This window comes from Miniopterus schreibersii, assembly GCF_964146895.1.
Source record: "Miniopterus schreibersii genome assembly, chromosome: 6".
NCBI lineage: Eukaryota > Metazoa > Chordata > Mammalia > Chiroptera > Miniopteridae > Miniopterus > Miniopterus schreibersii.
In genome coordinates, this window is record NC_138107.1 from 72,861,640 (window position 1) to 73,105,432 (window position 243,793).

The following is a 243,793-nucleotide window of genomic DNA, read 5'->3' on the forward strand; positions in this document are numbered from 1 at the left end:
GAATGTTACATGACAAGTGTCTTCTTCCTAAGTGCCAATCAGCGTTCTAGATTTTGTATATTATTTCATTTAATATCTCCTCAACTCTAATTCTGGTGTCTTTAGAGACTAACTTAAACCATGTTGATAAGTTAATTGGAGGAATCCTCAGAAGAAAAAATTTTGGTGCATTGGTTGTTCATTGAGTATCTGCTCTGAGACCTTGACCCCATGGTACAGAGTCCCTGCCTCATCCTACTGGTGGGATTTGATGCAATTCAGCTACCTGAATCCAGGCACTGGTGGGATCCTATGTAGGCCAGAGCATTACCGCTGGGGTCTTCTCTGGGTGAGGCTTTATACGTAGCAGCTCAAGCATGGAAAATAGAGAACAGTGTTTGTAGTTTGGGGTAAACCTAAAAATAACATGACACAAAAACACAGAAATCAATTAAATCAATATGTAATTTTTAATATGCTAATGTATATATATCCCAGTATTTGAAAATTTAAATCCTTTCATGGATACTTTATACATTTGCTTGCGTATAGTATGGAAGTATGAAAATAATAGCCTCAGCCAATATACCAGTAAAGCAAGTTTATGTCATACATTTAACCTTCCTCCCTCCCTCCCTCCCTTCCTCCCTCCCTCCCTCCTTTCCCTCCTTTCCTTCCTTCTTTCCCTCCTTTCCTTACTTCTTTCCTTACTTCTTTCTTTCTTGCATTTTTAAGGAGAAGATGAAAAAAATTAAGATGAGATTTTGATGGAGTTTCCTTTTGTGAAATTTGGAGTAATGTTTGTTTTAGTTTTTCCTTTCTAGTAGTTGATGAATTTGCATAATTTTTTATAAATATATCTTTATTGATTTCAGAAAGAGGGAGAGAGAGAGAGAGAGAGAGAGAAACATCAATGATGAAAGAGTCCTCATTGATCGGCTGCCTTCTGCAGGCCCCCGACTGGGGATCCCGGGCATGTGCCCTGACCCAGAATCAAACCGCAGTCTCCTGGATCAATGCTCAACCGCTGAGCCACGCCAGCTGGGCTGTGTAAATTTTTTATTGAAATCCCTGCTCAAATTGTATTCTTATTAATACCTTTTGTGCTTTACATTGTCATAATTAACATATATAAGAAATACATGAAATATCCTTTCTACATGATGAAAATCACCCTTACCTGGCACACAAAAATAGGATTCTGCTGGAAAAAAAAGAGTTTATACAGGAGATAAATATACTGAAGTGTGGGTGCTGGAGTCCACGGTTAGTCTGATGCGATGGGTATTTCCATGGGTTCAGGTGTAGACACAAGGAGATTAACATATTCCTGAATGGGTCAAAATTTTATATCTAAAGATACCATTTGGTTAATGTTTTACATACTGTTTGACCTAGTACATTTTAGTCTAAGAAATATCAAATTATGTTTATTTTTGCACTGTTTTTAATATAAAAAATCAGAAACTACCTGAACCCAATAACAGGTGAATTGTTGAATACATTGTTTTAAATCCATACAATAAAATTCCATATAGTTATTTTAAAGAATGAGGTAGATCTACATGCACAAATCTGGAAAAGTAGGGGGGAAAAGTTACAATACATTTGTATAACTGCATACACACATTCACACACACTGAGAAAATTTCTGGAAATTCAAATAAGAAACTTAACTTTGTATGGTGAACTTTGAGCATGGGATAGGAGAAGACTTCCTTTACATGTACATACTTTAGAATTGTTCAACTTTTCTCCCCATGAAATTATTACATATACAATGGAGAAAATTACAGATATTTATTTATTATTGTGTGATATGTAAAGTTGAGGGAAAATATTAGAAAGTAAAAGAAGAAAGAGTTCTATATTGGTTTCAGATTGCTTCATTAGCATCTGCCTCCAATCCTGTGGAAACTCTCCCATGTGCCTCTGACACAGCTAGGCAGCACAGCTGGACCTGGACGGAAGAGTCCTGGCAATGAGGAGATATCAGCCCATCCATCACTCCCGCTTGAGTAACTCTGGGCCAGTAATCACTCCGGGCACCAGTTTCCTCATGTACAAAATCAGAGGCTCGGTCAAGCTTTCCTATGTGTCTAAGAAAACTTTGGGCCTGTTGCATGCCCAATTAGTTGAGATCATTCTGCATAAACTAAATGTACATATCTTATTGGTTTAAGCATTTGAACTAAATTTGCTGCTTAAGAATTGGTCAATTTGGTTAAATTTCTTATATCATTAAATATGCAAAATTTTAAATTACGCAAAAATAGTATTCAGGGAAACCACACCTCATAGATGGACTTTCAGGGTTAAAATGTACTGCCCTAGCTGGTTTTGCTCAGTGGTTAGAGCATCAACCCTTGGACTGAAAGGTCTCTGGTTCGATTAGCTCGATCCCCAGCCACGGCTGGGGCTTGTGCAGGAGGCAACCAATGGATGCGTCTCTCTCACGTCCATGTTTCTCTTCCCCTCTCTCCCTTCCATCTCTCCAAAAACAATGGGGAAAATACCCTCGGGTGAAGATTAAAAGAAAAATGTTAAATATACTCTGCTATCAGTTATTCACAAAACAGCAGAACACACTATTTGTATTAAGATGTGTAGTTGTGTGGTAATACAAGCAACTAATGCTTCAGTTTGAATATGATTTATGCATTTCTTGGTTTTTCAGGAGGGAAAAGAAAAAGACTTTCATTTCCCCTTCTCATTATGCCACTTGCCAGCTGTGTCCAGTCAGATGAAAGAACTCAGTCATTCACAAAAGTGTAGATGCATTTTCATAAAAGGAGATGCTGCCGTAATACAGAGGTCTAAAGAATGCCTTGATTTAGAAAAGGTCATTACATTTATGAAAAAAGTGTTTTCCATGTGATTGAAATGTATTTTTTCCATGTCTTTGAGACTAGTATTCTTGTTTTTTCAATTAAATGAAAACTTTTCAATTTGGTTTTTAGTTTGATTTGGAAAATATAAGTATTAGTCATTTTAGTTATCAGGTGATTTTTATTTTCTATTTTTCTAGACCTTTATTATTGTGTTTGGAGTAAAGAATAACCTTTAAGTTAAAATAAAACAAAAGGATAAATATAAACCAGATAGGAATTTTGTGTTATAGCAGTTTTCAATGACCAGAACCAACATTCTAAACTTTTCTTTATAAATCTCTTTTAATTATTAAAAAATTATTAGTCATTTACAAACAGTGCAATGACTTATAAATAAAATAACTGAGAAATATTGTCCTCTTTTTAATTAATCAGGTGCCCATGTGTGTGCATTAGAGAGAAATTGAGGGCAAGGTCCTTCTTAGACTTGAAGACAAATGTATATAAAAGCTTTTTATGTGGTATATAAAAAATAAAAGCCAAATGTATATAAAAACCAAATGTATATAAAAGTTTTTTATGTGGTATTCATGTCAAAAATTAAAAACCAAAACAGAGAGTTTGAGAACATAGCCTATTTAAAATGTCTCCTTTAATGAAAATCTTTTAAAAATAAATCAAATGCATTATTGAATTAAATGACAATAATACTACATAATTTTTAATTCAGTTTATATATTTTATATGAAGGAAGAGAAGGGAAAACAGGAAGAAAAAATGAGGCTCAAACACTTTTCAAGGAGCACTGAACTTGTAGCCTAAAGCCCTGAATCCAAGTTCCAGATGCTAGTCTTACTAAGAGTAATACTTTCACCAATTGATTTTGCATTTTTGACTTTCAAGTCTCTGAGATGTATATTTAAAGTGAAGTAGCTTTCCTTTGTAAAATGTCTAGGGTTTACTTACTGCACAGACTGATTGGCTTTCGGGTGTAATTTATTACTTAGTGCCTAGCACAAATGTCTGGTCACTTCATTCTCAGAACAGTCCTGTTAGGAAAGGTTAAGTTATACCCATTTTAATGGCAAGGAAATTGAGATATATAGAAGTTACAGCTAATAAAATTATTATTCAACCTCACCTTTCTTATGACATTTTTATTGTTTTTATGTTTACAATACATTATATTTAGAATTCATCTTTAATTACTCTAAACATGAGTTAGAAAAATACATTTTTAACTATTTATAGAAAATATAAAAATACCTGTTTCAAAATGTTAAAGCAACCTACTTGATATGTGTACTACACAGGAGGTTCTGATATATAGAGGAACAACATTATTTCATTTTAAATGCATTTACCGTGGATGAATCTGACACCTTAAACTTCAATTTGGCTCTGAGAGGCAGTATAGTGTAAAGAGGAACAGTGTAGAATCCTTCATTATGGTCCACTTATCAGCTCTATGATCCTGAGTAAGTTGCTTAATCTTTCTGGGCCTCACTCTACTTATTTATAAGAAGAAGGTGCTTATAATGTCTGCCTCATAAGATTTTGGGGAAGATCAAATGAGTTTTATTGTGAAGTGCTTAGAACTGTGTATAAAAGATAGTAAGTATCACATGTTTATCAACTATTTCCTTTCAAGTTATAAAAATTATTTCATAGAGTCAAAACTATTTTGTGTGTAGTGCTATTGGGTGCTTTAAACATTTAAGAGAAATACAGTTTTTAATTTATTTTTGACATTCTGTATTAAACTATATCATACATACAGAAAAATACCCAGCATACAAATGTACAGAATGGTTAACTTATAATAAGGGAGCCTCTGTGTAGCCATTAGCCAAGCCAAAAAATAGAACATTATTACATTATTGCCATCTCTGAAATACCATCATATCTCCTCCATTCTTTATTTTTAATTTATCTTTATTGTTGAAAGTATTGCAGGTGTCCCCTTTTTCCCCCATTGACCCCCTCCACCCCGCACCAGTCCCCAGCTCCAGGCCTTCACCACACTATTGTCTGTGTTCATGGGTTATGCATATATGCATATAAGTTCTTTGGTTAATTTCTTCCAGCTCCCCCCCCCCCACCTGCCCCCTTCTCTCTGAGATTTGTCAGTCTGTTCCATACTTCCATGTCTCTGGATCTGTTTTGTTGGTCAGTTTATTTTGTTTATTAGATTCCACATATAAGTGAGATCATGTGATACTTGTCTTTCTCTGACTGGTTTATTTCACTTAGCAAGATACTCTCCAGGTCCCTCCATGTTGTCTCAAAGGATAAGAGATCCTTCTTTTTTACAGCTGCATAGTATTCCATGGTGTGAATGTCCCACAGCTTTTTTATCCACTCATCTACTGATGGGCACTTGGGCTGTTTCCAGATCTTAGCTATTGTAAATTGTGCTGCTATGAACATAGGGGTGCATATATTCTTTCTGATTGTTATTTTGAGATTCTTAGGATATATTCCTAGAAGTGGGATCACTGGGTCAAATGGCAGTTCCATATTTAATTTTTTGAGGAACCTCCATACTGTTTTCCATAGTGGTTGCACCAGTCTGCATTCCCCCCAGCAGTGTACTAGGGTGCCCTTTTTTCCACACCCTCGCCAGCACTTGTTGTTTGTTCATTTGTTGATGGTAGCCATTCTGACAGGTATGAAGTGATACCTCATTGTCATTTTAATTTGCATCTCTCTGATGATTAATGATGTTGAGCATTTTTTCGTATGTCTCTTGGCCATTTGTATGTCCTCTTTGGAGAACTATCTGTTTAGGTCATTTGCCCATTTTTTAATTGGATTGTCTTCCTTTTGTTAAGTTGTATGAGTTCTTTATATATTTTGGAAATTAACCCCTTTATCAGATGCATTATTGGCAAATATGTTCTCCTATACAGTGGGATCCCTTTTCATTTTGATGCTGGTTTCTTTTGCTGTGCAGACGCTTTTTAGTTTGACGTAGTCCCATTTGTTTATTTTTTCCTTTGTTTCTCTTGCCCTAGGTGATGTATTGGTGAAAATTCTGCTATGTGAAATGTTAGATATTTTGCTGCCTATATTTTCTTCTAGAATTTTTGTGGTTTCATGTCTTACATTTAAGTCTTTTATCCATTTTGAGTTTATTCTTGTGTATGGTGTAAGTTGGTGGTCTAGTTTCATTTTTTTGCATGTACTTGTCTAATTTTCCCAGCACCATTTATTGAAGAGACTGTCTTTACTCCATTATATGCTCTTGTCTTCTTTGTCAAACACTAATTGAGTGTAATGGCGTGGGTCAATTTCTGGGTTCTCTGTTCTGTTCCCTTGATCTATATGCCTGTTCTGCCAGTTTCAAGCTGTTTTTGATCCCAATGGCTTCATAGTATAGTTTGATATCCAGCATTGTTATCCCTTCTACTTTGTTCTTCTTTCTCAAGACTGCTGTGGCTATTCAGCGTCTTTGTGGTTCAATACAAATTTTTGGAGTATTTGTTATAGATCTGTGAAGTATGCCATTGGTATTTTAATAGGGATTGCATTGAATCTATAGATTTCTTTGAGTAGTATGGACATTCTAATGATGTTAATTCTTCCAATCCATGAACACAGTATATTCTTCCATTTGTTTATATCTTCCTACCTTTTTTTTCAGTGTCTTGTATTTTTCCAAGTACAGGTCTTTTACCTCCTTGATTAAGTTTATTCCAAGGTATATTATTATTTATTTTTTGCAATGGTAAATGGTATTTTTTTTTTAGTTTCTCTTTCTGAGAGCTCGTTATTGGTGTATAAAAATGCCATAGATTTCTGGATGTTAATTTTGTATCCTGCTACTTTGCTGAATTCATTTATTAAATCTAGTAGTTTTTTGGTGAAGTCTTTAGGGTTTTCTATGTACAATATCATGTCATTTGTGAATAATAAGTTTTATGTCCTTTCCAATTTGGATGCCTTTTATTTTTTCTTCTTGTCTGATCACTGTGGCTACTAGTTCTAGTACTATGTTGAATAAGAGTAGTGAAAGTGGACATCCCTGTCTTGTTCCTGATGTTAAGGAAAACGCTTTTAGTTTTTGCCCATTGAGTATGATGTTAGCTGTAAGTTTGTCATATATGGCCTTTATTATGTTGATGTATCATCCCTCTAGTCCCATTTTGCTGAGAGTTTTAATCAAAAATGGGTGCTGGCTTTTTCCCCCTGCATCTATTGATATAATCATATGATTTTTATCTTTCATTTTGTTTATGTAATGAAACATTTATTGATTTGCAAATACTGTACCAGCCTTGCATCCCTGGGATAAATTCCACGTGGTCATGGTGAATAATCTTTTTAATATATTGCTAATATTTTGTTAAGGGTTTTGGCATCTATGTTCATCAAGGATATTGGCCTATAATTTTCTTTCTTTGTACTGTCCTTATCTGGTCTTGGAATAAGGATAATGCTGGCCTCATAAAATGAGCTTAGGAGTCTTCTCTCCTCTTGAATTTTTTAGAATAGCTTGAGGAGGGTAGTTGTTAGTTCTTCTTTGAATGTTTGGTAAAATTCGCCTGTGAAGTTTATTCAAGTTTTCTGATCATTTCTGATTGAGTTTTGAAAGATTGTATGTTTTTAGGAATTTGTCCATTTCACCCAGGCTATCCAATTTGTTAGCATATAGTTGTTCATAGTATTTTCTTGCAATCCTTTGTATTTCTGTGATGTCATTTGTTTCTTTGCCTCTTTCATTTCTGATTTTATTTATTTGGGTCCTCTCTCTTTGTTTCTTGATGAGTCTAGCTAAAGGTTTATCAATCTTATCTTTTCAAAGAACCAGCTCTTGATTTCATTGATCTTTTGTATTTTTTTTTTAAGTCTCTATGTCATTTATTTCCACTCTGTTCTTTATTATTTCCTTTCTTCTACTCATTTGGGGCTTTGTTTGTTGTTCTTTTTCTAGTTCCTTTAAGTGTAAAGTTATATTGTTTATTTCAGATTTTTCTTGTGTCTTGAGGTATGCTTGTAATGCTATAAATTCCCCTCTTAGGACTGCTTTTACCATGTCCATATATTTTGGGTTGTTGTATTCATATTTTCATTTGTTTCAAGGTATCTTTTGATTTCTTCTTTGATCTCATTGTTAGCCCATTCATTGTTTAGTAACATGTTCTTTAGCCCCCATGTGTTTGTATGTTTTTCAGTTTTTTTCTTGTGACACCTGGTTACTTCTGATGGAACACTGGACATTGTACATAAAAAATATGGAAGGAATTTGAGGCCTAGTGTGATATTACCTTTCTGTAGAACAGATTGACATTTGTTCCTGCCAAGTTACCAGTGGTAATAATAATCATGAATGTCTTAGTCTCATTTTATCAACATAAAACATGAATATATATGATGTGCTTTAAACAGTGGCGAGTACATAATAAGTACTGTATAACTATCTATTTTTAAAAAATATATCTTTATTGATTTCAGAGAGAGGAAAGGAGAGTGAGAGAGAGATAGAAACATCAATGATGAGTCATTGATCAAGCCCACAACCCAGGCATTTGCCCTTACCGGGAATCAAACCCCAGTTGCCTGGATTCTAGGTCGACATTCAACCACTGAGCCACGCCCCACTGGGCTATTTTTTTTCTTTTGTTGTTTTCTTTAAGGGATGTGGAAAGAGAAAAGGGGAAGAAAGTATTAAGAATAACATATATGGCATTTAAAAACTTCAGTATGCACCAAAAGTAAAATTCTCAATTTTTTTAGTTGTATTTACTTTTATATTGAAATAAACTTAAAAATGGGAAGTTGTACTCATCAAAATCATGTACTAAGTAGATAAAAATAAGTATGTGTTTCCCTTCCATATTTCACTATAGCCATTATAACTATTATGTAAAATTTTTAAAGTAATTACAGCCTATGACCCGGGAGATCCCAGTTCGATTCCCAGTCAGGGCACATGCCCGGGTTGTGGGCTCGATCCCCAGTCGGGGGCATACAGGAGGCAGCAAATCAATAACTCTTTCTCATCATTGATGTTTCTATCTCTTCTCTCCCTCTCCCTTCTATTCTCTGAAGGCAATTTTAAAAAAAACATATTTTTTAAAAAATAGTGATTACAATGTCATCAGTAATTACTTATTTTATAATTATTATTTGCCAGTAGTACTTTGACAAACAATATCATTTTGGAGATTGCTAATATCCTAAAGAGATCTTGGGTCAAAGGACTACTTGTAATAAACAAATTTGCATTTTGCACTTCACATTTCCAAACAAGGATACCTACCAAAATGTATCATTTAATTCTTGATTTATAGCTTTGTTGTCTTATATAATAGCTAATATATATTAGTTACAATGAGCTATTAGCAACTTTCTTCATTATCCTCATTGCTTCATAATTTATAGTTTCATACAAACAAATCTAATGTCTCTGAATGAAAATGGTAGCCTCTGTGTGCAGTTAACACTCAAAATTTTTTATTTTCAGTATAGTAGCTGTGTTCTGTGGAATAAGCAAATTAATTATTTAAATAGCTGCAAACAAAATACACTTATTCATAAGCTGAGCTATGCTATAGTCAAATTCTGGTCTAGTTAAGTAAAACCAGGTTTTTGGTGTTCTGTGTTTATCTATTGCCTCTGGCAATTGTTGGCTTTCCTTGGGTTTTTGTGTTTTTCTGATATTTTATCCAGATTTTTAAATCCTGGGGTAACTTTGGAGCAGAAGTGAACTTGAAGTTACAGTTAAGAAATGCAAAATATGCTGTCTTTAACCTATAGTCTAATCATAAATTACTGATGAGCAATTTACAAATAGCTTGAAAATACACTTTTAGAGGATAAATATTAAATACTTAAGAAAAATGTGTTTGATATATACTGCTCTATTGATTTTTTAAAACAAATGTATATTTTTAGTTTTCATATAATATGTGGTCTTTTTCTTTTCAAACTAGAAATTTAAAAATTAGAGTTTAAAAAGAATCAGTCTTCAGTAATGTTTAAATGTATTACTAAGTGTATGCTAAAACATATTAAATTAAAACATATTATTAAGTGTTAAGTTTTATGAATTGTTGCTATTTTCAATTGATAATATCATACCTTACAGATATTAAAAAATAAGGTTGGCTTAATATTTAAGCCAAAACACTAAGTTTTATGTGTTACTTCATGCATTTTTAAACTGAGAAGACATTTTTAGCTTTAGCACATTATAGAGTAATAACAAATAGTTATTACAAACTATTAAGTAACTAAACAGCAGTTATGCACAGATTTAATTGCCACTCCCTCATATTCTTACTAAAAGGTACATGAGTTTTATTTGTTCTGCTTTTAACACAACAAATATTTAGTGTTTACTCCTTAAAGAAATGTACAAATGAATCCATAAATGAATTATTGAGCTAATTTCATGGGTTGAATTTAAATTATAAAAATTTACAAATCTGGTAGTTTTGACCCACCTTTAATTTATTCATGACATCTAAAGTAAGCAGGATGACTTAAATTATTTTCTAACTGTGAAATGGGCCTAAAATTATGTCAGCTATCTCCAGAGAAATTATGTCAGCTATCTCTATAGCCTGAGTTAGGGTTTCAGTCTAGGAGTTTTTCAGTGTGGCCAAGATGAGTTTCAGGTTCCACATTTCTCTGAGTCCTTGACCTTGTCCTGGGCCATTGTTCCATTGCTTGATGCCAGCATGGCAATACCAATCATTTACCCCTGGTCAAGCTAGCAGTGAAATATTTTTGTTTTCACTCCTTTTGGTGCCAATATTTTATCAAGAGAATGGTATGACAAGTCAATATGTGGAAACAATTTTAAAAGAATATTGTTGGTAGGCGCTCTTGTGGCACCAGAATTGTAATATGATGTGGCTTCTCTGACTTTCTCCATAGTGCCTGAGCAACATTACACCTGTGTTCAGTATGTAATCCAAGTGAATTCTTATACATGCTTAACTGAAATTGAATTTTAGGCCCAATAGTTTACATTTTCTCTTGTTTAGTTTAGCCTCAATACCTTAAATGTGCTGGCTAAATTTTTTTTTTACTATAAAAGCCTCAGAAAAATAATCAGATGATTCTGCTTTTCCTGCCTTACAAGATTGTATACATATGTGTGTGTCCTCATACATAGATATAGGTGTAGATATGGATATAGATATACATATAGATATGGATATAGATATACATACAGATATGGATATAGATATACATACAGATATAGATAAGTTGGTAGATATAAATATTAGGTCAAGCCATGTCACTGAAATGAGTATTTTTAGTCCAAAACAGTCAGATATCAGTAACTTCATATGGTTCAAGCATGTATATACATATATATGTACATGTGTGTATACAAATACACATATGGGAATACATAGGCAGATAATAAATCCCAAAGCTGCAGTGTCTTGGAAGGTAATGTGTTATTTATAAAATGTGCTGAGATCATCTCCGAAGCCTGTCGAATCCAGAGAGATAAATGCTACATACATCTGTCTTCACTGTGTGTGTGTGTGTGTGTGTGCGCGCGCGCGCACGCACACACGCACTTAGGACTCAGTTCAGTAGTATATTGCGTACATGTCAGTTGAATAAAATAAATTTGAGAACAGTTGGTGAATTCTGGATTCTTGACTTCTACCACTGCAGGTGTCACTGGTGCGGGGCAGATTGGGGAAGGATGAGTGGGGGAAGGGAAATGCAAGAAGAAGGTAGGGTCCTGTTTAGAACACATTAAGTCTGGGAGGCAGTGTTCAGAACTGAACCTAGATTTATCAGCACGTGCTATTTAAAGCCTTGGCAGCAGATGAGATCACCTAGGAAGACAACATAAATAGGAAGAGGGTGGAAGACCAAACCTTCCACCAGCTTCCAGAGGCCGGGAGAGGAGGAAGAGCCAGGAAATGATTCAAAGCATATGCATCTGGTTTGTACATGGTGCTGGCTATGTTGCTGGTGTCTTGCCAGAGCTCATGCTTCAGAGGACTCCCTAGACATGAAAGCCTTTTTAGACATTCCTGGTGGTGAGGCGCTGAGGCTTCCGACTCATATCCTGACAACAGGAATTTTCCATTCATACTTGAAGAGTAGCACAAAGAAAGTGTGGTATAAATATGCTGCTCCGTGTGTACTCTTAGATGTTTTTAGCACAATCATAATTATATATGGCCCTTAATGAGAGCTCAGTTGCTTTAAATTGTGCCATTATTATGTATTTCCCTTCACTCGAAAACATGGCCATCTTCAATTTACAGATACAATTGAGAAGACTTTTGATACAGAAGTCTAGAACTGGATGAGAATTGTTCCATAGACACTATATTATTTGTGATAGTTTGATTTCCAGTCAGCCCGAAAGCCTACATAACCCAGGATGTGAAATCCAAGAGCCAAGAATACATACACCCTAAGCAACATAAGGAATAGGATTTATGGAAATATTTGTTTCAACATCTTAAGATACCAGGAACATATTTTATTCTCTTACTTGAGCCTAGCAAAGCAAGGATGGAGAATTGCCTACTGGATAGGGTGGCCGGGGGGAGAGAAAGGCACTCCTGTGATCACGGTCACTTACATATAAAATAGCCAGTGATTGCAGAAAACATGGGTATGTGAATTGAGAAAAAGAATCCTGGAGAAAGACAGGAAACTAGAAATCTAGTCTTGGCTTTAACATTCACCGATGCTATGTGATCCCAACAAGGTCACTAACTGTTCTGTGGCTCAACTCCCATTTATTCTATATTGGCTATAATAACCCCTCTCAGTGTCATTTTAAGAAAAAGTTAATTATATACATACATATGTACACATATATGTTGATATATATGTGTGTGTGTGTATAAAATATGTGTTTATGTGTGGCAGTATGGATGGTGGAAAGATCTGAGTAACTGTTAACTACTGTTCATCATCAATTGTCTCATAGCCTCATGCCATCTCTTTGGTTTTTATTTTAATTAATGATCCTTAGGAAAATATGAATGGCTGGAATTTAATAATGTGGGGCAATAATAACAGAAATGAAACTTGAAAGAAAACAACTAATTCAAACAATTCAGAATAAGTTCTATTCATAATAACATTGTGATTATGTCACCTCATTAGCTCTTCATATTTTTCCTAACAGATGCTTCAGTGAGTTGTCAAAAAAATGATCTAATTCCAGCTTTTTTAAGGGCTTGAGTGCTTGTAGAGTACAATTGCCTTAAGTATGTAAATATAACCAGCAGCATTCTTATAACTTACCATCAGAAAGCAGTCTAGAATTTCATTACAAATCGTTATTTACTATTTTAGTGCTGCTCGGTAGGCTAAGCCAGGAAAAATTGCTGTTTAAGATCTTAAAATTTTATCAATGACTTCCCAACAATGGCATCGCTTAAATTTTTCTCATGTAGTATTGTCCACATCACACTAACACTGCTGTTGTCTCTTTAAGGATACTTCCGATTTCACTTAAGAAACTGCCAAACAAAAGTCATACAGAAAAAAATATTTATAGCATGCAGTTGGTATAGCTTCTCTGATGAATGCAATTTGTCAAATGCAAGCATTCATAGAATATTAAAAATGGTTAGAAATTAGAGGTTCCCTTTTTGTTCTGTCTGATTAAAGCTCTTAGCTTCCAGATAACACAAGGAAGGAAATCCAACTTCGTGGATCCTTCCTACCTAACAAAGCAAATTCATTCTAGGTTTGAAGTGAGTCTGTTATATAAAGACTACCAAGAACTGTGTAAACACATTAATTAAAGTCTACTACAATAGGTTCACCTGGAATTTCACTCTTCTGCCAGTTTCATCAAATTTTTAATTAGTTAATGCATAATAAATTGCAGTATACACATGAACTTTGGAATACATAACCTGACTTAACACTATACATATATATCCTATTATTGCACAAATGTGTTATATTTCTCATTTCTTCATATCCAAATCTTTCACTTAAATTCTGATTTTGAAAATCTTATCACCAGCAGACTACAATTATCTTGGACTTGGTGAGGATTTTCTCAGTTTATATTTTATTCTATAAGTAGAAAGGGTTATGTAACAGAGCAATTTTTGTGTTTTAGTATTTTGTCTAATGCATTAGTGTTTTGATCATCTCATGTCAATTAATTTTCTATAATTACTCTTGTATTAATGACTTAATTTTACAAGCAAGAAAAGAAATTCACTCTGGTAACAGTCATGTACACAATTACTTTCTAAAATGAAGGTATCTGATTATGGGAGATAGAGACAGAGCTGAGAGCAAAACGGATCTAGTGATCTATCAACAAGTGGCAACCATTGTTTAACTTCCTTCACTCTTCTCTACCACAGAGTTCTAAATTTCCCGTTAGAAACAGACCTGAATTCCTAGACCATCCACAAACACAAAATGACATGATAGACAAAATATCTAAGAACTGGAGTAAAGATGTCTGCCATACACCTTCAAGTTCCCTTTGTCTCCGGTTTTTTAGACTCGACATTTAAGTCCAAGAATATTCTCAGTTTTTTCATTGAAATAATAGTTTCCTGTGAGTATTTTTACTATGGAGGATTTCCCCCCCCAATTTTTTTAAAGGATTCTTTGATAATCTTTTAGTGTAATTCTTGTATTTTCACTAATTCTAAAACAATAATAGAATTAACTGAATATATGAACTAGGCATATGAAATTTATTTTGGTGGACATTATTTTTGTCTTTGTTATGATTGCAAAAGTAACATAAATATATCTTGCATTATTAGAAAACATAAAAATGTAGAAATTGATACTCATTGTTAATACTCTGGTTTATATTCAAGGCATAGATATTTTTCTTTTATTAAAAAATTTACATTTTTAATTGCAAGTGTTTGAAATATACAGAAAATTAGAGAAAATGATATGACAGAATCTATGTACACTTAGCCTAGATAACTGTAAAATCATTCATTCAACACATATTTGAAACCTGCTAAGCTAGACATTATTCTACGCACCTGCACATTCAGCAGTGAGCAAAATAGATAATGGAGTGGGAGACACAATAAATTTAATGCATGTATAAAAGATGATAGTGTGAATTGCTATACAGTAAAGGAGACCAGGGGAGGTGGTTAAAGAATATTGGGGGGCTGGATATGACATTTTGAACAGGGTGCTTGGGAGGCCTCAGTGAGCAGATGACATTTTAGAAAAGACTTGAAGGAGTTGAGAGGATCAACCATGCAGATACCTGGGGAAATAATGTCCAAGGCAGAGGGCACAGCAAGTGCAAATGCCCAGAGGTGGGAGTGTGCCTGATGGGTGGAGCCTCTCTTTTACCTTTTTTTACTGCCTCATTTGTTTCTCTTCTTAATCCAATGGTTTTCTTTTTCCTACTTACTTTTGAATTACTTTAATGCTGAGTTTTAATTTTTTTCCTTTCTAATGTATGTATTTTAAACTATAAATTTCTCTCCAGGTACCATTTTAGCTGAATATTATAATCTTTGATACATGGTATATTCATTGTGGTTCATTTCCAAATATTTTGTAAATTCCATGATTTTTTTCTATTCAATAATTACTTAGGAATGGTTATTTTCAATTTCTAAGTGTGGGAGGTGAAAAGGAGATTTTTTTTCTTTTATTATTGATTTCTAAATTTGATGCATTGTGTCCAAGGGGATGAGGGGATGTTGCTTATGCTTTCTACTGGATGGATTTGAGTTTTTACATTTATTTTCTCTCCATTGGCTTGGAGATTAAATATTTCATTTTTTATGTTTTCAGTGATTATTCTTAAAATACTGGAGTTAAAATATAAATAAGCGTATGTGTACTTAATATCTCTATCACACCCCAGAATAATATACTTATTTAAATAAGATTAATCAGATTATGTCCACCCCGAACTATGTTGTTACTGTCTATATTTGAGCTCTACCTTATTTTTAAACCCTGAGCTGTTATCTTTTTAAATTTTTTATGGTAAATGCTTATTTAAGTTTACCTGTAGCTTTTGACATCATTCAGCATTGTTTCCCATATCTTATTCTTTTTAGGTTCACATTCTTTCTTTGAGGGTCTGTAAGTGGTGAATACTTTCAATGTTTAGACTAAAAAACATCCCCTTTAACTCTCACTCTTAAATGATGATCTAACAGGATACAGAATACTCTGTTTTGTCCTTTGTCCTTTTATCTCAATAATTTAAGGATAATAGTCACTTGCACTTTTAGTCTCTGTTGTTGCTAATAAAAAATGTTTCTGTGAGTCTAACTGTTGCTACTTTGTGGTGTGCTGTCTTTTCTGGACTTCTGCAAAGCACACTTCAAGACAAAATTAGAAATACAGAAGAGTTCTGTGGGAAGTGACCTGTGACTACAGGGCAGAGGGGCAGGAGTAGACAGGGAGAGCCTTCAGACCACAGCGCAGGTCGTCTGACTGTGAACGGAGAGGGAGAGAAAGGGTTTGGCGGAGGAAGCTTAGCCTGCAGCCCCGCCCCGGGAGCCTCAGCCGGGCTCATGGGTCTCCTGAGTAGAACTGCCTATTAGCAGAGTTTGGCCTGAAGGGCTGGGCTCCTGTACCCACATCATGCCCACATTGGCCAGGAGCAGTCCGGGGAGAGAGTGGCCTCTGCGTTAACACTGTAGTAGATCTCAAAGGTGCAGCACCTGGAGACTATTAGCAACTATACTTCTTTTTTTAATTAGTTATTGGGGTGACATTGGTTAATAAAATTATATAGGTTTCAAGCATACAATTCTATGATACATCATCAATATATTGCATTGTGTGCCCACCACCCAAAATCAAGTCTTTTGTCACCATATATTTGACCCCCTTTACCCTTTGCTACCTCCCCCCTACAGCCCTTCCCCCAGTAACCACAATAGTGTTGTCTATGTCTGTATTTGTTTATCTTCTTTGTTCGTTTGTTCCTTTCAGTTTTATATCCCATATATGAATGAAATCATATGGTTCTTGACTTTTTCTCTCTGACTTAGTGCATTTAACATAATATGCTCGAGATCCATCCATGCTGTCACAAATGGCATATTTCATCTTTTCTTATGGCTGAGTAGTATTCCATTGTATATATGTTCCATATTTTTTTTATTCAATCCTCTCTTGAAAGACACTTTGGTTGTTTCCAAAGGAACCCTCATTCACTGCTGGTGGGAATATAAACTGGCACAGCCACTGTGGAGAACAGTATGGAGGTTCTAAGTGTGGGAGGTGAAAAGGAGATTGTTCCCTTTTATTAAATTTGATGCGTTGTGTTCACAAAATTAAGAATAGAGTTACCATATGACTCAGCAACTGCTCTTCTGGGTATCTACCTGATGAATTTGAAAATATCTATTCGCAAAGATACATGTACCCCTATGTTCATTGCAGCATTATTCACGGCAACTGCGCTTCTTGCAACAGGTTGTCTCTTGAGAGGACAGTAAGGGCTGCCACCCTCTGTCTTTTACGTTCTGCAGCTCACTGACACATCTAGCTTCACTTCTCCTCATACTGCTTTACGGTCTTGTAGTTCTTCTATCTTACGTTTCAGACATTTCATCAAATCTGGTAAAATTTCAGCCACACTTTCTTTGAAAATTGCACCTACGACCCTTCCTCACTTTCTTGAACATCTATTACACATATGTGCTCGGCATTCTCAGTTCATCCCTTTTTCTTAAGCACTTCCATATTTACCATATGCTTGTTTTACTGTGCTTCACTGAGAAAATTTTCCTTAGATGCCTCTTTCAGCTTCGTAATTTTTTGAGCTGCATCTAAAAGACCCATCGTCAAGTTTTCATCTTTGATTATCTTATTTAATTTCTACAAGATATATTTTTAAAAGTTGCCCATTCCTGTGTCAGTGTCCTGTTTCTTCCCTTTAATTTTGCTCTTTCATCTTTCTCCAGTAATGTTCAGCCTCCTTGTTTTGTGGATTCCTTCAAAGTGTTCCATTAACTTGTGTTCTAATTCTCTTGTCCACTGACTCTTTCTTGATGACTTTGCTTTTATTGTTGCATTTCTTAATTGTTTAGCTTATATTAAGCAGAAATATACTTCTTTCATGTCTTATCTGTTTTGCATTTTTTCCCCAAATAGTGTCCTAGGAATTTTTCCATTCTAGAACGAGTTCACACATTTATTTTTTATCATTTATATTCCTATATCATTCAAATGCCAGGCTCAGGTCTTGGTTTTCAATTTCTCATGTGAGGTTGCTTTTGTTTTTGTTTTGCCCTATATAACAGAAAGAGAAACTGACTTGTTATTTCCCTGAAATAAACAAAGACCTTTATTTCTCCTTTCCCTGAGGACTGCCCAGGGTCATGTTAATGTAAGGCTGTTGGTTCATTTTCTTCACTTTGGCTTCTGAATGGACATTATAACCCCAATCCTATACCCTAGGCCTTTAAAGTCATTAACATCTTTCTTAATTCTGGTTTCTCCAAAAGCAGATCCTGAGGCAAACATCTCAAGGGCATATAGATTCTTTGGGGGCTAACACAGAACCCCAGTAAGACAGAGGGGAAGTGAGTAGAAGGGAGGTGAAGGAAACCAATAGAATGTTTGTCAGCCAGCTATGTCAGTGGACAATTAAGGTGGGAAACTCTGGGAAATGGTGCAAAATACATGACTCATAATTAACCCACCACAAAGCGTGAGGGAGCAGGTATATTTACACACCATATCTTCGGACCCATGGTTGAAGATTACTAGTGCTGGGGGAAGAAGAGATATTATTCTGACATTTCCAACATTCCTGCGTGCAATCAGAGCAGTCTTCTAGAGTTCTGGGGAAAGAAAGCCCTAAGTTACAGAGATGCAGAGCCTGGCCATTGAAGAGCAGCAGCAGCACCCTAAAAGGCCCAAGGGATGTCAGCATCTGCTACATCCTGTTGGTTGTCACTGCTCTCATGATCAAAACACCAGGATCTTAATTCCCTCTTCATTCTGGTTCTTAGGGACTTTCTTTTCTTTGTTTTATGTTTAGCAAGATATTTGCAACTTTTTTACATATTTTGTCAAACATTTATTTTTAATGTGTGTATATAGTTGGAAAGAGGTCTACCTAGATCAGTCCTCTTATTGCTGGAACTAGTATTCCAAGATATTTTAATGTACACTTTAATTTTATAAAATAGTACTAAATATGCCAATATAACTTGCTCTTATAATTAAAATAACTTTGAAATTTCTGCCATAACCAGACTTGTAAGTAGGTCTATTTCATTATTTTAAATGTATTTCTCCAAATTCTTATAAATATGTGTTTACAGGATGTCATTATTACAAAGAATGTAACAAATATTATTTCACCTATATTCTTAAATATTTAATGCTAGTTTATCTCTGGAATAAGTTTCTAGTACTAGAACTTATGTGTCAAAATTTTTAGCACAGTTAAATTTTACAATATATTACCTAATCCATCTTAATTTTTAAAACATTTTTATTCTCACCCATAGCAAATGAGGGTATCTTTTTCTGTTATCTTTACCAAAATGTATAATAGCAATCATTTGATTATTTGATGGTCTGATGAATGAAAAGTAATAGGTTGCTCAATTTATTTTATTATAATTATAGTAGAGGAAAATGATTTTATATGCTCTGGTCTTTGGTATTACTGGTATGACTTTTGCTATTTTTATTGGCTTGCTTATTTTTTAAATTTGATTCATAAGAGCTTTTTTATGTTATGAACAGTAGCCCTTTGTCATATATCTTGAATATATTTTTGAAGTTTATATTTCATATTTTGAATTTGTTTATTGTGTTTTATTACCCATGTAAAATTTTATGTAACCAATTTCATCCATTTTTGACTTTGTGGTTTCTCATTTTCATATCATGCTTTTAAAAAGCCTTCTATAATTATTAATTATAAAAAAATTTAAGCAGTTATTGAATGCTTACTGTGAACTGGGTACCGGAGCATGAGGGCAAGGGACAAAGATGAATAGGAAGCCTTTTATTGCTTCAACACATATCATGTTAAATATAAAATATTTTGTTCTGTAGCAGGAATGAAGTAAATAGACCTTTCCCCTCTACAAACAAACAAGGGAACAGATAACAATTCTCTAAACTTGTGTATCTTTTTTTAAAGAAAAACTTAAACCAGTCAAAATATCAACACATATAGTAAATAATAATATTTAGAACTGATCAGCAAGAAAACCAGGCCTAGAACTCAAGGTCTGTTTATATACTGATACTGTGAGACTGTCAGACAGTACCGCTTCTTTATTAGCTGAGGTAAATTCTGCAGGATCTACAAAATGAAGGGTTTTATTAATGCACTTTTTTTAATGTTTAACCAAAACGCATCTCAGTAGCATTTTTAGACACCTACTATAATGACCAGATTTTCCTAAATGTTGATGCAAGAGAATACTGTTTAAGACACAATCCCTTCCCTTAAGGAAATATAGCTGGAGAGGCAAAATATGCATAAATGCAACAAAGAATAATCTGAAGGCAGATCATGTGGGACAGAGCCTGTGTATGCACACACACTGACAGCTTAGGAAAAGAGCACTCAGTGGCTCTGGAGCAATCAGCAAGTATTCACACTAACTAACTCAATGTAGAGAGTCTTTAGGTTGTAACCTTGCAGATCATATTGACATTTGCTGACATTAAGGACTTTTGGAAAGTGGGAAAGATATAAATACAAATTAAATTTTATATGTTCAAAATATATAAAAACATAAATATCTACCAAAAATTTAAAGAAATAAGAACAATCCAAAAGTCTTGATTATTTATGTTAGTGTGATTGAAAGCCATGAAGGCAGATGCTTTAGAAAAATCACTGTTTTCATTTACATAGTAAAATGTCACCCCACAATTCACATACCAACATTGCTGACACTCACCACTCCTGTACATGGCAGGCTTGACCTTGTTTAGCTAGAGTTGCCTGTCACCAAAATCAGATTCAGAGGAAAGATCAAAAGGAGAATACAGTGGATTACAGATAATCTACCAAACAGAAAATCTACTCAGGGAAGTCTCTGCTCTGGGCCACAGATTTTGGAAGCAGAAATGTTGGTGTATAATTTAAGGTCTCATGAGTTTGTTCATCTAGCAAACACTTATTGAATACACACTATGAGGTATGGAGTTTAGTCACTTTTTAACCAGTTAAGGGAGGAAAATCTCAGACAAGGGTATGATAAATTGGGATAATGAGTTGAATGTAGGACCAAGAAAAACACTGCAGACATACATAGTCTGGTTGCTAGGAAGAGGCTTTGGATTGGAAGTGGGAAAAACGAAAGCAAAACAGGATTGGAAGCAGTGCTCGAGAGCACCATCATGGGTGCAAAGATGTAAATTTGTCTTTATTCTTCTGTCCTGGACCTTTAAAAAAGGAGTATGGAGCTGATCTTCCATTGGGCCTTGAAGGTGAGGAAGGCAGAGGGAGCTGAAGCCAAGACTCCTACAGAAAAGAAATCCTACAGCAAAAGGGATTTCAAAGACTTTAGCTGGATAATTTCCATTTGGGGCTGGTGAAGAGAGGGAGAGTTGCTTTCAGGGAATGAGGCAAGCAGGAAGAAGGCAACTGTCTGGATGCTTTCTCTGCAATCTGGATAATCCAAGAGCTCAGAAAATGAATAAACAAAACTGTATGTTTGCTAATAGAAACAATGCGAGAGATGCTGAAGAGGAATTTTTTCCCAGGCAAGAGTCATCACAGGGTAAATCTCAGCCCAGGTTTGGTGTTTGCACATTTCCCTCACTGTATTTCAGAGGCCCCCCACAGAAAGTATACATCCTTTGCTTTCACTGCATTTACGTTTTGGAACATGCGAGTGGCCCGTGCTGTTTTGTCAGGCTACATGGGAGGCATATCTTTGAGAGGGTCTGTGTTGGAATTACAGTGTTGTGTAAAAGAAACAGTAAATTCAGTACTGGGGTCCGCATGCTAATATTCAAATCATCCATGTTTTCATAATAAGGACCTACCACAATGACCTGTAAGTCTCGAGCAGCCATGGGCCTAAACACAGCAAGGGGCCATAAATTAATAAAGCCAAAGTTTACTATAAATAAGACAACTTGTGCAAACAGTGAAATCAAATCTATTTGCAAGTCACTAACATCTTTGGAATTTTTTCCTCTCTTTCTCCATGTTGAAAGGGATTTTACTTCAGAGGAACTCAAAATATTCTAGAATACAGTTGTAATAATTGCATTGTGGATTTTTCTGTTACACATTGTTCAAAAATGTTTGAAAAATTTTTGAGAGCAAATTTAAGGAAGACTTGTCTACCTTAACCTCTCCCATCTTCCCACATGCTTTAATTTTAGATCAGGTTTAGAATAAGTGTGCTCTTTATTATGCAGAGGTAAAATTCTTTTGCTGTATTTTTAATTATATGCTTTGGTACCATTCCACAAGTCAGATTTAAATTTGCAAGAAGTGATTAGATTTGGGATGAGAAGTAAAGCCCGAAGGCACAGCTGCCTGATTTGTCTAGGGAAACCACTCAAAAGCCTGTTAAATGTAAGATTTGTAGCTACTACTTCTATTGGAGACACAGCACTCCGAGTTCTTGTTTATTAGCACGCAGCCTGACCACCTGGGAACAAAATCTTTTGTTAAATTATCTTCTGCTTCCTTGAGTTCCTCAGTGCTAAAATGTCTATGTACTTCATGTAAAAAAAAAAGCCTTCAGCTGAGAAAAGATTGTAACTTTCTGTGTTTCTCCTGTGTCCTAGCCCCCCTTTTTTTGGTTTGTTAGTTTCCCTTCAATATCAAATCATGTTCCACACTGACTTTCTGCTTGAACATTCTCAGTTTCTCCCTTTTCATTCATCAGTCCCTCTGCCATTTTCCCTTAAGTATTTCCTCAATTTAAACCTTATTTAATAATAAATATACTTCACAGACTGAATAGATGGGTTACAGGACTTTTTTCCTTAAGATTTCCTTATGCGGCAAGTTTTAATTCTCAAACAAAAAAATGGTGATGATGATGATTAAAATGTTCTATTCTTGCAAGGTGCCTGTGCAAATTTTTAAAGCAGTTTTTGCAATGTGTGTGCCATGCAACTTCAGGGGACAAGTTCTTTACCACTCTTGATCTGTAGTTTTTATTTTGTGACTTAGATCTGTTCTATAGTGGGAATGAAGATTATCCTCTAGGTCTATTTGAAACTTCCAATGACTGATGGAGACCCCAATATGTCACAAGATGCCCAGTAGTTTGGTGTTTACAGTCATTATAGTTTTCCATTATACTGAACTGAAATCTATGTCTATATTTCACTGTTAGTACAAGAAAGAACAAACACACTATCCCTTTCACAGGCAGACATTCAAACATTAAAAGACAAATCTCCCACAATTCAGACTAAGCATCTTTAATGACTCCAGGCATTCCTCAAACATCAAGGAGTCCATGCCTCTTGTGTTCATAGTTTCCTTTAACTGATACACTCTAATTTGTCAAGTGTCCTCTCTAAACTTTGTCATTGATTTTGGGGAATGTATTGGTCAGACATAATTTATGACCACCATTAAAATATTAATGTGTATCTTAAAAATGGCACATAATGTTGGGATTTGGTGGACAAGTCAAGAGTTTCTTAGAAAACTGTTATTTACTCTCTGATTGGTTAACATAGTAAGTTTATTGGGTTCTAGGCATTCCCTATGGTGTTTGGAGCTGTACATCTTTTGTATAACCAAACAGGCCAAAGTAGCAGATCAGAGCACTGCTATTAATTTGTTTCACTCTGGTGAGTGTCAGTGATTTCTGCTCAGTGGGTCTTGTTCTACTAGAGTTAAAACCAGAGGAAGAAAATTGCACAGCTTGCAAGGTGCAGCCTGACTCCACTGGTAACCCAGCATGACAATCAGTAAACCTGGCCTTTTTAAGTACCCATCATAAACTATCCAAGGACTCAGCACCGTCTTAGCTGATATTGTTATATATGTACAAAAAATGAGTAAAGGGACAGAACATGAAGGATCGAAAGAGGCAGCAAGTACAACCTCACCCTTTCTTGTTGGTGTGAGATAAGTTGCACCAAGTCCAGGACAGCAAATACACACTTTTTAAGGTCCATGGAGCAAACTGTAGAAATTGCTAATGTGGAAATCACGCTGGTCAGCTTAGTACTATGACATTTTGGATACTCTGGCTCTACTCATACTTCTCTATTCACATGCAATGCATTATCCAAGAAAACTACTTAAAGTTGAAATGTTTACTCATATATTTTTAAGAATCAGTACTACAAAGGAAAGGTATATTTTTATTCCTGGTGACTGTAAGCTCCATGCCAACAAAGCTCCTGTTTCACCTGCTCCCAGGATTCAAAGGGTTTTTGCTGCAAACAGGCTTGGGCTGCAGGTCTGCACAAAATGCCTTGCACCTTGGCTTTACCAGGACACGTTTCACAGGTAATGCTGCATTTATAGGTGCAGTATCTTTTCTCCCAGTCCAGGCCATAGAACAAAGACAACGCTAATCTTTCTAACAAGACCTTAACTCTAATATTGTGCTATGTTCGGACAACTAGATTTCAAAGTATTATGATTTCCAGATGAGAACCCAGAGAATAATTTTTAAAATGATGGATGAAGAGAATCTGAAAGAGCGAACTCGTTAAAATGGAAGTCTTAAGTGGAGATGAGTGCACATACAGTCATAGATTATTAACACCAAAGGAAGAATGTGTATGCTAGACATGGAAATGGCCAGTTGGTTTTATCTTTCCCTGCTATGGGTTAAGAATTCTATCTATGTGTCTCATCAGTAATGCTGGAAAAAACAAGGCAACCTTCAGAGAATTATGAACATTATGAATGCATTATAATGAAGTCAGAACAAAACTGAGGCAAGAGATTCAAAGGACTTCTATTAGGAATTCTTAACCAGAGAAGTCCATGCCAGTATTATCAGGAGAGAACATTCAAATGTTCATTGCGGGGATTCCACTGCCACTCACTTTTATTCATTTAGGACTTAAGGAAACTCATGCATGTGAATTTTGAAAAACTCCCCCAAGTGGTATTGATGATCATCTTGGTTAAGGAAAGAAAGCATTTTCCACCTTGTAATTATGTATCTGCCACCTTACCCACTAGATTGCCAACTCCTTTGAAAGGAGCCTGCCATATTTACCTTGCCTTTTGCTATGCTTAGCACAGCTAGACTGTAAGCTTCAGAAGGAGAGAGTGTGTACTAGTTTTGTTCATTATTGAAATTCCTCCCGCCCTCCCCACCTTCCCTTTTCAGCCTTAGCTAGAGGAGGACTTGGTCTATGGTTGGTGCCCAAGAAATTGAATTTAAAAAAATTAACACTAGATATTTAATTATATACATATGAATGTCAATTGATTTTTCCCTTTTCTGTTGTTATTGTTTATTATTTACCTAGTGGGTTCTCAAATGTTTGCTGAATGGACACAATGAAGGTTAAACAAGTTATTTTAAGGGGATTTTGAGTAGCATTTGTAGAAATCAGTCTCATTACTTTATATTCATGTTCTCTTTGGGGGCTTCTGTAAAATATATCTTTAGTTTATATAAGACTTGATGAGAGCAGCTCAATTGTACCAGTTTTCAGAAACATGAAAATTAAATAACTAATCTGAAATAACAAAAGGAGCAGATACAGTTGATACCATGATTTCAAGTACCATTCCAAATGGCATTGTTAATGGATCTTGCCTCACAGGACTATCATAACACTTTATTTTTATAACTGATATATCACAAAACTATTTGACCCATATGACTTCTAAGGTCCTGTCATCCTAATTCTATTATAAAGAGATCCTTCTTATATGTTCAAGTAAGGCACATGAAAGGAAATAAAAGCATTTCTAGTCGTTAAATAATCATTGCAGTCAATACTGGCATAGTATCAGGTAAGAGAGTATATTATAACATCCCACTTCTTCCATGTTATTTGAATTCCACTCACTGATAAGTGGAAAAAAAACAGGAATGATCAAATTGATTGGTATCAAACGTGACTTGTTGTTATAGGCCATCATCCAAGCTCACGTATAGAAGACGTGATTGGAATGTTCAGCTGGCCACCTTTGTGTGAGTTACAGTGAGCTGTATATTTCTCAAAATCTCTATTACAGATGCCTGTGCTTTAGGTACAGTAGATCTATAAGTGGAACATGTACTTTGTGTCTAACTTCACTATTGAACTTTATTCCATCCAATCTTTCATATTCCCCCTCTACCTATGGTCGTGCTTCTCTTCAAATTCATGTAAATTGATTCTGCAGTTCACTTATGAACTTACCTTGTTCTGTCTTCTTTTAAACTTTTTACCAAATTGTAAACCCCTGTAGGGATGGGCTTCGTTCTTAGTCATCCTGTGTCTCCTGCTATGACAAGCATATAGCAGGTACACAAGTATAGACTCTTTGAATTGATAATCTGTTATCCAGAAATTCATAATGACAGTGTCTTCTTAATCCCAAGAATAATTACACCACTGTCACGGAAGTAAAATGAGAACGTTTAACTTCAAATTTTGAAGTCTTTTAAAAATAGATGATATAAGTTGATTTAAAGTAGATCTTTTAAGCTGTCACCAAAGACATTTATTCTAGTTAAAAACCTGATCTATTTATATATTCATGCATAATTTATATCCTACCTACTTCCAAAAATTAATTGAAGGCACCGTTCAGATGATGCCAATATGGGGACTACTGAAATATCAGTAACAAAGTCAATCACAAAAAGTCTTATTCCCAAACTCACCTTGGTATTTTTAAATATATATATATAAATCAAAATTATTATCTACACCAATTTTGGGAGGTTTGTCACATATTTTAAGCTAGTTACTAGTTTATCGTATGATTCTATTTCATTATAGCATTTTATATTATTTTTCTTTTAATCTACACCATTAATTTACACTATTTTATATGTTATGAACTATAGCATGAGTTAAATATATATGCATATATATATATACATATATATATGCATATATATATATACACACACACACACACACATATATATATATATATATATATACACACACACACAGGTGAAAAATACCTTAACTCCTGGTTTTGAATGAGTTTAAATATAAAGAATTCCAAGGAGTGGGAAACCAGTTGAACACTCTAAGTTCTCAGCAAAGTCACAACGATGAGAATTATAACCTGTTCCCATTTTCCTTAAAAGGTGATTTGAGAGGAGGACTCCAAGGGAGCAAAAGAGCTCTATTCTATGAGAGAAACATAAGGCAAATGGAGGCACAAGGAGAGAGGAGGCCCCAAGGACCAAACCCTTCCATATTCCCTTCATCCAAAGTGCACTTACCCAAATTGCATGATTCCAATGAGCTCTGCACAGTTATCCTGTCCAAAGAGGTTGTGTGGCACACATTGAACTTTCTACCCAGCTATGTTGACATGTACAGTATATCTTGAACTTGTCATTTGAATTGAAAATGAAACATTTGGACAAGCCAGTATAATATGGATCCCACTGAATATGGGAACATGTTTACCCAGGTGGGTTTGATCGTAATTTCTATTCTGTGAAATAAAATTTCACTCTAGCTGGCAAAACATAAAAATTGATTTTAGAGGTTTGTTTTTGGGGGTTTTTTAAGGAAATTTTCTCAGAAAAAGAACTATAGTTCAACTTTAAATACTGGACAATTTGATTTAATGTCTTTCTATTTGAGATAGGATTACAATAAAAAATGTATTAATGAATTTGCATTAAAAATATGTGTAAGCAGTCAAATCAGATAAGACAGACAAATTCTCTTGGTTCAATAAAGTCAATTATGTGATGAAATAAAAAAGGAATTAGATAAATCTTATTTGGAGATTTAGGTTCTTAATGACATGAAGGTTGCCCTTCAGCTTTTAGAAGGCACACATGCAATAAAAAACTTTATATCATCCAGAAAGAAACCAATAAGTTATTAGAAATTCCTTAATAATGATGAGTAGTAAAAGCTAAGGATTTCATGTCCAAAGTTGATGCTGTTTCATCAAGCCCTGAAAAATAGACTCACGTTTACTTCTCACGCACAAGATGAAGTCAGTGCCAAATGGGAGATGCCGTGATAATCTGGAACAAGGAGAGAAAGGCCTGCTTGTGGATGAGAGAGAGACCTGGTACCCTATGACCTTCCTCTGATAGCTGCCAACATTGCTGGGCTCATGGGTAATTCAGTTACACTAGTATGGCCATTCTTGACCTAGAAAGAAGTCCTTTGTCCAGTATACCTTAAGTTCAGTGCTGGCCTGCCTGTAAGAGTTTTAACAGAGATCAGAATTAAATGCAGTTGTAGGCTCCTCCACGGCAGTTATGTGCAAGAACAGATTGGGAATATTGGCTAAAAAGTACACTCATTGTAGCTGGGAGTGAAAAATAATGCATTCTGAAAACACTTAAAGCCTTGGGACCAGGCAGAGCTTTCTACTTGTAACTAAAGTCTTCTGTTGCATACTGACAGGCTTGCTAAGTCATTAGCTTTAGTGTTCCTGGAGGGGCTAAGGTAAAAAGGTAGAAAGCAAAAAGAATACAAGTGGGATTTTGGCAGAGAAGACACAGTCTTATACTTTATACTTCTCCTTCAACTACTCCCTCCAACTAGCTGCTGCTCCTTCACCTTCCTGAGTTCACCCCAGGGCTCCTGAGCCTGCCCTGAGTGCTCCTTCTGCTCGAATCAGTTGTACTTACCTTCTTATTTCCTATGAAACAGACATCTTGAGAAAGTCTCACCCTTTCCACGCTTCTTTCTCTGCATCTGATATATTTCTGTGTGACTAGCTTCAAAATTTAGTGCCACTTACAAGTTTAACAATTGAACAAATAGAGTTCAATTCCTAGAGAGGTTGGGCATCGGTTGTGCCAAGCGAGAGCAATCTGGGAAAGTGGGGAGAGGACAGCTGAGGAATTCATGACTGGTGAAGAACAGGAGTAGTGAGTACATTAGAGCTGGAGGCAGAACTAACACATACGAGTCTTGGTTCACATGAACCTGTTCATATGTAAACAGATGGGCCCAGTCCCCTGGGTCACTGCCAGAAAAACCTCCTTTGGACCCCAAGATGGCTACAGGCCACTGCTCCCTGAGCACTGGCCCAACCAATGTCATTCTGAGTATTTTTTTAGCCCTTGTAACTTCAGCACCCAAATCCACAGCCCTAACCTCTTATTGTGTACCTCTTCCTATCTCACCAAGTCAATCTGCTTTAAGATCTTCAGTGATAATCATTGCTACCATTTATTGGGTACCCACTATATGCCTGGTAATGTATTTGAATCTTTAGTAGTGCTTTCCCTTTGGTGTGTGTGTGTGTGTGTGTGCGCGCGCGCATGTGTGTGGGGGAGAGAGAGAGATACATAGAGACAGAGACAAGGAAAACAATTGTGAGTTTTAATGTTTACAATTTGATTTTATGTCTTCTACTTTCATTATTGTTCTCTTTCAAAACCCCTTGTCTGCTGAAGACAACAGAGTGAATCATGGCCCCATTTTCCTATCAGTGTTGAATAGATCCTTGAAGGTGAACCATGCAGAAGAGAAAGGCAGTGGGGAACAGATGGCAACTGAAAAATGTGAGCATTTACTAAGTATGTGTATCTCACCTACTTGCTAAAGAACTCAAGATTCTAACAAAATTAAACAATATAAAGCTAGGTAATTAAGAATAAATATTGACCTCAGACACCATAAAAGGAAGAGAGAAGCGACACTTCAAATGAACTGTTCACTTCAATTTGGGCACTTATGGCAGTGCCTCCTGGCAACTGAAACAAACTCAGGAACCATTCAGTTCCATGGCTGATGAGTATTCCTTTGCCTCCCAACAATGGAAAACCTGGCTTACGGCGGCTCACACACAGAGTGTATTCCTCTCACGGAGGTCTGAAGTGGCTGCCAGCCTCGGCTCAATGGCTGGATTGTGTCGGCACCAGCATCTCTGCAAGACTCTTGGTCTTTCCTTCAGGCTTCTCACCTAGGATGGTTCCAGGAGTTGTGCTTCTGTTCAGACATCACATCCAGGTTTAAGGCAGGAGGAAGGGGGGGAGACTGAACAAACCATATCTTTGCTTATATCAAGAAAAGCAAAGCCTTTATGGACTCTTTCTTACCATTTTATTGATCAGAACTGTGTCAAACGGTCACTTCTAGCAGGAAGGGAGTTTTAAAAGCATATGTTCTAATGTGGCAAATGCATTGCTACCCAGAGCAAGACTGGCATCCTGTTTACAAGGAGGAAAACAGCAATGTTATTGGAAGGTCAGCTCACAGTGGTTGCAGTCTGCAGTTTTCATTGTTTGCCAATAAATATCATAGAAATTTCACAAGTATCAAAAATAATTTGATGAACTAGCAAACATATATTTGGTCTCTTAACTGACTTATTTGGAAGAAAGGAGCCACAATCCATAAAAATAGATCAATTTGACCATTTTGATGAGAGAGATAACTAACTTTTTAACAAAATTGAAATTTAGCCATATATCTTGACTAAAATTTTCTACAAAACATCATTTGTCATGGCCAGAAATTTGTGTACAAAATGTATTTCATTAATTTCCTATTATTGGACATTTAGGCTATTTCCATGATAAAGAGCCAGAGAATTAATATTGTTATAAATATAGTTAGGAGTATATTATTATTATTTCCTAGGGAAAAAGTCATAAAAGTAAAATTCTGGTGACAGATGTTATAAACAGTTTCAAGGTTTTTGATACATACTGCCAAATTACCCTTTAAGAATTCTACAACTTACAGCTCACCAGTAGTAAAGTAAATAAGAATGACATTTTTAATGCATCCTTGCCAACATATAAAACCTACTTTGTAATTGAATAAGTTAAAAACTGATATTTAATCATTTTGCTTTTATTAGGTTTGCTTTGATATACTTGTATGAGTGAACATATTCTAAAATGGCTTATTAGAATGTCTTTTTGACCATATTTCCTGTTTATAACCCTTGCCCACTTTCCATTGGGATATTGATGTTTTTGGTATTGATTTATAAAAGTTCTTTCTACATTCTTGTTTATAAAATAAGAATATTCTTATGAGCAAGAATATAACCACCTATGACCATTTTTGGACTTTTAGTGTTGTTTATAGTAGTCTTCGATTCCTCCCTCTTCCACTTTAAAGAAAGGCCTTTTGCAAATTTTTAAAGAAATAGTCATGAGATGGGTAGTATATTTTCGAAACCACTTGCAAGTAGGACAAAGTTCATCTGTCGTTTTCACATACATCTGTGAATGGCAACTCTCTGAGTCTCCGATGCTTTGTTAATGTCCTTTTCATCTCAAAACTAGTTATTTCCTTACATGACTTCTGGAATTTAATGTTGCATGCAATTCTTTGTTAACACACTTAAACCTCCAGCTCTGTTTCCCTATTGACTTTGAGAATTTAATGTTGCCCACAAGCTGTCTAAAGTTAGTCTAAGATGGTTTCTTTGTAGCTAACTTTTCCCTCGTGTCTCCTGGAATTTATAAAAATATTTTATTTATCTTTTAATACGAGAAAAACCTCTGCCAGGTAGTTTGTTAGCATAAATACTTCTCTTATTTTTTTAAATTTAACTTCTTAGGGCAGAGTGAGCATGTTCAATATGAATGGATCTTTTTAGGACAAAAACATTTCTTTAGCAATGTCCTCATCATTTCTCCCTTTTATTTCTTCTTTAGGAACAACAAACTGTACGTTGGATTTTTATGATATTGTCCTCCATATCTATATATTTGCCATCTTTGTTCTCAATTCTTTGTGGGGTTTTTTAGCTACATTCTTAAAGAGTTTCTTATGTTTTTCCTGTCTCTGATTCAATTTTCTACAGTATTAATTCTGATCTTTATTCATTCCAGTGAGAATGCAGATATGTTTATTGCACTTACAGTTTTTCTTTCAGCTCTACCGTATTTCACCCAGTTATCTTTAATTCAGCTTGTTGTCTTTGGTTTTCATCCTGACTTTTTTTTTTCCCTTTTCTGTCTCCTCATACCTTGCTGCTCCTATTCCATGGAAGGCGTCTCTTCCATGAGATGTTTTAGGAGCCAAATTCTTAAATATTTCCTTTGAGCTATAACAATAATTTTTTTTTAACGTATCTTTAGGATAATTACCTTATTCTGCAATATTTTCAGAGTCCTTACATATATAATAGCCTTCCATACTCAGTATTTACAATTGATAGGATATTTGACTGACCTTGGACCTTCTCACAGTTATTTCATTGTTGATGATAGTGGCAGATTTTTTTCTTGACTTCATTTCCAGTGTCTGGGTAGCATTCAACTGGAAGTATTTATATTAGATTGATGCAATTTCTTCTTTGTTCTCAATGTCTAGTTCTCTGACACCCTGAATCTGAATGCTGTTGGCCCTTCCAAAGACTTTACCAAGTCTTTTTCTCAAGGATTTTTGGATGCTGCCGTCCATACAGCACCAATGGCTAGAGTGGGGGAAAATAAGACATCAGACCTTCATTTACAGGACTGCTAGGAAAGTGGCCACTGCAGACATTTATCAAAGAAACTAAGTGGCAATCATTGCCAGGGTCTTCAAACCAGACGGCCACAGAGGAGGTGACCTACTTCCAATGAAGGATTCTTCTCTCTAGGAAGTAGCAGGATGAGGCAAAGCAGAAATGGGGAAAAATCTACATTCATACAGAGCTACTCCAGTGAATTTAAATTTACAAGGCTAACTAAATAATAAGGAATAACCCACACTCAGGGGCAAACTAAATCTGTGTGTTCTCCTGTGTATAAAATGGATGATCACCGAAATTGTGGTTTATATATGATCTTTCATGTGGTGGGGAAAATAGTAATTATACATTTTAATCGTGGTTCTTTAAAGTTTGAATTCAAAAATGTTTTCAGTAGCTGAAAGTTCACAGCCTGGTTCAGAGCAGATGTTCAATAAAGTTTTCAATGAACGGGTCATTGAGCAGAGACCGGCCCTTTGGTAAGATAAACCTGAAAAGGCTGAGAAGCTGAGGTGGAGGTGGGATTACTCTCTTCCTGTTCCCAAGAGGTAGCTTCTCTGAGTTATGGGACTAGGGCACATGGAACCGAGAAGGCCACAGGTGGACAGTTTAAGCTCCAAGCTGCTACCCAGCAGCACTTTATGAGCCTTCATTTTCTCCACAGTCCTTTCAATACAACAGACCGTGCTCAGGTTTTTGTATTTCACCAGTTGGTTAACTCCTGCAGTACACAAAACCCCAAGTTTTCTAGGACAGCCACTTCAGTGTTTGGGATTTCGATAATAAGGGGTATTTGTGGAGAAACATTGATTATTACACATCCAATTGTCCTGAAATGAGCACGGAACTAGAAAGCAGGCTGTCTGGGTTTTAATCCTGTCTTGGACCCTGTCTGACCTTGGGAACGCCTCTGAATCTGAGTTTTAGTTTCCATATCTGAAAAGTGGAGGAATTGAACAAGACCATCTCTAAAGACACTTTGGCTGTAACACCCTGCAGTTTCCCTTTCAGATAGGACGCTGTTCCCTTTATTAGACTCTTAAGGTGGTTTATTCTGAGAATGTGGCTCTCAGAGCCCTATAGGTGTTTGTTTAGATGTAAACAGGAAAATTGCTTATAATGCGCCTCTCCCTACTGTAGTCTGAGATTAAAAGGGTGCTTTTTTTCCAGTATGTTCAGTTTGCAAAAGACATGCTGGAGGAAGTCAGCCAGCTTCTGCCCACACAACTTCCAAGTGACGTCAATGGAAGCAGAGCACACAGATCTCTAGGCAAGTTTTGGCTCATTATGTGAGGGTTTTTTTTTTTTTCTTTTTTTAAAGAACAACTGCAAAAATGATTTCTCTCAACTCAAGTTACACAATTTGTTCTTCTTTGTGCCCTGAGTCAGCAGTAGACCTAATGTGGAAAATAAAGCAAGATCTCCTTTTTACACATCAAGTAAAGCAGGACACAGTTCTATGAACCAGGGAATGTTTAAGATTCTAGAGCACTCCCTAAGCAATATTTCTCTTACCATGGCCTCCTCCTAACTTCAACATAGAAAGCTGATAAATAGTTATCAGATGGAAAAGAGGAAAAAATACCTAATTATTCTCACTTTGGCCTTAGATTTGATTTCCAGTCCTGCTATTGATGATGTATATCTTGGGCTTATGGCTTAACTCTCAGAAATATATTTTTTTGTTAATCTTCACATGAGGATATTTTTCCATTGATTTTTAGAGAGTGTGGAAAGGAGGGACGGAAGGAGGGAGAGAGAGAGAGAGAAAGAGAGAGAGGAACATCAGTGTGAGAGAGACATATCGATTGGTTGCCTCCTGCACGTGCCCTGACCAGGGCTGGGGATTGAACCTGCAACCCAGATACATGCCCCTGATCGGTATCAAACCTGCAAACCTTCAGTGCGTGGGCCGATGCTCTAATCACTGAGCACACCGACCAGGGCCCCTCAGAAATATTTTGAAGGAATTCTCTGGCAAGAAAATATGATGTGTGTTTTACTTTCAACTCAGTTTTATGTGATAAAGTCTAATAGATCTGGTAATTGTATTCTACTTAATATAAATATGATTATAAGGAGAAGAATAGGTAATAATTCTGTAGCTCTTAATATTTCAGTGTTCACAGAAATCCTGTAAGGTTGGTGGTTATTTGCCTGGTTTTACTGATTAGGAAACAAGATCAGAGACATTGAGTAATTTGCCCCAGGTCACACAGCTGAGCAAGTGGCGTTTGGATTCCAAACCAGGCAGTCTGGCTTCAAAATCTAAGTACTATGTTATCCAGATAATAATCTGTTTATTTTTCCATTCAAAAGCATCTAATGGTACCTAACTATTTTAGATTCTGAGCATAGTTTGTTACTAAGTAATGTGGAATAATGAAGTAGAAACAAAGTGAAAAGATAGGGGAGGGAATTCATGTTTTTTGCACCCACACATAGGACCAGACACTGTACTCGACAACTCACATCTATTTAATCTTTGCAAAAACAGTTTGAGCAAAGCTGTATCCGTGATATTTCACTGATAATGAAGTTGAGTTTTGGGGAGGTTGCCATTTGCCAGAAATCACGTGGGTGGTAAAGGCTTGAATTCCAACCCACGTCTGTGTGTTTCCACTACCTGCACTTCTCTTTCTGGAACATGCTGCCTCCATGTGTGAATGAAAAACTTAGGTTAGTATCTTAGCTAGAATAGGGGACACACAGGGGTGCCCCTAATATCTGGGAATACCTCAGAGTATTTTTAGAGGTAATGATGACCAAAGGGAATTTCTAGATTTAAGAACTTCTATTACTATACGCCACTCCAGTCTGTATGACCCAAACAATGTTGGTGTTCAAATCTAGGCCCATAGAGGTCCATGGACAAAAAAAACCAAAAACCCAAACACCATAATTTATTAATGTATGTTTGACCTAAAACAGCATCAAAACATAAAATTGCATTTTAAAGCAATTTTAACTGAATTCTGTTTTTTATGTATAAACTCTAGTATTTTTATAGTAATTAATAGAGAAATTTTAAATGAAAATGCAGTTTTGTATGAGTATGTGCAGTAATGAAAATTGACATCTTGTGATGATTAACTTAGAAGGGCCATTCTACAAATACTAAAAAGGTGAAATATATGAGAAATAGTTAAGAAAGTACTTTGAGTTCTTGAAAATGAAAGTATAACATAAATTGAAAGTTATTTTATTATGCCCTCCTTTATTTGAATAGAACACTTCTCCTCAAAAATAGTACCAATTAAATGAGGCAGTTTGGGTTTAAATTGTCCTCCTTTTAGAGTTTGTTCACATCACACCAAATGTCTTATTTATATTTAAATACCACAGGGAATGGGCAAGAAATTGTATGTTTAAACTGGACTTTTTCAAGACTTTTAAGGCCAGAATATTTGCTTTGCCAAAGACCAAATTATTGCAAAGTGGAGCAAGCACCTGATCTTGTGGTGAGTCAGGATAAGTAAATATCTCCACCTGGAAATGGAAACTAATGCTCTCAAGACCCCAGAGCCCCATCGATTACCCTGGTGACAGCTGCTCGCCTGTTGGTGGCTCAGCTTCATTATTCATGTTGAGAGTGTGGCTCTCAGGGTGAATCTCACTCCCTGTACACAGCCCACATCACTTATGTACTTGCTCTTGCAAATTTCAGGACCTTCCAGGCCACCACAAGTTCTTGAAAACCCAGAAACACTTAGAGACAACAGGTCATCTTGGTTCACACTTTCACCATATTAAATGGACATTCCGATAAGAGAACATTTCTAACTACCTTCATCCAAAAAGGTCTCCGTAAACTTTCTTCTCAACTATGTTATGATATTCTAATAATACTACATCAAATACTATGATGTAAAGAAACTTTGACATGTGCAGGAACATAGTATTACTTTTAATCACAGCTTTAATGCATTTTTTAACTTCTCTTTCTTGGGAAGAGATCTGTGAATACACCAAAGATCAGAGACTGGCTGTTCCTATCCATCCTATGTCACATAAGATATGACTCATTACTGTTAACCTCAGAGTTAATTTATCTTCTGTGAATACAGAAGATAAATTTGCTCCTCACAGTCTGGTTACAGAACTTTGAGCTGCATGAAGTCATGTTTGGGGCAGGTTCATGAGCGTATGGCCTGTGCAGTGGCCCAGAGCCCTGTGCTCCAAAGTGCCACATGCAGTTTAATGCTCCCTTGTCATTATCTTGAAATCCTTAACCCTTGAAGCTCCAAAATAGACAAGGGACTTTGGCATTTTCATTTTACACTAGGATCTGCAAATTATCTGGCCAGTCCTCGTTACACTGTAATGTTCATGTATGTAACAAATATAAAAAGTTGATTTAAAGTGTAAGAACTAAAATGAAAACTGTTAGTGTTACCAGAGTGCCAGTAACATATTCAAGGTTTTTCTCCAAGTCAGATGTTCCATTTAGGAAATATACCTAGATTTTTTTTGCTGCAAAATAATACTAATTTTTAAACTGATTTAATTCTCTAACATATTATGTGATATGTGCACCCATGTATGTCTATGTATATACATAGTCTTTGAGAAATGAATCCTTTTTTTTAGCAGTTGATAAGTAAACAGAGCAGGAGAGAAAAGCAAAATCTTTTTAAGCAGTTATGACTAACCACTAAAAACATTCAAGACTGTCATCTTTCACTATACTCATTACATTGCCTCCTCTTTCAGAGAAGCCATAATCCTCTCTTATTTATTTTTGAATTACTATTGTTTATAAAAATATTGCAGATGTGCAGAATGTCACCCGAGCTGAGACTGAATATGTCCAGGCAGACAGCCTGGAAGCCCAGGGCCTGGTGTCTTTCCAGCAGTCAGTGAGCACAACCAGTCTACCATGTTGCTCTTTTTCTTTCTCTGTGTGGGCGCAAGGGCGTGGGGAGTGGGCCAACATGATGCTAAATGCACGACGCAGAAGCCAGCATGAATCCCGGGCCTTCTTGTGCACAGAAAGGACTGATTGTGTGGCAGGCAGCTGGAATGCACGCCGGTCACTTTCTGGAGCGGTGCTAGCAGGCATCATTTTGCTGGATTGTTCTAGGAGTGGCCGCGGAACAAGGGCAGAGGGCAAGGCTCCTTCGCTGTACTTCTGTCGCCCTGTAATTTTCCTCCTCTTCTCTGTTTAGATTTTAAAGAGCAACCCCATACATTCAGAATTCTTCAACCCTGTTTTCTCAATTGGATGCCGATGTTCCCAAAGTGCAACCCCCCGTCTCAGGCTGCTTGGAATAGACTGTTTAGAAGGTGTGCTCAGAATGACACGAGATAGGGAACCCGGCAGAAAGGCCGGTGCTGGAGACTCACAGGACATTTTAGTGAAGGTCTGTGGATGAGGCCTGGAGTGGGACAGTAAAAGGACTGCAGCAAAGAGCATTTTAAGGAACTTCTTGTAGAGAATAAGAGAAAAAAAAACGAATTTTTTTCAATATATTTTAAAGTTTATCAAAGAAATTTTTAAACTTCTTTACAAAATAGTAACCGAAGTCATTTTTACCTATTACTTATACATCTGTACAGTTTTACAAACTTAGAAAAAACCCCACCCGACACCAAATCTCACAGCTCCTGCTCCCTCGTCTCATCTACTGAGAATACATATTATCTATAAAACCTTATAAGAGGTTTTGCTGTTTTTGTTGGATTTTATTCTTCAACTTAAACAAAAAGAGAGGTCAAGTTGCAGATTATGTATAATTTTCTCTGCAAGTACATACTGGAAAAAATGGCATGAACATACAGTGTCCTCGCACACAAACAGTTTCAAATAACATGAATACTTACATTTCTTATTTTGACTTAGATTTAAATGAAGCCTTTTTTTCCAGTCCTCTAGGTTTTTCCAGGATGTCATTTTGGAGACGTGGTTAATGATATTGCACTTGAGCCCATATGCATTTTTGCAGGGTTGGTGGAGTAACCCAGCTGAACCCATCAGTTGGTTCCTACTTGCTCACCCCACTTGTTCTTCCCAGCTCACGCAAAGCTGTGGAATGACTTGGTAAAATAAGAGGAAACTCACTGATGTAGTCTCCTCGCATGTGGTGAGCTGCAAACTCTGTCTCCCCACACCAGGAGATCTCAGCTGAAAGCTCAGCTCAATTCTAATTTAGCTCCTGCCTTCCTGCTGCTTCCGTAGGATTCTTGGAGATCTTCCTGAACGTGCGTGATTTGGGAGTAAGTCAATGATTTAAGAGGAATTTGTACAGAGATTTTAGGGTTCTTCCTATGTAGATTTTCTTCTTTTGGAGTTCCTTTCTATTTTCAGCTCTTCTTGCAGCCCTGAACTCAGATTCCTGGTTCCTTAAACCAACAAAAAGTGTGCCTTTCCACTGATCCCTAGCACCCCAAAGAAATATGGAGCTCACCTTTCTTTCAAGAGTCATTCGCCTTCCATTTTCTGTTTGGGTTGGTTGCTGTGCAGTGTCTTCAGTCAGTTGTTTGTTTAGGTTTTACCCAGCTTGTTATCAGAAGGAGGGTCTGTCCAGTACAAGCTACTCTGCCACGCTCAGGCCTGAAGTCATGGATTACTATAATTAATAAGAGAGTATGAGCATATATGCTCACTTAAAATTGAACATGTAAAGTCAACTGCATTTTTATGCACCTGGAAAAAGCAGTTAGACAATGTAATTTTAATTTAATTTATATTTACAATTTCATAGAAGGATACAAAGCACCTAATACTCCCACAAAAGATGTGCAAGACTTTTATACAGAAAATTATAAAAATTATTGAATAAAAAGTTTTGAAAGATTCTCTCTGCTACCTTCATAAAGACATATGTACCACGTTATCAGATAGACTCAATATGAAAAACTATTAATTCCTCACCCCCCATGAGAGGAAAATAGGAAAAGATTGGAAAGGCATGTCACAGCAAAGGAAATGACCCACAAACATTTGAAAAATGCTCACTCTCACTGGAAATTCAGGACATGCAAAATTAAGCTTCTAGGAGACATTGTTTTAATACTTACCAAATTGGCAAAATTTTAAAAATCAAATCTTGACAAGAAAGACTGTCAAGAGCTTGTAGGAGTGTAAATTGGTCCAACTTCCTTAGAAAATATTAAGTCATCCTCTATTTCACATGCTGGCAATTTTACTCCTAGATATGTACCTGGAGAAACTTTTACACATCTGTGTATAAAAATATTCATAACCCTATTATAACAGGGTAAAAACAAGCAAGCAAAAACCTGGACGCAACCCAATGCCTATCAACGGCAGAAAGGATAACTGCAGCATTAGACATAAGTACCACCCCACAGTAAAGTGAATAAAACGCAGGTCCATCTGTCAGCATTCTGAAGGCTTGAAAATATAAGTTTGAAGGAAGGAAAAACAAGTACCCATTTGTTTCCGTTTTCATAAGTTCAAAACCAGGGCACATGAAATAATGTATTGTTTGGGGGGTACTTCCGTAGGTGAACCCGGTGAGGGGGGAAGGAAAGGAATTACGCCATACATTTCAGAACGGGCATTTCCTGCGGATGGACGGGAGGGCGTGAGTGTGGAGAGAAACAAAAGGATCTCAAAGGTGTGGCGCCGCGATGTTCTCTTTCCCATGCTGATGGTGGGCACATGAGCGCTCTATTTTCACTTCTTAAACTGTGCCCTCTTATACTGCACTCTTCCCTGTGTACAATATTTCACAATAATATAAATTATTTTTACAGATTTGTTTTTTACTTTACCTATATACAGGGTGTCCCCCAAAATGTATACACACGTTAACAGTTGCTAGCTCAATTTTAAAATTGAAATGTATTTGAATAAACACTGCCTTTATAATTATTCAAAGTGTGTATATTCATTTTTGGGATGCCCTATAGATGTTTAAAAACTGCTCTCTGGAGTTGCTATGGAAGATAAAGTGTCTGGGCAACAGGGGCCCAGTGGTAGGGCCGGGCACAGAGCCCGGGTCTGGGGGGGATGAGACTACAAGGTGCAGCATTTACAGGCCAACACCTGCAGCGTTGGAATCCTCGGTGAACATGTAGCTGTGATCTTGGGGGTGGTTCTAGGCTGATAGCCCAAAACTAGCCCTCCATCACCCAAACCCCTGCCTGGCGCGTTGCTCTTGAGGTACCTGTGGGAACAGGTGGGGATGTTCAAGGTGGCCATTAAAAATATGAGTTTGGGATTTAGGAATGATGCCTGAACTTGATGCATAGATATTACCAACATATAGCGAAACTGTGACTACAGATGAGTTCATCAGGGAGGATATGAGGCCTAAACCCCCAAGGGGGACCTACTACAGCCTCCATCAGGGATTCAGCCCTTCATTTGCCGTATCCTGTGCTGAAATGATGTTGGGCAGTCTTGGCATCCATGGGCCCTCTCCTCTATAAACCAAGATTACAGTCACTACTTTACAAACAGGTACTATGTTGGATGCACCTGAATACTAAGTGGATGTTTAAACTTCATTTAATTACATGACTTCCACACAACCAAGGATATTATTTCATGACATGAACACATTTCTCTAAGAGTGACCCCATACTGTTAAAACATATCAGAGCTTTACTTTGTATAATTAACCTACATCCTGGTGTCAGAAGCATGGCCCAGAAAGAGTTAAAACTAGGTTATCAACCAATAGGTTATTATAGAATTATATTATAATAATCATACAGTTGATGACACAAAGCTCTACTTTGTAGATATAAATCTTCCACGGGAGGAAACTATTTGAAATATTAGAATAAAAGGGAAAAGCAAAAACATTTGACTATGAAAAAGGATTCAGTAATTACAGTGAACATCTCATTAAACATACTCTTTATTTGCAAGAAGGCTGGAAAACTCTAATTAAGTCATAAGCTGTCCCTATGAGTAATTAACTGTGGCAGGAAAATTCTAGGTGGCCTGTTAAATCTCCATACCCACAGCTATTCACAGAAAAATAAAAGCAAACCCAGCCTATGCCCTGATCTAGTCTGGGTGGCGAATTTTCTAGTGGCTGATTGGATGGCCTTGTCCACCATAGGTCATGCGTATGCATATCAAGAGTTGGTATTTTAAAGAGTAAAATATTTCATAAATAATTTTATATCAATTATATGTTGAAATGATAATTTGCTGACTACTACAAATATTTGGCTACTAGAAATTTTAAAATTTCATATGTGGGCTCACATTTGTAATTTATATATTTATATTGAGTGGCACTGGTACAAGTGGCCCTTGGATTTGTAGGCCAAAAGCACACCTGGGAATATTTTGAAAAGAAGTTGGGATCCTAAAGTTAGAGAATTTCCTCACTAGAAGAGACTTTCAAAAGTGAATGATAGAGAAATGTTTATACGTTCCCGGCATAACCCCCTTCCCACCATGCACACTCCCACTAACAAGTATCCGTGCATCTAAGCTGTGACTGGTACACGTGGAGAGCTGTTATACAAGAGTTTGACATCACTGGGAGGATCTTTAGTATTTCTAAATGTTCTGTTAGTGTGTAACTGGGGAGTTAGAGAAGGAATATTAATGGAAAAAAAACAAAAAACCCTGAAATAACAGGAAGGAGAGATCATTGGCAGAGAATAGAAGGGAAAGCAGAAGGGCATCCTGGAAAAGAAAGAGCATGAACGAAAGCTGCAAGGAAATAATAGCCATGGGTGTCTAGGAGAGAAGTGACAGATGTGCTATTGGTAACAATAATTAACATCTTTAAATAGCTTTTAGTTTACAAAGATCTCTTCTCAGGCATTGCTTTATTTTATCATCATAGAAATCTATTCTTATCATTCCCATTTTGAAGATAAGGGATTGAGGCCCAAATTTAATAAACTTGCTCAAGATCACAGTTAGTCACTGGTGGGGACAGAACTTGGACCAATGGCCCAGTTTGCCCAGGCCTGGGGTTTCCCATCATACGCAACCTTGAGTGCTAGAAGCAGGAATGTCCTAGGCAAACCAGGGCTGCTGGTCACCCTACACTTGAATCCATATCTTCTGCCTCTAAATCCCTTTGTCTTGGCATTGGTAATAATGACAAGCATTTGTTGAATACTTTCTATGTGCCAGGCACTGTATAATAAGAACCTTACATAATTATCTTTAAAACTGCAAAACAACCCTGTGAGTTAAATTGATTTTTCTCTCCATGTAGTCCAGATTTTAAGAAAAATTAAAATTCACACAGCCAGTCAGTGTCCGGATTCAAACTCAGGCCATCTCAGTCCAGGGCCCACTCTGCCACCCACCACCAAGCTGCCCAGCCTGAGCTGCCTCAGCACGCTCGATCAGGACCACTGCCCTGTTGGGTCTTTTGCCCCACTCATTTACTTTTCAGTCATGTTAGTATGAAAATGTAGCTTAACTGGAATCCATAGGTTTTATCTCCAATACCCAAATTCTACCACAGCCACTCTGCTTCAGAGCACATTCCTCCTGGCTCGTACCCTGGCAGTCTCCATTTGAAATAACCTCTCTTACTGAAATCCTATTCCACCTTCTAGTAGGTGTCTTAATTCAAGAAGAGTTCGTAGGAGTTAAAAACGAAACAAAAAAGTTCCCTTTCTCATTAGACATGTACCAGTAAGGGTTGCCAGACAACTCGTCCTTAAAATTATAAGCAATTACATTTGCTTTAATAAAATCCTCCTTTGTGTTATCTCTGATATAGTTTGCTTTTTTAAAAACATATTTCTTGAGAGAATATATATTATTTACATATGAAGAACTTAATGCCACCACTTAAGGCACGAAACCAGCTATGCAAGTTTACTTCATGATCCTATATGCTCATTGTGCGAGTAACAAGCTTGTCAGCTTCCTATGACTGTAAATTCCTGGATGACAATGACTGTGTCACTTTCTTTTCTCTGTAACTCACCCATCATTGGCCCGGTGATTGACATAAAGGTTTCTCAGAAATATAGAATTGAGTGGAATCTGCTATTAGCCAGGCATCTTACTGGCCCAGAGCTGAGGTCAGAGTGTTTATTCGATTCTTATTGCCTGTGGGTTGTACATCACTTCTCATACCTCAGCTTTCCACAGTTACCCACCCTAAACAGTGTTGGTATACGGGTGCCACTTCAAAAGGAAAAACTGATGTTGGCTATTTTAATTATTTATCTTTTTATTGAGGTATAATTTATATAACCTAAAATTTGCCCTTCGAATTCATTGGGATTTGAAAAATGTGTACAGCTGTGTATAGAACACAATCAGAATATAACATTTCCGTCACTCCGAAAAACTCCCTGGGCTCCTTTGTCGTCAGTGCCATTCCCCACTGGGAGCCCCGGCCCCAGCGATATGCTTTCTGTCCCCAGCTACCATGTAGCAGGTACCTTTTTTCGAATAGCTTCTTTCGCTTTGTGTGATGCTTTTAAGCTTCATCTCTCTAGCTGTGTGCATCAGCATTTGCTCCTTTTTGTTGCTGATTGTTATTCCAATGTATGGATGTACCAAAATTTAGCTGTCTATTCCCAAGTTCACGGACACTTGCAATTATGTCTGCTAGGAAGAATGCCGCTAAAAACAGCATATAGGTTTTGGTGTGGAAGTGTGTTTTCATTTCTCTTGGATAAAAACCTAGGAGTGGTGAAAGGGTGGGTGGCTGTTTACCTTTGTAATAAACTGCCAGACTGTCTTCCAAAGTTGTTGTAACACTTTGCATTCCTGTTAGCAATGTCTGAGAGTTCTTGGTGCTCCACATACTTGCCAAAACTTGTTATCATCAGTCCTTTTAATTTTAGCCATTCTTGTAGATATGTCTAATTGGTGTATCTCACTGTGGTTTTAATGTCCATTTTCCTGGAAATGCCACTAATAGATCTCTTATTCTGGTATAATTTGTATATGGGACAGTGATCTCACTTGTTAGAGTTGGATGAGTGTGACAAATGCATGTGCCTTCTGGAGCCCACAGCAGATTAAGGTATAGCCCGTTGCCAGTCCCCTAGAAATTCCCGTGCCCCATCCAGTCAGTCTTCTACCACCACAAACAACCAGTGTTATGATTTTTTCCCACCATAGATTACTTTTGCCTCTTGCAGAACTTCGTATGTATGGAATTGCAGAGAATGTACTTTTTTGCGGCTGGCTTCTCTCATCCAGCCTGATGTGTCTTGAAGGTCATGCAAGTTGAGCATGAATCTGTTGGGCAACCCTTTTATTGCTGAGTAGCGTTCCACTGTATGGATAAACCACAGTTTGTTTATTCGTTCCCCTGTCCATAGACTTTTTAGCCATTTCCAGTTGTTTCTACCATGAGTAAAGTTCCTGTAAATATTTTTGTTCATGTATATTTGTGAAAGCATGTTTTTATTTCTCTTGAGTGGATAGCCAGGAATGGAATTGCTGGGTCACGGAGTAGGTGTATGATAACCTTTATAAGAAGTTGCCAAGCTGTTTTCCAAAGTGGCTTTCTCATTTTGCATTTCCACTCACAAAACATGAGTTCCAATTGTTTCACATCCCTGCTAAATTTTTCCAGTTTTGTTTTTTAAGTTTAGCCATTCTAGTAGGTGTGTGGTGGTATCTCATTGTGCTGATATCTCATGTGGTGATACGGCATTTCCCTGATGACTAATCATGTGATTATTGCCCATTTATATATCTTCCTTTGTGAAGCTCTAGACTTATGCCCTTTTTTATTGGGTTATTTGTTTATTAGTGAACTGTAGCCAATTGAATTGTAGGTTTTTTAATACATTTCTCATGTAATTCTTTTGTCAGATATATGTTTATCTGTGTGTATGGCTTGGGAGAAGTATAATAAAAATATATAATACTGCATTATATATTATGTACATAATATCCTCATAATGCATTTATAATATATATTTAATCTAATTTTGATACATTTAATTGTTAAATAAATGCTTTAATTTGATGAAGCCTAATTTATCAAAAATGCTTTTATTTTTAATTCTTTCTGTATTTTATGTAAGAAATCTTTGCCTACCCTAAGGCTGCAAAAGTATTCTAAATTCTCTTCCAGAAACTTTAGTTTTCGCTTTTACATTTAGGTCTGAGATACACAAAATTATTTTGTGCGTGTGCATGGAATAGTAATACTGTGCTATCGTGATTATTACAGCTATAAAGCAAATCTTAAAATCAAATAATCCTCCAACATCATTCTTTTTGAAAATTGTTTTGACTGTGCTTGCTTGGTCTTTGCATTTTCCTATACACCTTAGAATTAACTTGTAAATTTTTACAAAAGTCTGCAAGGATTTTTTACCCTTTTTCTTTCTGTGCTTCACTTCTGTATTATTTTTATTTTCCAATTTTCAATGGCACTTAGTTTTTTTTTCTGTGTCAAATGTGTTGTTAAACTCCACGCAACAAATTTTTAATTTTGGGTACTGTGTTTTTCATTCCTAAAAGTTTCATTCTGTTGTCGTTGACAGTTTCTGGTTTTCCATTGAGATTTGTCATCTGTTTACTCATTACATTGATCTTTTTCTTTTGAATCCTTAAATGTGTTGTTAATAGCCATTTTATTCATTTCCTTTTTTTACGTGGTAAACTGTTATGCTGCAGAGGCTTAACCTTGAGCTCTTGACGGCTTCTGCTCAACAGGCTACTGGAAATAGATTGTCTTCTCTTTGCTGGAGACTATTTTGGCCCCTGCATACAAAAAACTTACTGTTTATTTAAGTGCCTAAAACTACTGTACCAAGATGGGAAGTTTATTGTGCAAACCACCTCTTCAAAGCCAAAGCCTGAATTCAAGGCTGAGTAAGATTTAAGTGATCAGGATAGTAGCTTGTCTGCTAATTACAACATTTTTGCCATTTCAGGTCCCCCTCTATTCACTTTTTCTCTGGTTGCAGGTTAAATTTTTCTATTCCTTTACACATCTAGTAATAATTTTTGGTATGCTGGATATTGTGAATCCTAAAAAGTTAAGAGTTAAGATTTTGTTGTCTTCTTTTAGCAATTGTTAAATTTTGTTCTGGCAGTTAAGTTAATTTGCTTATGAACCAGTTGACTCAAGGCTTGTTTCTAAGATTTGTTAGAACAGCTTTTGTGTAGTCGCACTCTAGGACTAGAGTGGCCTTTCTCCTCATGTGGTGGTGATTTTCAGACCTCTTTTGCACGCCCAGCTTGTCGGTGAGGCTCTCCACTCTTCCTGGTCAGAACTCTGCCCCCCAGCTCTGGGCACTCTGGCGTCTTCATTCCACTTCAGCCCCGTAGTTGCTCCACTCTGCTCTACCTCAAAGAGTCTTTGCCTGAGCATGAACAAGTTAGTATTTGGCCAGAGTCCTAAAGGGACCCTTATGCAGATTTCTCTAGTTTCTTCTCTATGCAGTTTCCAGTTCTCTTCTCTCTAGGAGCTTGCTCCAAAATTCTAGCCACTCCATCTGCCTCAAACTTAAGCATCTGCCTCCTTAGCTCAGCAAGACCACTGTGCACTGCTTTGGCTCCACCTCCCTTTGCCTAGGCAGAGATCTGGGATAATCAGGGAGCTCTTATCATGTGATTTCTCTCTCTTAGAGTCCACGATTCTATGCTAACTGTTTTTCCAATATCTGAAAGCAGTTGCATCAAATATTTTCCCATTTTTCAATTGTTTATGGCTGGATGAGCTCATCATTACCTGTCACTACTGTGGGTGGGAATGGAAGCTACTCATATCATTTTTTATGAATATTATAAAAAACTATATTAAGCCTTAAGCCTCAGACAGTTTCTTCATCTTTCACATTTGTTGTCATCTCTGAAACCAGAATTCTAGTTTTGTTTCTTTACTGCTACTAATATATGTGCTGCTCTGAAACAGAGTAAAAGTATCTGCAAAAGAACAACATAAGTCCTACTAAAGTATTATGTTTCTCTAAATGCATTTCTATGTTCAAATGTATTTTATAGGGGAATTTGAATAATATTTGAAATTTCAATTTTATTCAAAGCAAGTTTACTTTTTTATCATAAACAGTTCCTGTGTATGATTTATAGAGGTGCCATAAAGGTATTTGTTTAAGGTAGAGTACAGTATCTATGGCATTTAAGGCATTCCATTTCTGCTTGGGCAGAGAGTGAGTACAGATTCCTATCATGATTGAAATATAGTGTCTAACATTTTATAATGAATGAAATGTTCTGAATCAGATTATTTCTATAAATCTACTGGTATGTTTTACCATGGGGATTGTTTTGTGTTGTGTTTATTTCTTCCATGATCTTATGGGAACTTTTTAAAGCTAACCGCCTTGTGTTCTGATTTAAAACACTCCCCAAATTATTATTCCTAATAGGGTGAAGTATGAAAGCATCAAGATATCATATCATTTTTTCAGGTCAACTGCATATGGGAGTCATTCTCCAGGGTAAATGTGTGTCAACTTGTGGAAAGAATCACAAATAAAAATAAAACAACTTCTCAAAATAAAAGAACTCCTCTGGCTATAATCTGAGAGGATAACAATCCCAGCCAATCTTTCCACTTGTGCTACTGAACGCCTCCTTTTTTTGAAAGTCTCTTACTTCAGTTTCAATTGAAAATTAAGGACAACAGATAATGAATGCTTTGTTCATTTTGACCTGACAAGGAGCCTTTTGGGAGGCTCACCTAAGGATCCAGCCTTCCAGATGTTATGTCTGTAACTCTCTGGCTTATTGTGACTTTCTGAATCTTACTAAGAAAAAAAAAAAAATCTAAGATACAGCCACATAATAAAATACTATTAAAACATATCTAATTGATACACTTAAGTTATTATGTCCTTGCTGTGAATTGCTCTATCACTCCCTTCAACAGTTTATGGGTGTTTTTCTTCTTCTCAACTTGACAGTAGCCCAGGCAGCCTTTAGGAGAAACACACTGTATTTTGTTTTTCCTAGTATTTCAGTATGCACTTTACAGTGAGAAGTAACTCCAGAAACAGAATACCCAATTTAAATTCACACTCTGCTACTTAATAGCTAAATGACCTTGAACAAACTATTTAACCTTTCTATGACTCACGTTATATGTTAAATGGTTATTAGGATAGTACTTGCTTCACAAGAGAGTTGTGAAAATTAGAGGAGTTAGTACAGGTCAGAACAGTGTCTGGTGCACTGCAAGCCCTCGGTAAACCTTCTCTGTTATCATCATCATTACTGTTACAAAGCTCTTTAAAATTAGCCAGCTCATTTAGTCTTCACATCAAATCTTTAAAGTAAATATTGTCATCACCATTTTATAATAAGGAAACCAAACTTAGATATAGGTCTGCTAACTCTGAAAGGCTGTATTGCTGTATCATTTTTCCTAGTAGCACTAAAACATTCAGCTTTTTTACTTGATGATCAGCCTTTGCTAACTTTAGCTTGGTCACCTGCTTAAATGAAATATTAATTTCATAAGGATATTTTTAGTGTCATCCCAAAATTTCATTGACAAAAGAGAGTTCAAGACTGTGATGTATTTTTACCAATAGAAAATGTGGCTGTGTCGTTTAGTGCCCTCTAATATTGTTTACAATTAGAACACGAGCTGTTTACTGTAATAGATGAAAAACAGGTGAAAGGTACGGCACCGTGGCTGGCACATGGAATGTCAATTCCCCTCCGTGCTCCTTTCTCTTTCTAAAGAAATGTATTCTAAATTTTTTATCTCTTAATCTTTTAGGAATTTATTTCTTTGATACCAGTTTTTAACTCCCAGGTACACAACATTCCCTCTACCAATGTAGGCAATTTTCTTTTCAACCATTTGCACTTGACCTCCTGAAGGACTAGTCAGTCTGTCTAGGACTATTTTTGTTTGTTAGCCATAGAATAGATTCCTCAAACCTTTTTTTTTTTTATTCCCATAGCAAGGCTTCACTACTCTAACCATGATTCAGAAGGAGATTCACCTAAATATCAGTAGTTATAATTAACTTATCAACCCATAGAAAAATATCACAGCACATGAAGTTCTCTTGGAATCCTTTTAAGTATTGAGTTAGCCTGAGTCTGTGATTTAGGTTACTTTCCACTTCCTAGTAAAACACAACCTAGTAAAGGAAAGGTCTTTGAAGCGAGAGCTGGTTGACCATTTCCTGGAAAGGGTATCCAGTCCAGTTAAAAATGTCTTGGAAATGTCTCCAGCTCCGTCAGCGAGAGCTGGGGGATGATGTCACTGTGGGATTTCTACCGAACTTTATGTTCTGATAAACAATGTGGTGCTGGTAGTTGCCACTGGTGAATTCTTTTTCTCTTGGGAGGAGCCAGCAAAGCTCCTTATTCACTTTCAAGCTTTGTTTAAAGAGCAACAGAAGGAAAACAGAAAAAGCTTGGGAATGATCAATGCCCAGGAGGACCACCTATGAAAATCAGCGAGTGCTGAGGACCATATTTGGGTTTAGATACCCTCCTCTTTGAGTACAACATAAATAAATAAATGGAGTTTCTTGGAAAATAAGCTAATTCCAACTAACCATCACTTGTCTCCTATTTCAGTCCCCAACCTAACCCTCTGTGGCAGAATCCAGATGGCAAAGGTTATCTTGGAATTAATGCTTTTCTTAGATGAATGGATGTGTTTGGGAGGCTGGTCGGGTGACATAGTGGTGGCAAAAGCTCCTCCAGTGGCAACAATAACAATGAAAGAACCCAGCAGGCGGTTTTGCAAGCTCTACCCCTGAATGAAAGCCAAGAGAACATATTGCTTGTCACCAAACTAGGAATAAAAATAATACTAGAGTTTTTACAGAAATGAGCACCAAAATTCCCTGATTATTCAGCTGTTTTCATTATGATATGTTCTCTTACATTAAAATTTTCATAGCAGAATGTATCCCATCATCTGGATACTCTGAAGGTTTTTATTTTTTCAAGGGAATCAACTTAAGTAATTCTTCTTTGTAGAGAAGGATTTTCATTTTCTTCAAGAATCAAGGCCAAATGCCAATAAAAATAAATAAAATATAGCTCACGATTTTATTCTAACGCCTTTAGAGAATGTTAAACTAGGTTCCAAAGCCACACTTATTTATACATTGTGAAGGCTTCAGAATCTGGAGGAATATTATTGAACCCCAAACAACAACCAGGGTCTCTTTCTAACCTATTCTCCACAGTCATTCCTGTTACAAAAAATAATATAAAGCTTCAAATCCTCCTTATATTCCCATCCCAACCTCTATTTTCAATACATATTCCCTCTCCTATCATTTCTAAAAGCATCCCCAAAGCAATGAAAATAGCATTTACTGAGTCAGACTGAGCACAGCCAACATACAACTTTCTCCCTCCTACCATTCGACATCCATGAAATGAGCATTAACACTAAAACTCACTCCACGAGGGGTTTTTTCAGTCTAGTTTATATATGTTAAATCTTGAATCTAACTTTTTACTGATTAACATTGTTCATTCTATTTCTGTTTCTGTTTTCTCTTCTGCAATCTGCCACTCTCAAGATCTCTCAAATTTAAAGTCTTTATTTCCTTATATACAGCTCTGGATAATGTAAGAGAAAATACAAGCCCAGAGTGGCGTTTTATATGAGTCAGTGAGGTACTCCCGTGTCCCTAATGGCATGGGAACCAGGGAATCATTTTGAGTTGCAAGGTTCACTAGTGAAACTCTATAGCTTTCTTGGCTCTTACAAAACCAGGTCACAGCTGCCTGGCTTCCTAATTTGGTTTGATATACTGTGAATTCCCAAAGGGATAAGTCACTCTCTTATTCATATGTAAGTACAGGAACCATTCCAAAACAAAAATCAGTCAGAGTTCATCTGTGATTTCAAATGCCCTCTACCACCCCACTATGTAGATTTGACTCTCAGTGATTCTTTACCATGTCAGAGAGGAAGAATATGGCATTTTTCATCTTTTGAGATATGTAACTTCATTATTGTGAATATTCACTAAGATAATATTGCCAGGGGATTTCTTTTTCTGCGTTCGGAATGTTTCACAGCAGACAGCTATTTAATAAAACACTGAGTGTGAAACCAGTGACAGAGAGAAAAAGTAGGAAAAATTAATTACAAAATATTTTAACAAGCAGAGCCTTATGTCAAGACTATGAAATAGCATTATTTTATATTTCTTTCATTACCTACTGAGCTCACAAGGACATCATAAATCACCTTGCTTTATAAGATTTGATGGGGCAAAAAGATCTTCCCTGTTGGTCATCAAATTAAGATGTGGTATGATTTTACACGTTGTTCCATCTCAGAATCTGGCTGTGTTCTATCTCTGTGGCTTCCCAGAGCCAACCACTGCAGGGTGTTTGGGTCTCTGCCACTGGCTATGACACAGATGCTTTTAATAAAGGGATGCAGCCACCTTCTGGAAAAGCTCCTTGTTTACTAGAACTTTTAGGAGATTTCAATCCTGTTTTATTAGTGCTTATTTTAAAAAGAAAGAAAAGAAACTAAACTATGAACAGTCTATGTAGCCTGCTTTGTGTTCCTTCTTTTACTGCACAAAATAGAAATTTCTCCTAAAAAAGGTTTATGCAATTCCACAACTGTGTGTTGAATGCCTTGCTGTGTGTTGAACTCTGCTCTAGGCGTGGTAGACGCCAAGAAGATACTTGACCTGTCCTGGATGAGCTACACAATATGACTTCATTAAAAGATGAATCAGATAATAAAAAGTAATAGGTAAGATATGTGGAAATATTTGTATAATGTCATATTTGCTAGAATATTTAAAAGTATATAAAATTGAAGTTAGGTGACCTTATTATAGATGAAATAACATAATATGAGATAAGCAATGGAAAACTGATTGGATCATTCAATAAATGCTATAGGGAAAACGGACTAGAAAAAAGTGTAAGTTGTACCTAGTTCAAACAGAACACCAAAAAAAACCAGATTAATAGTTAATTATGTTAAAAACCAAATAAAGTAGAAGGAAATGTTATTGTATATATGTGATGGTCTTAGGATAAAGAAGGAATTTCTAAGTATAAGTCATGGAGGAGAGAACAAATGTCAGACTTGACAACATAAAAATATAGAAGTTATGTATAGAAATGTAAATTAAGACACATGACAACTTGATGCAGTACTTGCAAAATATGACAACAAATTGATATCCTTAATAATCAAAGAACCAATAACAATTAACAAATATTACTAACCTTACAGTAGAAAAATAGTAGGTGAAATGCCTAGAAATATACAATGAAAGAAACTTGAAGAAGTGATGGATATGAACATATACTAAACTTCATTAGTGATCAAAGAAATCTAATAAAAACAATAAATAAATTTTACTCACCAAATTAACAAATATTTTAAATATAATAATGATTAATGCTATGAAGGTGCACAGGCAACCTCATTCAATTATGGTTGATACTAGAACAAATTTTCTGGAAAATTTTTTGACAGTAAATACTAAGAAAAAAATAAATGATATTATTATTTGATCTAATAATGCCAGTTCTAAAAAAGTGTCCAACTAAAAATGAAACACTTAGGTGAAAACATATTCATCACAGTGCTCTTTTTCATTTTAAAAATTGGAAACAACTTTAACCTAACATACTTTAACTTATTTAATAGATAGAATTATTTTTTTTTCAAAAATGACAATGATTGGAAGGAAAGCTGTTAAGATATTGAGAAGTGCAAAATTTTAGAAACATTAAACAATATTTTTAAATACATGTATCATTCATCAATTAAAATTAATTAAACATTTACTACATGACAGGCAATGTTCTAAGTGTTTTATGCACTTCATCTCTTTTAAAATTCACAAAAATCCTATGAGGTTGTACTACTTGTATCCTCATTTAAAGAGGGGAAAACTGAGGCACTTGCTTAAAAACTCACCTAAGATCATCATTGTTAGAGCAAAAAAGGTCCCTATTCTTATACAGTTTGCAAGCTGAAAGAAGAGAAAGCCATTAATCAAGGAACTACCAAAATAAGTGTAAAATTATAGCAGTGACAATAATCATGAAGTAGAGGTCCATCCAAGAGGGACTGAGCTAGTCTGAGAGATGAAGGAGTCCTTGCTTCAAGGGACAGTGACTGAGCTGGTCAACTTACGCAAGAGTAGGAGTTCATGTACGGAGAAGCATGTATGGAGAAGAGGGAACAGCATGTGCGAAAGCCTTCTGCTGGGAGGGCGCATGAAGCTAGAATGGAGAGGATGTGATGCGAGACAAGCTGAAGGGCGTTTCTGTGCGGCCCAACAGACGCTTTGTAGGTGAGCAGTCGGAGAGCTGCGAGGCCAGGGGACTTGCCCAAGGTCGCGCTGTTTACTGGGTGATAGTCTGAAATCAAACTCAAGTCTTCTGGTTGTAGGACCAGGAGTTGTTCCACCACATTATGTTTGCTTAGAACAGTAGTTTTCAAACATTTTGAGTGACAGAATCTTATGCAAAATTTCCAATAAATGAAAGAGATCAAAACACTGTAGTAATATAAATATAGTTTTTTTATTTCAAAGTATAGTTTAATTATAAAGTCAATCAGTGAGAAGAGTGAAGTTGTTTTAATAACAAAAATTTGAAGTCTGGGTGATGGATGATATTTGGGTGGTTTTATATCAAACTCAGCATACAGTGTATTTCTGTATTTTGTTTTTTTCTGTAATATGGGGAGTATCTTGTTCCAATTGAATAAATAACTGCAATGGTAACAGTTTGGGTTTCTGTCCTCACCTGAGGATATGTTTGTATTGATTTTAGAGAGAGGGAGGGGGGGGATGTGAGAGAGAAGCATTGATCGGTGCCTCCCTTATGCACCCCAGCCTGGGATAGAACCCACAACGTGGGTATGTGCCCTGACCCAGAATCAAACCCGCCACCTTTCAGTGTACAGGGCAATGCTCCAGCCAACTGAGGGACAACTGCCAGGGCAAATGGTGACAGTTTTAATAGTCTGTGTGGCAATCTTAGGTTAGTTCAATTAAATTGAAACAGAAACGGAAAGAATAGTAGAAAGTTTTATATCTTAAAAATAAATTTATTACACATACTAGCAAATATTATATTCCTTAATTGTCGAATTCAGCTTGGAGAGAGTCAATGACAGACCCCTCACTCAATTCAGACCTTCAGTGAACCCTGGTGAATGTAATCTTAGATTGGGTGGCTTAAACGACAAAATTCTTTCTCAGTTCTGGAAGCTGGGAGTCCGAGATCGAGGCTCCCACAGATGTGAAGTCTCGTAAGGGCCCACTCCTGGGTTCATAGACGGCTATCTTCTTGCTGTATCCTCGAATGGCAGAGGGGACAGGAGAGCTTTGGAGGTATCTTCTATAAGGGCACTAATCACATTCATGAGGGCTCCACCCTCATGAACCAAACACCTCCCAAAGGTCCCACCTCTAAATACCATCAACTTTGGGGGTTAAGTTTCAACATATGACTTTTTGGAGGTACACATACATTGAGTCTATAGAAAATGTTATCTGTAACATTATGGGGAGTTCAGTATGTCATTTTTAAAAACCTCAGATTATCCAGTAAGAGAATAATATCTCACTCGCTGCCTCAGCTGGATATTTGCATGAGTTTTCAGTCAAATTTATTTCATTGATGACACTTTCTCTATGGTTTTAACCATGACTACAATGTCATCTTGCATTGCCAAATTGAGCGTGTTCTATTTACCGCCAAACATCAGCAAGGCATGCAAACCAGTGAAACTAATTTTTTGAGAGATATTTCACTAGAGGAAATTTTTTAAAAATGAATTCTTACCAGCACTTTGTCGCAAAACCCCCAAGGAATTTCAACATGAAAAAATCAGTTCTGAAGCTAACACTGAATATATTGATCCCCCCCCCAAAAGAACCCTGCAATATGAAGGCAATGTTTTAATAACATTTATAATTAGAATGATTAAAGCATTGCCTTGAAAGGTCTTCTTAGCAGCTTATGTTCTTATATGACACATAAATAGCTTTTCAGAAATAGCTTTTATACAAGGCACTGGACTAGCTGTATTTTAATCCTGACACTCATTTTGCACCACCTGCATAGCTTTTCTTTTTAAAAAAAAAAAAAAAGGTACTATTTTACTTTTTTGTTATTTTGTTTGCTGATGTGTTGAAAACCAGTCTACCTACTCTAGCTAAACATTTCTACTGTGTGTCACAAGCATTTCATAAAGTTTTATCAGGTTTTCCTGAATAAACCTACTAAACAAACAAGGAAAGTGAAAATCAGCAATTACAAATTACACATAATCTTAGTCTTTACATAAGTTTATCACTTCTGTTGAATTCGTGTCCTTAGCTTATTCTCTGGGTTATACATCATGGTTCTAATTGTTGTTTTCAATAGCAGACTACACATCTAATATACTTGTTAGCACACAGTTTACTGAGCTTTTTCTGGAGAAAAAAGCGTTTCTTCCCCACATACTGTATAATACTTTTTGTCATTACTCCAACTTTTTCTGTAATGTTTATGCTAATTTAAGATGAATCTTATTTTTATGCTCACACTGTTTTTGTTTTAAAATGACATTGTAAGTGGGCAGAAAGTATAGAACTATCAGGCAAAATTTTATAGCCTAAAATACCATGAGGACTTGGGTAATTTTTATCACCATAAAAAAGTGAATCCTGTAGCTAATAACACTCGTGTAATTTCCAAGCGGCTCTCTGGCAGATTCTTCTGCACGTTGCTTTCATTTTGCTCACAGAATGGTGGGCAGGGGTGAAAGAATCCACTGGTACCAATAAATCAAGTTATTGTTTTATCTCTGTGTTCTTTCCAATCCATTATTATTTCTCTCACAAATTTCTGATTTTAAAAAGTGGCCTAGCTCTAAGTTAAGTGCTCTTGTTCCATCATATTTTTTAGAATTATAAGTATAAAAGTTGATTCAAGAGTACTTAAAACTTATGGTAGAATTATAAAAAGTATAAATTAAGACAAAAAAGCACCTGGTAGTTCATGTAAGAGATTTATCTGCAACTACACCATCCACATGTGGCAGTTGAGCACTTGAAATGTACCTGTTCCAAACTGAGGTTTGCTGTGAATGTAAAATATGAAGATTTAGTACAAAAATGTAAAAATATCTCATTTTTAATTTAATGCTGAAATTATAATATTTGAGATACAGTGGGTTAAATGTAATATATATAGTGTCCTAAAAAATATATACACACATTGTGAATAATTATAAAGGCAGTGTTTATTAAAATGCATTTCATTTTCAAAATTGAGCTATCAGCTGTTAAAGTATGCATACATTTTCGGGGACACCCTATACTAACAAATTAACTTCACTGGGGTTTTTTCTCTTTTTCTGTTTTAGTTTTTGTTTTTTCCTGTTTCTTTTTTCTTTTTATAAACTGGCTACTAAAAATTTTAAATTTTTAAATTTTATGTGGCTCACATTGTACTTCTAATGGACACCCCTTGTCTCTGATATGTAATTAATAGTAATTTATTCTGTCATGCCAAGAGCATGTGTTGTACAAATGCACTTGAATACCCCTGGCATTAAATTGAGTGAGGGACACATGAAGCAGTAGTAATGTACCCACTGGGTTAATTTCATGTGAGCAGATACACACAGAATGATAGCATTAGAATTTTTCCAGTCAGGGACACACACATGAGAAGTTCAAACACAAGGACAGACATAGCAGGATTCACTCTATTCCTAACTTCACAAGTAGCTCTACAGTGGTCGATGTTTAATCAAAATTGTTAAAAACCCATTTAATTATGCATGATATTTTTATTACATTTTAAAGCACTTAAAATATTTTAATTAAAATTTTCATCAAATATTTGGTACCCTCCCAGAAAAATGCATCTGAAAATCCACATGGTTCCGCAAAACCTGTTTGAAAATTACTGCTTTTAGAAAAATCTTCACACATGGTTTGGTTTACTGTCCAAACATATGTATCAATCTGACTTTAGCTGTGATCCCTCTCTCTTTGACTTCGGCTAGTGGTTTTCAAGCTCTTGTGTGCATGACAGTGACCTGGGCACTTATTACCAACACAGACGGATTCAGTAGGTCTGTCAGATGAGGGGAGGGCCCTGGGATCTGAAATGTTAATAAGCTCCCACCATGGCTCAGTGAGAGGAACCCATTGAGGGCCAATGTTACCAGCCATCATAGAGATCAAAGTCTTGTTCATCGTAAATATTTCTTGAAATGCTGCCTTTGAGGTGATTAAGCTGGATCCTGCGATAAACTGCAAGGTCTGAAAAATGATGGCCCGATGATTCCTACAAGAAGAGCAACTAACATTCTAATTGCTACTGTTCAGAGTAAATATGTAGGTTTGTGAATTTACTTGTGAATTTTGGAGTTGAGTGCACAAATCATAAATCCTACTGCATGTGTAAACATACAGTCATTGTGAGATAATGCATGAAAAGTGCAGAACAGTATCTGTCATGGAAGAAAGTACTGCCTTTTCCCTTTTCCCATATGTGTGTGTGTGTGTATATATATATATACACACACACACACATATATATCCTGTGTGTGTGTGTGTGTGTGTGTGTGTGTGTGTGTGTGTGTGTGTGTTCAGAAGAGAGAGTCCTTACCAATAGTGCTGGTCTACCATATATGGTCTACCATATATGTAGACTAACTTCTTAGAAACTAAGAAGTTGTTTAATCAGGCACACAAGTTATGGTTTTTTAAATATGAATATCAAAATAATATTTTTGTCCTTCTGGGGTTTCCAAATCCTGTTGCTATGTGCCATTTAACTTCTCTCAATGACTAAAAACCAAATTGCCAAAAGAAGCATATTTCTATTTGCAAGAAGCAAACTGTTAGTAAGATGTTTTTTGAAATAGTGAATTGAATGTCAACATTGGGTATTTCTTAATAAACTAACAGAAGAGTCCCCATAGGGCAGTGAAATATCACATAAAACACAAAAAAATACAAACCCAAACCAACATTTTGTTATCATTCCATTGAATTATATTACATCCAGATGGAAAGACTGGCCTTACTTAGACTTTTCTTTACTTCAGTGGTTTGTGTGTGTCCATCAATTTTAAACAGAGTATATTTTTTAAAAGATCCTATCAGAATGAGTTTTTAGTGCTAGACTATTTCTCTAGGCTACAATCTGTAATACAGTGTGCTATTATGGGTCACATTATATTTTTATTTTTATTTTTTAAAATATATCTTAATTGATTTCAGAGAGAGGAAGGGAGAGGGAGAGAGAGAGATAGAAACATCAGCGATGATAGTCATCACTGATTGGCTGCCTTCTGCACGGCCCTGACTGGGGATCGAGCCCTCAACCCAGGCATGTGCCCTGACCTGGAATCGAACCGAGATCTCCTGGATCCTAGGTCGACGCTCAACCACTGAGCCACGCCCGGCCGGGCATATTATATTTTTAAACAACACCTTTCAGTACATTTATAAAAGTATAGTAATCCCTATGGTCCATTAGATTAGTTATGTTTGTTTATGCTGATCTTGGGAGGAGAAATTTTAGTTGATACTATATTTTTACTATTTTTCTGAAGTATGAAAGCTAGCAAGATAAGTAATATTTTACAGAATGCTGGGAAAGTCCCTTTCTCTTAAAGATATATGAACTCTGCAGATTATAAATCTGGTCATTTCAATGTAGTACTTAAATTCATTTTCTTAACTAATTTCAATTAGTTTTCTTGAATGAAGAATTATTTTGGGGGAGGGATCAGAATTTGTAGTCACTAATGTACTTATGTCTTAGAGAATAGTATCCTTCTAGTGTGGCTGACTTTATGGTATACTCGATTTATCTTGCTCATGGCCAACTCTATAAAATGAGACAAACAAGAACTATTAGAATAAATTCAAGTAATTTTTGAGATTGAAAGACCATGAGTGGTAAGAAGCCTCTCTAAGGTCACAGAGCTGGACGTGAGGCTCAGGTTTCTTATCTTCCTGGGACTTGGGGCAGTTTGAAGGTATAGTCTTTGATCATTACTAGACTATGTTTGAAAGAAAACATAGAAAACAGAAGAAAAGAACATGAGTATCAAAGGGAGTTGAGAAGCACCTAGTCTAATTCTCTCAGTAAGGAAACTGAGGCTGACAAAAGCTAAGGAATTTACCCAAGGTCAGAATTGGTTCTAGAACCCAGATGTCCTCACTTTTAGTAAATGTGTTCCCTTTTGCCAGCATTTCCCAAGGTACCATCAAAGGACACTAGCATCAGAATCAACCAGGGGTGCTTCTTAGATGCTTAAATTCCTGGGTCCTGTTCTTTTCTTCTCTCATTGTAGGGCCCAGGAATACCCATTTTAGAAAACACATAGCATAACTTTTATGCCAACCAGAGTATAAGAATCAATGCATCTTGCATATCACATTTTTAAAGAAAAATGCAAAATATTATCTTTATATACAAAAAGTACATAAAATAAATTATATTGAGAAGGGCAGTTTGGTAAGGTGGTTGAAATTAAGAGAGATTAATTATGAGTCTTCTTGGAGGAAGGCAGGTGAGCTGATGAAATGTGTGGTGGTCCTACATTATCGAGGCTAGGTGAAGTAAGAGCACATGCATCTTGGATGAATGCACAGAAGCGGACATGAGTAAGTCACATATACATGTGGAGAATATTCTGTCAGCGAGATCTAAGAATCATTCTGGAAGGTGAGGAAAAATAAGATTGCATGGGAAGGGATTCTCATGAGATAAATGTTATCATGTAACTGCCAAGGTTTGATGCTACTAGAAGCCTTGGAATTTTACAAATGTTATTGGTAATGAGATGAAAGACACAATAGCAAAAGCAAATGCATGTTTGTTATTTCTATTTGTCAGAGATGTAATTCAATAATTATTTGTGTTATCTAGATCATGTTGAGGAGCCAAAGAGGAGACATATTTCCATTCTTTAAAGAACTTAAAATCTAAATAGGAATAATGAATCCTAACGTAAAAAATACTGTTCATGAGGCAGACAATGCAAACCATAGAAAGATGAAAATTGGCATTTGAAGAAGGGAGAAATCACATATGGCTAATGTAGCAGTGCGACACGGGGGGTGGGAATAATAGATAGGAAAGAAGGTCTTCAAGCTGGATCTGGGTGTGCAGGTGGAATTTGTTCACATGCAATGATCTATTGGTTTTGGTCACCTAAAAAGGCTACTGTCACTGCTTAAAATTGAATTTGGGTTTTAAATTTCAGCCATTTTTAATGAAGTTGCCTCAAATAGAAAGTGTATGTTTTTCTTAATTGAATTTATTTTTCAAAAACAAGTAAAATTTTTTTATCTCTTGTGTTGGGAGTAAGCCAAAAAAAAAATTTTTTTGTTCAAAAACTAAAAGTGGAGAAACCATAAAATTAACTTGTAATTATAAGCTCTAACAATTTTTTTAAAGGATCAGATCTTTGCGTTTCATAAAAACTGTACTATCCTATTTTTTTAGCTGTCTGTTTAGCCATATATAATATTGGTCCCAAAATATATTAGTGTGGGCTGATGCAGAGAAAGAAGGTATTGCGTCTTGAAATTCCTGATTAAAAGGTTCTTTTTTAAAAATAAATCTAAACTTCAAAATGCCAGCAGACTATGTAAATTATGTTTCTGTATTTACATAAAAAGCAGAAGTCCAAGACTGCAGCCAATCCCCCTTCATTAGATTCCGCTCTTTTTCAGTGATCCTTTTTGGTGCTAATAACAAACCATAAGTATGCGATACATCTGGCTTCCTTTACTCTGAGCTCCAGAAATTTGTCCTCCAAGACAAAAACTCTGCTCTCAGAAGAGTGTCAGGGATTGTATTGTTTGTTTGGCTGCTGTTTTGAATGCAGGTTTTCTGGCACTTTGGACACCCAGAACTGTTTGACTACTCTTGGATCACTAGGTAGACTTTTGTGAGTGTTTCCTTTTGTATCTCATGCCCTCTACCGCTACTTCCTTCCTTCCTTCATTTGACAAACATTTATTAAGTGCCAGTTAAGTGTGAAACACTGGAAAGTAACTGAAAATAAGGAAGGGACCTTATCTGTTTTTTACTTTAGGAAATTATATCTTTGTGATGAATGCTTCCATAGATGTCTATCCTCGGTGTACCACGGCATTCAGAAGGGGCACTTGACAGAACTTGTAGGGTTGAAGAAGGCCTCCAGAAAGAGCAGGCGATGTCAAAGCTGCAACCTGAGGATAAGGAGGAGCTTATTGGTGGAGGTGCAGGGGCCTACAGGTGAGGCAGAAGAATAGTGAGGGTTTGGAAAGGTAGTTCAGTGAGCCTAGAGCAGTGTACGGTTGGGGTGCAAGAGTGAGGGGATGAAGGGCCTTGTGTGCCACACTAAGAACTTGGGGTTATTTTGAGGAGAAAGTATAGCAATTGAAGGCTTTGGAGCAGGGAAATGACCTACTCAGATGGTAGTAGACCATTCCAGGGGCTCTACAGCAATTAGAGTGGAGTGGGCGATATGAGGAAAAGAGTATTTATTGGGCAGCTGTACAAAAATCATCTAAGTACCGGGAGAGAGTGCTATTGAAACCGAGGTGCTGGCAGTGAGGTAGGGAAGGTAGATGGGTTTGAGAAGTAGAAGCAAAAGGACTTGAGAATTCATTAACTTGTTTTGAGACTGAGGGAGGTAAGTGTGGGAGGCAGCGAGATAAAGGGAAAAAATCAAGTTAGACACCTAGGGTTCTGGCTTGTGCAACTGAGTTAGAAAGTAAGGGAGAAATAAAAATGCTATAAAAATACTTTTTGTGTTATTCAGCTTCCAGACATTTTAAGACACATACCTGACCAAGGCCTTAATGCACATTTACCTCATTGTTCACCATGAGATTTCTGAGGCTACTTGGAGTTACATGTGTAACTGAAAATTTGTGTTGTATTTCACTTAATAAATGATAAAGCTCTTTGGCTTTGTTATTCTGATCATCAAAATAGTTTCTTTATGAGGAAACATGTTGCCAACTCAACTAACCACATATTTGAACCATGAATTATCAATAGCTTCGCTGATATTTTATATTCCTTAAAATTAGCCTGACATTAAAAATGTAAAGGTTATATTACTCTTTTTTAGGAAGTAAAAGCCACATGCAATTCTAAAATCTTAAAATGAAATAAAGACTAGTAATTATTTCACATAACTAACACACATGCCCAATGAGTAGCCAGCTTAAAGATACTCAAAATCAGATTTTGATTTTAGAACTTTATTCCATACTTTTACTCCCTTATTTATAAATTTCAACTAAGTGGTCTCCTTAAAAGAATATCCTTTGATTATCTGATCTGGGTGAGAGTGTACAAAGTACTGATGACCTGTTTATAGAGGTGACATTGTGCGTGTTATCCAACAACAAGATCATTTGTTTAAAAGAAAAAAAATTACTCTTGGGGTTTAGATGAAGAAATGTTTCAATAACAAAGGGTTCTAAAAGAATGCTGGCAATGGTAAAAGTAAAAGGTATGAATGGTGGCAGGCCAAGAAAGCAACTGAATATTACTTCCTTGATTCCAAAAGTTTAATATTTTCATTTGTAATAAAGGAGTAACAGTGGTTAAAATATTTCCTGGAAAAATATCTACAAAATATATTATGGGAAGTGTTACAAGAGAATGTCTCCTTTCTTAATAACTTCAAAATAAATTTCAACATGAAGAACATAATTCCAGAATGAGTTTAACACTGTGTACTATATATTATTTTGGGGGAACATTTTGAGGTTTTAACTCCAGACTTTCATTAGGTGTAATACCTTTTGTAATATATATGTACGTAGCTGTGTGTATGGGGTGATCTGTATATAAACATGCATATATGCACACAAAGAGAAATGTAAATCTACCTCAAAATCTTTGTAGAATAAGGAAGAGTAGTAACAAGATTTTAAAAATAGGTGCTTGTTAAATATTTTCCGTTATCATACATGTGAACACACACACACATTTCATACCTAACAGTAATTTCCAGAAATGCTTTTGTTGACACGTCTGAGTTTAGCAGAATTTGTTTAACTGATGGTTGCATTCCTTGGCATGTGATATTTTCTTCATTCAGCCATGCATTAAAGAGCATTTATTGGGTACTTGTTTTATGCCAGGCATTCTGCTAGATACCATGATTCAAAGCTTAGACACAGCCCCTATCCTTAAATACCTTAGCCTTTGGAAATTTAAGACTGGTAAATTAATACAGTGGGTCTATATCCATTATTTTTAAGATTGCTCTTATTGTGTTCATTTTCTTTCTTGCTTTGCTAGGAATGCATAGAGAAAATAGTTTTATGTCATTAGGTAAAAAGATTCAATATAAGAAAAAATCTGCTAGTTTGCTGAGCATCTGATAATGAGAATTATTAGTTGATAAATATATGTCATACTGCAATGTCAGTTTCACAGGCAGCTTTCCTGGGAAGCTAGTGAAACATGATCTTAAGGATTCCTCAGTTTTACTGACACTTAATTAGAATTAAATCTCAAATCTATTTCCAAGAAGGCGACAGAGGGTCTAAAGGAAATAGAGTGATTAAAATGAGAATTACAAACCATTAACAACACAGTACCTACTACCCCCAAGTAATCCCCAAGTGACCCTTTATACAATTTTTCTTCTCAATCATTTGAAACACTTTGCTGGTTTAATCCTTTAAGCATATACTAATGAGACAGAATATAGGTATTACTTCTATTTTCCTGATATATGGACTCTGACCAAGAAAATTTAAAACAAATTTTCTTTGTTTGTTTCTTTGTCTAACTTTAGTGATATTTGTCCATGGAAAGAGTTGATGATTCTTGCTTTCCAATATGTAATACCTGAAAAATATTTGCCTTTGGATTGGACTCTATTTAATTCATAGTAGATCCACTGCACAACTTCAGATGCCAACTTCTTGAGGGAGTAATGGCATTAAAACTTATAATTTAAGCTTATTTAAATTTTAAATATAACTTTATTCTCTTGTTCCTCTCTTTTGAGTTTTCACCATCTCAAAGACTTTTAACTTGACTGCCATATAGTAATGAATGAATTGGGTATATTTTTGTCCCAAATCATTTATTCATTCTTTGTTTCAAGCAGTATTTATTGAGAGCCTATAATGTGACAGATATTGATCTAAGTTAATCTAGGGAGCAACAGTGAACTAGACAAGAAGGTTCCTACTTTCCTGAAATGAGACAGACCCAAAGAGGAGGTGACTTTCAAATACAGTACTTGTCAAAATATGTCGTGGGGCTTATGAGCTACACCAAAGCAGAATATAACTACTAGAAAATATACACTTGTTTTCATGGATTTTCATTTACTTGCAGCTTATGAAAGCTGTCAGTCATTTCTGTAAGATATTGAATTTTCCAGCTCTCACCTGGGGTTGCTATTGATTGCCAGCAGAATTTACAAAATATCCTTTCTGCAGCCAAGTCCATGTCTCCGAGCTGTCCATGTGGAGATGGTCAATACAGTTTGACCAGTAATAGTTATTTGATTGTCTATGGGAACATCTGGATCTTTGACCTCACAAGTAGCAGTACAACAACAAGCCCTTATCCCTGTGGAAAAGTGTTTGTTCTTTTGTGGCTCAGAGGCCCTGTGTTTGCATGTGAGGCTTGATGTTCTGGAAGTCATTTTCTCTAGCACTGGGGTTATTTAATTCCAAGGACTGGTTTGAATTTCTTTCAAAACTATAAGTGTATAGGATTACATTTAATTGTTGGTTTATGTACAGGAGCATTACTGCAGTGAGCTGCAAGGAGCACATTATAAGTACTCCTTTGTCCTGAGTAAATATTCATTCAGTTACAGGCTGGATGAGGGCCCACGAATCTCTGAATGTGATGTCTGTATAATGATTTGGAGATACTGCTGATATTATCTATTAAGCTTTCGCTGCCTATAGGGTCATATAAAGTAGCTTTGCAATTGCAGTGTAAATTGAGAAAACCAATGTCTAAAGCTTGGACACTTCGGCCAGATGGCTGCAGTTTAGTAATTGTGAGTACAAATTACTGGCAACACAGAGATCAGACCAAAAAAAAAAAAAAAGCAGCTGTTGCGAGCGCTCACAGTGTCAGTGTTCCGGGGTGGCTGGGGGACAGATGGAGGCATTGCTTCATGGTATGTGGGCCTAAAGGGCAGGCTCACATTTCACTCTGACAGTGAGAGTCAAGTAAAGGACTGATTTTCTTGAAGTACAACATGCTCACACTGTAGTTTCTGAGATTCCTTTCCAAGGGTCCGGGAAGGACTTTTGTTTTGTATACCAGCTCCTCCATCTTCTGGAACCCAGGAACCTGACTGCTCATCACCCCTTTCAGCGTGTTCTGTCTTCGCTCCAGGCATCATTTGAGAGGCCATGGTCTTCATAATACATTCTTGCCAGACTTAGAAAGTTGACAAATCACATTCTCATTTCGGTGGTCTACTATTCATAAGGGCCATGTAGATTACACTCAATTCAAAGAAACCTATCTAATTGTGAACCCCATGTGAGCTAATTAATACTGGCAAGCCTAAACGGATGAACGTTCTGGAGGTATTCCCCAACGTCACTGATTTTCAGAACTATGAGTATTAGGGAAAATATAGAAAGTGTCATTGAACCCTCTATCATGAGGTAGTGCCTCACGTAGCAGAACCCTTTTCCCACCGAGGATACTACCAGGTGTGGTGAGAGGTAACGTGGGCCAGCAAACGTGGCTGCTGCACAGTATTCACATTATAAACGCTTTCTAAACACTTTAGGGATTTTTCTACTGTCTTGAACAGATGGTCTGTGATCTGCAGTGACTTCATTCAGGTCCATGGCCTGTGGAATCCAGGCTCATGTCCAATCACTAAATGGAGCCCAACAGGGCCATGCATGATCTGGTCCCTGCCAGCTCTCCCAGCCTAGCGTCTTCCCACTACCCAGTTCTCCCAGTTATCTGAACCCTACCTTCTTCTAGTCATTTGTAATTACCTTCCTCAATTACCTTTAGGCTTTTGCATCCCCAGAACAAACACCTTTATCTCGTGTCTTCAACTCCCACTGAGGACTTGTTGAATATTCGTTTCTCTCTCCCCTATCCAATCAAAATACGTTATTCAGAAAGTCCTCAATACCCATCAAGGACATGGCCAGTGTATGTGAGCAACTGCTCTTTCCCAAACCCCTTTGGGTTCTCTCTCCTTCCTCAGTGCCAAAGATAATTGTTCATCAAGCAGGGTTAGACAGTCTCTGGGCCTAAGTCCAGTAACCAAATGATCTATAGGAACCTCCTAGCATCAACATTTCCACTACACAAAATGTCAGCTTAATCCTTCCTAATTAGGACTTCAGACACACTCAAATTATTTGAGAGTAATGTAATCAAAATAGAGATAGGTTCTTCTCAATTTACTTAATAAATTCAGCATAAGCAGCTAATCACAGATATGTCAGCACCACTGCTGCATTGGAAAGCCCCCAATGAAGGTTTGCTGAATTAATATTTTGAATGAAATGTTCAATAAAAGTGAGACTTTAGAGCATCAAGCTTTTCCCTTACAGGAAATGAAAATAGTTGTCTAGTAAGAATTGGTCCAGTTTTCAATCTGCTCTTTTCCTCCTAATTTTCCATTTATTTTTTAGACAAGTATTTGTTGGGCACTTCATCTGACAAGTATTGCAGACTTCTGTCCCATTATGCATGTTCCAGGGGACTTGAGGCTGCCCAGGGCAATGGCTCCAGGTCCAGATTAAGGAGATGACATGGAGTAATACTGGGTGGCAGCTGGAAAAGCCAAAGTTTTCCTGGCTTCTCTTCTTCCAAATAATTGTATATTCTTAAAAATAATGACTATTGAGTACTTAGTCTTACCAGGTACTATTCTAAGTGCTTGACACATATTAACCCTCATTTAATCCTCATGATAAACCCATGATGTAGGCAGTAATATTATCTTCATTTTACAGGTGAGGAAATAGAGACAAAGAATTACTGGGTAACTTGCCCACGGTGACACATCTAGTAAATGCCAGAGTCTTTATTTGGACACAAGAGCCCATATTGGGATCATCATAAAACCCCAGAATGGAAAGTCTCCTAAGTCCATGGAGACTTATTCATTTGCTACATCTGTAAATGACTTAGTTGGCCACAGTGGCCTCCTAGATCCCTCCCAGATTAACAGTATGTTTCTGGTGCTGGAGGTTCCCTGCCCAAGCTGCAGATCCGCACACAGTCCATCTTCCTTTCCCTGCATCCTTTCAGACCCGCACCTTGCGTTAGACTCTGCTCTCTCTTTCCCCCTTAAAGGCTACTGCTCTAATCAGCTCTGAGTTTATTGCCTGATCCCGCCCTCCCAACCTCTGTTCTTTAGACCTTTGGTTTTGCAGGTTGCCCTCTGAGGGACTAGCACTCTCCAACATGGGAGAAGCAAAATTTTCCCCTCGTAAAATGCCATGACTTAAACAGTAGAACTGTGTTTTCTGTCTTGTACGCAGTCCTGCCAGATGGCTCTCTCCTACTTCTACCTCCTTCCACAAAACAACACACACAGCAGGTCCCATTGTGGGTTTCAGAGTACTCAAGATGCTTTCATATATGTTACATTATTTCACTAGAAGGGTGAACATTGCTACTCCCTCTGGTCTACAAGTAAATTTAAAAAAGATAAGCAATAATATGCCCAAGATCACCCAGCTAAGTGAGGATTTCAAACCCGGATAGTCTAAGCTCTTTCCACTCCATGCACCAATCTGTTCCCTTTCTCTGCTGCTTCCTGTTTTCTCTTAACGCAAAGTGGCTACGGACTTCCTCTTAAAACTCACTCTGTATGAGCTGAAAGCTTATGGCTTTAGTTGTTTGCTTTCACAGAAGTGTCTCTGTCTCTCTGAAAAGTAGCTGCAGCTAGTTACCAATACTTGGAGTTCCAAGAAGGTAAATAGAAGATAAAATTGTATTGCAAAATTTTGACATAATTTTCTTCTCTGTCTATCAAGATTTGTGGCATACGTCTTTATGTCTGATACAAGGGAAGGCTCAGAGCCCATACCAGAATTATTCCCAACGTGCCTACTCAGTCCCGCTACCTGGGTGCGTTAGGGAGATATCCCAGTTACATTCCACGTGCCATCAGCCTTCACAGGCACGGATTCTACTAAAACTGTGCTTGCCTGGAGGCTATAGTCACTGTTTTTGCACAATGAAAATGTGGTTTCCAATGTGTGTAATAAAAGTGAAGGTATTGCATGAAGAAATGCTTCATGACCTGGAGAATGCAGCACATCACAGTGACTCTGAACCTGCGCGCCATCTGACCCCAACGTCTCCCTGAGGGGGTCCAACCCGACTATGTAGACAGTACTGTGGCCTTGCTAGTGCCCTCTACTGTCCCGGCCCCAAATGACTGAAAACGCGGTTCAGCATTCTGGACGTTTGCTTAGTAACTTAAAAAAAAAGCTTTACACTTGGGCTGAAACCAGGTTTTCCAAGTTTTGGTTCATAATAAGTAGTTTTTAAACATTTAAAAATAGGGGTGTGTAATAAAATGCTGAGAGACTCTCTGGAGATTGCTGCTGCTGGCACTTCTCTAATAGAAAGCATACGCCATTGAGCTCACATTTTGTTCTTTGACTGAAGAAGAAAACAAAGCTGTTAAAAGCTGGTAGGCTCCTTTCCAACAGCAATAGCATTAATATCTTTCAAGTCCCTCCTAACCATAGCTAATTAGAGGTTTATGAGGGATGGCCCTTCCTGAAGGGTCACCTCGGGTTATGTAGCCCACAGATGTACCATTGACTGTTGGCGACAATGGATTTGTTAAGAATTTCAGCTCGAGGTGATTATCTTTTTCTCTCTCTCTCTCTCTTTTGCTGCTGTGTCTCTTATTTTGACTGGCGGAGGTTGGGTTGGATGATGAGGCTCCAATTCAAAGGCGGTGCCAGGTTGTTGCTGGAGATCCGCAGTGACAGGTTGTTGAAAACTTATTAGTCTGACGTTTTAACAGCCTGAAACGGGATGGAAATCTGCTCTTCCACTGGAAAAACTTAGAAAGGAAAACATGAGCTCGAGCTGAAATCAGCCCCAGTTCCAAATATGCCCTCCTCTGGCATCAAGTGCCAAAGGCTGCCACGGTGCTTAGAGATTAAGGTCTTGCTATGCCACCCACACGGCAGACAGCCCCGGGCCACTGTGAACACCCTGCGGGAGCTGGGGACACTGTGATGGACTCAGCATTAGGTGCTAATGGCTTCGGCAGTAGCAGAAGTTGTCCTCCGTGAGGTTTCACTGTGTGGTTAGGGGTTGTTCTTTTGCTCATAGCCATTCTGTGTGATAATCCAAGAAGAAGAAACAGGAACACGTCAGGCTTGGTGCCCATTCTAAGGTAGAAACAGACAAAAAGACTGCCGCCAGCACTGTGCTGAGAGCTGTCGGTTACCATTGTATTGTACTTATTTGTTACAAAGCTAAAAGAATTCATTAAGCATGTTTGCTCTTCAAAAACAAACCTAGCCTCTCTAATCCCATATAGATTTTTTTTTTAAATCGCTGTTAGTCTCTAGTTTCCTCCAATCTCACCTGTGCCTGCGGCTTTGATTAAGCTCTCTACCCTGACCTACCAGTTTCGCTCCCATACTCGGCGGCTACTTGAAAGATCTTAAAAGGGTTTCTGAGCTTTCACAGGCAGCTGTCTCTGCCTGGATGGGCCCCCTCTTTTGCCAGCCAACTTCTTTCTATTCTTCAGACAGGCCCATGGTCATCTCTTTTTGGAGGCTATGTCTGATAGCCCTGGGCAGACAGGGCCCACCATCTGGGTGCCCATAGCCTCTATGTTCTGACTTCAGACCAGCCTATAAACTTCCTGAGACAGTATCTAACCTAAATTTCATTTGATTTTGTATCCATACTGACGGTACAGTGCCTGTGCAGAGGAGGTACTCAGTAATGATTTAATTTTGAATGATCCTGTATTCATTCACTCTTTTGATAGGTATTAATGGAGTTGCAAGCTCCCAGACCCTTTAGGGAGTTTGGTCTCCTAACAGAGGCTATCTTTTTGTGATCTACAGACCTAAACCGTTTTTTCTATCTCCTGGGGGTCTGGCTTTGATTAGTATCATTCAGTTCTTTGTTGGGGGAAAATGTGAGATGGGAGGTAAGGCAGATGTTTTAAACTGTCTTCTCAATGTTAGGTTTCCCCTTTCATCTCCTCATTGCAGCTTCATATTCCATGGCTACATCTAAGGGCAGCGTTTACCAGTGTACATACATAAATCTCCAGAAAAAGAAGTCTCTTCTCCTGCTCCCCCAGATAATCTCAAATCCCAAGTATATCTCACAGAATTGCAGTAAAGAATTATTTATTCATTCATTTCATTAACATTGGGAGTGCCCATTATGCATTAATAGTCATGTTAGATGCTTAGGGGTTCAGGGGTGCTTAAATAAAACAGATGCATCACCATACAAGCGTTTGTCTTGTTTGCTAAAGACCTCACTAGAAAAATTCTTGTATGGCAAACTTGCTGAATTTAAGTACCTAGAGATGGAGTGAAGGGGTTGGTGAAGGCTGCTTGTACTGAAGCCCGGCCCACTCCAGGTTGTCCTTGTTACTCCTGGCACAGATGAGATGTACTTCACTTTCCCCCAAATAGTGGCCGTAGTTAACACTTCTTCAACTTAGCAAAGTCAGTTTTTTTCCAAAATGAGCCTATATGGCCAAGGCTCTTGTTGTTTTGATTTGCTTTAATGATCTATTAAGCGCAGTCATAGAGGTGTTGGAGTTTTCTGCATTTTTGCAGTAGCATCCAACATTTAGTCACTGGCAACATGGGTTTCAAGAGGCAACTGTGCCAATAGCTTTCTAATCCTTGGATCACTGCCATGGTGGTGTGTCCTTGAAGCCAACAACTTCAGTGATGCCTCCTGCTTCTCCACTTTCCCAATTGTGGCCCACCACAGCTTCCCTCATAAGCCAGTTTTGCATTTTTTCTGAGAGGCCCCTCCTTTAGCCTACTCCTCCAATGATTTTATGAGCATCTAATTCCATGTATTAAATTTCTTTCTGCTTTGAAAGAAAGCTATAAGGATGGGAAGGAAATAACTAAAGAATCACAGTCTATTAATTATTTGCTGATAACATTTGACATTAACTACTTGCAGAAAAACAGTTGTTGCCTTAGCTGACATGGGGGAAACCTCTAAGGAACAAGGATTTCTGTTTTGGGTTTTGTTTGCTAATGTTTCCTCCCATCCAAAGATATCAAGACACCTGCCCTAAAAAGATTAGCTACTGGAGGCCTGCTGAGAGACCAGTACATGTGGGTGGTAGCAAATATTCATAAAAATAAAGACTATGAAAGTTTTTTTGAAGCAGAAAAACATTAACTGGTTTAAGAAAGCCAGAAGTACTGCTTTCAGGTATTTTTATTGATATTTGAATATTATTGTCATTTAAGATATTTTTCCTTAACAAAAAGAGGTTTGCTGAATAGTGTGATTTTAAAAATTATACCTAATATCAATTTTTCACAACTATTTTGTGATGAAAGTAATGAAAAAATACAGTTCATTTGAGAGAAATGTATCTTATTGCACTTTTGCTGTAACAAATGATTTAGTTCATGGAAATTAAATATTTTAAATTCAAAATAAAATAGATGTGGTACTTGTTCTTGACTAAAAGGCGAATTTTAGATTTAATATAGAAAAATCTTAATAAATGAGAATTAGCTACCAGCTGTGAAATAGTCTGACTTTTAAAATTAGAGAGGTATTTCTTCATTTTTAATTCTAAATACTAGTATGAAAATTAAAATAGAATTTTAACAAATGAGTTAGATTTATTAATTTGTATTTTTGTGTTGCAATCTTATCTCGTCATTTAAATCGGTACATTCTTGTCCTTAATAGATTAAAAACTAATCTTGCATGCTATTGTGATGCAAATAACATTACCTCATTTTACAAGTGAAAAAGCAAGTTTTGCAAAACTAAATAAGTTGTCCATGAGTACAATAGGTAAGTGGAGGCAGCATCAGGATTTGAATTTGGATCAGTCTAATCCAGAGCCTACACTCTAATAGGTGACAATTCATGCAAACAGCTACTGGCTAATGAATGAGAGGAAGGGATGCAAATAAACACAGTCTCCTTGGCCAAGGCAATGAGGAAGTCAAAGGCAGCCAGTATTTGGGATCTACTTATAGTGGTCAAGCGTCAGGCAAGCAGTCAGCCTTCATTCTCTCACTCACTGGAGGGAAGTATTCTATAGTGTGTGGTGCTCTCTGCGCCTCAATTTCCTACTCTCTTAAAAGAGACTAACGACAGTATGAGATGGTAGATGTACGGCACTTAGAACAGGGCTTAGCCCATAGTATAGGCTAAATATATGTTAACTAGTCCACAAGTATGTATTATGGGCCTTGTATGTATAAAGCACCAGAGTTGCAATAATGAGGCATGTTAGCAACACCAACAATGAAAGTGGTTTGCTTCTTCATGGCCCGAGAGGGCGATAAGCATTATACACCTGAGTCCATGTGCAGCATATCCTGTGTGCCATGCAAGGAGAGCATGATCCGGGAGGATCTGTCCCTGGCAGGGCTCCAACCTCTTGGATGGGTATTTTGAAAACTATGCCCTACTATTTGGGGGCAGTGTTGGATGAGAGAAATGGACATAAACAAGGAGAGTTGGTCTCCATATTTCAGGCACAGAAGACAAAACAAAGATGGCGATCCTATGGAGAGATGAGAATCTGAGGATTAGGTAGAAGCCTGGTGATCAGAACCAGATCAAAGTCAGGGTCGTCACAACAGGGTGCTGGGACAGGGAGTCTGCCATGACCAGGCAGAGCAGCAAGAGAGAAAGGCTGCAGCACCCGAGAACTCAACATGGCATGAGACCTTCCTCTAGAGCAGATCCTGCAGTTTTTCTGAGACTTGGACCCAATGGCTTAACCCAATTAATCTCCTAAACTGGGTCATCACCCTTGGTTGCACAGCAAGCAGACACCTGTCAGATAAAGCCCCTTAAATACTAGTATCAATGGCAAAAAAACACTGAAAAGAATGTGTTTTTTTCCCAAGTCATGAGAACAATCACATTCCCCTGTGGGCATTGCTTTAAAACTATTACCATTATCAGGTAACTTTACAAAGCAGGGCAATTAAAGAACTAGTCAGAAATGCCTCAGGCATTTCCCAGGCAGCCAGAGAAATGAAGTCAAGGAAGAGGGCTGCCTCAGGGCATTCAGAAAGGCCAGTGTGCCTGCCCTTGCTGTGCACTCATTAGTTTGTGTGGTCAGTGAATCCTGGCAGGCCATGACTGTTAAGGAATTCATGTTTCAAGGGAGTCTCAGAAACTCCTGGTTTTGTGTCCAGGGAAGCAAGCAAGACCCCCATGCACCCCAGCTCACACCCATTTGCCTCTTGAGGGACATACGTAAGGCTGCCCTTGGGCTTTGGATAACAGTGAGAAGTTATGCAACCTCCGCCCATCTTTCACAGCAAGTCCCTGCAACTAAAAGAATGAAAGCCCTTCAGTCCTAGCACATGTGTGGGCTTTGTCACTAACAAGGGGTAAGGGACCACTCCAGAGTTATTTCTTTATAGGGCCCAGAACATGACTTGATAGAACTTGCTAGCTAACACTTTGTTTTGCCAAGAAGTTGAAAACATTTTAGAAATCTCTGATCTTTCATTTAAAAATAGTTATTAACTCTTTCAGGTCATAAAAAAAGCAGGCAATGCAGGAAATGGATGTTAGCAATTTAAAAACAGTTAATCTCTGCCAAAACACAGACAAAACAGGAACCAACAGTCGGATCAGACTCCAGGGTCATTAATCCTCACACTTGCTTTCTGATATCACTTTGTGGCATATTTTAGCATCCCAGGTTACATACAAAGAAATGTAGCATGAAGAGATTAAGTGGCATGGTAGTGTCACTTGATATTTAGGTGAGCAGAGTAACCAGGAAAGAGTTCACAATACTCTTTGTTTGGTATCTAATACCCTCTTGCAACCTTCAGGCTCACCCTGTCTCCCTCTTCTGCAGGCCATTCTCATGACTCACCCAAGCAATTTGCTCCCTTTTCATGGCCCAGAGCCAGTTGCCCATCTCTTTGTGCACAATGTAGACCATTCCAGAAAATGGTTGATTTGAATGTAATTGAGTTATTCGTTCCCCTCTCAACCTGCCCCTCGTTGTGCCAGAGGATTTCTTAGTTATGGATGAAGAACGTGAATTCTCACAACCAGGAACTGTTTTCTCCAGAAGTTTCTTTGTCTTATATGAAATGTAGATGCAGTTAACCCTTGACCAAGTGGGGGTTAGGGGTGCTGATGCCCCGCCCATTCAAAAATCTGCATGTAACAAGTCTGCCCTGAGCATAAGTTTCCAACCTAAGATGGAAAATACTACAATAAAGATTAATGGGGGTGAACAAGTTGTGAACAATGAAAGAAAGAGGAAAATGGACAAAGTAGCATGTCCTCAGTCTTCCTAAAAAATCTGTAGTAAGAACAAGTTCAGCCTGGTACTAAGGGGCCTCTGCAAGCCCAGGGAAGATGGGTGCCAAGAAGCAGTATGCAAAGGGCCATTTTATATTGGGAGTGTTGCACATGCGGGCAGTTCTTTCCTATTAAGAAATATTTCAAACATAGAAAACAGTTTAAAGAATAATTTAAGGAACAAACCATTCCAGTAGTTCTCCCCCCACCCCACCCATCTGCAATTTTGCTTTCTGTGGTTTCAGTTACCCACTGTCAACCGTGGTTTGAAAATATTAGATGGAAAATTCTAGAAATAAACAATTCATAAGTTTTAAATTGCCTGCCATTCTGAGTAAGCATGATAAAATTTCGTGCCCTCTCACCAGGGATGTGAATCATCCTGTTGTCCAACATGTCCATGCTTTATATGCTCCCGCCAGTTAGTCACTTAGTAGCCATCCTGATGATTAAATGGCTGTCGTGCTATCTCAGTGCTTGTGTTCAAGTCACCTTTATTTTACTTAATAATGGCTCCAAATCACCAGAGCAATGATGCTGTGGCAATTCGGATATGCCAAAAAGGAGTCGTAAAATGCTTCCTTTAAGAACAAAGATGAGATTTTTCTACTTAAAGAAAAAAAATTGTATGCTGAGATTGCTAAGATGTACCATAAGAATGAAATTCATGCTAGTTTGCTGAGATGGAGAAAGAGAGAAACCAACATTCATATAACTTGTATTACAGTATATTGTTGTAATTCTATTTTTTCGTTATTGTTAATCTCTTACTGTGCCTAATTTATAAATTAAACTTTATCATCGGTAAATATGTGTAGAAAAAACATAGTATATAGTATATATTGGGTTCAGTGCTATCTATGGTTTCAAGTATATCCAGCGGGGTTCTTGAAACGCATCCCCAGGGATAAGGGAAACTACGCCATAGAAAAAGTTGATAACCCCTGAATGCTCTTCAGCATTCATTGCTCCGTATATTTCCCTCTCCCTGATTTGATGTTCACTACTCATTGCCTGTTTTTATGTTTTTTCTGTAAATTAATGTGTACATAAACAATATTACTGTTTTTAGATATTTTCAATAAAATAAAAAATGAAGATAGCTTTTTGCTTAACCTTTTATTTTTATATTATTTAAACACTAGATATGTATTATATGATTTGAAAAGTGTACATATCTTATATGATTTTAACATATATTTTATAAGACTTGAACATTCTATAATTTGAATATTTATGTATGCCAATTATGTGTATGTTTTTACAGTATATGTAGTCCTAATTCAGTTATTTTAAACACCATGTAGTATTCTAAGGTTTAAATAATATGTTATTTATTTATTTTGTAGCTGGACATTAAAGTTATATGTGAAATTTTTTCTGGTTATCAGTTTAGAAGATGACTTGCTATGTTATAGGGTACGCACATTTCTACTTAGGTTGAAATCTAGTAATTAAGAAGTAGAATCAAATAAAATTTTGCCAATTTTTCTCCAAAATGGTTCTATCATTTTATATTCTAACCCACAAAGTGTAAAAGTATTCATCACTGTACATTTTTGATAACACTTGTTATCTCCAAATTTCTAAGTTTTGCCACACCAGAGAGTTCAAAATAGGCCTCATTTCACCTTTAATTTGCTGGTTCCTAATTATTACTATGACTGATTGAATACATTCTTTGTTTAGTGACCATTCAAATCTCCTCTTCCATGAATTGCTTGTTCGTGTCCTTTATCCATTTCTCTATTTGTTATTTTCTTATTTATTTGGAGGATTTTTAAAATATATTTAAGTACTTACTATTTGTCAATCATATACATAAATGTGGTCTAGTATTAAATAACTGATGTGTCTTTGGAGTTTGCCTTATACAAAACTTTTAACTAGCAAGTTAAAACTAAGACATAGACAAGAAAGTTGTTATTTTCTTAAGTCTCTGGGTTTAGAAGAAGCACTTATGAATAAGTGCCACTTTTTCATCATTTTCTCATTTGTTTTTCCTCCCAAGTTCAGAGTGTTAAGTATAGGCTACTGACTTTGTGCTTGATAATGTCTGTGCTTGATTTCAGAGTGGGGAGTTTAGAATAACTTTGGTGCTGTATAAGTACCAATTTTGAGGATTAATCTCATATCATTAGGTCTAATAGATTGCATATCTTCCACTGTGGCCATCACTCCTCAGAGGAACACACAGAATCACTCCTAGGCAGGCGCATGAAGCAGTCAGGAAAAATCGATTCCAACTTACCTCTCAAACATTTTACTGCCAGGGAAGTCTCTGCTCACGACATAAGTTCCTAGACTCAGTAGCCCAGGAGAACATAAGGGGTAGAATAATGTCGTGGCAATGTCAGGGTGCACGGACATGTTGACTTGAAAGTCCTGGTATGAAATCTGAAAATAATGTAGCTCTTTTCTTTTGTCTTTCAGAGGTGTGGTGAACTCTTGTTTGAAAACCCTGATCAGAATGTCAAATGTGTTTGCATGCTAGGTAAGAAGGATTTTCCTTTTAGATATATTAAGCATGTTGATGTCATGTGACGTATTGTTGTTCTGTTGCCTTCTTGACTGTCCCTTGTTCCATATCGCAGAGGCTTATAGGCTTTTTATGGGTTTAAAGACGTCTTGAACACATTTGGAACACTTGATGAGCAAAAGGTTTTGATTTTAATAACTGTCAGTAAGTCATGAACCGTGCTTCTGAGTCTTTCAGATTTTTTCTTGGATCATCAGCATAGCATAGAATTGGGTGCTTTTCATTCAGGAGACTGTGATGAGAAAAGCAAAAAGAATCACACTGTAATCCTTAAACTAGAGATGATAAGTTTTGTAAGGAAACTGTTAAGAATTTACATCACAGCACAAAGCCCTTACTCACAGTGCCTGGGAGAAATGTATATTTGAACTAATCTGAAGCCAGCACAACAATTACCCACACTGAATTTGTAATGAAATTGCAGCATTGTAATGAATAATTATTTGTACTTATGGGACGATATATCACCAGTGCCTTTCACAAACTCTTTAAGTTACACTATTCTCCTAAGAAATGAAGTTTATATTAGCTTCCTCATTATATAGATTAGAAAACTATAGAGAATATAAGTGATGTACTTAATCTCAAAGTGAGAAACGGTCCAGATCAAGATATGAAAGCTTCTAAACTGTAAAATTTTAGGTCTAGTGTTTAGATCTTATTTAAGCCACTAGACTATGTCCAATGAATTTTCAATTAGTTATAGTAATAGAGCAAAATAGTGGCTTGGATAAATAGAAATAATCTTTGAATCTAACTTTCACCAAAACCTACCCTCATCCATTCCAACCTTGAACCATACTCATGAACAAAGGACAAAATGATTCATTTTTGCTTCTTCCATTTCGCTGGCTACCTCATATGTTGGCAGCCCTGTGTTGAGTCATATCGCTGAAATGACTCAAAAGCAGACAGCAAGATAAATAGAGGCAGGGGAAGGCCTTGGTCACTTATAATGTAAAATAATCAGGTAATAAATAATCAAAGGGTACTGCTAGGAACATTCTTGTACATATCTTTTTGTGCACAAAATTACACATTCCCTCTTGAGTATTTACCTAGAATTGTAATTGATGAGTCATAGGGTATACATATATATTCACAGTCAACTGACTCTGTCAAATCATTTTTCAGAGTGGCTATACCAGTTTACCCTCTCACCAGCTATGCATTAAAGTCCCATAAATTATTTAACACTATAATCATCTTTGAGTAAAAGTTAGAATACATACTTCATCATTTAACTCAATACAAACAGCATTTTGTGTAATAGTCTCTAATGAAGATCATGATTATTATTTATGTAAATAAGTCGTTAGGTTGATAATGTCAGTAATAAAACAGGTATATTTTATTTGTTGATTATCAGTGAACACTAATGAGTTGATGGAGTTTCTTGCATAAACCAAATTAATAGTTATTCTTTGTTGAACACTTGGAAATATATGTCCTATAAATGATCCAATAAGTGCTTCCCCACCCACAGTGGAACTATAAACAAAACATTGATTCATAATAAAAGCTCTTTACTGTTGAGATCATTAATTTCCATTTTTTCTTTTACTACAAAATATACAATTAACAAATTTTTACAGAATGGAAGTTATATGTATGAATTTATAATATGAGCAGTATAGTTAAGGCATCTAATTCTGAAAAATCAATAGTCTAGTCCCTTACTATGAAATCACATGGCACAAGGATAGCAACTTGAAGCCTCATGTGTTGCTTTCATGAATTTTATTCACACTTGCTCTAGGAATGAAGCAGCAAGGTACTTCCATTTGCCTTTTTATCTGTTTCTTTCAGTGTTGGGAATGTCCAGGTGGAGATAGGGACGTCACCATTAGTCAATATCAGAATCTAGTCTAGGGAGAAGATTGTAATTTCCCAGTACTCAGGAAGGCTTTTCAGATGGTGGGATCATGCACAATTTATATTTCTTTCTTTTTGTCTCTCTCTATTTTCCAAGTGTTCAACAAAGAGTAATTACTAGTTTCATAATAAGACAGATTTTAAGTTGTTTTCTGATTTCTGAGGACACAAAGATTGTTTCTTATTGTTTCTTTGCATTACTAAAACTTACACCGGACCCATGCCAAAACTTGGGTAACTTATTCCAGCAGTGAACTAGACATAATTGGACAGGCGTTTGGAGCATGAACTGCACTTTGGGGTAATCACTACTCTGGTTGCTACATGTTGGAAATGAGTTGTGGCTGTTGTTGAATTTCTGGTCACAAAATCACCTTCCAAACAAATGTCCATTCTGAGACTGGACATTCCCTTTGCAGAGTGCACATAATCCCAGCAATCCTGTGCCTTGTGTCATAGATAAAAGTGCCACCCATTGACAAACAGCCCATGAAATAGCACAGAAGTTGCCAAATAATATGAAAGTCAAGTAACTGAGGTTTGTGGTTCTGTGGCAAATGGAAGCCTTCCAGAACAAACATGCTAAGAGTCTATTGCATCAGGGATGGCTGAGGGCTCATTGCACAAGTGCTACAAAACAATATAAAACAAAACACTGTGGACTTCCTTAGGTTCTCAGAATTGTAGCACGTAACACACATGGGTGCACCCAAAGACACATATACACCCCCACAAGCATACATGAACATGCACACACCCAGCAATTGCACATTTCCAAATTCAAGATCTTCATTTTGTTCCTTTCTTCTTAGCCAAAACCTAAAAGCATGGAGTTTTTGTCAAGAGAATGAGGCATGTATACAGTTATTTTGCACAACCAGTTAGTTTTCTTGCACTATTCAGAGAACAAACAGGAGACATGTTTAATGGCTCAGCATGTCCTAAAGTCTGTCTCAGATACAGGGAGATACTGCTGATGTAAAGCTATATAAAGAACTACACGTGTACTTTTTTTGCAAATTTGTAAGTTTGTATATATGTGTATGTAAATATATAATTTTTAGTGATAGGAAAAAATTAACCTTATTTAATTCATAATATTTTTTCCACATCTGATAGCTTTCTAATCATCAGCACATATTACTTTTATAGTAGAAAAATAAACATAAAAAAGAAAGGACCTTGGGGCAGTCACACTACTCTGCATGATACTATAATGGTGACTATATGTTATTATAAATTTGTTCAGACTCATAGAACATGCGACACCATAAGCAAATCCTAATATACACTTTCACCTGGGAGATGATGCGTCAGTGCAAGTGCATCGATTGCAACAAATGGACCGCTCTCGGGGGTGTTGATAGTAAGGGAGTTGTGCCTGTGTCAGGGCAGGGGGTGTACAGGAAATCTCTGTACATTCTGCTCAATTTTGCTGTGAACCTAACGCTGCTCTGGAAAAAAAAATTAAGTCGATTTGTTTAAAAATAAGAAAAGACCTGCTGGTAACGAAACAAACCAAAGAAAGGGAGATAAAAAGAACCGAGGGAAAAGCTGAAAGCAGCGTACAGTTGTGGTCCCGTGCGTTGTGGAGAAGTTCTGAAAGGTTGTTCAGGGACAGGGCCCTGCAGTAGAACTTTTCTGAGAACTGAGAGACAGGCGAGTCTTTGTTCAGGCTCTATCATCTAGTTTATTGTTTTCTCACAGGAAAATTAAAATGTGTTGTGACCCTTTTAGCAATCCATCTGTTTTTCAAATAAAAATGTTTTTTCTGGGTCCATTTTTAAAGTAAACCATCCGCTGGAAGGAAATTCAGTGGCTTCCCTAAAATATCTAGCTTTTAAATTACAATCATTACCGTTGTCATTGCAAAGAGCAGTTGGATGGTAGTGCTCTACTAAGATGTCCAATCTACAATTATAAATTAATTTAAGGGGAGAAATATTGTTTTATATGCTCATAGTCTGAGCCTGCTTAATCCAGAGCTCATATCATATAATATTCTATAGCTGCATGATTTAATATTGCTGATTTGTCCAACAAAAATGGCTATTGAGTAACTCCCAACTGTATACACTCTTCTAGGCACCAGAAAAACACCAGTGAACAAAACAGACAAAATTCCTGCCCTAGTGGAGCTTAGATTCTAATCATTCATGAGGGCGGGGAAATGGGCAGTAAACAATATAACTCATATACATTATTTTTAAGGCTACAATAAAAGAAACTCTTCTGTGGAAAAAATAAGGCAGGGTGCCTATGAGAGGTAAAGGAATGATGGCAGGGCCGGACGTGGTGATGCGGAGTTTAACTAGAACAGCCAAAGCCCTCCCTGGGAAGTGAGCACAGAGTACCCTGGGTAGAAAGCTCAGCACTTTCCAAAGACCTGGAGCAGAGGGAGCCTGGAGAACACAAGGAGCAGAGGGGCACACGTGCCCCAGGTCCCGGAATGAGACCCGGGACTGCGAGGTCCTGGGAGCCAGAGCACATGAGCCATTGTGGGTCTGGGTTTATTCTGCTGGAGATGAAAATGGAAATTTTTTTAGTATGTACATATTAAAAATTAACAAAATAAGGAAAAAAGTGTTTGTGGTACGGCTTTGGTATCTGCCATTGTTCTGAAATGAGCACTGAAGGGATGTATTCAGGGAAATAACAAGAAACAGACTTAGTGCCATTTGTTATATATGTTCCATATAAATTATATGGTTAATGTTAATCTAACTTAAAAAGTTCACCCAGAAGAAGTATAATTTTAAAATGCTTGGGATTTAGCAAGGAAAGGTGATCGGCAAACTTATCTCTAGAAAACTTGCCCTCCTTAGGGAGTTCTTTCTTTACTTGATTTGTGTTTAGAGTGGCCCCTTTTTTTTTTTAATGGAGGGGCCTATCTCTATTTCTGTTTTCCTCTTAGACTCCTCCTTTCCTAAATAGTAGCTTAGAATCATAGTAAATGACCTACTAGTTTCACTAAAAACCAAAGAAAGAAAACTTCTCCTTTTTCTATTATCTTTAAAAATAAGTATTTGCAAATCTTAACTGAATTAAGTGGGACCAGAGAGTCTCATTATGGCAAAGAGCAGGGACACTGGATTCTTGGAAGGATGTGCACCCACAACGCCCACCGTGCCATTGATGTAGACTAGAATAGCTCCCTTTGCAGTTGCAACGTGGGGCCCTGAGGACCCGAGGTGCAGTAGTTCTGAGACTTGAGGTTTGGCCTCTCTGAAACTCATTTTGTGTGAGAGATATGGACTGATCTAAATGCCCTTTCTTTGACTTACTCAGAAAATGAGACATTTCTCTTCTCCTATTCTTAATTTTATTTCAAAAGAAAAAATGTGTGATAATTTCATCAGACAAATCTCTATAGAATTTGTAAGGTAACTCGGTGGAAGGGTCCCAAGCCACAATATATAATTGTCCATTCAGTTTAGCCAACGATTTGGAGCATCTACTGTAATCCTAGAACTAGTGCTTGATGGTAGAGATAGAAAAAAATTAGTGATAACCCATCCCTCAATGTTCCCATTTCTAGCATTATGCAGTCAGCCCCTTCAGCTGTACATTCCAAAAGCTGTGGTAGCAGAGAATGGGGCCTGACTGGTCCCTTCCCTACAATAGCAACTCTCTTAAAAGTTTACGGATATTCACAGACACACCAGCCTGGGACCTGACTATCCCCTCTGAGTTGTTTCATGCTAATCCTGGTGAAAACATTGATAGGACCAGAAGACTTCATAATAGATTCCACTGAGAGTCTACAGGCCTGGTTTCAAGTCATGCCTCTTCCTCTAATACCTATGTCACAATCTCTCGCCATCTCAAATACTTCATCCTTTAGATGTATCCAAGAACCCCCTCACTAACTCCTACTTTAACTATATTGCTTATAAGTTTGAAGACAAAATAAGGCAGTATAAGTAAAGTACATGGGAATAAAAACAATTATCTAGGCCAGTGTAAGGTGAATAAAGACTTTTCATCTGGAAACCATGGTAGCTGAATGAACTAACTTTTGCTTTAGTTTACCTTTAGTGAAACAACTAATTGAACAAAATTGCCATCCCTAAAATTTCAACATTCAAAAGCTACAATAATGCTTTGATGGAGTCTTGAAACCTGTGACCTGAGATCCAGTGTAACAATCTAACTCTTATTGGGTACCAATAGAAGTCTTGCACAGAAAATATCCCTGGAATAAATCCCCTGAATTACTAGGGTCTATGTCCATATTTAAAAAAAAAAAAAAAATTCAGTGATGCTTAATTTTATATCAGACTGAATTGTTTGGTTTATCTGCATTTGCTAAATCACATACTGACACTACAGGGAAGTTTGTGGCAATATGAAGACTAAGATTAAAAGGAGGTGACAAGGGGTCCTGGGAGAAAGGACAGACCTGGTAACCAAAAGGGAGCCAACGCTACTTGGCCCGTGGAGACTGCAAATCCCCAAACCAAGGCCTCTGAGAAAGAGAAAGCCAGTGACTCCTGAGGAAGTGTTCTCTTCAGGAGATTTGTCAGGAATACTGTGGCTTTTGAAGAAAGGCCTGTTTTTTGACCACACTAAAGCAGATCTAAATTCATATTGAAACAAATGACTCATTCTCTCCATTTAAAATAGTTTTTTTATATGCATTATATATGTATGTATGTATTTTTCTAGGAATACTTTGAATAGAACCTTCTCTTTAATGAAGAACTAATCAAAGCTCATTGGCACTTAGTCATATTTCAGAGTCTTCCTTGGTTCACTAGAGAGCAAAAGGGCCTCGCAGATGAAGAGATACGTTTCCTAGTTTGTAAGCAGAGTTTGCAATGTTGCTGCCACCTGTGCGGAGCTTAACGGTTGGCCAGTTTAAAATGTGCCTTTGATTCCAGAAACTTCAAGTCCAGAGGTTCTAGCGAGTAACTGCCGTACAATAAAATCACTGTCAAGCCTGCACTGCTTTCTGTTGCTTCGGAGAGCTTAGTGGGAGCTGCCCGCCCCGCTCCCGCCTCCCTAACGTCTGCGCTCTGGGGAGGAGCCCCACGGCCGCTCCCCTGGGAGAGGGAAATGGGGCGACGGGAAGAAGGGCAACCCAACGGGGAAATTACAAAAGGCGGTGCATTAGTAAAATGCCATGGTGTCAGCCACAGTAGCGCCTGGGAGTATTTTACTAGAGAGAATAATTAGTTGAATCGGCACAAAAAAATAACCTATCTTGTACCAAAGCCCAGCCATCTATTGTTTCGGCAAACATTTATTGAGCATCTGCTATGTGTCTGCCTCTCTTCCCTGCCTAGGAGGAAACAGCAGTGAATATGCTCTCCGATCTTAGGAAGTTTATGTGTTACTGGTGGAGATAAATAAAAATTAGATGAACATATACAGTTTCAGGTAGTGATAAAGACTGTGCAGAAAGCAAGCAGAATAAGGTGGGTACAAGTGACATGGTGGAAGGGGGGGTATTTTTTTATTTTTTATTTTTTAAATTTATCTTTATTGTTGAAAGTATTACAGATGTCCCCTTTTCCCCCACTGATCCTCTCCACCCCGCATCCCCCCCCCCAGCCTTCCCCATACCAGTCCGTGACCATGGGTTATGCATATAAGCATAGACGTTCTTTGATTGCTCTCTCCCCGCCCACTCCCCCCGGGGTGGTGTTTTCAGGTTGAGCAGCCTCTGAGGGGACATTCCAGGCAGAGGGAGAGCCACAAAGCTGTGGGAGTGGCAAAACGGCCAGTGTCTGGAATGGGACAAGCAAGAGTAAGAGTGGAAGGAGAGGAGTTCAAAGACACGGTGGGAGGAGATCTTATAGAGTTCTCTAGGCAAGTGCTTCTCAAATTTTAAAACGCACACAAATCACAGAGGGATATTGTTAAATGCTGACTTTGGTTCAGTAGCTCTGCAGTGGGACCCAAGATCTGTATATCTAACAAGTTCCCACGTGACGCTGATACTGCTGACTCCTAAATACATTTTAAATATCAGGTTCTTAATCCACGATAACAAGTTCAGATTTTACTCTAAAGGCAGTGTTTGAACAGGAAACAGCCTGATATAACATATTTTAAAGAGTTCACACTGGCTTCTGTGTGAAAAGTGGATTCCCCATGGGCAGTGGGCATGAACAGTGACATGAGTCCCAGCGGGAGATTAGTGGTTTGGACTAGTAAGACTGTGGTGGGGTAGTGAGAAGTTTGAAACCAGGTAATATTTTGAAGGTAAGGCTGATGAAACTTCCAGATGAACTGGATGTTGGAAACAGAAGAAAAGAGAGAATCATGAATAGTTGGCCAAGCAGCTGAATAAGTGGTGATACCATCAACTGAGATGGGGAACAAGAGAATAAGGGGGAGAGAGTGACATGGTTTTGAGGATGCAGGTGTCTCCTCAAAATTAATATTTTAAAATCCAGATCCTCAGTATTTCAGAATGTGATCTTATTTGGAGATAAGGTCTTTACAGAGTAACCAAGTTAAAGTGGAGTCATCGAATGATCTTGGGAAGGAGTATTCCAGGAAGAGAAAGCATCACATGAGCCTGTGTAAAAACCCTGATATAGGATCAGGTGGTGTCAAAAATCAAAATTTTATTTTGGACCCCTGAAAGTAGTGACATTGTTGAGTTAGAGTGTTAGAGTAAAAGGTCACTGGATTAGAATTCAAAAGACATGGTGTGCGTCCTAACTCTGACACTTATTAGTTGCACAATTAAAGCAAGCCCCTTCAACTCTCTGAACCTTAGTTTCCTCAACATAAATGGAAATAAGTCTGTTTCTGTATGGGGCCAGGTGGGTACTGGAATAGGGGGAACACTGTAAAGTATATGACTGTCTAACCACTATGCTACATACCTGAAACTAACACAAAATAATATTGAATGTAAACTGTAATAAAAAATAAAAATTTAAAAATTAAATAAAATAAAACAGTCCAGATAAATAGATGATAGGTAGGTCGGTAGGTAGTAGGTAGATAGATGGATGGATGGATGGATGGATGGATGGATGGATGGATGGATGATGGGTGGATGGATGGATGGATGGATGGATAGATAGATAGATAGACAGATAGGTAGATGACAGATGATAGAGTAAATGGAAATAATAGTACCCATGGCACCTACCCCACCAGGCTGCTGTGAGGTCCAGTAAAATGAAAATACAAGTGAAAGTAGCTCACAAAGTACAAAACTTTATGTAAGTGTTAGCTGTGGTGGTCATTTTGTTGTTGCTGCTACTGTTGTTATTGTTTCCACCCTATTAGAAAATATGCTAGAATGCCATAATTATACCTCCAGTCCGCAACTCAAGGACCATGGGCTGTGACGTTGTGAGGAATGCTTGAGAGTCTCTCCTTGCAGCCATCAAGCCATCCCATCCTATTCTGTAAAAGCTAAAAAAGCCAAGTTCATGTGATTTTAATTATAACCATATTTTTATTTAAAGTGGGAAGCAACAGAAGGTTATGGTAGCATAAATCACAAATCATCGAATCTCCTTTAGGTTATATGGAGAGGATGGGAATCTTTGAAGTCACTGTGTTTATTTGTTAATCCACTGCTCAAAACCAAACAAAGCAAATCACATTATGTTTCTCAGAAATGTTTGGATGAGAAGTAATTTTTGCAGGAATTTTTATTTTAAAAATAATAAGTTCTGTGTCTATGCTATAAATCAGTACTCAGTTTGTTGAAAGAGAACCCCTACTGCTGTTGCATCAAATTTTGCAGCTCATTGAAATAAATGGTCTCCCCGAGCATTAGTGGTGGACTAAGTAGAAAGGAAACCCATTTAGAGAGATGACGGTATGTTCTTGGCACAGTTAAAGTGGGATGGGAATGCCTATGGGGGGAGGAACGTGCAGAAAGTACTTTTAAAATAATCCTCCACCCGCCCACCAAAAGTCTTGGGGTTTATTTTAATCCATTTAATATTGTCCTTTATTTTCTGTAATAAATCATGTGTTAGTAGATGCCCAGTTTAGTTGCCTCGTGGAAAACAATTACCAAACTGAGGCACCACCATGCTGTCCTGGCTGTTTGGGTCCCACTAGCAGGAAGACTATTCAGTCTCCATGTCCTGCTGAGACTAAGAAAATTAAAAACTAGAGAGTGACCTAATCAATGGACAAGACTAAGTCATCCTAGTACCTTAGTAATATAGTGTTCAAAATATGTTCTTTGCAGATACCTAGAGCAAAGCTAATCACCTGCTATCCACTATTAACTGATTATCTATAATTAATAGCTGACTTTTACTTGACACTTTTGTTGCCAGACTATGCTATGTGCTTTCCATTCATTATTTCATTAATCCTCAAAAAACCCTACAACATTTAAATGCTACAAATTTCCTCTCATTCAAATTTAACCAAATGTACATATATTTTATTTCATTCCTTTTATCTTCAAAATACTAAGCTTTTCTTATTTTCATCTTATGGATGTTTGCTCTGTTCCCTGAGACACCGACTCTGAGATTACCAGGCAATTACAGCTGAGAATTTTAGTGATTTACATTCATAGATGAAATGTTATTATATGGAGCAGGTTAAGATGAAAGCAAAGAAAGTAGACTATTTATCCCCAAATGGCTCATACTGAACAAACCGGGAACAGTCCACACCGTAGATGTAACTCTCTGGCTCTCTTTTGCACACTGGGTGACTGTGAAGCACATGGCACTCCTTAACAGCATACCTGATAAAATAACCAGGCACTTAAGTCCCAGAAAGAGTATTCTCAATATGTCAGGAATATGTGACAGCCACTTCTCGAACTGAATCAAGGTTTATAGCTATCTTTACAGATATACAATCACTGTTGTCATGCAAGGCTAGAGTCCTCCTCGTGTAACCTTTCTAATCCAAAGATTCAAAAGCACACCAATGCAATAAGCATATGTCAAGTTCTAGTTGTTTCTAAGACATGGTGCTGGTGATTCTATGAATGAATTTGCAAAACTTCAAAGGCACCTTTCCAGGGATTCTCCCGGAGATCACACACTCAGGTGCCCCCAGGAGCCAGGCGGATCATGTGTGAGAGTGAAGCTGACGGGGTTCAATACAAGACACAGTGGTGGCATTGAGGCCACCTGGACAGCAAGTACCCCACAAAAAGCAGGCAGCTGCTGTTCAGCTCCTGCCACCCCTGCCATGAGGGGATGCAGGCTCCATGTAGCCAGCTCCATGACTTTTCCAAGAAAATCTGGAAATTCAGTTATCTGTGTAAATAGCTGCTTTGTAAATGTTGGCAGCTAGTGTAATTTTCCTTTCTTTTAAATACAATGCAGCCAAGTTCACTGGGCCATCATTTTGCAACCTCAGTAGGAAAGAGATGTGCCAAATGTTCCTACCCCACTCCCCTGGGCAGCTTTTCCTCTCTGCCCTCTCACACCCAGAGGGACAACACAAGTAGCATCTCCCTTCTACAGAGAAGGGTATGAGCTTTGGGGAAAGTCAAAAGTATGTCCTTCAAAGAAAAGCTTGCACTTTCAAATTGAGCCCCTTCCCACCTATCTTTGGAAAGAGCCATGTGTAATGTAACACCATCACAGGCAAGAATGGGTACATGTTTAAACGTCTACAGGAAGGAGAGCCTTACAGTGTTCACATGCCTTACAGATCATTGTGAGTGTCTCTCTGAGACAAGGGAGTCAAAAGAGTGAGGAAGAGGTCTCTATATTCAATGTATTGGGTTCAAGGGAACAGCAAGACTTCCAAACTAACACAGCTTAAGAGATTTAGGGTAGATTTTAAATGAGATGCAAAACTAAAAATTATAGATTTGGAGCTATGAGAAGAAAGAGAACAAATAAAGCATGAGAACTGATATAATTCCCAGTGAGGTTACCAAATAGGACACCATGGTCAAGACCAAGAGGGTTAAGAAATGGACCTGAATTAGACCTACTCACAGGAGTGAGATTATACAGTGAGCTACAAAGGATGTCTTCAACCATAACAAGGAATGAATTACAACAGAAAGAAGGATTTGGTAACCTTGGGAACTCTTATATGAAGATTCCTTACAGAAAAGCAAGGCTGAGGGAAGCCAGAAATGGTGGTGTTCCAGGATCCAGACCACAGAAGATACCAGAGAAATCTATTTATAGTAGACCCCTAAAAACAGCCCATTTATTAGATATTAGATAATCAACCTCGTTAAAAATGAGTTTGGCATACTAGTAGAAGGCAGGGAACTATATAATCCCTTAGAATGACTTTTATCAAGAATGATTAAACTTAAAATGAATTCCTTCTGAACTTTTACTCTTTATTCATCAACTAGTAGTCTCCACAGTTTAACTTTTGCTTTCCTGGGCCACTTGAGGGAGAAGAGGGAGCAGAGGGAGCAGAGGGAGCTATGAGGGTCCTCTAGTCGTCACAGTAGGCTCTCATCTCTCATAATGGCCCTCGGGAGCCAATTTCACTGTTTCCCCAATGACCACTTCTGGGAGTTTTGTTCCATACCTTTCACCGGGGAGGCACTGCAGTGATAAGACTCTTGTTAGCAGGGCAGGGAAGGAGCAAGAACAACAGAACTCAAAGAAGATGCAAGAAAGCTTTTCATTCTTCTTTTGAGATCTCTGAGATTTATTTTTTAAACACTTCTCTGGATTACTCTGTCAAAAGGCATCTTTTTTTTCTTAGCATTAGACCTCTACTAGTGTGTCCACATATGGGGAAAGAAAAATCCATCCTCTGAAATCTGTGTATTCTAAGAGGGCTTAAAGGTAATAGAAGAGTAGCTCCCTGACCCTAGTGAAAGGTGTAGAAGGGTCTTCTAACCTGATAGACTTAGTTCTCACTGGGCCAAAGGGGGGACAGAGACCAGTTTATCACTAAGAGCTGGTCAGAGCAGGAATAGGAGCAGTGAAATAAGATGAGGTTAGAAAGGAGGGAAGAGAAGGGGAAGTGGTGAGTAGGATAAAAAACACTGGCCAACTCAGATGACCATCTCCCATGTGCTCCCATTTTGAAGTGGGATTGCACGAGACTAGCATGAAAGTGCATTTCAGATGACTAGGAACAATGCCAAGGTTCATTAGTTCAGAAGGTCTGTGGAATGTTCACACATAATGAGTATATTTTCACTTGTGCCTTTCTGAGCTAAACCAGGCAAACGTGTCATTATATTTTGCACCTTACCTGCCGTCTCTTTCTAGACCCATCTCAGACTCATCCCACCTATTTTTGTTAGGACTCTTGGTCCTAAATAGCAAACACAATGCCAAACTGGCTTAAGCACACAGTGGGGAGAGATTTTTATAAGGACCCAGGGTTGCTTTGGAGAACCTGGGTTCAATAAACTTGCCCAGACCTGGGAAGGAACTGGTTATAGGAACTAGAGTCTGTGTCTGCTTCTCTGAACACTGCTTCGTTTTTCCTTCCAGAGAAATTTAGACAAGCTTTCTCTGACTCTGAGGTCCACATGTCTGTCTGTCTGTCTCTCTCTCTCTCTCCCCCCTCTCCCCCCCCTTTCTCTCCTTTTCTTCTCTCTGTCTCAACTAACAAATACTGAGACAGAATCTGATTGGCCCAACTTGAATCCTGTGTACATCTCTTGTCCAATCAGGAGCCACTAAGGGCTGCTTCTTTTATTACACCAGACAGCGGAATCCAGTCTTAGAGAACTGTGCTTCTCAATGTGCTTATGAACACATGGCCATCTTGTTTAAATGTAAATTCTGATTAAGTCTGAGTTGGGGCCTGAGATTCTGAATATTTAACAAGCCCCCAAATGATACCACTCTTGCTGGTCTGTGAATCACATGTAAAAAGTTATAGAAGATGGGCTGGGGTGATTCCCAATACAGTTAGACCTTTTTTTTTTTTTTCCCTGAGCAAAACACAGCACATACTATTTTATGCCTTTACCCCTGGATGCTCATTGCCCCTTGTCATGAAGTGAGGTTCATTCAGATATGCTTGTTCTCTCAAAGAAGACCCTTATGTCCTCTAAATATTTTTTTTCTCACACTCCTTTAACAACTAACCTCATTAAAACTCCTCTTCCCTAAGTGTTTATTCTCAGCTAGTTTTCAGAAAGAAAAGTGATCCAATGAGAAAATTCACATCATCAATGGTAGTTTAATTGGCAAATATTCATTAAATCCAAAAGTATTTATGAAATACGTATTTGCCTTTTTCTTTAAAAAAATATGCTGTATCTCTAAAGGAATGAATATCTAATGGAGGACTTTCAATCACTATGGCAAGTAGATAGAGTAAAAATTTTAAGAGAGGATAGGCACAAGGCTATCCATTGTCTTAAAATATTAGAGATGAAAGTGCATACACATCCGTTGGAGTCTGCACAAGCTATGGATTCTGACCGAATGCTGGGCGATTGCTGGCTCAGCAATATCTATAGTGGTCTGACCTGGCTTCATAACTGGTGGTGGTGGCCAAAGAGACCTGGCTATGGCTCAGCTAAAATTATCCAGTAATTTACTCAGAATTTATTTTCTACATTCAGAATTACATTTTGGCGTGCATAGTATCAGGTGAGCATTTTCATAAGGAAAACTACCTACATTATATAAACATTCTGCCAGCAGAAGAGGAAGGGGGGGCAGCGCTGTGCACCTGAACTCTTAGTGTCCTAACCAGTCATTGAATTTATCTGAACCTGGTAGTTTTTTTTTTTTAAATCCAAACTCAAGTAAGTGGGTCATAGTACTAAAGTTTTCTAGGTAGAAGAAACTGCTTTCTTTTTCCTCTGTTAGAGCATGTTGAAAATACTTCTCAAATAGCCTATAGGCACTTCGCTGAGCCTTCCCAAGCAAGAAAGTCTCTGAAGACTATGCAACATTTTATTGATTCCTAAAGATCAAAGTGTACTGATGTTTTGAATTAATCCATTGCAAAATTCTATAGGAGTTTTTGCCTCTTACACCCAGGGGCCTGAAAATCTTGGAAGATGTTAGTTGCTGCCAGCAAGGCACTATGTTTACTCAGAGTTCTTCATTTCCCATAAGTGTGTGCTTGCACACCAAGCCAGGAACATTTACTCCCATCATCAGTAACCTCTTGCAAAAGAGACTTTCTCAGTATGCTACAAATTCTGAAGGAATAGGAATGAAGCGAGTAAGCGTGGTTTACTTTTCTTCCTGCCCAGTTGCTCCCACAGTGTGTTTCTGGCGGTTCTTTCCCCCACCTATTAGACCAGCTGGGACGGGTGAAAGAGGCATGCTTTGAGTGAAAATACAATTGCAGGAAGATTTTTTTTATCAGCCAGGGTTGTTGATAAAACAGTCAGCTTGAGGTAAGGAGTGACGCATATTGGAGTCCCTGCCTGAGACATCAAGGTTATTCATCAGAGGACCTGAAAGTAAACTGTAGTCTCCCAATAAAAAAAAAATTAAAAAAAGGGAAGGTGGGGGACTGATGTCATTCAGATACTAGCACACATTCGGGAATGGTCGCTCCTGGCCACTGCTGGCTCAGAACCTTTCAGACCATGTGTTTATTCATCCTTCAAAATATTTTTATCTAGTCTGAGAGATAGAGACATTTTCAGTGTGAGCAGTTAATTCCCCTAAGGACAGAAATTGGATTACAAGTGCTTATATTAATTTGCCAATTAATGGGGTCAATTGGATAACTGACCAGCAGTGTTCTACAGTAGTGGCGGGGCTCTTCCAAGCCAAAAACAAAACTGATTTGATTCATATAGAAAATACGATTTTGACTGGGATTTAAAATGAGAAAAGTGAAAAGACTGAAGATAATTCCTCGTTGTGGTAGTTACAAACCTGGTTCTGGAATCAGCCATGAAGTTGAATTCTGATCACAGAAGCTCTTTACTTGTAATGATCTGGGTTCCTCCCTGCAATTGAGGAAAGTCACTGTGAGGGTGCAGTGGGGTCATGTGTGTGACATACAGAGTCTGCACCTGGGGAGAGAGCAGGGCCTCTGGGGCCGGGGCTCCACATCTCTGATGCCACCTGCCCAGCTCCACCCATTCTTCGTCCATTGTAAGGAAAAGAGAACAGAAACAAACAAAATGCAAAGGTTACATGGGAGGAGCTTTGGAGAACTTTCTAGAACTGCTGCTATCTATCCCCTTAAAAGTAATGAAATGAAAATGAAGCCTTACGTAAGTGAACTGGGCACCACAACCTCTTTCACCTCCCCTTTTTCTACCAGGCTAATCCTATTTAAGCATCAGACTTTACACTTTGATTACTTGCATTCCTCTTCCCATGACTGTTCTCGAATGGAAAGAAAGTGTCATGTTACTGTGTTTTGTACGAATTCAGAGGAAAACCCCAGTGGGAAAAGAACAAACTCTCCAAATCGCTCGGTTTCCTCTATTTAGCCACAACTGTCCTGTAGTGTCATCCACCCTCATGGCTGAGCTGACCTGAGCTGCCAGGAGCCCCAAGGTTCCCTGGGCTGCAGCTTTCTGTGGTTGGCTAGGAGAAGATGACAAGGAGCCTTCCAGCCATCCCCGAAACGGCAGTTGTCTGGGGCCCAATGTTCTCCATCACTGTTCTCTCCCGTTTCTTTCTAGCTAGATGGAGATGAAAATGGATGGAAACAGGCTGGGAAGGAGCAGGAAGATCAGTCTAAGGATTATCTTTCTCATCTTAAAAGGGAATAGTTTGGACATAAACTCCACTTAGGCAAAGTTGCTGCATCAAAATCAAAACTAAAGCTGCTGCGGACAACTTAGTTCATCTAAGTACGTTTCTTGCACACAGAAGATAAGACAGTTCGGAGTACCAAAAAGTATTTCTATCCCTGAGAGGATGTGGAGTACAGGAAAAGGAGAACCGGCTTCTAGCTAGCTGAAGCCTGGCTTGCTGTCAAGCATTTTATATTCACCAACACTGGAACCTTCCCCGATGCTCTTGCAAGTTTATGGGTCCAAGAAGTGGGAGCTTTGATGGCCCTGATCAGGGTGGCAGCATGCAGCGGCCACTGAGCCCTTGAGAACAGCTTTTCTCTCCAGACCCTGTACAGCAGGGTGTTGTGCGACTCGTTGCTCAGGCACCCAGGTGATGCTCTCGGCTCCCTCCCGTCCCACTGCTAACAAGCCTCCCGGGACCCAATTAGAATGCGGCTCCTTCTCTAGCGGGGATCTCGGCCCTGCGTTTTAGAGAAGCTACACACTGCTCGCTGGAGACCCGAGAATCAAAGCTCTGTTCGGAGTCTGCTCGTGTTCGCCGGAGCCTTCCCGTCGCTGAATCTGGAAAGAACACCAACGCAGCCTCTTGGATACGGGTGGATGGCCACGCTGATGGCGCGGGAGCCGCCTAACTTGCTTCCCGAAGTCTCCGGAATGAGTGATTTCAGTAACTGCGGCGATGGCACTTTCCCTTCAGCCTCCCCTCTGGGTGCGTGGTGTGAAAAAGCCTAAACAAACAGAACTGTGCTTCCTGAGTCTTGCAGAATGGTGGGCAGTGCAACAACTTATCAAAATTGTTTATTTAAAGGAAAACATTTAGGAACGCGTAATAGCCACCTCCTTAGGCAGACTTTTCATAAACTGGATACTAAAGAACAGGAAAAGGCAGTGGTTAGAAAGTGAGCACGGTTGCGTGTCGAGTGTGGGCATCCTACCTGGATGGCTCACAGCAGGATGACACAGGCACGCTGTTCACATTTTCATGCTGGATCTGTCTGCATAGCCCCATGTGCCAGATCCGAAGAACACAGGAGTGAGAGAAAAGAGAGCTTGACAAGTCCAATTCTCTGTTGCTGCTTTTTTCTCAATCTCTTTTATGATAGTGATGGACCTGTATTCGTGTCACTTTCTTCAAGAAGGTTCTTTCAGGGAGAGATATTTATGGAACCAAATTCTGATTGTTGATGTTCCAGTAAATGATATTATATATTATTTGCCAAAATTCTAATTATTAGGGTAATCTATTTTTTTTCCTCCCAAAGCTTCCATCTGTCCTAGACCAAGAATCTGATGAGGCTGATCACGTTGCTTTAGGGAGAAGAGATTAAAATATTCCCATTGTATAGCCGGCCCCATCTTAGATACAGTCTTGTTACATGTGGAGCAGGAGTGAGAAGAGGAAACGTGATTGTTGTTAGTCTATTCACTTCCCAATACTCTTGAAGCTTCTCCTAAGAGAGAGCGATGACAATCTTATAAAACTTTCTGCTCAACATTATTAAGGGGGGGGGGGGAGTGTAGACCTAATATATGTAAAGCAATATGTGTATCCAGAAGAAATACTCTCTAAAAGTAGCTGAAACTTTCCCCCAGAGAGAAAAAGTGATCCTTAACCTTGTACTAGATCTATAATGGATGACAGGTCTAGAGGAACAAACAATAATGGATTGAATTCAAATGATTCAGGATCATAGGCGCGGCTCAGGTGAAAGTTGGTTGGAATTGTAGAGAGTGCCTCTGCGTGATAGCAAGAATAAGGTGGTGCCAATTTATAGGAACTAGGGGCTGACCCCTCTGGAGCCTCTATTGAGTGTGCATGCTCCTCTGGTCCCAGGCCTTTGAATGGTCAACTTGTAAGAGGAATGGTGTGGCTTCTGCATTTGATTAATAGGGGATTTCCTGGCACAGTTCATCTTGAGCTCAAACATTAGGTACAGGTGCATTCTGTCTGTCACTGTGGTGTATGGAATGGAGGCAACTAGACGTGAGCTTACTTTCCTGATCAGCCCTCCTCTGAGTCTGGTCAACATGTGCTGCATTGGGCCAGGCCACATTTCAGTAGGCAGCATAAAAGGAAAGGAGAAAGCTCTTTGATAGGTGGACTCTTGATTGGAGAGAGGTAGAAGCTAACCTGAGTCTGACTCGAACGATAGACATAAGAAGTTAGCCTTGGTCAACATCTCAGCCCAACACAGCAGAGATGAACGTCCCCTTTCAGAGGAATGTATCTTCTTGGTCCTAAGCTTAGTGGTTTTCAATCCTGGCTAACTCTTAGAATCTTGATTTTTAAAAATTCAGATGCTTTATCTTCACCCCCTGTAAATCTAAGATGGGGCTCAAGAACTAATATTTTTTAAAGTTCCCCAGGTGACTAATTTGCAGCCAGGATTGAGATCCATTGATATAGCTGAAATGGAAACAAGACTGTTAGACACTGGCACAGAAGCAGCTTTTTTTCTCCTCAAACCAGTTAAAAAGAGCATGTCTGTTGACAGGCCCAACCATTTCTATGTGGAGGCCTTGTATAATTTCCAAACAAGCCAGAAAGCTGTGTCTACCGGGGAATTCCTGTGGGCTATTATTAAAGGGCTTATGGTTAACTGATGGGCTGAATTAATGGTGAGCATTAAGGCAGATTGAACCTCAACATTTGGGCAGATTAACAAAGTGACCAATGTGAAGGTACAGATTTCAGGTTTAACTTTGAGTTTCCTATCTCTCACAAGACAAGCACTGGTGGTAATAAAAAGGATGCTTTCTTTCCTTTCCCAGTCAAGTGTGCATGGACCAACCCTTGTAAAAACTTGGGTCGATCCAGATAGACATAGGGCGAGTGCTATAATTAACTTGGGTAAGCAAAGTAACAAACAGCAGGCTGAAAAACAACTTCTAGAAATCTAAGAGGGACCTAGGGTCTGTCCTTAAACTACCCCTTCCCTTAATACTCTCCTGCATAAGAAAAGTCCTAGAAATTACATTAATACTTAAAGTTTCCTCTCCTGGTGTTGGATCTGATTGCATGTGCATGTGTGTTTGACTACCATTAAGGAAATACTTAAGAATAAATAAATTTGCTAAAGTGGATGAGTTAATAATAAATAATTATTTATTATTTATTTATATATTTATATAAAAATGAGATGACTGTGTCATATAAAGTTATGTTACCAGAGGAAAAAATTAGATGGTGTTCCTTAACAAGGTTGAATTTACAATCTACATCTACATCTTAAGTTTCTATTTCATCAAAGATATATCTACCTGGAGTAAGGGGATATCTAATTATTAATTAATCTTTTGTAGCTATGCACATGTAGAATCAGAAAACCATTAAGTCACCCAATGCCAATTGAAATGTCACCACAATTTGTAAAAATTATGGATACAAATGAACCCATAATACACCAAAAACAGGCAATTGGAGGAGATCGTTTAAGGTCAAGAACTTGCCTTTTTTATATTAAAAGGGTAAAGAATCTCATTTATCCAGTTTTATTTTGGCATTGTTAAGAGTAAAAATTAATATAGTATCTCTTCATAACTACAAAACACATACTAAATGAATAGAGAATGCTACTCAATGTAATAGAATTATTATATAAGACAGCACATATTAAATGTTTCATTTAAATGTATGCTATTACTGGGGGAAAATGTGGGATAGAAAGGGCAAGTACTGTCAGCAGTTGGAAGGATATAAAACAAAGTTGGTCAGAGCCAACTCCTTCCTAATTCTAACAATCTTCATAAAACAGCACTTTCCTCAGTAGTAAATATTGGCTGCGTATTGCCATCAAATCAGGTCTAGCTTCCTTACCCCAAAATAACTCATTCAGAAGTAGACCCATCCATCCTGATTTTTCCTGTGCCTGCCCCCCAACTGTGTATTCTGTAGTCAGTCAGACCAAGTTCCTTCACACTGCTTTACAACCCTCTGCCCTGGCCCTTGACCACACCGGTCCTTCCAGCCTCTGACCCTCTGGCCACCCCATGCCACCTCCCAAGTGTTAGCCGTCTCCCTCACCCCTCCTCTCGGCCCCACGCTCACATTTACTCAGGTCTACATGGCCACCAGAATGCAGCCAAAGACGTGAAACGTCCTTGGACAAGTCCTGGAAAAGGAAGCAGTTTGCATCAATAGAAATGTGTAGTAAAGATTCTAAAAGAGATTTTTTTTTTAAGGTTCACTTCTGGAAGAGATACAAATAATATATATATGTTTGGTTTGGTTTGGTCAGAACTAGTCTCTAACTCTCGCTTAATCAGCCAGAAAAGATACTGCTAATGAGCCAGCCGGTTCAGGGGAGACTGTGGGAAAGGAACACCGTGTGTGCCAATGGAAATTCAGTCTTTTCTGAGGAGAACAGAAAATCCCCTGCTATTAGGAAAAGATAGCCATAGTGAAGTTCTTAAAGGTGGCTAACAAAGCTTAGTCTCTGTGATGTACAAAACAGGTACCTTCTGTTCTGATTAGCAGATTGGCCTGAGAAAGACAATCTTGCCAGCCTAGCGACACCGGTTGCTATATATATTGCATGTAAAGGCTTTCTACTATAAAACAATTTTAGTGAGTTATAAAGAAATATTCTAGTTAGCGTATTTTTCAGGGATATAATTGAGGCACAAGAAAATAAAAGTTAGTGAAAGGGGAGTTAAAATAAACCTAGAAGTTTGGGTTTATTTTTTTAAGAGCTTGTTATACAGGAATTGTTTTTAATTTACTGGTTAATTAACATGTAATTTCTGCACTTTCTTTAAATAAAGGAATACATGCATACACACAAAGAAAGAAAGATTTTTAAAAACTATTCCTCCAATTTAATTAAATCTGATTTAAAGTGCACCCTTCACTGAGAAAAACATCTTTACTGGATGGCAATATATGCTTAGATACAGGAACTTTTCCAAGAGGACATAGATTATATGCAAACCTAAATAAATATATTGAGAATAATCACATAGAATTTTCTAATTGCAAAACCATAACTTTACATTTTGGCATGATTATTGGCTCATTTATAAGCAAGCATGTCTTTCTAACTGATTTTTCTAGATTTATTTATTCAAATAAATCAAGCAATGCTACTTGCTCTCAATGAAGTCATAAATATTTTTTAGCAAAAAATTAGCCTTATTCAGAAACCCCTTGATTTATCAAATGATCTGGCAAACAGCTATTTTACAATTTATATTTCCTTTAAATTGTGTATTATATAGACTCCCCAAAACTAAGAAAGAAAATCATATCATATTAGTTTTCTACCACTACAAAGGGCAGGAAAATGACAGACAAAAGTGCAGATTTTTATCAATATAGGACAAGGAAGAGTGTTTTGTAACTTTGTTCTGTGGATTTAACTCATTTAAACAATCTAGCTTTGTTGCAGAGAGGAGATGAGTCCTCTCCTCTTTTTAACTCATTCTCTGTCCCATTGTGGAATGCTAAACAGCAGAAATATACCCATTTGACCCAAAATGTAGCCTTTTATCTAGGCCTGGTTGTTTTGATCCAATACCGAGGAGAAAAATCCATCTAGTTACCCTACCCAATTCTCTCCCAGCACAACACTTGGGTGAATAAATCTGAAGAGCCCAAGGCAGAGTACAGTAAATACATTGTTTGGTGTTTTCGTCTCTGTGAAATAACAATCCCCACTCAGAGCACAAGGGTGTTATGAGTATTGGTCACATTAAATTCCAATTACAGTTCTTTGGGAACAGGATACCATGGCCACCTCTTAAGGCTGATAAACACTCGGCCGTCAGCCCCTCCTCATCCTCCCTTCAAGCCTGCAAGTTTATTTCTGAGCTAGTCTCTTGTTGCTTACTGACCATGTGATAATTTCAAGAAGCTAAGAAAGTCGTTCATATGATAAAGGTAACATGTACGCATTGGTTCTTTTTCTGTAATTCCTCTACTAAGAATCTATCCTAAGAAAATCATCTAAAATACAGAAAAAGCTTCTTGTACAGAGCTATTTCTACAGCATGACTTATGAGAACTAAAAATTTAATAACAACCTACATGTGTAAGAATAAAGGGATGAATTTAATTATCATAAAAGCATAGGCTGAAACGCCAGGCAGCCATTAAACACTGCAGAAAGTTTTAATGACGAGAACTGCTTTTCTTACAGTGTTAAGTGAAAAAAAGAATCCAAAGTGTATAGATGATATAATAGCAACTGTTATGTATGCATAATATATAATATATGCAATATATGTATCAAGATAAGACTGGAAGGTGACAGGAAAGGTTCACAGTGGTGAGTGGGGGGGTTATACATGATTCTTTCCTTTCTGTTACTCTCTTTTTATCCCCTCCTTACTGTAAGGGAGGGAGGAGGGAGGAAGAGACGGAAGGAAGGAGTGAGGAGGGAGGAATGAGAACCAGAAATGTGGCCCCAAATTCAGTGCAAGGGAGGCTGGGAGACGGAATTTTCCGATGTGCTGAAGAAGAGCACGGAGAATGGTGAGCGTATCACCTTTTTCCCACCACAGACTCCTAAGTGGAGACTTAAGTGGCGACTCCTCAGACCTGGGGGACAGAGGGATTTGGCCAGTTAGGTCACCTGTGATCCAGTCTAGTTTGAGAAGGTTGTAGGCAGTGTATGTCCTGAGAGATGTTTCTGGTAACTTTCACAACCCATCAGGTGATATAAAAAAATCATCGGGTTCATAAACTATAGAGACTTTGTTTGCCTTCTAAACTCAGCACTTCGTTTGTGCCAGGGTTTAGGGACTTGTAACCCACAGGAGCATGGCTGGGCATCGACATAACCCCGTTCCTAGACCCTGGCGTTCTTTAAGTTCACATTCTAGCTTTTTTTCCTCTCCTAGAAGGAACATGTTAGGCTTAGCAGATACTTTGACAAAGTTAATGAGATGTCAGTTTCCAGCTTGTAACCAAATCAAAGAAAGCAAGAAGCTGTTAAAGAAAGAGAAGGTCATAAACGCAGGGATGAGACTTAGATGCCATACTGGGGCAGCAGGAACAGGAGGTCAGGGTCAGGGTGCTAGGGGGAAACATCACAGCCCTGGTTCTAGGCCTAGAACAAGGTCAGGGTCAGGCCAGAGAAACAGCAGAGAGGCGGGCCCCTAACAGCCTGTGAGCTTCCAGATTTCCTGCAAGGGAGATTTGTTCACCGGAATTCTAGTCCATGCCATTTTCTGGACAGCCCACCTTCCAGTCACATGTTAGCATCACCAAGGCCCTTAGCCTTGGAGATCTGTGCTTTATTCACATCTCAGACCTAATCACAAGCTGGGGCTTGTTTGCTTGTTTTACTTTCTCAGAAAGTTGATGGAGAGATTCATCCTAACAGCAACTTTTCATTTCTAACAGCCAAAAAATATAAATCACACAACCCAAAGGTTTTTTTTGGTTTTTGTTTTTTTGTTTTTGTTTTTTGTTTTTAATATATCTTTATTGATTTCAGAGAGAGGAAAGGAGAGAGGGAGAGAGAGAGAGAAACATCAATGATGAGAGAGTCATTGATCGAGCCCCCAACCCGGGCATGTGCCCTGACCGGGAATCGAACCCTGATCGCCTGGATCCTAGGTCGATGCTCAACCGCTGAGCCACGCCCAGCCGGGCCCAAAGGTTTTTATTTCCCCTTTCCTTTCTTTACAGCAGGATGTAAATTCTATGTATAGAATTTGCCCTGGAGTATCAGACTGCTGTTACCCAGATGGCAATACTCAATGGCGCCCAGGATGTAGTCGCCTCCCTTCTCTAGTGAATATTATACATGGAGCATCTTGCTTCTTAACGGAAGACTGGCTTTGGATCACCTTGGGCCCATTTATCACTATTTATGTGAAATATTACAGGATCTGAATCACATAACTGGAGAATGGAAACATATAATTATCATTTCATAATAGATCCTTTATTATTGATGGCTGCTTGTGCTGCCTGACCTTGGAATCACTCTTTTACAGGATTGCAATATCCCTGTGTCCAATGTGGATCTTGGCCTTTTGTATAATATTCTGCTTCTTTACTCAAACTTTACTACCTTGGCTAACCAAAGGCTTACTGTGGACTGATCAGAGTAGGGCAGCATTAGAGTGTGTATATACAGGGTTTCCCAAAAAAAATGTACACACACTTTAACAGCTGATAGCTCAAATTTGAAAATGAAATGTATTTTAATAAACACTGCCTTTATAATTATTCAAAGTGTGTGTATACAATTTTTGGGACACCCTATATTTTTCTAAGTGCCTGGACTAACCTAGGACAAGCACTGTGAGAGTGGCTAACATAATGAAATAGCCTCAATTAAGTCTTCATTATCCAGGATGATTAGGCTTGGAATCATAAGAGGAATCATAAGAGGTGCAGGCATCTATTATCAGATTCTTGCTTCAATAAAAAAAAACCTTAAAGAGTGTAAGTTTTACTGGATTGGGGGAATTAAACTTCTTGGAAAATGATAACGATTTAAAATATGGTTTATGTATCTCCTTTGGGTGAGACTCGAGGGCCTTTGTTTTGTGTATGCCTCTCTCATGATGTGGCAGATCCAATTCCAAGTCAATAACACATTTGTGACAATTTAATAAAGAAAAAATAAACCAGAAAAACATTTGAGCAACCCCTTTTACTTCATTGTTTTACCAGCCTTGACTTAAAATATGCTACTTCCTTCTGATGTACATTATATTCCCAGGACTTAGTTGTCTTATAACTGGAAGTTTATCTATGTGAGTTAATGGATGTTAGCTATATTTATTAAGATAACCATTTCACCATATATACATATAGCAAACTATTGTGTTGTATACCTTAAACTTATACAATATTATATGTCAATTATATCTCAATAAAATTAGAAAATAAAATAAATATTCCACTTCCCACAGGGTGCCCACTTCTTTCCCAGACCACTGATCACCTTTCCACCTTCTGATTGCACAGGTGTAACCACTGTCAGAAAAATTAGGCCTTTGGGGCTCACTTTTTCCTAGAACTCTCTTTGCTCTCCCTTCATCTGGTTATGGCCTTCACACTCTAAGCTGTAGCTCCTACTCATTATCAGAAATGTCCAGACAATGGGAGAAATCAAGATTCCTTCAAAGACTGACATGCAGACTAAGCCTAGAGTGAGGGACCAGACTGGTTTAAATAACTGCTTACTTCATCCTAACTTACATATCTTATTAATATGTCTATTCACAACTAATTTCAGAGTAATGATATGGAAAAGTTAGGGAGTGAGGAATGTGTGTTTAATGTGTTCCATTTCCGTATGCTTATGGAGCTACCTTTCAACAATACCATGGGTTTCAGCAATGGGTGATTTTAGCTGGAAACAGAAAGTGTGAAAACCTGTATAGAGAAAGATGTAGTTAAAGATATAACAAAAATAAAGATATAATTCCTTTCATTAAAGAGAATACTCTGATAATAAAATATAAAATGAAACAATTTTTCCATTTTATTAGCTAGTTAACATATATTCTAGCATGGGCTTTTCCCCAACATTAGTTTTCACTATAGAAAGTAAAATTACCCCCATTCTACAGTTAGAAAAATGGAGACACAAAACCTTCAAGGATCTCATCCAATATAACAAAAGAGCCAGAAAAAAGGCAATGGCTTACAGATGTAGGATATTTTTCAAAGAAGAAGCACAAATCATATTATCTTTGATGTAACATGTGTAGAACTAACACAAATGTTTGCCTTTGAGACTCACAATAGTCGGGGGGGGGGATCTTTTTCATCTTTTTTATTTTAAAATTCCTCTTTGTACGTAGTCATTGCTCTAATACCAGGCCAAGGTATTCTTTTATGAATAACAAATTTGCTAAATAAATAATGCAACAAGTTAAGTTAAAATTCCCTTGTAATAAATCTTTAGATTTTCTTCCTCTCTTGACCAGTTCTATTCTGGGACAAAAACACAGGCAGGATGACAATGGCCATGGCTAAGGCCTTTCTCTTTCTTCCCAAATCCAGTCGACTGAAATGGTTGTTGAACTAGGGAAGTCACAGCAATCCTTATCTAGTGTCACACTTAGTGTGTGCCAGGCACAGAAGATTCTGCCTTCAGGTGGCTTTCAGGCCAGAAGTAGTAGATAAGATAAGCCATGTTCTTCGCAACGAACATGGACAGTCACAGGAGCACATAGAAAGCCATCAGACTTGGCCTGGGGAACAAGGTATGATCTGTGGAAGAGGTGAGAGCCAGACAATTATCTAAAATATGTGTAGGTTCACATCATGCATGGATCAGACTGACGAATCTCAGATGGATGGAAGAGGGTGAGTGGGTGGAGGGGGAGAGATTAACCAAAGAACTTATATGCATATGTGCACAACCCAAGGACACGGACAATAGTGTGGAGAGGGACTGGGGAAGGGTTGGGATGGGGTGGAATGGGTCATTGGGGAGAAAAAGGGACATCTGTAATATTTTGAACAAATAAATAAATAATAAATAAATTTAAAAATATATATGTAGGAATTAGCCTGGTGAAGGAGAGTAGGTAATATTCCAGAAAGATGGAACTGATGTGAGAAGACCTGGAGGAGAGAGAGCTTGCAGCATGTTAGAAGAACCCAAAGAAATCCATTGTGGCAGGAGTGATAGGGAGTAAGGTAACTTCCCTGTTGGAATCTTTCTTTTATCTTTTGATACATTTAAGTTATGGACACTCAGTAGTGTGCTAGGTTGAATAGGTAAGACTAGGTTTAACAGCTGACATACCATACAAACTTGTGGATAAATAGAAAAACTTTGGACATGAACAAAGACTTTGAATATTTTCCTTAAAAGATAGGTTTTCACTTGAATTGTTCTTCCTACTACTAATTGGGCTTAAGTTCAAGTACTATAGGACTGATATGAAATTTGACCAACTCATTAATTTCATTCATGTCTGACCCCAAACTCACTCCTTAAGAGTTCAAATAAATTTTTTCTTAAAAGCTCTAAAGTTTGCATTCCAACTGAGTTATTTCCCCCTATTCTGTTAGTTTTTATGAAGATACTTATTGGAATTATTTCCCTGATTTTGGAAGAACTACATATTCATTTTAGGAAACTTGCAATACATAGGAAAGCTAAGTAGAAGAAAATAAAATCACCCGCAATACCAATTATGATAACCATTGTCAATATTAACTTGTATAGAGTAGACATATTTTTTCTGATCTTTTCTATAAAAGCATTTCATAATAAACTTTTTAACGGTTTGGATGCATTCCTTCTTTTTGTGTACTCATGTACATCTGATATATATTTCATTCATTTTAAAATTAATTTTAATTAGATAATTTATGAATACATTCTGATTGTGCAAGTCTTTGTAAAACTCTATCTAGTTTAACTAGATCTAGTGTACCTTTTATCCCTGTTGAGAATAATTTGCAGGACTCTGTTCATTAGTTTTAAAACACCACTGTGAAATGACAAAGGTTGCAAGTCTTATTATGGCTGTATTGCAGATGGGGCATCCAAAGCAGACAGCAGTTGCATAACCAAGGCAGGGCTAGAAATAAATAGAGGTTATTTTGAAAGTAGGTAGAGTATAAATTATGGGTGAAATTAAAAATTGGTGATTTCTTTTTCTTTTCAAAAGCCTCATCTCTTTGCAGTGATAATGCATAAAACATAATGGCCCTCTGTTATTTTGCCATGAATTAAGAACCAAATCTGACCTTCGGGAGTCCACATGATGTCAATGGAAAGTTAAACTAGTTGCATATGAAGACTTGCTGCCAGAATCTTGCGTGAAAGCTTAAACACCATATTAGAGCTCTAAGGAATTCTAAAAGATGAAGTTGAATATGGATGTTGAAGTTAAGATACACATAAATGAGTGCATGTGCAAACACACAGACCCACACACAGAATTTTAAGACCAAAAGTAGCACCAGAGCCAATTCCACAATATTTTTACTAGCAACCCTTTCTTGGGCACAATTTCACTTGAAGCTGGTGGGATTCTTTTTCCTGAGTCAAGCCTGCAGAACCAAGCCTGTTGGGAGTCAGCAAACCACAACAGAAGTCGTCAGATCTCTGGTGCTTCAGGATACACATACTGATCACTGCAGGGGGCAGGGAACATTTTGTGTGTGTATGCTTGTGCAGGCTTGCACAATTGTCAGAGGATATAACCCTTGCCTTTCTTTGAAGTGTGAGCTATCAGAAAAAAAACAAAACAGATGGAGTCATTTTCTAACTCAAGGTGACAGACCAGACTAATGCCTGACTGATACTTTTTAAAGATGGAAAGAGTCACAGATTTACTACATCTAAATTGCAACTTCCTTTGAAAAGGTGGAGCCCTAAAAGAAATTTTTCTCAAATGCCTCCTCTCCTGAGAATAAGTAATAAAATTGAAAATGAGAGAGAGGTAGGTAGGATGACTGGCCGCACAATACATGAAGTTAGCAAGAGAACGAGTTGGAAATTGTTAACTATGAAGCAGTGACAAAAGCCGAGTCCGTGGCGGTCTGATAGCCCCTGTTCTCCTTGTGACCAAACGTTCTTGATTCCCGGATTCTTTCCATTCTTGGTGCAATACTTGAACATTTTTTTGACCAGGTTTTTGGCATTTTCATCTTTTCTGGGAATACTTCTAAATGACCTAGGGGAAATTTTCTAAACCAAAGAACAGTTTTGGCAGCAAAACAAGCCTCAGTATGTATTATGATTGAAACAAAGTAATTTAGCTTTTTACTCATGCAAGGATCTATGAGAATATCAGTGTTAAGCAGAATAAAATGAATTCGATATTTCTATTTTTTAATATGTGAAAAAGATGATTTACTCGATATTATTTTAACGCTATAAAAGAAATACATGATTGATGGTTTTCTCACAAACCAGGAGGAGTTAATTTGGTTATTAATGTTAGGGTCGTAATTTACTCTTGTAGAATTAAGTCCTCAATTGCCCTACATTTGTTCTATTTATATTTCTGTTTTCCCTGATATGTAGAAAAGTATAAAGCAAACTCCGTGGGCCTTTATTTTTCTCATCTGTACAATGAGGAAAATAGGTTCTATTTCAAAGGCTTGCTGAGATGATTAAATAATACAATATAAGTCAAATTAACCCCGTGGCTGTACATTAGTGGATTCTTTCTGATTCATTCCTGTCTGCCTTCTTGTTATTTTCTGTGGCATTTGAAATAAGTCTGTGAAGACTTCAGTTGATTAATTGTACGAAGTGCAACTAATAAGGGCACTTATAAAGGACTTATCATTTATGAGTGCTAACTACATACCTGGCACATAATAAATGCTTGTAAATATTAGCTAGTATCTTACCACACACTTCATTTTACCCTCACAATAAGTCTGGAGAGTGTTTACTTTCATTCTCATTTTGTAGCTGATGGAACTAAGGTTTGCGAGGTAAAGTCACTTGCCCAATGTCACACAGCAGGATGATGACAAAGACAGAATTTCAGCTGAGATTTGCTCCAGAGCTCCTGGTCTCACTGACCAAAGTATTGGGCAGACAAGCCTTGAGATAATTCAGTCATCTGGAACAGAACGGGAGAACCAGAAGTAAGCTGAAAGGACCTCTGAAAATGACAAAGTAGCTGGCATTGCTCATCCGTACATTCTAAGAGAAATTCCCAGTAGCTAACTATAAGTTTACCTAGGACACTTAACCAGCTTGGTTATATGGTTTCACATCCTCTAGAAGATTTGAAGCAATAGAATTGAAGGTTAGGCCAGGTTGCTACAGCCAATTGCCTTGAAAACAATAAAAACAACTACTGGAAACCAGCCCAATGCTGACCCATAACTTTTAAAAACCATTATAGCCTAGAGACATTTAGCATAGGAGCAAATAACCTGAAAACACCCAAACATTCCTTGAAGTAAAATTAATATTCCACTTAAATTGTTAATTTGTTAAAACAAAACAGTGATGTATTACATATTTCATATAAAAAAATTTCATACAAATATTACTTTTTTTAGATTCAGGGACTTATATAAGAAGTATCATTGAAAAAGAAAAATAGCTTAAATATCTCCTTTGTTGATAGTATTAGCTAATGGTTTATGACAAAATTAATTTTTTCATCAATAATCCTAAAGACTTAAGCACATAAACTTTAATCTTTGGCTTTGCTGGACTTCCTTCCACCATATATAAGTTTTTGAACTGGATCAACAAAGTTCTACCAAAGGCAAGTTTTACATCAGGCAGTAATCGTACAGTGCTGGCTGGTACAGAAATGGCTCTTTCACGGTTTAAGAAGAAGCTGGCAACTTTTAATTTACCACTGAAATTTTAACAAAAAGTATGGTCAGAAGGAAAATGAACGCATTTTCTGGAAACACACAGACTCCTAAATATTCCTACCTTAAGCACTTTTGACTAAACACGCTGTATTTCAGCATACCCTGACAACATTGGTTTCATAGCCCTGGGGAATTCGGGACTCGGGCGCAGAGGGTAAAGTAGCCAGGGGAGATTTCAACAGTGTGAAATAGTGCCCTACGATTGTAAAAGGCACGGTTGTCACTTTTACCTGTGGCTTTTCATGTATCTTGGGGCAAATCATTGATCCCCAGAAGAATCCCAATCTGAGCGTGACCGGGAGGACAATACCTTCAGCCCCGGGGTGCAGGTCACTGAATCCCAGGAAGTCGGGAGTCAGAGTCCTGGGGCGGCCCGCAAAGGAAGGCCAGACGGAACCCACCGAGAGGTGGGCTCGTTTTCCTCTCCCTACTCTTTATTTTTAATTTTTTCTGCTTTTACTTTTATTAGTATTTACTTGATGCCGAATTTACTAATTAAAAACATTAGCTTTTGTTTCTCCAGTTTCTCCTGGGATCTCTTCTTCTCTGTGCACCCGCCTCTTCTGGTTCAGCACCAACCTGCTCTTTGTCAGCAGGACCATCTCCACGGGGCCGGGGAGCTCCTGCGGGGTTAATCCGCCCGAGAGCTCTGTATTTTCTGCGCCGTGTCTTGGGAGTTTTATTCACCTAGATGTGCTCAGTGACCAGAGAATCTATATCTAAATTCTTAAGTTCAGCATTGCTCTCTGCATTTTTAAGCATATGCAGCAAAAATTCAGCACTCTTTTTGGGCCACCGACCCTGTGTCCAGCCCCACTGTTTGGCCTGGGCACACCTGCCAACTCCGCCATTGTAACGACAGACTGGCACACTGCTTCTGTAAAGTGACATCCTTCAGAGATGCATGCCCTTGATGGCCTGGGCAGCCTCATGAGTGTTCTTAGAGTGAACATGAAGACTTGAACCTCTCGATTTGTATGATTTTGTGGGGGTTTCTGTGTCAAGTGAATAGTGAACCATTTTCAGAGGTCACCCCTGGCCACTTTCAGGGAGAGCCTATTTCTTCCTTTCGGGCATTACTGCACTGCATTTCCAGTTTAGTCTCAGGCGCCTGTTGTACATGCCTGTTCCATGGTAGCCCGTGCAGATCAATCAATGCATGATCGCTCTGTGACTTTGCTCTTCACCTGAAGGCTTTTGGTCCACCTTCGTGGTCGTGGGCAGACACACGAATACAATACAGTGGACTTAGCACAGGGGTATTATGACCAAACTGACTAAAAGCAATCAACTCCTCAACGCCACAAATAATAACCAACCCAACTCAGTCAAGAACACGGAGGCCAACACGTGGCATGTATCTAGACCAGCATGGTGTTTAAAGCCTGATGGAAGCCTTTGAACACTCTAAGCAGTGAAAAGACTATGGCACCGCCTCACCATAAGTAATTCAGAACTAAACAATGCAAAATCTTAAATTACCTTAAAGAAGTCCAGCACAGCTCTGATGTTTCTTGATATTTATTTCCATATTTTAAAAAGGGTATATCTAAAACAAATCCTTATTATAAATTTTTGTGTGACTCTGCTTCATTCAACTCCTAAATATAGGTTTAGCCTGTGTATTAACTGGTTTTTGTGGCCAAACATCACTCACCTTCAGTAGTATATGTCTGTGCCCCCTTCCCGGCCACCTCCATAGGCCCAAAAATATCTCAGGCCACCCACCCAGCTTAGCCTCTATTTTTATAAAATGTAGTTTCTGTTTGTATCCACTTCATGAAGTCAGTATGCACATTACTAAGTGTATTCTTTAAAATAAAACCCTGAAAAGAAATAATACAGAAAGGCAAAATATTGTTCTTAAAACTGGCATGCTTCTGAGGTTAATAAATGATTCTCTGGCAATAAATGGTTCAACCAAGTAAGATAAATAAAATTAAGGACATTCCAGAACTATTTAGCCAATGTTCTAGTAAATGACAGGGCGAGTTGCAAGAATTGCATTGTCTCTTATGATGAATTTCATAAGAATTAATTTCCAGAAGGCACATTTTTTAAATTTTATAATGAGTGAATGTAAGTGATAAAGAAGTTGAGCAGCTAGTCTAACAAAAAAGGAAGAAGGCAAGCCCTCACCTTGTAGAGGCACACCTGTCAGAGCTGGCACTGACCCTATTGTTCGCCCGGCCAGAGATGCACAAGATGTGCACCACCAAATCTGCTTTTTATCACTTCCCTGATGTACTCTACAGTTTGAAATAATTTGTCTATGAAACCATATTAATTTGCCAGTAATTATTTTGTTTTTTCTTTCCTTCTTTATTAACCACAATCAATTAGAACTTGTGCTCAATAAGGCATTAACAATTTTACTTCACTAAATTGATATGACTAAAGTTAAAACTAAGAATTTGACATTTTTGGTAGTCTACATAATCTTATCACGGCTAAATATTTTATTTCTACTTTCTACTAGCCTTTTATGTATATATTTATGCTTATATCTTTATATCTGAATATATTAAGCCACTTAGTGTACTGAAATATCTATGATAATATATTATAGACTTTAAATATATTGAAAAATAATTTACAGTTCTTGATTCATTATCTCGCCATTTCTCTAAGGCAGGAAACTACTGATCAAACTCAATCTTCCCTTTTCACAGAGGAGGATGTTATGTGCTAGAGTGATGATTGCCATACTCCAAAGATCAAACAGCCATTAAAAATGGAATTTTCCTTCATCCATATAAAACTTCTGCAACTAATTCCATCTGCTTTCTTAGTCTCTAAATAAGGAAGCACCCATACTAAAAGCAAGAGACTCGCAAGAAAATTGTTCCTATCAAATGACTATTTTTCAGATCACCTCTTGTCTCTGCTGACCCTGACCATTACAGGCATAACTACTTATTCCATAATATAGTTTAATTTTTTATTTTTATTTTTTAAATATATCTTTATTGATTTGAAAGAGAGGAGGGGAGAGGGAGAGAGAGAGATAGAAACATCAATATGAGAGAGTCATTGATCGGCTGCCTCCTGCACACTCCCTGCTGGGGATTGAGCCCGCAACCTGGGCATGTGCCCTGATGGGGAATTGAACCGCGATCTCCTGGATCATAGACCAGTGCTCAACTGTTGAGCCACTCCTGCTGAGCTAGTTTATTTTTTTATTTGTACCTACCTTCACTTTACCATTCCATTCGAACAATAGTAGTTTGGTCTGTCTCTCCCTCTGGGGTTTATGTCTTTCTGATTTCTTTATTCTTATTAGCTCTTTCTACTCTTAATTCCCTAAGTGATGATCTGGGATGCATGCAATCGAACTGAACTGGACACAGTTTTCTTTTGTTTAAATACCTCTATATGCCAGTAATCCCCAAATTGATATCTAAAGACTGACTTTTCCCCTATGTACTATATTCAGACTACCTACTTGACATCTACTTGAATATCAGAAAGGCATCCCAAACTTCCAATATCCAAATGAATACTTGATTAGCACCCATCTAAACATATAATTGAGATACTGAAAGCCAGCTTCTCTCTTTTTTTTCATATGCCAATTCATGGGTATGTCCTAGAGAGCCTATCTCCAAAATATCTTCTGAAACTGTTTCTTTTTCCTTCAGTCTTACTGCTACTTCCCTAGCCAAGCCATCGTTCTTTTCTTGAATTTTATTAGCCTGTGAGCTAATTTCTGCATCTACTCTTGCTCCTACACAATCCCTTCTCTGCAGAGCTACCAGCACGATCTTATAAAAATTACATTAGGTCATGTCACTCTCTGAAAACCTTCCCTTGGCTTATCATTACACTTGGAAGGCATCCAAAATCATCTCTAGTCTACACAGGAGCCCAACATTGTCTGCCCAGAATCTCATCTCATGTCACCCTCTTTCTTGTTCACTGACTCCATCACTCTGCTCTCCATTTCTCAGACACATCAAGCTTTAGGGTCTTTCCCTCATTTGTTCCTTCTGCCTGAAACCCTCTTCCCCAAATCTCTGCCTGGCTGGCTTCTCCTTGTTAATAATTTTCAGTTTGAACATCTCTTAGTTCAAGAGGCCTCTCCTGACTATACAAGACCATACAATTAAAATAGCCCATTAGCCACGATTTTCTTAATTAATTAATTATTTTTGTTATAACACTTAGAACTGCTGAGTATTTACCCGGTGATGTATTTGTGTGCTTATTTATGTGTTTGCTTTCTGGCTCTCCTCACTGAAATGTAAAGTCTGACTTTTCAAAGCTTCGCTTCGTGCTTAGGCCAGTGCCTGACTCACAGAAGGTGCTTGATAAGTGTTGCTAAATTCAGTGATGCTAAATTCATTGTCCTGCTTTGGCTATTGACAAGTGCAAGGAGAATGAAGTCCTGTGTCTCTGAGTCTACCTGAAAAACATTTGTCGTCTAAGAGTCAAGAGATCTCATCTCTCTTTCATTCTTGAGCATCTACTTATTGTTTCTTCAAAGACCGGTTGTTAATGTGTAGTAACCTTTTGTCCCCAGCAGTTCCATCCTTTGAGCCCTGATGTTGATTTTCCTCATCTTGGCACCTGAAGAGCCAGAGTGATCCCTTTTGTCCCATTGCCCTGACCATGTGCAGTGATACCCGCTGTGCAGGAGGTGGAAGCCACCGCTCTTCAGGTATCACAAGGGGTGACCTACCTGCCCTGACCGAGCAGTGTGGTGGGGGCTGCATACGAAATGGTGACCCTTCCCCCAGACTTGGCCTAAGCCTTGGGTGGGTGGGAGTAACTGAGCTCCTTTGGGGATCAGATTTACTTGCCCCATGAGGAAGCACCGGCTGAGAGGGTGGGAGAAACTACAGGACACTATTCCTATTAAGTTTCAGAGGTGGAAACTTAATAGCTAAGTTATTAGAGATGGAAACCAGAAAGAGAAAAAAGGGAGAAAGAGAGAAACAGGATGGTATCAAAAACAAATCAGCTCACTTACCCATTTCACCCCTCTGCCAAGGGACTCTGAAACCTTTTTATCAAACTAGATATTTGCTAGTACAGTTCCACCCTGGCTGAGTTTCCATCAGGCCACTATGAGACTCCTGCTTTTTTCCTAATTATAGATCTGCTTTTACATGCCATCAGGGGCGCATGGTCATTCATTCACTGAACAGGAGATGCATAATCCACTCTAAGCAATGGTATGGTGGTAACGTCACTCTTGGTCTAGGCTCATCTCTCAGTGTAGAAGATACCAGGGTGAGCAGGATCTTGCCAGGTCTGATCATCTCAGAGACATTTTACAGTCCCCAACCTGGAATCTTGCCTGCATGTACTGAGCAGAATACTAAAAGAAGTCAATGCTTAGAACCATTGTGTCTACACCCTGATGCAGGACAGAGGCCTTCAAAACTCCTAAGTTGTCCCCCAGCCCCACACCACACTAACCTCACCAAGGCCCCTTCTCCACTCTTCAGCAGAGGGACTGAGGAATGGGTAGCTCAGACTGGCTGCACAGCAGTGACTCCCAGCTGCACCTTGAACAGAGCACCTTTCCTTCACCATCTCGATCCTCTAATGGTGGAGAAGAAGGCCATTCTCTCACCTTAATGCAGTTTCAGCTTCTGCAACCTTTCAATACCACAGTCAGTTCACACACTCATAGGAAACCTCTGTTCTCTCATTATGGGAACCATCCCATAGCCAAAAAATAGAAGACTTTTTGAACTTGTTTTACTTCTTTCAGGTCATGAGGATGACCTGAAACAATTCTAAAATCGTTACTTTAATGCCCTAAATGATGTTCCTAAACCTGAAGAGGTAAAGTTGTTTCCCAGAGTGTTTTATTTACCAGCCAGGAGCATGCTTCTTGCAATGTCCTAAGGAACTGCCTTACAGTTGACAATGCTTACCAAGAAAGCCTCTGATAATTCAATAACGACATCCTTTGATGGAATGTGAAGAAAGAATAGCATTTTTTAAAATTCTCCCACAAAAATAATTATGTTATAATGTGTTTCTAAAGATTTAGGGAGAAACTAGTGCAGTGTTTAATGTTTATGACTATCTATTTAGATCAGACTAGAAAAAATTTAACCTATTTTTTATAGAATTTGATCTGGAGAATCTTCTAGACTCTCTGAAACACATTGGAAGTTAGAACACGAAGAAAAGAGATGGCAGCAGGCCAATATTGAAGTAAAGAGCCCAACGGCTGATGACCTGCAGGGTCTTGGCTTGGCCTTTAAGATCATTGTTAGTGAAAATCCACACTTTTTTTTTGTTTCCTCTTTAGTTTTCTTTAAATCTTTGTCTACCTTTTTTCCCATTTCCTTGACCACTGCACACCAAATGCATCCCCTTTATTTTATTTTTTTTACTTTTACACCTTTTGTCTTTTCCCCTCCATATACTACTTTCTGGTTCTACTGATGGCACCCAGGGCTAAGGGGTTACTGGTGCCAGCTCCATGGAGAAGAGAGCAGATCATTTGGAGGAGATGGTAATAGCTGGCTTTTATTGAATGCCTACTTCGTGCTTGCCTTTTTCTGTATATTTTTCATTAATGCTCTCATTTAATTCTCTCAATTGTCCCAAGAGCTCAGTCTAATTTTTCTAACATCCTGGTTCTATTGAGGAATAAATGTTGGGTTTTTTTGTTTTTTGTTTTGCTTCTGAAAACTGTCTCCAAAACTTCTGAAGGGAATCCCCCACCAAGAAATGCCAACCTAAATTAAATAGATATAAGTAAGGGGCATTTGACCAGTCGGTGAGAGATAAGAAAGATGCAACAACTGGCTAAATCCCAAGTGAAACCTCAGGTAGATTTTTATAACCAATCTCTCTTATTTGCACGTTTGTGCTCTTGGAGGAAAACGTGACTTTACCAACCATGTTAATGGGGGAAAAGTTCTAACCCTTCAATAATTTCAAGAAAACCAGTATATGGTTTAGGTCAAAAGGAGTACTTGATTTTGCAATGCCAGCTATCCCTTCTGAGGTTTCTCAAAAATGCTGTGGCTCTCCCACACAGAACTCTCTCCATGTTTTTACCGCAGAAACAATAGTGCCATTTCAGCATTCATTGTCATCTAGACCACGTTGGGAGGTGCTCTGAGGAAGCCACCAAAGACACAAATACCTGTTTTCTTATGATCTAATATCATAAAAATGAAGTATAGAATTTACATGCAAAATGAACTTAAAGACAAATGCTAAATAAAAGAAGCCATCAATTACGTGTCTTATATGTGTAGAAGGACAAATGGAATAATTAGACTTAATTGGATTTAGTCAGGCAGAGATTTAGAATAGTTACTGTTATTTCATATAAGTGAATGAATTTATTAATGAGTTATCACTGGGGGCAGGAGTTGGGGAATGCCAAAAGCAGTTGGGCTTCTGTAATCAGAATGATTGGTTCAGGGTTTGTATTTTTCTTTCCTTGAGGACATTTCTGAAAAACAAAGCCCCTGTCACTTTGTGACACCTTTTAAAAAGAGAATACTAGATAAAGGTGATGTGAAATGTGTAGGTTACATTTCCTTAGTAGAAAGACTGACCGTAAATGACTAGGTAACCAGATTTACCTTGAGGAGATCAAACCAAAGAAAGGCACAGAGGCAGGAAACAGGAGATGCCTGGTCCCCTGGAAATGTGGCTGTCCTCAGCTGCGTCTCTGATCTGCTTCCCCAGGACAGAAATCAGCCGGGAGCCAGATTTGAATTTCCCACATGTCCTGTCGCCCATGCAAATAGTGACCCAACTTATTTACTTAACACTAAGAAACACTGAAGACTCTTCTGTGTGTGTGTGTTTCATTTCTGGCCAAGCTGTTTAGAAAACACAGATGCAGCTGGCATTGTGATATTGTAAGCAGCCTTGCTAAATGGCTCCAAAAACAAAATATCTGTCCAGTGTCTTGAATAAATCTTATGGGTTCCATTCACCAATTCCATGTCCACATTCTCTGGTTCTTCAGACCCCAAAATTTAGGTCAGAGACAGCAGATTGCTGCTGTAAATGTGTGTAAATAACATAGAAACTACTTTGATAACCTTCCATCACTACCCAGAATAGCTCCAGTCACAAGCTGAACACAGAAAAGAAAGTAATAACAACATTTAAAAGCCTAGTTATAGGTAGTTCTGGAGTTGACACAGAAGAGCAGCAAGATATCTAAACATATGCAAGTCAAAGGTAGGTATATATTTCACCTTCACTTAAATAGGAAACAGAACATTAATGTTGAAAGCAAAGATACATCAGAAAACAGACAATGCAAGGAGCCTCATCAGATGCAGAATGCGTTTAGGAAGAAGGTCATGGAGGACACAGAGTAGGAAGACTCAGGGCTAGATTAAAAAAAAAAAATAGAGCAGGACCAGTTACTAACCAGATCCTGTAGGCAGAAAGATAAACAACCATTTTAGCTGACTTAAGGAATAAAAGGAACGAAATTTAGTTAGAACTTTAATATGGGATGGAAACAAAAGTTAGCAAAAAGAAACTCTTTAAAAGTCTTTTTGATGAAGGTCTTATGCAAGTATCAATGTCAGATATTCTAGTGTGTAGGCTTTCTTTCCTTGGTGATGGTGCTATGATTCTTCTAGAAACACTACACATCAAAAAAATCGGGGAGGACTGCAGTGGGAACCCCTGTGCCGTACTGTACAGAGTGTTGTATGTTGTTCCTACGCTACCCATTAAACGGCCTCGCCTTTACTTTTCACCCTTGATTCTCCTGCCGTCACAGAGGAAACAGGCTCTAAGATTATCGAAAGTGATAACCATGCTCTATATTAGTTTTTAACCCAGGAGCTTCCAGCTTTCTCATCTATGTTTTTTTAGTTACTCCCGAGGATGACAGGAAATATAGGTGTCTGTAACCGTAGCAAAGCACTTAGCCTCAGAAAGAACCAGAAAGACAACAGAAAAAAACAAAACCCCGCAAACTGTGTTTTCAATTACCAGCAGATGCTCCCGTTTACTCTAAGCGTTCCTATTTACTTAACTGTACAAATTTTTAATCGTATAAATGTGGTGATGTTCCAGCCTCATGCTCTTGATTACCCTCGTCTTCCAGCTGATTTCACGTGCCTCTTGCTTCTGGCATCACTTTCACACAAATACTCTATCTGGAGCTGCATGAATCCCAGACAGTACCTGATAAAGAGTTTATTTAATTTATCTTCTGTGTTTTATGCTGTGTTTCCCTGAGGCGGTGACATTGCAATAAATATCTCTGAGTCAGCAGCAAGCACCATTGGCTGCTGGCTAAAGCATCATGAATGCCTACATTCTTCCTTTTCCATCTTCGCTTTGTGGAGTCATCTGGTCACCATTCATTCGGGCCTGGAATAGTACAGTGGGAAAGATTACCAGGCTTCATCCAAAGACCACTTCACATAGAACTTTAATAAATCAAATGAAGGAGCAGATCTCAGTGAGAGTATTCCTGATGGTGGAGATCAAAGACTTGCCTGTGTTCCAGTCATTCTGGAAATAGCAAAAGGAGCACAACAAATGCTGGAAAGAAGGAGGAATGGAAAAATTGGTCTAGGTACATTTTGTTTGACATTTGGTGAGAAAAGATTTTCAAAACTAGCCATTTGGTTTTGAAGTTAAAACTCCGTCTCATCTATATTACTCATCACAGAGGCCTTTATTTGAAATTCAACCTTATCTTCAAGTTAATTCATAAGGGAAAGAAATGAATGGAACAAAATTCAAAAGCCAACAGTGGTTCAATATCATAAATGTCCCTGGACACAGCCCTTGCTCTTACATGGTGGTTCTGGTTATTTACAGTTGAGAGTATTTGACCTGAGCCAGTATTGATTGCTTTCAAGAGTCCTAATATGTGTATCTATAAAGATTAAGACTTTTGCTGCATTTTCTTTCATAAATAACTAATATGGAAGAGGCAGAAAATACCTGCTGCATAGTAGTTCTCTAGCTTTGCTCCTCAGAGGATGGTCCACCACCACCAGCAACCTTGTCATCCCCAGGGAGGTTGATGGAAGTGCAGAGTCTCAGGTCCCCACTCAGACCTGCCCAGACTCTGCCTTGTAATAGGATCTCCAGGGGATTTATATGCACATTAACATTTGAGAAGTGTTGCTCTCAGAATAGCATCTGAGAGACACCTTTAGGCATAGATATTTTATGTAATCTGTAAGCGCCAGAAAGTAGTAAGTGAAAGAAACAAGGGAAAATAAAGAATATTTTGAAGAGGTGGTAGGATATACTCCCTACACATGTAGCAGTTGAAATTTCCTTCTTCCAAATTGACTTTGAACTCCTAAAACATAAACAAAATGAATGCCAAGGAAAAAGACAGGTGTTGTTAGAAGGTTCCATTCCTTACCATCTTCCCGCTTTTATGTTGTTTTCATTGATAATCTTTCTATATCATATTAGTTGTCCAGTTTATTTTGATTATATTAAGAGGGAAAACCACTTGGCATTTCCAGCACTTTCTGAGGATGTCTGGACAATCTCCCCTCCAGCATCCTGAGTTCTTCTCAGCCCACCCAGACTAATTCTCGAGAGCTTCCAAAATTCATACATCTCGCTTGCAAAAGAGAAAAGTAGAAACATATTTCAGACTTCGTTTAGGCCACTTTCTAAACATCATAATTGGTTTTACACACTACACTTCTTTTAAAAACACATCAAGTAAATGAAAATCACCTAGTAGCACTCAAATTTATAAGAATGTTTGAGGAATACAGATCACCCCCAAGCAAAAACTTTGAGGCCCATGTAAGTTTGTCTAGGGAAATGAGTCCAGCGGGAAGCCTGAAGACAAATGTGTTCTCTCCCGCAGCATATGACACAAGCTGTACAGCTCACGAACATCAAACATAGCCCATCAGTGGTTGTGGACTGAAACTGAAATTCCCAGTCAAGGGAACCCGTCCTGTATTAACCAAATCACTAAATAACCATGGTAAAGATCATTCAGGCTTACGCCCTAGACACAATTCCTGGGCTGTTTCCACACCTCCAAAACCCAGTTACAATAAATACTTACCCTGTCGAGCCACTCCTTCAGCACATACTTTGTCCTTTACGTATCTATTGTCATTCACACTTCAATTATTTTTTTCTGCCTTACCTACCCCATCTCTGTCCCATCAGAGCCCTCCCTCTCTCTCCCATTGGGCCGTTCTGCAATATGCTCTCACTCTCCAGTACGCCTGTCATTGGTTTCTTCTACTCCTGCGTCCTCATGGGGACCACAAATTTCCAAAGTGGGGCCTATTTGGAAGGTGGAAGGATTTGAATTTTCAGCTTTCTAATAGATCCTAGGAAAGTATAGCCAAATTTTGAGTTTAAATAAGTTATCGATTATGGTTTCTTATAGCTTAAAAGTAATAATTAAAAAATTTTAAAGCACATTACAAGTTTACAAATAACTCACATTTTAATTTTATTTTATTCTTACAAGATCCCAGAGTGATGGATAAGGTGGTTATTACCATCATACCCAAAATGCTGTGATGGCAATAACCAAGACACTAAGTTTGAGGCAAAGCAGAGGGGTGAGTTCATAGTTTTTATAACCTTAAGATAAGTAGTTTCAGAGGGCTACTTTGGAGATTTCATTTTGGTAGCTATTTTTTTCAGAAGTTGACACACCCAAATATGAAATTATGAAAAGTGTACTCGAACACCACTTACAATCTTTCACAATCAGAAATAACTTCTGAAGCCTAAGAAAAGTTTTAGCCAGAGAATGCCGTCATCACACAGCAAAGCATCAGCTCAGTAACACGGAATAGCAGCGGGTGGGGAAGGGCGGGCAGCCTGGTTGGCTGGTTTTGTTTTGTTTTGTTTTACCATACAGTGTCTTTTTCTTATGTATGGGTTTTCATCATCAGGGAGGAGCAGCAAAGTGGAGAAAATCCAGTGTCCAGCCATTTTGTTTCAACCCCTTTCTTATTGGACTTGTTTGTTGTGGGTTAACTGTCAGGGACGGTGAGCTCGGCACTTGTTAACATATGTAAGAGCCAAGACGGAGGTCTCCTGCCAACGAAAACCCTGGTCTCTCTCTCTTTTAACGTACAAAAAAAGTAAAACAAGAAGTTGCCACTTCACCATGCAAACCAGAATGTAGGTGGGGGGCCCAGCAGGGCGCAGGGCCTGAGCAGGCCCCACAGGCTCCCAGGAGGTTCTCCCTCGGCGGCTGCCCTCGCTGCTCATGCGGATGTGCAGAGAATCGGGGAATGCTTGGTTATAGTCCAGGCACCTGTCCTAAAATCACACGGTGACTCTGCCGGGCAGCCCCTCTCCTGCTCCCATCCCGGCTTCCCTCGCCCTGCCCGCCCTCTGTCCGCCCTTCCCCGCGACAGTGCAAACGTGCGCCGCCTCCTACGGTCAGCGCGAGGACGAGTCCCTTTCCCACCCGCTGGTATTGTTCCCTGAGATTAGTTAAGGCCGAGTTATTACATTTCTATTTCTCCTGAAGGACAGTGTAAATTGTTTGAGCTTCTGCTACTTAGACTACATTAAACAAAGTTGAAAGACCTGTTTTTCCTTTCTTGCTCGTTTTGAATTTCATTTGCATTGCCTTTGTGAAACCGGAGTGGTCTTAAGTGCCTGTGTGTGTGAGTGCCTGTGTGTGTGTGTGTGTGTGTGTGTGTGTGTGTGTGTGTGTGTGTGTGTGTGTGTTTACACATCCATATGATGGAGAGGAAAGGCCAGGATGAAATGAATAAATTCCCTCAATAGTTTGACATTTTTCTTTAAAGATAGAGAAGAGGTGGGAAATAGTAAGAGTATAAAGTGCTTCCAAAATATGTGTGAGAGACTTTCATTAAAATGAAGTTTTGCCCAGCCGGGCGTGGCTCAGCGGTTGAGCATCGACCTAGGATCCAGGTGATCAGGGTTCGATTCCCAGTCAGGGCACGTGCCTGGGTTGCAGGCAGCCCATCAATGACTCTCTCATCATTAATGTTTCTATCTCTCTCTCTCCCTCTCCCTTCCTCTCTCTGAAATCAATAAAGATATATTTTTTTTAAAAAAATGAAGTTTTGAAAGAATCTATTGACAGACTCAAAATAATAGGAAATTAAAATTAGTATATGTTTCTAAGTTTTTATTTATTAAATGTACATTCTCTAGAATGGTTAGAAATATTTAGTATTGTAAATATTTTATTTTTAAATCATATATGATAAGGGCTTATTTGCCTAGTGACTAGAACACCCATAAGTCTACATGATTTTTACATAGCCCCCTGAACACTAGAAATTCTTCAAAATAACCCAGGTTCTAAAGCAATTACAGTAAGTCCTCACTTAATGTCAGTATGTCCTGCAACTTTATGCAAACTTAGGTGTAACAAAACCAATTTTACCATAGGTTAATTGATATAAACAAGAGTTAAGATCTTAGGGAATCTCATCACCATTACAAGGAAATGACATTGAACTAAATGACATTATTCCGAAGAACTTCTGTATGTCTTTGACTATTTTTTTTCTTGACCATATACTTTAGTATTGTGGTTATCAATTCTTTCCTTGATAACTACAAACACACAGCAAAGTATTTTTGATAAAATTAGGTGTCCACTGGAACAAGCTGTTTTGACTTTACTAGTTCTCATTACATTTATTTATTTATTTTACACCAGAACTAATCTCTTTCCTCTTAATGGGATGTTAGGTTGACTCACAATGCCTGGGGGAAAACGAGGTTATTTTGAAAGTCTGTCTTAAAACTTCCTATCTGTAGCACATTCATTGTGGCTATTAAGATTTGTAAGAATTTTTACCTGCCACATAGATGAGTCCTCTTTGCTTCCTGACCCATCTGGGTACAGAACCTCCTCCCAGCCCCTTTTCCCCAGCCCCAGTGGTTCACACTTCTGGCTGCAGATAGATACTATCTCCAGGTGAATGATACGCACTAAGCAAGGTTTAAATCCTAGGTTTACAGGCTTGCTCTTCTAAAGTAACTTCCTAAAAGACAAGAGATCATAGCCTCTGCGATTCTAGCTATGAAATGTAACAAAATCACCTTTTAGAGACTTTGTGTGGTTTACTGATTTTAGTCCAACAAAGGCTAGCATTTTGTCAGTTTGTCCCAATCTCCTGAGCCTGCAGTTGAGCCAAAAATCTCCTGAGCCAAGCTTTCTCGCAAGATTTCCTGTACTTCCTGTTTCTGTGTGAGCCAGAAATACCATGAGAATGACCTTTCTTGTGGTATTTTTGCACTTCTACCCTGGGATAAAGAGAATCCCATATTGGGGAAAATTTTTTTAAATTGTGCAGCATTTTCAATTTTCAAACCTTCAAATGAAGTAGCTTCCTCCTTGGGAATGAAAATTCGAGGTGGTGTTTGCTTGGCCCTAATTCATCCACTAGGAAGTATTCGTGTTCAATGATCCAACATTGTGTAACTTCTCTAAGATATTTTTGCAAGGAAATATGTAAAGCAATATAGAAACTACAGTGGAAACATATCCTTGGGTTTTTAAAAAATGTCATTCTTGAAGAAATGTGTAATGGAGTTGTATGCTTAATACTTTAGTGTATGGGACATATCATATATCTGTTTTCTTTGTTCTTAACCCCTTTGTTCTGAGGGTCAGGATATCCTGATGCTAAGTACTGTTGCAAAAAAATTGAACAAAAATAAAAATAGTCAAACACTTAGGAAACTCTTCAGTTGTTATGTCAAGGAAGTGTGTGACTGAGGAGTGAGTTTAAGACATTATTCAGGAAATATGCTAATAGAGTACAACAGCCTACATGTGCCTATTAAATAAAACAGTCTGGATTCTAGAGAGGCTTAATGCCCTCACTCTGATGGAAAGAAAAGATAAGAACTGGAAGGGTTGTCAAAAGTGTTAGAAGTGTCAGACAGATGCTTAAATCCTTTCAACTCTTAACAAAGAAGGAAATTTAAAAAGGCACATCTTTCTCATAAATGGATCACTGAATATTCCCTAATTGGGTTGTATGAATATATAGTTGTTATAGGATGAGCTGTCTGGTTAATATTTTAATAAATAAATTCATAAGCAGTAGTGCCTTCAATGTCATTTATTGCCGTTTTATACCCTCAGAGGATGTTGACCCTTCTTGGTCTATTAGGAAGAGAGTAGGTTTGCCACAGCGTACTTTTCTATCCAGAAAAAAGAAAGGCCACTTAATTCTGTATGGAAAACTAAACTTATTAACCAAGGGTTTAGAGGACTAATAACAACAACAAAATTACAGTAGCCTTTGCTGGTTTCAGCTTTTGAAAAATGAGATGAGGGCTGTAGAAATAAAACACACCCTACAATGGTCTCCCTCCTCTCCCCCAAGTCTCCTCTTCCCTCCCCTAAAGAAACATCGAATAATTGTGTGATAAACCAGCCCGGACAGAAATATAGAGCAGGAGCAACAGATTGCACATCAGCAAAATAAAGCACTTTGCAATGCAGAGAAAGACAGGATTGTTGCAGTGGCCTCCAAGAAAACAGGAGCTATCTGCGTGAATGTTCAAGTTCAAATTGTTCCCACCAACCCAATTTGCTGGCAAAAATGCCAAATACAATAACCACCCCACTTTCGTTTATGTCCAGGGCTTTTCACACAAGCTACAGGGGGCATCCCCTTTGTTGTATGGATTCTGATTCCCGAGGTTACTGCCTCTGTCTTTGAGCTGTGGGCCCCAAGGCGCGGGACCCATGATTGTCCTCAACTGAACCACTCTCAATGGGGCACAGCAGTTAGTGGCCCATATATTAAGTCCACAGTGCTCTGTCTCGGGAAAGCAAGCCTTCGATACTTTCTTTCCTGTTCTTTTCACTGCCGTTTATGCCTCCTACAAATATCCTTTAAAATTAGTATTACTTTCCTACGAATTGGGCTTTTAACAATCCCAAACTACGCGTTGGGACTAGGCAACCCCAGGGCAGGTTCGCAGGAGCATCCTGATGCTTCCCTAATTCACTTCTTTCGGAGTTAGCTTTGGAGAGCGATTCAGTGTTATTTCCCTTCCAACGGAGGGCAGCTGAGGTTACAAACAGATTTGACTAATAAGCCAAAACCCAGTTAGGTTTGCTGAGAACCGAATGACAGCAAAGGGGGAGGAGGGGGAGGGGGCTGGCATGTGAACCGCGGGGCCGAGGCTCGATCCCGGAGCCTTCTGGAAACCCCGCTCCGGGCAGGCCGGGGGCAGGCGGGCGGCCCCCGCAGCCCTTCCGGAGAGAGGCGGCTGCGGATGGCCCTGCGGGGCTCAGCTTCCCTGCTTTCTTGAGGCCCGCGGGGCAGGAGCCGGGAAGCTTTGACGCTTCCTGCGCCGCAGGGGTGACTCCTTACCTGACACCTCCCCATAGCTGGCCTCTGGGGGACCCCTGCGAGAAGCCAGCAAAGGGCAACCCACTTCTTTGCCTGGAGTCCTTAGGAGCTAAACAGGCCACTCGGCCAACTTTGACAAGCACCCAAAGAGAACTGGGAACAAATAAATCAGAAGAGGAAAAGCAAATGCTAAAGCCTCGATGGCTTTCCCCCCGGCCGTCGCTCAGCCCCAGCCGTAGCCTGGGATTAATTAAGCGCCGCGAAGCCCGCGCCGGGGAGAGAGGGAACATGCGCCCCCTCTCCAAGGAAGGCGCGCGGGGCCGGTTCTCACCGGCGAGAAAGCTCGGGGAGTGAGTCGCGGTCGCCGGCAGTGGCCGCGCAGGGGCTGGAGGGACGCGGCGGCCGCGCCGCGCTGGAGGGGGCCTGCCTGTCCGCGGCGGGCGCGGACTTCCCGGGGCTTCTCCTTCCCGCGCCCGGGAAGAACCTGCCCCCCGGCGGCCGCGGCCCTGCGTCCCCCGCGGGGCGCCCGGGCGGGATGCCGGTGCTGGAGCGCTGCTTCCCCGCGGCCGAGCGCGCCGCAGGCTGGACGGCCCCCGAGGGCGCGCTGCCCTCCGCCCCGGGCTGCGGGCAGGGGCTGCTGCCCTGGGACCTGCCGGAGATGATCAGGATGGTCAAGCTGGTTTGGAAATCCAAAAGTGAGCTGCAGGCGACCAGACAGAGGGGCATTCTGGAGAACGAAGATGCTCTCCACAGCTTCCCAGGTAAACGGACTGAGGTGTGAAGGGAGCAGGGCCAGATCGGAGTCCTTTCGGCCCCTTTCTTGAAGAGCCCAAGCCATAAAAATGAGAAAAGGAAGGAAGACGGGCTGTGCAGCAGAGGGTCCGAGGGCTGTGACTAATGAATGTTTGCTCTGTTATAGAATTGCATCTTAAAATTAAGAGTGATGTGGTAGGAGGAGCGTTAATAGCCTGAAAATCAAGAAACCTGGGTCGTGGGCTCAGCTTGCCACTTGCTTGCCCCACGGCTTAAACAAGTGATATTTTCTGAGTTTCAGTCCCCAGAAGGAGGGGGTGGAATTGGATGCTCTTTAATGTCCATTACTGCCTCTGCAATCTCTTATTGACAAGTCAGAGTTATCTCCGAGAGAATATTCTTCCTGGGTTGCTTTTTACAAAGTAAAATAGAGTTTCCAGTGTTGATCTATGAAACTGCAGCCTGCATGAATGATCCCAGGCCTGAGTTTGGCCTGGAAGCTTTCTAGGTCACGGGAAAGTTGGTAAACTTCCCTGCCTCAGTTTCCCCTTTTGACAGATGACAGCAATACAAATTCCCACATTGATGTCAGGGAAAATTAACTCACTCACAAATGTGGAAATGATTCAGTGGGGTTTTGTCATGTTATAAGAATGTGCTGTGTTGGGACAGTTGTGGAGAATTTTGCTGCCTTTCTGACAGTAGGCAGTACAACCACAAGGACACCCAGGAACCCTGTGGAGGACCCCAAGGGGCTCTAACAGTGTCATATACTAAGAATGTATGCCGGGTGCCGTCTTCCTCAGGGAATATGTTGGTAGACTTTTGGAAAGTGTGGTTCACTGCCATGTGTTTATGCATTTGAAGTCTTGGCTAGCCCTGACATAATATGGGTAGTGAGAGATGGAGGCTAGGTGGAAAAGATATACCAAAAATTACCTCTCTGTTTCTCATGGGAAGAGACTAGGAATTCAAAACTCAACTAATTTTGTTTTGAAGCATTTACACAGAAATTGTTTTAAGTTGCCTAAAAATACAAAAAGGATATTACTAAAAAATAGTGCTCTGGGGGGAAAAAAGATTTCAAAGGAAGAAAAACACAACAGTGTTAGTCTTTAGTAAACAATGAGTACTTAGGAAAGAGAAGAAAACCAATAGGACCGAGGCTTGTGTGGCAATTAGGAGATGAGTGCCCAAAGAAATGGGTCTTAGAAGAAATGAGGTCATGCTAAAGGAATCCCAAATTTCATGTGAGTAGTACAAGAAAAATGGAAAAACCCACCTGGGCACAAAAGTTCCTGTGACACCTAAGCTCTTACCACTCCTGGTTTATTGCAGTATATTCAATAATTAAGATGCATAATTCAAGTTCCACCTTTGACAAAACTGTCTCATCAGTGAGTATTAACATGTCTGCGGGGCTAGGTATATATTGTTGTTACTTATGTTATATGTTAGTAGGAATTTCTCTAATTCCTGAGAAAACCAATACTACAGCGAGAAAACAGAATTCCTGAAACTTTATCAGTTAAAAGGTGCATTTTGGGGGATGTTATAAAATTGAGCTAGTTGAGTGTTAACATGCCCTGGACCACTGCCTCACTTTAATTGAATCTCTCAGTGGCCACTTCACTTCCCAGGCAGGCCCCATTTCAACACCCCCCAGGGTGTCTGCTGGCCTCCTCTCCTTCTTCCCCTGCCTTCCCGCTCCCAAGGCTCACACTTTCTGCTGTGAGCATAAAGCTTTCTCATCCATATTAGCAGCATGGCGCCATGTGGTGAAGCCCCCAAAGTCAGGTCGCTTGGCTCACGCGTCCTCTCTCACCTGTCCCTGTTGCCGCCTGCTCTCCTCCCATCAGCGGCTCTTCAACTGAGCCATCTTCATCCTAATGGCCTGCCCGCGGGGGAGGCAGGGACGCTGGTAAAATACTTCCAAAAATCTGGCATCTTTCCATTTTTAGAAAGTGATTGTTGAAGCTGTTTTTCGTTCTTAGGCTGGGGTTTTTGGTAGAAAGCACCTCAAAAAAACATCAAACCAAATGGTAATCTCTCCCCCCCTCCCCCTTACCTCAGAACCCTCAAACAATTTCTTCTTTAACAATACTTAACAACTTGTTGTTTCTCAAAACAATCCAGTGGTGCCTGCCTGTGAGCCCTGCCTTGTGCCCGGGATGTCTTTCTTTGACTCGGGCAATTGAACATGTTCTGTCCAAACCACAAAGTCCAGTTCCAGCAGCTCAAGCGTCCTTGCCTTGGAGGGACTTTCCTGATCTCCACTCCCGCCTCACCCTCCCCCCAGTCATATATTCCCTTCTCTTTACCTCTTTACCTGTGGGAACTCAACCTATTACATTTATAGCACATGATATTTTTGCCATGTTAGGAACCAAAAACAGGAAAATTAAGTCCTGTGACAGTCTATGTATATTTTGACTGTTGTCCACAATGGATAAATAGGTTTACGTTTTTTTAAAACCACAAAATTGTAGAAATTCTGAATAGAATCAACAGTCTAAAGGACTTTAGAGACAGATGTCACTGTTTCTTAATAAGTTGGATTTAACCTTAAAGTTTTCAGCTTTTCTTTTCCTTAGTGAAGGGCATCGTTATTTTTGCTCATATTTCTAGACAAGACTGGAATGTTTCTCACAAGTGAAATAGAAAAGTATTCTGAGATTTGCTTAAGTAATAAAAGGGGAGAGCAAAAGGATTTATGGGGAAATAAATGCATAAAAAGGTATCCGTGAGGGATTTTAAGATGAAATACACTGAATTGTGAGTGATGGAGGCAGACGGGAACAGTGTCCCCTGAAGAGAGCAAGAAAGTTACAGAGGATGACGTGACCCCTATGACCCATCCTGTCACCATCAGATGGGCATTCACTGGAGACTGTTGGTGACTATTCAAAGCAAAAGGCTGGAGGAAGAAATGGGGGTGACAGGAGGAAGAGAGGCTCCGCGTCGTTACCTGGCAGGGTGTGTGCATCTGGGTGTGCCCCCAGAGCTGGGCATGGGCTGAGGCTGTCACCACGGAGAGGGGCTCTGGAGGTTAGATCAGCGTGGCCAAAGTCGAGCTTCAGTTCAGTTCATTGACTCGCCCCCAGTTGCTGGATGTTATTAATAGTCACATCATTTCCCCTTCGTGAAGACACCTAAGGATGGTCTATCTAGTTAACACTAGCTCAAGGGGCTAGTTCAGAGAGACTAATTAACTTGTCCAGGGTCACACACTGACACTGTGACACAACCAGATTTGCATCTCCATTGCCCATATCTAGTCCACAAAACTTACATAATGAAGGCAAATTCTAAGTGATTTAAATTTAAACCAAGATATGGCTTTATCGATTATATGTAGATGGGCAAACATGGGGATTCAAACCAGAAAAATAACATTGCCATGAAAAATAATCGAAAGATTGTACCTCTTTTACATTTTTCTACTTACTTTGTAGGCTTTCATTTTACTTATATTTTATTTTTATTTTTTTATTGAACTTAGAGAGAGGAAGGGGGGGGAGAGAGAAACATGGATTTGTTGTTCCACTCAGTCATGCATTCATTGGTTGATTATTTATGTGCCCTGCCCGGGATGGAACCCGCCACGTTGGTGTATTGGGACGATGCTCTAACCAACGGAGCTACCCGGCCAAGGCTGTGGGCTTTCATTTTAGATCCTAGCTTCAAGCGCTGGGAAGGCCCAGAGAAAGACCCCCATCTAAATCCATAGAAAGTAAGCTTTCGTGCGTGGTGGTGAAAGCCCGCCCAGAAGTTGGAGAGTTGGGAGAGGGAAAAAGAATGGGAAATAAATACGTGGTTTCTCAAATGCCATGAGTACAAATAGTACTCTAATTGAGAGTCTAGTCAGCAATCTGTGTAAGACAAGACATCCCCTAGCAGGCCTTGTTCTTAGCTGAATAAATAATTTGATTTCGGAATTCAACCAAATAACTGCAAACTGTGCAGCTATGGAACTTACCCTTCATTTTGGTGTCCTTGGTCTAAATTTTGCATTACATTTTACTTATTTATTGAGCTTGTTCCCATTTCAATATCCTTTGGTTTCAGAAAAATATAAAAAACACACAGCTCCCTCAAAAAACTAAATTTTTTCCTCTGTGGCCATTGTACTTGTCCTGCCTTTCAAGGAGTATACAAATATAAATTAGCTTTATTATAGCTCAGTCCTTAAAATCAAACAACTTCAGATGAGAAAATCTCCAAAAGAATTCTCTGATTCCAGCACTCCACAATTCACATTGACAAAGTGCTATGTTAAAATATCTCAAATATCAAGCATAATATAAATTAAATATGTTGAAGACTGAACACACTGATCATTGTAATTAAAAAAGCATTTATTGGATGCTTAATGTATACCAGGGATTCAGAGATGAATCAAAGGCTTAATGAGAGAAGGACAATTATGAATTTGTGAATCAGAATCCCATCTACAACTGCAGCGTGAAAACAAGCACTTGTTAGTTTAAACCTCTGTGTCAACTGAAAGTACTGGCTATAAAACTAGTGAAATAAAAAAACACTTGTAAAAATTCAAACACTTTCAAATACACATTGATATTAACGATTTCATTCAAAGCAGGACAAATTGCCACGATCAAAGAATCAATTAGTCTTAATAGTAGATAACTTGACATTAATTCATAACATTTTTTCTAAAACTACTTCTTATAGGTGTTAGCCTACATTCAATCTGTAGCTATACTGGATAATAACCATTGATGATTTAATCCATCCTTTCCATGCGAATGCAAAATTGAGTCAAAACTGTAAGACCTCATCTCACCTTGAACCAAACCTGTTCCTTCACCTGACTTGCTTGTTTTCATAAACGACATCACCCCTGCAGAAGCCCAGGTTCACAACTTCTCTCCAGGTCTCCAATTCCAGTTGGCTCTAAGTACGTAAGGCTGGTTAAGAGTAATACAGTGTTGTTGCAGTGTTGAGATTTTTAAAATTTTAAATCCTGCCTCTCTTTTACTGAACAGTGTGAACCTGGGAAAATTACTCCATCTCTCTCTGCCTCAGTTTCCTCTTATGTAAAAAGGGAATAGCAATAGCACCTTCACAAAAGGGAAGGATTAAATAAGATAATGCAAAAAGTGCCTAGAAAAGAGCCTAAGCCCTGCTTTCTTCTCAGTAAATGTTAACTATCATAATTATTGATATTGGTGGTATTTTTCAACATCTTAGTGCCTTCTTTCTATTGGGTTATGTGGCCCTTAGTCAAAACTCACGTTTTGAAATAGCCTCTAGCTATAGTACTCTCTCTACCCCTCTTCTTTCTCTTTTGTGATTCAGGTCGATAACATCAAAAGAAAAATCAGAATATGTCTCGCCCTTTTTCAAAATCTTTCAATGATTTTCATGGTCTGCAGAAAAAAATCTAATTTTTTTTTTTAATGCTGAACTCAAAGCTCTCCAGTCTCTGGATGGGAAAGCTCACTTTTCCCATCTTATTTGTCATTTCTGCCCTCTAATCTCTTATGTCCCAGCCAGACAGGACAGGCATCCCACAGCTTCCTACTTGCTGTCTACTCATTGTTCCCAGTGCCTAAATTGACTTTCTTCTGTGTGCCCAACTTCTGTTCTTCCTTAAGATCCTCATATGCCCCTTCCTGCGCAAAGCCTTCCTGAGAGTACTGAGGAAAAGCATGTCTCTTCTGAGGGCTCACAGAACTTTCTTTGTATTCATTTCACTGGAAAATCACTTTATTTTAGTATAATTAATGCACGTGTTCTTCCTCACTGCCTAGATTTCCAGCTTTTTTAAAATCTGGAGAACATTCTATTCTTTTCGTGTTCTCCCTAGATTCGTTCACACGTCAGCTACTCAATACATTTTGATAAGAGGAATTATCAAAAATAATACAATAGCTTCCAAGTGACCATTAAATGCATGAATGAACATTTTTTTCTAGGCACAGATTACTCAAGAAATAGAATCCTAGTTCTTCCTTTTAATGGAATCATTTTTTAACATTTTCTGCCAGAAGATCAGGATTAGTCATTATAGCTTTTAAAATAAAAGACTACACAAGAGTGATTTTCAGAACTATTAAAAATATCTAAAGTATGTGCTAAACTAATATGAGACAGTTCGCTTTTCACATGGAAAAGTAGCGATTTACTGATAAATAAAAAATTTTAGAGCAAAATGCATACAAATTACGCCTGCTTTTATATACTTTTAAAATAATTGCTCTGTTCATGCATCTTGAGACATTTTACATCAACTGAAGTTTCAGAGGTTGCTTCTTTTACAGATAACAGTCTGTATATTTCTCAACGTAATTTCAAAAATAGAATGCGGAAGGTGTGTGTTTACTCGGCCCTACAAATGAGCTTTTGAGGGGACAGAGCTGAATGGAGGATGTTATTCCCACGTCCTTTGCTCTCTGCTTGGAAGCAGTTTCTTTTTCCTTTTTTTTTTTTTTAACAAGACTGGTTTAACTGGACAGCAAAGCATTGACTTTCGCATCTGATTAATTTCTAAAAGGAAAACATTAGAAGCGTTATTGTAAAAAGACCAAGAGCTCCAAGTTATTTTTTTAACGTATAGAAGCAGCTGAAAGTGTGTGCTCCTTTCTACCACCTGATAATGTTCACTCTTTAACTATCAGTCCACTTCGTAGTATATAGTAGGCACATGCACTATATCAAAATAGTAAGCAAAGCTCACAGTACTTGTGATTTAATGTAACGCCCCAGCCAAGATGATGCACAGTGTAGACCTTATTTTTTCTTTTTTTATTTATTTCTCTCTACCTTTTCATAAATTTCTCTATAAAATTGACTTCAATCTCTAAAAGGCTAAGAGACCTCCCCATGAGATCAGTTTTATACTTTCACACTTTTGTCTTCAATTTCTTCAGATTTCAAAATTATCAGATAGCCTTCCTTCAGAGTAATTCTCACAGAAAAAAACATGACATGATATTTTATAGATTATAAATCAAGCCCCTGTCCTGAGCGTTTTGTCATTTCATCAGCTCTCTCGTACATGCGCAGAGGAAGTGCTAAAGAAGGGCCTGAAGGTCACGCTTCTTATCATTAGGAACAAGATAAACCTTAAAAATCCGCCTCGTGTGCAATTACCTGGCATAGATGCCAAAGACAAGCCAGGGCTTAAAAGTGAGTCCTTGAAAGTGTATGGCCTTAAAAGTGAGTCCAAGGGCCAAGCATAATGCAGAAAAGTAAAATCCCTAGAGAGCAAAGGACAAATTCAAGAGAGATTGAGTAGCAGTTGCGTGTACTTGGTAGTAGAAATTGAAAGGTGAAAAAGCCGGAAAATTGTAAAATAAAATCAAGATGAGAGACAATGGGAATGAATGTAAACTTTAATAAAGGTATTGAAAAGGAAAATTAAATAGCCAAAGGTAGTAAGTCACATCTAATACAATATTTAGAACCTTTCCCATTGAATCCTCAGGGCTCCCCGACCTCTGGAATGAAAGGCAATGTCCACGTTCTCTTTCGCTTCCTTCTCCATCTCTTTTTGGATGGCCCCCAAATATCCCACATAAACCTATAGACTTGATGAGGACTTACGAAAACGCAAAGACATTCGTTTAGAGGGTCTGTGACAAAAATTCATTCAAAAAAGTAGATAGAATTTGCTGAAGAAAGTGGTGCAGAAAGAAAAGAGAAAGGGACAGGTAGAGAGCCGAGCATAGAGCAAGGGGGCAGAAATGGGGTGAAGGCTCTGCACAGAAGCTGAGCCAAGTGCAAGTGTAATCAGAAACACATGCAGAAATCAAGACAAACAGTCACTGTTGAAAAGATTTGTAATAAGTCACGCATTTCCACATTCGAATGTGCAATACAATGTAAGCCTGTTTCTCTTCTTCAACTAATCAAACCTTCCTCTTGAGCCCACCCTAATGGGGGATAAGATAATCTATAGCTGCTAATTAACAAGGTGGTGGGCAGTCTCTTCCAGATTAAATTGCTTCTTCTGGATACTTTCCTTCCCCTTGCTTCTCTCCAAGGTGGTATCTGGGCAAATGTGTGTCTTGGGCTCCACACATGTTTCTACTGCATGCAACACAGGGTCAACCTGAGGTGGGGAAACAAAGGCATGTTCACCGGGCCACTGGGTTCTGCCTTGGACTGTATTCCCCATAACTCCCCAGGTGTCAGGAGTAGATGGCCTTACCCTGGGCCATATCCTTCTTCCAAGGAGAAGGGAGCCTCAGTGTGCAAGGAGCAAGAAACCGTATCTATAGGCCTAACTCTCAATGTTAATGGGATGTAATAAAAAATGTAGAGAGTGTCTTTATCTTTCCACAAAGACCAGTTCTCATATTTATTGTTCCATTGCGAACTCACACACAAAAAGCAAGAAACAAACCAAATAAACAAAAACCCTCTTACTATAAAGATCAAATGATGAATATTAACTCTCTCCCTCTTTCCCTTCTTGCTAGAGCATTGCTAATCACCCCAACGGATGCCTCTGGTGGGGCCGAAGGGAAAGATACACACAGGGCAGTACAAAAGTAAAAGCACATAGCTATATTTCAAAAAGCATTACCTCCATTACACACTGGTTGAGCCACGAGGTGCTGGGCCCTGTACTTGAGTATTGCATACTCAATAATATTTCTTTTAGGTACATTCCTATGTATATGCTGAGCCTAAGTGTTCTACCCTTTCTATTACTTCTCTGTCCCTTTAAATATGTGCATGAATTTCTGCAACCATCTCAGGCCTCGGACACTGAAAAGTTTAACTGAATGACTGTGTGAAACAGGATGCGGACAAGTCACACCTTTCTGGGAAGGTTCCACATTGAAAGCGGGGGTTTTATATCCAATACAAATTGGAATTGTCGTCCTCATGCAGTGCATGGTACTGTGATCGGGCCTGAGACATTTTCATTGCTCGAATGTGCTAATTGGAAATATCTGAGAGTTCCTTTTCCCCTTCTTCTCTGGCCCCGAGGGAGATGGGGTGGTAGACACTGGGAGAGGTAAAGGTGCCAGCATTGTTAACAGGATCATTATTTTCTCCTAGCGTTTTCACCGGAACCATTATAGCCTCTTTCGTGGCAGCCGATCCTGAGAAACAGCCGCCCCCTCCCTGTCCTCTCTATAACCCCCCCAAGGTTAGGTACACCTGTCTTTTTGCCTTCATTATCTTCCTTAAATATTCATTGAGTTCCACACTGCTTTTCTTGGATCAGCCCCTAATTCTAGAGAACTAAAGAAAAGGTTTCCTCGTCAGTTAAATTGATCAATAAAATTAAGAACTGTGAATTCACCAGATTTATGAACTCTAAAACAAAGTGTTTCTACCCTCTTCAGTCCTATCACCCTGTTGTTTCATTTTGCGATAATTGCACTGTAGAATATGAATAGACAAAACTGAATGATCGTAAACTTTGTTTTGAAAAAAAAATTTTTAATTCTCTCAAGCACTCCAGAATTAATTAGAAACACTCTAGGAGGTCAAAGAATGGGAAATGATGTTTTAATGTTACATAAAAATATTTAGCACCTTCTGCTCTACAATATGTATTAATTGAATAGGGATCTATTCCCAACTTAGAAATAGAAATTGAGGCCTATATTTACTTCTTCAAAATATTCAAAAAGGGAAATAAATATGTAATTCAAATTTTTAGGTTTCTCTTTCAAAACAATTTGAAATACCAATTGAGTAATTCTTTTGAGTGTCTACTCAATGCATAGCATTATGCTCTGTACCTGGGAGGAAAACGGAAGGAAAGAGGTCATGAGCTGTTGGAAAAGACAAATATATAAACAGCTCACTGACTTTAAGGCAGAATGGCATATGTTTTAACATCCAATAGAAATAATGCCCTATGGGAACAGTGAGGAAGGACTGTGACGGCTTATTCAACTAAGTTTATTTAGTGATTTTCATGTGCCAGACACTGTCTGGTTCTGTAGAAAATAAAAATTCATAAACCAAGAAAATTGAGGTAGATGAATAGATTAGATAGATAGACGATAGATGATATAGATGATAGATGATAAATAGATAGATAGATAGATAGATAGATAGATAGATAGATAGATGATAGATAGATAGATAGATAGATAGATAGATAGATAGATAGATAGATAGATGATAGATAGATGATAGATAGATAGATAGATAGATAGATAGATAGATGATAGATAGATAGATAGATAGATAGATAGATAGATAGATAGATAGATAGATGATAGATAGATAGATGATAGATAGATAGATAGATAGATAGATAGATAGATAGATAGATAGATGATAGATAGATAGATAGATAGATAGATGATAGATAGATAGATAGATAGATAGATAGATAGATAGATAGATAGATAGATAGATGATAGATGATAGAGTGAGGTAGGTAAGTGACATGTTATACTAGAAGTACATACACAAAGCCTGTGCTAAAACACAAGGAAGTGGTTAATTCTGTCTGTATGAGGGGTGTTAAAGGAGTTTTCAGGGAGGAGGTGATTTTTTAGGTACATTTCAAGGTAAGTTACATTTCTCCATATGAAAAAGAGATGGAGGACACTGCAAGAAAAAGAAACAGTGGGACAAAATTCAAAAAATTCTAGAGAATGCCCGGTCATGGGATATGGAGCATATTAGGAGGAAGGCTAGAGTTGAGACTAGAAAGGTAGGCTGGAGCCAGATTACCAAGTGCCTCATTTGTCTTTGTAAGGAGTGTATCTTCTGGATAATGAGAGGCTTCAAATAATTTTATTGGCAAGTGACATGATATATTTTACATTTTAGAAAGATCATTCTCTAGCAATAGTGGCTAGAATTGGATTTAGGGTAAGGATACTAATGTATTTCTAACCATCAGTATGGTGTTTATTGACCATATTTAGTAGATATTGAGAATTTTGAGATGATGACTACTTTTCCTTTAATGTACAAAACATCTTTCCCAAGTCCTGTAGCATTTTACACAGAACCACAAGAAATAATACACAAATCATCAAGTCAAAGCAATTTACCACTCGACACCACTCTGTCCTGAAGGATTTATATTCTGAATGTTCTTCCATCCAGGTCTCCCATTCCAGCCATGCTCATCTCTTCCCCAGATTCAAGACCTGGCACAGTCCCAGAAGAGTCTGTCTTTGCCAAGTCATATTTCTTCCTGTCTTCAGGTTGCCGTGTTTCTTTAAGCAAACAATTCTTTCAAGGCTAGGTGCCACAGAATGGATGAGAAACTGTATAAGGAAAACATAATTTTCTATATAGTTTACAATGTAATGATTTAGATAAAACTACATACTCAGTACAAACCAAGTGGCATAGATACTCCATGTGGGCTGGGCGTTAACTCACCCCTTTCTAGAGTGATCAAGGAGGCTTTGTGTGGACTGGTCATTATAGCTATGTCTTTAAGATGGTTAAGGTTTCAAAAACAAGTGACAAGGTGACCCTCTTGGTGAGGAATTAACATGAATATAGTAGGTACAAAGGCAGAAAAGCACAAAAAATTATTGAGAACTGGAGATTAGTCAAGGTAGCTTGGTATGAAGTTTGGCATAAAGAATACTGGGAAACAGAGAGAAAGACACGAATGGGACAAGGTTACGTATGGACAAGAAATCTTAATTTTATAGAACCACTGAAAAATTTTAAGTGGAGAAGTAGAGATCTTTGCATTTTATAATGGAAAGTGCCTTTATAATCAAATAGTTGAATCACCCTATTTTTTAGATGAGAAAACTGAGGCCCCACAGAGGTTACACAATGTCCTTGGAACCAATTTGAAGTCCCTTGATGCCCAGCCTTGCTGCCTGCCATGGTCAATCCCTTAAACTCCTCAACCCCAAAACTTCCTCTCTATGCAATAATCTCTCTAAATCTAATTTTCTGCCCTTTTTACTCCCAAGCATTAACATCTCTGATTGTATCACATAAGTGTGTGATGTGCATCTACACAAGCAGGAATTATATGTTTACTCATAAATGCATATGTGTGCTCGTATTTCTCTTGTTTTCAAACTTAGATTAGAATTTGCTCTGGGCAAGTCCCAAGTCCTCTCTTTATGAATTTCCCCATCTAGAGTGCCTGCAATGTACTAAAAGGGTAGTTCACCAGAAAAGAATAGCGAAGGTGAGAATTTAAACGTGATTGTGAGGCTAAAGGAAGTTATATGTAAGGCAGTGGTAACTGCTGGTTGCTGTAACCATCATAAATGAAATGCTACCGTGATTCTGTTCAGTAGCTCTGTTTCTATCTGCATTGTTGCCTGGAGGTAGAGTTTCAGGAGGGTGGGCCAGACAGAGGCAGTGCATGTGGCTGTTGGAAGCTTGAGTCTATAGTACATTGGCCCATAAACCACTAAGTCCCTCAGGCTCTCTTTGCAAACAGGGCTGAGCTCAGAAAGCAAGTTGCAACATTTAGACAAAATTTTGTAAAGCTTATCCACACCCACTTTTTTTTTTTTAAATATATCTTTATTGATTTCAGAGAGAGGAAGGGAAAGGGAGAGAGAGACAGAAACATCAATGATGAGAGTCATTGATCAGCTGCCTCCTGCACGCCCCCTGCCGGGGATCGAGCCCGGGCATGTGCCCTGACCGGGAATTAAGCCGCAATCTCCTGGATCCTAGGCCAATGCTCAACCACTGAGCCATGCCTGGCCAGACTCCACATTTTTTTAAATATGCTGCTTCTACAAGGTTTTTGTGCCCCAAAAGGAAAAGTGTAACCTTGGTGGCCATTTTTCCTCTTTTTTTCCTCCAAAACTCTCTCTCCCTCCTCTCAGAAGCCTTCTTGGCTGCCTACATGATGCCATTCACAGCCTGCCCGCTTATTACCACCCAAATAAGGGAATAGTTAGAAGTACAATTGAAGTGGCTTCTTCTTTTCAATGAACAATAGACCATGTTCCATTAAAAATAACACCCTACTCTGAACCATTACAGAAACATTTTTTGATGTTTAAAAAGAAATGTAAGTTACTGTGAGGGGGGACAGGGTTGGACAGAGCTTTCTGATGTTGTTCTTAATTATTTTTACTTCATGTTCCCTGTACCTCTGGCTCTAGCTGAGGCAGAAACAGTGAACTGCCATAAAATAACCCTCCCTCAAAGTATATTTGGCCTGACAGGAAACAGGAAATACCAGAAAAGATCACAAGAAAAGCTGTAATCATAAGATTTCTAGCCTAATTCTTTTGACGTCAGCAGTTTAGATAAGTCAGATAAGCAATCACAAGCATCCGTGAGCTCTGAGTGCCAATCCAAATACCCCCAAGTGCATCTTCAACCCTTTTGAACTCTTGCATTGTTGTTTTGCCCCTGCCCTCCTCTCTTCCCCCAAAAAGCATATCCTGAAATTGTGAATTATGGATTTCATGTCAACATTAAGGTATTCAAAGGCATTACACAGAGCTTCTAAATTGGTCCTATAGCCAGCCATTTCAGCTTGCTTGCTGCATTATAAACCCTGGATGAAGCTGACAGTTAATAAGACAAAGAAAACTAACTCTGGTTTGTCTCAAAAGAAGTTTGCTTCCTAAAGTTTCCTCGAATTTTGACAACTGAGCTATAGCAATGAAACATTGATAATATATGAAAAGATACATTAACATATCAAAGTGTGCCGAAGTCTTCAGTGACACCGATCACCATTGTTATCACTGTTGCTCGGCCACCGCCACTGCCATTGCCCACCACAGCAAAATATGGATGGGCTGGCTAAACATCAGTGGCACGGGGAATACACTCCTCTCTGAGAAGTTTTCAGAATTTCAGAACCAGAACTGTGGAACTCGACTGTTAAATAATAAACAGAGGCACATGTATGGGCTGGTCAGAGGATGAGGTAAGAGTTTAAGTCAAGGTTTAAACTGATACTACAATACACATAAATTAAATTTTTTTAAGAGTTGAGGATAAAAACTTTATACAACATCTACCTATTTGTAAAAAGATTTGTAAGCTTATAAATTTACAATAAAACATAAATACTCAAAGACAAAACCATTCTGTAAAACAAAAACCATATGGTACAACATGGCTGGTGTGGCTCAGTTGTTAGGTGTCATCCCGGGCACCAAAGGGTTACTAGTTCAATTCCCGGTCAGGGCACATACCCAGATTGTGGGCTCGATCCCTGGTGGGGGGCTTGCAGATGGCAGCTGATCAATGTTTGGCTCTCGCATCAATGTTTCTCTCTCTCTCTCTCCCTCTTCTTTCCTCCCTCTCTAAAAATCAATTTTTAAAAAGTGTTTGTTTTAAAAATCCATGTAGTAAAGTAGGAGGGATGGAGAACAACTATGAGAAGTAATTGAGCAAAACTGAGATCTGACCTTCTTGGCAGACAGGTCAAAGGGGAAATAGAATAATTGTAGCATTCATTATCTCCAGAAAAATTTGCTGGGAAGAAAACTGTTTTTCCTGGCTACGTGGAGCATTGATGAGGCTCTGTGTATGATAAAGGAGGATGTCTCCCTGGGAGCTGAAGCAGCTGTGCAGAGGTGTGCCACCAGGGAGAGTTTTCCAGGGTCTCTATGGAGAGGCCATTCAAGGAGCAGCCAAAGGTGGGATGGCCCCAGCTTGTGGCTTTGGGTGTTTGATATAAGGGGTCAAGAACATGTACATAACTGTGTGGAGTGAGAGTGGAAGAGTGTAGCCTTGCGAGAGAAGTGCAAGCCTCAGCAAAGAGTTCAGCTCTTGTGAATGTATGAAGCGAAGTTTCAGCCCCTGGAACACTGAACTCACACTGCTCCACTATCCTCGTAAAGGGCATACCTGCCATTATCATCTTTAAAATGGAGAGAGAAAAATTAAGAAGCAAATGCCTCCCCTTAGACAGTAGAAATGTTTTTATATCTGCCTTTGGTTGTGCCAAACAGACATTTGGTGAGGTGTCTTAACTACATTAGAGATGACTCTCGAGTCTTCACCTGGGTTCTTACCTGACACTCTTTACCTTGAGGACCACAGCTAGGCCCTTTATCGTTGTTCCCTCAATGTATGAACACATGTAGGAGCACTCAAGAAATACATGTTGTATTAAAGTTCAGAATAAATAGTATCTGAATGTGTTTTCCATTTTATCAGAAATTTTCTATTTCCCACACTTCATCTAATATTCCGCTCAGTAAAATACCCTCTTAATAATATTTCCCAACGATTCAGGAAGTTGGCGAGAACATATGTCTTTAGATTAAAAGATAAATATTATATTCAGGGAAGTGCAGTAAGTATGAAAACAAGTGGATTTATTCCTATGCAGTACAAAAAGTGGTGAGCAGATGGCTGTTAAGTGTATTGAGAGCTGCAGAAAAGACATCTTTTCTGAGACAGCTTCCAAATAAACTTACCAAGGAGAGTTACCAGCGTGTGTGTTTTGGGGGTATGAGGAGGTGGGGAGCTAAAGGAAGCAGATTAATGTCAGAAAGAAAACAGGTTCTTGCTTTGTCTAAGTATAACATGCTGGACAAAGATCTTGTAAAATAAGGAAGGAATAGAGTGGAAAACTAAAAGATGAAAGGAAGCATAATTGGGTGAAGTAACCCTGCTTTCTAAAAAGAACAGTGGAGTTTAGAAAGGAAGAGGGGCTTGAGTCAGATGATGCCAACAGTGGCGCAGAGAGGAGAAGCCCGAGTCTGGGTGCACCAGAAAGGCTTGGTACGTACTGTGCCTGCTGACTTAGAACTGAGCTGCTCCTCCTCACAGCTAAGCAAGGTCAAGGTGAGCCCTTAACTATCAACAGTGGCTATACCTTCATATCATCAGTCTTTGCCACAACAACCAAGTTGAATAACTCTGCCCTTTAACTAGAAACCAAGCGTGAATTAAGGGCCAACCAAGATGCACGCAGACAGAGATGTGCTGAACTCACTGCTGGGAGAGTACTTTAGATCACGTTACAGACTTCTGGGGCCACCTTAAGGGTTGTTGAGCTCGTTCTATGGGCACTGCTGTTTGCTGTTGCCCTGCAAAACAAAAGAGTTAAGGGATATAAATAGCTGCACTTCTCAGGAAGCCTTCAACTCTAACTCCGTTGGAAATAGACTCCATTTTTAGGTTGTGATTTTTTATGAAAAAATTAATAATCTCCTACTTCCCTACCCGCCCCCTTTTTAGCCCTATCACTAGGGAGACTTCTCTTTAATTCATTATCATGAATAAAAGATGGACTCTGGAGTCAGACTGCTTTGCATCCTTAATAAACTCTTTGGACCTCAGTTTTCTCACCTGTAAAATGGAAATAACAGCAGAGATTGCATTATGATGCTGCTTTGACAAGTCAAATAATCCACATAAAAAAACCTAACATGCTGCTAGTACATAGTAAGCACTCTCTAGAGCACTTACAAGTATTAATGACTATTATCCCACTTCTCCTTAAATTGAATAACTACCCAGAAATATTCAGTTGCCTTTTTAGCTTATGCTTGAGTAGCAGGAATTACTTACTGATATTACTCTTCCAAGGTTCATTGCTCTGAATCATAAGTAAAATGGGAAGAAGTCATAATAGAATTTTGGCTTAATTGTATTAATTATATTTGCAGTTCCGGTGGTACAATCTTGAAAGGATCCTTGCATCCCACTTTCACCCATTATACATCAGTGTGTACAATGAAAGCCTCATACCTCTGATCATACAATTGCCAAAATGTTCTGATTGATTTGGGTGGGTAGGGAGTTTAAATTTGGCTTGGGTCAGAGTTCATGTGAAAGTCATTTCTAAAAGCATGTTGAATTTGCCAGTATTTGGTTGTCAACCAGATCCTTAGCTAAAATACGTTAAAGTATAAGAGGCTTGTGTTCTCATTTTTGAGTAGTCAATCATTTATGGTATGAATGGCCAATTAATGTCAAAACCCTATGTAATTACAAAGTATTTTACTTGAGCCTAGTCTCTGGATTGTCATTTTGTTGGGACGATATCTGCTTAAGACGTATGAATGCAAGAAGCCAATTCACAACATGTTGCCGTTAGAATTCCAGCCACAGCTTTTTAGGAATCGAGATTGATCATTCTTGACAAGCAGCAGAACTTTCCAAAGCACCACAGAGAGAAACTCCTTAAAAAACCAGGGTTTTGTAAAGAGATCAACATAATAGTTCATTTCTTAATGGTGCTGGCAGGGGTCAATGTCTCCTAGTTTTGTTTAAGAAAAACCATTAGATTTCCTTATGAGATTTCAGAGTTTGGATGATCTTCAATTGGAGACAAAGGACACCCGGAGAACATATAACATCTGCTCACGCCAAAGTCTCCAAAGAAACCTGAAAATATTCGGAACAACAGCATGTTTGTTGAAAAAAGACTGTTCATCCCACCCCTTAGCTCCATCCCACTTCCAAGGTCTAGTTCCTGGGAACTCAGCTAAAAGGTAGAAATAACAGTCAAAAAGAATTAAGAAGAAGAATATATGTTTAATTGATTTTAGAGGAATAGGACTAGTGAAAAGGATTTCACCTTGGGAGGTACTACTGGTCATTAGCAGTCCAGGTATATGATAGTCCAGTGTTTCAAGCAATGGTAGAGTCAGGACGCTTACATACCTTAATTGTTATCAACTCAGGTGTTGATTGGTATCCGCTTATGCTGTAAAATGTGGATTTGGGAAAGATGAAAGGGGGGGCAGAGGGAGGAGAGATTTTCATAGGTGGTATCTTATAGAAGTCAAGGAAAAACAACTATACCATATTCATTTACTTGTGCTATTAGACTAAGGGAATTCCAATGAGGACACTGATGTGAAAGAAAAAAAGTAATTTATATAAGAAATAGCCTTATATAAATAGTAATTTATATAAGAAATAGTGTAAGGCTTTTAGGTTCTGCTACGAAAATATCAGAAATAGGATTGGGAAGTCAGCAACCTAAATGCACATAATCCACTTTTCAGATGCATGAATTATGAATGAGCCACTCTGAGCAGTTTCTCAGCATGAACAGTGCTGACACATAAAGTTGACCTGTGCTTTGGACCAAGAGCTGTGTAATAGCAACTTTACAGGGTAAGAATTAAAGGTGACTAAATTTTCAGGCTGAGACAGGTGGAAGAATGAATGCAGATTCCATCTCTAGCTCTGATCTCTCAATAGCTCCTCAATGCAATTATACAGAATTAATCAAACCCCTGGACATAGGATCAAAAGACACATTCCTACTTGCTATGCAGATGTAAACTTTCCTCTCTCTGCACCAGCCAGTGTGTGAGCCGTGGAGGCCTGAGCCATGCCAGGAGGGCACAGTCACTTGAAACAGAGCCCACATTTGATTTAAGCTCAGAATGACAACTTTGGCAAGGGTGGGTGATGGCTTTCCTGCATTTGAGCAGGAAAAGCCTAGATACTGGGCATAAATTTCTAAGTTTTAATTATGCAAACTCCAAGAACATAGTGGCTGTTTGAATACTATCCTAAAGTCCACTTGATTAATTCCCCCAAACTCATGCCATTCAGTTTTCATAGTTATTTCACATTTAACAGTTTAGCTCTCACCTCCTCACAGTTGATATAAGCTGCTTCCATAAATAAAAGGCAATGGTCCTACATTTTAATTAAGAAGCTCATGCTGATGATTGTAGGAACATCAGTGTCACCCTACAAAGGTACCTGCCATCAACTGAGCATTCTGCTCCCACCAGCACTCAGGCCTCTGCCAGGCTTGGAGAGGGACACGAAGGAAGAAATACGATCTATGACCCCTCCTCTTGGGAATTTACAATCCAGTTTGGAATCAAGAAATCAAGCATGAAACATTAAGTAAAACTTCCAACACTTGTGTTCTGATGTAGAATATTAGTCTGAAAAGTTAGGTTACAGCAGAATCAAAGTGGATAATTATTTTAAATCTAGTTGATAAAAATGAATATCTAATTTATCCCCCCTTCTTCCTTAGCTAAACATTATTTTGCAGAGTTTTTTTCTGAATAAGGATTGTTTCTACATCTGGGTCAGAACCCCAGACCTTCACCCTGTCCCTGACTTTGAAGGAGCGAACTGATTCTTTTTGCTTCCATTTGATTTATGTCATTTTTCCTCTCCCTATGTTTTTTCCCAGCTCTGTTTTCTCCACCCTCTTTTCTTTGCTGCCCGCTTTAAGAAAACTTAATATATTAAAATTTATATTTATAAATAGCCAATAGTATAGATATTGGTTTTACAGAAGAAGCATACAAACAGGAACCTAAAATTATTTTATTAGCCGAATAAAAATGCAATAAATCAGAGAAAATGTATAAATTACAAGAAAATCGAAATTGTGATAATAGAAACAAGCTTTTTATAAGGAGCTTTCACATTCATATCACCTTCTTTGATCCTCATAACAATCTCGTGAGGCTGAGAGATACAGAATTATTACTCCACAAATGGGAAACTGAGGCTCAAGTTGCATAAAAGATTTCTCCCAAATAATATAGCTAATAAATTATTAAATGAGAAGCCTTTGGATTTGGAAACAACCTAAAATGTCCTTTGACAAATGATGGATAGATACATCCATGTACATATACATGAAATTATTCAGCCTTAAAAAGGAAAGCCTTCCATTCACAACAACATGGATGAAACTGGAGGACATTATGCTAAGCAAAACAAAAAAGAGAAATACTGCATGATATCACTCATATGTGGAATTTAAAATGGGTAAGTTCATAAAAGCAGAGAGCAGGATGGTGGTTGCCAGGGGTTGGGGGGAGAAGGAAATAGATTGATGCTGGTCAGGGTACCAAGTTTCCATTCTGGAGACCTAATGTACAGTATGGGGTGATAGTTAAAGATACTGAATAGTGTACTTGTGATTTGCTGAGAGGGTAGATCTCAAATCTCCTCAACACACAGGCAGTGATAGCTAGGTAGAGGCCTTGGATATGTTAATTAACTTGATTGCGGTAATCATTTTACACTGTTATACAGATATCAAAACATTATGCTGTACATGTTAAACATATACAATTTTTATATGTCAGTGAAATCTTAATGAAATGTTTTTAAATTTTTAAAATAATAATATAGTGAATGAGAAGGCTTTGCACAGTACCTACCACTGAGTATGTACTCAGTGAACTCCAGGTGTTATCACCATGTGACAGCTGAGATTGTAATCTTGGCTTCTGATTTCGAGTCTGGGCATCTTTTCACTTTATACACATCCTTTGATACTTTGTGCTTCTTGAAAAGCGAAGAGCCCTTTGAGTGGTCTTGGTTGCTGTTTCAGAGCAAACCCCAGCAGGATTGTCATGCTGCTTCCCAGAACGTGGGGCTGTGCGTGGTGGTGGCTGGGGAGTAGCTCACAATCATGATTTCTTGAATACGTGAATGTAAATGAAAGAGACAAACGCTACGAAGTTGACTGCCACCTTCTGTTTTATTTTACTCTTAAATTCAGTTATTAGCTAGTAGCATAACAAACAACTTTATTTCCAAATGAATCAATTTAATGTCAACAGTATTGTTTACGGAGGAGTCTAATAAAGGATGTTAAGAAATTCTGCCCCAATTCAAAAATAGTTGTTTTGGGTAGAGAGGCCTGAGAACTAGTCTGGGATCAGGAACTCTTGGGCAATTAACTTAACCTTTAATGACTCATCTTTCTCCCTCCCCCATATAAGAACAAAGGGTAGCATTACTTGCCAAATATAAAAGTCAAATTGGGACAACAGTCTCTCTCAGTGCTTTCAGTTACTTAACACTACCCAACACAGGTCCCATGAGATGTGTTCAGACTCAACCACCCATAGGGTAAAATCCATCAAACCCATTCATCAAGCATTAAATGAGCATCTAACGCATGCCAGGCATTGCATCGGGCTCAAGGCGTGTACAAAGGTGACTAAAGACTGAGATACTACAAGGTGGTGATTGAAAATGCAAGTAACATAGCCAGCTCTGAATCCTGGGCTGTCGCTTTACTGCATTTGTGATTCTGGGCAAACTAACCTCTCAGACACAGTCTTCTCATTTGTAAGTTAACATAGTTCTGGTACATCGTCAGACCACAAAGGTTGGATATTAACATTACTGTTTCAGCCCTCAAGAAACTCGGTTTAGTGACAAGTCAAAAACGGAAACAATAAAATACTGTGTGGTGCTTGCTATGACAGAGTAGGGCAAAGGTGCGTGAGAGCATGGAGGAGCGGAGGCCTCACCGCACCTGACAGTATGCGGAGCTTATGGACTGAGCTGGGTTCTAATGCCTCACATGCAGTCCTCTCATCTCCCTCACGAGGTAAATCCTATTATTCTGTTTTGTGTATAGGAGAATGAAGGCACCGAAAGGTTAGGATAGTTGTCTAAGGCCACACAGCTAATGAGGCAGAATTTCAACTCACATTGGGGATCCCCAGAACTCACACTGTTAACTAGGATAATACACAGCCTCTTTCCATGGAGGTTTTTCAGAAGGTCAGGTAATTGCCAAGTAAACAAAATGGCAGAAGACCATTTCAGGCCTGAGAACAACAGCTCCCTTCCCTCCTGCCACCATCCTCTCCACCACCAATACCCAGGTAGTCTCTGACCCGACGTAAAAGTCCAAATCCCCTTCTAGAGAGGTTCTGAAGTCCTTCCCAAGGCCCCAGATTGAACTGAATGAAGCCTGAAGTTGTCCTAGGAAGGCACTGGAATCTACCAGTTGACTCTAGGCCATTGGGAACTCTCGTGGGGCAGGAAGACAGGGAGGGGAAGCAAGGGGAGCAGAAACTGATCACACTGACCTGGGTCTGGATTAGATTTCCTCTTACTCTTCTAGATTATCAAGACCTTAGTATGGGCTTGCACCCTTAAAATTGAGGCAAATTGAGAGACAATAAAAGATAGTGAAAAGAACCTGTAATAAAATATTTGTTATGATCTTGGGCAGGTTTTCAGTAAAATGAGACTAATATGAATTACCCTGCCTGTAAGAAGAAGGTTCTATGAGGGACAATATAGAAGAAAATGAATTTTCAGCAGATATGGGAAATACTGCAAGCAGGGACTCGCCAGTTTGGAGCCAGTGGCCTGGAAGAGTAAGCAGCGTTTGCGCTAACAGTGGATGATTAACCTAGGCACATGGAGAATCTGGCTCAGTGGCTGATAAATCTCACAGATACCACTTTAAAACCATAATTGGATATTTTGAGATTAAAAATAAACCAGAAATATCTCACAAAATCAAAGGAACTATATATGCCTTTTAATCTCCTTCCCAGCCATATCCTCCTGCCTATTTCTCCCACCACCCTGGGAAGCCAGGCCTCCTTATTGCTTACCTAGGCTTCTGCAGTAGTCCCCCGAGTTTCCTGCTTTCAACGTGTCCTAAAGACGAATCCATCCTAAACACAGGGCACTCTTTCCAAGGCATAGCTCTGCTTATGCCATTCTCTTCAGAATCTTCCAGTGGCTCCCCACTGATCTGGCATCCAGGGCAAACCATGAGCTGGCCCCACTCTTTACTTTCCACTTCTCTGCCTCACCTTCCCTCGGTGCCAACAAAACGTGACAGCTCATGTTTCACTTCCCCACTGTTCCTTCCTGCCTCTGAACATTTACTCTTGTCTCGCTTGGACATTCATACCTTGTATCCAACTCTCTCATTTCCAAACTCCCTTATCCCTCAAGAATCAGCCCAGTCCCCACCTTTACGTAGCCTTCCCTAATATCTCAGTAATAAACACCCCCATGATTGTAACCCATAGCATCTTTTTCATCTCCTAGCTTGTGCCCTAGTTATTATTATATATTTCATATCTCCCTGGATACATAATAAATTTCCCTCCAGCACATACCCATTTGCCCAGGGCAGGGTAGATACTCATTACAGTTCATTTAATTAATAATGTTGAATGAAAAAACATAATTTTTAATACAATGTGTAGAACAGCATCTGGCTTAGGATTCTATTAACGTGATAAAACTATCAAAATATTCGCAGTTTCTTAATTGTACATCGTTTCACTCTGGGATTCGTTTCAGTGTGAAACAGAAAACTATTAGTAGCTGCAATGTATCTGAAAGTGCAGCTGTATTAGCATTGAAGCTGTAAAGAAGAAGCACAAACAGGTCGAACAAATGCTTTAAAAGAACAAAAACAAACCAAATTACTTTTTCTTGTCTGTGCATGAGAAGCCAAAAATCACCAAACAGCAGGCAAATGAAAACTTCAGCTTTCTATCTCATAAATGCAAAAGCTACTCACCTGCTGCTCTGTTGGTGGCAAGTTCATTGATTACTACACTGGGAAGAAGCGTCTCGAAAGAAGGAACCAGCAACAGACCACTTGTTCCCTCGAGTGTGGGCCGTAATGGAGACCACTCTTGCCTTGTAGCTCTGAACGCCTCAGGTTGAGTTCTGTTTTGTTCCCTTGCCTGGTCCGACCCCCTTCTCAGCTACGTCATATAGTTCTCTTCACCATCACATCTGGAACCTTCACCAAAATCTTTATAATGGAGGTAGGACGACCAACTCCATTCATTTCCCTTCCTTCTAAAAGGGAGTCAGTCTCATGGCCCATAACAGCATTGTTTTCATTGTCGTTAGCTTAATTGTCACTCTTTCAGGAAGGCCCCTCCTGATGCCTCTGATAGCTTAGGCCCCTAGTACATGCTCCTATTGCCTCTTTCATTCTTCTTCATGACACTTGTAATTATTTATTTCCACCTTTCCCCAAAACACTGTAAGCTCTTAGGAACAGAAACAGTATTTGTCACTGCTTTATGCCTGGCACTTAGTAGATGCTCAATAAGTATTTGCTGTGAATAAGTGAGCACACAAGTGCAAGTAACAGAGTCCAACCGTTTGTAGGCTTGTAAGTGTGGCATGCGTTTGTGTGCGTGCAACTACGTTTATGCCCTGTCCTTACAGACAACCTGTAGCTCCAGTACTACAGAACAGACATGTGCCTAACAGTCAGTGGAGGAGATACCCGCTTGGACTTATCTGGGGCAGAGCACTTTGACAGCAGCTACCTGGGAATGCTGCTAAAACCTGGGCTTGCAGGGTTTTCTCAGTTTATGTTGAAGATGTTATGTAATCATGTTAATAACCATGTCTCCTACACAATTATTTGCAAAAAAAAGCTTATCAAGTTAAGCATTTGTCTTCCAAAATTACGTTTGAGAAAGTCATCTTTTTTCTCTCATATGAGAAATTGTGCTAATGCTTATGAGTGCCATGCTAATTTAAAAAGAGAATTTGGGCTCGATTTTACAATTCTGTAAGTCCATTGCCTCTACTATAGTTAATAGTACCCTGGTGGTCTTCGAGCATCTGTCTGAATCCCAGGGTGCAGGGACGTTGCTCCTTTAACTCCAGTTGAGGAGGCTCTGCAGTATTCTGTTCAATATCTTACCACCCCTTCCTCATACCCTGAGGACATAGGTGTTGCCTTCCAAAAGAACCAAACCAAATCCAAACAGCAAACAAGGAATGCAGGGTGCACATTTGTAGATTCAATAATATTATAAATTATGAAATTTAGTATATCTAATCAGGAATGGTAGTTATATGATATTTTCATCTAAATATTGTGTTCTGGGATTTTTAAAAATGCCTGATTAGACATAGATTTCAGAAGGATCTGTTTTCTAGAATAGTAGCTGTCATTGAACAGTTAATTCAGATTTTAAGCACTAAGTTATGCTTTTAATTTTATCAGTTCTTAGTAATAGTATGAAAATAGTATTTCCTCCTATGATTTTCAGAGTTCTAACCAGTGGTTTACAATCAGGTCAACAATTTCACCACTGCCACAGGACTTCCTCAAAGCTTGTCACACTCCAATGGTTTCCATAAAAGTTGTTGTGTTTTGTTTTGTTTTTTTACATTTTATCCAGGCATGTCCACATGTGGCTCTGTATTTTTAGTCAGTCTTGTTGCAATCCAGAAGGAAGTGACTGCAATGCAACGCAGTCATCCCCTGTCCCCGCTGCACAACAGCGTGAGCGCTGTGCCCCTGAGGCAGGGAAATTTGGCTCACCCAGGATGCCTCGGCAAGCCCTGAGAGCAGGGCTGTCCCTGGACTCCTTGTGTGCTGTTTGGGCCTGGTCTGATCCTTCTAGAAGACATGGTGGGATGATTCTGAACTAAGTCCTATACAGAAATGAAACCTTGTTGATGCTCATTTATAAAGCTATCATTTTCCTATTAAAACATCCATAAATTAAGAAAAATGCAAAGCCCTTAGAGAATGTGACTCTTTCGACAAGAAAAAGAAGATCCATTCAGCTCTCTCGCTATGTAGATGCAAACCAGTTATGGGAACAGATATCTAAAGTAAAAGGGAGTTTTTTTCAAAAAACTGTCAGGTACACAGTATATATTCTGTTTCATCAAGTACAGTGATAAATATAATTTTTAAAAGAAAAAAAAAGTTGGACAACATCACTTAGCACCTGAAGCAGAAGAGGTGGGGAAATAGAGCACAAATCTGAAGACAGAGAAAGGTGAATCCTGGCTGCCTCTTTGTCACTGCCTGCCTGAGTGTTCTCCTGGACAACTGCTTCTTATCTCCGTAGGGATTCCTCCACACGATGGAAATGCATAATTTGTCTTTCTCCCTCATTCACATAAACATTCTAGATAAGATGAGGTAGGCATATAAAAATTTTCAGCTCCAAATGTCTTCACTGTCACAGTTTACCCATTTTTCTTCAGACTAAATAATCCCAGTTCTAAGTGAGCCTGCACTAAATTTATTGCTATTGCTCAACTCTGACCGCCTACTCTGCCATCAACTTTCACCACCACCCCTAGATATACTCTGTGAAGAACTGTACACCCAAAGCTCAGCATAAATATTTTTTATTGAAGTGACCGAATGAAAAGTAAACAGTATTTAAATTGTAAAAACTAAAACTATATAAGAGATTCTAATTAAGGCTAGAATAGCAAGGTGTAGAACTGTGCACAAAGCAGAGCTAGAATTAAGGTGTTTTCCTTGTTTTGTTTTGTTTTGTTTTGCATTTTGACTGTTGTAGATGTGACTCTGACCAGCGTTTCATGTTGATATAGATGTGGCTTCCCATCTAAGCAAGGAAGGTGTTTTTCCAGTTGCTGGAAGCGAGCCGCCCAGCATTTCCCACACATCGGGCTCTGTTTTCCCAACACCTTGTGGATCACTAATTGGAGTTTGCAGAATCTACCGCCAAATTGCGAGCATTCCTCTGAAATGAGTGTGACACACACTTCCCTTTCAGAGTCAATGAAAAGGGAAGTCAGGAAGGGGGAAAGCGGCAAACAATGATCTTCCAATTAATTTAGAAGGAACTGAGTTTCTGGTTCTTGGTTTTCTTCAGGAGAAGGGAAAAAATGGAAGTGCAATCTGAAAGGAGAATTTGTGCTTCGTGGCTTAATCCTAAAAGCAGTTCAGCAGCTAGCTGCCCACATCGCATTCATCTGCATAGCAAAGGAAAAACAACTTTGAAACAACTTGAAAATGTCCTCTCTAGGAAACTTCAAAGGCAAAGGAGCTGGAAGCAGTAAGCAGGCAGGGACAAATTAGAGAGGGCAAACGCGCTGTGCATGCAGCAAGCAGTCTCCAGGCCACTTGGAAGACCGGGCGACAGCACTCGCAGGTGTGAACACGGCCGCAGGCCGCGCGCTCAGCCGCACTGGGGGATTCGAGAACACTCAGCAGTGAGCGTGTCCTCAGGAAGAAAGTCATGATTTTTGTCCCTCAACTTTAGCCTTTGAAATAGTACGGTTTAAGGCCATCTCAGAAATGCGAAGCTGCTATTTTAAAAGCATTTTATTGTATAAATGTGCAGAGCTTTGAAGGCATTCAGGAAGGCAGTTAGTAATAGACTCTTTGAAATGTTTTAAATTCATATCTAACCAATTGAAATAAGATGAGTCTTTTCAATGAATCATTTCCCTCATTTTTGAAAATTTAGTTCTATGATATACAATTATATTTTTTTAAATCTTAAATTTTTGTTTGCTCTTTTTTTGGTTTTGTTGCTGTGTTAAAATCACAATGTCTTCATCAGAAATAACTCAGAGGTGACTTGCCTTGTAAGAATATCACAAAACTAAATGTCAAAAAAAAATTCAGATTGGTAAATATAAATGTGCAAAGGTTCAGTTAAGAGGGAGCCTATCTCACTCTCTCTCTCTCCCCTCTGTTGCCGTCAAATAAAAAGTGTTACTCAAACAGCAAATCTGAGCTAAAATGAGCACAAAAAAATCCCAAAATTTAAAAAATATTAAACTGATAAATATCAAAAGTTAAAAATCCTCCCACTGGTCAACTCTTTCTCAGTATACATATTAAGTTGCAGTCAACTGAGCTATCAGTTGAATATGCTACACTATATTTTAAAGAATCACAGCCTCAAAAAAGCAAAAGAAAGGATTTAAAACCAGTTTTAAGAAACAACTACTTAAACTCAAAAATAGTTGATAACATGTCATTTTGATGTGACATCCAAAAGAGTTTATAAAGAAATGAATCGAGTCTTTAAATTCCAATTGAACCAGAGAAAAAGTCCATCACATTTCAATTCCTTTTGGATTAGAATCAATAGATTAAGGCAAATTTTTATAATTTCACAGTGATATCCAGGTAGAATATTTATTAAGCTTTATGAAAATCCACTCAATTTGCTTTCAAACCTTTATTTTTCACAACGTATTATATTAATATGTGGCTCTCATATCATTAATATTCGCATATTCAGGCCTCATTGATGACAATATTGTTCAAAGAAAAAAAATGTGTGTACTCGAATTTACTTTTTCTTTTTAAGTCAGCATTGATTCAGATGGGATAGCATTTTAGACTTTCATTTATGCCATAATTCATTTAATTTAAAAAACACTATTTTTTCGTATACTTTAAAGTGCTAAAAAAAAAAAAGAAAAAAAAAATCCACTCTGATCAATTAGAATGGTGCTCCTTGACTTTTTTTTAACTTGCAACACATTGACTTTTTATTATTAACAAACTAAAGTACTATAACAGATTAATTTTCTTACATTATCATATTACTTGAACACCTATAATTCTAATCCAAAAGCTAAAGTCAGTAGCAAACAAGTTATTTGGGCTTACATGGGAACCAAACCCAAACTTTTGCTCAAAGTGAACAATTGAAATTCCTGTTGAGGTTTGAAAAAGTCTCCACAACCTCCCCCAAACGTACTGCTTTTCACGCAGCTCAGCACTTCGCAGCTGAGCCAGAATGAGGAGTGCTGAGATCCCTGTGGTCGACTCTTTCCCAAGTGTTGCAAACCCACGCCTGGACCAAGAAGCTCCAGGAATCTCATCAGAAGCCTTGACCCCAGGAGGTTTCTAGTTAGATTTCCAAACCAGAGAGGTTTGGAAAAGATCACATTGAACCTTCGACCCACTCATGACTTGCCCATCAGTATTTCTGTTTTAGGCACTCACCTAGGAGTACTGACTCCTTTCACTATAGCTGCATAGTTAATGTGCCATTTGCACTGTAAGAAACTTGGCTGGAGACAGTCAACATGGTTCAATTTAACAACCTAATAAATATATTGAAAATAACCAATGAAAACAAAATTACAGAGACTGTCTTGTAACTGAGCTGCCATAGTCTCTGCAGCCAACCTCAGCCTTCACCTCAGCATTACTCAAAGCTTGGGATTGCTAATACATCAGAAAGGTTGGATGAGGGAAAGTAAAATATATAAAAGTTGAATTTCAAAATATTGGGAATTTTATTTTCAAAGTGCTGAAAAAGAGGAAAGAGAGATAGTCCCTCCTACAATAATTACAGAAACACTAAGAAGTGATACTTCTCTGGGAATCAGCTTCCTCATTTAAAAACGCGTTCAGAGTGCATCATTTAATATTTAAGAATTAAATGAGATGAGCCTTTGAGAGCACCTTATAAGGTGCACAGCACAGTAAGAACTAAATAGATGTTAGCTTCTTCTTTTGGTTTCCATTGACATATGTCATTAATTAAGTCGTTCAGCAAATATTTGTTGAACATCTATTATGTGGCAAGCATTTGGTGAACACTACAAACCTAGCTGCTGCCCTCGTGGAGGCTACGATCCAACGGGGAAGACAGAACATAAGGAGGGTGGGAGGAAATCGGGGAGGGCTAGACAGACGGACGGAAATTGTCACCAGCGCTGTGAGGGACTGAACAAGTTTCCCTGATAGGAAATGGGGGGAGGGGCACCTGATTAGATGGATGCTTGAATTTGGTGTCTTCATTTTTCTGTTGATCTCAGGGAAGAGAAAAAGGCCTCCCGGTGACTGTGTTTTCCCTTTCCCAGTTTCGCCGTAAGCTTCACGGGGCCGCATTGCTCTCAAGAGCCCGTGACCCTTGTTAGACGGCGTGTTTCCGACCGACGCTATGCCACTAAGACCTCCTGAGTATGGATGGTCTGGTGCCTGTCATCTTGTCGTTCTCTTTCCCTCCTGAGAAAGGTCGCGGGAGAGGCTTTGACAGGATGCTGCTGTTGGTACTGAGAGCCCTGCCCGGCCGGGTCCCTCTCAGGGGAGCTGCAGACCAGCCTGCAGGCTGGAAACTGCCTGGTTGCCATGGTGGGTAATGTCCTGACAACAGACGTGGGTCAGGTGTCCATTCTGGACCTTTCCGGCTTGTCAGCAGGCTTGATGAAGCTGCTCAAGTGGTTTTTATTGGCTCACCTATACGTTCTGGAAGGAACAGCTAAGAACCACTCAGCACGCCCTTCTGTTTTTGGAGAAGCCCCAGTGAGTAGGATCGCTCGTGGCCGCTCTCCTCTGAGAACATGGTTGGTTCTTGCGTCGTTTGGCCAACTCTCCTGGTTAAAGTGTGTTGATGGAATATCTGAGGTGGCAATGTCAACAGGGGTGACTGCTCTGAAACCTGCCTTCTCTTTCACAGGCTCCGTTTCTGTACCACAGCATCACATGACTAGGGCCACACTGAGGCCTGCATCTGAGTAACGTCAAGGCGAGCGTACATAGCTCGGCACACACTGCTGAGCCCTGGGTGCCAGGCACTGAGAGAGGTTTGGGGCAGCAAATATGAAAGGTGCCCCCTTTTGTGTGGAGCATGTGATTGGGTTAAATAAAGGTGAAAATTTTCTTTCCTGAGTGACAAAATTAAGGGCAACTGTATTACTTTGCTAGGGCTGCCATAACGAAGTACTGTAGACTGGGTGGCGAAAGCCACAGTTTATTGCCTCACAGTTCTCGAGCCTAAAAGTCAAGGTGTCGGCAGAGTTGGTTTCTGCTGAGGCCTCTTTCCTTGGCTTGTAGATGACACCAATCACATTAGATAAGGGCCTACCCTAATGTCCTCACTTTAACCTAATTACCTTTTTAAAGCCCCTGTTTCCTACCACATGCTGAGGTACTGGGGGTTAAGTCAGGAGCTGGGGATTTGGACTTTAACATATGGATTTAGGGCTTGGAGGGCGGGATGTAATTCAGCCTATGGAGCAGCTTGATAGCTGCATATAGTGTAAATCTAGAACCACATCACCAAAGCGAATTAGAGAATAAGTGGCCATGGATGATAACAATTTGTACCTTCCCAGCTGAGAATCTCAACATACTTTATAAAACTTGTTATGAGGGTAAAATGCAAATACAAAAAATAAAATTTCACCAAAGTCCCATATCTGAATCAAATGAAAAATTTTAGTTCCCACAGCTACCAAGTAGGTCTAATTCCCTGTTGGAGAATTCATTCCCACCGTTCTTAGGACAAAAAGGAATTTGGGGAAACTAGATATTTTTCCTTTACACGAGATCATTCAGTTGTTAATTCTGATAAAGGAAAATCAAAATCAAAGACTGGGCAACAGTTTTGTTAATGAGTAAAATGTTTTCAAGCCACAGTCTCACTCTGTATCTCTAACTCTGTCTTGAGCATTTCTCTTTAGCCATAACAGAAGCATGTTTTAGACTCTTTTAAACCTGAATTGTCCAAAGCATTAAAGGAGAGAAGGAATCAGGAAAGTGTCTTGGTGGTCTCAAGAGAGCCAAAATATCATGCAACTTATTACTAATGTACTAGGATTACAGAGTGTCAGGAAGCTTTAAGAGAATGGAGAGAGAGAAAGAGAGGGAAGGAAAAAATAAAAATAGAACATTCAACACAGAAGAAAAGGAAAGAGAATGTCCAGGAGGACAGTGACAAATAGCTGCAGAAAGGAGGTCTGCAAGCAGAATGCACAAGATAACAAACTCACACCTGTTGCGCTGGATAATATTCATGTGTTTTACCATTATTTTGGATACACAAAACACTAAGCAAACTTTTTTTAAAATGGCATACACTAAAGAAAACAGAAACATAGTGCCCAATGTGGCTCAGCTGTGAAATATTAAAACTATAATAATGGATATGATTTAACTCAAGTTGGAATGATTAGGAAATGGACAGTGTGGGAATGAGGGAGGGGGACATGTCAGAGTGCTAATTCCTAATTGTCTCTAGATGTCTAAAACTGAATATTAAGATATAGCAAAATAATATATTATTTAGAAATATGGAGGTAAATACCATAATAAAAAAATATGAAACTGTTGAAAATAACTACCAGTGGGGTGTGTGATTGGGGTGGCGGTGAGAGAAAGAATTGCTTTTTGGGTGTTGTAAATGTCATAGTATTAGTTGACTTTTTAAGCTACATGTGGTATTAGTTGTATAAAGGTTAAAATTCATTTAAAATATTAGGTTAATTGGCCCATGTGAAATACATATCTCAATGTATATTTTTAAATAAAACATATTTTTAATGAATATTAATCCTCAAGGCTTTTCAGAGAGCTTTCAAAAAGCAGAATATTATAAATGTAAGTCCTTATCATTATTATTGCACTGTATAATATTCCTACAATTATGTTTGTGAAAGCAGTTTCATCAATCCTGAATTTTTTTATTTTTCAAAAGTCTGGCATACTTTCTTTTGTTGTTTATTGAAATGCTGAGCTACTTGATAATGCACATGAATGTGTTTGGAGGTCTAGTCTGGCTCACATAGGTGCACATAGGTTTCCATGATTATTTGAAATCCTAAGGAGTCATCATTGCTAATTCAAACCTGGCCAGACTTCCTGATTCTAATCTCATTCCAGGGTGAACTGAGGTTAGCTACTAAATAAAATGTTCAGTTCAGTTGAATGTGAAGCTACTGCCAAGCTACATGTGAGCTGAGTGCTCCAGGGTGCCAGGTGATAAATCGAGGAAAGAGCAATCACATGAGAAGGATGTTTTTGCACAGGCACAGGGTCCTCTTCTGCAAGAACACTGAGCAGAGTTGTAGGCCAGGTACAAAGAGGATGTGGCTTTGCACCAAAAGGCAGCGTTCAAAGGACTAACTCATCTGCAAATAAAACCTATGCCAGTGAGGGCAAAATGTGAGCTACTCATCTTTGGATAGGTGTTTGATAAATAATTGTATTCTTGGAGTGCCTTTCCAACATTTAGCTAAGCACTCATCCTTCACAACATATCTGACTTAAGAAAAATGTATGAGTGGGCACTTTTATGACCACTTTCAGGAGCATTGCCCCTTCCCCACCTACCCCTGCAAGACCCACTCTAGTCCGCCGCACCCAGTTGCTTCCCTGGAAAAAGTCAGTGTTAAAGTAGGCTTGGATATCTGAGCATCCTAGTTCCAGATGGGTGATCATACCGCAGGGTACCTCAGAATGCCAAAGGTGATAAAACATTTTAAATAGCCTGAAAAAAAGTGCTGGTGTCTGAAGAAGACAAAAAGAAATAGAATCTCTTTGGATTCCTGGGTGAGCAAAAGATGCACACAACTCCGTGTTCAACTTCCAAATATTCGTCTTTTGGGCTCTGTAGTTTATATCATAAGAGGTGGCTGAATTTAATGTTGAAAAGTATACACTGTACAGTCTCATAAAAAAGCCTTATAATTTTTTAAAAAATCTATGCATGCTTATTGCAAATTAAAACAAAAACAAAAACAAAACAAAACACAGCCCGGCCGGGCGTGGCTCAGCGGTTGAGCATGGACCTAAGATCCAGGAGATCGGGGTTCGATTCCCGATCAGGGCACAAGCCCGGTTGCGGGCTCGATCCCCAGTCGGGGGCGTGCAGGAGGCAGCCGATCAATGACTCTCTCATCATTGATGTTTCTCTCTCTCTCTCCCTCTCCTTTCCTCTCTCTGAAATCAATAAAGATATTTAAAAAAAAAAAACACACAAGAAAAGTACAAAGTAAAAAGTAGCCCAAATCCTATCGCCCAGGGAAAACCCATTTTGTGAAGACCTTTCCAGACATCTCTGTATGGACACACATGCCATTTTCTATAAACGGGATCATTCCCTTCATACTGTTGTCTGATTTGGAGAACTCTGCACTCTTAAAGAGTAAATACACTTTCATCAGGCATAGCAGTACCCTGACTTTGTCTCCATTTTTAAAACCATCACTATGTATGTTCAATATGTTTGTTTTACACACTAAGACCCAATCTTGAAACTGTATTGTTCAATACCATAATCACTAACCATGTGTGACTATTTAAATTTAAATTAATGAAAATTTAGTAAAATTAAAAATTCCATTTCTGAGTTTCACTAAGTTCAGTTCCTGGGTTTCAATAGCTGCACATGGCTGGTGGCTACACTCTTTCACAGGGCAGAATAGTTTCATCATTGCAGAAAATTCTGTTGGACTTTCTGTGTTAGAAGCAGACATTCTTCAGACACAGACCACTTAAGGGCTGGTGTTTTATTTGTACACCTGAATTTTCCAAGTGCTTTGACTTTTGACTCTTGCCAACATAATTTAGGGTTAAATCCCAATTATAGAAGCCAGAAGTCACGACTCAGAGACCAGCCATTTGGATGAAGGCAAAGAGAAAGACTTTTCTATCATTTCCAATGATTTCGCAAAGATCATGGCTCCCAGCTGTTCTGGTGACACTTTCTTAACACCTTGTTCCATTGAGACATCATGGCTCTTGTTCACTCAGAATGAGTGTGAGAGCTTGAGAGTAGGTGCTCCCTGGTAGATTGGGTTCCATCCTACTTCAGTGTGGGAAAATCACTCCAAATATCAGAATATAAATAAAACAAGGACAATTAATGAGCAGTAGGGTCTGGGAACTGGATCCAAACCAACCACCCACCTGCAGTTCCTCTAGATCATATGCTAGAATGATGAGAAAAGGAATGAAAAAAAAATTGTGTTCGGTGTCATGTTCTCAAGCTGAGCAAATAACCCCTCCCCCTTTTTCGGTCCCTGTGTCTCTAGAGAACATGATACAAAATGAAATTCCAGGCTTGTTCCAGTTCTTTGAGATCAACTTCCTAGTTTTCAGAATTTATGTTCAGACTGAAGAAGCACCTAAAGTTACATGCTCTCCAATCTCACACAAAATACGTCACCCCGCCCCCTCACCCCCGCCCTTAAGTCTCTGGAGGCTGAAAGTTTGGCAGTCAGAACAAACATTCTCACAGAAGATTTCTTATCTTTCCTCCTTCCATTTAAATTTTAACTTCTTCAAAAATGGCCTTCAGGGTTTCATTTCCACATGTCTTCCCCTAGTCCTAATAGGAGTATGGAAATATGAGATGAAAATAACAGCATGAAAAGAAATTTCCAGTTTCTTTGGAGTGGTTCAAAATGGTTCAGTTTGAGGTCCATAGGAAGATTTGCAGCCATTTTTCATTTGTTATGAACTGTCGTATCTCTGCTGATGAGCCATTTCTGTTCAGTGGCTACCCATTTGACGGGAAGCTCTTTCTCAAATCTCTGTCCTAAGGAACAACCATTGTCTTTATTCATTAACTCATTCATTCCTTTGCTTAGTAAACATTTATTGAGCCACTTCTATGTACTAGGGAAAGAGCCAAGTGTTATTTTTACAAACATTACTAAAAAATGGCTCCTGTCCTAAAGAAGCTCCATGGAAGAGAGAAGCAGGCCGTGATAAATGCCAGGATGAAGAGCTACACAGAGGAGCAGTAGCCACTGCAAAATGCACGAGAGAGATGTGGGCCACACTCTGATCTGAGGGCCACACTCTGAGAACTGCTTGTTTACAGCTTTGCATGAGAGCAACTCTGATCTGTGAAGCAATGTGAGATTCTTTCCTGCGGTCCTAAAGCACCCATAACATGGAATTGACGTCAGTGGGAATTACACAGGCACAAAGGTGTCACAGTGAGGCCTTAATTGTTTATGACCAAGCCCTCGCTGCCTAACTCTCGCCTCCTGTTTTCCAGCTGCATTTCCCATCGGGCATCGCTGTTGCTATTGGTCTGTATGTTGCTGCAGTTACGGCTCTTGATGAGGTCAAACAGTCCCAGATGGAGAGACTTGAGAAATGGGAGCAAAGTTTCCTCTGTCTGAACTTCTTTTACCCTAGCTGAATTTAAAAGTCAAAGATTAATAAACCGATCGCCTCAACACCTTGAGAAGGTGGAGAGACTTGCCAAATATTACCGGACACTGGAAAGGCTGTGATGGTCAGCTCAGGTCCAGTCATGCAGTTAGCCTGGACCACAAAAAAGATAAATGGGTAAGAACCTGCCCCTCACGGTGAATATAATGGCTTGTCAATTACCTCGGCTACAATTATGTTTTTTTGTGAATGATTTCAAATTGTGAATCCTTTCTAGGTGGAGTTAAGTCCCTTGTGTTTATAATATTCAGAAGTTGTTCCTGTCTTTGCGTTTGGATATATATTTTTCGGTCTCACATAGAGGAAAATCAAGCAGGAAACAGTTGAGTAATTCTGGTATCAGGTGAAGAGAGCAACAGGAGTGAAAAGAAAGACAAATTTAAAAAAATATTATAGAGCAAATAGTAAAAGACTTGGCTTCTCCAACAGGGAGGAGAAGAGGTAGTTGAAGTTAACTGCCAGGCCTCCAACTCTTTTGACCAAGAGAAGGATGGCATCGATTATATAAACATGGAGATTGAAGAGGGATTTGTTTAGATAAAATGTTGGGTTTTGTTTTGCACATCCAGGTGATAGTAAGGCTGCAAAATGGAAGTGTTTTGAAATATTTGGAAACCCATGACTGGAGTTCAGATGAGAACAGTGGCTTGAAGCATTGGGACACCCCGTACTTAGAAGTGAAACTGAATCCCTGGCAATGGTGAGCTCACTGAGAGAGGGTCTGTGAAGGAGCAGTCAGGGCGCTGAGGGCTGAACCTTAATAGTCCTTCCAGAAGGGTTCCAAATAAGTTCTTCTTGAATTTGGTGGTTTTGTGTATTTTCAGTTAGTGCTTTGGTTAAAATGTAAGTAGCATTTCTGGAACACAGTAAAGAGATACCGCATGTGCTGAGGGTGTGCACATATCCACTTGCATGTGTGCCCACCTGTATAGAAAGCGTGGCTCAGTTTGCATGGTATAGAAGTTGAACTGGGGGCATTTTCAGTTCTCTCAGAAAGGCATAATAAAAGAGTCTGAAATGGCAAGCTAACTACTACTAAAATGTCTGTAACTTTCCTCCTTTTATTCCGTATCATTCATGCCATGGGATACTGATGTGGGATACCCTCCAGCCCCATTTGAAAAGCCTCCCTTGAAGTCACAAACCCAGTGGTTTGAAAGAGAGATTTCAAATAACTGAAAATATACAGTGTAAACAAACTGGCCTTTTAGTATGAAGTGTACTAAATTAAAGAAACCAGATGCTTTGGTTGGCTTGGAACAGCTGGACTGTGATTGGCTCTCCCTCACTAACCATTTTCTTTGGAGCCCCCTCACCTCCTTCTTTCCCCCTCCTCTGCCTCTCTCCCTCTCTCCTCCCCCAGCCCTCCTGCTCTATCTGGTTTTTGTTTTCAGACAGCCATAAGCTCATCAGGTACAGGAGACGTAGGCCCCAAATATCAAATGGTTTCTGAAAATAGAATTGTTAATTTAAATTGTTTGCATGTACTCACAAAAATGTGCTTACTGGAAACCTGGTGTGAGAGTTTCTGAATCACACCTTCAATCATAGTTCTTAATGTGAAGGACTTTTTTATGTAATAATTTTATTTTACTTAAAAATGAAACATTAAAATATTCCTCTTTCAATACTACTAACTGGGACATTTTATAGAACCTTAGGAAACCACTTAGATCCATAAATTTCCAAGTTATTTATTTATATAAAGTTATGAAGCCTCACAACCCACTGAGAAAGGGGTCCAAACCCAAATATCCAAGTTCATTGAAAGTTAGATGAAACCTCAATGAAACTGAGTGGCTTTCTCTGACATAGAAGCTTTTACTGGCCAAATCTATGCTAGCTCAAATCCGTTGATATTATGAGAAATTATTTAATGTGGATTGAAATATACTTTCATCTGAAGTATCTAGACAACTGTACCAGAAATGTATTTTCAGATTGAACTCTCGGGATAAGCTATCAGGAAGGGGTGCAAAGAAGGAAAGGGGGTAGGGAGTGGGGGAGAGTAGGGGAGAGAAATTTCACACAGGCTGAAAGCAGTAGAGACAGATCAATACTATTTATTACTTCAATGATTCTCAATGATTAATACATCATATATTTGGGGGCAATTTCATGTTTCTGTGATTTAAGATAAACATCAGTAGACTCTGACAGAAGGGTTAATTATGGCTTAGTTAATAAACATTTTGTGAGCATAAGGTGCTCCATAGGTAGTAGCTGTAAAAAGTAATTGCCAGACACCACCTCCCAACTGTGAAATACGATTGTGTTTCAGCTGGATAAGGGAATCTCGTCGTAGGCCAGGTCGTCTAAAACGTACAAGTATTTACGTTCTCCCTCCAGGGAGAAATTTTTGTTGTGCTTTAGTAAATCAAAGCTTAGCAGTGGAGCTGGTTCCAAATAAGTGTGTGTGGGGGTGGGGGTGGGGTGATTTTTTTTCAGTTCATGGAGATGGAAAAAACACTCCACAAATTCTCCACGGCTTCTTCTTTTCTGCAGACACCCGCCACTGCCACCCCTTCTCTGCGCCCCCCTTTCCCTCCGGGGCTCGGGCGGGCGGGGCCGGCCCTAGGGCTCCATTCTGGCCTTTGCAGTGCCGCCGGGCGGAGCGGGCAGGGCACATCCTGGAGATGAGCGTCCCAGTGTTTTTCCCACCCAGCTGAGTCCCACAAGAAATCTTTCCCTAAGATGTACTCTTGTACTAGCCGCATTTTGGAGTCTTGAAGCAGTAACTGATGCACCAAAAATATAGGACTTTTTTGTTGGTCAGTCTTTCCCTCCGTGGCCTGCCTTAGCTCCCCGGTTCTGAAACGGGAAAGGAAGCTTAGGGTTAGCACCCTTTTCTGCTGCATCACCCACTTCTCAGAAGCAGGAGGAAAAAGGGGTCTCTTCATAGAAACTACACGGCAGAACGAGTCAGGAAATTGTCTTTTGTTTTCTTATGTCTTGACTTTGAATACTGACGCCAGAAGTGCTGTCCCGTACTAGTTTGTTTTGAAATGTAGGAGGATTTGTAAAAAACAAAGCCAAAAGCCTCTGAGGTGGTAGCGCAGTTCGCCTTGTGTTTGTAAGGCACCGGGAGGCTGGGGGTTCAGAGAACCCCCCTCTGCCAAAGGCTCGTTCAGTCAGTTAGCATCTCCAGGCAGGCATGGAAATCTTGACTTTCGTCAGCAGGATGCTGGCTATCCAGGAGATGCAGAGGGACAGGCGCAGGGCTGAAGCAAAATAGTGGAAAGAAAAGTCAAAACCAAAAAGTAAAAGGAATTCATGAAGCTCCCACCATCTTTCGAGAACAACTCCACTTGTAACACAGGGGAGTAAATGTCAGGTGTCACACCTATGCGTGTCCTTCCCCCCACTTTAATCCCTGGCCTTGCAGTACTCCATCTCACTGGGCGACACTGAGATGACAGAGGGGACTGAGCTGGAGAGGCCACCCTGCCGACTCAGCACCAGTGATTATTAAGCTCTCAGCTTTGTGAGTTTTTTGGATTACCCATCCTCGGAACGTTTGCCCATAGTACCCTTTCAGTTTTGCTTTACCAACCAAGTTTCACACTCTTCTGCCAGGCTGTGCTTGCTTTTTCCTTACGTAGTATTTTTAACATCTGTCTAACAGATAGTTAATCTGCATCAGTTACTACAGGCCCCACAAAAATGGGTCTTTGTCAAAGAGAAATTTTCCCATTTTGTTTTCCGTGTTTGGCTTGTGAATCTGGGTGACTGGCGTTATAACTCCCGTGCTTTGGGAATATTCTAGCATACACTCTAGTCTGAATACTAGTCTGTACCTTTCTCTGGCATCTACTCCTCTGTTAGTGCTCCTTTCCAGGTTTCATATGATACTACGAATGCTTGCAGCATTCTAGCTCACTTCTGAATGGCTTTTAAATATTCCCATATGCCTATTTCCCTTCACCTCCTTCTTTTAGTCCACGTTGGCCCCGTATTGAAAGTTTTCGAAAAGGCACATATTAGAATATTGGTATATGCTGGAATCCAGTTTCTCTTTTTCCTGACCAACACATCTACAGTAATTTACAAAACCTTGACCCCAATCTGACTACGAGTGTGCATTTCATCCTAGGGTGAATTTTCATTGCATCTCCTTTGACAAAGGATTAAAGATGCTGGTATTTTACTCAGAATTAAAAAAAAAAAAAAAAAAAAAAACACGTAAAAAGGAAAGGACTGTTATTAGAGACACTCAGCAACAGCTTGAGAATGTCAGCAACTAAAGCCGTGAGCAAACAGCGCCACGGTGGATGGAGCAGCTGCTTCGGAAGAATATTGAGAAGCCAGCTGTTATTCCCATTGGCACAGGAATGTGCCAATCACCACCCAAACTGCAGGAAGCCTGGGCCAGATTCTGGGGGAAAGAGGCCTTCACATGCCAACTAGAAAAGGGCCTCTTGTTTCTATGTGTCAAAATTATACCCACAGTTCTTTATGTACTTTTCTCTCTTTAACCACCCATTCTCACTTCATATATTGGAATGGGAAAGAAAGGATATTGAGAAGGGAAACAGAGTTCTCTTTCATTTTACATTGTTATAATAAATAATTTTGTGATTTCAATGTGGATTATACCATGGCTGGGCATCTTATGTTGATTAATAATGCAGACATAAACAAATCCAAGTGAATTTCAGACGGTGGCTAATGTACCATCCCATATGCATCAGTCCATTTTCTCAAGCTCCCTAACTGGGAACCAGAAATTTTGGCTTACAAAAAACAGTACTTCAAAATTTCCTTAAGAGACTTTTTTACCTCCAAGCAGAGAGCGAAAGTACATTTTCCTCTAAGTTTGTTTACCACAAAGTAGGAAAAGCAAAAGACATTTTCCCCAAAATTTATTCTGACTTGGAATTTAAGTCAATTCTGTTAAAATAAGGCCTGGTTAACTTTCACTCTAGCTGAAAATAAACAGTTTTTTGAGATCCTCAAGCATCAAGTTAGACAATTAAAAAGCCATAATTTCATGTCCCTACTTTTCAATGTCTTCAGCATGCAATGCTTCCTAATTAGACAGCAAAGTCTTCTCCGAAAGGGGATATAAAAGAATCCTTCTTGTGTATACCTATTCCTAGCTGGAGGGCAATTTGTTCTCATATACTTGCTTAGAGATTGTAATGCAACATAGACATAAAGCAAGCAGAGTGATGTTTTACATCTGAAATTGGTAAATCTCTTGCTCTTAGAACTACCCCAGAAATTTAGATAAATAACTAAGCAAAATGATGAAACTTTCCTTGGTTTCAGCAAGTCAGTCCTGGTGGGGGCAAGTCTCTTCTCTAAGTCACGTAAGGAAGAGCAATTGGGCGATTCTTTGGGGCGATGCACCCCATTGCCAGTGCGCCAGTGCCCAGGAGGGGCTGTAGCTCTGATTTCTTTACCTGGCAGCAAGGAGGCTGCTAAGGAGCATTCCTGAGCATTGGCCAGGATAGAGAGAGGAGCAGGTGGAGCTGGGTGCAGTCAAGGCTCTGTGCGGGAAACGAAGACCGGACTTGGTAACACGTTACAGCACGAGCTACACACGTGCTGTCTGTGTTACAACATGTTGTCATGCTGGTGGGGAGAGAGAGAGAAAGGCTGCTCCGTAATATGGGAGTGAAGCAGTGTGGCCCGTTTTAGAGGAACGTGACAGACAGCTTCTCTGGATAGTAGGAGAGAAAACCAGAAATTGGTTTAAAAATTCACAAACACTAATTGAGGGTATGCTGAGTGCCCCTTACTCAGGGAGAGCATAAGCCATGTGAGGAGAAGAGGCAGGGACACATTAAAAGTTATCGAAACAGCGCTGGCAGGGTGGCTCAGTTGGTTGGTAACCAAAATTGTGCAGGTTCGATTCCGGCCAGGGAGCATGCGGGAGGCAACCGATCGATGCTTCTCACATCAGTGTTTCTTTCTCCCTCTCTCTCCCCCTCTCCCCCTCTCTCTCTTTCTCTCATCCCTCCCTCCCTCTCTCTCTTTGAAACCAATAAAAACATACCCTTGGACAAAGATTAAAAACAAAAAAGTTATCAAAGCGCAATACAAAACAACATTACCAAAAACGTCTTAAGGCAAAGTGGGATTAAAAGCCAAGTGAACAAAAGTCCATATATTATGATTCCATTTATATGAAAGGTCCGGAAGAGGGAAATCTTCGGAGACAGAATGTAGATTAGTGACTGTTTAGGGCCCAGGGAGGTATGAATGGGAGCCTGGAAGAGTTACAACTAAAGGGTATTGGGTTTCTTTCTGAGGTAATGAAAATGTCCTGAAGGTGACTGTGGTGATGGTCGCCCATGTCTGTGAATAGCCTAAAAACTATTGAACTATACATTTTAAATGCGTGCATTGTGTAGTATGTAAATTATATCTCAATAGAGCCATTATTTAAAAACTAAGATAATCAAAAAAATTTTTTGGAAAAAGAAAAGCCAAGTAAATGGAAGGAGCAATAAATACTCCAAGAATGGGGTCTTCTGCCTCAGGCCCCCCACTCCCTAGCCTCTGCTCCTTTCCCACTACCCACAGGACAAAGAGGGAGCTGTGAAATATTTTTACTAACCGAGAGACACTGAAGCACAAGTAAAACCCTTCAGAGGACACAGGTGCCTCATTTCCTACCGCATTTGGAGCCTACTTCACTGTGAGGCTCGACAGGACCCCAGTTCAGCCCTAGGGGGACTGCGAGTCTGCGAATTATCATTCAGCTTCTTTTCCAGACAAAGGGGCTTTAGCTCACACAACAAACAAATGCTTGGATAAAACGGAGTAGACATTCAAGCTGTCTGGGGCCCTCTCATAAATAACAAAAAAGATTGGCACCAGGTAGGTCTTACCAGAGACTACAGCATTTACGAGTTCTTCTATTTGAATTTATTTCAAGCAGTCAATAAATAAATGGTTCCATGCTATTAAAAATGGAGAAAAGAGACGACTACAAACATGTGCTTCTACCTCCTGCAATTTGGTCCATTTCCCCGGCTCCCGGCTCAGAGAAAGATGCAATTGTTCACTTGATGACCCTGGTACCCAGCGTATTTTCTTTGGGGCCATCTTTTGAATATTATTTTTGTATAAAGCCAAGTAAATGAATGGGGAAGTTGAAAAACATAATCAGAATGTTATATTGACACCGTTGTAGATTTTCCGAATGCCGAAAAACAAGAAATGAATGGAAATGAGTTTGCCAAAGTGAACATTTTGTGCATCTTTATATAGGGCATTTTCCCAAGTGGAACAAAATGTACTTGGATAAAATAAAATAACAAAATATTTATTGGACATTTTTAATTTATGACATATATTTGTCACATTTAGGTAGAACACTTATACTCAAGGACTTACATTCTAAATATTTACTTCTTTGCATGTGTCTTTTTCTCTCGTCCTTATTTTCTCTCTCTAGTGCTCAGAAGGCACGCTTAGCTCTTTGGTAGGAGTTACATATATTCTGCTCAACCACAGGCATATAATCCCCCTGGAACCCTCCGTTTTTCCAAACAGTCTATCTTAGTGATACACAGTGACTATTAGTGATTGTGCAGGCTCTCTGAGATCCTGTAAGACACCAAAGGAGATTTTTAAACTAACCCAAACAGTCCTATATTAACATTAACCTTGAACAACCCATCAAGGACTGTTCATTTTGAACCATCAGAAATAGTACCCTTCCATTGACAGGGTAGTGTGGGTCCCTTCATCCAGCTGTGATGACGCGTGAACCTGTGTGAAGCATGGAGAACCTTGGAGAAAGAAGCTATGCTGAGAATTCTAGGAAATACCCAGGAGTCCTCACTAAATTTGGTGATAAGTTATTGCTGAAGGTACACTACAAACCTAAAGGTCCTTGTTTAGAGATTTGGAGATCTGTGCTTCTAGTTGAAGAGGTTGCAGGGGTAAGAGATGGCTTCACAGTGCCATACCATAAAACAGGCTTTGTATAGTTGCCTCTACTTTTCTTCAGAATTTCAATTGTTAGTTCCATATACTAAATAATATGAAACGTACCTGTATCTTATTGTGCTCTTAGTCTCATCAGTAAAGAGTTTTTAGTGGTACTACATTGAATTATTTCTGTTATAATTTTGCTTTGAAGTGTGAGTATGGATTGTTGTTGACAAAGTTCTTTCTTAGCTCTGATTGTCCAATCCAAGAAAAAATGTGCCAATTACTCTTCTAAGTTTGAGCCAGGCCTTATGCAGAGTGCCCTGATTTTTGTTCAATGGCCAGGGTTCTCATTGGGCCAAGAGTCTTTATCTCTCCTTCCTCAGCTCTCCTTGTTCCCCCCCTCCGGCCAGTTCTCTTTCCCCAATCAAACCACTCCTCCATCTATTTCTCCACTTGCTGCTCTGACACTTCTTTTTGCCGATCTATGTATTTACACTCCACAGTTTTTACTACCTTCATCTTTTCAAAATGTTTCACAAGTTGATTTGTTCCACAAAGTTTCTCCCAGCTCATCAGAGCAGTAATAACCCATTCCCCCTACTGAAGTGTCCAAATCCCAGCAAGACACACTCAGAAATGACCAAAGATGATGCATATTATAAATATTCCCTCCCTGTACTATTTGCTTTTACCTCATGTCTCCTCTCTACTTTGCTGGTTCTTTCATATGTGTGCTCAGTTGCAAAATTCCCGTTATGCCACTGATTCCCAAGAGTGGTTCTCAGCAATGTCTCCCCACTGAAGTCACTGGGAATCTTCATAAAATACGTAAGCCTAGACTCACTCCAGGCCCCTTAAATCAGAATATCTGATTGAAAACAACTGACCTAAGATGGTTGTAAAACAGTAGAATGTTAGTCTAATTTTGTTTTCCTTCCCATCCTGGGGTGAAGAGGGAAAATCCTGACCAGTCTGGAAAAACAGTGGAAAAAAAAAGGGAAAATGTCATACTGAATCATGACTAGAAGGTTAAAGGTGAGCAAGAGCTTATCTTTTTCCAGGACATAGCCATGTCAGTCCAGGGAAATAAAAACATTTGCTTTAAATGATGGTCCCTCTCTTGTACTCCAAGTTTCCATGACCCACACTCCACCCTACCCAACCCCTGCTGATGAGTAGTAGTAAGATTCTTTGTAGATTGATTCTATGATCTCAAACATATGATAAGCTATGTTTGAGGGTTGTTTTCAGGTAGTGTTGTCTTATTTATAGTGGTCAGAGTTTTCCAACCGATGTGCTATGAATGGGTTTTTAGTGTGCTGAGACATTGGTCCCCTTCAACCCCTAGGGAGGCCAGGCAAGCCTGAGACAACCAAGATCCAAGTCCAAAATACTGTGGCCTGGAGCAACCAAATACATTTAACCCAACGGGAATCAAATGTTATTTTCTATGTATGTTATGAAGTGAAAAGGCAGGGAAGTCTTAGAAAAATACAGATGGTAGAATCTCGAGTGTCTGCAATGATAAGCAATACGAGGCACCAAGTTTGTACTCAGTATAGAAGAAATTATACATTGCACATAAACCCACCCATCAGTTACAGTGATGGAGGAGTAAAGCCATAAGCAGCATACTAGATGTGAAAAACTGAGCAACTTTTACTGAGAGAAATTGTCCCCCTGATATCACCTGGTAGCATAAAAGTTATTATCATTGTTATATTGCTCACAGTCATAGTAATACTTACTATAATAATACATGAGTATAATAGACTTATAATAGGTACTCAGTGAACACTGATTGAGAAGGAAGATTATTGTTCATTTATTATCTCCAAAATAATCATTTCAGTACATTTGGATCGGTTTTTCAGTCCCTGTTCTCAGATTAAAACCATGGGTTTGGGCATGAAGAACTACTTCCCTGGGTTTAATCATCACAAAAGGAAAGTGGTATAGGGCAATTCATGAAACAGGGAATTCTGGGCTAATTAGACTTGAATTCCAAAAAGTGAGATATTTATGTTGTCATCAAAATAGATTCTGAAAGACTATAAGACTTGATAAGGACACAAAACTCAGACAAATTTATTTTAGTGTATATTCATTCAGTTAATTCAGGCATTGTTTTCCCAGTGACGGCTAAGACATATTCTCAGATTTGGGGTTTATAGATATGAAACATAGAAATCTCATTATATTAAGCTCACAAAATATCTCAATAATCAAGAATAGAGAGGTTGCCCTGGCCGGTGTGGCTCAGTGGCTGGAGCATTGGCCCACGCACCGAAGGGTCGTGGGTTCGATTCCCTGTCAAGGGCATGTGCCTGGGTTGCAGGTTCCCTGCCCCGGGCAGGGCGAGTGTGGGAGGCAACCGATTGATGTAGCTCTCTCACATCGGTGCTTCTCTCTCTCTCCCTCTCCCCATCCCTTCCACTCTCTCTAGAATCAATGGGGAAAATATCCTCGGGTGAAGATTAACAACAAAAAGAAAGAATAGAGAGATTTACCTAAAGACGCCAATGAAAGTGAACAGAAGGTTCTCTGATGTTTGAATATTTTTAAAATATTAATAACATGCGCAAAAGACAGAGGAGGGTTTTCATCTAGCCAAAAGCAAACATAAATGTGTGATGCAAATCAGTAATAAAGAGGATTTTAAATAGATTTATTAAGATGCTCTTTAAAGAACAGGATGGAAAAGGACTGGCCCATGGTCTAGGATCGTGGCAAAGCGTTAAGAGCAGCAGAAGACTAAGAGAAGGCAGTAAAAGCTCAGTACCCATTTCTTGTCTTTCTCCTTGTTAAGAAGAATAAATTCAAAAGGAAAGGTACATCTTTGTTTTTAAAAGGGTCAATGTGGAGGATTGGAATGGAAGCCAAAGAAAGTGAAAAACAGACAAAATAAAAACAAGGGCAATTTTGCAAAAATTCAAGCTTCTGGGTCTAGTGAGTTATACTCCCAACTATTTCCACATATATTTGCTAAACTCCTGTCAATAATCCTGGTGGAATTATGGAGAACAGGAAAAGTGTAAGAAAACTAGAAAAAGGCAAAAGTTGTCTGAATTTTATTTGGTTAAAATAACAACATCAAATGACCTCTGTTTATAGAGTAGCTCCCCTTTACTAACCACCAAGTTTAGTTATGATGGCTGTGTAAACAAACAGAGGAGGAGTGTATTCAGAGCCCAGCGGAGTTCGGATTGGGCAAATTAATGTATGATCCAGTGGATCCTATCACGAGCAAGGTCCAGTCACACAAGTGCAGGTCTCAGGGACACTTTCTACAGTAGCCAGTGCATCTTAAGTTTTATATTTTATCTGCTTCCTAAATAGTCCTATTCCAAGTTAATATCCTACAAGGTCTTTCTTCCATATGTATCCTGAAAAAAAAAGTTTAATTAATTTTACAGATAACATTAAATACTCCAAAATGCACCTCTCCCCAAAATATATGTATTTGTACTTTATATACTTACTTATAATATTGATGTTAACTTGGAGAATGAAGTAGCCATACGGCCATGTGCCATGATCCATTTTCTGTCATCTCTGTGAAGCCAGGAGAATATTTATTGTGGCTTAGCACCCTTTTCTAGAGAGGGGCCTGCACACTCAGGCCCTAAGAGAGTGCCTACCCTGCTGAGTGACAAAACCACCTGTGGGGCAGTGGGGGGAGAGGTCACACAGTAACAGGCCTTGGTGACTGACTAGACTTACCATAACTAGGACACAAGACAGGACCTGGCTTAGAGGAAAAGAAAGCACATTCATTTTGGGATCTATTAAATGTATAAAGTTCCCCAACGCTGTATTCGCAACAGAGAAGTCAGCAGACCCTTTAAGAACATTAGTCAGATCATGTCACTCTCTCATTTAAAACCTTCTTATGACTCCCTGTTTCTCTCTGAGTCCCTAAACTATCCACTACTTCCCTCCTTGTCCACCATTTGTCATCTCTCTGCCCTTATCTCTTCCCACTTGCCCTACACTCCCTCAGCTCCAGGGTGCTGGCTTCCCTGCTGTTTCTAGAACATACCTGCATGTTCCTTGTGGTCTTGTGCTTGCTGTTCCCTGAGCCTGAAATGCTCCTCCCAGATGGTCTCATGGCACCTCCCACATTTTATTCAAGTCTGCTCCATGTCACCTTAGAGCAGTCTTTAAATAAATAGGCCTTCCTTTATTTAAACGGCATTCCCATCCCCATCCAGGCCATCCAGCCCTGCTTTATTTCACCCCATAGCACCCACCTCATGTCCCTATAGGCAATTTATCTGTTGATTTTGTTTATTTTATGTCTCTCCCTACTAGAATCTGAGCCTCATAGGAGCAGTCACATCTTGTCTGTTTTGTTCACTGCTATATTCCCAGGACCAAGAACAGGGACTGGCACATAGTAGGTATTCAAACACATATCTGAGGAATAAATGAATAAATATCCAGTTGGTCTGGAGCCCCAAAATGAAATTCAATCCAGAGCTGTAGACTTAGTGATATAAGACAAGAATGCACAGAGCGATGGTACCAGAGAAGAGAAGGCAGAGGACCTCTAAGCTCCCTCCAGTGCTAAGATTTTAACCTACATATTACACACACACACACACTCACACTCATACTCACCCACTCACACAAAATCTCCATGTAGAGCAGGATATATTTAATTATTTTCCCCAAAATAGTCATCTTAGAAAATACTTGAAAAACATGTTTTGTGGACAACTGTGGTTGGGAAGGGCTGGATGGTCTCACTTTCTTGGAATATTCACAGTGGGTGTTAATATACTGAAGGGTCCGAAGGATCTCACATGTATAGGTCAGGGTCCTCCAAATAAACGCTGACTAATGAGGATTCTGGTACCAAGAGTGGCTCTAGAGTAATAGAATCTTAAGGATGAGTTTTCTGAATTGGTTTCAGGTTTTCTAGAATTGACTCTCTAATCTGATTAGGTTTAAAGGTGCTAATTGCTCCATTTCCCACAGTAAAGAGAGTGCTGATAGTACACGGTGTGTTGCAGCGGTAGAGATAAACAAAATATCAACATTGGGTACTAATCAAACACTTGTAAGAGGCAAGTTTCTGGGTAACCATGTAGATGTTTCCTTTGAACATTTCTGTCAAACTAACAAGTATGATGAAGTTGACTGATGGCTCCTAATGTTGCTGAAGAGAGTAGAGGAAGGAAAGGATGGGCTAAGGGAGTCAAACCCTACCTCGAGCGCTGCATAAATGACCTGAAACCTTCTATCCTGCCCTGAAAGAGACTCGTTCCGTCCAGCTGCAGAGCTAAGATTCCTAAAAACCAAGCCCCGAATCTCATCGTGCTAGTGGCTGATTTACAACACAAACTGAATGCCCAGCATGGTAAGGTGTCTCCTGTTAAAGTGAGGGCATTGATTGCAAGGAATGGGGTCCGGAAAAGTGGAATGAGGACTTATAGAAAGCCCCTGATGAAGCTGGGAGTGTTCAACCCTCGATTCTGATGAGGCTTCTTTTCCAGTAGAAGCAGCTCCTTCCCCTGTCATAAGAAAACACCGCAGACTGGCAGGGTCTTAAGCATCAGACATTTGTTTTCTCACTGTTCTAGGGGTTAGAAGTGCAAGACCAGGGTAGCGGCATATTTGGTTTCTTCTGAGGCCTCTCTCCTCGGCTTGCAGGTGGCCACCTTCCTGCTGTGCCCTCACATGGTCTTTCCTCTCTGCGTGTGCATCTCTGGCCCTCCTCATGTGTCCACATTCTCTCTTCTTGTAAAAGTACCAGTCAGACCGGATTAGGACCCACGCTAACAGCCTCATTTCAGCTTAATCACCTCTTTGGAGGACCTATCTCTAAACAGAGACATATTCTGAGGAACCAAGTGTTAGGGCTTCAACATGTGAATGTGGGCAGCGGGTAGGGGGTAAGAAAATCAATGTAACCAATAGCTTGCGATTTTTTTAAGTTTAATTTTGTTAAACTTCTGTTTCCCAAGAACATCTGACAATAGCACCCTTAACTCACATGTTTAATTACATTTCAAAAAATAATGTTCCTCTCTTTGAGTACACTTTAACACTGATCTAGATGTATATAGCAATAGCAATATTATTTATAAAACATATAAGGGATAATACAATGTAGAATTTATAAAATATAAAGCATATTACAAATGCTTAATGTTTATGTAGCAATATCAGTAAGAATATTCTTAATAGTAAAACTTTATTGCAAAGTGATTGACAGAGCACTTCTATCCACGTGACTTCATGCGACCCCTTCCTTCTGTGAGGTGTACCGGCAGATGCCATTATCCCTCCTTAGAACACAGAAGACTGAATGAAGCCCAGAATGCTTAAGACTTACCAAGTTCATAGAGGTGGTCAGTGGCTTCTCATGCTATTGATTTCTTTGCATGGGGAAACAGTTTTTAAACCCTATATAATACCTCCCCTCCCTTAGCATTATACCATGGCTCTCACTTCAGATCAAGACATATTGTAACAGGGACTGTACCATATTAGTTAGGAGCACAGGCTGAGGAGCCAGGCATCCTGGTTGCCAACCTGCCTTCATGCTCACTTGCCATATCATCTTGAAAAAGTAACTGAACACCCCTGTCTCTCAGGTATGATATTAACAACAGCACTTATGGCTAAGGGACTTATTGACAGGACTAAATGAGTTAATTCATGAAAAGTCCTTCCACCAATACCTAGCACATACTAAGTGCTCAATAAATCTTAGCTATTACGGAAGAAATATGAGTAACTGGTTTTAATGGCAAAATAACATCCTATAACATGAATATTATACAATCAATTCAACCATTTCCCTACCGAGTCTGGTCTTTGCCATCTGTTTCCCTTCTGAAAGACAATCAAAAAATGAACAACACTTAGATCTTAAAAGAATCCCAAGTGCCATGTTGGCACACATCCCGGGAATGAAGTCCCAAATACCTCCTGGCTCTGAGCAGGCCCCAGCAGTGAGGACGGTGGCCTGATGCTCCTCCTGAGGTCAGCAGACTTGGTGTGGAAGTCTCCTAAGAACAGGCTATCTCGTGGGACTTGGAGTATTTCCTGCCCGTGATCAGCAACATATTTTCTTGCAGTATTTTGGCAGGTTTGTCCTTGTTCCCAGCCAGAATCAGGAAGTTCAGAAGCACATGAAAACAAACAATACATTAAAACACTTCTCTCAAATTATTCAAAGTTCAAAAAACACACAAAAAATTATTCAGTGATATTGGGACTTGGTCGGTATTTTATCTTATTAATTATATTGATTTTCATTAATGTGCCCATCCTATTTGTCCAAACAAATACTTTTCTTGGCAGTGATTTCCACTAGGCTTTTTTTATTTTCTTGAAGTGCATTTAAGTATAGGAAGTGATTGGACAGGGCATCACTATATTTTACAAAAATGTATAAGTATTTTCATGAGCTGGAATGTTTTATCATCTGTGCAATTTTCTAATTATGTTTTATTATTATTGAGCTCAAGGATTACTACTGAGCTTAAGATCAGCACGATTTTTTCCTAAAAATCCCTTCCCTTCATTTCAGTGACCATATTTGGATCAACTGGAAGCCAACACTATAAAGTGCTACTTTTCAAAAATTTACCTATCACTTAAGATCCATCTAAATATCAGCTCCTTAATAAAACCCTCCCAACTTCCCAGCTCTACATGATGTCCAAAGGTCTCTGCTTCTATTTCTCACTACACTCGCTCAACTAAATCCAAAGGACTTTTTTCAGCTATTGTTTCACTTACCCCTTCAGCAAGCTCTATGAGAAAACCATTGCCTCCCTCTTCAGCTACTCTCTTCCACGACATAAGCTTCTGGATGTCCTCCCCCTCCATGATGGTCCTTTCCCCTTTAGAGACCCCTCCTCCAGCAAGGCACTCAATGCTTCAGCTGCTCAGGGCTGGATGTTAGAGCCTATTCACTTCTAACCTCATTCCCCAGACAACTTCATACATGCTCATAGTTGTATTTGATTTACAAATTTATATCTCCATCTCAGACATTCCCTCTGGGTCCCAGACCCGTATGTCTTACTGCCTACTTGACATTTTTGCTTTGAAATCTCAGAAACACCTAAACTGAGTGTGGCCAAAGTTGAGCACACAAACTTTTCCCCAAAATCTGGTTCTTCTACATTTTCCACTTCTGTGATTAGCATAATCAATCATCCAGTTATGCAAGCCAGAAATCTAGAAATTATCCTTGATAATTCCCCCTCCCTCGGCCTTCATATGCAATTCCTCACCACATGTCAATTCTACCTACTAAATATCTCTAAAATCGATTCACCTCTCTACCAGTGCCATCACCCTTTCCAAGCTACCATCTTTTCTCACCTAGACTATTAGAGTGGTCTCTTAACTAGTCATTCTTGCCCCCCTCCAATCCATTCTTCATACTACACCCAATGTTGTTTTTCAATATCCAAATCTGATAACATTCCCATAAAATGCTAATTCTCTCAGAATAAAGTCAAACTCCTCGGCCTGACCTACAAAACCCTGACACCACTCCAACCTCATTTCACCCCAAGCTCCACCACATCTGCTTTGTGCTCTTCGGTGTGATGCACTTGGCCTTGCTGTGGTGCCCTCTATATGCCATCCTCCTCCCATAGCACCTTTGCCCTTGCACTCCTGCTGCCTGGATTGCTGCACTAAGGGTGATTGTGTAATGTGGATCCAACCAGAATACTTTTGAGAGTGAAAGGGACACTATTGCTAATTACACCAGGCAAGGCAACAAGCATAAATCAAGACTTTTCAGGGCAAATTGGGACATATGTTCATTTTAAATTAACTCCTGTTCATTCACCAGATCTAAGATCAAATGTCACCTCCTCAGGGAAGTTCAAAACAATCTCCCTGGCAAGGTGAAGTTCACTATAAATGTATTGACCCAATTACATCTCTTTTGTTCCACTATCCTAAGTTCCAAGTTTACTTTTATGCATATAATTGTTCTGTACTGTTTCCTCCGGTAGACTTCAGGCTCCATGAGGCCAAAACTCTTCCAAAGGTTTCTCACCTTTGTATTGCCTACTAAAAATATCATGTATCATAAATATCCTTTATATTGAATATCATTTATCAAATGAAAGACATGAGATAACTTCTCTTTGAGATTTCCCTTTTTCTTGACTGTCACAGCCAGCCATCTAGTTATGCAAGACAGGAATCTAAGAATTATCCCCGGTACCTTTTTCTTCCTCAGACCCAGTATTCAGTTCTTCCCCATGTCCATTTTCTTTGTCGCCTCCTCTCTCTCCTCTCCCTTCCTCTCCTCCCTTCTCCCTCTATGCCTTATTCTTCTCTCTCCTCCCCCACCTCCTCTGCTGTATAGATTATTTTCCCAGAAAGCTAACACACTCATTAGGTACAAAGGACATCTCTTCCTAATAGAAAGTGGTTTCTGAAAAGAGCCTTGTTGATTTAAATTGTTTGCCTGTATCCATAGAAATTTGTTTACTAGAGACCTGATGTGAGCGTCTAAGTCTTGCCTTCAACTATAGTTCTAAAATGTGAAGGCCTTTCAAATGTAAAATTATGTTAACTTTTTAAATTTAACATTAAGTGATTCTTTTTAAATTCCACTGAGACTTTTTATTTTTTATATTTATTTTATTGGGTGACACTGGTTAATGATATTATATAGGTTTCAGGTATACAATATTAAGTGAAACATTTTAAAGAATTGTTAGGATCTGGAAATCTCCAAGTTACTTATCCATATAAAATCATAAAACCTCACAACACTTCTGAGAGACGCAAACCCAAGTATCTCAATATCATTAAAACTTAGACTCCTTCCGGCTTATGCCATATTTGCTCATTTCTGTGATTCTCTTCTAGATCATTAACTCTCTGAGTGTCAAGGCATCTTACAGATTTTCTATTTTCCTTTTCCCCCATCTACTTTCTAACACTTTGTATAATGTTTTGTTTAATGAACTGAATGAGCATTGTTTAAATGAACTGAATTAATCTAGGGTCCCCTCCGAGCCTGCCCTAGAACTGGATCTTTTGCTGATCCCCTTACCCAAAAGTTCTACTGACCTGCAAGATACCTAGATCTCTAGTGGAGTCTAGACTCCCTGTGGCCTAACCTGACCCATCAGGGACTCATTCATCCCTGAGTCATGGTCCACTGCACCCCCGTTCGCTGGGCTTCTAAAGCTGCTGTGAAGAAGCCCTTGGATAGACATTCAGCTTTCCTCGCACATAGTGCTCACTGCCATTAGCCCAGGCCTCCCCAGCAGAGAGAGGAGAAACACAGCGTGGGATGATGAGGAAATGATAAATAACATCATGGGTGATCTTTCCCTGTCACTGTTGTGGAGAATGGAGACGTGCCCAGAGCAGCAATGGTTTAGAGAGCAAGGGCTCCGGAGGCCACCTGGCTTCTGAACCCAATTCAGTCACAAGCTCTGTGTGTTCCCCAGTGCAATGGGGATGATCCGCACACCTCCCTCAGGCGGACTGTCATGAGAGTAGACTAAATAACCAGATTATACACATACAGTTCTTTAAACAGCCCCTCACTTAGAAATCCTCCTAAGTAATACTGACTATCTTGGCAGAGGGAGGTTGAGGAGGGGTAGGAATCTCAGAAGAACACTAAAAACATATGAATACTAGCTACTAGTTTTTGAGTGCCTACATTGTGTGTGTGTGTGTGTGTGGTACATTTATAAAAAAACAACAGACTTTGCTTTGGTAAGAGTCTGATGATAAAAAGCGCTGCCCCAGAAGTCAGTGAGTGGCGTACAAGCTGCAGCGGCATTTGCATTACTTAAGGCAGACCCAGCTCACATCTTCCCTCCAACACCCCCGGGCTACTCCTCACCTTCTCGGGCTTCGGAAGGAGGCATGTTCTTTGTGTTCTCTCGCGTTCCTGTACAGCTCCGTGGAATTCTCTGCAGGCGTTCCTGCTGCATCTTGTTCTGTACCTTTTTTTATTAGATGCCTGTCTTCCTGGTGATGAAAACTTTTTTTCCTCATTTTCCCTCTGAAAAACCATCAAGCTGAAGAATGTCTAATCTGAGTTAAAACCTTCCTTACCTGCTGTCTAATATTCACTTTTACAGCACTCGAGTCCCAAAATGCACATTTGTCCCAAGGATTTAATAATTCTAAGCTAAAGTTGCAACGTCATACTATTGTTTAGAGAGTCTGACTTGAGGAAACTTCCTTTTTCTCCTACTTTTATATAAAGATCAAGGTTTTTACGAAGAGAAGAAAGACCTTTCTTTCACACACACGGAAAACTATTTTTTCTCTTTTGCCAAAAGTGTGGTTCTGGACAACTAACTCCTGGTTTTTCTCTTTTCTACATGCAAAGCTCTCTCAGGGACAGCCCAGGAATACACAGTTAGTGCAAGAGATCAATGGACAGGAAGCCTCCTGCTCAGCCCGGTCAGCACGTAGCCCTTAGTGACCAGGCAGGCCCAGGCTCACTCGAGAAAGGAAAGCAGATCTGAACCTCGGGAGGAGAGACTTGGTTCCAGTCAGCCTCCTTGGACCCCGTGCGAGCTCCCAGCACTGGGAGCAGTCACCTCTGCCTGAGTTATCTCCACCGGCTGCCTGGACTGGCCCATAAATCTATGGAGTGATTAAATTGCACAAACTTCCTCTGTTTTGTTAGACTAGATAAACATCTTGGGAGAAATAATTCATTTGCTAATTGAGAGTAGTCATCTGAAGTATGCAGAGCTGCGTGCGGCTCAGGAGGTGCGGCCTGGTCAATGTCCTTGTCTGAGATTTGGGGATCTGGGTTCTCTCTGCCTTCATTGTGCAAGTTTGCAACAGTGACGTGAATTAGCCATGCCTAAGAAAGTTCGAGGGGGACCTTTCTGAGAGCTTCTTCTCTCCCACTGTATTTGGACTTGAATCTTTCTCACACTGCCACCGTCTCATAGTCCCCGTGACACCCCTGCTGGGCATCCCCAGGCCATGTCCTCTGCAGTCATTGCCATTATCCAGTTCATCCGTCTCAGAGGTGATGGGAACATAGAAGCTACTGCTCTGTCCCTTTCCTCCCCCCTGCCCCCACCCTGAAGTGACCTTGACACCACGATGGGGCCCGAGCCTGGTTCTTGTCATGTGGCCCATGTCTCAGCCACTGTAAGTTGTCATCACCATCAGAGTCTCCGCTCTCGTTGCCAGTTACATAAGAGGCCACATAACGTCTGCTCCCGAGCACAAGCTTTGATTAAACAGAGACGGCTCGAGAGGCCAAGTGGGCAAGAGGTCCATCCCGGACCCACGTCCCCTGGGAGGGCGAGCGGCTGTCGCCAGGTCTCGGCGCCTGGAGCCAAGGAGCTCAGCTCGCTGCCTGTGTTTGCAGCCTTAAATACATACTCAAGGACGGCATGTTATGTTTTCAGCCCGAAGGCGCAAACGAGGAGCAGCCCTTTCAAAACTAAGAGTTCCCCTGCAGTTTGTTTCGGTTTGGAACACAATGAGAACAGACTGAGGACACGGTGGAGCTGTCAACGCTTCCCACCCGCTTCCACGGCGCCTTTCATTTGCCAGAAAGAAAGTCGCTTAAGTCAAACGAGGGCCTAATGAATAGTCAAAATAATTGTTTAGCTTGGATATAAGGCCTTAGGTAAACAGATGATTGCCTGAGACCACAGCCAGTAAAAGCAGTTCAGCAGGACGCCACTTGTTCTGTTCTTCGGACATCAGCCAGTGGCCTCCGCTCCTCCGGGGACTGTAGTTAACTGAATTATTTCTCTCTTCCCACAAGCATATTGAAGCAATTTAGCTTCACGAAAGCAAGGAGAAGGAGCAGGATCTTTCTATATTATAAATATATACTGAAATTGTTAATTTTACCATAGTAGAGCTTCAGTGAAATAGAATACTCAAGATAGGGAATGTTTGGTTCATTGGAAATTTTCTAAAATGCATTGTTAGCCCACTTAAAATGCCCTGCCTGCTGCTTTACTAGTTGTTAACGTGATTTAACCCTTTTCTAAAACAACTATTTACTACATCTACAGGCCATCATTAGGGTTATGAGTAATCCGCTTTGAGACTGTAATTGTAGTTATAGCGTAAGCACTGAAAGGAAGCTTTCGGGTATGGGATTTGTAGTTGCTGCTGCTGCTTTTTGTTTGTTTGTTTGTTTAGGTATCTTTGCTATTGTTGCTATTTGTCTCTTTTTCCAAAAAGTAGGGTTGTATTATGAAATCTCTACTTAATTAAGAGTTTGAGTAAATTTGTTGCCAGGTAATTTCAGTTTTGCTAAATACTGTTTTTAATAATTGCTTCCCATTTCTTATTTGAAAATAACAGATGCCTTGTTGATCCCGAGCAGGATCTGGTTGCCTGATTTTACAGCCCATTTCCCTGCTGTTTGAGTAAACAACATCCGTCTGATTGACTTTTGATCCACCAAGGGGGTAGATTCCCCCGGGATTCAGTTTCCAGGGTCCATGATGAATATATGTTTGGTTTATTGGCAAAGCGCAATCAAAGGATACCTTTGGGTAATCAAAAGATAGTACTTAGCCCAGCTGGGCGGGGCTCAGGGGTTGAGCATCGACCTAGGATCCAGGCGATCGAGGTTTGATTCCTGGTCAGGGCACATGCCCGGGTAGCGGGCTTGATCAATGACTTTCTCATTGATGTTTCTGTCTCTCTCTTTCTCTCTCCCTTCCTCTCTCTGAAATCGATAAAGATTTTTTTTATTTTATTTTTTTCAAAAAAAGGAATACTTAAACTGGTTATGTACTTTTTATCCTGATAATCTGGGAGGATGGGTAAGAACATAGAGACTGGAGACAATGCTGAGTTTGAGCTCAAGCTCCACACTTACTCTATGATCTCAGACAAATTATCAAATTTTCACTGGCTTCAGTTTCCTTGCCTGTAAAATAGTCTAATAATAATACCTCCTTCACTGGGTTGTTGGGTAGATGATATGAGAAAAGGCATGTAAAATGCTGAGCAGAGTATAAATATTCAATAAATGTAAACTATCGTGTTATTTTCATGCACCTTATAATTTCCTCACAACAGCCCCTTGGAGTAGGCAAAACTGCTATAATTATGATAATTAAATATTAGAAAACTGGACCTCAAAATGGTTATTAATTTGCCCAAGGTCACCCAAGATGGTGACATACTGATCCTCTCAGTAACAGGAGTTCCCTGATTCCTGGCATATCACTCTCTTTTTACTCTCAGATGGACAAATGGAATAAATTCTGACAGAGGCTTTAAAACTTACATTGATATTATACAGAAGTTTTCTGGGAGCACCGTGCTCTCAGGACTACAAAACTAAGAGGAACTCTTTGGTAATACTAAGAAAAAAATACTAGTGGAGAAATGCTTTCTAGTTGGTGAGCCTGAAACCCCTAGGAGAAGCCCAAAAGGATGACAAAACAGGTCAGCAAATCCACAAGCCCAGCAGGCTTTGTAAACCAAATTAACATGGTCTCATCTGCATGATTTTTCAAGTATATGTCTAGCTTTCTATCATTTATAAAATGTAAATTCGTTTATAGGTAGTGCTGAATTTCTTATATCATTTTACCATGCTGTACTATCTCACTGGCTGTACTATCTCATAGTACAGCTTCTGTCATCTGCGGTCTGTAATTTTTGTTTTCATTTTAAAAACCAGCTGTGCACACTCTATAAGGTTAGAAACCAATGGTATTGAGGAAAGAGCTCAGCCTGTGAAGTTTAACAACCTAGATTTAAGGACTAGCTCTGCTAATTATAAGTTTAAAGCACCATAAACTCAGGCAGTCAATTAAAGTCAATAGGCATCTACTGAGTGCCTTTAGGGGACCTGAGCCCTGAGCTGGGGCTAGCAGGGTGAACAGCAGTCCCTCGCTTTCTTCTCTGGGTCTCTACTTTCTCACCTATAAAGTAAGAAGAATAGTGCCTCTCTTCATGAGGCTATTGTGAGGATCTAATGAGATAAACAAGAAAATGAACATACTGTGAACTTTGTGAATGTGCTTCATCAACTCTTTAGAGATTTACAAATAGAGGGTGCTCAAGACAGCAGCTGAAGAGAGGTAAACCCTTCAACTCTTCCCAGTGGCTTTCCTCTAACTATTGACCACCCACCCCACAAACTTATCAAATGCTAACAGCATTCCCTTCTTTGATGTCAGATTATATTCATATTTTAAATATACTTTTCCATCTCTTCCCTCCTCCTCCCACTTCACTATAGTCCATAAATTGTAACATTCTTTAATATCAATATATCACTACAACATTAGATTATACAAAGCACTAAATAAGGCACCAATATAAAATTCTAAGTAGAGAATAGCCCAAGGGCTCAGAGCTTGCAGTTTATATGCCCAAGTGCACACAAGGCTCACCTATGAGGGATATTTTCAACACTGTCAATTGCATGGGTTACGGTCAATGAGGATCTCAGCCAGGCCCTGGTTAACCCCAGGAGTTAAAAAGACTTGTTCCTCCTCTCCACTCTCAGGCTGAGGTCACAGTGTCACCTTATGTCTGGGAAGTAGTGGATTATGGGAGTAGACCCATTAGTCATGGAAGAAACGGTTCCTGATTCAGATATTCAGAAATATATTATATTAGGTGTTATGTATTTTTATCTCTCTTCTGATTTCATGTTGTATGTACTAATTGGGAATTCGGTATTTCCATTTATCTTTGTCACTTAGAATCTGCTAAGTAGCAGACAACACACAAAGCACTATGAAAAAATTCAGAACATGCAATTCACATGATTCCTACTTTGCAGGAATGTAGAAGGCAATAAATCCAGCATTTATTGCCAGGCAGCAAGTGTTATTTTATATTCTCCAACCAATTACACCTTGAAGTGAGGCAAGACCTGCTTTATTCAAGGTCTATGTTATTCTAAAGTCCAGGCTCCCTCCACTATACTTCATTTCCCCCCTTGATCAGGAAGGCGGGACACACCAAAAAGGAAAGTAACACAGGCATTAAAAGAAACCTACAAATAAGCAATACAAACTCTCCAGACTAGCGTATGTCCAAGGGAGGCGAAGTGTCAAGTACCTGGAGCTAGGCTGGCCTTCCTCTCGGCAGGTTCTGAAGCATGTCAGTGACACAACCTGGGGAACCAGGAAAGTGGTCGTCAGTCAGAAAACAAGCGTGCTAAGGCCCGGCTGGGCGTGGCTCAGCGGTTGAGCATCCACCCAGGATCCAAGCGATCGGGGTTCGATTCCCGGTCAGGGCACATGCCCGGGGTGCGAGCTAGGCAGCCGATCAGTGACTCTCTCATCATTGATGTTTCTATCTCTCTCTCTCCCTCCTTTCCTCTCTCTGAAATCAATAAAGATATATTTAAAAAAAAGAAAAAGAAAGAAAGAGAACAAGTGTGCTAAATCCAAGAGAAACGACGCTGTGGGTGATTAAACTTCTAGTAAGAATAAAAGCTCTCATCTCAGCACACCATTTTTCCTTCCACATTAAGATGTTTCATCTTTATGGCCCTTGGAAATACACAAAGGCTGTGAAACTCTGTAAATTACTAACATTTTCACAGACCCATCATCCAGGCAAATCTAAAAGAGAGCGCTGCTTCATTTCTAGATTTTGCCAAGTTCATTAGGCTCAGCACTCATTAAATAGCCCTTCCTACATGGCACTCTCTTGAGCAAGGTGAATGGAAATCATTTTTCCCTTGCTATTTGCTGTTGGTTCCCGTGACATAAGTGGGTAAGAGGATTTACAGAGGAAAAGTGAATACACTTGGCAACGTTTTCAAACATTTGTTTGGATCTTCTGTTTTCCAGGAGATGTACGACTAAGGGGTCAGACGGGGGTTCCTGCTGAACGCCGCGGCTCCTACCCATTCATCGACTTCCACCTACTTAACAGTGAGTAATCAAGTGTACCTGGAAAGGAACAAACGTTTTCTTAAAAAAAAAAAAAAAAAATCTCACTTCCCTCTGAATTCAAAACCCTCCAAGATCTGCCTTCCTTCCTCCATCTCTCCCCTCCCAAGTGGAACTTAACCCTTTGTCTTTAGATTTCCTCACTAGTGATGTAATGTTGGCCCTGCCCTCTCAGAGATTTGGGGGGGGGGGGGTGTCAAATGAGATCATCATGTCAGTTTTAAAAGTGTAAATCTTAAATTGAAGCCCCATACAAGGAAACTCTTATTTCATTAGTCAGCATATTCTCTCCACCTTCAGCCATTAGACTAGATAAAATTCTATTTTATTTTTAAAACCTCACAGAGAAACCTGTTCTAGAGCTGCCCTTGGTAACCTGTCCATTATTGAATTCTCCCTTCTTTGTCTGAGGTTCGTTCTTGCATTCCTGGAAAAAAAATCTTCACTACTGTGAGGTCCTTTTAGTCCACACTTGCCGCTTCCTCCATTATGACTACCTCGGAAGTTCATTCATTTCTCTTTCCCCTTCATGTATCATTCCTCATTTGGAGTTTTGCTCAACCTCAGGTTCATAATTCCCTTAACCTCAAGTTCCTTTGGCAATCCAAACCAGTGCCCAGTCACCCCTCCAGTTTTCATATCTCCTAACTATCATAATCCTCCTTCCCTTTGGATTTGAGGGTGGTGGTAGAAAGTGGATAAATCTCACAATTTGTGCCAAGGTTTTCAGTGTTTGGTTCTCATATCACTTCCAATCTATAAATTTCAAAGTGCTGGATTGCACCCGCAGAGTATTACTTTCCTTTGGCATAAACAAGTTCAACTAAAGAGATAATTTGATTTACCTCAACCCTTGGAAATTTCTAGGAGAAATTAGAACTGGCTATTTCTGATCCTTAGATCCTCAAAAGGCCAACAGGAGATGGACATGTTTGTATTTCTGGCTTGTTAACCTCCCATATCAATGTGCATTATCTGTTTTCTCAGTGTTTCAGGGACACAGAGACTGGGAGTAATCTTTCCATACTAGAGACAACCTCCCCCACCCAGACTCTGCATTTTAGAAGACCTGAGTCACTGACCAATGCAATATTGAACACAACCTGTGGGGAGCTCTGACAGTTCCTCCCACCTCTCCTGTGACCCTGAATGGGCTGTTCCCGCTACCCAAGAAAGTTAACCCTTTGACAGCCTCTACACTGTATGAATTTGCAGGTCCCAGGCATATAGTTCCACCAAGCAGGGTGGGGATGAGAAAGGGGTTCAGTTCACTGTCCCACAGAGACCAGAACTCTCAACGGCATCACATACTGAATGTCAGAGAGAAAATAACCCAAAAGCTTCTTTTCAATATTAGATAAGATATTATATCGTGTTTTGTAATATAAACAAACTAGGAAAATGGGAGATATTTCTTTTTACAATTCCAAGGTTCCAAAATGATAAAAATCTTTTAAAATTTATTTATCTTAGTGTTAATAAGTAACTGCTAATGGTGGTCACGTTTGCCAATGGGATTATGGAATATTTCACTTCTACGTCATTGGTTTCTGTAACCTTGGATTTTTTATTTTTTACAATTAGCATGTTTTAATTTTGTAAGCTGAAAAAATATAGAAAAAAATGTAAACAGAAACTCAGTGCAGATAATATTTCACTGTTATTCGCCATATAACATATCATGTGCAAGCAGGTGCCATCCAGGCACCTCTCTGCTGTACATCCTGTTGCTCATGCCTCTCTACCTGCTGAGTGACAGTGTTGTCCAGCCATCCTAAAACTTCTCCTCTGCTCAGCACTCCCCTCTGAAAAACTCTTTCACTCATGGCTCTTTACCAGTAACACATGCAAAGGAATATTAATTAGCCTTTATTGTATTTTGCTTTATAAATGATCTCAATTTTTACTCCCTCATTGTATAAAACACATCCCTAAATAGACTTTAGGATCTTAAAGGACCTTTTCTTTATAGTTACTGAGCTCCCAATATTTATTATTAACTTACCAATTAAAGAGTCCCCTCAAAAAGATTACATTAAATAATTACAAATGTCAATCACCCCTTATATTTAGCTGAACGGCTCAGATAGGACTGAAGCCCCCTGAGATTTTTCCTTTCTTTAGTATTATCCATTTCATTGTCTAGTGTCCCAACTACCTTGCTAGTGAGACTAGAACCAGTAACATCACTATGGTCACTCTCCACAATTTCCTCACTTAGTCTGCAGTTAAACAGCTTGTCACCAGGTAGCAGAAGGTATGCGGAGATCTGTGTTATGCTCAGTCGCTTAGTAAAATATAATAGATGTCATATCTCCTGCTTCTTAATGGGCACTCTGTTTAACTCTCATTCATGTTCTTGTTGCAGTTTGCCTGGGTTGTTAGTGTGTGCTTTTGCCCAAAGGGAAATATTTTAAACGTAACTTTATAAAAATTTAAAAATAAATCCCTGAGGAACATTTTCTCCTAAAACTTTTCTTTTACAAACATGATTCAAATTTTACACAGCAAGTACCTAACTAATTTAAAGTGAGTTTTAAATGTCATTTACCAAAATTTTGAGTTATGTTTTTCCCAATATAGGCAGAGGTCCAAGACTTCTTTTTCTCTGGTACTTTCAGTTTTGCTAGCATTTGTTAGACTTATTTTTTAAACCATTTATAAGAAAAACTGAATTGCCACGGCCTGTATTCCCTGAGTCTTCCTAATGAGAGATCTATCCAGATCCATCCATTTGTCTATTGATAAATATGTAAGATAAAGTTACTGTTAATAGCCAGTTGCATCTCCTGTTAATATTTCAACCAACTTAGAAAAGGGGCATCTATATGAGTTTTTAGAAGCTACTCTGGATAAGTAACAGGAAACCGTGGCTTCGGCACCACTGTGAGGGACACAGGAACGACAGACCTTTAAGAGGACAGTTATGCCCCCCCTGAGGATGGAGGGGCAGAGCAGGGTGAGAGGAGGGGTGAGAAATATTTTTATTCCATACAAGAGAACTGGAGGAGGGCAGGAGGCGCGGGAACATAATGGCTCTATTGTACCAATGCCGACTTCCTATGGGCTTCTTTCACTGACTCTGTCGGGGGGAGAGGGTGACAAGAGGGGACATGTAGAGACGAGCGGTCAGGGAGACGCGCGGCCAGAGATGAACGTGGCAAAAGCAATTACAATTCTCTGCAGAACCAGTAGCTACAGGGGCCCCGTCCACATCTGTGTCTCCGGGTTTCATATAATCAGCAGCCTGAGTAGCTAATGACTAGGTGGGGATGTTCCCGTGGCAACCAACACGATTTCCACACTCGCTGAGCAAAGGAAGGGACGCACAAAGCCGGTATTCCCCGCGACTACGGCCGAGGATGGAGCCGCTTCGCTGCGGGCTCCCGGGCCCTGGGCACCTGCAGCCCCGGGCTCTGCAGCGGTGGCCTAACTGGCGACTTGGTTTTGCTAATATTGATCTTTAAAGTTCTATTCCTACAGATCTGCCTGCCCAGGCGGGGCCTTTTACTACACAAGCATGAGGTAATCTCAGTATAGCTACAAAATATTTTCCCTTGCTTAAAATTTCTGAAATAGAACTAATATTTACAAACACATATGCACACATATATGTATTTGAGTCTCTGGGTCACTTCTCCTTCATAAAAAGTATAAGTGACCCAAAGACTCAAATGCTTTTTAAAAGCTGCCATCTAAAATATATGACACCCTCCTGGCCGGGCCTGGCTCAGTGGTTGAGCATCGACCTAGAATCCAGAAGATAGTGGTTTGATTCCCAGTCAGGGCACATGCCCGGGTTGCGGGCTCGACCCCCAGTCGGGGGCGTGCAGGAGGCAGCCGATCAATGATGACAACCTTTTGGTAATCTTCTTAAAGATAACTTTTCACGTTACCTTTGAGAACCACACAAAATGTAAAGAACCTAAACTAAAATGTTGTGGGTGAGATGTTGTCTAAGGGTACAAACTTGCAACTAGTAGAAAAGTAAGTGCTGGAGATCCAATGCACAGCATGGTGATTATAGTCAACAATACTGTATTATGAACTTTAGAGTTGCTAAGAGATCATCACTGTTCTTACCACAAAAGTGAAATGACAATTATATGACCTGATAGGGGTATTAGCTAATGGTACAGTGTTCATCACATTGCTATATATATATATATAAACGTATCAAATCAACACGTCCTACACCTTAAACTTACACAATGCTGTATGTCAATTATATCTCAATAAAAAAGTAAAAGGAAAAAGAGAAGATAAAAACATCCTTAAAAAAATATTACAGGGTGTTTTGAAAGAAGTTGTGCTGAGGGGATGATATCCCACCTCCCCCAAAGCCCTGACCCCCCACCCTGTCCTCCTCAAGCAGACAAGGGAGGTACCAGTTGGGACTGAGACTTCTCATAAATGCCAAGGTAACACCTCACGGTTTCAAACTTCAATATTTGCCTTCCTCTAGAAGAAAGGTCAGGCACTGGTGGTGGTTGTGGTGCCATTCTGACTCACCTGGACCATGTTGCATGACGTGCACTCAGGGTTTCTGGCTGCAAGCTCCCCAGCACTTCAGATGCAGAAGTGCCAGACCAGTAGGATGGTTAGCCACCCAAATGCCACTACATTGCAGAAGACAGAGTTGATGGTGTCCTCACTATTTGGCTCATTCCTTGTCACTACTCATTGGTGGCCATCCGTGGAGCAGTGCCTGGGGTAGGTGGTGTTCCAGGAGATACGAAGATGAATGAGACATAGCCACTGCCTTGGAGGAATTTACAGAGACATAGGCAACTCTATTTTAATGCACGTGATGCATCTAATAATACACGCATGTACAACAAGGGTGTACATAAGATGAGAGGCATGTATACGTATACAGGATTCAAAGGAGAGAATCATTGACTTTGGGAACACTGAGGAAGTGAATAATTCATTTTGTCCTGGAAAACTGGAGATATTAAAACATGAGCTCTTTCTGAAGCAACGACAAAGTAAAGGACAGCTGAGTGCTAAAGCCAACCTTCAGGCTTCAGGACCTAAGGAACCAGAAAAGAGTTGTCAGCAGTCCTATTCAATGGGATATAATTCTACTGCAAGATGAGATTTTCAAGTAGGGAACAGAGAAGTCAGGAGAGATCATTCAATATATCTAACTGTCTGGAAAAGACCATGTTCACACACACAAAAAAGAGTTTTAACCTTAGAAAGCTAGAACTGAAAACAACCATTGACTTTTTTTAACCTGGCTGACATCATTTAACAGATTTATTTTTTTATCTGAATGATGAAAATAAAAAATGGAATCAGGGAGTCCAATATTCCCTTTAGGTTATTATTTATTCATTCATTCATTCATTCATTCATTCATTCATTCATTCAACAAATAGAACACCCACTCTACGCTAAACAGGACATGAAGCCAAGGTGCCCTGAGCCACATCAATAACCACTGGACTGAGGTAATTTTTTAAATGATGCCTAGCTCCCGTCCCAAACAGCAGTATGACTGCAGTCTTCCTGAGACACCAAATGCAAATATCTGAACAATTTTTTTTAAGTCAACAATGATTAGGGGGTAGCAGGGTGGTACCTAATACATCCTATCCATGGACTGAGTGCTCAAAAGGAAACTTTCAGATATTCCTCCAGCCTCAAAGACCTAACAACTTCATTATGTGGACAATACAAGCATACACTAAACCAAGAACCATACAAGAGCATAAATTATCTAGTTCTAAAATAATTGACACCAACAGTAAATCAGAGACCAGGGAAGGCATAGATATAGATTTTTTGAGGTGCCCTGAGCAGAAGAGGGCTTTATGGTTTTGTGCTGAACTCTGAAAGATAAGGTAGAGTGTTGACTGGTTAACAAATTGCCTAGAGTGAGACTGAGCTGACATATGGGAGACATTAAGTCACTAAGGGGGAAGAAGGTCCAGAAAGCAGTAAAGTATGTTGGCTAGAGAGAAAGTGAAAGTCTTGGAATGCCAAGATAAAGAATCTGAACTTGATTCATTACACAAAGAAGATCACTAGAGAATTCTGAGAAAAAGATGGTCAGGACAACATAGTGTTTAAGAACATTAACTGACACCCATACGTAGGAGAGACAGACTCAGTGAGTCAAGAGAAAGGCAAGACTATGGTAGCAATAGAAATAATGGTCTAAAGCCAGAGATGATGTGGAGAAGAAATAAAACTCAGTGATACCAAAAGCTCCAAGGGTTACTCTGGCCGTCTGAAAAACTGGAGATGAGGTCAATGACGAAGAAAGTTGAAGGGTGAATTGGGGGAAAGATGGTGAACTCATTTGGGACAATGTGTTTGCAAGTAGAGTCAAGTGGAAATATCCAAGAGAGAGCTGGAAACAAGGGCCTGCTGTGCGGTGAGAGAGGCCGGATTTGGAAGTTTCACTTCGGAATCACAATCACCCATGAGCCATGGCCAGGACAGGTATCACGAAATCAACAGCTACTTTGTTCAACTATTTTGCCCCTATAATTTTAGTTTACAATAAGCTTAATTTAACAAAGCACAAGACAGTTGACGATAAAGCCCACAAAGAAGTCTCACCAGCAATTTATTCTCCTCTGTGAGAAACTATTTAGACACTGTCCTTACTGCCCACCACCACCACCATTGTGGATTCTGTTCGGTACAAACGTGGCTGCTTGTGTCATGGCCCAGTGGGTTTGCCAACTCACCTGAATGCAGGACAGATAAATGGCAATTTTCCACTGCAGCACTTCCTTGAGTAAAACCCTAACCCAGTAGGAGTATTTCTAGTGGCTTCCTTTCTTAGTGACTTCTTTGGATTTCTGAAGACTTTAAAATGTAGAGAAAAGCAGGAGTAAATTTTCTTTTGATTAAAGCTACCCTATGAGTCACTGAGCTAGAATGACTTGTTTATTAAATAGAATTAAAGTAACCTCCTACCCAGAAGCAGGCATGGCCTATCTCTTATATGTTCATTAATAAATAAAATAAGGGGTTATGGCCTCTTGTTGCCACCTACCTTCAAAGTTTCAGAAAATCTAAAAGACTCGCCATGATCCCCATTTGACTATATATATATATATATATATATATATATATATTTTTTTTTTTTTTTTTTAAAGAGAGTGTTCCCTTTTTAGAATCTTTTGTGTGTTTCCTAGCCGAGATCTCAGGGTTAACACATAAGATTAAGATCTTGTTTTCTCTCTAACTAGCAGACCAAATTGCCTTGGGGCTCCTGTGTGGTTTATTACTTATAAGTAACCTTAGGAGGAAGAGCAGTGGAACAGATGCCTGAGGAAAGTGGCAGCAATTAGGGAGAAAGTCCCAAGGGGAAGGTGGCTCATGTCACTGCACCTGACAACAGCCACCACAGCAGCATTAAGATGGGAGGTGCTTCATCCCAGGCATAGGATGCAGGAGCTCAGGTGTGGGTCCCTCTTAGGCAAGGCTCCCCAAAGCTGTCACTTCCAGAAGGTCTAGAAACACAGAAGGGCTGCTGTGAACACTGGAAGCAGCAGAGTCCATTAACACCCAACCACACGCTGCCCGTCTGCCTCGCCTGCCGTGCTTGCCCCCCAAGAGCTCCCCGCACACTGAACTCCCGCTGCCCTGTGCACTTTCTAAAACATGGTCAACAGAGGAAGCTGACAGAAAGATAATGAGCTTCGAAGTCAGACCAGGGTTTCAATCCTACTTCTTTTGTGAGCTTGGGAAAGACACCCAAACTACTTCAAGTCCACACATATGGAAGGAGAAAGTAACACCAGCGTCATTGGGTCGAGGTGAGAAGCAGATGAGATCAATGTGTCCAGCAGCCTGTCTTGCTCACAATAGGTCTTCAATAAATGTAGTTGAACTTGAGATGTCCCTTCCTCTGCTGAATACACCCTCTCCAGCCACCTCTTCTCTTAGGAAGCCCTGGCCCAACATTATGACCTTTTCGAAGCCTTCCCCAACCTCCCCAGGGGACTACCTCCTGGTAGTCATTCCCTCCTCTGTGCTCCCACCCCATCCCCAAGAAAGCATCCATCACATTGTAGCTGCAAACTCACTGAACCTGAACCTCTGGAGAGTATATTTTTCAAAGTGTCCTGGGGTGATCTGATGCAGCCAGCCTGGCTCTGGACCTTCCATGAGTATTTGGGAATCATGAGTACTTGGAAATCACTGATATAGTTTAGTTATGCCATACGCATATCATATCAAACAAGACTACTGATAATAGTTAATATGCATGGAGCTCTTGCGTTCTAGACATAGCTTTACGTGCTTTGCACAAATCAACTCATTTTATCCCCACAAGATCCCTATGAAGTAGACACTACTACTCAAACTGAGGCCCGAAGAGGAGAAATAACTCACTCCAAAAAAACTTGTTAACCAGAATTCAAACCCCAAAAATACAAGGCCAGAGCTCAAGCTCTTAACCATAACAAACTATAATTCTTCTTCACATATGAATTTTAACGTTCAAAGTCAATGCATGTATGCAGTGTATTCCTTTTATGTGACATATATATGACAATTAAACACATTAAATATTTTTCTTACATTTAATAGTAATTTTCCTTTTATAGTGCATTTAGACTGTCTCTTTTATGGTGTGAAACTGGTTCGATGTCATTGGACAAATAGTTCTATAATTAATTAGAAAATACATAATTATACATCTATGTGAATATTAGATTTTGCAACTTTTCACATGTACTTTGTAACATTCCCCCTGCCCTGGCAGAAGGTGCCAGACGAGAAATTGCTCACCTCATCACTGACCTTGTGTCCTTCGATAAGAAGGAGAAGGGTGTGGTGGCGACAGCCCAGGACACTTGTCAGCCGTCTCCAAAGGAGGAAATGGAATCGCTATTGTGGCAAATTAAAGTCAGATTGGGGGCTGCCGCCGGTTGCTTTCATTTTTCTCAAGGGGAGTTGGTTATTTCCTGTCATGCAAACTGTGCTTCGTTGAAAGACAGTTTCTCAAGCTGTTTATAATACAGGGCAGGGCAAAAGTAGGTTTACAGTTGTAAGTACACGAAGCAGTTTCTTCTTGTATACTTATTCATTAACCACTGTATTATTTCCCACAAGAAAATTTGTAAACCTGCTTCTGCCCCACCCTACATGTATATTAAGTAAAAAGAAGTAGGATACAAAATTATATATCTTAAAAGATCTCAGTTACATTTTTTTAAATATACCAAAATTTTAACAGGGATTATTTCTAGATGATTATTATTTCCTTCTTTCAATTTTTCTTTTTCGTCCTACCATAGGCATATATCCCTCTTATAATCACAAAAAAATAAGATTTTATTAAAAAGAAAAACAATTCAGTGTTGACTAGAAATAGAATCTTTTCTTCTTTTCTAAATAAATTAATATCAAGATACAGAAAATGAAGTTGCAGTCATGGGCCAAAAAAAACACATTATTTACTAGGCCAACTTGGAAAAGTGATTGGAAACTATGAGGCTGAACAATCAAAGCTACGTATGGGACTCCACGGTGACGGCTCCTCATTCAAAGCTGAAATTTATTCCAAAGAGCATGAAGTCAAAGCTGTAATTCACGTTGAAACAGTACCTTACATGGCAAAGCTTTGAAATGAAGCCACTCCAAGAGATCTTTCAGCCCAGTTTCTTCATTTTACAGGCAAGAAAAGCCCCACAAGGACAAAAAACAAACAGAAAATCAGAGCAGCCAAGTGGCCCACCCCACGGTAACAGAAGAGTTAAAACCCAGGCTTCAGGCCTTTGGACAATCTGTTTTTACACTTGACCACATGGCCTTCCTTATTTAAACTTTGCCCTAAAGATATAAAATAAATTTACCACTTGCAACGAGAGAAAAGATAAGACAAGGATTCCCCTGCCTGGCGCTGGAGCTGGCCCTGGGGCCCACTGCCTGGATTGGGGTTCCTCCAGTCCCGTCCCTGAGGTTCCCGGGCTGCAGAAGGATCGAAGGGGACAAGGGTGCATCCCGCAGGGTTATTGTGGGAGGTAGTGAGCACATGTGCAAGGCGCTAGATAGTGCCTATCACAGTATAAATTCTCAATAAATGTGGGTTTCTATTATTACTGCTATTTGAATTCCTACGTAGAAGTGCTTGTGAAGAGTGTATACTACGTAACGGTACAGCATATGTGGCTTATATTAAAGAAGAGAGTGTTTCATTACGCCTTTCCAGTTTCCCATTCTTTCACTTATTCATTCTTTCAACAAATATTTATTGAGCTCCGCCTACAGTGCCAGACACATTTCTTTCAGAAGTATGATTGTAAATAGAATGAGAGAAAAGTGATAGCTGGAAACGTGGGACTCGGGAAAGTGTTTGCAAGACGCTTACTGAGGCTGCGGTGAGAATGACCCCCTGAGAAACAGCAACGGGCGAGATGAGAGGGAAAGTCAGCACCGACGGTAAAGGGTCCCGAAGAGGTGGGAGGAGGCTCAGCAGCGGAGGCAGCTCTTCTGATAGAACAGCTAGAAAGAAGGAAAGAATGGCTACAGAGTGGGAAGTTTGGTAGGTTTTAAAACAGAAAATAAGGGATTTCCTGTATGATGACTCCCAGTTTCTCTCTGAAGTGGGAAGCTCGGTGGGGGGGTAGTGAAAACAGGGCTTTGGAGGACCCTCTGAGCTGGCCTCTCAAGCATTTGTGACCCAGACAGAGTTCTGTGCTCCGCCTGGCCACCAGCTCTCAGCATCAGAAGGGTCATAGCTGTGGCCCCACTAAAAGGGAAATCCCAGCAATGGCATGGTGGCCTGGTCTCACCTTTGTCAGCTGAGTCTATGCCATTGCTGTCCCTCTTTCTCACAGTGTGGGCCATTGTAGATAAGCCTGTCACTATGCCTGCCCTCGCCCCACACTACATCTCCCCAGCGACACAAAACTGAAAAACAAAGAGAGGGATAACTTCACCTCAAAGACTCCCCTCTCGTGCTTATTTGTGCTCTGTGGCTAATGTAATCTATAAGGAATGTCCAGTCATAAACACAAGTTTTACTTCTGTCTCTGGTGTCTCAGCCCTGCACACTCACCCCACTACCACCCACAGGGGGCAATCCATCACAAGAAGACAGCTGTGGCTGCAGCTGGGTTATTTCTAGGCCGGGGCTGGCTGGGAGATGTTCCCTCCTTGCTCTCCTGCCCCCAGTGACTCTGGATTCTATGGCAATGTTTTCTAGCACCTTCACTCCCAAGAGTTGCCAAGAATTTAGTCAAGTACAATGTACTCACCTTAGCATAAATTGCAAGTCCCAATATCCCCCTTCCCTCTCCCATCCACCATTTTTGTTACAATCCTTGCCAGGTGAGGAAGGAAAAGCCCCTATTTTCTTCTTTTCTCAATCTTTTATTTTGTACCTTACCACACTCCATTTATTTTCTGTTTTGGAGACAATTCTTGATAAAGACCAGAAAGTTAAAAATCTATCCAAAAAAAATACTCCTGTAAGACCTGGAATAAATCCCCCCTTTTTAAAGAAGAAAAGGTAAACTAGGTTAAATGATTTATATTTATTGAGCAACTACTGTATGCGAAACTAGCAGCTATAGAAGAGAAAGGGCGAACAAAACATTTCGGGAGAACCTGGTACACAACTGAGAGAAACAGCAGGTGATTTGACACCACCAGATAAATTGACAGGCACCAAGGAGGCGCCAATGGAGACAGCATGGACATCCTAGCAAAGAACCTCTCGGAGAGGTTGGCAGTGAACTTGGACAACAATTGGATTTTTATAAGTGGAGATTTTTTTTAAGTTCACTCAAAATAAAGACCAAGGGTAGGGAACTTCTGTGTTCATTCAAAGGGTGAGTGTGTTGGGATACTAGAGTGAATGTGTAGTTTTGAGAGGTGGGATTTGCATGGTTGGAGGAAAGGTAATCGGAATTTACATAAAACTAGGCTGAAACTCTTACTCAATGATAAGGATTGGTTAGAACCAAGCCAAGGACCATCTTGATTGCCAGTGTCATTTAGTCTATAAAAAATAAAATGGAGAATCACTAAAGGCTCGTAAGTAAAGAACAACACATTTTTTCTCCCTCATATCTTACATAGAAAGTGGTTTCTTCTAAATATTAAAACTAAGTTACAAAGAAATGCCAGTTATTCCTGGATGTACAATGAAAATGCATTCTGGATCATTTCAACACCTTTAGTCCAACCTGCTATACCTAATATCAAGACCTCTTTATCAGCATGCTTTATAAAAATAGCATATACTGGTCTCAGTGTTCAATTCTTATCCAAATTCATTACACAGAGAGTCCAGGATCTCAATCTAATATCAATATACAATCTACAGTTGTAACTCTAAAATTAGCTGATATTTATTGAACATGTTCCGCGTGCTAAACACTTTATACTTATAACCTTATTTTTTCCTCTCAGCAATGTGGTAGGCTCCATTAATTATTATTATGCTCTATTTACACAAGAGATGTCAGAGGCCTGACAGGATGGAGAAGTCCACACGGGACACGGTCAGATTGCAGAGCCACACAGGGGTTTATAGATCATCCGCTATGCCCTGCGCTGGAGGACCCCCCACCACCCTCCCTGCTGATGATGCTTTCTTCTCAGGCAGGCCTCCGGACCCCCCAAGGCTGCTGGGATACTCTTTTTATTCATTTGTTCACTCAATAGATAGTTATTGATCACCTACTATGTGCTAGGCACTGTCCTAATTGCTTAGCTCCAGCAGTGTAAAGGAAACAAACGAGTAAACTTCCTTCTCCTGAAAGATCTCTTCTCTCAAAGTGTTTTCTCCCTCACATTTATCCCTTTGATTATAACAATAATTATTCTTTAAGGGGCAATATTAGGTCTACAAAATGTCAACATTATTCTTGATACCACTGCCAAAGTATCTTAATATTCATGTAAAAAATCATCTTCACAGGCAAATAGATTGTAATACCTCAGAGAGAAATGTCTCAAAAGATAAGGGTGTCTTAAACGTCTCAAATGATAAGATAATATATTGAAAGACAAGCATGTTCTAGTTATTCAAACACTCTTAATTGGGACTTGCCAAATGTGGATAACTTGCTTTGAAAAAATTATAACCAAGAACTCCTAACACAAAAGCTATTTGGGGCATAACTTAGTTTTTCTTCTGTGACTCATGACTTCTCAGAATCTTACAATGCTTCAGAGTCACTTATTTTCAATAGCAGTTATTAACTGGAACTTCAAAACAATCTTGGTGAAAAGTTTAGCTTTCTTATTTTTAAAATTTCCATTTGCTGAACCTATAAAGGCCAGTGATGATACCTGATCCTTTGAAAATCATCTAAAGTAATGGTTTTTTCTTTTAGTTGTTTGAAAATGACTAATAGAGTAATATGATTGATGACTTTCATCTAACATTAATAGCTAGATAAGTAAGAAACACCCACTATATGGAAATTAATAATAAGTAATGTCACCATAGTCTGATGACAGGAATGTTCTCTTGGAGTATTTTCGAACTCGGTATTTAACAGCTCTCACCCTTGGTATTATTTTTAACTGTCTTCAATAAAAGAAGATTAAGAGAAGAAACACTTTAACTCCTTTAAAAGATCATTAAGAAGCTCTGGTAACCATTTACCAATGACATTAATGGGCTGAATAAAAGGAAAGGGTGACTCAAGGTGATTTAAGGACAATTTAAATTACATTTAAAAAATGAAAACTTGGGCTGAAGTATTAGAAAATTCTTAAATTCTGCTCCTTAAATTGTGGAGTGGAATTTTAAATCGGGCTGAGAAATATGTGCAAAGCATCAACAAAATATTATGCTGTTAGAAAAGCTATACAAAAAAAGAACGTTGAAATCACTTTGCTACATAAAATTAAATGCTAAATGACAGTATCGTGTGCACACATCCCTGACCGGTATGGAGTACGCTGTGTCTCCACCTGTGCCCTTCTTGGGACTAATGAAAATCAGTCTTGCTCTTGCTCTCACCTTATGCTATCGAAATATAAGCTCCAGAAGGCGAGGATCTTTGTTTCATTCATTGCTATAGTCTAGTGCCCAGAACAATGATTTTCACATAGTAGGGGCTTGACTAGACACGTTAAATAAATTATTTAAGCTGTTTATTCAAGACTTGTTGCTGTGGATGGCATGTTTTATTTTTTCTAAAGTTAAACCCTACATAACATGTTAACCACAGGAGAGTTTGTCCTGTTACAAGAACTTTTCCACGTCAGAGTTCAGGAAAGGGTATCTTTGTGAAGATTATCAATATTATATGTATAGGTAATATATTACACATATTTCATACTCCTTTTAAGTTATTTGTATCTTTATAAAGAATTAATCATTGAAATCAATATTCAAGGCCTATTTTAGGAAAAGGAGAGTATGTGAATGACGGGGTGTGGGGAAACTGAACGTGGCTCCCGCTCGGATGGTGAGGCCCAGGCAGGGTGGACGCTGTGCCCTCGTGAGGCTCTTCCCGAGCTGCAGCCTGGAGCCCGCTGCTGCGCCGGCTTTCCCAGCTGAAGGCTGGGGAGTGGCCGGTAAGTGCCTTTTGCCTAGTGAATGCTTCTGACCCTCTCAGACCCAGTGCCTCCTTTTTGCAGCACATATTTTTAATGTCTTCCTTTACTATCTTGAAAGGAAATCCATAGCCTATTTATTCACATACGCTCAAAAAATTATTATAAGCTCCTAGCTATATTATAAAGCAGAATTACAAGAAAGACTATATGTGACTTACATATGTAAATGCTCGGGCATAACCACCTGAAAAGCTTAATGATGTCGTATATTGCAGATCATGCAGAATCATGGAGAATATTACAGCAACTAGTGCGGACTGACACACGTTGCAATGTTAGTAACACAATCCGACGTCATAAGCAGTCTTGCCACTGGTGATTTCTGGCCCACCGCCCCTCCCTGCCAAAATTACACTCCTCCCTTAATTTGCATAGTAGTTGCATTCCTGAAAAAGGAGTATTAAAACTGCAAGAGAATACTTTGTGTGTATATGTAAAACCAGGAAACAGGGTAAGGTTTCAGTCTCACATAATAACAAACAGGCTTTTCACCGACGTGAATACCTGGACAGCCATTGAAAAGTTGAACAAGATATAGACAGCTGTTTGATGTGTAGAACTGTCCCAGACACTTCGGGACATCTAGCTTCTCTGAGACTCTTCCTCTAAATTTCACTCAGGTCCTTTCCATCATTGTGAGAACCAAAAAGGCCCCCCAAAATTTGATCTCATAAATCTAATAGCACTCTCAGCCTTGTTTGTTTTTTAAATCCCTCATTACTTCTAATGTGTAGTTATTAATCTTCTGTGGGATTTTTATTTATCAGTGACAGTTTTGGGTTCTAAAACATCTTAAATAAAGATTATTAGCTCTATGGCTTCTAAAACTATGATAACAGTATTCTATTTTATTATTATAACAGAAGTTTTTTGTTTTCAGCTTGTTAACTATAAAGTTTCTCTGTTGGCTTAAAATTGGTTTAAAAAATAATAATAAGGAATACTTAAAGTCAGAAAACTTAGTTGCTTTTAAGAAAAACATTTCGAGTTGGGGCTCCTGAAAGAATCCGAAATTCGATATAACTAGAAATCTGGTTACTGAAAATCAGATACTTTTTGAATTATCTAAGCCTCCCAGAGCTGCAAATTTTGACAGCATAGCTTTAAAAGCAGATTCTTGGCATAAATTTAAGTGGGTTTTGACCAAGTCATGCTGAGAAATTTGCAACTGCAGCATTTACTGAGGTATACAAGAAAAAGGAAAAAAATTAACGAAACTTTCCAGGGTAAAGGACCTTAAACTTAACTGAACTTCTGAACTTTGCGCCCTGTTGTAATCTTTCTGACACTTTGAAGAATGGTTCTGGAGACTCTCCAAATAGAACACTCCTCACTGTTCATTCTTAAACAGTGTGAAATCTGTCAACCCAACCAGGTCACCAGGGGGGCAGACTGTGATTTGTCATTACGGAGAGGGATATTCTCTAGGACACTGAAGAAGCTGGGCAGATTTTGCTTTTTACCAAGCGCTGGGGCCTGGCATTTGAGATGGCTAATTTCCGTTCTTTTGGAAAGCTAGCTTAGCATGTATGCTTGAATCAAATATGGCCTACACAAATTACCAAAGCAATGATTTGACATCTGTCCCCTTAATTCTTATCACAAAACTGATTATTGAAAATAACTAACAGGGTTTTATTTTCAAAAATGGAAAGTTGAAAACACTTGCCTCAGCTTAAGATGGAACCTACTTTTTTTAAATTAGTAATTCTACTGTGTGCAACCAAGAATATCAGTACTAGGGATTAAACATTAAATTAGGTGAACTAACAGTTTAGTGGGTAAGAAAGACAAGTGAACATGACAGTTCCGATATGCATGAATAAGTGCTTTGCTGAATATAAATTGGGGTAGGGTTGTGCTAGGAGGCCAGCACAGAATACCAGCAACCGCTGGATGGGCAAGGAAGACTTTCCACACACCACCTTTGTTTTACTCTCTCTGCCTCTCCACCCCAACTTCCATCTCTTCCCCAAACAGAGCCTCCCCCATTCTGAGATAGCACCTCAAGCTTTAGGCTGCTCCTTCTGCCCCCTCCCATCAGGGTCTGTCCAATACTGCCTGCCTAACTGCGGGCTAATTCAAGCTCAGGTAGTCACTGATTGGTCCAGCAGCTCTTTCCAGATGATAGTTGTATCCTGACACGGTCTGTCTTCACATATTCCACGAAATCTTTATTGAGCGTGTACTGCGTAGGTTAATTTCAATTCTTTTACACAAAACACAGATGAGTAGAAGAACCGAGACTTGAACCTGGTCATCTCATTCTAGACTAAGGGCTCATTTCCTTGGAAGTAACACTTCCTACTCCACCCCATCACACCACCTGTAGGCTCTGCCTAGGTAGACAGCCCCATTGGCTGAGATTTCAGGTAACACAGGAGGATGGTGCTAAACATGGTGCACCTAAGTGGAAATGCTTGAAACATCGGGGAGAACAGTAGCACTATCATGGCATCATAGCGGCTCCTGAAGATCCAGAACCCATGAGGGCACTGCTTAGTTATCCAGCACACTAGCTGACTGCTAGAAGGACAGCTGGAGGTCCCAGAAAAGTTTAGATACCCCACCCCCAACCCCGGACCACTGTTTTCAGCTGTTAACTGCCAAGAAGGGACAGGAGTGAGCTCCCTTCTTGACAGAGAACTCTCTGGAGGAAGAGGCTGTGCCTTCATCATCTTTGCACCCCCAGCCCACCCAGAGACTGGACCAAAGTAAACCCTTAGTTAATATTTTGAGAAGGAAAGGAATGAAGGAGGGAAGAAAGGGAAGAGAAGAGAAGGGAAAGGGGAAGGAGAAAGGAAAAGAAAGGGGAAAGGGAAAGCAAGGATGAGCTATTGAAATAATCGAGGACAGTTCTTTTTGGTTGTTCCAAAAGTCCTTAGCTGAACTGATTCTGTAGCTACCATGTCTCTGCCTTCCCTTCTCTGTCACCTGCTTCAGACACAGCAATTAAACTCTGCATTCAGAGAAATCCAGTGCTAACGAACAAGGATGAAAGAGGCAAGAGAAAGTTCGACACAAATACTTGACCTGCTCTTGGTGCATTTCTATGCCACCTGCTTTCACCCCTTTGCATTTGCATTTCCACAACTCCTGCTTGAGCAGGCCTCTGCAGCATTAGCAGGTTAAGTGTATATTCACATTTCCCCCAAATGGGCTTCTATAAGATTGTCTTTAGTTATCTGTGGTCTCCATAGTCCTAAGAATAGGAATATATTTTCAACTGCCCACTCCACCCCCGCAGTAGCTCGGCTTCGCCTCACTGGAAGGGCATGTAGAGCCCAGGCCGTTACCAGAAAGAGCACAACACACTGATAGCAAATCTCAAGCCCATGTGGGATTCAGGGTGGTGCAAAAATTCTTACATTTCCTTTCAGACTGGCTTTCGCTGAGACAGAGGTCACCTCTGACGGATGCTTGCATGCCCCTTCTTTTTTGGTTTCCCTTCTTCATGCCTTTCTCCTATCCTGTTCGCTCACCCTCTCCACCCTGCCACAGCCCCTACAGACATACCAGACAGTGTCAAGGGCAAGAGGCAAAGTGAATCATCACATCCTTGAGAGTAGAGCCCACTAGGCCAATAATCTTCCTCTTGCTCACATTTTCCACTTTGCATGATAATTTCTAAACATTTTTATACGAAAATATTCTTTACCCATCACGCTGAAGTAGAACTAAAAGTAGTAAAGGAAATAGAGCCCATTCCACAACCTTCCTCTAGATAGCTGAGGTCAGAAACTCCATCTTAAAAATTCTGTATATTCAAGTACCACAGGACCTTGCACAGAGTAGGTACTTAATGAATACTTGCAAGCAGACCCTTCCTGGTGTTTACCACACTACTTAAATCTAAGCACCAAGAAAGACTCAGAAAGAACAAATAGCCAAGTCATGCCAAAAGGGCTTCAGTTTCAGTCATTGACAGCTACCAAATATTTCATATTTATTAACCATTCCTGATTGGAATGTTATTTAGCATTATAAAGATAATTAGAAATTCTATCTTTTAAGAAAGAGAGAGAAAAGAAGAAGAAAAAATGCCTGTGTTAGACAGGTAAGAGTATGCTCTCAGACCCCCCCTCAGTCAGCAGCGCTTCAGGTAAAATCTTAAGTGACTTGAAGTCTTGGTTAAACGCTAGGCCTGTGTGCATCCTGCCACAGTTTTATTTTGGGCAGCCTGTTTGCCCAGATACCTCCCACTCTTTCCCTTCCCCTGAAACTGCTGCTCCACTCTATGTACACAACAAAAATGTTTGTCTCTTCCAGAGCTTGAGATGCTAACCAATGTCTGAGAATGTCTTTGTATAACAACCTAACAATCAAATCACATTAAGTAAGTGTCAGTAATACATGTGTTTTCCATTTCGAAACCCACAAGCGATTTTTTATTCACCTCTTAATATTCCATTCGTATATTTAGCGAGAGAAACGGGAAAGTTACATACATAGAATCACTTCCAGATTTTATTATGAAGTTATTTCTCTGGGGGGTTTTTCTAGTTAAATCTTTATTGATTTTAAAAAACTTGTATTTATGAATTCTATTAAACTTTTCTTTTATTGTTTTAGTTTTACCATATTTTTTTAAAGGGAGAGAACCTGAGATTCCTTGAGTATTGACATATCACTGTTCCCCAGGGAAAATAGGATTCTGTGTTGGACTCTCACATTCCCCTATGCTTCCCATAAAAAGCAGGATATAATTAACAGAACATCATCTTCAAGATCAGATAGACCTGAGTTCCAGTCCCTGCTCTGCTACTGATCGGTTGTGTAATTTTGGATAAATTACTAAACCTTTCAAATCCATTGCTTCATCTGTAAAATGTACCTATTAATACCAACTTCCTAATACCCACTTTTATGAAAATTAAATGGGATGACAAATGTAAACATACCTAGTAGGTCCTCAATATTTCTTAGTTCCATCCTCCTAGTTCCAAGCACTATTCTTGCTATAGATGAAATAAGTGGATGGAGAGGCCACTTACTTTTGTTCTAGATTAAGTATATCAGTTATATCTTTGGGGACAGTTCAGGTACCCATTCAGGTGGATACTGTAATAGTCATTAAAACAATTCTTTCCTCTCTATGATCTAGCTCAATGTGAAAACATATAGCTTTTCATGCCCATTAATGGTATGAGTCTTAATGGAAGCTTTTGCTTCACGAGTGTCCTATACCAAGAGTTGTAGTTGTGATTACACCTAAGGTGCCACTATAACCCGTAGAGAACCATAGGCCATAAGAGACAAACCTGGATGTACAATTAAACATCTCAAGTTCTCTGATGAACTTGGGTGGATATATACATTTTAAGTGTTATACTCCAACTACATGTAGATACCCACTTGTTTCAATCCATCAAATCAGAGGATTCACTCAAGTGAAATATAATTCAAGTAGCCTTTGTAACCTACAAAGAGAAAGGAGCCCACTTACAATGTATTTCCTTTCCAAATAATAAAACATAAAGGAGTCTTTCTAAAAGTTTTTGGAGCTACATGTTCCTACCCATACCTCTACCAATGGATAAACTTTGTACTAGTCTATGCCCATGCTAAAGGTGCACTTATAATCATTTCAGAAAAATCATTATATTCAGAAAAGAAATCAAAGTTCAAATTCTTCTCCTTAGGGGGTCATGCTCTTATCTATTGTGTTAGATGAATGAATCTTCCCTGTTCTGGACAATTCATTCAATTCAACAATTCCATGGTGGTACCTACCCGAAGGAAGTAATGTGCTACAGTAGGTAGGAAAAATAAAAAGCTATATATCTCACTCAGTAATCACCTCATGCCTTCATTTTTGTATTCAATAAACACCTTTTAAACCGGGCATCATACGTATGAAAATGGTTCGACCCCAACATGGTATACAATAGTGTGCTGAATAGTAGGAGAGCGGAGAATACCAGGGACTATGATACCAACCACAAAGTGTTAGGAGAACTCACAGAAGATCTGCTTGGGAGGTGAGGGGGAAATACTCGTGGTGGGCGATTGAAGGGTGGGTGGCATTTCAACAGGTAGAGACAGTATTCAGTTGAAAAGGAATGTGGGACTCAGCACACACACAGAAAAACATGGGGGACATGGGCAGGAAAAACAGCAAGAACAGAGACCTACTTATCTGCAAGGGAACTGCTGGGAGATAAAAATGGAAAAGTAAGTTGGCATCACAATGTGGAGGGCCGTGAATACCAGAATTAATAATATCAATGTAGCTAAGTAGACACTGAGGAGCCATTGAAGAATTTGGAGCAGAGAGCTGACATGGTGGAAGCTGTTTAAGGAATAAATCTGTCAGTGGTAGGTGAGATAGATTGGAAGGGACAACTGGAGGCAATCAAAGGGTTAGTCCATGATCCTGGGGTAGGCGATCAGCAGACAGAGTGGAAGGAGATCATGTATATTACAACACACATCTGGAATTTTTGTACTGAAATCTAACAATCCAAACACATCTCCAGATAAAAGACCACACTTATTTTAAATATATGCTGAGAACTAGGGAGTTAATGCAGCAGTTTTTAACCTCTGGAGACTTAGAATCAACTGAAAGTTTGGTCATCTCAATTTGCTCACCACAAACCATTGCCCTCAAAACTGGGGATTTGCTAAACATTTCAAACGCTGAGAAGCGGAGGGTTCAATAAAACCACATTGTGCCTGGCGTATATTTCCTCTTTAGGACTGAGGGAATTTGATCTGCTTCTTGCTAATTCATTTAAATTTCATTCAAACTGGGATTTTGAAAAGCCTCTCTATTGCCCAGAGAAGTCTTAAGAGCTTATTTTTAAAGCCCTTTTCCCTCCTTACAAAAAGGAAATCGCTTTTCAACTATCCCTGAACCCCAGAATTTAGAGATTCATAATCCATGAGTTGGAATGGGTTTTATGTTAGGCAGAAACAATAGGCTAAAAACGGCACATTTTGCCAAAAAGCAGCGCACTGGGCGGCTGGTGAGGACAAGACCCTGACCCTCTAGGACACATCTGGGCACGTGCCTGGCGCAGATGCAGCGGGTGGGGCGCCCTGGGGGGGGCTCATTCTCTCCTGTGACTCACACCGGCCGTGTCAGTTCTCTCTTCACTGTCAAGAACATAAAAGAGAAATGGCAACTGGGAAAGTAAACACGTTAAAAGGTGGAACTAGAGAAACAATATGCTCTGCCTTAAAGAAGAGCCTCCTTCCCTCCCCCTCCTCCCACTCGAGAGTGGCGTCGAGGCAAAGCTCTTCTTCTAGTGACAGCCATCAAGAAGCCGTGAGTGCCGTGCATGGAAGAGCTAATGACACGGGGCGTAATACGTCTCTATTCAAGGCCTCGATTTCGAGAACTTAGCTTCTCAGCTCCTTTTAACTCATCAGACATATGATTTGCAAATATTTTCTCCCATTCAGTAGGTTACCTTTTCATCTTGTTGATAGGTTCCTTCGCTGGGGAGAAGCTTTTTAGTTGGATGTAGTCTCACTTGTTTATATTTGTCTTTGTTGCCTTTGCTGTTGGTGATAAAGTCAGAAAATCATCACTAAGACCTATATCCTGCAGCTTACCACCTACGTTTTCTTCTAAGAGTTTTATGGTTTCAGGTCTTATGTTCAAGTCTTTAATCTATGTTGAATTAAATGTAGTGTGTGGTGTAAGACAGCGGTCTAGTTTCAGTCTTTTTCATGTGTCTGTCCAGTTTTCTCAGCACCATTTATTGAAGAAGCTGTCCTTTCTCCATTGTATATTCTTGGCTTTTTTGTCATAAATGAATTGAACATATATGTGTTGGTTTATATCTGGGCTCTTTATTCTATGTGTCTGTTTTTATGCCAATACTATACTATTTTAATTACTATAGCTTCAAAATATAGTTTGAAATCAGGGAGCATGATGTCTCCATCTTTACTTTTATTTTTCAAGGTCACTTTGACTGTCTGGGATCCTTTGTGGTTCCATACTAATTTTAGGATTGTTTGTTCTATTTCTATGAAAAATGGCATCGGAATATTTATGGGGATTGCATTGAATCTGTAGATTGCTTTTGGTGCTATGGACTTTTAACAATATTATTTCTTCCAGTCCATGAGCACAGATTTGCTTTCCATTTATATGTGTGTTCTTTAATTTCTTTTATTAGTCGTATAGTTTTCAGTACACAGATTTTTCACCTCCTTGGTTAAATTTATTCCTATGTATTTTATTCTTCTGGATGCAATTATAAATGAGATTGTTTTCTTAATTTCTCTTTCTAATAGTTCATTATTAGTGTATAGAAATGCAACAGATTTTACGTATTGATTTTGTATCCTGCAGTTTTACTTAACTTGTTTATTAGTTCTAACAGTTTTTTGATAGGGTTTTCTATATATAACATTATGTATCAATATTATAATATCATTTCTAAATATTATAATATCATTTCTAAATTTTAAAAGGATTTGTGGCAACTGGCTCTTTTTATGAATAAATGGAGACTTTAATATCTAGAGAGGTTAGACAGTGAAAGGTGAGACTTGAGTACTGAAGTCATTACACCTAAAATCAAACTAATTAATTTTTCTCATCTTTTTTAAAACTGCATCTTTAAAACTAGAATTTTATCTTGATTTCTCCAAGGTTCATCATTCTTGAAGTTAGAACCAGAGCTCACACGTAGGAAAGTTATTTAATTCTGTCATCATGTATTTAACACCTACAACCTGCAGGATATTGTGGAAATTCAAAGAAAGCTAGCAGGAATCTGGCCTCCAAGACCTTGCAGTCTAATAGGAAAGTCCGACTTGTAAATAAGAGTGGATTTCCAATCATTCAGGCACAACTGAGTGTCGTAGTGGAGGTTAATCACAGCGAATGGTGGTGGCGGGAGGGCCTGGGCCCTGAACCTCCATCTGGGGGATTGAGAAAATGATTCCAAAAAGTATTAGCATCTTGCTTTATAAATGGGATTATTCTTTTAAAATGGAGTTTGATTATAATATTTCTGTAAACTAACAAAGCGTATGAATAACCATTAACCTAGCAAGGAATTTTATTATAGTTATCATATAATTAGTATAGCATATAACAATAACTATATAATATGTAAGTATTATAATTATTAGTACGATAATTATCAGAGTAGGTCATTTTTTAATAACACATTATTTTGAGATTTTGTTGGATTAATGCTCTGAAAGTATTGATATTAAATTTATGGAGTTGGAGCTTCATGTTTGCTTAGGGCAAGTTCTGCCCACTTAAACAGAAAGGTTCTCTTTGTTCTCGGCATCACCTGAGCTGCTTCTGCACCAATTGCTAACTATTGAAATTCTGGAAACAATGGATACAGAACTTGCTGAAGGAACCAGGTATACAGTTGACAAAAAGAGCCTCATCACATAGGTGGGCTTATAGCTTTTTTTAATCCCAGGTATTTATTCTAGGTTTAAAGTTCCTCCTGCTGCCAAAATTCATTAGCCCTTATAAAGAGAATATGTCATAGAGAAGGTACTCAAAATGAAAATAATTTTTATTAGCATTTTTTGCATTTAAGCCAACCCCAACTTGTGAATTTTTTAATTACCATATTGGTCATGCCAATTTAAACTTTATAACCCTAAAATTAGTGACTAAATAGTACAGAAACGTGTTAATATGCACATATTTGTGAAATTCATAAAACAACAAGTAAGCAGAAATTGAATTTTACAGTCAGGTCAATGCACACATGGACCAGGCAACAAAACATTCTGGAGCAGCATTTTATAACTACGTCAAAAGAGGATTTGGGGACCCATAGCCCATAGAACAATAAAAGCCAAATAAAAAGCACCATTAGGATAACTTTGAATGCCTTTAAATAATGATATTTTTAATTATATAAAGGCATCAACCCAGTATTTTATTATTAGAGACATTGTTAAGACTGAATTTTCATAAGCTGAATTTAGTTGAGGTATCTGTAAAATTTAGTTTAGCTAATCATTTAACTATCTATTCAGAGATACATATTATAATATATCTAATTGTAGAAGTAAATATACTAGCTATTCACTGAAAGTCCTTTGGAAACAAATGTGTCAGATTTATTCAGTAATTGTACAACACATTTCAACACTTCAAAATGTTATGACTATTATTCACAGATTGTTCTTTATATGGATTTTTTTCTCCCAGCTGTACCTCCTGCTTCTGATATGCTAGTTTTTCACTTTTTCACATAGCACAAAGTACTCCCTAAATAAAAGTTGATAAATAAGTTATTAATATTGTCTTAAATAAATTTATCTTTTTATTATTAAATGTCCTTCCTGTTTTGAGAGCTACCTTGAGGCTTTTTTTTTCCATTTAGCTTTATGTATTTTCTCAAATAAGAAAATTAAACCCTATTGTTTTCATAAATAGCTATCTAGCATCACTTCTGAATGACTTTCTTGTTGTCTAAAGAACACCCAGATGGAGGTGCTGAACAGCGTTGTCATGGCTTGCCTTGGTAGCTTAGAAAATATTGGTGTGTATATAATAGCAAATGCTATTTTTTAACCTACAAGCTACCATAACCAATTAACTATGACATGGTTTTATTGTTTAGATTTAATTTATTATTGAATTATTTTTACATTATCTGAGCTTATGCTCCAAAGATGTGACTTGGATGCTTTTCTCATCTGTATCTATACTCCCTAGATAATCTCATCTGACAACCCCTAAATTCATGTTTCCAACCCAGCCTCCTCCCAAGCCCTGGATTTTATAGCCGCTTGTTTCTCCCTGCCATTGTCACCTGATTTCCCGACAGACTTCCAAATTCCGCGTGTGCAAGACTGAAATCCACCCACACCGGCTCCACCCGCAGACTTTCCCATCTTTGGCGGAGGCAGCTCCATCGACCTGGTTATTCGGGCCCCAAACTTGGCGGTACCCCAAATATACCCTTTCCCCACCTCTCCACTGCGCGCCCGTGGTGTCAGCGGCCATGGCCTCGGCCCGGATTGTTTCAGCGGCTCACCAGGCCTCGCCACGTCAGAACCTGCTCCCGGGGAGCGCAGAAGCCCGGGCGGCCCATTTTAAGCGTAACATGACTGTACTCCCCTTGCGCTCGAAACTTTGAAGTGGTTCCATGTTCCACACAGATTCGAGCCCAAGCTGTTGCAGGGGCCTGCAAGGCCCCGTGCGAGTCTCAGGCCCCCTCGCTCCAAGCCCTCGTCTCTTCCTCCCCCTTTCGCTCCCGCCCCGTCTGCGTGGGCCTCCTGCCGTCCTCCCCGCCTGCAGGCCCGCAGCTAGGGATGCTTCCCGCTCTAGGGTTATCGGCCTTGGTCCCTCTGTGTGGAAGGCATTTCCCCAGATACCTGTTTGGCCAGCTCTTCCATCTACTTCAGCTTTTGATTAAATTGTACCCTCTAATGAGGCCAACCATAACTACCCCAACACAGAACTTCTGCTCCCTCAGTCTCTGCTTACTTTTTTTTACCCATTGCACTTATCACATTTTTATAAATTACTTCTCCTTTATGTTTATTGTCTGTTGTCTGTCTCTTTATGCTAGAATATAAGCTTTAGGAGGACGGGGGTCTTTGTTTTGCTCACTGGGGGATCTAGATCCGAAGGATCTCATCAAATATCTAGAACAGTGCCTGCCCCTAGTAACACTCAAAATGTTTTTAAATAAATGAATCAACCACTTTATCCTGTACTTTGACTTGATAAACTGATATAAATGAGTAGGAACCCACTAGTAGAACTGAGTCCACCTGTGCCATCTTTATATTGCTGTGCACCGAAACACCCAGCTTCCGTTGTATTCCTCTTATCTCCGCACGTACTTGTTTGCCTCTTTCCACACATGAAATCTAGATTTTTTTTTTAATTTTAATCAGGTAGCATTTCCAGAGAACAGTAGGTTTTCTCTGCCCTGAATTATTCCTTTGTATGCATAATACAGCCTAAGTAACAAACTGATGTTGGTCACTGACTCACCGTCGGTGGGGAGCGCCACATTGCTAAGGAGGCCCCTGACCACTGATTCCTGTGCTTCTGGCGTCCACTATGATCTCTGAGTTCCACAGAGGAAAAGGGAGGTGGGAGGAGGCGTGAGAGAAACCAAAGTTTCTTTATATATGAACAGTACCTTTTCCCACTAGACTGTTCAGTTAACTCAGATCCAAAATTGTCAGCAGATGGCTCTTACGTGGCCCTAGAGTGATTCACAGAATTCCAGCTAAGACAAGACACACCTTGACAGGCATTCAAATAATGGGCTTGGGGTATTTCTGGACAGTGGCCACAATGTCAATAGTCAAGTTTTGAAAGGTACATTGACATGAGTATTAAAATATCTCTACTGACAGGATCAGACTTTTATGGCCACCAGCAAAAGAGAATGTGCTCCACTAGAAAGTAAACACCCTCTCTGCTTCATGTCAGGGGAATGTAAGTGGCTTTTAGGCTAAGATTGTTGATTCCTTTGTCACTGATGTCCTTGGAACACTAGGAAACATTTCCTCAGTTCTAGGCAAGTGTATTCTCAACTCTTCTAATTCAGGTGAAGGATTTGATCAGACTAGAGTGTAGGATGAGAACCTGATCCAAATACTGGAATGTCAGTTCCAATGTAGCAGAAAAAAGCTTAACTGGTTCTTTAAATGCATGCAGAGGTGTATGGATTTCACTTACTAAGCATAGCATCATTAATAAGAAAATGCAGTTTTTAATTCATATACTTTGTCTTCCAAAATTACATGTTAAAATATTTCAATATTTTTAAATCACTTTTTAATATTTTAACTTATTGACTTTGAGAGAGAGATAGATTTGTTCCACATATTCACACGTTCATTGACTTACTCTTGTATATGCCCTGACCAAGGATTAGACCCGCAACCTTGGTGTATCGAGATGATGTTCTCACCAAGTAAGCTACCCGGGCAGGGCTAAAAATATCTCACTATTTTAATAAATGTAATATTTAAGAAATATTCTTTTGGTTCTAGAAGAATTTCAAAAGCAGAATTAAATTGACTATATTTAAGAAAGCATCAAGAACATCTTTAAAATGTCTCTCCTTTATAATACATGGTATTTTTACATAGTGGAGAAAATGGGGCTTTTTAATATATATAATTTCTGAATTTGATTACTTTCCACAGATACAACACACTCAGGGGAAATCGGCACCAAGAAAAAGGTGAAAAGACTGTTAAGCTTTCAAAGATACTTCCATGCGTCAAGGCTGCTTCGTGGAATTATACCACAGGCCCCTCTCCACCTGCTGGATGAAGACTACCTTGGACAAGCAAGGGTGAGCTAGCTACCCCTCTGCCGCCTCACAGCAGGCAGTGGCCGAGAGCAGGTGCCTCCACTGGTAGTAGGCCTGAGCCCTGCTTCGGACACTGAGATGCTCTGGGACTCTGGCTGGTTGCTCAGCATCTCTGGACTTTTTCCTCTAATGCAAAATGAAGTTAATAGAAATACATACCTCATAGGGGTGAGCAGAGATTAAATGAGGTAAAACATGTTTACATGCTTAATATATTCATACCTAGCTATTTTCATTTCTGTGCAAAACATTTGCAGAACACTACATAAAGTAAATTTTTTAACTAATTGATTACTAATGAGAGAACAACAAATTTTTAACCCATTGGATTATCTCATTTGTAATAGCTACAGTGAAATTAACCCAATAATTGCCAACTCTTAATTCCATTTTAGGCTAGCAACATGGTGCATTATCTTTTTTATAATTTTTAATTCATTCAAATAATTTTTACTAATTTTACAGTTATTTTTGCAATTCATTGGTCCAACTGAAGGTAGAAATTAATGTGTGACAATCTAAAAAAAAAGCTCGCAGACTATCTCTAACCCAAACTGCCAAAGGAATTTAAAGTTCAGAAATAAACTGCCTCAGTTTAAAAGAAATCAAAGGTAGTATCTTATAGTTTACATGTGAAGTAATATTATACTGTATATATACTGTTAAGAAATAAATAGCAAGTAATACCAGAAGAACTAATTCCCAATATTAGATCTACAAAAGGGGGGTGGGAATCACTCCTTCTAACAACCCAAGGCCTGAGATTGAGTGAATGTTTGCTTGTTCATTTGTTTGGTTAGAGGAGAGCGAGACTGAGCTCTCAGCACTGGAGCAGAGTGACAGACGCTCTCAGTGGTGCCTCCCCTCTAAGCAGCCACCTCTCAGGAAAGGCAACGCTGAGACACACAAAGAACAGAGGCCAGAACTCAGGGCATCAGAGAGCACGTCCTGGCTCTCTGCCCTTGGATTTGTATGACTTGGGTAAAATGCTCACTCCATCTAGACCTCACAAACACCCTCAACCCTTCACTTTTCTAATGGTGTCGTGAAGGTCTTTGTGGGCCATGATGAGGCCTTTGGATTTTTCTTAACATACAAAGAAGCCATTCGGGGGCAGGTAGAGGAGCGGTGGCCATGAGAAAAGAGGAGGGCTCGCCACAGGGCCTACAGTGAGGGGAGAATCAGCAGCTGGAACACTGTGTCTCACTGGGAGCTAACACCATCTAATTCTAAGCAGGGGGTATTTTAAAAAATAAAAATAGAATAATAAGCCTATTTAACATAGGTCTGTAGATTACCCCAATATTTTCAATTGTTCACCCTTCAGTTTCCTGTTACAGTGGTTAATTTTACAGTTAGTCTCACATTGAACAGAATAACGTGCTCAGCCATCATTTAATTTCATTTTATTAAAATTTGTTGTAAATCTGCATTAAGTGAATAGTAGTTTAAGATATAGAGACTTCGCGGAACTGTAGTTTTAACAGATTTCTAATGTGTGTGTGCTTCTATATACAAGCACTGTTCTAAGCACTTATATTACATGCATTTATGATTACATATACTACCTTATTTAAACCTCACAACAACCCTCTGAAGTAATAATATCACCACATTTTTCCAATTAGGAACCTGAGGTACAGAGAGGTTAAGGAACTTGCCCAAAGTACCACAGCCAGTCAGAGATGTGGTTGCCATCAGACCAGGCCGACTGATCCCTGCGCCTGTCCCTCTAACACTATTGTTATTAGCTAGTAGAGTAGGATTTATTTTACTACAAACCAGTCGTGCATAGACAGGAGAATGCTACTGTATTTTCAACTTTTTAATTGTTTTACTTGCTCTGTGTCAAAGCAAATATTTGTCTCTGCTGTGATTTATTTGAGTGGTTTTTTTGTTTGCCTTTTCAGCATATGCTCTCCAAAGTGGGAATGTGGGATTTTGACATTTTCTTGTTTGATCGCTTGACAAATGGTAAGTCACCCAAAAGAATTCACACTAAAATATACAACATAAAATTGGATTAATTTTATGAAAAACTATTTATTTTTAAACATTGTTATTCCTTTTTCCCTCTTTCCCCACTTTCATAAGCCTGCAGCCATTCAAGAAGGACCAGGGCAGGGAAAATTCATTCAGAGGAAGAGTTAAGGACTGAATTCCACCTTAGAATCTTAAAACAGTTTCCTTCTGGCCTTGAGGATCCCAAAGGAATTTGGAAACCACAGAATAGATTCTGTCCTTGCAGAACACTTTGGCCACATCCAAAAGAAGGAAGTTCATTGTCAGCCAATGAAAATTAGAAACACAAAAGCTTATCTGATCAGCCCTGACTCTTCCAGGACAGGTGTTGGTGCACTTTCATTAAATGAGCTAAACCTGCCAGTTGCAGGTATTGTTCAGTTATGTTTGGCATCATCAGAAGAAAACAATTGCTGAGGATAGAGTGTAAAAGCTTAGGCTGCAGGTGAAAGGAAAGTAGATATTCTCATTGATTTCATTTTTTAAATTTTTGTGCCTATAAAGGCTTCCTTTCAGAAAATAATAAAATCCTATTATATTTTTCATGTGCCCGTTCAACAAATGCCGATAAGCTTAGGGAGCCAATGAAAGACATATTTAATGCCAACCTTCACATGGCCCGCCATCTACCAAGTTTGGGCTTTATGTCATTCCAGATTGTTTTCCCATCATTCTATAACTTCACAAACAACATACAGTGGAAAGAGTACAGCCTAAGACCAGGACACTGAACTTTGCACTGTGGAAAGCTAACTAGGGATGGATTCCATAATTTGGTATCTTCCTTCTGCTCAAATCAACTGAGAAATTGGGACCAGTAAATGAAACTAACTGTGAACCAAAGAATATGTTCAATGGTGTTTGTTCAAAAGAGAGTATAATCATGACTCTCATAGAAATATGAAATGAGCACATGTCAAAGGTTTATTTAACTCAGCAATTCGGTAAGATGCTACAACTCTTTCAAAGGAGAATTCAAAGAACCACATATATATAAGCAGTAAGAAACACATGAATTTATAAATAGTTGTAAAACTGGGAAGAGGAAAGCAATTGTATTTTCATCTGAGTAATTTTATTTGTATGTATATGGACAAGAGTCGCTTGAAATGCTATTAGTTATCTATAACTTTGATTGTTGTGAAATAGCCCAAAGACAATGCAAGTTGCTGAAAACTCTTAGAATCAGGTACTGTGGAAGAGTATACTTAGGCAACACCTTGTTTTTTATTTAAGACATCCAGTCATCTTCTTGGTCCATTTCACATTCTTTCATAAACTCCATAATGCATTTAAAATTCAAGATCATTATTCTTTAATAAACAATATTTCTTAAATGTTTACATGTTATTGTAGCTTCAATTTTTCATCTCTGCCAGCTTGAGTTATAAAATATCGTACGGTTAAGTTATCATCTTGATTGATACCTAAATTGGCAGACTCCTTATATAACTCCTTATAACTCTTAATGTTGCTAATAATTCATTGACTTTGGTGTAGGAAGAAGGTATGAACTAATTTTACTTGTACAGTATGAGAAAACTTAGGATCAGATCATAGTGATAATATCCTTTATACTTGATAATTTCAAATTTAAAGGGGATGATAATAGGAAGATCCTATTAGAGACCTTTTATTACAGAAACTATGGATCCTGTTGTCAATCTTGATAATTTAATGGTAACGAAAATGAGTTAAAACTGCTGACTGTTTTCCTCCAGGAAACAGCCTGGTAACACTGCTATGCCACCTCTTCAACACCCATGGACTCATTCACCATTTCAAGTTAGATATGGTGACCTTACACAGGTTTTTAGGTAAGTCTTTTTTTTTTTTTTTCCCCTTATTCCTACCTCCTTTCCCATGAATAATGGCAGTCCACAATATTCTTTAATATAAACTGTAAGGAATCATAGCATGGTAGATAAAGACTTTAAATTAATCTTAAATTATCTTATTTTAATTTTAAAATATGATTTACCCATTTAAGTCACTGAAAAATTATTTATTTGATTAATTATGTTTAGAGTAGATAAAGGCTATATAAAGAAAACCAACAAGAGCAGGTACTGTCAAAGAAGTTACTGATCTCTTTATATATCAATAAAACTCCAGCAAGGCATGTCTCAAAGAATCTTAATCGGGCCCGGCCGGGCATGGCTCAGTGAGTGAGCATCGGCCTAGGATCCAGGAGATAGGGGTTCGATTCCCCGTCGGGGCACATGCCCGGGTTGCGGGCTAGGCAGCCAATCAATGACTCTCTCATCATTGATGTTTCTATCTCTCTCTCTTTCCCTCCTTTCCTATCTCTGAAATCAATAAAGATATGTTAAAAAAAAAAAAAAAAAAAAAAAGACTCTTAATCGGGACATAAGTTATTAAATATCTTCAGTAGATTTTTTTAAATAATAAGAACTACCATTTATGGAGTGCCCACTATATGCAGGATTCTGTTGGTATGCTATTTCTAATCATTTCAACAACCTGCAAGTTGGGCATTATTACCACCATTTGGCCCACAGTTAAGGAGAAGTACAAAGTGGTTTTGTAACTTGCTCAAGGTCAACAACTTATAACTGGCAGAGCCTCGGTCCAAACCTGGGTCTCTGTGATTTGAAAGACCACCATCTTTCCACTTAACTCCACCATCACTCTCTATCAAGAGCAACCCCAGTTTTTATTTGACTGCCAGGAATTATCCAGGGCACATTTTTAATCACCACATAACCTTCTGCTGCCACTTAGCATGTTTCTGGCCTCTTTGACTTACCCCATGGCTGTCCTTTGAATTGGAAAGTTGATTTGATGCCATCAAGAGTAAAATAACAGTGACAATTACAGCAGCAACAGTAGCAACAACCAGGCTTATACGGTGCTTACATATGCTGGCAACCCTTGTAAGGACTTTCATACGTTAACACATTAAATCCTTACCATAGCCCTTTGGAGCTATTGTTATTCCCATTTTATAGAGAAGGAAACTGAGGATCCTTGTGGTTAAGTAACTTTCCCGATACAAATAATAATGGCAGAGCCAGAATTCAAATATCATTGTAAAATAAACTTACTGAATAAAAGATACACATGGCACAGAAGAAATTTTTGAAACCAGCCACAACATGGCTCAGTTTCAAAAACACAAATAACCTCAAGCTAACTGAATGTAGATTGCTTGAGCAAAGCAGTGGCCATGGATAAGGCCAAATAGTTTTGATTCATGTAGAGGGGGAGAATGCAGATGCTTTGGACATGTGCATACACCCGGAGCACAAGTAAAAAATGAGAAGATTTGATGACAAAAATAACACCAGAATCCAGAGCCAAACTCACAGCATGGGCTGGCGAAATATGGCCGCACTTGCAAATCTGGACATTCTATCCACACTGGTTATAGTGCATCCTAAGCATTGCCTTGGTTATTAGCTGAAGAAGATTAGTTAGTGGCTTCTGTAAATAACAAACCAAAAGTGCCTTGCTTATGTCTCTACTCCGTTCCAAGAGCTCTCTGGTCCTTAGACTAGAAGGGCATGAAAGATGATAACTTAATCTGAATGAGGTAGAAATAAAGCCAAGGAGCCCTCCATTGGATCAACACAGTAAATTGAAAATCTGCCTGAAGAAGCCCCAGATTTGCTTTGGTCCGTATTTGTTACTCAAGTGGTAGACCCATCTTTGGATATCAGGAGGCTGATGCTACCTACCAGGGCTGTTTAAAAGGAAACCTCCTTTATGACATATTATTCATAAATGGCAGCAAGCTTAAATAATTAAGCTATGGTGTGAAATAAAGGTGTCCTTTTCCTACATATTTATTTTTCCTGTGAATGAAAGTCTTCATGAATGCCAGAAAAGGGTGATTTATGAAGGTGGTGAGGATTCCCAAGGGCCTCACAAATCCTTTTAACCATTTTCCCATCTGCCCGCCCCCTCCTCTCCACTAAAAACAGCTCAGTAGAACTGCGAAACTTCCAAGCCACGTTCATTTTTAAAGAATCCCCAGGGTGCACATTTTGGAGACACTAGTATTTTTAAGCAAAAGGGACCCTCAATAAATCTAGGTCGTATGCCCTTCCTGTTTGGGTTTTAGCTGACTGAGTTATCTGTTTACCTCCTAGTCATGGTTCAAGAAGATTACCACAGCCAGAACCCATATCACAATGCTGTCCACGCAGCCGATGTCACCCAGGCCATGCACTGCTACCTGAAGGAGCCAAAGGTAAGGCCAGACCCACTGCCTCCTCAGCCATCTGGAAATGCCAAGTAAACTACCTGCTGGGCCCCAACTCACCCAACAGATCAGAATAACTGTTATGGGTCATTCACAATGTGAATACAAATTGTTTTTATTCCAGTGTCAGCTCTGAAAATCATGCAATATTCATGAAAGAGGCTGTAAATTTTCTGAAGTTTCCTTTCAGAATTTGTATGAAAGCCTGTGATTGGGCAAAAACAACCCTCCCCATGACAAACTACATCTAAGATATCTTCAGCAGTCCCGGGAACTAGCTGTTTTGCCTTGAATCTTTGCTACAGATGGTACCAGCACTGAAATTTTCTGGGAAAAGTCTCCCACCTCTAAAGTCTCCCACAAATAGAATAAAAACTCCTCAAAACTCAAACTCCACTTCCTACTAAGGCAACTGAGTATCCTGACTCGGGCCCAAGAAAATGTGTGGACATCGCAGACCTCTTAGCAAGCGTGCTCTGATGTTATCAACCAATCCTAAATTAAAAGCATGATAATAGTGCTCGCTGCTCAAAACCGAGGCGTTTCTTAGCCGTTTAACAGTTGGTATAACATACAGGATGAATTTTTCTTAAGGTTTTAGAAAAAAACAAACCCAGTCTAAGACTTCGGTTCAATCCGTTTTAACATCAACCACTGACTATGCAGACGCCAGACAAGCATTCCCAAGACAAAACTGGGAAGATGCCTCATCTATATAAAATAACCCAAAGATATTAAAGGTTTTGTGTGTTTATTTAATCTCTAGGTAGCCTGAAAGGTGTATATTTAAAGTTAGTAATGGATTCCCATCCCCCTGCTTGTTTTCCAGCTAACAACAACACCACAAGACAGATTCTCACACATAACCCACCCCCCTTTATTGACTACACATTGAAGAAATACGCAAATTTTGCAGTTCAGCCCGCTCTTGATTTCATAGTCAAATAAGTGGCAACGATATAGTGGGTGGTTGACATAGACAAATGATTTTTTATCGCCTTGGTTTTAACTTTTTACTTCATTTACAGCCTTCTCCGGGGGCAAGGCTGATCGCAGGCTCCGCCTTCTCCCTGGGCACAGACAGGCAGCAAAAGGGAACAGGGTGGCAGCGGAGAGGGAGGGCCCTGAACAGTCCACACAGTTTGACCTGCTCAGTTACTTCCCACGCAGGCCTTCCTTTTTTCTTGCGATTCCATGTGACTCTCGCCTCACTGATTGCTTCAGAGGGTAGAGGTCTGAAGGATGCGAGGCCTGAACAATATTGTGACACTTCATTCGATTCGATTTAGTCAAAACAAATGCTAACCTGCTTGCGAGACACACCCACTGACCTCCCGATCTGACTTTTTTAACAGCTCGCCAGCTTCCTCACACCTCTGGACATCATGCTTGGGCTGCTGGCTGCAGCAGCGCACGATGTTGACCACCCAGGGGTGAACCAGCCCTTTTTGATCAAAACTAACCACCACCTCGCCAACCTATATCAGGTAAGGGAACTCAGCGTTGAGCCAGGCCCAGGCCTGATGCCTGAATCTCATCCTTGGAGGTGGCTTCCTTCAGGCTCAGCCTCAGTGATGACCACAGCCAAAGAGCACGGGTTTGAAATAGGTCCGGGATATCGGCTGGGAAAGATTACATTAGTTCACAAGGATATCCAAGGAATTCAATTTGCTCCAAAGCAGATTTGAAATTATTGGAAGTCAAGCATCCCGGAACCCTACTGTCTGATGGTATGAGAATATGTGTCCCTGGAAATTATCTCATATATAATGGCCGGTTGAAGGTAGTCCTTGTAGGACTTCTATAAATGATACTACTCAGGTGCAATCCTAATTCACACTTATGTCTCTAGGGCTATTTCTGAACTTTATTGGCCTCTGAGTCAGAGGTAGTTTATGAAAGACAATGGCCATTGTTATTAAAAAATAGTTCAACAGCATGAGTACTTTGAACAGGAGAACTCCCACCCATGATATTGTTTCAGCTATTAAGCCCTAAGTCATAAATCAATTACCCCCAGAATTTTCAACAGGATTCTTTGGAGACCTTTGGTTGTCATTCACAAAATCATAACATACAAGGAAATTACTGATCTCAATCTTAGTAGAGATTTTGAAAAAAAATTAGTGCTGAAAGAATTCCTGACAGATCCCCATAAAACAGCTATCTTACGCAAGATGTTGCAGCTTGAGGATGCATTGGTTTCCAACAAAGCACAACTGGAACATTTTCAAAAGCCTTTCTCCATCCAGTTGATTAGCTCTTGGCATAGGTAGAAACTGCTATTCCAAGGTTTATGGCACCACCTGGTAGGTATTTTGGCCCTGGGCTTCCTGGGCTGTCAGCCAGCACCCGGAGCTAGGATAGATGTGGACACATAGAGACGACAGAATGACAGACCTAAGAAAGTCTTTTGATGATGAGCTAAAAACTAAAAAAAAGAAAAAGAGAGAAAGAAAGAAAGAAAGAAAGAAAGAAAGAAAGAAAGAAAGAAAGAAAGAAAGAAAGAAAGAAGAAAGAAAGAGGAAGGGAGGGAGGGAGGGAGGGAGGGAGGGAGGGAGGGAGGGAGGGAGGGAGGGAGGGAGGGAGGGAGGGAGGGAGGGAGGAAGGAAGGAAGGACTAAAAGTAAACTTTCTAAACCATATTACAAGCTAAATTTAGTGCTTGGAGAAACATAGATACTTGACTAGGGAAAAACAAAATGAGTGACTGCACTGAGAGCCCCCAAGTAGATTTTGTATTCCTGTCAATTCTGACTTTTTTCAAATATCTTATTAGACAAAGGAAATCAATCAACACAATTGGCTACTTAATCCATTCCCAAATAATGTAAATTCTTACATAATTCTAATTTTGCATCATCAAATGAATCACATCAGTGGAGTTTGTGAGTATCTACTGGGTGATTTGTACAGAAAGGTAAGGACCATAAAACTGTACTTTGCCGTGTCGTATACATAAAACACATAGTAAATTCACATTTAGACAGAAGTCAGAAAGAAATGTGCCAGATGTTAAAGACATAAAACCAAGAAAATAAGTGTAGAATTTCATCAATAATGAAGAATTGAGTACTGACTGCTAATTAACAAAAATTTATTCCCAAAAGCAAGATACTCTAATTTATTTTTTAGATACTAAAAATGTTCTCAAAAATGGATTCCTTACTCAAACTTTCAAAGTGCAAATAGTTTTTAATAATTTTTATTTTAATCTGTTTATTTAAAATAAACATTCCAATACAAAAAAATTCTCCAGCTTTTTCAATGCAACATATCGCTTTATGTATTTTTAATCAGCAACTATTTACTGCATATATTGGATGATATACTATGAACTAGAAGTACAAACATGAATAACATATAATCTCTGCCCTCAAACATTTGTTCAAACTCAGATGTACAAACTCCAAGAACAACTTAATCTCAGTTTGAAAAAGGCTTGAGGAGTTAGCTAAAGATATGCATATAGATGCAACTTTTAAAAAAAGTCTTTGAAGAGTAAATATGTGTGGTGTTCTTTGTATCCAAAGATGTTACCACAATAAAGTGAGCTTATTTTTTCTAGCAGTGAATTTATCAGCATCTGATCTGTATGACCTAATCTTTGATAGGAAAGAAAAGGATCCTTTTGATAATGACTAGAAAGAAATTGGAATAAAGGATTCAAAAACCAGATTCAAGATACTGTCTTCATCAGTCTCCTGCAACTGGTCTTAGGATTTCTTGGAGGCTAGCGATCCATGTCTTTATGTTATAGAAACAATGTTGAAGGCAAACCAGTATCAAACAGTATCATAAAGTTACTTCCAATGCCCTGGAGCTGGCTAGGATAAAAGATGAAACTTGTATCAGCCAAATGAGATTTCAGTTCTGCCCCAAAAAGTTATGCTGCCTTTAATATCTGGCTGTATACCACTGTTGACTATCTGAATGAACTCCAATAAGATAAACTCCCTGTAAGATTAGTTTAACAAATTATGTAACTAACTTTTATTCAACACTCACTGTGATTCAAATACTGTGCTAAATGCTTTTCATGTATTCTATTATTTAATCTTCACAATAGCCCAGTTAGGTGGGTATTATTATCATAGCTATTTTATAGAAAGATAAAAATTGATACTTAGGAAAGATCAAGTGTTTTTCCTAAAAAAAAAAAAAAAAAAAAAAACCACAGAGAATTAATGGCAAAGCTGGAATTGGAACCCAAGTCTTTTGTCTCCAGAGCTGAAGTGCCTAAGCACTATACATACTGCCTCTAAACCCATGTTAATCACCTACTGTGTGCAGGGACGGAAGAGCGCTCTTCCAGGTCATCCTGTCGCAGGGAGGGAGACAAAGGGATTAGAGACAAGTGGCCTAAAGTGGAAGGGACTTTGCTAAGTACTCTATAGCAGAGTACTTACAAACAAAGGGCAACGGGAAGACAGTAACTGATTCTGCAGATGGCTTCTGAAAGAAAAACTCACGACAGAATGGTGCACACTGGGCCTTGGAGCGTGCGTAGCGCTTTGAGTAGCATTTCTGAGGGCACTAGCGGCAACACAAGCTGGTGTACTTTTGGGATTAAAACCCACAATGCCGTAATAACTGAAAGTGGACTGTCCCTATGGCCTTTGGCTGGTCCTGCCATGAACAAACCCTGCTCTCAAATCAGTGTCTGATAAATTCCCCGTAGATTAGCTGTACCGAAAGGACCTGGGTCAGAAAATCCTCAAGCTGCGTCAGGCTGTAGATGAGCAACTGGCATAACCCTTCAGGTTTTCAGTTTCAGGGGGAAAATTGTGGTACATTACATATAAGCCGAGCAAGCCCATTAACAACACATGATATTTAAAATGTTTTGGAAGCTTAGCCTTTTAGCGTACCATGGGCCTGTTGGTTGAGACATGAATGAGCTTTCAGGAAATTACACGCAGATTTTGAGTATGTACTTACGCACATTTTTCTAGGGAGATGATCCATCACTTAGACTCATATTTTAAAATGGGTTACAGATTCAGAAAATATTAAGAACTATGGAAATAAGTGAATATATATATAAATGTATGTACATACATATACTATACACTATATTGTGAATATATACACACGCACACACACAAATTATACAGGAACACACACACACATTTGGTTAAAGAAAATACAATAGAGAGGATATGACAGGAATTATGTGGCTTTGAGAACACACTGTGCTTGACTACTACAATCCAGAGTTTCTATAAATGAGATAAAATGGAAGAGAGCTTCCCCTCCCTCCTTTTGTTGGCTGTGTTCTTTTAATTTGGATAAATAAGATCATTGCCTAACGCCCAGCCTGTGCTTCTGCCCTGAGATGAAGAGAAAGCCAGGGCAGCTAGAGCGAAGGCTGGGTCAGGGGCCGCCTCGCATTGTCTGCTATCTGGGCCGGACTCACGAACTGAACTGCCAACCCAAGTTCACCGTGAAGGCCATCAGAGCACTTCCACCTGGCACTCTCTCATCAGACTGGAAATGGTTCAGGTGTCTATGGTGGACCAAGAGGGAAAAGAGCATGTGAAAGATAAAACTCAAAATTTATCTTCTGTCCCTCCACCCTGCAACCCCACACACTCGTGGGCTCGGCAATTGAGCAAAGTAAGCATTAAATCAGCTATGATATTGGTTATTACAATTGCAAAAGAAATCACTTTCAGTCCAATTTAAAATGTAATTCTTTTTGATAGAGTCCAACTATGTATTAACTAGTGACTAATGAATAATTAATAGTTAATTGCTCCATAAAGCATCCTATTTATTACATTTTATGCTATCTTGCAGAAGGTTATTATCGTTTCTTAGTCACTTATCACAAACACTTAAAGGAAGTCAGCTTTTTTTGTTGTTGTTAATATATCTTTATTGATTTCAGAGAGAGGAATGGAGAGGGAGAGAGAGATAGAAACATCAGCGATAAGAGTCGTCATTGATCAGCTGCCTCCTGCATGCCCCCAACTGGGATGGAGCCCACAACACAGGCACGTGCCCCGACCGGGAATCGAACTGCGATCTCCTAGATCCTAGGTCGATGCCCAACCGCAGAGCCACACCTGGCTGGTGCAAGGAGGCCAGCATATTTAACCATTTTTTATTCTAATGGCTCTGAACCACAAATATGAATTTGACAGGGCCAGGAGAAGTATTCCTTCTACATGGTCCTATGGCCTCTACTCAAGCAACCACAAAGATTATACATAACTTCATGATTTATGCAACAGGAAAGGTATAAAAATTATAAAAAAGAGACTCAAATTTGCTTTTCTGCTTTATAGAGTTTCTGCTGTTCATGGTGAGGTGGCTGCTATGTAGCATGTCCGTGACCCTAATCTGAACACAGGCCTGACCCCTGGACAACATTTGATGTCCATGCTCCTTGCTCTCAGAGCAGTGATTTGGGCAGGTGTAGATTGGACAAAAGACAGATATATTCAAACAGACAATAAACATGGCAGTGCTGTAGCTTCTCCAAAGGCCAAGGTCTTGTTTAGGACTCAAGGAACTTCAGTTCCTCTGGGACCTCCTGGACTGGGATCTTGCAACATTACCAAGGAAACCACTTGGTTTGTTGGGGGAAAACTCAGCCACTCCATTATCTCCTAGACTCTTGCTTCTCTGTTTCATGAGCAATTAAAAATGAAAACACAGGCTATGTTTCTATTGTTTTTCTCCCTGTATCCTCTGGTTTAAAAGAGTAATTAACTCTGACTCCTGTTGAACACCAGACTCAGTTTATCAACATCATCCTGAGTATTTTAATCAAAGAAAGTATCAAATAAATGGGAGGCAGTTTAAAGCTGCCTTGTATGATAGCAAACCTGCTCTGCCAGATTTCCTTTGACAAATAGATTCTTGATTTAATTTGAAAACCTGTGTTGGTGGTTTATTAAATGCCAGATGTGTTGTTATTCAGGAACAAAAGGATTGTTTTGTTCTTAGGGTGGATAGTACTTGATAATTCAGAAACAAAGAAAAATAAAGGTTTTGTTGTAAGGGTTTTAAGGGTTTTATTTTTTCCAAATTAAAATTCTAATAGGTTTTGTTGACACAAAAGTGGATATTTACTGTTTCAGCTTTAAAATAAAGATTATGCTTACAAATATGAAGCATTTGCAACACTAGAACAAATTGTCACTGGGATAATATGAAATTGCTGAGCTGCTGCTCTTAAAGGTACAAGACATGGTACCCACGGTGGGATTCCAAAGCAGGCCCGGGTTTCAACGCATAGTAAAACCATATCATCTCATCCCATGTTCAGATATCCGTGAGCATTTCTGATGATTTTCTTCTTTTTTTCAAACCTACCTCTTACTGATCTTGTTCTCTGAGCCAAGGTGAAGCCAGGTGAGCCTGTAGGAGCAGAGCCATCTCCCTGTGAGTGGGGCACAGGTAACCCTAGACACTCCCTGTGAGATACCAGCAGGTTCCAGCCTCTCCCCTAGCCCAAGGCACCAACATCTTCATGTCTTGTCTACATTCAGGCTGACCCGGCTCCAGCCTTTCCTCTGCTGAAACGCGTATCTGACCCATAGGTACCTGCTTAAAATCCCAGTGCCCTCAGGATTGAGTCCAAATGTCTTAACACAATTTACAAACCCTGTTTTGACCTGACCCTGCTACACTTTCCAGCTTCGCTTCCCATCATCACTCAGCTAGGCCTCTATGCATTCCCGTCTGAACTGCTCTCCAGGTCCCAAGAATATCACTCATTCCTTTATTCATTCAACAAATATTCATCGAGTGCTTGACACATGCCAGGTGCTGGGAATATAGGAGATGGACAGAACAAGTAAAATTCCTGCTTTCTACTGCGGGAAACAAAATAACTCAGTAAAATATGTAGTATATTAGAAAGTGAGCATTTCTAATGCTAAAAAAAGAAACAGGGAAGGAAGATACAGTGTTCCTCTTGCTTACAGTCTTCAGCACACGCTCTTCCTTCCACCTGTTTTAATGAAATATATTTCCTCTACGTGGCCTGAACTCTCTGATCCCTCTCTAGCTCACTTAGCCTTTTGATCTCAACTTGGACATATCTTCCTCCTAAAAGCCTTCTTTTTCTTTCAGTACCCATCTCCCATGCCCCTCCTATATGATTTCACAGCTTCCTCTATCACAGTGTTCTCTAACTTGCCACTGCCTGCCTAGATGTTCACATTCCCCATAGTACGCAAGCCCCTGGCCACCCACCTCATTCACTGTTGGATCCTCAGCATCCGGCACGGTTCTGGTGTCCAGTGAAGTGAATACTGTCGGGTGGTGGGAGGTTTGCTGGTTGAGTAAGTGGGTGGGTGGATGGATCGATCGATCGATCAATAAACACACTGGACACAAGCAGCAAAAAAGACAGAACCTGAGAAACACTGAGAGATCAGGACTATTGGCAACAGCAAGTACACACGGACCAGGGTGGAAATCTGACAAGCAGAGAGAACAGCACGCAGACCGGGGAGACCACCACACCAAGGCAGGCACCCCCACTGTCCGCTTGCCAGCTGCTCCTGCTGCTGGTTACATTCTTGCTACCCTGCATCAAGAGGACACCATGAAAAAGGAGAAGCATTGATTGAAAAATTCCTTATAATGATTTTCTTACTTTTATCTTGTAATTGACAAATTCTCTATGATACACGTTACTTCCAGAGTCATTTACCTGGTCCTAGCTGTCTGTGGATGAGTAGTAGGAGACAGCTGATTGCTTTAATTTTTAAATCTCTTTGCCTAAGTCTAAGGGTTTCACAACAGAAGATCCCACGCCTGGCTTCATCAGCTATTGACCAAAAATTTAACAGGACCCTTTTTCTTTTAGCAGTTACTGAAACTTTTACAGCTACGGAACTTTTAGGTTTCGGATATTATTTATTCAGTATCCACTCAACAAATATTTACTTTTTGACTGGCACTGCGCCACATGCTGGGGCACAAAGATGGATAAGATATGCTCCCTGCTCTCGATGGCCGTCACATATGGCAGCAGTCGTCAGACCAGGCATGCGTGCCCGTGGGGATACGCACGGACTTTCCAAGGGGGACGTGGGCATGAATAGTGCTAACAGAATCCACGCTCAGGTCCTTAAACTGCCCTGCCAGGAATGTGCTTGCAGGCAGTCAGGCCAGTGCTCCTTTTCCACTCGTCTTTCACAACCACCCTGCCCCACTTTACAAAGAAAGACTCAGCTCTTACCCATTAGGTATGTTGCATGTTGTTCCAGCTGTGCCAGTAGCCATACTACCTCCATGTGAAAAAATACTGAAGGAACAACTGAAAATATTAAAGGTAATCTCCTATGAGGGAGGTGCTGTAACTCTTCCAGACATCTCATAAATAGATGCATCTCCAATAAATTTTTATTAAGCAAATTATTTTTATATTACAAATTATTAAATTTGTAATATAAGTGTGTTTTGATCTGTTAGTTACTAAAAATAATTGTAGCATAAAAACGCAAGCTGGAAAAACATTTACTACTTAGAGACTGATGTTAGGAAATTTTGTTCACTTAAAATTTCAATGTATATACTTATTTTTGTTGCAGACAAATGCGATAGGATGACAATAAAAGAATTTCACACATAATATATATTACTACATAAAATAAAATTCTGTGGGGAAAGAGAACGGAAATATAGGTTCTAGAGGGGAAAGAATCAATTTAAAATTTTCATCTTAAAGAATAAATTATTCGTGTTTTTCTCAACAGGTGATGAGTGGACATTAAATGCCATTGGTATTTAGATTCCCTTAGATGCATTTAATGCATAAAAGAATGTTATAATGGCTTTACACTAAAATTCAATATTCACAAATTTGCAGGACGTTACATCTTTTGTTACCATTGAAATTTGTGATTTTAGGCCTCAATTCTAAAAAGTATAGGGAGAGCACAGTTTTTCAAAACTATTTTCAAGAGTAAATGAACAAACCTGTGAAGACCACCAGTACACGAGAGCAAGACCAGTGAGCAAAGTCGTTATAAGGTATTTTGGGCACTGGGACAGAAGCTTGAGTTGGACTGTGGAGCTAGAAGGAGGAGCTGTCAGGTCTGTTTGGAGAACCAGGAAGGTCTTTCCTAACAGATGGTAATGGTTTATCTCAAAAAAAAGAAGTGTGTGCACGTGTGCGTGTGTGTGCATGGCCTCTCAGAGAAACCTGAAACTTTATTACCTATCAGTTAATGATGAAAATAGCAGAGAGTTATGTAAAGATTAGATGCGATCATGTAAACAGGGTGCTTCATAAATGTTAGCTCCTCCTCCCTGTGCTGCCCTTCTTTCTTATTCTCTGGAATCCACTGACGTGCCCCTAATTCCAGCACAGTTCTAGCCAAAACATACTTTTATTTATAGTGACTGCCCCAAGAAAGGTTGTGTTTATAATCGTGTACTCTATTGTCTTTTATTCTGTGCCAGCTTCCAGGCTCACTCACTTTCTTTCCATTTCCCTGGTGCTCGAATCCAAACATGGTTTTGCCAGCAAATTTCCCAAGTATCCTTTTATTCTGTCTTTGGGAAGATTATTAATGAAGATGTTAAATCAGGCTGACATAAATAACAATGCTTAACGCAGTCCTCCGCATGCTTTTGTTCCACTCATCAGAGACACGGTGTCATTTATCATTAGGTCTTGCTATCGTTTTCCAGCCCCTTGAAAAACTCCCATGAAGACACTCATTTCCATATCTCCTCGAATTAGTCTTGCAAGTGAACGCTCAGGAGTTACTGAATTATATGTCACCACAAGGTAGAAGATCTGTTACATCACACTAACCTATCACTCTCTGCTCTCATAAATCTCGACAGTCAAAACAAATTAGTCTAGCATGCTATTTCTAATAAACATTCTCTTTTGTTGTACGTGGCTCATGCCCAAAAGGAGATAATAAACCAGGTGATAAAAGTAGCAAAATCTCATCAGCAGTTCCAACGTGGTCAAGTGGTAAATAACGAATGGTAACTTCCCGGCGAGGAGAGGAATGACTAGCAATAAAACCGCCCGTAGGAGGGCCAGTGTAAAACTCTGCCTCGTGAAACTCAGCTCCACAAAGGCCTGGAGAGAAACCGCTGTCTGGGTTCAGGACCAAAAATAGTGGCAGTTTTCTGAACTCGCTCTTTCCTCGTAGATCCTTGGTTGTGTTACTCACAGAGGCTCTCTCCTCACTTCCTGAAAAAGCTGAGCATTGCACGGGAGGCTCAGTTACAGGAGTAGGGGCACAATGGTGGGATGTTTTCAGTCTCACTCCAGGCTCCAGTTAGCTCCACATTGTTTCCTTTGCTTCTTCCCCTCACCTTTTCATTTCACTGTGGCCCAATAACACAGCATAACGTTTACCATGTTCACCATTCTAAGTGCAGATTTACACTGCTGTGCAATCACCACCACCGTCTCTCTCTGGACCCTTTTTATCTTGCAAAACTGAAGCTGCGTAGCCATTAGATAGTAGCCCCCTTTCCCTAGCCCAGGCATCGCCGTTCTTCCTAACTCCGCGAATTTCACTGTCCGAGGTACCTCGCGATAAGCAGAAGCATGTCATTTCTCCTCACTTTGAATGGATGCTATCTTCCTGCGTTTTTTCTGTTTATAACCCTGCTTGAAACAAAATAGAGAATGAATGAATAAAGAAAGAAGAGAGTAAGACGCGTTCCAGGGCCCAGACGCGCTCCATTCTATACGGATCAAGTTGGTGGCGAGGCCACAATGTTTGCTAACTAGGATAAAACACTGTAAGAAACAGTCATTATCTAAATAGTTCATGTTCAGACAAGCAGCATATTTAAGGTAACAGTAAGGTCAAAGGAAAGACTGAACATAGTAGAGTTTCCTACAAGGAAAGAAACATCAAGATAATTGAACAAGGAAGCAATTGTAGATTCAAACTGAGACCGAATGGGCTAAATGCCAATATCCTAGGTCACCAGCCTAGTTACTGACAGAGCCGCTTCCATTGCAGTGGTTCCCAAGCTTCAGTGTACATAAAAATTAATCAGCACAAACCCACCAAATCAAAACTATTGCCCTGGCTGGTTTGGCTCAGTGGTTAGAGCATCGGCCTGCAGACTGAAGGGTCCCGGGTTCAGTTCCGGACAAGGGCATGTGCCTTGGTTGCAGGCTCGATCCCCGGCCCTAGTCCAGGCACATGCGGGCGGCAACCAATCGGTGTGGCTGTCTCACATCTATGTTTCTCTCTCTCTCTCTCCCTCTCTCTCTGAAAAACAATGGACGAAATATCCTGGGGTGAGAATTTTAAAAATTAAAATTTTAAAATTTAAAAAAATTAAAACTATTGACTGGGACTCAGGAGTCTGACTGTGTCCCCCGCTGCCCAGGCGGTTTACAGAGAAGGTTTCTTATGCGTGTTTGGAAACAGCGGTGAGTGCAGCAGGTCAGAGCGGCTGTGCGGCCTGCCTGGTTGATAGTATAATCTTGGCCTACATCCCGACATCGCCCCATGGCCTCCATTGCTGCCTGTCTGCATCTGCTTCACTTTCTTCGCCTTTGAGTGTTGCCTGACCGAGCTGTGAAAAATGGGCCGAGGCAGGAGTGGACACGCTAGAAACAGACCCTCATGCAGGCCTCCACTGTAGGGTCAGCAAGGGCCACTATCCTGCCATCATTACAGCCTTGAGACTAGGCTCTGGGTGGTTTTATTTCGTGTTTTTTTTTCGGTCTGCCTCTTTGTCAGCAACGAGGGAAAATACCGGCCTCAGGGAAGCTGCGTTCAGCCTGAGAGATCAGTATCTAGCTTCCCTCTCGTGTACAGCTTTAATTTTCTTTCTAGAATATGTCTGTGCTGGAGAATCACCACTGGCGATCTACAATTGGCATGCTTCGAGAATCCAGGCTTCTTGCTCACTTGCCAAAGGAAATGACGTAAGTAGCGTAGAGATGAAGCACACTGATGCCCGCGCCTTAGAGATAAGCCGCTTTCTCCCGGGCCACGCTTGAGACCCCCGCGGTTAATGGTAGGGAGCCGGCTTGCCATGCCTCCTGCCTGCCCTCGGCGTTGTCTGTCGGAGATTCGGTGTCGTTCCTGCAGCCCAGAAACCAGAATCGCTCTGGGAGCTCCGAACGGGCCTTGGATCTCCTGGGAGCTCACGTCGGGGGGGAATGAAAGCTTCCTCTTTTGCTTTCTTCAGCACTAGCGCTCTGCTCTGCCAGATTCCTGTCTTCTACGTTAACAGCATTGTCCTTCTGTGTAGACCCAAATAATAAATATTTATCAAAAAAGAACAAAGGAGTTCTCAAGCTAGTTTTAAGACTGGTTCAGTGAAGTTGGTTTCATAACTGCCAGTCTCCGCGAAAACAGAAGTTAGGATTTTTTTCTAAAATGTCTTTTGTTAAGTACCTGAATTGGCCCCAACAATTTTTTCACCATTCACTTACCTATGTGTCTTGTATTTTAAACAGAATGGGAAATGCTAGTTTCCTGGTCTGCTGTCTGCTAGCCCGAGTATTTAGGCCGAGTCCTACTAAATCCAAGGCCATTGCCTCATTTGTCTACATGGCCCCAAGGTAGCTGCTGTACTGTCTCCCAAGGCCAGCACAGATTCTGATCTGTTTAATTAAAATGCACAGAACCCGAGGTAGATAGGAGAGCAGTAAATAAATAGACCTCTGTAGCCTTCCATCTGAAGGGCACATAGCTTCAGGTCAGTGGCCAGTTATGTCTCTCCATAGACCAGGCCCTGTGCCCCAGGCTCGCTGGTTTATTCCTGGCCATCTGATGCTATCTCGTGCCGTTTCCTAGCACCCAGAGGCAGGTTGAATTTGCAGGAAGAACTTGAGTTCTGATAACTTTTTACTCCCAGGAACTAAAAGCCAATGGTGCATGGACTCAAAACTCAGTGCCTTTCACTAAAACAATACATTGCAAAGACCAAAAGAAATGCAAAAAGAACCAAAAACTAGACAAGAAGTCAAGTAAGAAGGCGCTGAGAAGAGGAGGTTAGTGGCAGGGTCAGCGAAGGAAGGCAGGAAGGCAGGGAGGCAGGGAGGGAGGGAGGGAGGGAGGGGGGAGAGGGGGCCGGAAGAAACGCAAAGAAAGGAAAAGCAGAGGACTTGTCCCCATAGCGCCCGCATTATCCACTTGTAGATCAATAGGTATTCATTTCCTAAGACGCTCCTAAGATTCCGAATAAAAGTGCCATATGTTTATGTCTTTGTGGGAGGCAGTGTTATAAATTGCTTTTGCTACAAGAATACTTGGTATGCAATAATATATGTGAAAGGACTTTATAATGAAAGTTGTCATTGCCATAATCATCATGATTATTCCTTCTATCTTCATGTAAATGCTTTAAGTAATTTTTCTGATTTTAAAAGTAAAGATTTAAAAGGGTTAACTGTACATACTAAGGAAAATTCAGAAAAGAATTAGCTTAACCATAAATTTTTTAAATTATAGATTAAGCTATACTAAAAACTTCCTTTTATCAAAAGACATCATTTTTAAAAGCAGAAAGACAAGCCATGTTACGGAAGACGATATCTGCAATGGATAATTGACAAAGGACCACTATTGAAAAAATATTTTAAAAAACTCTTAGAATCAGTAAGCGAAAGAGAGACAACACAATAGATAATAGGTAAAGACTGGAATAGAAACTTTATAGAAGAGGAACTATCAACGGCCAATAGACACATGAAAATATGTCCAACCTCATTAGTAATCAAGGAAATTCATCTGAAAACCATAAAGAGTTCATGACATACTCCTCAGATGGACAAAACATGTAAAGACTAGGAACATAAAGCAATGAGAATCTCATTCTGTTACTACGATTGTTTTAGAGAAACTTTTTGTACATGTATAAGTGGAGGTCTCTAAGGATGTTTACTGTGGCATTTTTTTCTTAGTAGTCAACAATTCGAAACAACTCAAGTAACCATCAAAAATGGAATGAATATTTTCCAAAGGAGATCATTGAAGTGAAATTGTTTAACATCTTGAATAAACATATTTTTTTTAATTGCAAAAAAAAAAAAAGTGGAATGGATTAAAAACATTGCAGAAGATTACTACAATGTAATAATGAAAATGAATGAACTACAAGCTCATACAGCAACATGGACCATGTTCAGAAGCATAATGTTAAGCTAAAGAAGCAAGTCACAAATTGATACTTGTTACTTAAAGCTCTAATTGGTTTTATTTTCCCAAAATATCCCATTTTCTCTATACCATTTTTGACTAATATATTGCTTCCCCACTGGTTTGTAATGGTGTCTTTTTTTTTTTTTTTTTTTTGTCTTAATCAACCAACTATCCTTTTTGAGTTCCAGTACCTCTTTCCAGCCTGTTTCTTCCCACTGATGGGTCTTTCCATCCCACGGTATCAATCACTACTGTTTTCATTATTATTACTGTTGCTACGCTCTTTTCTTTCTCCATGAAAATCTTAATGTCTGAGCGCATTTGATGGCTCCAGCTCCTGCGACTCTGCGGGGCTTTCTGTGCCCTCCTTAGAGCATACATTTCTACTCGGCTTTCAGTTTTGCCGCCCACAGGAACCGTGGGGGCACATAAACTACCACAACTTTGTCCCCCCCAGGTTTCAACCCCTCTCTACAGTTCTTGGTATGCCTTCTGCCCGAGGGCAGGAGTGATGGGGGGTGAGAGAACCGCTCCTGCCGTAAGGGACTGGGACTCTGTAATAAGCAACATCGAAGGCAGGCATGAGATTGCAAGCCACCTGTTGATGACAGTCAGTCACCCTCCTCACAAGGATTTGCTCTGTGTGTGTGTTTTCTCTTCCATTCTTGTGGATGCAGACAGGATATTGAACAGCAGCTGGGCTCCTTGATCTTGGCAACAGACATCAACAGACAGAATGAATTTTTGACCAGATTGAAAGCTCACCTCCAAAATAAAGACTTAAGGCTGGAGGATGTCCACGACAGGCACTTTCTGCTTCAGGTAAGCAACCACCACAAAGCCGTTATTCTTGCTGGGGGAAAACACGTAGGGGCATGATCAATAAGTTTAGCAGGTTTGAGGAGTATCTCCCATGGTCTAAATTAGAGCAGTGACCTACTTTATTAAGAGCTTTGAGACACGTGAAATTTTCAAGTGGTTTCCAAGCAAGCAAAGTGTGGGTTTCGTGTCAGTAGGTTGATAATATCTCATTTTTTCTTGTTTGGTAACTGCTTCACCACAAAGTAGCCGCCCTGCTGGGCAGTTGCACGCAGTAAGAATCTACCACGTTTTGCGCCTTGATGTAAAATTGACCACTGTGACATCTGTGCTGTTTCTATAAGACAAAAGTATATTATGTTAACTCTGGTACCCCCCAAAACTGAGAAGAGAGTAGCCTTCCTTTACCTAAAACCTGTCTAATCAAACCCTCTTTTACTTCCTTTCACTACCTAAACTCACATTTTCATCTGAGGCTCAAACATGTTTACCTAGTCTTAGCATTTTTAGGCACCAATAAATAAATTGTTTTAACTGAATGAATTGAATCATATCAAGCCCAATCCTTTCTTCATCATTCTATGGCAAGAAGCCATTTTCAACATGAGAAAAAGAGCAGAAGTGGACCTCAGAACTAGAACTCTGACTTGGTATCCAAACCAGAGCCTTTTTCTTGTCTTCCATTTTCTGCTGTCTTCCTTTTGACGCAAAAGACTGAATGGATGAACCCTGGACTCGTCCAAATAGACCAACTTTACCCAGGAGACAGAGCTGCACGTGGCAGACTGAACTGTGCAGTTTTTTCGGCTCCATGCCTCCATTCTTCCCCCTAGCTGTCCAGAGTGCCCCATCCTTCCCAGGAAATGCTCTCCTTCCAGCTGCAGCTCTGTATCTTCTTCCTTCTTTCTCCCAAATTAGTCTTCTTTTCCCTGCAAGCCACAAAGATCAACCAGGGTAGCTGGAAGATTTGGTCTGAACACTTGCATTTCAAAAGAAAAGCCGGCTGACACAGTGAATTTTGTGTCAGAACTTGGAGGGGACTTCTGCCCCTTACCTACTCCAACACGTCCTGGTGCCCCCATTAACCAGGAAGTAAAGAAGCAACCAAATTTGCCACTTAATGTGACCCAGGCTCTCCCAGCCCCCAGCCCTGTTAGCAGTTCTGTGGCCCCAGGGAACTGGGTCAAAACAAACAGACCTTGCTGGTGGGCAGGACACACCACAGGAGCCCACCTGGGCAGCGGTCTCTATGCAGCTGGTGGTAAGGGGCAGAATCTACTTCTCTTGGAATTCAAGGTAACCCTCCTAGGGTCAGTGAGAAAGTGGGCACCCCAGATCCAGGTCAGTGTGAGGCAAGCCAAGAGGCCTTGATTTAGTTCTACAAACAAAACACTCGTAGCTTTGATATGACCTAGCTCCCTGGCTGGCAGTCTGAGCTTGTTCACACACACAGACATGGGCACATAAACTCAAGCACACATCATTTAGGTGATGTATGTAGTTGGTCGTTTTGGCCACTGTGGAAGTGAGGTCCAAATGATCTCACTTGAGCCTGGCTGGGACCCCAGCGGCCTCCCTGGCCGTGGGAGGTGGGGCAGCAGGAGGAACCAGGCCATGGCTTTCCTTGGCCAGCACACCCCACATCTCCTCCAGAAAGCTCCGTGTCCTTGGACGGTGGCTCTTCTCTCCTTCTCACCGCTATAAAGTGGGAGCTCTGAATGAAGGGTTTGTGTGCTAGTGACGAAGTGTCGTTTCCTGCAGAGACACGTCAGGGAGGCCCTGTGTGGGCACGGGCCTGGCACCACGAGGCGCGCTGGCAGGTTGGACAGCCCCTTGGGCTTGGGGTGCATTTGCTGCTGAAAGATCACCCTCTGACAGTCTCTCCCTGCCCTGTCACTTCTCAGATTGCCTTGAAGTGTGCTGACATTTGCAATCCCTGCAGAATCTGGGAGATGAGCAAGCAGTGGAGTGAAAGGGTCTGTGAAGAGTTCTACAGGCAAGGTTAGTGCAACCCGACAGCTGCGTTTTCACGGCCCTCCTCCTTCAGGCATGTATCCTAATAAAACAGGAAGTGGGTGATCTATCCTGACATTTGTTCTTTCATCAGCTCTTATTATCCTAACCTTTCTCTTTAACTCTCTTGCAAACCATCCATCCCTTTTTTGGAAATAGTTTCAAAATAAATAACATTGACTTATTACAGAAACAGGTAGTAATGAGGTGCAATAAAAGTGAGTGAGAACGGGATATATATACTTTTTTTTTTTTTTTAACGGTTTTCCTCGGTGGATATAAAAATGTGAGGGACAGTTTGATTTTTAGCCTGACCTTCATTTTAATGAGCTGAGCGCAGCCTAAAGGCTAAATGCCGTTTGCGGTCAATGTTTTCCACTCTGACAGAGGGCTTAGCTCCTTTTGTGTTCCTTCCCCTCACTTTCTCAAATAAAGCTAATAATGAAATAGAGCACAGCTGACCAGGGATTGATTTAATCCTCTCAGATACGTGGAAAGTCAAATGGCCCCAAGTTAGGGTGTAATTTTTAAGAGATCAACCTTATTCAGAAATAAGGCGCTGAATTTGAGCAGGATCTTGCCGTTGGGTGGGAGGTCGCCTTTAAACACAGCCTTGTTTCTCCGGGCCCGGTTTCAGCGCTCGGGATGTTTGCTCAGGCACAACAGTGCCTGATGTTAGTGACGGGATCAGGTGTGGGAGGCTGAGAACAAATAAAGCCTGAAGTGTCCCACATACCAGCTCTGTGGGGAGCTCAAGTAGCAACAGTGAGCCTTTTGGAGAAGCCTCCATCCAAAGATGTGTCAGTGACATTGTAATGGTCCCAAAGACAGAAGACAAAGCAGAAGGGATTGGGTTCATGTGCGGACAAAAGGCTCCACTCACCATCTCCCGCTCAGAGGAAAAGTGCTCACGTAGCTCCCACAGCTCTCTGGTATTTCACTTCAGTTGGGGCGTAAGTGGTTACAAATCAAGAGGTCAGTTCTAGTTGCCCATGATGTAAAATCTCCACTGAGGGGAAAACAAAGGAAAATAGGATGAAACTGGAGCAGAGAGGTTTCAGATTAGATAAGATAAATACTTTCTTTACTGTATGATATAGAAAATATTCACAGTGAGAGAAAGGCTAGGTTTTTCATTCTTGGAAATCAAACAATGGGAAAGAGAAGATTCCACTCTGCCCCTCTTGGTTTTGACACAATCATATGCTCCTGTTGGCAATGATTGCAGTTTAACCCCTTCATTTTCTTAGTTTGCACCCTTATTTAGACTATGAACAACTCAGGGACCATGTCACTTGAGCAGATTGTAAGGTCCACACAGTTGGTGAATCCAAGTTGTTAACTAAGCGGAGTGAATGGGATCAACCAAGAAAAATAAGCTGTAAGATCTCTGCAAAAAACTGGCTGCTGTCCTCAGAGTATATGCATACGCAGCCTCATAAGATGGCATAACTAGAACACCTGTACCTCTGATCACTAAAGGGGAGCTTCCATGCCCTTTGCTCTGGCACATCTCCTGGCAGAGAAAGGGGAATACAGAGGGCATGTTGGGTCCTTGTTATTTAATTGCACTTTGGTCTAGTGGAAGTTCAGCCTGTTTAAGAGGAGAGACCATATTCTTGTCATCCAACTGTATGTACTCCATACTGAATTGATATTTTAAACATTCTGTGAGCATGACTTTTATCATTTTATTAATCTTATTCTGGCTTTTGGTTTAGGATTTTCAGTTTGCTAACAGTTCCAGCCAAAGTATCTTTATTGATTCATGATGTTGAGCAAAGGAAACCTCCTGAAGTCAAGGTTGAGAACAGAGGGAGAAAGAAAGATGAGATCTCATGAATCAGGAAAACCGTGCTAGATTCTGAGAATGGGGATTAGGATTCTGCCCTCCTCTTGATGCCTTAAGGAGGTAGAATCTCTGTCCTGTTGTAACTACACATTGGTATCTTCTCAATCACCAAGATCCCAGAGGTTTTTATTGAGCATCTGCTTCCAGCCTTGTCTAATCCTCGGTAAAACTGTGACTTTCCCTTTGTCCCAAGCCCCACTGGGGACAACGTCATGGATGATGCAAGGAAGTAGAGTTAACATTTCATAATCTCAAAATACTAAGTGGTAAAGTTCCTGGAGGAAAGAAACTCCAATTTTCCACTTTGGATTCTCTACATTGATTAACAAAGTATTTAAAATATATAGTGCTTTATAAATATATGTTGAATGAGTAAATGAATAAATGATCTAACTTAAGGCCCTCTAATGGAAGAGGTCAGGAGAAGACCTAATGCTGAGGAAGGTAGAATCTGAGCTGGGTGTTGAAGGATGAGTGGTGTACTGTACCTCCCAATAGGATAGCCATGAGGCACATGTGGCTAGTTAAATTTAAATTAATTAAAATTACATAAAGTTAAAAATTTAGTTCCTTAGTATTTTTAATTGTATTTCAAGGGGGCTACTGTAGTGGGCAGTGCAGAGAACATGTTCGTCATTGCAGAAAATCCAACTAGACAGCACCAGTCTACATAGAGAGGAGTGGGAATGGACAAAGGCACTGAGGCGGGGCCATATCCCTGCCTCATAGACCAGCTTGTCCGCTGAAGGTGAGAAATGAGAGGATTTGTGGAGTACAGACCAAGCAATCAAACATGGCACTTTCTCACAGACAGTGCACTTAGCGCAACATATATAACTGAAAGTAGGGAAAAGATATTCCAAGAGAGGACTAAATAGGATTTGATGCCTCAGTGCGGAGGGTGAAGGAAAGGGGAAAATCGAAGGTGATTCGTCCAAAGTGTCAAGATCGATTGAAAAACCATAGTTAACAGCAGCGTGAAGGTGAGTAGAGTGAGCTTTAGGGAACTCATTTCAATATTAAACCCTCAGGAGGCTATCGTCATGGAGCTGCCCTCAGCCCCTCAGGTTAAACCAGGGTGACTTCCGACATCATTCCCGAGAATCACCAGGGCACAGACACCGGGGGAGGCACGGCTACAGTCTTAGAGAAAATGAGAAATGTGGCATCTCCGAGGTTCCACCTCAGTGGTGAAGCGCAGACACCCTGGAGCCTGACTTCCTCGCTTGGAATCCAGGCTCCCTCGTTACTATCAGCGTAACCTGGGGTCAACATACTTCCTTTCCCTTTATCTCAATTTCCTTATCTGTAAAATGGGGATTAGAATAAGATTATTATGAGGATTTAAATAATTAATTGTAATTAATTACATAGGTAAAAATAATTAAATTAATTACATAGGTAAATGTTTAGAACAGGGCCTGGCACTGCGAGCACAATATAAATGTTCTATTTTTACCTCCTCTAGTTTGGAGGGTACATTCACAGCTGCAGACCCAGCTAATGTCTCCAAGGACCAGCTTATCTACTAATTCATCAGATTGTTTTTCCCAATACAGCAATTACCCACAATTTTTTACCCTCAAGAAGAACCAATAAAAGTATTTTGATAAAGCTTCGCATGATTCATTTCTCCTTTGGTTTTCTAGGTGACATAGGGATTAAAAAGAACTATCATTCTAAAAAAAAAAAGTAAAAAACTATCATTCTGACTTTTATACTTTTTTCAACCTTCAGTTACATTAGGTCAAACTCTAAGGAGTTAGGATGAAAGATACAGACCCTTATTTCTGATTAATTTTGTAGCTGCACACTGAGATGCACTTCATACGAGACCTCCTGGTCCCTGACCCCCATTTCCCACCTACTTATTTCTGGTTGTTCAGGTGAAACCAGACAAGGGTCATGAAGAGTGAAAGGAGGGAGAGAAGCATAAAATCTGGTTTTTTTACCCTGTAACTTAAGGCCAGAACTTGCATTTCAGGTTAGGAAATTACCCATTAGTTGTGTCCTTGTTTTTATAGCGCTTGTTCAAAAGTTTATTTTAGTCCCAGCACATGGCTGTTTACAACACTCCTATTATAAATGGTCATTGACACTCTGATAGTTTAAGTTTTCACAGAAGCTACCAGAGCAAGTTGAAGCAAAAGGCTTCATAATGATAACAAGGCAAAGAACAGTAATTCCCAGGATGGCTTCTTCCAGCTAGGTTGTTAAAACTATCAACACTCATTTCCATAAATTCTATATCACCAATGTGTTTCTTCTTCTTTCTTCTCAGGTGACCTTGAACAGAAATTTGAACTGGAAATCAGTCCACTCTGTAATCAACAGAAAGATTCAATCCCTAGTATACAAATTGGTGAGTTGAATTCGGTTTTAATTTTAAAGGAATATTTTCGGCACCTCTGCCAAGAGTCACAAAGGCAAGACAATCTATGCAAAGCTTTTGAAAGACCCAACCTGGGACTTGAATCAATGTCCCCGTGAATGGCTGAGTCCAAATAAACACTCTAACCATGACTAATCTACTAGGTAATTACCAATTGAGAAGTTATGAAAAATAGGATAAAGCTTTGTTATGGACCCTTAACTAACCTTTATTAACATCATATTTCAGAATTAAATCAAAACCAAATAGAGTAGAAGGAAAGTAGTAAGAATGGGCTATTGGCTGCTGAAGACTAGATGAGCTCATTCTCTTTAGGACTTAGAGGGTGAGACGTCAGGGGAACCAGCCTTTAGGACCCTTCCAATTTGGATGACTATGCTCCATGCCCAGCATTCAATCCCCAGAGCCCAGACCAGACCTAGGCCCTGCCAGCCATGCTGTTCCCTGTGGCAGGGGTCCTATGCTTCTCTGCTCGCCTTCAAAACGTGCCTTCGGTCTCACTCTCCTAGGACCACACTCTCAAGGTCCATTGCACTAACCTGTTAAACTTTGATGTTAATGAATCTAAAATAAGTATTATTTTAGTAAGTTAAATATAAAATTATTAAGCAAATCTGGGAATTTTAGACATCTTAGTGGGGGGAAATATTTTTGACCCAGTAAGAATTTCTATCACTCCTTAAACACTCTACCAATTCCATCTAGGTATAAAGCAAATCTTTCTTTTCCTTACAGTTCCCTCCGATTAAAACCACTCAGAACTTTAACTCTTTTACTTATAAGCTATGGCCCTGACACGTACCAGTTCATGTTTTCACCAGTTTTCACAGACCTCAGGCAGCTTAATGCACTCACAGTGCTGCAGACCCCTGCAAGGCTCAAAGCTTAATGCCTTGACCTTGGGAGGGAAGGGGGCACCCGAAAAGGGAGCGACATTAACAGAGATGCAGCCTGGGCCCCCTGGATCCAGCTCCCCTGGACTGCTCTAGCTGTCCAGGTTCCCCGAAGTGATTCCGAAGCAGCACACCCTGACCAGCCCGAGGCCCGGGACCCGCCCGTGGAGCTCCGGCTGGAAGGACACGTGCCAGGCCCCCACCGTTACAGACACTGAACCGCCAGAGAAAACCATTCGCGTTGCTAAGCGCACAACCCGGGTTTTCACGGGGAACCTGGTTTCAGAGATTCTGTCCTGTTGTCATGAGAACGCATTTATTTTTTCAGATCATATGTCCTGATTTTTCAGCTCAGGAAACTGTGGTTACCATAGATACCTGTTCTTAAACCGGGGTGGGCACTAAGTGACCAGGAAACCCCGCGGATGCCGCCCGAGCCCCCCAACCGGAGCCAGGCGGCTACAGCCCACCGTCTCCCCTCCCTGCGGCTGGCTCCGGGTGCGGGCTCGGGGCTGGGGGCGCGGGCTCGGGACTGGGGGTGCGGGCTCGGGGTGCGGGCTCGGGCTGGGGGTGCGGGCTCGGGGTGCGGGCTCGGGCTGGGGGCGCGGGCTCGGGGTGCGGGCTCGGGGCTGGGGGTGCGGGCTCGGGGTGCGGGCTCGGGCTGGGGGTGCGGGCTCGGGGTGCGGGCTCGGGCTGGGGGCGCGGGCTCGGGCTGGGGGTGCGGGCTCGGGGTGCGGGCTCGGGGCTGGGGGCGCGGGCTCGGGGCTGGGGGCGCGGGCTCGGGGCTGGGGGCGCGGGCTGGGGGCTGGGGGCGCGGGCTCGGGGCTGGGGGCGCGGGCTCGGGCTGGGGGCGCGGGGCTAGGTCAGGCCACGCTGGGAACCCGCGCAGGCGGAGCGCCCGGCGCCCGCGGCCGCGTGGGCAGGAGCGCGCGTGGCGGGCCCGCGGTGACGCTCTGCCCCGTTGCAGGTTTCATGACCTACATCGTGGAGCCGCTCTTCCGCGAGTGGGCCCGCTTCACCGGCAACAGCGCGCTGTCGGAGAACATGCTGGGCCACCTCGCGCGCAACAAGGCCCAGTGGACGCGCCTGCTGCCCAGGCCGCGCGGCGGCGCCGGGGGCCCGGACCGCGGGGCGCGCGGGGCGGACGGCGAGCCGCCGGCGGGGGCGGGGGCGGGGGCGGCGCCCTAGGGCCCGGGGCTCCCCCCAGCCCGCCGCGCGGGGCTCCGCCCTGGGCTCCGCGGCGCGCCCCCCCCCGTGTGCAGAGCCGCCCGTCGCCGCCGCATTGGCTGCCCCGCGAGCGACCGCGGGTCCGGGCAGGCGGCGCCCCGGGGAGAGGACGAGAAAGGAGGCGCCTCGGCCCTGTCCCGCGGCCCGGCCACGCGCTGGGGACACGCAGCAGCTCCTGAGCCCGAGCCGCGAGCGGGGCCGCCCGACGCCGATGGATCGCGGGACAGACACCAGCACAGCCGGGG

General features: G+C 39.6%; 1 protein-coding gene across 1 annotated transcript; it reads left to right on the forward strand.

Annotated features, from left to right (window-relative positions):
- Positions 1-124,357: 124,357 nt before the first annotated feature.
- On the forward strand, positions 124,358-243,509 carry PDE7B (phosphodiesterase 7B; the record flags this gene model as incomplete). The annotated part of the gene is made up of 12 exons (XM_081141437.1): positions 124,358-125,042; positions 185,038-185,121; positions 212,821-212,972; positions 214,901-214,964; positions 216,734-216,829; positions 219,128-219,228; positions 220,596-220,727; positions 232,037-232,128; positions 235,030-235,174; positions 237,076-237,172; positions 241,318-241,398; positions 243,289-243,509. The coding sequence occupies exons 1-12, from the start codon at positions 124,817-124,819 to the stop codon at positions 243,507-243,509; spliced, it is 1,491 nt and encodes a 496-aa protein (XP_080997563.1). The 5' UTR covers positions 124,358-124,816.
- Between the last annotated feature and the right edge of the window lie 284 nt (positions 243,510-243,793).